We start from the raw sequence: 243,206 nt of genomic DNA, 5'->3' as shown, positions 1-243,206 counted from the left end.
TTAATATAAGTTGATATAGCGTGATTAATATAAGTTGATATAGCATGATTAATATAAGTTGATATAGCATGATTAATATAAGTTGATATAGCGTGATTAATATAAGTTGATATAGCGTGATTAATATAAGTTGATATAGCGTGATTAATATAAGTTGATATAGCATGATTGATATAAGATGATATAGCGTGATTAATATAAGTTGATATAGCGTGATTAATATAAGTTGATATAGCGTGATTAATATAAGTTGATATAGCATGATTAATATAAGTTGATATAGCATGATTAATATAAGATGATATAGCATGATTAATATAAGTTGATATAGCGTGATTAATATAAGTTGATATAGCGTGATTAATATAAGTTGATATAGCGTGATTAATATAAGTTGATATAGCGGGATTAATATAAGTTGATATAGCGTGATTAATATAAGTTGATATAGCATGATTAATATAAGTTGATATAGCATGATTAATATAAGTTGATATAGCATGATTAATATAAGTTGATATAGCGTGATTAATAAAAGTTGATATAGCGTGATTAATATAAGTTGATATAGCGGGATTAATATAAGTTGATATAGCGTGATTAATATAAGTTGATATAGCATGATTAATATAAGTTGATATAGCATGATTAATATAAGTTGATATAGCATGATTAATATAAGTTGATATAGAATGATTAATATAAGTTGATATAGCGTGATTAATATAAGATGATATAGCATGATTAATATAAGTTGATATAGCGTGATTAATATAAGATGATATAGCGTGATTAATATAAGATGATATAGCGTGATTAATATAAGATGATATAGCGTGATTAATATAAGTTGATATAACTTGTTTCATTATTGTTGTAAAATTAATAAAGTTTACATTACATTACATTGAAAGCTTGCAAAGCTGTAAAAACAAAGACACAGGCAGAAAATACTGAAAACTGGTGTTGAGAGAATAAAAGACAATAGGTCTAATCAAATAAAGTGATGGAATAAGAAAAGGTTATACTTTTAACCTGCATAAAATTCACCACAGAAGGGAGGAGTGAACTGTATATGTTACAACACATTTAGCCTTTGGAGGTTTTGGGCACAAATTTTGCTAAAATTTTCAATGTTTTTCATTTACATTTAATATATATACAGTATGTCAAATGTTTTCAATCTTTTTTTTGTTGTTCAAATATTTTCTTAATTTACATGTTCCGATTGGCACAAAATAAAAATAAAATTGCTGTATATATTGCATGTCAATTTCATTACATGCACTACCTTGATTTGTTACAATTAATGAAAGTAATCAGATTTGATAATTAGGGCCCCGCATCGAGAGATGCGGGTGCCCTATAGTAATCAGGTTGTCCGTCCGTCTGTCTGTCTGTCTGTCTGTCTGTCTGTCTGTCTGTCTGTCTGTCCGTCCGTCTGTCCGTTTTTTCTTCTTCTGCACAAAAATGATTGAAGGAGATGAAGGATTTGTATCAAATTGGAACTGATGATTCCTCATGCATCCTAGATCAGATGTGTAGTATTTCATGCAAATCGGATTCAAAATGGCTGTTAGGCGGCCATATTGGATTTTAACATTAACATGAAAATACTGGATCTTTGTTGTTTTTAACTGTTCACTATTCGATTATGCAAAGTTGTCAAGAAATAAACCAAGAGTTAACTGACAGAATGATCAAACTCATAGTTCAAGGTCACAAGTTCAAAGGTCAACGGTCAAGGTCATCCTGGGTCGGCTTCAAAATGCCAGGTAATCGACCCTTTTGGATTTTAGCAGTCAAAACAATTTTGACATTTTCTTATCAATGAATGATCTTGTTCTCAATTGGAAACTTTGATTGCTTCAACAATTTAAATTCGTTTGAAGGATTTAAAAGGTCTAAAATTGTCATTTACTTTTTTTTTTTAGAAAAGGAATGTAATCCTATCATTATTCAAAAGGCTTTATTCAGCACAAATCATCTAATAACATGAAATGTTTGTGCTTACTTAGTTTTCCGACGTGATATCACCATCAACTGCTCCTATACTAATAACCTAAGTTGAATATAATATTATATAACTTATTGAAGTTTGTACTTATAACCTGGTTAATCTTATAACCTTATTGATTTTAATTTGTAGCAATAACCAGGTTAACTGTAATTTTGTTTAATAAATAACCTGGTTGATTAGGGCCCCGCATCGAAGATGTGGTGCCCTATAGTAATCAGGTTGTCTGTCTGTCTGTCCGTCCGTCTGTCCGTTTTTTTCTTTTGCGCCAAATTATTGACAAGAGTTGAAGGATTTCGGTGAAAATTGGTACCACTTACAAAACCGTCTGTTGCCATGGTAACAAATGGAGGTTTCTGATTGGTTGAAATTTCTATATTGTTCGATTTTGGTGGAAATTGGTACATAGTGGTTTTTAGGGAAGCCAAACACAATGGTACCACTTATGAAACCGTCTGTTGCCATGGTAACAAATGGAGGTTTCTGATTGGTTGAAATTATTGGGAATTTTCGAGTTGATTTTGGGAAAAAATCAGGCTAAAACGCATTGAGAATGGGGTCGTTTGGCGAACCCAGTTATATAGGCAGGAAAAACATTGACAATAATTATTACATTTACCCTGAAGGGTCAGACACATAGCGGGGCCCTTTCTGACGTGTCAGTGTTCTAGTTAGACCACCTACTGGACATCTCAACACACCAATCTTTTGCAGAACATTGTATGTAAATTTTATGTTCCATCATTGCTGGAAATTGGGCTTTAAAGTGTTGTGTTAAGCTCGGGTTCTCTGGAAGTACAATTAAGTGCTATTTATGTAACTTTTGAAAATTAGTTATTTTGGCAAACTTGCAGTTTTTTTTTTTGCAGTGCATAGATATTTACACCAGATAATGTTTGGTTCCAATTTAACAGATGTCAGGTTAACGTCACTGCTGGGGATCGAACCCAAGACCCTGGCCTGGATTACTAGACTAACGCTCTGCCACATGGGCTAAGGAGAAATTCTCTCCTAGCTGGGTTGGTAGGAAGCAGCTAGAATTTACCAGGGTTCCTTAATATATTTATTAGGTATTGCTTAATAATATGGACAATTTGTGGTGATTTATGCATAAATTTAGTGATTTCGGTGATTTATTTGATTATAAACAATTTACATAACTATACCAGGGGGTATATAACATACATGTACCATGATTCTTGTTTTTGTTAGTTCCAAATTCTGTGGATGTAAAACATTCCACCCTGACTACAAATGTCATACACATTTAACATTTTACATATTCAGTCTGTTGTTTACATCAGTGATGAAACTGATGTTGCGGTAAACAGTTAATCCTTAATCACATCTATCCAATCTCAGGGACCAAGTCATAGCCTCAAAGTCAGAGGGTGTACTGGACAAAGAAGAAGTTACAGTTGTTAGTAACTTATTGAACGGCAAAAAATGCCAGCTTATTTTTATATACATGGGCTTATTGCCAGATAATTACAATACCTCAATCAGAAGAATATATTGATAAAATGTTAATGTTCCTACATAACATGTAAACATTGTATACAGGTTATTGTCTCTTTCTGCTTCAAATCTTCTGATACCATCTGTTTAGAACTGGACTAGTAACATGTATTCCAGGGCGGAGGGGTTTCAGATCTCTTGAGTTATTGTCAGATCTTTGATCTCCCGAGTTATTGTCTGATCTTTGATGTCCCGAGTTATTGTCAGATCTTTGATCTCCCGAGTTATTGTCAGATCTTTGATGTCCCGAGTTATTGTCGGATCTTTGATCTCCCGAGTTATTGTCAGATCTTTGATGTCCCGAGTTATTGTCAGATCTTTGATGTCCCGAGTTATTGTCTGATCTTTGATCTCCCGAGTTATTGTCGGATCTTTGATCTCCCGAGTTATTGTCGGATCTTTGATCTCCCGAGTTATTGTCGGATCTTTGATCTCCCGAGTTATTGTCGGATCTTTGATCTCTCATATTAATTCTACAATCCTCCAACCGCTGTTGGTTGCCAAAAAACCAGTAATAGATTTTTTTCCCTTATTGTTCTTCGCAATGTAATTGATGCATTCAATATCCAACAGATGAACAGTTTAAATATACTGGATTTAGGTAAGTGCTGTCTTCGATAAGAAACTTCACACATGACAAGTATGAATAACACAGAGGACGTTTATATCTTTTCCCAGTTTTAATGGTTAAATACATTTGTTTTATGAGTGTTCATTTCACACTTAAGAAAACGTCAAACATTTATTTTTTAAACCAAGTAATTATAATTGAAGAACATTAATTTCTTCAAATTATGTTATCTTCATTACAGTTCATCTGAAACTATGATTTATCCATTCTTTGACTTCAAATGATTATAATTGTAGGGTTGATAAGTTCTTGTGTTAACATCATTAGAGGTTAATAATTGTATTCAATATTTATTTGTTCCTACACATTTTATTGTCTTTATGTTAATGTTTTGCAGTAATAATAAATTTATTTAATTAATAAAATATTATGAAACTGAAATGACTTTTTTATTTGTCCATTATTTTGAATTCATTAACTTAAATTACTGGTAATTATATATTTCCTGTGTCCACTTCTGTGTATCATTTGGATTAAGTCAACGTGTGGTATTAATTATTGTAATTACTTAAAAAAGAAAAATTCAACAATTTTATTGCAACTTTGTATTTCTCCAACTATAAAATTGAGAATTTAAGTTCAATCCAACTATAAAATTTAGAATTTAAGTTCAATCTCCAGCTAAATGGAAAAGTCTAACATAGTACAATAGATCAACATTGTCTAACAAATGGTAAACTGTTGGTGAATTCAAATTCTGAAATGTGAGTAAGGGATGTCCATGTATAGATTAAAAGTACAATGCAGGTTTGTTTACGACAGTACATATATTTTGCGAGAAATTAAATTCAACCCCTAGTTAACCGAAAAACTTGAACTTGGCCCAATCCATTAACAAATTCCAACTAACAGTAAACTTAAGTTGAAATTCTGAATCTGAAATGTTCTTTTGGATGGTTATATATAGATACAAGGATATTCAAGGTTCCCTTATGATAACTCTTTTAATTTGAGAATTTTTTTGTGCTCCGAGTTTGACAGAAATGTATTATGGCAGAAAAGTAATACGGCTGTCAATGTTAGCAACTCTGTTGCATGGTTAATTGGTTATGACTTTAAATTTTTTTGAAAAACTTGTATTATTATTTTTTTTGCCAAACTGGAATGAATTCTATCACATATCGTAAGTATGTTACTGTCTTGGTTCAGAAAGAGATGATTTTGGGGTAAAAATGACATTTGATACATGTATATGATTTGCAATGCATCAATATCTACAGATGTCTATAATGTATACAGGGTGTCCATACTGTGGATTTTTTTTTTTTTTTTGAGAAAATATTGAAATTTTAGTGAATTTTGGAGTTTGCATAAAACTCTGAGCAGGAAAGGCAAGACATAGAATTACAAGTAATTCTTGTTGAATACTGGTAAAAAATTATCTGACACAAGATTTAGATTAACCATAAACTACAGATTTGTTTCAGAAATCACAATCAAATTTATTTATTTCAAAAACATACTTCCACATCAACAAGACATGATCACTATCTATTAAAATAAACATCAGATTCAAATCAGTTTGTCAACAATATTACCTGTTTTACATAAATAGAAACAAACAATATAGTCCAGGCCTTGAAAACAATGTTGCTCTTCTGTTTTACTCCCTCCCCAATTCTTTCCATTCATCTCCCTCACTGCCCTTCCATTCTCCTCCCTCAATGCCTAGGCATCACGTGCACACTTCCTTTCCATTCACCTTCCTTGCTGCCTAACTATATTGCCCTTCCATTCTTCTCCCTCAAGAGCTTAGGTGTCGCCCTTCCATTTACCTCCCTTGCTGCCTAGGTATTACTTTTCCATTCACCTCCCTTGCTGCCAAACTATTGCCCTTTCATTCTCCTCCCTCAGAGCCTAGGTCTCGCCCTTCCATTCACCTCCCTTGCTGCCTAGGTATTGCCCTTCCAATCCCCTCCCTCAACATCAAGGTAGTATCAAAAATTATAACCAGTGTCGGACAGAGTGAAGAAATAACTAGTTATATCAATGATATACAGTGAAACAACACACTATAAAAAAAACTTGATATTTTTTATGTAGTATTGTACGATTCATTATGACATCACAAGAAACATTGTCATGACCTGGTGGTGAAAATATTTTACTGCACCCATAATGATGGTGACAGCTTTTGGCCTGATGTTTGAAAAGCTACCGTCAGCATGTCCTGTGAAGGAACACCACATATCACAATCCAGTCACATTTCACATCAAGCTCAGAGGGTACCAGCTAGCTGGACAATGGTCAGTTTGCCACAGACACCGACTTTTCCCTCATAGCACCTACAATGGTTATCAGCACTGCTGATCCAACTTTCATCTGTTGCAAAGACTGGTCAACAGCTAGATGGTCAACTGGGTCACCACTTGTGTCCACACTGATTGATCACCTGACTTTCGAGATGTTGAGAGAGAAGGTCACACTCCTACGTCCAACTTGAGCTGGTTGATCCTGTGCAGCATGTTAGACAGATCTTCACCCCTATAACAGAGAAATATACAATGTATCTTGATGCACATCATCAGAATTTCTGAATTAGGGAGTACAGTCGAACCTGTCTATAAAGGACACCTAAGGGACAAGACAAAAGTGTCCTTTATAGAGAGGTGTCCTTTATATAGAGGTTCAACGAGTTATGTCCCTTATAAACGAAGAAACAAACCAAAGTCTGTTTATAGTACACTATATGTCTCCTGATTTATTATATTTAAACACTTAAACTAATGAATAAAAGACAAATAATTAAAGATAAATGCTTAATTAATTTTCAATCATTCATCTGACACAAAAATTGAAGTTGATATTTTTAATAATTTATATTAAGCCTATAGTTTCAAAACAAATCTTCACAATATCATACTATACTGAATATCTATTCAGACAAATACTCAACATAGTAAAAAAGTAAAGGTAATTCTTGTCATAGTAAAACAATTTTCATTAATCCTCAATATTTTGGAAAACAAATATGTTTGAAATATCTTTTCTATTACAACATTAACTCTTTATAAATGAAAGTGCATTTTCCTCTGATAATTATAATCCGTAAGCATCTATTTTGAGACATATTTTCTGAAATCCATGTAGGGATTTAATTTAATAAATACCGTTTTCTGGTTCAGTCAATTAGGGCAAATTTGTTGCAAATAAACTGGTTTAGGTTTGGGTTTATGGTTTAAACCTGGTTTTCAAAACGGTTTGTAAACTAAAACTAGTTTGCTCTTGAGAAACAAATGCGAAATTCTAGTTTTCAATATGGTGTCTTTGGGAGAGCAGTATTTGAAACGTTAATACCTCCTGAACGCACAAAAATCCCCCGAATCCCAAATTATGTTGAAGACATACTTCCACAATTCAATGCAATGACGGGGAAACGCATGCAGTTCTAGCAGACTTTCTTTCAAACACAAGGGAAAACTGTCATACCAATGGGAAAACAATTATTATATTTATAATTTATATTTTATTTGTCCAGTCAAATGACACTACAAGCCATAGCTGGCAAGTTTGGAGCACGTAGCGCACTTCAAGAGCACATTCTGCATGTGTGTTGACAACATTCGCCATCTTGTTTTCAGAAACGAAACCTTCCAAACCACAACCGGTGGTGGTTTGAATGGTTTAATAAACTAGTTTAGGTTTATCAGAAACAAATGAATGAACCGGTTTCAGTTTAAATGTGGTTTGAAACTGGTTTACTCAACAAATGGAAAGTTTACAGAACCGGTTCGAAACTAAAACTGGTTTTAGGAGAACAAATTCGCCCTTAGTATAGTGTATACAAAGACACTCGGAACTCTTCAGCTGTTCTTAATATGTTACGTAGTCGTATTCCGAGGAGTTCCGAGTGTGAAAAATGGCGGCTTATAACCATGTGCCTGCCCTGTCAGATTTGCATACGGTTGATTTTGTAAGTAAAACAATTATGACAGACATAACTATTGCTTTGTCCCTCTTTTGTTGGTCCTGATAATGATTTAATTACCCCCTGACCATTCTTGTTGTCTAGGCTATGGTTGAATGGCTAAGCTTAGCTGTCACCGGTGGGGTTGAGTAAACAAACACCTCTGCCGATGGCGATCGGTCACTCTCTTGTAATTACTGCCCATTGTTACAGCAACTTACAGGTAACAGGACAATTAGTGACTGATGAAGTGGCTTCCTAAGTTAGCATTGCTGCCAGGGGAGTTGAGTAATTAATGCTCTGCTTGTTATTTAGAAACGTTTTACACACAAATATCAACACGGTTATGGTTTCACGTGTCCGTTATACGGAATTTTTAACAACTTTACGGACAAAAATAAGTGTCCGCTGTCCGCATAAGGAAGGTGTCCGCTATATACATGATATTTATATAGTGATTTTCATTGGGGATTCCTGGAAGTGTCCGTTATAGACAGGTGTCCGCTATATAAGGGTGTCCGCTATTACAAGTTTGACTGTAGTTAATTATGACTAAGCCACAGACTAACATTCCCTAACTTCCATAATGTACAGTATGGCCACCCCCAAACACTCTCATTCCTGTAATTTACACTGTGCCCACCGCCAAACACCCTCATTCCTGTATTTACACTGTGCACACCCCAAACATCCTCATTCCTGTAATTTACACCGTGCACACCCCCAAACACCCTCATTCCTGTAATTTACACTGTGCCCACCCCCAAACACCCTCATTTCTGTAATTTACACTGTGCCCACCCCAAACACCCTCAACCCTGTAATGTACTAATCAAAGTTACCAAGCCATCCCTCCCACCCCGCCAATGTATACTTACTCCTGCTGTAGGACGGTACGTATCTGTGAGACTTGTGAGTTTTTGAGAGAGTGACTGGCCGCCGCCCCTTGGCTCTTCTTAATCTGTCGTGTCTGGTATTCATGTTTTGTTCTCAGCTGAAAAATAAAATCACAAAACAAACATCACTACAACATGACTTTTCCTGATATCTTTTAATACTAAATCAAAATTTTAAAATTAAGAAATATTTTGAACATGTAATAAAGGATTTAAGTGGTCAGCGATGGAAGCAGTTTGTACAGTGAAACCTGTACAATGTGACCTATGTGATCCAATGGCTGCAAAAGACAGGGTGTAAAAATCACATTTCTTTTTTTCCTTGAGAGATCATGATACCCATCAATGAAAGATCATCAACTGTTGATAGCATCTAGGGACAAAGGGAGGTAATTCATACAAAAGATTATGTCCAGAAGCCTGTGAGTATTTAGCAATACTTTGAAACAGCCTAGTTGTCCATGAGATACGACACAACTCCAGACTACTCAGAGGTCAGATTAGACAGGTTGACAACTCGGGAAACGTTATTTGAACAGCCTAGTTGTCTGTGAGACAGATTACTTTGGGATCAGATTAGACAGGTTATGTTGTAACACCTCAGATTATGAAGGAGAATATCAATCAGTGATCATAAGTTAACAATCTTACTTGTTAGAGGTTCTAGAAAGTTGTTCAGAATCTACTGTTTAGTATTTTATATCAACCAATCAACTATTAAGGCTTTGACCTTTGACCTATGGTCATGTGATTCTGTTTCATTACATCAACTCTGATCAATAACGTTGTAACAAAATACTTACAAGTTTGAGAGAGCTTGACCTTGTCAATGACCTTTATCTTATACTGATCAGTATTTCTTCACATTTTGTAATAGAAGAACTAGTATTAATAAAATATGTTTGCCCTCATTTGAAGGAGAGACAATGTTACCTGATGAAGGAGAGACACGTTACCGGCCTGATGAAGGAGAGACAACATTACCTGATGAAGGAGAGACAACGTTACCTGATGAAGGAGAGACAACGTTACCTGATGAAGGAGAGACAACGTTACCTGATGAAAGAGAGACAATGTTACCTGATGAAGGAGAGACAATGTTACCTGATGAAGGAGAGACAATGTTACCTGATGAAGGAGAGACAACATTACCTGATGAAGGAGAGACAACATTACCTGATGAAGGAGATACAATGTTACCTGATGAAGGAGAGACAACGTTACCTGATGAAGGAGAGACAATGTTACCTGATGAAAGAGAGACAATGTTACCTGATGAAGGAGAGACAATGTTACCTGATGAAGGAGAGACAATGTTACCTGATGAAGGAGTCAACATTACCTGATGAAGAAGAGACAACGTTACCTGATGAAGGAGAGACAATGTTACCTGATGAAGGAGAGACAACATTACCTGATGAAGGAGAGACAACGTTACCTGATGAAGGAGAGACAATGTTACCTGATGAAGGAGAGACAATGTTACCTGATGAAGGAGAGACAACGTTACCTGATGAAGGAGAGACAATGTTACCTGATGAAGGAGAGACAATGTTACCTGATGAAGGAGAGACAACATTACCTGATGAAGGAGAGTCAACGTTACCTGATGAAGGAAAGACAACATTACCTGATGAAGGAGAGACAACGTTACCTGATGAAGGAGAGACAATGTTACCTGATGAAGGAGAGACAATGTTACCTGATGAAGGAGAGACAACATTACCTGATGAAGGAGAGTCAACATTACCTGATGAAGGAGAGACAACATTACCTGATGAAGGAGAGACAACATTACCTGATGAAGGAGAGACAACGTTACCTGATGAAAGAGAGACAATGTTACCTGATGAAGGAGAGACAAAGTTACCTGATGAAGGAGAGACAATGTTACCTGATGAAGGAGAGACAACATTACCTGATGAAGGAGTCAACATTACCTGATGAAGGAGAGACAATGTTACCTGATGAAGGAGAGACAACATTACATGATGAAGGAGAGACAACATTACCTGATGAAGGAGAGACAATGTTACCTGATGAAGGAGAGACAATGTTACCTGATGAAGGAGAGACAACATTACCTGATGAAGGAGAGACAACGTTACCTGATGAAGGAGAGACAACATTACCTGATGAAGGAGACAACGTTACCTGATGAAGGAGAGACAACATTACCTGATGAAGGAGAGACAACATTACCCGATGAAGGAGAGACAACGTTACCTGATGAAGGAGAGACAATGTTACCTGATGAAGGAGAGACAACGTTACCTGATGAAGGAGAGACAACGTTACCTGATGAAGGAGAGACAACATTACCTGATGAAGGAGACAACGTTACCTGATGAAGGAGAGACAACATTACCTGATGAAGGAGAGACAAAATTACCTGATGAAGGAGAGACAACATTACCTGATGAAGGAGAGACAACTTTACCTGATGATGGAGAGACAATGTTACCTGATGAAGGAGAGACAATGTTACCTGATGATGGAGAGACAACGTTACCTGATGAAGGAGAGACAACATTACCTGATGAAGGAGAGACAACGTTACCTGATGAAGGAGAGACAACATTACCTGATGAAGGCTCTTTCGATAGTTATCCAGTTGTTCCTCCATAGTCTCTAAATCTTTCTTCATTCCTCGTTCTGCCTCGGACAACACCGGATTACGGGCCTGTAACCGCCGCATCACTGACTCAATTCTGTAACAAAATCAACTCAATTCTGTAACAAAATCAGAGTCCAGTTAATACTCTCCTCATACAACAATCGTTACGGGTCTGTAACCGTCACATCAAAGACTCAATTCTTTAACAAAATCAGAGTCCAGTTAAAATTCTTCTAAAACTTAAGAACTTTTCAATGTTATACAGAGTACACATATTTCCCAGTATTTTTAGTCATATCCGTCTAAAACCCACGTTTGGACATCTAACCTATGGAGGACTCATGTCCCTCTGTTGGGACACAACTAAATTATAGAGAACCTGTGTCCCTCTGTTGGGAGACCACTAACTTATGGAGGACTTATGTCCCTCTGTTGGGACACCAATAACCTATGGAGGACCTGTGTCCCTCTGTTGGGACACCACCAATAACCTAGGGAGGACCTGTGTTACTCTGTTAGGACAACTTACCTATGGAGGACCCTGTCCTGGGGAGCCAGCTAGGGGTGGGGGCCGCCATGCTAAAACAGGCAGTGATCACTGCTATGGAGAATGGACTCATGTTCCTTAGTTGGGACACAAATCTAGCCTGCAGAGGATAGGCTTATGTCCCTCTGATGGGGTACAATACTAACCTGTGGAGGACTTGTGTCCCTCTGATGGGGTACAATACTAGCCTGTGGAGGACTAATGTACCTCTGATGGGGTACAATACTAACCTGTGGAGGACTTGTGTCCCTCTGATGGGGTACAATACTAACCTGTGGAGGACTAATGTACCTCTGATGGGGGCACAGTACAGTACTAACCTGTGGAGGACTTGTGTCCCTCTGATGGGGTACAATACTAGCCCGTGGAGGACTAATGTCCCTCTGATGGGGTACAATACTAACCTGTGGAGGACTAATGTCCCTCTGATGGGGTACAATACTAACCTGTGGAGGACTAATGTACCTCTGATGGGGGCACAGTACAGTACTAACCTGTGGAGGACTTGTGTCCCTCTGATGGGGTACAATACTAGCCCGTGGAGGACTAATGTCCCTCTGATGGGGTACAATACTAACCTGTGGAGGACTAATGTCCCTCTGATGGGGTACAATACTAACCTGTGGAGGACTAATGTCCCTCTGATGGGGTACAATACTAACCTGTGGAGGACTAATGTCCCTTTGATGGGGTACAATACTAACCTGCGGAGAATGGCCTCATGCTCTTCCTGACAGTCATCGTAGCGGATGGCCAGCTCCTGCGCAGACTCGTGGAGTTGGGAACGGGAGACTTCCAGGTCACCAATGTCTCGCTGCTGTTGCTGTTTCAGCTCTGTAAGGATCCTCACCCTGCAAAAAAAAAACAAAATCACACGCTCACATTTATTTAGTTAATATTTGAAAAAATAAATAAAAGATGTTTTTCATGAAAGATTACTTTTGGTCAAGTCAAGAAACTGGCCTACAGAGATTTGCCTCTTATGCAACTTGATCTTGAAATATATATCTCTGTTAAGTTAATGAAACTTATTTCCTGACACTTATTACTATATCAGCGAAACATGTTAAATCACTATAATCTTCAGTAATACCAAATATATTTCACAAGTGTGGCTAATATTTTGATATTTTTCATGAGTGAAAAATATCAAAATGTTAGCCACACAAGAGTTTTTAATGACAAAGATTGGCTTTATAATGTTGGAAACCAGAATTATTATCAGAAACATTTGTGTTTGTGGAGAGTTGCTTTTACTAAAATTACTGAATGTCCAAAATTATCAACGTGTCTAAAAATAATATAAAAAGACATAGTTCATCTCCCTCCTAACCACCGGATCTACTCCCCCCCCCCCCACCGACCACCAGATCTACTGCCCCCCTGACCACCAGATCTACTGCCCCTGACCACCAGATCTACTGCCCCCTCCACCGACCACCAGATCTACTGCCCCCTCCACCGACCACCAGATCTACTGCCCCCCCCCCTGACCACCAGATATACTGCCCCCTGACCACCAGATCTACTGCCCCCCTGACCACCAGATCTACAGCCTCCTGACCACCAGATCTACTGCCCCCCTGACCACCAGATCTACTGCCCCCCCCAGATCTACTGTCCCCTGACCACCAGATCTACTGCCCCCCTGACCACCAGATCTACTGCCCCCCCCCCCCAGATCTACTGCCCCCCTGACCACCAGATCTACTGCCCCCCCCCAGATCTACTGTCCCCTGACCACCAGATCTACTGCCCCCCAGATCTACTGTCCCCTGACCACCAGATCTACTGCCCCCTGGACCACCAGATCTACTGCCCCCCGACCATCAGATCTACTGCCCCCTGACCACCAGATCTACTGCCCCCCCCGACCATCAGATCTACTGCCCCCTGACCACCAGATCTACTGCCCCCCTGACCACCAGATCTACTGCCCCCCGACCATCAGATCTACTGTCCCCCTGACCACCAGATCTACTGCCCCCTGACCATCAGATCTACTGCCCCCTGGACCACCAGATCTACTGCCCCCTGGACCACCAGATAGACTGCCCCCTGGACCACCAGATCTACTGCCCCCCTGACAACCAGATCTACTGCCCCCTGACAACCAGATCTACTGCCCCCCTGACCACCAGATCTATTCCCCCCTGATCACCAGATCTACTGCCCCTGACAACCAGATATATTGCCCCCCTGACCACCAAATCTACTGCCCCCATGACAACCAGATCTACTGCCCCCCTGACAACCAGATCTACTGCCTCCTTGACCATCAGATCTACTGCCCCCTGACAACCAGATCTACTGCCCCCTGACCACCAGATCTATTCCCCCCCTGACCACCAGATCTATTGCCCCCCCCCCCGACCACCAGATATACAGCCCCCCTGACCACTAGATCTACTGCCCCCTGGACCACCAGATCAACTGCCCCCCTGACCACTAGACACAGATTCTTAAGACTATATAATCACTTGCATTGATGTTGAGCTGTTTGTGCCGTTGACAAAGATTCAATGAAGCTTGAAATAATTTCTAACAAACAATTAAATTAAGTCACATGGTTTTAATTGTAACATATGTTTTCAATGTGACATGACAATCCACACATTCATGCCAATTCAATATAAGAATATGCTTTCAAAATTTAATTACAAAGACACACATTGTCTGGACTCTCCAAGAAACATAAGAAAAAAGACAATGTCGTGAATGATGGTAAGCTAAAATATTTTTACCACCAAACTGGGATTCTACATACAATCAGACTTCAATCCACTGTTACAGATAAAATCATTTTCCTTATGTAAACTTTTCCCTAAGGTCCACACCACACTCATTATGCAGGATGAAGTGTCAAAGTTTCATTATCATACAGATGCCGGGATGACAACCTATGGAAACTGTGGACGATATGTAAGGTCACACAATGACCTTTGTCAGGTAAACTTGATTCTCCAAACTTTTATTAGTTGCTAAATGCCAATAACTGAAGTTCAGCTGGAAGTAATTACCGATTCTTTAAACACCCAACAGGAAAAGTGACAAAACTTTAACACTTATACATCCAGGCAATTAAATATTGTCAACTTAGTCATCAAAAAAATAAATAAATAAAAAAAAATAATAAATAAATAAAACTTTTCATAAAATATTTTCTGCATATCATTTGACAGTGTTTTTAATATTTTCTAACATATATACTTTGTTTCTAGCTTTGGGGGTTATAAAAATATCCTGAATAAAATTATAATCTTGGCTAGTTAAGCTAACAAGACTTGACAGTGTGGAGTGTACATCAACATTGGTAATTATCGTTACCATAACTGGAAACCAATCAAGCATGACAGGAGGACTATGTTCACCGCGGCTGACAGAACACCGTACTTTATGATACATAAGCCAATCACTGAACTTGTCACCTGATGGTATTTCCTACTACTGATAGCAGATCTAACTAAATCTTCAGTGTTGATTTGACGATTGTGTCATCAAAATCTTTCCCAGAGTTCATACGGATGATGTCAAACCAAATTCAAGGCCATTTCAAGGCTTTTTCAATGTCTTAATTAAATATCCAAGGCCCATTTTACCCGTCATCTAAGTCACCTTGAGAGCGAACAAGAGAACAAAAAGGGAACTTATAACTATCCACTTGATCAAAATACAACTTGACATGGTAATTATCAACATCTGTAAGGGAGGCCCAAGGTGAAATTCAAGGCTTTTCAAGGCCCAAGGTGAAATTCAAGGCTTTCTCAAGGCCTGTGCTAACACTGTTTCCAGTAGGAGCAAGGATGTTGTGGGGATGCGGTCATTTTGTCTCGCTGAAAATTTGTGAATTAGCAACGGATTCCTTTGCAGGAGTAAACTGACAGCTTTATGAATTTGGTTTAAATAGGGAATACAATAATTCGAATTGTCCATTAACAATCCGGTGGGACTTCGGAGGTTGTTATACAATTCCGTACTGGCTGTGGGTAGAGTACATATACAAACGATGAGACAAGCTGGAAAAAAACTGTAAGGTTATAGTTACACTTTTCCAGGAATTCACTAATAAATGAAAGACTTAACAGACCACAGACCAGGATTCAAGTGTTTCCACAGTTACAAATAAGCCTAAGGTTGTTCAAGGCCAAACAATAAGATTTAACTCTCCAGACTGCATGCATTCAGATCCTCTTTTTGTAAAATAAATAAAAAATCACTTCCATGTCGGCAAATCCAATTGCATGTGAAAAGTAATTCAGCAATATCCACAAAGAATAATAGTTCAGATTGCCATATTAACTGATTCTAATGTATTTTTAATAAATTGATGGTTTTTCATACGAAATTAAAAGGTAAAATCTATTGAATAGTATCAACCCGTGGTTATATAATTTACCCTCTTTTTCCGTCTATGATCAAATGATCCAAACTCGACTCTCCAATCACCAGGCAATAAGTCACGTAAAGTCCTACTTACACCAGAAAAATGATTGACATGTGGCGATCTAGTGTGGCGGACATTAACAAGGGTTTTATTGAATATCACCGGTCAATGAGATGTCCAGAATTATTGGTCAGGTCATCAAGCTGGGCTATTATTGAATATTACTGTCACGCTGTAACGGTCAATGGCCATGGCTGAGTGAATAGTGGACAGGTGGAGTGGTCAGATGACAAATGAACCAATCAACATGTCTCGATTGAATCAATAGTGACTGACCTACACTGGTCAAGTCTGGACACTGGTTGTGCCTCCAGGTAAAGTACTGACCATTTCTCATATAATTGAAGCATTGTAAACTTGATATAGTATAAATCTATAAAGACAAAATTTGACTCACAACAAAATTATTGAAGAAAAAATTTTCAATTCAACATTTTCACCATCAGTAATAGTCATAATGTATGATTAATAATCATATATGTATAAATTTTTTGAAGAAAAAAAACCCCCATGGAACTACTTAAAATTTACGAAAAATGAAAACTACATTTTTCAAATTAATTTTATTTCTTCTGTTTACACAAATAACACAGCCGACCTCAATTTGACCTTGGGCTATTCACATTCTGTGTGTAACAGTAGACAAGTTATGGTATGTCTCTAAGCATCTCTAAACATACCAAAATATAGTAGAGTTACTTCCCTTCACTAGGTAATGCAGACATGTAGCTGTTTAGTGTGATGGGATTGTGAATCAACTGTACACATACAGAATAATATATAGGCAAACGAACTTTAGGTACCTAGAGATGTTTCCTTTTGATTTTCTTTTATTGTTAAATAAATGGCAGATAGTACATGTGCTTAAAAAAAGTTTTTTAAATATTCTTTGAATTTTTTTTGATTTTTTTTTTGTTTTTGTTGTTGTAAACAATTTATAAAGATGGGACTCTCTATAATCCATAAATTACCATGAGAATAAAGGAAAATCGAAGGCTACTCTGCTTTTGAGAATATAAACCGGTAGAAGAATTTTTTCAGCATTTTTAACCTAGTCAAGAATTTTAATGGAGGTGGATGTGTCTCCTGTGTTTGGTGATTATGAAGAAAGTTATACAATTTAAACAAAAAGGAAAGATTTTTTGAGTGTGTTTGAAGCTCATAAAACATTTTGAATTCCAGACAGATAATGCACACATATATGACAGTGACTATCTATATATACAAAACAGGTTTAATACACATACGTAGGTAAACAGTGTATTCAATGGTTTCTACCTCTTTTCTGAGAACTCCCAGTAACCATAAGTCATTATTTCATGTACCAGGTAATTTGAATTAGACTTCTACAAACACTTTTAGTAAGGAAGGTCTGTATGAAGTTTGAGGTTGATCAGCCCAAGGAAACTTGAGTAATGGCATGGAAACTAATTTTCTATTTCAAGTAACAGTGACATTGACCTTTGACCTTCAGGTCTGAAAAGCAATGCCATGCAATCACTTTTGGTAATGAAGGTATATATGAAGTTTGAGTTTCGATAAGCCCAAGGAAACTTAAGTTATGGCACGGATACTAATTTTCTATTTTAAGTAAAAGTGACCTTGACCTTTGACCTTCAGGTCTAAAAAGCAATCCCATGCAATCACTTTTGATAAGGAAGGCCTGTATGAAGTTTGGGGTTGATTAGCCCCAGGAAAGTTGAGTTATCGCTGGTTGTGTCCTTGGGCAAGGTTTCGTAAAAATTATTGTATACCATGAGGATAAATGGAAATGATAGCATTGAAGATGACAAAGTCAAAGCTACTGGTGTGTAGCCGTTTTGAATTTTAGATAATGATATCTCTAACAAGCACATTTGGTCAGAAAGTATTAATAGAGAATCAATTCTTCAACTACAAAACATGATCTATAGATGGAGGCAGCCAGTGACCTTGACCTCTTGATATTTATCTCAACCAAATACAGTACCTTCCACTTAATCGGATAATGCTTAATAGGGTATTTTGTTTAATGGGTTAAAAATTCAAAAACCAAAACTATCAATTTAGAACAGTTGTACAACACTCAAGTTACAATGGCCAAATGAAGCTCATTTCTGTCTAAATGATGACCTTGAACTTTGACCTTCAGATCAGACAAATTTCTCCAGGAAAAAGTTTCAGTTGATGGGCCCGGCAATGATAACCTTGACCTTTAATTAAAACCCGAATAGCCATCCCTATGAAAACACATTTAGTCGAAAAGCAACTCTATGAATTTCAGTCTGATGGGCAAAATATAACCAAGTCACCACATGTAAACTGATTGTCTATGCAAATAATAGTGACCTTGACCTTTGACCTCATACACAATCCTGAGGAACAACTTTTAGCAAGGAAGAACTGAAGCTTAATTTTGATTGGTCTAACATAATGAAGCTATTACAGAGAATTTACCAATTTGTTATTTAAAGTACCAGTGACCTTGACATTTGACCTTCAGCGATAGCAACAGATTTGATATCATGTTCCATACCGACAAGAAATTTGTTTGATCCAGTATTTTCAGTGCAGTTAGTTATACATTACAATAATTCCTAGCACAGAATGATAATATATATTGCAATAAACATGAAATGAACACAGAAAAGTCAGCATGTTTGAATAATTGATTAAATATATTTCGCAGTCTGCCAAACTACATGTTCTACTATACAGAGACATACATCATGGGTGACTACCGAACGGTAGTGTAGGTGATAAGTTTAAACTTAATTGATTATTATGTAAAATGGCCATCATAAATTTTATCTACACGACATTCTGATGACAGTTAAAGCCCGTAGTGACGCTGATTTGTGGAACTCTGCGTCGATGACGCGTGACAGGGATTTGTGCGGGGCTGACATCGATGGCCGCACGCTGACAGGTGCAGCGATGAGAAATACTCATTTGAGTTGGTATTTTATTATCAACCAATCAACTATTAAGGCTTTGACCTTTGACCTATGGTCATGTGATTCTGTTTCATTACATCAACTCTGATCAATAACGTTGTAACAAAATACTTACAAGTTTGAGAGAGCTTGACCTTGTCAATGACCTTTATCTTATACTGATCAGTATTTCTTCACATTTTGTAATAGAAGAACTAGTATTAATACAATATGTTTGCCCTCATTTGAAGGAGAGACAATGTTACCTGATGAAGGAGAGACACGTTACCGGCCTGATGAAGGAGAGACAATGTTACCTGATGAAGGAGAGACAATGTTACCTGATGAAGGAGAGACAACGTTACCTGATGAAGGAGAGACAACGTTACCTGATGAAGGAGAGACAACGTTACCTGATGAAGGAGAGACAACGTTACCTGATGAAGGAGAGACAACGTTACCTGATGAAGGAGAGACAACGTTACCTGATGAAGGAGAGACAACGTTACCTGATGAAGGAGAGACAACATTACCTGATGAAGGAGAGACAACGTTACCTGATGAAGGAGAGACAACATTACCTGATGAAGGAGAGACAACGTTACCTGATGAAGGAGAGACAGCATTACCTGATGAAGGAGAGACAACATTACCTGATGTTGTCACCTGATGAAGGAGAGACAATGTTACCTGATGAAGGAGAGACAACGTTACCTGATGAAGGAGAGACAACATTACCTGATGAAGGAGAGACAATGTTACCTGATGAAGACTCTTTCGGTAGTTATCCAGTTGTTCCTCCATAGTCTCTAAATCTTTTTTCATTCCTCGTTCTGCCTCGGACAACACTGGATTACGGGCCTGTAACCGCCGCATCACTGACTCAATTCTGTAACAAAATCAACTCAATTCTGTAACAAAATCAGAGTCCAGTTAATACTCTCCTCATACAACAATCGTTACGGGTCTGTAACCGTTACATCAAAGACTCAATTCTTTAACAAAATCAGAGTCCAGTTAAAATTCTTCTAAAACTTAAGAACTTTTCAATGTTATACAGAGTACACATATTTCCCAGTATTTTTAGTCATGTCCGTCTAAAACCCACGTTTGGACATCTAACCTATGGAGGATTCACATCCCTCTGTTGGGACACAACTAAATTATAGAGGACCTGTGTCCCTCTGTTGGGAGACCACTAACTTATGGAGGACTTATGTCCCTCTGTTGGGACACCAATAACCTAGGGAGGACCTGTGTCCCTCTGTTGGGACACCACCAATAACCTAGGGAGGACCTGTGTTACTCTGTTAGGACAACTTACCTATGGAGGACCCTGTCCTGGGGAGCCAGCTAGGGGTGGGGGCCGCCATGCTTAAACAGGCAGTGATCACTGCTATGGAGAATGGACTCATGTTCCTTAGTTGGGACACAAATCTAGCCTGCAGAGGATAGGCTTATGTCCCTCTGATGGGGTACAATACTAACCTGTGGAGGACTAATGTCCCTCTGATGGGGTACAATACTAACCTGTGGTGGACTAATGTCCCTCTGATGGGGTACAATACTAACCTGTGGAGGACTAATGTCCCTCTGATAGGGTACAATACTAACCTGTGGAGGACTAATGTCCTTCTGATGGGGCACAGTACTAACCTGTGGAGGAATAATATCCCTCTGATGGGGTACAATACTAACCTGTGGAGGACTAATGTCCCTCTGATGGGGTACAATACTAACCTGTGGAGGACTAATGTCCCTCTGATGGGGTACAATACTAACCTGTGGAGGACTAATGTCCCTCTGATGGGGTACAATGCTAACCTGTGGAGGACTAATATCCCTCTGATGGGGTACAATACTAACCTGTGGAGGACTAATGTCCTTCTGATGGGGCACAGTACTAACCTGTGGAGGACTAATGTCCCTCTGATGGGGTACAATACTAACCTGTGGAGGACTTGTGTCCCTCTGATGGGGGCACAGTACTAACCTGTGGAGGACTAATGTCCCTCTGATGGGGTACAATACTAACCTGTGGAGGACTAATGTCCCTCTGATGGGGTACAATACTAACCTGTGGAGGACTAATGTCCCTCTGATGGGGTACAATACTAACCTGTGGAGGACTAATGTCCCTCTGATGGGGTACAATACTAACCTGTGGAGGACTAATGTCCCTCTGATAGGGTACAATACTAAACTGTGGAGGAATAATGTCCCTCTGATGGGGTACAATACTAACCTGTGGAGGACTCCTGTCCCTCTGATGGGGTACAATACTAACCTGTGGAGGACTCCTGTCCCTCTGATGGGGTACAATACTAACCTGTGGAGGACTCCTGTCCCTCTGATGGGGTACAATACTAACCTGTGGAGGACTAATATCCCTCTGATGGGGTACAATACTAACCTGTGGAGGACTAATGTCCTTCTGATGGGGCACAGTACTAACCTGTGGAGGACTAATGTCCCTCTGATGGGGTACAATACTAACCTGTGGAGGACTTGTGTCCCTCTGATGGGGGCACAGTACTAACCTGTGGAGGACTAATGTCCCTCTGATGGGGTACAATACTAACCTGTGGAGGACTAATGTCCCTCTGATGGGGTACAATACTAACCTGTGGAGGACTAATGTCCCTCTGATGGGGTACAATACTAACCTGTGGAGGACTAATGTCCCTCTGATGGGGTACAATACTAACCTGTGGAGGACTAATGTCCCTCTGATAGGGTACAATACTAAACTGTGGAGGACTAATGTCCCTCTGATGGGGTACAATACTAACCTGTGGAGGAATAATGTCCCTCTGATGGGGTACAATACTAACCTGTGGAGGACTCCTGTCCCTCTGATGGGGTACAATACTAACCTGTGGAGGACTCCTGTCCCTCTGATGGGGTACAATACTAACCTGTGGAGGACTCCTGTCCCTCTGATGGGGTACAATACTAACCTGTGGAGGACTAATGTCCCTCTGATGGGGTACAATACTAACCTGCGGAGAATGGCCTCATGCTCTTCCTGACAGTCATCGTAGCGGATGGCCAGCTCCTGCGCAGACTCGTGGAGTTGGGAACGGGAGACTTCCAGGTCACCAATGTCTCGCTGCTGTTGCTGTTTCAGCTCTGTAAGGATCCTCACCCTGCAAAAAAAACAAAATCACACGCTCACATTTATTTAGTTAATATTCGAAAAAATAAATAAAAGATGTTTTTCATAAAAGATTACTTTTGGTCAAGTCAAGAAACTGGCCTACAGAGATTTGCCTCTTGAAATATATATCTCTGAATAGCCTGCAGTATTTTCAGTCGGGTGTTAAATTAATGAAAACTTATTTCCTGACACTTATTACTATATCAGCGAAACATGTTAAATCACTATAACTTTTATACTAAATACAGTTGAACTTTGTTATTTCTAATTTGGGGGGCCATGAAAAGACTTCGAGAAATTAGAAGGTATAGAGGATATCTAACAGCGTCTTCAGTAATACCAAATATATTTCACCAGTGTGGCTAATATTTTGATATTTTTCACGAGTGCCCCCCTGACCACCAGATCTACTGCCCCCTGACCACCAGATCTACTGCCCCCAGGACCAACAGATCCACTGCCCACCCCCCCCTGACCACCAGATCCACTGCCCCCCCCCCCCCCCCCCCCCCCCGACCACCAGATCTACTGCCCCCTGACAACCAGATCTACTGCCCCTGACAACCAGATATATTGCCCCCTGACCACCATATCTACTGCCCCTGACCATCAGATCTACTGCCCCCTGACCATCAGATCTACTGCCCCCTGACCACCAGATCTACTGCTCCCGACCACCATATCTACTGCCCCTGACCACCATATCTACTGCCCCTGACCATCAGATCTACTGCCCCCTGACAACCAGATCTACTGCCCCTGACAACCAGATATATTGCCCCCTGACCACCATATCTACTGCCCCTGACCATCAGATCTACTGCCCCCTGACCATCAGATCTACTGCCCCCTGACCACCAGATCTACTGCTCCCGACCACCATATCTACTGCCCCTGACCACCATATCTACTGCCCCTGACCATCAGATCTACTGCCCCCTGACAACCAGATCTACTGCCCCTGACAACCAGATATATTGCCCCCTGACCATCAGATCTACTGCCCCTGACCATCAGATCTACTGCCCCCTGACCACCAGAGCTACTGCCCCTGACAACCAGATATATTGCCTCCTGGCCATCAGATCTACTGCCCCCTGGACCACCAGATATACTGCCCCCTGACCACCAGAGCTACTGCCCCCTGACCACCAGATCTACTGCCCCTCTGACCACCAGATCTACTGCCCCTGACCACCAGATCTAATGCCCCTCTGACCACCAGATCTACTGCCCCCTGGACCACCAGATATACAGCCCCCCCTGACCACTAGATCTACTGCCCCCTGGACCACCAGATATACAGCCCCCCCCTGACCACTAGATCTACTGCCCCCTGGACCACCAGATATACAGCCCCCCTGACCACTAGATCTACTGCCCCCTGGACCACCAGATATACAGCCCCCCTGACCACTAGATCTACTGCACCCTGGACCACCAGATATACAGTCCCCTGACCACCAGATCTACTGCCCCCTGGACCACCAGATATACAGCCCCCTGACCACCAGATCTACTGCCCCCCTGACCACCAGATCAACTGCCCCCCTGACCACCAGACACAGATTCTTAAGACTATATAATCACTTGCATTGATGTTGAGCTGTTTGTGCTGTTGACAAAGATTCAATGAAGCTTGAAATAATTTCTAACTAACAATTAAATCAAGTCACATGGTTTTAATTGTAACATATGTTTTCAATGTGACATGACAATCCACACATTCATGCCAATTCAATATAAGAATATGCTTTCAAAATTTAATTACAAAGACACACATTGTCTGGACTCTCCAAGAAACATAAGAAAAAAGACAATGTCGTGAATGATGGTAAGCTAAAATATTTTTACCACCAAACTGGGATTCTACATACAATCAGACTTCAATCCACTGTTACAGATAAAATCATTTTCCTTATGTAAACTTTTCCCTAAGGTCCACACCAAACTCATTATGCAGGATGAAGTGTCAAAGTTTCATTATCATACAGATGCCGGGATGACAACCTATGGAAACTGTGGACGATATGTAAGGTCACACAGTGACCTTTGTCAGGTAAACTTGATTCTCTAAACTTTTATTAGTTGCTAAATGCCAATAACTGAAGTTCAGCTGGAAGTAATTACCGATTCTTTAAACACCCAACAGGAAAAGTGACAAAACTTTAACATTTTACATCCAGGCAATTAAATATTGTCAACTTAGTCATCGAAAAAAAAAAAAAATAAAAAAAAATAATAAATAAATAAAAGTTGATTTTTCACAAAATATTTGTCTGCATATCATTTGACAGTGTTTTTAATATTTTCTTACATATATACTTTATTTCTAGCTTTAGAGGTTATAAAAATATCCTGAATAAAATTATAATCTTGGCTAGTTAAGCTAACAAGACTTGACAGTGTGGAGTGTACATCAACATTGGTAATTATCGTTACCATAACTGGAAACCAATCAAGCATGACAGGAGGACTATGTTCACCGCGGCTGACAGAACACTGTACTTTATGATACACAAGCTAATCATTGAACTTGTCACCTGATGGTATTTCCTACTACTGATAGCAGATCTAACTAAATCTTCAGTGTAGATATGACAATTGTGTCATCAAAATGTTTCCCAGGGTTCATACGGATTATGTCAAACCAAATTCAAGACCATTTCAAGGCTTTTTCAATGTCTTGATTAAATATCCAACGCCCATTTTACCCGTCATCTAAGTCACCTTGAGAGGGAACAAGAGAGCAAAAAGGCAACTTATAACTATCCACTTGATGAAAATACAACTTGACATGGTAATTATCAACATCTGTAAGGGAGGCGCCATAATAAAGACAAAGTTGAATCCAAATGATAAGTGGCAAGGGTTTCACTTATCCTAATTGAACCTTAATATTCAAGGATTTTTCAAAGCCCAGAATGAAATTGAAGGCCTTTCAAAGCCCAAGGTGTAATTCAAGGCTTTTCAAGGCCCAAGGTGTAATTCAAGGCTTTTCAAGGCCCAAGGTGAAATTCAAGGCTTTCACAAGGAAGGGATGTTGTGGGGATGCGGTCATTTTGTCTCGCTGAAAATTTGTGAATCAGCAACAGATTCCTTTTCAGGAGTAAACTGACAGCTTTATGAATTTGGTTTAAAGAAATACAATAATTCGAATTGTCCATTAACAATCCGGTGGGACTTCGGAGGTTGTTATACAATTCCGTACTGGCTGTGGAGAGTACATATACAAACGATGAGACAAGCTGGAAAAAAACTGTAAGGTTATAGTTACACTTTTCCAGGAATTCACTAATAAATGAAAGACTTTACAGACCACAGACCAGGATTCAAGTGTTTCCAAGCTAAGAATATACACAAGGCTGTTCAAGGCCAAACAATAAGATTTAACTCTCCAGACTGCATGCATTCTGATCCTCTTTTTGTAAAATAAATCAAAAATCATTTCCATGTCGGCAAATCCAATTGCATGTGAAATGTAATTCAGCAATATCCACAGAGAAAAACTATTCAGATTGCCATACTAACTGATTCTAGTGTATTTTTAATAAATTGATGTTTTTCATACAAAATTAAAAAGTGAAGTCTGTTAAATAGTATCAACCCTTGGTTATATAATTTACACTCTTTTTCCGTCTATGATCAAATGATCCAAACTCGACTCTCCAATCACCAGGCAATAAGTCACGTAAAGTCCTACTTACACCAGAAAAATGATTGACATGTGGCGATCTAGTGTGGCGGACATTAACAAGGGTTTTATTGAATATCACCGGTCAATGAGATGTCCAGAATTATTGGTCAGGTCATCAAGCTGGGCTATTATTGAATATTACTGTCACGCTGTAACGGTCAATGGCCATGGCTGAGTGAATAGTGGACAGGCGGAGTGGTCAGATGACAAATGAACCAATCAACATGTCTCGATTGAATCAATAGTGACTGACCTACACTGGTCAAGTCTGGACACTGGTTGTGCCTCCAGGTAAAGTACTGACCATTTCTCATATAATTCAAGCATTGTAAACTTGAAATAGTATAAATCTAAAATGACAAACATTTGACTCACAACAATGTAATTGAATAAAAAATTTTCAATTCAAAGTTATCACCATCAGTAATAGTCATAATGTATGATTGATAATAATATATGTATAAATTTTTTGAAGAAAAAAAACCCCCATGGAACTACTTAAAATTTACGAAAAATGAAAACTACATTTTTCAAATTAATTTTATTTCTTCTGTTTACACAAATAACACAGCCGACCTCAATTTGACCTTGGGCTATTCACATTCTGTGTGTAACAGTATACATGTGATGGTATGTCTCTAAGTATCTCTAAACATACCAAAATATAGTAGAGTTACTTCCCTTTACTAGGTAATGCAGACAGGTAGCTGTTTAGTGTGATGGGATTGTGAATCAACTGAACACATACAGAATAATATATAGGCAAACGAACTTAAGGTCCCTAGAGATGTTACCTTTTGATTTTCTTTTATTGTTAAATAAATGGCAGATAGTACATGTGCTTAAAAGTTTTTGAAATATTCTTTGAATTTTTTTTTATTTGTTTATTTTTTTGTTGTAAACAATTTATATAGATGGGACTCTCTATAATCCATAAATTGCCATGAGAATAAAGGACAATCGAAGGCTACTCTGCTTTGAGAATGTAAACCGGTAGAAGTATTGTTTCAGCATTTTTAACCTAGTCAAGAATTTTAATGGAGGTGGATGTACATGTGTCGCCTGTGTTTGGTGATTATGAAGAAAGTTATACAATTTAAACAAAAAGGAAAGATTTTTTTGTGTGTGTTTGAAGCTCATAAAACATTTTGAATTCCAGACAGATAATGCACATATATATGACAGTGACTATCTATATATACAAAACAGGTTTAATACACATATGTAGGTAAACGGTGTATTCAATGGTTTCTACCTCTTTTCTGAGAACTCCCAGTAACCATAAGTCATTATTTCATGTACCAGGTAATTTGAGTAGACTTCTACAAGAATTTTTAATAAGGAAGGTCTGTATGAAGTTTTGAGCTTGATCAGCCCAAGGAAACTTGAGTAATGGCATGGAAACTAATTTTCTATTTTAAGTAATAGTGACATTGACCTTTGACCTTCAGGTCTGAAAAGCAATCCCATGCAATCACTTTTGGTAATGAAGGTATATATGAAGTTTGAATTTCGATAAGCCCAAGGAAACTTCAAGTTATGGCACGGATACTAATTTTCTATTTGGAGTAACAGTGACCTTGACCTTTGACCTTCAGGTCTAAAAAGCAATCCCATGCAATCACTTTTGATAAGGAAGGCCTGTAGTAAGTTTGGGGTTGATTAGCCTCAGGAAAGTTGAGTTATCGCTGGTTGTGTCCTTGGGCAAGGTTTCGTGAAAATTATTGCATACCATGAGGATAAATGGAAATGATAGCATTGAAGATGACAAAATCAAAGCTACTGGTGTGTAGCCGTTTTGAATTTTAGATAATGATATCTCTAACAAGCACATTTGGTCAGAAAGTATTAATAGAGAATCAATTCTTCAACTACAAAACATGATCTATAGATGGAGGCAGCCAGTGACCTTGACCTCTTGATATTTATCTCAACCAAATACAGTACCTTCCACTTAATCGGATAATGCTTAATAGGGTATTTTGTTTAATGGGTTAAAAATTCAAAAACCAAAACTATCAATTTAGAACAGTTGTACAACACTCAAGTTACAATGGCCAAATGAAGCTCATTTCTGTCTAAATGATGACCTTGAACTTTGACCTTCAGATCAGACAAATTTCTCCAGGAAAAAGTTTCAGTTGATGGGCCCAGCAATGATAACCTTGACCTTTAATTAAAACCCGAATAGCCATCCCTATGAAAACACATTTAGTCGAAAAGCAACTCTATGAATTTCAGTCTGATGGGCAAAATATAACCAAGTCACCACATGTAAACTGATTGTCTATGCAAATAATAGTGACCTTGACCTTTGACCTCATACACAATCCTGAGGAACAACTTTTAGCAAGGAAGAACTGAAGCTTAATTTTGATTGGTCTAACATAATGAAGCTATTACAGAGAATTTACCAATTTTTTATTTAAAGTACCAGTGACCTTGACATTTGACCTTCAGCGATAGCAACAGATTTGATATCATGTTCCATACCGACAAGAAATTTGTTTGATCCAGTATTTTCAGTGCAGTTAGTTATACATTACAATAATTCCTAGCACAGAATGATAATATATATTGCAATAAACATGAAATGAACACAGAAAAGTCAGCATGTTTGAATAATTGATTAAATATATTTCGCAGTCTGCCAAACTACATGTTCTACTATACAGAGACATACATCATGGGTGACTACCGAACGGTAGTGTAGGTGATAAGTTTAAACTTAATTGATTATTATGTAAAATGGCCATCATAAATTTTATCTACACGACATTCTGATGACAGTTAAAGCCCGTAGTGACGCTGATTTGTGGAACTCTGCGTCGATGACGCGTGACAGGGATTTGTGCGGGGCTGACATCGATGGCCGCACGCTGACAGGTGCAGCGATGAGAAATACTCCATCATATATACATCATACATAATTAATACATTTTATTTCAGGTATTCGAAGGGTTAAAAAAAGGGTGAAGTTAAATTTTGATAGTCAGCTGTCAAGGCCGGGGTGTAAATCTGTCAATCCTGGAGGCCATAACAGTTGTCAGAATGTCAGACTTGTGCTCATCACAACTCCATTAGCCGGAGTGTACCACACACCGATCAACAGAGGATTCCCCTCACACATTCAATTTCAACTTTATTGCTCCAAAATCATTTCCATGTTGGTGAGTCCAATTGCATGAAAAGCAATTAAGCAATTAAGCAATAATTCTGACACTGCTCGTAGGTTTAGAATATGATATTACTTTATAATGGGCAACAAAAACAACAAAATAAACTGGATTATATCTGGACAAATGACCTAGTCAGCAGGGATACAAACTGGTTAACATATAGTGGAGATAACCTTCAGGAACAAGGTGACATTTAGAGAGTGAGCGAGGATCAGGTGACATTTAGACAGTGAGAAAGGATCTGGTGACATTTAGAGAGTGAACCAGGATCAGGTGACATTTAGACAGTGAACCAGGATCAGTGGACATTTAGACAGTGAACCAGGATCAGGTGACATTTAGACAGTGAACCAGGATCAGGTGACATTTAGACAGTGAACCAGGATCTGGTGACATTTAGACAGTGAACCAGGATCTGGTGACATTTAGACAGTGAACCAGGATCAGGTGACATTTAGACAGTGAACCAGGATCAGTGGACATTTAGACAGAGAACCAGGATCAAGTGACATTTAGACAGAGAACCAGGATCAGGTGACATTTAGACAGAGAACCAGGATCAGGTGACATTTAGACAGAGAACCAGGATCAAGTGACATTTAGACAGAGAACCAGGATCAGGTGACATTTAGACAGAGAACCAGGATCTGGTGACATTTAGACAGTGAACCAGGATTGGGTGACATTTAAACAGAGAGCGAGGATTGGGTGACATTTAGACAGTGAACCAGGATCTGGTGACATTTAGACAGTGAACCAGGATCAGGTGACATTTAGAGAGTGAGCGAGGATTGGGTGACATTTAGACAGTGAACCAGGATCAGGTGACATTTAGACAGTGAACCAGGATCTGGTGACATTTAGAGAGTGAGCGAGGATTGGGTGACATTTAGACAGTGAACCAGGATCTGGTGACATTTAGACAGTGAACCAAGATTGGGTGACATTTAGACAGTGAACCAGGATCAAGTGACATTTAGACAGTGAACCAGGATCTGGTGACATTTAGACAGAGAACCAGGATCTGGTGACATTTAGACAGTGAACCAGGATTGGGTGACATTTAGACAGTGAACCAGGATCTGGTGACATTTAGACAGAGAACCAGGATCTGGTGACATTTAGACAGTGAACCAGGATTGGGTGACATTTAGACAGTGAACCAGGATCTGGTGACATTTAGACAGTGAACCAGGATTAGGTGACATTTAGACAGTGAACCAGGATCTGGTGACAATTAGACAGTGAACCAGGATTGGGTGACATTTAGACAGTGAACCAGGATTGGGTGACATTTAGACAGTGAGCAAGGATCTGGTGACATTTAGACAGTGAACCAGGATCAGGTGACATTTAGACAGTGAACCAGGATTGGGTGACATTTAGACAGTGAACCAGGATCAGTGGACATTTAGACAGTGAACCAGGATCAGGTGACATTTAGACAGTGAACCAGGATCTGGTGACATTTAGACAGTGAACCAGGATCAAGTGACATTTAGACAGTGAACCAGGATCAGGTGACATTTAGACAGTGAACCAGGATCTGGTGACAATTAGACAGTGAACCAGGATTGGGTGACATTTAGACAGTGAACCAGGATTGGGTGACATTTAGACAGTGAGCAAGGATCTGGTGACAATTAGACAGTGAACCAGGATCTGGTGACATTTAGACAGAGAGCAAGGATCTGGTGACATTTAGACAGTGAACCAGGATCAGGTGACATTTAGACAGTGAACCAGGATCAGGGTGACATTTAGACAGTGAACCAGGATCTGGTGACATTTAGACAGTGAACCAGGATCTGGTGACATTTAGACAGTGAACCAGGATCAGGTGACATTTAGACAGTGAACCAGGATCTGGTGACATTTAGACAGTGAACCAGGATTGGGTGACATTTAGACAGTGAACCAGGATCTGGTGACATTTAGACAGTGAACCAGGATCTGGTGACATTTAGACAGTGAACCAGGATCTGGTGACATTTAGACAGTGAACCAGGATCTGGTGACATTTAGACAGTGAACCAGGATCTGGTGACATTTAGACAGTGAACCAGGATCAGGTGACATTTAGACAGTGAACCAGGATCAGTGGACATTTAGACAGTGAACCAGGATCAGGTGACATTTAGACAGTGAACCAGGATCTGGTGACATTTAGACAGTGAACCAGGATCAGGTGACATTTAGACAGCGAACCAGGCAGGATTGGGTGACATTTAGACAGTGAACCAGGATCTGGTGACATTTAGACAGTGAACCAGGATCAGGTGACATTTAGACAGTGAACCAGGATCAGGTGACATTTAGACAGTGAACCAGGATCTGGTGACATTTAGACAGTGAACCAGGATCTGGTGACATTTAGACAGTGAACCAGGATCTGGTGACATTTAGACAGTGAACCAGGATCTGGTGACATTTAGACAGTGAACCAGGATTAGGTGACATTTAGACAGTGAACCAGGATCTGGTGACATTTAGACAGTGAACCAGGATTGGTGACATTTAGACAGTGAACCAGGATCTGGTGACATTTAGAGAGTGAACCAGGATCTGGTGACATTTAGACAGTGAACCAGGATCTGGTGACATTTAGACAGTGAACCAGGATCAGGTGACATTTAGACAGTGAACCAGGATCAGTGGACACTTAGACAGAGAACCAGGATCAAGTGACATTTAGACAGAGAACCAGGATCAGGTGACATTTAGACAGTGAACCAGGCAGGATTGGGTGACATTTAGACAGTGAACCAGGATTGGGTGACATTTAAACAGAGAACCAGGATCAGGTGACATTTAGACAGTGAACCAGGATCAAGTGACATTTAGACAGTGAACCAGGATCAGGTGACATTTAGACAGTGAGCCAGGCAGGATTGGGTGACATTTAGACAGTGAACCAGGATCAGGTGACATTTAGACAGAGAACCAGGATCAGTGGACATTTAGACAGTGAACCAGGATTGAGTGACATTTAAACAGAGAACCAGGATTGGGTGACATTTAGACAGTGAACCAGGATTGGGTGACATTTAAACAGAGAACCAGGATCAGGTGACATTTAGACAGTGAGCCACATTTAGACAGAGAACCAGGACTGGGTGACATTTAGACAGTGAACCAGGATTAGGTGACATTACAGAGACAGTGACGGACCCCACATACCTTTTCTGGATCTCCTGTTGAGCCAGTCCCTGTTTCTGTAGGTACTCTTCGCGGAACACCTGGGTTGTCCGTGACAACAGCTGGAAACATTCCTGTGATGACATGGAGGCTGCTTTGGCCGACCTGCAACCAACATATACAGTAAAATGTCAACCTAACTTATATATTTACAGAGCACTATCTTAGCCCTTTGGAGTGGAGTTATGCTCAGTAGTAACAGCGGTGTACTATCTTAGCCCTTTGGAGGGGAGTTATGCTGAGTTGTAATAGAGGTGTACTATCTTAGCCCCTTTGAATGGAGTTATGCTGAGTTGTAATAGAGGTGTACTATCTTAGCCCCTTGGAGGGGAGTTATGCCCAGTTGTAATAGCAGTGTACTATGTTGGCCCCGTCAGGTTGAGTTATGCCAGGTTGTAACAGCGGTGTACTATCTTAGCCCCTTGTAATGGTATTATGCCCAGTTGTAATATCAGTGTACTATCTTTGCCCCTTGGAGGGGAGTTATGCTCAGTTGTAATATCAGTGTACTATCTCAGCCCCTTGGAGTGGAGTTATGCTCAGTTGTAATAGCGGTGTACTATCTTAGCCCCTTGGAATGGAGTTATGCTCAGTTGTAATATCAGTGTACTATCTTTGCCCCTTGGAGGGGAGTTATGCCCAGTTGTAATAGCAGTGTACTATGTTGGCCCCGTCAGGTTGAGTTATGCCAGGTTGTAACAGCGGTGTACTATCTTAGCCCCTTGGAGGGGAGTTATGCTGAGTTGTAACAGCGGTGTACTATCTTAGCCCCTTGGAGTGGAGTTATGCTCAGTTGTAATATCAGTGTACTATCTTAGCCCCTTGGAATGAAATTATGGCCAGTTGTAACAGTGATGTACTATCTTAGCCCCGTGGAGTGGAGTTATGCCGAGTTGTAACAGCAGTTTACTATCTTCGCCCCTTGGAGTGGAGTTATGCCGAGTTGTAACATCAGTGTACTATCTTAGCCCCTTGGAGTGGAGTTATGCCGAGTTGTAACAGCGGTGTACTATCTTAGCCCCGTGGAGTGGAGTTATGCCGAGTTGTAACAGCCGTGTACTATCTTAGCCCCGTGGAGTGGAGTTATGCCGAGTTGTAACAGCGGTGTACTATCTTAGCCAAATGGATTGGAATCATGATTTATATTTATATATTGGGTAATTTAAAATCCAATGTTGTTTGTATATACATGAACAAATATGCTTATAGAAAGCTGTTTTTTTCTTTTTTTTTTTAATTTTGAAAATAATTCATACATATCCCTTAGTTCTGGTTACTTCTATTAAAACATAATGAAAATAACATATAGCTATAATTAATATATTTCAAAAGAGAAAACTTTACAAAACATATTTCTTAGTTCATGAAAATGTGACTTTGTAAAAATATAATTGAAAATTTCAATCTTATTACTTTTTATTTCTCTAGAGAAATCAAGCCAAGAGTTGTCTTAATTTGAATCGGCACTGTCACACCTGTACGCCTGTCAAACTCTCGTCAAATTGTTGTAAAACATAACTCTACAGGTTACAAGCAGCTATTTCAGGAATATATATGGTGTAATTAAAACCTTATTTACATAACACACCTGAGCTACACACAGCATTGACAGGTGTCAAAACATGACCAGGTAACTCTCGTCCCTAAACTCATAGACTAGTCAACACATCACTGGCCAGTATACAAATGATCATCTGAGCGTTTGACGAGTATGTCCACATAATGATAACCAGTAAGCTTTGTCTGGGGTGATCATCTGAGCGATCATCTGAGCGTTTGACGAGTATGTCCACATAATGATAACCAGTAAGCTTTGTATGGGGTGATCATATGAGTGCTTGACAAGTATGTCCACATAATGATAACCAGTAAGCTTTGTCTGGGGTGATCATCTGAGCGAACATCTGAGCGTTTGACGAGTATGTCCACATAAGGATAACCAGTAAGCTTTGTCTGGGGTGATCATCTGAGCGTTTGACATGTATGTCCACATAATGATAACCAGTAAGCTTTGTCTGGGGTGATCATCTGAGCGTTTGACGAGTATGTCCACATAATGATAACCAGTAAGCTTTGTCTGGGGTGATCATCTGAGCGTTTGACGAGTATGTCCACATAATGAAAACCATGAGTATGTCCACATAATGATAACCAGTAAGCTTTGTCTGGGGTGATCATCTGAGCATTTGACGAGTATGTCCACATAATGAAAACCACGAGTATGTCCACATAATGATAACCAGTAAGCTTTGTCTGGGGTAATCATCTGAGCGTTTGACGAGTATGTCAACATAATGATAACCAGTAAGCTTTGCATGGGGTGATCATCTGAGCGAACATCTGAACGTTTGACGAGTATGTCCACATAATGATAACCAGTAAGCTTTGTCTGGGGTGATCATCTGAGCGTTTAACGAGTATGTCCACATAATGATAACCAGTAAGCTTTGTATGGGGTGATCATATGAGTGCTTGACAAGTATGTCCACATAATGATAACCAGTAAGCTTTGTCTGGGGTGATCATCTGAGCGAACATCTGAGCGTTTGACGAGTATGTCCACATAAGGATAACCAGTAAGCTTTGTCTGGGGTGATCATCTGAGCGTTTGACGAGTATGTCCACATAATGAAAACCACGAGTATGTCCACATAATGATAACCAGTAAGCTTTGTCTGGGGTGATCATCTGAGCGTTTGACGAGTATGTCCACATAATGAAAACCAAGGGTATGTCCACATAATGATAACCAGTAAGCTTTGTCTGGGGTGATCATCTGAGCGTTTGACGAGTATGTCCACATAATGAAAACCACGAGTATGTCCACATAATGATAACTAGTAAGCTTTGTCTGGGGTGATCATGACTTTGGGTGGGTTTCTAGTCATAAATAGGCAACAGAATAAGATTTTAATGAAATAAACAGGACAGAAGATTCACATACCATGGCTTCATAGGTACCATAAATATTGAAGAAAATACATTCTGAATTAATTGAGTACTGGGTTTCCAGACTTCCACAGTAGTCTCTCACTATCTTGGCTGTGTGGTGATGGAAGACTTACTTGAGTACTGGGTTTGTAGACTACCTCAGTAGTATCTTGGCTATGATGGAAGACTTACTTGAGTACTGGGTTTGTAGACTACCTCAGTAGTATCTTGGCTGTGTGTTGATGGAAGACTTACTTGAGTACTGGGTTTGTAGACTACCTCAGTAGTATCTTGGCTGTGTTGATGGAAGACTTACTTGAGTACAGAGTTTATAGACTACCTCAGTAGTATCTTGGCTGTGTTGATGGAAGACTTACTTGAGTACTGGGTTTGTACACTTTCTCAGTAGTATCTTGGCTGTGTGTTGATGGAAGACTTACTTGAGTACTGGGTTTGTACACTTTCTCAGTAGTATCTTGGCTGTGTGTTGATGGAAGACTTACTTGAGTACTGGGTTTGTAGACTACCTCAGTAGTATCTTGGCTGTGTGTTGATGGAAGACTTACTTGAGTACTGGGTTTGTACACTTTCTCAGTAGTATCTTGGCTGTGTGTTGATGGAAGACTTACTTGAGTACTGGGTTTGCAGACTTCCTCAGTAGTATCTTGGCTGTGTGTTGATGGAAGACTTACTTGAGTACTGGGTTTGTAGACTTCCTCAGTAGTATCTTGGCTGTGTGTTGATGGAAGACTTACTTGAGTACTGGGTTTGTAGACTACCTCAGTAGTATCTTGGCTGTGTGGTGATGGAAGACTTACTTGAGTACTGGGTTTGTACACTACCTCAGTAGTATCTTGGCTGTGATGGAAGACTTACTTGAGTACTGGGTTTGTACACTTCCTCAGTAGTATCTTGGCTGTGATGGAAGACTTACTTGAGTACTGGGTTTGTAGACTTCCTCAGTAGTATCTTGGCTGTGTGTTGATGGAAGACATACTTGAGTACTGGGTTTGTAGACTTCCTCAGTAGTATCTTGGCTGTGATGGAAGACTTACTTGAGTACTGGGTTTGTAGACTACCTCAGTAGTATCTTGGCTGTGTTGATGGAAGACTTACTTGAGTACTGGGTTTGTAGACTTCCTCAGTAGTATCTTGGCTGTGTGTTGATGGAAGACTTACTTGAGTACTGGGTTTGTACACTTCCTCAGTAGTATCTTGGCTGTGATGGAAGACTTACTTGAGTACTGGGTTTGTAGACTTCCTCAGTAGTATCTTGGCTGTGTGTTGATGGAAGACTTACTTGAGTACTGGGTTTGTAGACTACCTCAGTAGTATCTTGGCTGTGTGTTGATGGAAGACATACTTGAGTACTGGGTTTGTAGACTTCCTCAGTAGTATCTTGGCTGTGTTAGAAGACTTACTTGAGTACTGGGTTTGTAGACTACCTCAGTAGTATCTTGGCTGTGTTAGAAGACTTACTTGAGTACTGGGTTTGTAGACTTCCTCAGTTGTATCTTGGCTGTGTGTTGATGGAAGACATACTTGAGTAATGGGTTTGTAGACTTCCTCAGTAGTATCTTGGCTGTGTTAGAAGACTTACTTGAGTACTGGGTTTGTAGACTACCTCAGTAGTATCTTGGCTGTGTTAGAAGACTTACTTGAGTACTGGGTTTGTAGACTTCCTCAGTAGTATCTTGGCTGTGTTGATGGAAGACTTACTTGAGTACTGGGTTTGTAGACTTCCTCAGTAGTATCTTAGCTGTGTGTTGATGGAAGACTTACTTGAGTACTGGGTTTGTAGACTACCTCAGTAGTATCTTGGCTGTGATGGAAGACTTACTTGAGTACTGGGTTTGTACACTTCCTCAGTAGTATCTTGGCTGTGTGTTGATGGAAGACTTACTTGAGTACTGGGTTTGTAGACTTCCTCAGTAGTATCTTAGCTGTGTGTTGATGGAAGACTTACTTGAGTACTGGGTTTGTAGACTACCTCAGTAGTATCTTGGCTGTGTGTTGATGGAAGACTTACTTGAGTACTGGGTTTGTAGACTTCCTCAGTAGTATCTTGGCTGTGTGTTGATGGAAGACTTACTTGAGTACTGGGTTTGTAGACTACCTCAGTAGTATCTTGGCTGTGTGTTGATGGAAGACTTACTTGAGTACTGGGTTTGTAGACTACCTCAGTAGTATCTTGGCTGTGATGGAAGACTTACTTGAGTACTGGGTTTGTAGACTACCTCAGTAGTATCTTGGCTGTGTGGTGATGGAAGACTTACTTGAGTACTGGGTTTGTAGACTACCTCAGTAGTATCTTGGCTGTGTGTTGATGGAAGACTTACTTGAGTACTGGGTTTGTAGACTACCTCAGTAGTATCTTGGCTGTGTGGTGATGGAAGACTTACTTGAGTACTGGGTTTGTAGACTACCTCAGTAGTATCTTGGCTGTGTTAGAAGACTTACTTGAGTACTGGGTTTGTAGACTACCTCAGTAGTATCTTGGCTGTGTTGATGGAAGACTTACTTGAGTACTGGGTTTGTAGACTACCTCAGTAGTATCTTGGCTGTGATGGAAGACTTACTTGAGTACTGGGTTTGTAGACTTCCTCAGTAGTATCTTGGCTGTGTGTTGATGGAAGACTTACTTGAGTACTGGGTTTGTAGACTACCTCAGTAGTATCTTGGCTGTGTTAGAAGACTTACTTGAGTACTGGGTTTGTAGACTTCCTCAGTAGTATCTTGGCTGTGATGGAAGACTTACTTGAGTACTGGGTTTGTAGACTACCTCAGTAGTATCTTGGCTGTGTGTTGATGGAAGACTTACTTGAGTACTGGGTTTGTAGACTTCCTCAGTAGTATCTTGGCTGTGTTGATGGAAGACTTACTTGAGTACTGGGTTTGTAGACTACCTCAGTAGTATCTTGGCTGTGATGGAAGACTTACTTGAGTACTGGGTTTGTAGACTTCCTCAGTAGTATCTTGGCTGTGTGTTGATGGAAGACTTACTTGAGTACTGGGTTTGTAGACTACCTCAGTAGTATCTTGGCTGTGTTAGAAGACTTACTTGAGTACTGGGTTTGTAGACTTCCTCAGTAGTATCTTGGCTGTGATGGAAGACTTACTTGAGTACTGGGTTTGTAGACTACCTCAGTAGTATCTTGGCTGTGTGTTGATGGAAGACTTACTTGAGTACTGGGTTTGTAGACTACCTCAGTAGTATCTTGGCTGTGATGGAAGACATACTTGAGTACTGGGTTTGTAGACTACCTCAGTAGTATCTTGCCTGTGTTGATGGAAGACTTACTTGAGTACTGGGTTTGTAGACTTCCTCAGTAGTATCTTGGCTATGTGTTGATGGAAGGGTTCCTGTGCTAGACTCCGCAATGGTGACTGGATAAGTCGTGGAGAGGACCCCAACGCCTTGGAGGGTTTATATTTGGTACTGGTGCTGTCACATAAAATACAGGGTTAATTAGGGGACTCATGATTTCCCATCAATTGTCAAAACTGTAATTATATTTATCATGAGTTTGTCTGAAAGTTGCTTTAAAAGGTCTAATCTCAGTTAATGGTACAGTGTTTGATCAGAACAAGATTAGGCAGGATGGAACTTTGCTGTAGTCGTGTGCCAAACGAAAAACAAAAACGTGAAAAATACCCAGAGGAAATTTAAGCACCCAATGTTCGGGTACTGTCATGACTGTAGCGGTCATGTCACTGGTTACAAGGAGCAGTCTTCCGTCTGATGTAATACAGTTCCCCGCTATTAGGAATGTTTATTTTGTCCGAGATATCACAGACTTACCTCAGAGGTAGGGACACAAAGTCAATGTCGCTGGTGAGGACGAGGAGGGACATACCAAGGGAAGCGTCTCGGACCACTCCCACTCCAAGTACGGGGGACGGAGGACTACAAATTAAGGCAAAGTTAGTACATCCTGATCCCCCTTAAAGAATCAAATGGGGACTTCCAGAATATATCCCCAAACAGCTCTATAATTCTTATAGTTCATGAATAATTAACCATTTGACACAGTAAGGTGATCATTTTAAATTCTTATGATTTTACCACAAGATAAACATTTATGACAGAGATAAATTAATTTAGACAATTTTTACTACCAAAATTGGGTGGTATTCCCCACTGGTGGCGAAAGAAATTCTTCAACAAGAAAAAATCCCATGAAACAGGGGAAAATTCTCCAAAACAGGGGAAATCACCCAAATATTTATGAAATATGTAAGAATAGCTGTAAAATGTTAAAGTTTAAAGAATAATTCAAGACACTGCAGCCGTTCATTTCCCCTAAATTTCATAATGGGTAGTATTCCGCAAATCCTAGATTAACCTCTGATTAAACAATTAGTATCTCATGATCATATATAAAGATAAAACTCATCTCATCCTTGACAACTGGAGTCAAACACACATGAGAGCCAGAATCTGAGGTCCAGACACGGACATTTGCTCCAGAATGAGAAGCTGGCTCTACAGAACATACGATACCATGGGTACCAGATCTTCCCCAGTCAGACATACCTGGACGGTAAGGGCTTCGTACATATCAGGTGTTCTACAATACACTCCTGTTGTTCTGGGAGGTCCTGTAAGTCGGCTCCATCTACAGAATGAGAGGAAACAGTACCTTAATCAGAATCTACCTTCAATATCGTCTGTTATTTCTCATATGTTGTGTTTTGATAATAGAAGAAGCAGCTAAATTTGTAGAATTTTTCAGGTTAGCCCAGAACACTATTACCAAGATTTTGGCGAGTCCGAAAACAAATATACAGTGGGTACTCAAGAAAAAGGGTGGGACATTTATAATCACCTAGTTATCTTGAAGTCATTGGGGTCCGAAAACTTCAAGATATTCTGAGTATTCCAGTTTTTCGAGTATATTTTATAGGTATTCAAGTATATTTGAGTATATTTTATAGGTATTCAATATATTTCATATCAATATTTTACTGTGGGAACTGAATTTTCACATTAAGTTAAGCAGAGTCTTGAAGTTATCGGAAGTTTGAGATAACCAGGCTTTGCTTTACATTTTTTGAGACTAGTTTCTATAGTTACCATCAAAACAGAAGGTCTCTAGGTTACTGATCCAGGGCAGGATGACGGTGTGAATTCCGGCCACATGGGAACAGTGGTACCAATCAGGATTAACCGCATCTGAAACAACATCAACAGCATCAGTAACAACATCAACAGCATCTGAAACAACATCAACAGCATCAGTAACAACATCAACAGCATCAGTAACAACATCAACAGCATCAGTAACAACATCAACAGCATCTGAAACAACATCAACAGCATCAGTAACAACATCAACAGCATCTGAAACAACATGAACAGCATCAGTAACAACATCAACAGCATCTGAAACAACATCAACAGCATCAGTAACAACATCAACAGCATCTGAAACAACATCAACAGCATCAGTAACAACATCAACAGCATCAGTAACAACATCAACAGCATCAGTAACAACATCAACAGCATCAGTAACAACACATGTTTCTCAAAATCCTCTAAATCATTTAGATTTTCTGAATACTTTATTTCACCAACTTACCTCTTCAGACATATTTGCAAACACATGATTTCACAAATGCTGATCTGGAAATGACTTTAAATTCACAAATGATGAACTGTCAGAGTCATGAACTCCACAAGACTCCTATATCGGTGACCGACAGCTTGGCCCCATCCAAAGGTCTCATTTTTGTACAAATAATTAGGAAGTATTTGAATTAATGATTGACTCTCTACGTATATCAACGCAAAAATGAATCCACACGAAATATGAGTGTTTCGCAGTACATGAAACCAATTGTTAGCGTGTATTGACATTTTCTATGTAAGTATATCTTAAAAAACAGCTGATGTCCAGCCCCTGTAGAGGCCATTTTGAATTTCAAATTAACCAAAAATAAGTGTATCTTAAATAACAGCTAATATCCAGCCCCTGTAGAGGCCATTTTGAATTTCAAATTAACCAAAAATAAGTGTATCTTAAATAACAGCTAATGTCCAGCCCCTGTGGAGGCCATTTTGAATTTCAAATGAACCAAAAATAAAGATAATTTGACTCATATTCGGTTATAATTTTAATAACCCTTTTCTGTCTGACGGAAATTATATATTGTCGCAAGCATAACTGTATTAAATAATTATTAAAGAATGAGTCTATATTATAGCATAAATTCAATAGGAAAGAAGGAAAAATCAAAGAGTTTATTTTCATTGGAATTAGAATAAAATAACTTCTGAAATAAAAGTTCCATCCAATTCTTTTGCTATTAATATACCAGTTCGTGCTAAAATAGATAGCTAGGTTACCAGGTGTGAATGTGTGCATATAATGCAGCATAGTGATGAAGTGGTATGACGCAGGGCTATTTGACAGAAGGGTCGCTAGTTCCAGTCTCAGCACAGGTGTTGTGTTGAACAAGATACTTTACTCCGTTGTGTTCCAGTCAACTCATCTGTAAATGAGTATGTGGCAGGCAGTGCATGCAAGAAATGTCGTGTAAGCTGTTAGTGCCGATATGGCAGCTCCGACTGAATCATCCCAAGGGAGTCGAGTTGAGAAAGACGTTGGCCGGTTGCTAAAGGCCTTAGAACCACGGATAATAATTTGTGAACTACTTTGAGACAGCTACATTGCTGTGATATAGAGGTATTTCAAAATACATTGAAACCTGTCAAATCCGACCAAAGTGTCACTCCCACATGGTGTCGGATTAGACAGGGTGTCGCAAAAGTCAGGCATTTGTTGTTGATTACACTTGGCATCACGGAAATACGGTACAGTGTCGGATTTGACAGGATGTCGGAAAAGTCAGGTGTCAGATTAGACAGGTTTCATTGTACAAATAATTACCATCAAACGTATATCCAGTAAAGGATGTTAACAGTATATGAAGCAAATAAAGTGGTCATTACGACAATCATAATTAAAAAGAAAATAAAAATAAGTGAAATCTGTCAAGGACATCTGTAATGGTCCTCATTGTAACATTTCAGTTTACATAAACCTGTTTATAAAGTCCACCTGCTGATAAAGGCCACTTTCTCTTGTTGTATGAATGGTCTTCTACAGATGATTTGTAAATACGGCTAATTTTGATTTTTTGGAAAATTTATATGAAATACCATGTAAAATTCCTATAGACTCCCACAGATCGCGACGGCATCTCAAGCTGACCGATCAAATCGAGTCCGACTGGTAGACGGTCACAACAATGCACAGGGATCGGCTGTGAATTCAATCGTGTGTGACGGTCCCCTGTCAGGCAGCGAAGGGAGGATAAGGACAACAGATACATGGTGACACTGACTATTTATCATACCTAGCTATTTACCACTGATCTGCATACAAATTTCATCAATATGCAGCCAGGGACGATCTGAGTACCATAAATTATATTGGGCCCAGTGCTGGCCTGAACTTTATAATTACTGTATATATCAGAGGATCAGATGTCATCCTGTAATTGAAAAACAAGTCAAATGTTGCAATATAATTAATTACACTGAAAAGCTCATAGCCAACAACGACCATTTACTTATGGTTTCGGGTGAAACATCACTGTTAATTGAGAAATTAAAAAACGAGACAACCCTGTATAATTGTTATGTCATTGTATGACTGTCTCAGAACAATAATTTTGCCAAGTTCCTCGTTATTCAATGACTGGTGCTTGCTGGAAAACTTTTATTCGAGACTGCATTACGTCATTTTCGTTTAGACAAACAAATTATGAAAACTTCCTTTTAACAAAGAATGTCAAATTTTTAAAAGTGTGTTGATAATTTCATATATTGCTAATGATTATTGTTTACTTAATATTAAATAAATTTATTTCATAAAAAAACTTCAATTTTAGATGATATCATACATGAATTTTAACAGAAGTCCCTGTACATGTACTCAAGATTGTGGTTACGTATTAACCAGTACCTAATTATAAGATCGGTCTTTAAATGGCTAAAATATTCATTTAATTTCAAATCAGTTTCCTACATCAACTTTATTTTTCATAAACAGAAATATTTTGAAAATATTTTCTCAAGATCAAAATTTATACAAAGTTGACAATTTTATTTCTGAAATTAAGTCTTAACACTCATTAAATTTTTAATTTCAACACATGTTTTAAAATCCACATTAAACATTTATGCAAATTTGACAGGAATGATGATTAGAATTGTGGTTATTTTAACAGCTTTCTCATAGCCCCTCACTTCGCTTTAATGGAATTTCACATGTAAAAGCGAGTTTCGGAGTTTTATGATGATATATTTAATCTATCTTGCTTGTTACATGTATTTAACAAAGTTGTGAGAGAAACACAAGGTCCAATCCAATTATTGCTCTGTAGGTGTTGATATGATCACAACCACTGTTTTTTATAAATTTATCATATTAACAAAATTCCTGTTAGTCTAGTTAGCTGTTGTGTGGCCCCATCATCTGTAGACACTGTTGTCATACGACATTAGCTGTTGTGTGGTCCCATCATGTGTAGACACTGTCGTCATACGACATTAGCTGTTGTGCGGTTACATCATCTGTAGACACTGTTGTCATACGACATTAGCTGTTGTGTGGTCCCATCATGTGTAGACACTGTCGTCATACGACATTAGCTGTTGTGCGGTTACATCATCTGTAGACACTGTTGTCATACGACATTAGCTGTTGTGTGGCCCCATCATCTGTAGACACTGTTGTCATACGACATTAGCTGTTGTGTGGCCCCATCATCTGTAGACACTGTCGTCATACGACATTAGCTGTTGTGTGGCCCCATCATCTGTAGACACTGTTGTCATACGACATTAGCTGTTGTGTGGCCCCATCATCTGTAGACACTGTCGTCATACGACATTAGCTGTTGTGTGGTCCCATCATCTGTAGACACTGTTGTCATACGACATTAGCTGTTGTGTGGCCCCATCATCTGTAGACACTGTTGTCATGACATTAGCTGTTGTGTGGCCCCATCATCTGTAGACACTGTCGTCATGACATTAGCTGTTGTGTGGCCCCATCATCTGTAGACACTGTCGTCATACGACATTAGCTGTTGTGTGGCCCCATCATCTGTAGACACTGTCGTCATGACATTAGCTGTTGTGTGGCCCCATCATCTGTAGACACTGTCGTCATACGACATTAGCTGTTGTGTGGCCCCATCATCTGTAGACACTGTTGTCATACGACATTAGCTGTTGTGTGGCCCCATCATCTGTAGACACTGTTGTCATACGACATTAGCTGTTGTGTGGCCCCATCATCTGTAGACACTGTCGTCATACGACATTAGCTGTTGTGTGGCCCATCATCTGTAGACACTGTTGTCATACGACATTAGCTGTTGTGTGGCCCCATCATCTGTAGACACTGTGTCATACGACATTAGCTGTTGTGTGGCCCCATATCTGTAGACACTGTTGTTCACTGACATTTAGCTGTTGTGTGGTCCCATCATGTGTAGACACTGTCGTCATACGACATTAGCTGTTGTGTGGCCCCATCATCTGTAGACACTGTTTTCATACGACATTAGCTGTTGTGTGGCCCCATCATCTGTAGACACTGTTGCCATACGACATTAGTTGTTGTGTGGCCCCATCATCTGTAGACACTGTTGTCATACGACATTAGCTGTTGTGTGGCCCCATCATCTGTAGACACTGTCGTCATACGACATTAGCTGTTGTGTGGCCCCATCATCTGTAGACACTGTTGTCATGACATTAGCTGTTGTGTGGCCCCATCATCTGTAGACACTGTCGTCATACGACATTAGCTGTTGTGTGGCCCCATCATCTGTAGACACTGTTGTCATATGACATTAGCTGTTGTGTGGCCCCATCATCTGTAGACACTGTTGTCATACAACATTAGCTGTTGTGTGGCCCCATCATCTGTAGACACTGTTGTCATGACATTAGTTGTTGTGTGGCCCCATCATCTGTAGACACTGTTGTCATACAACATTAGCTGTTGTGTGGCCCCATCATCTGTAGACACTGTTGTCATACGACATTAGCTGTTGTGTGGCCCCATCATCTGTAGACACTGTTGTCATACGACATTAGCTGTTGTGTGGCCCCATCATCTGTAGACACTGTTGCCATACGACATTAGTTGTTGTGTGGCCCCATCATCTGTAGACACTGTCGTCATACAACATTAGTTGTTGTGTGGCCCCATCATCTGTAGACACTGTCGTCATACGACATTAGCTGTTGTGTGGCCCCATCATCTGTAGACACCGTCGTCATACGACATTAGCTGTTGTGTGGCCCCATCATCTGTAGACACTGTTGTCATACGACATTAGTTGTTGTGTGGCTCCATCATCTGTAGACACTGTCGTCATACGACATTAGCTGTTGTGTGGCCCCATCATCTGTAGACACCGTCGTCATACAACATTAGCTGTTGTGTGGCCCCATCATCTGTAGACACCGTCGTCATACAACATTAGCTGTTGTGTGGCTCCATCATCTGTAGACACTGTTGTCATACGACATTAGCTGTTGTGTGGCCCCATCATCTGTAGACACCGTCGTCATATGACATTAGCTGTTGTGTGGCCCCATCATCTGTAGACACTGTCGTCATACGACATTAGCTGTTGTGTGTCCCCATCATCTGTAGACACTGTTGTCATGACATTAGCTGTTGTGTGGCCCCATCATCTGTAGACACTGTTGTCATGACATTAGCTGTTGTGTGGCCCCATCATCTGTTGACACTGTTGTCATACGACATTAGCTGTTGTGTGGCCCCATCATCTGTTGACACTGTTGTCATACGACATTAGCTGTTGTGTGGCCCCATCATCTGTAGTCACTGTTGTCATGACATTAGCTGTTGTGTGGCCCCATCATCTGTAGACACTGTTGTCATGACATTAGCTGTTGTGTGGCCCCATCATCTGTTGACACTGTTGTCATATGACGTATTGTGTAATTTTATCATCAAGTGACACTTGTTATTGATTGTATTTAAAAGTATGCAATTGTACAGGAGACCAATTTGCTTTTAAAAGATAAAATCAGAATGACATTTTTACCAGAATTAGTACCTTTTCTGTCGTGTTTGTTAGAGATTAATTATCATTTCTGTCCCAGTGAGAGTTACCTCCCATCATTAAGGTAAACCGGCTAATTTGCTTAATTGTTGTTTTTTTTTGAAACTTTGTCGATTTTTTAACTACAGAACATTTAGATAACATTTCCTGTACCAATGACATGCTCAGAGGTAAAAATATCAAAAAAATACTGGAAAGAGAAACTTCTAATATCATTGTGTCTAAGGTGTCATTTATCAATTACATTGATAAAACTAGTGATTGTTTTATAATATAAAGCTGAAATGTATTGAATACTTGAATATGGTCAACATAACAAATAAATTATAAAACATCAGGGAGATTTTGATTGAATACTCTGTGAATCCACTCCGAACACCGAGTACAGAGGCCAGATTCGGAGAAATCTCATTCCAGGTGTCCTCTTAGGTAAACCCAGTCTAACCTGATACACAACCTGCACAAGTCTCATTGAGAAAATATTCCATTTTTCACATCATGTCAAACGCCATGTTTGGTAGATTTCCGGCAATAAACAACAGTGTAAGCCGTGACGGCATGCGTTACCTATATCAAATGAAATTGGCAGGATTCTCTCAAGCACAAAAGCATAAAACGTTTGTAAGCTGTGTTTACCTGACCTCCGACCCCTGTTGACTGTGAATGATGATCACCGTATCAGAGTCGTGACGGGTCACTTTGGGTCATTTCCAAGTTATAAGTGCTAGGTACACAGGGCTTAGCCAGGGGGTCTTGTACTCGCTGATCACTGTTTATAATTCTAGGACCTTTCTAATCATGCATTAACATGATATATATGTGCACACAATTACGAACACACACATATTCCCACCCACTCCTTAAATAACATTTTTAGGGTTCATACGGATTATGTCAAATCAAATTCAAGGCCCTTTTAAAGCTTTTTCAATGTCTTAATTAAATGTCCAAGGGCCCATTTTACCTGTCATCTAAGTCACCTTGAGAGGGAACAAGAGAACAAAAAAGCAACTTATTATAACTATCCACTTGATCAAAATACAACTTGACATGGTAATTATTCTTATCAAACATTTATTATAACAGAAACGTCTGTAGGGGAGGCAGTAAAGACAATGTTGAATCCAAATGATCAGTGCATGGCCAGGGTTTCACTTATCCTAATGGAACCTTAATTTTCAAGGCTTTTCAAGGCCCAGAATGAAATTGAAGGCTTTTCAAGGCCCAAGGTGTAATTCAAGGCTTTTCAAGGCTTTTCAAGTCTTTTCAAGGATTTTCAAGGCCCAAGGTGTAATTCAAGGCTTTTCAGGCTTTTCAAGGCCCAGAATAACATTCAAGGCTTTTCAAGGCCCAAGGTGAATTCAAGGCTTTCTGAAGGCCCAAAATGACATTCAAGGCTTTTCAAGGCCCAAGGTGAATTCAAGGATTTCTCAAGGCCCGTGCTAACCCTGACTTTCATTGTTGTCAACTTGTCGTCATCATATTCATCGGTAAGAGACCTACCTAAAGCGTAGTCTTACAGAAAGAACTAGATCACAGCCAAGATGTTAAAAATTGTCCATATAAACTCAATCTTGGTTTATTATTTTAACGTCCTATTAACAGCCAGGGTCATTTAAGGATGTGCCAGGTTTTGGAGGTGGAGGAAAGCCGGAGTACCCGGAGAAAAACCACCGGTCTACGGTCAGTACCTGGCAACTGCTACACGCAGGTTTCGAACTCGCAACCCAGAGGTGGAGGGCTAGTGATAAAGTGTCGGGAAACCTTAACCACTCGGCCACCACAGCCCCTATATAAACTCAAGCATATATATGATGACAGTGGGACCATTAAAGATGATCCCTAAACTATCTATAGTGGATCACTAAGTTGAAATTAGAGGAAAACACCAAAAACTGTAAACTTTCTTACTGGTCGAAATATTGAAATTATCCACATGAAATCATCAATTTTGAATTCCTAAAACAAGGTAGAAATTACAAATTCTTAATGTCAAGTACTTCAGGTAAAGACCAGAAGAGCCATTCTGAATGCTGAAAAGCATACGTATTGGTATTGATGTAAAGGTATAACAAGAATTGTACGTAATTATATGTCTCGTCAGTCCCCACATTTCCATATCATCAGGATAAAACAAGTTGTATTAAATCTATCTATAGTTGTATTATAGCCCAAAATCAGTTTCTGAGGGAATTTTCAATATACTTCTGAAAATCGTAAAAAAAAAAAAATTAAAAAAAAAAATTTGAACAAAAAAGAAAGAAAGAAAGAACAAACCAATAAAAACATAACTGAAATGTTTGGTAGGCTGTAGGAGAAAAGTAAATTAAGCTACCGTAACACAAAGACATCAGTGTAGGTTAAGTTATTAACCAAAAAATAAGTGTTTATATGGCACAGTATAAAGTATATTCCGCGATTGGTTATGACAGCACATGTACTTAATGAGAAATTAAGTTTATAAGTGTAGAGCTAAATGGAAAACTTTAACATCGCCCAATTAATCAACAAAGTCCAACTAACAAGGTGAGAATATGAAATGTGCGTTAGGATAATAATACACAGATATAAGTACAACACTTTGTGAGATATCAAGCTCAACACTGAACTAAACAGAAAACCTTAACATTCAATTAATTAATAATTAATTAACAAAGTCCAATTAACAGAAACTGTAGGTGAGAATATGAAATGTGTGTTTGGCTGATCATACACAGATATAAGTACAATACTTCGTTAGAAATCAAGCGTAAAACTGACCTAAACGGAAAACTTTAACATTTGATTAATTAACAATTAATTAAAAAAGTCCATTTAAAAGTAAATATTAACTGAAGTTCTGACTCTTAGTGTGTTTGGGTGTATATATATATATATAGATACATGTACATTTGTATTAGTATATTCCAGGTTTCAGCTCAATGTGGAGAAGAAAGAAAACTTTAACATATGGCCTGAATAATTAATCAAATCCAAATTAATTGTCATCTTTATGTTAAGATCTTAATTGAAAACATGTACCAAGATGCTCTTGCTAAGAAATACTTAATAGCTGAAAGTTTATATATCAATTTTAGTGATCTTTGTTGTGGTATTTACATCCGTGACCCTCATTTTACGAAAGTACAATTCCATCAGATGATTTCATTCAACTTTAAGAATACATCAAAGAATTTCATTTTTAAATTTCATGAATCATCATAGATCAAAAATGTTTTAAATCTGAAGACATCATTTTTGATTTTAATAAAATAAAATAAATCAGTTTTTTAAGAAGATGGAACATCTGGACACACCAAATTACAAAAAAAGGCAATAAATTTACAATTCAAATTTCATATAAATTTGAATATAAACTAGATAATTTTACTGTAAAAGTTCATTTCACTTCATCAAATGTCAGATGCTTCCTCCTGTGAATATGATTATTTATGATGTCAATGGTCAGAGGATGTCCAAGAAACAAAACAAATGCCTCTAATTATGATAGGTAATGTCTGACAGCATTATGGTCATTCATTAACAGAAATGATTATCACATATATAAGTAGAAAATCTCAGGTGACAAAAAATTACGAAAAATGTGACGACTCGCGCGTTAAATCTTGCTAATTAAGAGGACCATAATTAATACTGTGTTAATAATGGCAAAAGTTGCACTTGTTGTTTCAGGCCCAGGTCGCATCTCATGTCCGTACACATCAAAACTTGCCATTTAACGAGCCGACAAGCACTTTACTTAACAGATATCTCAAGTTCCATTTTCAAATCACATATTTCAGTGTCAGCCAGCTTGTATAACTAAAGAGTTATTTCAGTAAATGTGAAAGAAAATGACTATTATTATGTCCACAACGCTATGAAAAATGACCTTAAGTTCTAATTTTACAAGGTAGGAGACTCTAGTGATGATCTGTTTAACAGGGCCTACAAAAACGTGCCGGCACCTGTCGCCAAACCTGTTTTTCTCCCACTTCCTAAAATGTCCGTTGGATAATTTTCCTTAATTTGTTATCTGGTAATTATAATGTTGAGGGAAGGACTCACAAACAATTGGTGAAAGAAGGAGATGGACTCATTGTAGGAGCCTGGATAATGAAACAGGACTTTTAAACATATTCATCGTAATGGTTTATTTTGTTTATCGTCCTATTAACAGCCAGGGTCATTTAAGGACATGCCAGGTTTAGAGGTGAAGGAAAGCCGGAGTACCCGGAGAAAAACCACCGGCCTACGGTCAGTACCTGGCAACTGCCCCACGTAGGTTTCGAACTCGCAACCCAGAGGTGGAGGGCTAGTGATAAAGTGTCGGGACACCTTAACCACTCAGCCACCGCGGCCCCTCAAAGTGGACTTAAAAATTATACACAAAAGGGGTATGCTTAATGAAACAATGTACAGGGAAGTTTGTGAAATTGGGTGGAAAAAATAACTTCTTTTTTTACAAATCTTCCATAAGTATAAAAAAATTCAGAGAAAATTTGAAAGACCCAAGATTATATAAGCAGATCAGTGAGGCTAAGAGTTTTCATATTTATTTTTTAAGTAGCATACATGTCTTCTTTTCCTGTAAAAAACCCCCCAAAAAAACCCAGTGTGCACTTAATTATAGAGACAGATGTACCTGTTGGGTCAAATATGGTATGAGGTATAGGAGTTTTTGTTGAATAAATATGGTAATACCCAGTCTCCATGGAGTAAGTCAATTCTCCACTTAACTTCATAATAATTTGGTCCCATTAAAATATCTTTGATTCAATAAGAAATCTAGAGTAAAATATTTGAAAAGTCAGCAAAATAATCATTTATTCCATCACTTATTACTGAAAGTGAAAAGAGACCATTTAACCCCAGTACAGTATAACAGATGAAGCTATAAAATCATCAGCTGTTTTATTGATGTAGGCTTGGTGGGTTCAAAACAGTCAACTAAATATATTTTTGATGTTAAGTCTTAGGTCAACTTGAATATATTTTTGATGTAAGGTCAACTTGAATATATTTTTTTGATGTAAGTCTAAAGTCAACTTGAATATATTTTTGATGTTAAGTCTTAAGGTCAACTTGAATATATTTTTGATGTTAAGTCTTAGATCAACTTGAATACATTTTTGATGTAAGATCAACTTGAATATATTTTTGATGTTAAGTCTTAGATCAACTTGAATATATTTTTGATGTAAGGTCAACTTGAATATATTTTTGATGTTAAGTCTAAAGTCAACTTGAATATATTTTTGATGTAAGGTCAACTTGAATATATTTTTGATGTTAAGTCTAAGATCAACTTGAATATATTTTTGATGTAAGTCTAAAGTCAACTTGAATATATTTTTGATGTAAGGTCAACTTGAATATATTTTTGATGTTAAGTCTAAAGTCAACTTGAATATATTTTGATGTTAAGTCTAAAGTCAACTTGAATATATTTTTGATGTAAGGTCAACTTGAATATATTTTTGATGTTACATCTAAGGTCAACTTGAATATATTTTTGATGTTAAGTCTAAAGTCAACTTGAATATATTTTTGATGTTAAGTCTAAAGTCAACTTGAATATATTTTTGATGTTAAGTCTAAGGTCAACTTGAATATATTTTTGATGTTAAGTCTAAAGTCAACTTGAATATATTTTTGATGTTAAGTCTAAAGTCAACTTGAATATATTTTTGATGTTAAGTCTAAAGTCAACTTGAATATATTTTTGATGTTAAGTCTAAGGTCAACTTGAATATATTTTTGATGCTACATCTAAGGTCAACTTGAATATATTTTTGATGTAAGGTCAACTTGAATACATTTTTGATGTAAGATCAACTTGAATATATTTTTGATGTAAGGTCAACTTGAATATATTTTTGATGCTACATCTAAGGTCAACTTGAATATATTTCTGATGCAAGGTCAACTTGAATATTTACATAAATATAAGAGCTTAAGAGTACACTATTTTTTTTGGTTGTTATAACTCCATAACTCAAATTTCTTTAACCGTTAATATATGTCTTGTCTGTCCCACTTGTTACTGGATAGTATACTAACTTTTATGCAAACTCTAAAATTCACTAAAATTTTAGTAATTATTTTCCCAAATACAACCGAATAGTCTCCTCTTGGTAGTATGGAGCACCTGTATATTTACACTTTATAGACACACATAATGATGCATTGCAAAAGAAATATTGAATTTTACAATATCATTAATTCTCAAGACTCACCCACAATGCGCACAATCTGTGTGAAAATCTATGTATATTTTTTATTGCTCAATTCTTTTTTCTTACAAATTAAACACAGCTGCCTCAGCCATATTACAGGGACATCCTTTTCTATGTTATGGGCTGATACCATAAATTTAAAGCCAATGCAACATTAAAATCAGGTTAACAATGGAATAAGAGGCCCCATTGGCCTGCAATGATCACTTGATCTACAGTTTATGAAATTAACTTATTTTGTTGGAATTTCAAAGCTGATTCAAAATTCCCATTGGTTTCTCTTCCATTACGGTCTATTATCATGACTTAAACATTTTTTATAACTATTAACAAATCATGTGAAGACTTGAACATTTCTGCCGTGACCTTAAAAGTACATCAAGGTCATTCATTCGAAGAACATGGTCTTCCTTTAAGCTTTCATCTGAGCAAGATAATGGCCCCAAAAAGGAAGATGTTTATCATACAGTTGACCCCTATGACCTTAAACGTAGGTCAAGATCGTTCATTGTAGCCCTTGGACAAAGCATGCTACTGGCCCAAAATTATGACACTGGGCCTCCCACTGGTAAAGAAGAATTCATTCTAAAATTTTAATACATTTGACCCCTGTGACCTTGAAAGTAGGCCAGGGATGTTCATTTGAAAAACTTAGCAGCTCTTTATCCCAGCATCCACTGGCCAAACAACATGACCCTGGGCCAAGTGGTTAAGTGACGCTAGATAGACGATGGACACTGTACCATACCTGCCAATAACCAACTCGTTAGTAGCATATTTCACGGCATAATTAGATGGAACTTTTGGCACTGATTAATTTCAAACCATTATAAAAAACTTTTTTAAAAACTATTTGTGCAGGATTTTTGAATATTTTATTCCTTCTACCTTTTTATGATTGTGTTATCATGTTTGTATAGGGTCGAGGGTCCCCACAATAGCCTGGGTCATATGAGGACGATTGACAACTCGACATCATGTGACATTAACCGAGTAACCAATCAAGGTTGCTTAAGGAATTTACAGGTAAAAAAGTAGGATATCAGCATTAATTCATTACGAAACAATTTCCTATGAGTGAGACTAATTAATTCAATACAGTATAAAAATGTGAGTCATCAGGAAAACCAGACCAAAGGTAATACATTGTAACACTAATCAATTCCATTCTCTACAACTTTGGTCTGTACATGTTAACAACCACCAAGTTTCAATAAATCATTGCATACAAAATGAAATAGAAACTTCGGAATAAGTTTGTAAGGAATAAAATCATCAAGCAATTTTAGAAATGGTTCCCATATTGCGTGATGTCCCAACAATAAGACATGTGTAGACATCGAGTGATGTCTCTACAAATCTTACCTGTACAGACATTATGTGATGTCCCCACAAATCTGACCTGTATAGACATTGTGTGATGTCTCTACAAATCTGACCTGTGTAGACATTGTGTGATGTCTCTACAAATCTGACCTGTATAGATATTGTGTGATGTCCCCACAAATCTTACCTGTATAGACATTGTGTGATGTCCCTACAAATCTGACCTGTATAGATATTATGTGATGTCCCCACAAATCTGACCTGTATAGACATTGCGTGATGTCCCTACAAATCTGACCTGTATAGATATTATGTGATGTCCCCACAAATCTGACCTGTATAGACATTGCGTGATGTCCCTAAAAATCTGACCTGTATAGACATTGTGTGATGTCCCCACAAATCTGACCTGTAGACATTGTGTGATGTCCCCACAAATCTGACCTGTACAGACATTGTGTGATGTCCCCACAAATCTGACCTGTATAAACATTGTGTAATGTCCCCACAAATCTGACCTATAGACATTGTGATACGAGGTCATTGTGTGACATCCACTCAATCTGACCTATAGACATTGTGTGACATCCACTCAATCTGACCTATAGACATCCAGCAATGTCTCCTCAATGCTGACCAGTGTTAACATTGTGAGAGGCCCCTTTACAGTTCGCAGACTCACCTTTCAGCAGTCGAATTGGACAACTAAATTCATCTTCAGTATCACTTTCTGCCGTGGTTAATGTCATCTCCAACTCTACGCTTTCATATACGTAGAGCGACACATCAGGGGCTCCCTCAAACTGACCAGTACTGCCTGCTGATATTGACCAATCATTGTCCACCTAAAAACCAATACAAGACAGTTCATCAACTACCAGTTCTTCATGGCATTATATTAACATTTACAATGGAGTCCCACTATTTAGCTTTACCAAGCTCACTTGAATTTCACGAGTCCATAACTTCCAAATCTTTATTATGATGTCATTATTATAGTGACGTCATAATTGTCATGTCGGTAATAACAAAAGATGGCTGTTGAAAAGGCTGTTCCGTCTTTGACGATAATAATTTGTTCATTCATCGTTGGAGCCAAATTCTTGGATATAGTCTTTAAAAATTGTTGTCAAATGTAAATATAATCATTGAACTGCTTTCATTTGGAAGTTATGGGCTGATGAATGCCAACTAGACAAAGGCAAATTCAACATGAAGAGCTAGCTTAAATAACTGTTAAGTAAATCTGACATCATAATAAAGAATCTGATTGTAATAAAATAGAAAAGAAGGAAAAGTCAACATCGCTTGTCTTCACAGGTTGATAAAGAGTTCCTAGGTTTCCCATCTGGATTATTAGAATCTTTCACCCCCCTTGGGGGTGAGACAGGGTAATCTCAACCCGCGGGGGAAGATTCTTAAGTTTAAAACACGAGGCACTTTGATAAATTAAATGTGGTGGTTAGGGTTCAAATTAAAATCACATCAATGGGTTGTTGGGGGACTGAAATAAATTGTTTTGGCTGTTTGGTGCATTTGATGTCTTTGTACAATTTTTTACATTAGAACTGCTTCTATACGAGGGTACCGTTCACAAAAACATGGTTATGTGGGAGGGTCATCAAAAGTTTAAATTGCGTCTATAGAAGGGTCCCCTAATTTCAATGTGCCCTCCCCCGTCCCATATATGTTTTTCTGGGAACAGCCTTACGTTAAAGTCAATCACAAGTCTACCAGTGTCAACCTACTTCAGGCTATATGTAATTAATCTATGTGTGTCCTGAGAAGTAATCACACATACACACCAAGTGTGTAGACTAATACAATCTTACATTGGCCTGTTCTGTGGACAGGCACATCTTTACCTGAGTTGAAGACCTTGGCAGGCAAATAATCGGCAAGTCATGTGCTGACCGGCCAAACTCTTACCATTGGGTCAAGATATCTCCAAAGCCTTCTGCTGACCGGCCCAACTCTTATAATAAGGTTGAGATAACCTTAAAGTCTCATGCTGACCTGCTAAATTCTTATAATCAGGTTTAGATATCCTTGAAGCCATCTGCTGACCGGTTCAGACAGTGGTAATATTTACCTGAGATTCTGGTGTAGAGAGGGCCGGACCAACAGTCCAGACGGTAGCAATAAATAACAGAGATTCTGGTGTAGAGAGGGCCGGACCATAAGTTCAGACGCTAGTAATAAATAACTGAGATTCTGGTGTAGAGAGGGCCGGACCCACAGTTCAGACTGTGGTAATATTTACCGGAGATTCTGGTGTAGAGAGGGCCGGACCAAAAGTTCTGACTGTGGTAATATTTACCTGAGATTCTGGTGTAGAGAGGGCCAGACCAAAAGTTCCGACAATGGTAATATTTACCGGAGACTCTGGTGTAGAGAGGGCTGGACCAACAGTTCCGACTGTGGTAATATTTACCGGAGATTCCGGTGTAGAGAGGGCCGGACCAACAGTTCCGACAGTGGTAATATTTACCAGAGATTCTGGTGTAGAGAGGGCCGGACCAACAGTTCCGACGGTGGTAATATTTACCGGAGACTCTGGTGTAGAGAGGGCCGGACCAACAGTTCCGACTGTGGTAATATTTACCGGAGATTCTGGTGTAGAGAGGGCCGGACCAACAGTTCCGACTGTGGAAATATTTACAAGAGATTCTGGTGTAGAGAGGCCGGACCAAAAGTCCAGACGCTGGTAAAATACAAGAGGCCCAGAGGGCCTGTATCGCTCACCTGGTTTCATGAGATATGAAACAAGAATGATGCTTAAGTATATTTGTCGCTGGTATTGCTATGTCAATATATATCATAAGCATTTTATATGGGTACATGTACATTGGTTTTATTTTAATACTAAAATGCCAAAAGGTACATTAATCCATGAAATAAAATTGACTTTTGGCGCGACCCCATAGGGATGCTACCACACAAATGTGAGTGATATCCATAGCTTAGTTTCAGAGAAGATCTTGTATAGACCAATTGGCCCCTTTTGACCCTGCCCTCTGCCCCCTGGGGTCAGCTCCTTCCTTTATACAATTTTGAATCCCTACCCCAATAGGATGCTAATAGTCAAATATGAGCTGTTTCAGAGAAGTTGTTCATATCAATTTAGCCAAATTGACCCCTTTTGGCCCAGCCCCTCAGCCTCCAGGGGGTCGGCCCCATCATTTGTACAATTTTGAATCCTTAACCAAAGTGAATGCTACCAGTCACATATTAAAGATATCCATTGCTTATTTTCAGAGAAAAAGTTGTTTATATCAATTTTGCCAAAATAACCCCTTTTGGCCCCACCTCTTAGGTCCCCTGGGGTCAGCCCTGTCATTTGTACAATTTTGAATCCCTACCCTAGGGTGTTGCTACCAGGCAAATATGAGTGATATCCATTGCTTAGTTTCAGAGAAGAAGTCGTTAATATCAATATAGCTATATTGACCCATTTTTGCCCCGCCTCACAGGCCCCTAGGGGGTCAGCACCACCATTTGTACAATTTTGAATCCCCACCCCATAGTGATTGCTTCCAGGCAAATAGGAGCAATATCCTTTGCTCGGTTTCAGAGAAGAAGTCGTTAATATCAATACAGCAAAATTGACCCCTCTTGGCCCCGCCCCTCGGGCCCCCCGGGGGTCAGCCACACCATTTGTACAATTTTGAATCCCCACCCCATATTGTTGCTACCAGGCAAATATGAGCAATATCGTTTGTTCGGTTTCAGAGAAGAAGTTGTTTATATCAATATAGCCCAAATGACCACATTTGGCCCCGCCCTTCCGGCCCCTGGGTTCAGCCCCATCATTTGTACAATTTTGAATCCCCACCCCAAAGTGATGCTACCAGGCAAATATGAGGGATATCCTTTGCTTGGTTCCAGAGAAGTAGTTTATATCAATATAGCTATATTGACCCATTTTTGCCTCGCCCCTCAGGCCCCTAGGGGGTCAGTCCCATCATTTGTACAATTTTGAATCCCCACCCCAAAGTTATGCTACCAGGCAAATATGAGTGATATCCTTTGCTCTGTTCCAGAGAAGAAGTCGTTTATATCAATATGGTAGCTATATTGACCCATTTTTGCCTCGCCCCTCAGGCCCCTAGGGGGTCAGCACCACCATTTGTACAATTTTGAATCCCCACCCCATAGTGATGCTTCCAGACAAATAGGAGCAATATCCTTTACTGGGTTTCAGAGAAGAAGTCGTTTATATCAATATGGCCAAATTGACCCCTTTTGGCCCCGCCCCTCAGGCCCCTGGGGGTCAGCACCACCATTTGTACAATTTTGAATCCCCACCCCATAGTGATACTTCCAGACAAATAGGAGCAATATCCTTTGCTCGGTTTCAGAGAAGAAGTTATTTATATCAATATAGCCAAATTGACCCCTTTTGGCCCTGCCCCTCAGGCCCCTGGGGGGTCAGCCCCATCATTTGTACAATTTTGAGTCCCCTACCCATAGGGATGCTTCTGACCAAATTTGGTCAAATTCTGATCAGTGGTTATGAAGAAGAAGTCAATTGTTGACGGACGGACGGACGACGGACGACGGACGGACGGACGACGGACGACGGACGCCACGGTATGGCATAAGCTCACCTTGGTCCTTCGGACCAGGTGAGCTAATAACAGAGATTAGGGTGTAGAGAGGGCCGGACCAACAGTTCAGATGGTGGTATTATTTACCAGAGATTCTGGTGTAGAGAGGGCCGGACCAACAGTTCCGACTGCGGTAATATTTACCAGAGATTCTGGTGTAGAGAGGGCCGGACCAAAAGTTCCGACAGTGGTAATATTTACAGGAGACTCTGGTGTAGAGAGGGCCGTACCAACAGTTCCGACTGTGGTAATATTTACCGGAGATTCCGGTGTAGAGAGGGCCGGACCAACAGTTCCGACGGTGGTAATATTTACCAGAGATTCTGGTGTAGAGAGGGCCGGACCAACAGTTCCGACGGTGGTAATATTTACCGGAGACTCTGGTGTAGAGAGGGCCGGACCAACAGTTCCGACTGTGGTAATATTTACTGGAGATTCTGGTGTAGAGAGGGCCGGACCAACAGTTCCGACTGTGGTAATATTTACAAGAGATTCTGGTGTAGAGAGGCCAGACCAAAAGTCCAGACGCTGGTAATATATAACAGAGATTAGGGTGTAGAGAGGGCCGAACCAACAGTTCCGACAGTGGTAATATTTACCGGAGACTCTGGTGTAGAGAGGGCCGGACCAACAGTTCCGACTGTGGTAATATTTACCGGAGATTCCGGTGTAGAGAGGGCCGGACCAACAGTTCCGACGGTGGTAATATTTACCAGAGATTCTGGTGTAGAGCGGGCCGGACCAACAGTTCCGACGGTGGTAATATTTACCGGAGATTCTGGTGTAGAGAGGGCCGGACCAACAGTTCCGACTGTGGTAATATTTACCGGAGATTCTGGTGTAGAGAGGGCCGGACCAACAGTTCCGACTGTGGTAATATTTACCGGAGATTCTGGTGTAGAGAGGGCCGGACCAACAGTTCAGATGGTGGTATTATTTACCGGAGATTCTGGTGTAGAGAGGGCCGGACCATAAGTTCAGACGGTGGTAATACATAACTGAGATTCTGGTGTAGAGAGGGTCGGACCCACAGTTCAGACGGTGGTAATATTAACCAGAGATTCTGGTGTAGAGAGGGCTGGACCAAAAGTATACGGTGGTAATATTTACCGGAGGTTCTGGTGTAAAGAGGGCCGGACCAACAGTTCCGACTGTGGTAATATTTACCGGAGATTCTGGTGTAGAGAGGGCCGGACCAACAGTTCCGACTGTGGTAATATTTACCGGAGACTCTGGTGTAGAGAGGGCCGGACCAACAGTTCAGACAGTGGTAATATTTACCGGAGATTCTGGTGTAGAGAGGGCCGGACCAACAGTCCTGACGGCGGTTATATTTACCAGAGATTCTGGTGTAGAGAGGGCCGGACCAACAGTCCTGACTGTGGTAATATTTACCGGAGATTCTGGTGTAGAGAGGGCCGGACCAACAGTCCTGACGGTGGTAATATTTACCGGAGATTCTGGTGTAGAGAGGGCCGGACCAACAGTCCTGACTGTGGTAATATTTACCGGAGATTCTGGTGTAGAGAGGGCCGGACCAACAGTCCTGACGGTGGTAATATTTACCGGAGATTCTGGTGTAGAGAGGGCCAGACCAACAGCCCTGACTGTGGTAATATTTACCAGAGATTCTGGTGTAGAGAGGGCCGGACCATAAGTTCAGACGGTGTTAATACATAACTGAGATTCTGGTGTAGAGAGGGCCGGACCCACAGTTCACACTGTGGTAATATTTACCGGAGATTCTGGTGTAGAGAGGGCCGGACAAACAGTCCTGACGGTGGTAATATTTACCAGAGATTCTGGTGTAGAGAGGGCCGGACCCACAGTTCAGACTGTGGTAATATTTACTGGAGATACTGGTGTAGAGAGGGCCGGACCAACAGTTCAGACTGTGGTAATATTTACCGGAGATTCTGGTGTAGAGAGGGCCGGACCAACAGTTCAGACTGTGGTAATATTTACCGGAGATTCTGGTGTAGAGAGGGCCGGACCAACAGTCCTGACTGTGGTAATATTTACCGGAGATACTGGTGTAGAGAGGGCCGGACCCACAGTTCTGACTGTGGTAATATTTACCGGAGATTCTGGTGTAGAGAGGGCCGGACCAACAGTTCCGACTGGTATTATTTACCTGAGATTCTGGTGTAGAGAGGGCCAGACCAACAGTTCCGACTGTGGTAATATTTACCGGAGATACTGGTGTAGAGAGGGCCGGACCCACAGTTCCGACTGTGGTAATATTTACCGGAGATTACGGTGTAGAGAGGGCCGGACCAACAGTTCCGACGGTGGTAATATTTACCAGAGATTCTGGTGTAGAGAGGGCCGGACCCACAGTTCCGACTGTGGTAATATTTACAGGAGATTCTGGTGTAGAGAGGGCCGGACCATAAGTTCAGACGGTGGTAATATTTACCAGAGACTCTGGTGTAGAGAGGGCTGGACCAAAAGTATACGGTGGTAATATTTACCGGAGATTCTGGTGTAAAGAGGGCCGGACCAACAGTTCCGACTGCGGTAATATTTACCGGAGATTCTGGTGTAGAGAGGGCCGGACCAACAGTTCCGACTGTGGTAATATTTACCGGAGATTCTGGTGTAGAGAGGGCCGGACCAACAGTTCCGACAGTGGTAATATTTACCGGAGATTACGGTGTAGAGAGGGCCGGACCAACAGTTCCGACTGTGGTAATATTTACCGGAGATTCTGGTGTAGAGAGGGCCGGACCATAAGTTCAGATGGTGGTAATACATAACTGAGATTCTGGTGTAGAGAGGGCCGAACCAACAGTCCCGACTGTGGTAATATTTATCCGGAGATTCTGGTGTAGAGAGGGCCGGACCAACAGTTCCGACTGTGGTAATATTTACCTGAGATTCCGGTGAACTGGAGGGCAGGACAACACAGTGGTGGAGTTTGCCCTCACATGTTGCGATGACCAGCACAGTCGGAGCCTCGCCCAAACAGCACACGGAGCAGGCGTCCACACCGTAGTTGTCTTCAGCTGGAGGGTGCATCAGAAGAGGCCCCTGGGGTGCAAGCTTCACTGGGCTGTAAAGAATATTCTCCTGTCATTATGTTGTTACTATGGTAAACAACTTGTCTCTTAGGACCAGGTGGTCCCTATTTACAGATAACACGAAAGATAAATTTGATACAAAGTTAGCACTCTTTAAATATAGCTGATTTTCAACATAGAAGAAATGAACTTCTTCATTTGATATCTTGTATATCTGGAATAAAACAAAGTCTGGGGAATACTTTAAGCTTTGATGCACTCAAATCTTAGGGCACAACCAAATTAAATCATATCAACAGAATGGTGAATTACCTCACCAACAATGATTGCCATAGGAACCATCACAGGTAAACCACAATTAGCATTTGCATTCATCAAAATTGTCTAATTGAGTAAGTTACACACATACATTATCTTAAATGATCTAATTTTCAAATCCCTAAGTTTAAACAGAAATCTACCTGCAAACGAAGACAAAGGAACGATTATGTGATTTTTCTGTAGTCATGGTGACCTTTTTCGACCCTGACCTTTAATGCTAGTTGCACAATAATGGGAGCCAACCAGTTGTGCTATAATCAATAGATTGACAGATGTAAGAAAGATATGATGTCACAAAGTATTACAACATTTAAAGAATCTTTTACCAGCTTAAGTTTTCCATCAAGATTTGAGACCAGGATCTAACCTAATAAACCTGAAACTGATGAGGTAAACGACAGACAGTAGACTGTCACCAACCACTCTGTAGCAAACATGATACACACATCACCAACTCTTCCATATCTGACGAACTGACATCTGGGAACAGACCGTCACTAACCCTCCTGTATCTGATACTGTGACAGTCACTAACCCTCCTGTATCTGATACTGTGACCGTCACTAACCCTCCTGTATCTGATACTGTGACAGTCACTAACCCTCCTGTATCTGATACTGTGACAGTCACTAACCCTCCTGTATCTGATACTGTAACAGACCGTCACTAACCCTCCTGTATCTGATACTGTGACCGTCACTAACCCTCCTGTATCTGATACTGTGACAGTCACTAACCCTCCTGTATCTGATACTGTGACAGTCACTAACCCTCCTGTATCTGATACTGTAACAGACAGTCACTAACCCTCCTGTATCTGATACTGTAACAGACTGTCACTAACCCTCCTGTATCTGATACTGTAACATACAGTCACTAACCCTCCTGTATCTGATACTGTGACAGACCATCACTAACCCTCCTGTATCTGATACTGTAACATACAGTCACTAACCCTCCTGTATCTGATACTGTGACAGTCACTAACCCTCCTGTATCTGATACTGTGACAGTCACTAACCCTCCTGTATCTGATACTGTAACAGACCGTCACTAACCCTCCTGTATCTGATACTGTAACAGACCGTCACTAACCCTCCTGTATCTGATACTGTAACATACAGTCACTAACCCTCCTGTATCTGATACTGTAACAGACTGTCACTAACCCTCCTGTATCTGATACTGTAACAGACCGTCACTAACCCTCCTGTATCTGATACTGTAACATACCGTCACTAACCCTCCTGTATCTGATACTGTAACAGACGGTCACTAACCCTCCTGTATCTGATACTGTGACAGACCGTCACTAACCCTCCTGTATCTGATACTGTAACATACCGTCACTAACCCTCCTGTATCTGATACTGTAACATACCGTCACTAACCCTCCTGTATCTGATACTGTGACAGACAGTCACTAACCCTCCTGTATCTGATACTGTAACAGACCGTCACTAACCCTCCTATATCTGATACTGTAACAGACCGTCACTAACCCTCCTGTATCTGATATTGTGACAGACCGTCACTAACCCTCCTGTATCTGATACTGTGACAGACCGTCACTAACCCTCCTGTATCTGATACTGTAACATACAGTCACTAACCCTCCTGTATCTGATACTGTAACAGACCGTCACTAACCCTCCTGTATCTGATACTGTGACAGTCACTAACCCTCCTGTATCTGATACTGTAACAGACAGTCACTAACCCTCCTGTATCTGATACTGTGACAGTCACTAACCCTCCTGTATCTGATACTGTGACAGTCACTAACCCTCCTGTATCTGATACTGTGACAGTAACTAACCCTCCTGTATCTGATACTGTAACAGACAGTCACTAACCCTCCTGTATCTGATACTTTGACAGTCACTAACCCTCCTGTATCTGATACTGTAACATACAGTCACTTACCCTCCTGTATCTGATACTGTGACAGTCACTAACCCTCCTGTATCTGATACTGTAACAGACAGTCACTAACCCTCCTGTATCTGATACTGTAACAGTCACTAACCCTCCTGTATCTGATACTGTAACAGACCGTCACTAACCCTCCTGTATCTGATACTGTGACAGACCGTCACTAACCCTCCTGTATCTGATACTGTAACAGTCACTAACCCTCCTGTATCTGATACTGTGACAGTCACTAACCCTCCTGTATCTGATACTGTGACAGACAGTCACTAACCCTCCTGTATCAGATACTGTAACATACAGTCACTAACCCTCCTGTATCTGATACTGTAACATACAGTCACTAACCCTCCTGTATCTGATACTGTAACAGACCGTCACTAACCCTCCTGTATCTGATACTGTAACAGACCGTCACTAACCCTCCTGTATCTGATACTGTGACAGTCACTAACCCTCCTGTATCTGATACTGTAACAGACAGTCACTAACCCTCCTGTATCTGATACTGTGACAGACCGTCACTAACCCTCCTGTATCTGATACTGTAACAGTCACTAACCCTCCTGTATCTGATACTGTAACATACAGTCACTAACCCTCCTGTATCTGATACTGTGACAGTCACTAACCCTCCTGTATCTGATACTGTAACAGACAGTCACTAACCCTCCTGTATCTGATACTGTGACAGACCGTCACTAACCCTCCTGTATCTGATACTGTAACAGTCACTAACCCTCCTGTATCTGATACTGTGACAGTCACTTACCCTCCTGTATCTGATACTGTAACAGTCACTAACCCTCCTGTATCTGATACTGTGACAGTCACTAACCCTCCTGTATCTGATACTGTAACATACAGTCACTAACCCTCCTGTATCTGATACTGTGACAGTCACTAACCCTCCTGTATCTGATACTGTAACAGACTGTCACTAACCCTCCTGTATCTGATACTGTAACAGACTGTCACTAACCCTCCTGTATCTGATACTGTGACAGACCGTCACTAACCCTCCTGTATCTGATACTGTAACAGTCACTAACCCTCCTGTATCTGATACTGTGACAGTCACTAACCCTCCTGTATCTGATACTGTAACAGTCACTAACCCTCCTGTATCTGATACTGTGACAGTCACTAACCCTCCTATATCTGATACTGTAACAGACCGTCACTAACCCTCCTGTATCTGATACTGTAACAGACCGTCACTAACCCTCCTGTATCTGATACTGTAACAGACCGTCACTAACCCTCCTGTATCTGATACTGTAACAGACAGTCACTAACCCTCCTGTATCTGATACTGTAACAGACAGTCACTAACCCTCCTGTATCTGATACTGTAACAGACCGTCACTAACCCTCCTGTATCTGATATTGTGACAGACCGTCACTAACCCTCCTGTATCTGATACTGTAACAGACAGTCACTAACCCTCCTGTATCTGATACTGTAACAGACAGTCACTAACCCTCCTGTATCTGATACTGTAACAGACCGTCACTAACCCTCCTGTATCTGATATTGTGACAGACCGTCACTAACCCTCCTGTATCTGATACTGTAACAGACCGTCACTAACACTCCTGTATCTGATACTGTAACAGACCGTCACTAACCCTCCTGTATCTGATATTGTGACAGACCGTCACTAACCCTCCTGTATCTGATACTGTAACAGACCGTCACTAACCCTCCTGTATCTGATACTGTGACAGTCACTAACCCTACTGTATCTGATACTGTGACAGACCGTCACTAACCCTCCTGTATCTGATACTGTAACAGACCGTCACTAACCCTCCTGTATCTGATACTGTTACAGACCGTCACTAACCCTCCTGTATCTGATACTGTAACAGACCGTCACTAACCCTCCTGTATCTGATGCTGTAACAGACCGTCACTAACCCTCCTGTATCTGATACTATGACAGACCATCACCCACACTTCTGTACCTGCTGCTGTGCAAGTCTGTGTAGGCCACCAGCATGTCCCCGTTGCCCTTGACAACATAGGCAGGCCACACCGTGATGCCGTCCGTCTGTGAGGACTGGGATGACTGAGAGAGGGAAACCCGCCGACTCAGCTGTATTGGAGGACCAAAATCAAATCCCATGCTTTTCTCCCCTAAGGCTGTCGCAACAGAAATACAACTTGTTGACTGGCTCGGTTCATGTCCGCTGCTGTCGAGATGTATCACTTGTGTTGGCACATCAGGGAACTGTATGTTGTAGACACTGAAACACATCAACGCGGAAATCATCAGAGGCTTTCAATTAATATCAACAGGGGTCAGATTTCAACAAAAGTAAAATCGGATACAATCCATTCACTTTTATAACAACACCTTGTTGGCTCCCCTTCCTTAACATTCCTACCAATTTTAAGCTCTATATATGGTACCATTAGAACTGGAAAAAAAAGTTGAAAATGTGATTTTCAAGATGGCAGCCATGGTTGCCATCTTGGATTTATGACTGACCCAAAAAATTACAAAACTTGGTCAAGACCATTTCAGGACCATTTCAGTTAAAGCTCAGTCCCACTGGTGGAACTAAGAAGAAGTTTGAAATGTGAAAAGTTTACTCAAGGCAGAATGCGGACAGCACACGACGATGAACGAAGCACAATGTCTATAGGTCATCATGACCCTTGAGGTCAGATGACCTAATAACCTGGCTTACCGGCTGCTCTGACTCTAATCCGGATTAATGTCGTGACTGTCTAATCCGGATTAATGTCTTGACTTTCTAATCCAGATCGTGTCAATTCTGGAAACAGGTGTACATGATGTTAATTAAGACTAATGAGGTCATCTTATTTAATAAGAGTCTCTGGTTTTAACAGCAATAAACACACCGGTAGATATGGGCATTATTTTAATTAAAACCTACAAACATACTTCATTGTCATGAAAATTTCTTTTATTTCTATTTCATTCTGCAACCAACTGACGGAAATCAAGTACGTTCAGTGAACATTATGGTGGGAAAAAATTCCAGCAAAGCCAGATCTAGATCTTGGGTCCAAATTTGGGAACCACCCTCTTAAATATGGAGGATTTGTACAAAATGTATCACATCTTTCTTAACACTTTTTGACTAATTAATTTCCTTGACACAAGATACAATGGTTTATTATAAGTCAGAATAATCAGTACAGTTTCCCATAAAATCAGTCACATTATGGGATGTATTCTCCAGTTAAAGTCCACTTTTAAACTGCAAATATCACTCAACTTGATAGATAATTAATTGTACCTAAAACCATTCTGGACAATTAATAGATAGATCTTTCATGAAATTATGAAAACCCCAGTTTTCACAACTTAAAAAAGAGACAATTCCTCTACAATCTATTAATTTTGGAGGAAATCGCACAAGAAATGCAGAAATTGTCCAGGAAATGTAACGAGTAATGTCTGCTATCATCATGAATTATTCATGAGCGGTTAATTATTACACTAAATAATGTCAAAACAAAGCAGGTTTAATTATGATAGACGTAATTAAAACAAGTAGGACATGCCTTATCAGAGGCCACGTCAACTATATATAGAAAAAAGCTCCAAGATGACCAATCATACAAAAATGTTGAAAATTTAAAATTAAATGATTTTCCTGCTTTGGAAATTCTTAAAGAAATGTTATCAGTTTTTGTCAATTGTAACATTCATTGGGTCTTTGGAACAATTCTTAATGACATCCCTCAGACAACATTTATTTATTTTATGTACATATATTGTTGATATGGATATAGAGGCTTCCAGCCTGCATCTATTAATTATCCTAATAAATCCTAATAAATACTTGACAGATTTTTGTCAATTTTCACATCTAAATTACCAATGATATATTCTATACATTGCATTTTTGGAGTCATCAGAAACCAAGATGACTGACAATCAACCATCTTAGATTTTTTTGGTTTTAATCAGCGCTATTTTTCATAGGATACAGTCAGACCTTTGTTACCTACCTGAGTATAGTCAAACCTTTGTTACCTACCTGAGTATAGTCAGACCTTTGTTACCTACCTGAGTATAGTCACACCTTTGTTACCTACCTGAGTATAGTCAGACCTTTGTTACCTACCTGAGTATAGTCACACCTTTGTTACCTACCTGAGTATAGTCACACCTTTGTTACCTACCTGAGTATAGTCAGACCTTTGTTACCTACCTGAGTATAGTCAGACCTTAGTTACCTACCTGAGTATAGTCAGACCTTCATTACCTACCTGAGTATAGTCACACCTTTGTTACCTACCTGAGTATAGTCAGACCTTTGTTACCTACCTGAGTATAGTCAGACCTTTGTTACCTACCTGAGTATAGTCAGACCTTTGTTACCTACCTGAGTATAGTCAGACCTGTTACCTACCTGAGTATAGTCAGACCTTTGTTACCTACCTGAGTATAGTCAGACCTTTGTTACCTACCTGAGTATAGTCAGACCTTTGTTACCTACTTGAGTATAGTCAGACCTTCATTACCTACCTGAGTATAGTCAGACCTTAGTTACCTACCTGAGTATAGTCAGACCTTTGTTACCTACCTGAGTATAGTCAGACCTTTGTTACCTACCTGAGTATAGTCAGACCTTTGTTACCTACCTGAGTATAGTCACACCTTTGTTACCTACCTGAGTATAGTCAGACCTTCGTTACCTACCTGAGTATAGTCAGACCTTTGTTACCTACCTGAGTATAGTCAGACCTTTGTTACCTACCTGAGTATAGTCAGACCTTTGTTACCTACCTGAGTATAGTCAGACCTTTGTTACCTACCTGAGTATAGTCAGACCTTTGTTACCTACCTGAGTATAGTCAGACCTTTGTTACCTACCTGAGTATAGTCAGACCTTTGTTACCTACCTGAGTATAGTCAGACCTTCATTACCTACCTGAGTATAGTCAGACCTTTGTTACCTACCTGAGTATAGTCAGACCTTTGTTACCTACCTGAGTACAGTCAGACCTTCGTTACCTACCTGAGTATACCATTAGAGGTGAGGAAGGTCAAGTGAGTATCGGTCGTACTCCCTGGATGCCATAACACTTGTTGAAGCCCTGCCTCCTTGTGACTCGCAAAGAAATGACTGGCGATACTAATGGACCTGAAATATAGTCAAAATGGATTGTCAGCAGTGTTTCCCCTGTGTAACTTGGGGAAACCTAATTGACCAAATTAGGAAAATCATGCATGCAAAATACGTTATGACACATAACGAAGCTGGCCCTTTACTGTCCTTTTTTAATATATTTTCTGTAATATTTGCCATTAAGTTTTTCTTTTTAAGATTTTTTGTATTATGGACACAATTGGGAATTTTGAATTTCTTTTCGGAAAAATAAGGCGAACATGTATTGGGAATGGGGTCATTTTGCACAAACCTTTAAACAGGCAGGAAACACACTGCTTAGATAATAACAGAACAGCATAGATAACAAATATATAAACAGTTCCCTGGTATAACTTCCCTCGTTTTACTTACTTGCAGGTTATGGAGGGTTTGCCCCCTTCCAGCTCGGCGTACCGCCCCCAGCGTTTTGGCAGTTCGAGAACTGTGATTCCACCTTGTCCCCATAAGGCCACCAAACTACCACTGGAGTTAAAGGTCAAGAATTCAACTTCGAACCGTGGGGCATTGGAACACAGAAGGATCTGAGAAAAAATAAAGTAACACACACAAATTAATCTGATCCAAAACTACACTAGACACCATGTGATTTATTCTCACTCTGATCTGGGGAAACATGTACATCATTGATTAATAATTTGACATCAAATTGAAAATCTTTGACCATCCAAATTTCTGAGAAAATTACTGTAAGTGGTACTGAAGATCAGGTTTGCAGAAATCTTAATATAACACAGACAACTATAATATTTTGTCTGGCCAACAAAAACAATTCTTTTATCAGGCTTTGTTTTTACTAGTTTCAGCCTTTATTATAATAAGGATGTGTCCTTTTTGGCTCATTTTGGGAAGTAAATTGGTGGAAATTTTCAGAATTAAGTAAACAGCAAATTTGGGAATTAACTTTACATCTGAAATGACTTCATGCTTCAAAAAGCCCTGATTACATGATAAGTCCTAAAAAAATAATACCGTATTTGCGGCCATTAGCGCCATGCCCCCTTTTTAGTGCCTTTCGATTCCCCTATCTGGGGGAAAAATTGGAGTTATATAAATGCTCCTCCTTATCATGAAAAAAATTCAAAACAAGTCATATAATTTATATTTTATATATAGAGACTAAGGTTTGGTGATCAATTAAGCTAGACTGGTGGTAAATCTTAAATATCTGGTCAAAAATGCATCAAACTTTTTTCTTACCGACTTTTTAGACATTATATCCAAAACATAAATTTACTTACATTAATTACGGTATATGTGTTTCCACTATAACATGCCAGAAAAGAATAGTCAAGGTACCGGTAGGTAGAGAATTTAAAAAATATATATGTATATTCTAAAATTAAACTTTGGGGTGGAAACAAAAATATAGGGTCAGTATATATCGGGTTAGTAGAAACATATGTATTTTTTTAGGCCTAAGATACATGGTTACTTGGCAACAACCAAAGTCCCCAAATCATGTCATGGTTATGTCTACTTGCATTGACAACCATGTGCCCCACGAAATCTTTGCGTCACATTTTTGCTAACACTTCGTATCACTGAGGAGCAGGAATGATCACAGTTTGTTGAACATCAATAACTAAACATTGATTCATGAGCCACAGAAAACATACATGTACACTTTACTTATATTGAGATATACATGTATATATATATACCTAACGTACAATGATCACCGAGCCATAATCAATGACTCCAGGATACAAAACCTCACAAGCAATACACTGCACCAGGTGCATCATGGGTAGCAACTGAGCAAGTATCTGGTACAAAACACCATATATCCCTGGTAACGTTTTATAATTATATAATTGTTCCTTAGCTAAAGAAACTCCCTACCTTTTAAATTTTCCACAAGAATATATTATTAGATTTAAAGAAAAAATCTTAACTAAGGAACTTTACTTCAAAATCTGTAATGCTTTCAAATGGAAATTTTTAAGCTATGAATTTCCTTAAGTTAAATTTAAAAGGAGTAATGATAAAACTAGGGCCTTCCTGGTACACATCATGATATTTCTGCCAGGTAATTGCAAAAAGACCAGTCATGTTCATTTTTGTGATAAAATACCAGAATTTTTTTGATATCAGTGTTATTTTTTGTAATTTCCTTATTTTACAAGGACCTGTGCCTTTTCAATTAGGGAAAATCATTGGTATTTCTGCTAATTTGGGAAACCTTTTCAACAGATCTATTTTATATTTAATTTCTTCATAAAAACTGATCATGTACAGGGACACACATACAATATCTGAACATCAAATTTGGAAAATACAACAAAATTAGTCCAGCAAAGGCCGGCTCTGTACACCAAATAAAATTATTCTGATGGCCTTAGGTAAAACCAGTAAAAAATCTAACTTTCGTAGATCGTGGGTTCGAGGCCCGGTCAGGGCGCACGAGTTATAAAGTTGTCTTCCTTCATCAATTTTGTTACTATGATATATATATCAAATATTTAGCACAAAGTATCATATGCACTATGTGTTGGTGATCCGAAGATAAAGATTTGAATTTCCTGTTGTAGTTGTACGCGATGAATATTAATAAATATATATGTAGATCTATATATACACACAATAGAAAAATCCAAAGCCTCAAAAAAACACATCATACTATACCCCATGTTCCTTTTGACAAATCAAAACCTTATAATAACATATCTAGACTGTACTAACTTCAAATTTGAAAATATAATTAATACATTTAGAATTATTACTGATTATCCTTTAGGTAAAATTTTACTGGGAGTCTGAATCCAAAATAAGGAAGGAAGTTTTGGTAATGCAATTTTTATTTAAATATGATTCTATCATGTGTTATATGCTAGTGAACAATCTTTGGAATGGTTCTGGAAAAGATTGAAGATTGAAGCTCCAAATTATCTCCCTTTGCCCATTGTTCAGTGAGACCCCCTCAGGCTATGAATGAGCCCAGGTAAAGTTATATATATATTATATAAATGTTATCCGTATACAAAGTAACATTTAATTAATATTGAAAACAAGAACCAACAGGTTTTATAAAAGGCAGATGGGACAAATCAAAAAAGAAAAACAATGGAAAAGAATTAAAGTGAAATAATGCAAGTCTGATAATTAATGAAATATTATATTCTGATTTAATTATATTAAACTGATTACAGATTTCTGTAAAATTAGAGTCATTTATTTGTCAAAGAAAAGACTGATCGAGTGATTGTTATACCGCATTCAATGATTGTATATACGATAAATTAATGAACACTATATCATGTCCATTGACAGATTTTGAAACCCTCCAGCAAATGGCCGAAATGTTCATGTTAACTATTTTCTCTTACATTTCCACGAGTTCAGTAGAAGAGTACATACAGGATATATAATGACATCAGGGGAAATAACCAAGCTAAGGAGAATAACACCATCGAATATACCTGATTATTCCTATTATTTCTATTACGACATACTGATGAATAATACGCCTCTGCCAGATCCATTTGGCATACAAGACTGTAAAAAATTAAATAACACCATGGAATCACTGAAACAAATCGTCTCTCTGAATCCGATGCCAGCGTATCGTTAAAGCTGTCATTAACAAGTAAAGCATCTGATGGTGAAAGTGATGATACATATGGGAAATAGCCAGTCACATTGGTTTGGTAGCTAATTACCGTGCATTATAACATTTCGAGACGGGTTCCAAATGGTGCCTGACAAAAAATATGTTCAATTTACAGTAGGTATGTCTGATCATTAAAAGTTTTGTGTGCAGATAATTAGATATTTTCTCCTCAACCGAAAATAATGTGTGGCATGTATATACATGAAAAAGATTATTAGTGTAATATTGGTATTTTTAAAGTTTTTTAAGTCATTTTAATTAATATACATAATCATTATACATAGCTGGCAGCATATAGGGTGGCCATAAATATGGACCAATGATCTAAAATAATTGAAAATTAATCAAAAAAAAAAAAAAAAGAAAGAAAGAAAAGGATCATAGACTGATAATTTTGGAAAGGCAATTAATCATATATTTCTTGAAGGGTTCATAAATTATCAGCTTTTGCAAATTTTTGTAATGTCACTTATGAGGAGGTAGTTGGTCTGATATTTTAGCAATATATTCATTGGTTTACAAGTGATTAAGGAGATTAAAACAGATTAACAACCTTTAAATGCTTTGTGTTCAGTATTAGAAATATTGATAATAAAGGCTAAGATACGTAATAAATGTACTTAAGTAAAAGAAATTTCTACCAAAGGGCATTTCTATGCTAAATTTAGAAAATGATTATAATTGATAACTGATTTTCCGATTATTGTTTCTAAAAGTTAAGAACCGATTCCAAACTATTTTCATTGTTTGGTGATTTTGTTGGAGTACTTTGGCAAGTTTTTACAATATATTGAAAGTATATAGGCAAAGTAATTCTGTCGTCTTCAAGCTTTGGACTAGGGTGAATTTCTCTTTAGCTTGATCAATACAGCAACGGACTGGCAAGTGGAGTGTTGCAGGTTTGACACCTGGTGAAGACACACATCTTGCTTTCCTGTTATATTTGATGTTGCTGTCAACCTATTAGCAGCTTTGTTAGTGTTTGAAGCTGGGTTGGTATGTTCATATACAGGGGCAAAAATATTTGAAAGGTGGAACAAAAGCTGTAGGTTAGATTTAATTAATTGCATATATTTAGTGTACATGTGATACTGTCACAAGGCCTAGGGTGCAGAGATTATTTTGGGTTACCAAATGGATGGGTCATTTTCTACCAAATGGATGGGTCATTTTCTACCAAATGGATGGGTCATTTTCAAGAAAAAGAACTATATCTATAATATAATTTAGGGGACATTTATATAAATCTAAAGGATTTTTCTGAATCGTGTAGTTCATTCAGGGAAATTGGGGGCTAATGATCCCATGGCCCCCTCCAAAATGATCACTGAGGGTGGATTTCCCTTTAACTCGATTGGTAAAGCAGCGAAATGTTGGTCGTGAGTTTGATTTCATTTGTTTGGAGGCATGTGCATGCACTACCTGATTTCCCGTCAAACATCATTCATTCCGGTCAAACATCATTCTTTAGTCCAGTTAATGTTTGGGGTAACCGATACGTTTTTGAAAGATCAAAATTTCCTGAGTATTTATATATGACGCTAATGAAAAGGTCAAGGATATTATATAAATTATTATTCAATGCTTAAGGGATCAAACTTAGAGACCTCTGGCATGGTGTATTATACATGTTAACATCGCTCTACTGAATGATCTAAAGATGACCTGAATCAGCAGCAGCTGGTATTTTAGCAGAGTTAAAATGCCATGTTTCACAAAACATGTTTGTCTCTGGCATCCGTTTGTTTGATATAGGCCTAGTCTCAGTAGATTCATTACAACATGGTCACATGACAATCAGGCTGCTACTGTAAGACTGAATTAGTTTCGATCAACTTTCATTTTCCCTTGCTGTATTGTAGTGATGGTTTTGACAGTCATGCCGGTCGGAGACTGCTGGATTCCGTTACAAAAAGCCTGGATTTATCAGCTTATTGTGTGAGCGAGTCTGTGCTATGATATAAATTTCATGACTGTAGAGTCAATACCTGCGCCTGGTTCCTCTCTCGATCCGCACACTCGGGCAGAAGATTCTTGAGATTATAGAAGATTAGGTGGGATGCAAAACTGTCCCAAACGTATAGATCTCCACCCTGGATAGCAGTGAGACCTTTTGATGTACTACAGCGCTTCTGTCCCGAATCTTTAGCATTATTTTCACGCAATTGTTTACAAAACGACTGATCATTCAAACATGTGCGCCAATTGTCAACACCCGCCATCTTGAAACGTAGCCTCTAAAGACAAACAGACAGATAACTTGATTCTGTCGCTGTGGTGCTTTTCTGTGTTATGCGGTAGTTTTCTACACTCTCTGGAGCCCTATGTTTACTTCTGTTTATTTAACTTATATTTACGAAGCTCACCAAAGAGAATGAGCCTTAATGGTAATTAATACACTGGTTTGGAGAGTATCTTCGATTTCGGCCAGTCATGTGATCAATCGATCGGGGCTATAATCCCGTTCAAGATGGCTGCGGGAGTGCAGTCGATGTGTCAGTATTGGAAAGAATTCGATCTACAAGAACTGCAGGTAACTTTGATTTTTCTTTAATTTGTTGCTATTGTCTTGTCATAACAAACACAGAAAATACATTAGAGACGCTAGAAAGACATGTTTTGTCTCAGATCTGAAGTTGTGCGCTACTTTATCCAAGTTTCTACTCGTACTCGTAACCTACTGACTATTGAATAGTGTATTACGGCTATCAGCGATAGATCAATATGGCGGAGTGATCAAGCTTTGCAGCTGAAGCAGACTTTCTTTTGTCTCCATAAAACTCGTAATGAAATAAATCGATTTATTTCGTAAACAATACCGAAGTGTGAAAGTTAGAAAAGTTTTGAGTTGACGAGCGTGTATTCAGCTGACAACATCGGAACATGTTGAAGTCAGACAATATATATTGGTGATGAGGATGGCTGCTCTGTGTGGAATTAATCGGGCGCGAAGCGAGCTAGGGCCAAACTTAGTCTGCCTATGGGTACATACAGAGATTAGGTCGAGTCATGTCATTTACTGGCAGTGAAACGAGGCCACGATTTGTTTGGGTTTTAGGACCTTTAAATAATATGTAAACAGGGGGAAGGACTACAGAGGGTGAAACTTTGTTGTGTATTGAACACAGCACATGTGCGACTTTGTTGATATGGTCTTTGTCGGTTTGTGGCGATGTAGTGTACTAGTGTGAGTCTGATTGACATGTACTTTGTGTTGTTTTAAAGACAGTTGTACAAATGGCTGTCATTATTTCCTAGGGCTTTGTAAAGGAACACTTTATGTATGAAATATCATCCGTCTCAGATTTTCCTAGACTCCCAAATAAAATCTGTGTGTATCATATCCAATAGTTTTAAAGAGAAAACACTTTTTTTTTCTTTAAAACTATTATTAATTGGTAAATTTTATTTTTAAATTTTTCATATAAAAAGAACAATTTGAAAAAGGGATTAATTGGAAAAAGGGATGTAAATCATTGGTTAAAAATCAGATGGTACAAAAACAAAAAAGGAGAGAATATAATCTGTCCTTCATTTAAAAGTGGTTAATTATGTTATTAATTAGATGTGTACTTTAACATAATCCTTTAGTGATCAAATTTGTGTTAATGATTTTTCAGAAAGTTCTCTACCCATAACAAATTCTCATACACTTTAAATTTTGATACCCATACAAAATTCTTACACACTTTGATGAGCAAATTCACCAGGATTAATAAATCCAATTTAGCTTCAAAATTGTTCTCGGTTGAGTTTTGATAATAAATTGTACTGATGCGATAATTAAACTCATCATTTTTTCATAGCTTGAGAATTGTTCTGTGTTTGGTTATAACATAACAGGGACTCTGTAGGACAGATATGGGCAGGACAAATGACTGGAGATGAGATGACTGCGGAAATATATATAATGTGTGTGTTCTATCTTACACAAAATACATACCGTACCGGCATCATAGGAGGATGTCGCTACGCAGACATGCTCACATGCAAAAATCAATATTTTCTTTTTATGACAATGCTGCTATTGATTTTATTTCTCTTTTGAAATGTCTTTCTCTTTCCCATTAATCATGATCTAAATTTGTTAGGAGAGCAAATTGGGTTACCATTATTGATTGGGAGGGTATTGATCCAACACCATGTCATGAGGGGCCACAATTTCAAATTGCATATGAAGAATATATGCTACTGTATTGATCGGAGTACGGAGAAAGATCAGCTCCTGCTAGGTGTAGGCAAATACAGATTTTTCATACATCCATATTGATTTTAATTATTTAAAACTTGATGCTGGTTATTTCATATAGTTGAGCGTGATTCTACACAAATTTGATGTAACAGCATTTATTGATTCATAAAAATCATCCGCCTGAAAATCAATAAGAAGTCTGTATATTTAAGGCCAAAAAAATATGAATGTTTGTTTCCCATTTGATAATTAAGGGTATTTTGAGCCATTAGTAAAAAGATTTCTAATGAAAAAATCTTATTAAATTGGGAAGGCAGTCATGGTGTTAACAATGCTTCCTTGAAAATTGCAGTGGAAAGCTTAGGATTATAGGCATAAAAATGGATGAGAAGATCAGGTCACCAGAAACAAATATTTTTATGCCTGAAGATTTGATGAAATTATTGATACACAATTTCACAAAGATTTTCAGAAATTTAATAAGGTTTAAAACTTGCTGAAATTACTGATACACAAACAATTTCATAGGTAGAGACTTAGGGGTTGATGGAATGAACAGACTAGAAATGTATTGATTTGTAAACAAATGGGAATCAATTTCATAAATGAATAACAATACAATCTGTTTGAATTTTGATATAATCATTTTTCATTTTGTTATCAATTTAAAAGGAATTGATTATATTTACATGCCAAACAAGTGGATTTATTGATTTCAGAAATGAGTTGGTATGGGTTTAATTGCATCAGTTGTCGGTCGATGTACATAATTATTCTGAGCTTTGCACAATTTTGTTAGGATTGGGAGATGTTATTCTATAAACAAAATATTGATTATAGAACATTTTATATATATTGATTCAAATTATTCTGGTGCTAGATATTTTAGGGGCCTGTGTTATAGAAATACACTATTGACAAGAGTTCAAATACATTATCAGCTGACTGTCCTGAATATTAAGTCAATATTAATTCTGGTGAAAAAATATATGCAGTGAGGACAATTTTAGTTGTCAGTAGAAAAGATGACCTTTTGAAAGTTTAACACAAATTTCTTTGTATCTTTTGCTTTTTGTTTGAAATAAGAAGAATATTTAATTTTGAAAAACATTTGTAAGTTTCTTTTTAATTATATTAAAGAATGATTTAATGTTTTAAAAATTCATACATGACATTATTTATAGATTTTACACTGACAAGTGACTTTTGACAAATTCACAATTTTGCAAGGTGTTATGCTTATGGAAAAGTACAATTTGTATTTTCATATATGAGGTAATATATACCAGTCCTTTGAATAAGAAGCTGCGCATCTAAATACTATTCACTCCTGTAAAACTGGAGTCGAACCCAAACCTTTCAGCGCATACACATGGGCTCAATTGTAAACACCTCAAATGTCACCATATATATATCCCAATACTGCTACCGTTTTGTTTTTTTTTAATTTAATTTTTTTTTTTTTTCAAGTTTATAACAATTTAACACTCACACATCTCCATTCAATCAATGAATATTCATTAATTATAAATTTCAGAATTTACAACTACCATTTTGACTGTTGTTTGATAAAAATGTTATTTGCAATTTCTACAGTAGTGCTATTTTTTTTTTACTTGAGTGAACGGTTCTCAGATATTATATGCTGAATATAATATGGCTCGGTAACAATAAGTGTATACTCGTCCTGATGGTGATTATAAGTTATCAGTAATATATTAATAGCATAACAAGGATTGATTTAGATCTGATTGTCAGAAATCAATATGTGTTTTTGTTTGGGCGTCAAGAGCTTTTTGTCTCAGATATTGCATACATATTTATCGGATGCCTAGGTGTTTTCCTAGTTACGATAGTCTATTCTGTCCACCTTTTGAAATATTTGTAAAAATAAACAGCTAAACTTTTTGTCCATATATATGATACTTTCAGAAAATGGACAAAATAAAGCTTTTTAAAGACCCTTGATTTAAATTCGCCTTTTCAAATTCAGGCTATTTTTGAGTGAAGACAATCCATTGTTTAAAAGAGGTGAAGTATTATCATTTTATAGGAAAATCATATCAAAAAGCAATTTTGGTTCGAGGGCTAAATGTATAGTGTTCAATTTCATTGGATAAATTTGGAAAACTTAATTGTTTGTCACAGAAAATGGAAAATGGCTGATATGAGGTCAGAAAACCATGATATGATCAAGTTTAAATGATACATGTCGGAATATGTCAGAATATCAGATTGAGGGTATTTATTGATTATTCTGAAATCATGAGAAATCAATGATCTTTGTGTAAACAACACTGTGGAACGGACTATTGATTTATTGACGAAGGCTATTGGGCTGAGCCAGTCGTGTACTACCATCAGAACCGCACACCCTAGTATTTCCTGTCTGGTTTCTATCAAACAACAACAGCCTGATATATACATATACATAATGGTTTTCTATATCTGTCAAAGATACATGGGATGCTGTTACGAAGAAATATTGCCGATGAACAAATTTATCTCCATTTTGATCTTGCAGTAGCTCTTTTTTTTGAATTAATGGAAAAGAAAGAATTTGACAATATATATATGTGTGTGTATGCCGTTACGTGGTTGTTTTAGTGGATTTTTCTTGCAGGATTTTTTATTCCAAAAATAAAAATCTGCGTTTCATCAAAAGCATTTATAGTATTATTTAAATGGACATTTCACATTGTATCAAACGTATGCATTAGCTCTGGTAGGAGATGGAGATTAGATGGCCGTTCAACTGGATTTGTACGTATCTAAAAACTCGGCTAAAAATGTGAGCAACTTCGACTCTGTACAGTACAGAAGAGATTCTCATCATTGTATAATCACATTTCTGTTTAAACTTCAATAAGAATTTAGCGGGGAAAAAAGTGGTTTTTTGTTCGAAAGAATAAGGCTACGTATCATTTTTAAGTGCACAAGTACAACATTTTTTCTAAATATCGATTATGTCAGTGGATTTGGTCTATATAGCGTCTTTGAATTTTCCTCTCAATCTGTGAAATGTTGGATGGTTTTTGTTTCAGTTGTTTTGTTTGCAAACTTGTTAGGAAATTTACTTTATTTATGGATTCTACTTCAAATTTTTAAACTATTTCATCAGTCAATATCAATTATTGATTATGAATCTGATTTTACCAAACCTTACTCTTGGGTTACATAAAAAGCATTTGTTACAGGGAGGTTAAAGAATTTGTTAAATCTATATCAAATATTTCTATGGCTTTCAAAATTGGACTAAAAATCTAACATTAATGACGTTGACAATGCATTCATGCCTTGATGAACTTTGAAAAGTGTTTACACTGGATTAAAGTTCTTTGAATGAAACAAAAATAAAATAAAGAATACCCCCCAAAAAACTCATAAATTTGGCTATTATGTAAATAGACCAAGTAGGGGAGACAATCCAAGACTTGAGATTTTATTTGTGTATTCAATAACATTATACATATTGAGCTTTTCTCTGGCTTATCTTCCAAGCAGAGCCAAACTTTTTTGAAATCTTCGTAAGAAATCTTATCAACTCCGCAGAAAGTTTTCACCTACGCATATGAATCTTTAAGCTTTATTTTTTGACAAACCATTAATATTGACACTTTATGAAATCAAAGATTTTATCACTGAAATTCGTAAAATGCATTTTGAGCATTAAAGTTGAGATAAGATAATAAGTTGAAGATTATACCAGTAGTTGGCTCCATAGAGAAAAAATATGTAAGTAAACATAGGAAACGGTGAGAAATGCTTATATCAAACAATTTCTGTAATATTTCATAAAACTGTATTACAAAAATTGAGGCGATGAAAAAATTACGGCTTAATTAGCTAATCTAACTATACATCACAATTTAGGGTTTAAATTTTTCAAATGTAACACATTTTAAAATCAGTGTGAACATTTTTTCAGAAGTTTTCAAATTAGAGATTAACTTTAAAAAAAAAATGTTTATGAGAAAGATGTTTAATTAAAAACCTTTGCAAGTTCCAGCTGATGATTTTTAGTCAACCGTCATCAGACAGTCCTGTTTGTCGACCATCCATCAGTCTGTAAACATTCTTGTTATCACTATTTCTTGAAAAGTACTGGAGGGATATTCCTCAAACTACATGTGTAGGTTCCCCTTGGCCTGTAGTTGTGTCAATTCAATTAAGATTTTAATCAGAAAGTCAAAATGGCTGAAAGGTGGCCATATAGTGATTTAAGAATTGAAGTTTTCCTCTTGAAAAGAGCTGGACAGATATTCCTCTATAGATATAACTTGTTTTGTAGGTTCCTCTTGGTATCAATTTGTGCCGATTCAATTTTGATTTTTCATCAGAAAAACAAAATGGCTGACAGGTGGCCATCTTTGATTTAAGAATTGAAGTTTACCTCTTGAAAAGAGCTGGACAGATATTCCTCTATAGATATAATTTGATTTGTAGGTTCCTCTTGGTTTCGATTTGTGCCAGTTCAATTTAGATTTTTCATCAGAAAAACAAAATGGCTGACAGGTGGCCATCTTTGATTTAAGAATTGAAGTTTACCTCTTGAAAAGAGCTGGATGGATATTCCTCTATAGATGTAACTTGATTTGTAGGTTCCTCTTGGTATCGATTTGTGCCAATTCAATTTTGATTTTTGATCAAAAAAGCAAAATGGCTGACATGTGGCCATCTTGGATTTTGAGATTTGAAGTTTGTTATCTATTTCTGGAAAAGTACTCGAGGGTTGTTTCTTACATGTATCTCACTTGTCAGATTGTAAGCAGATTATTAATAAAGAAGGGGAAAGTAGAGAGAAAATCAGTCTGACGTATAACTAATACAGATACAGGTGGGCATCAAGATCCCTCTGGGATCTCTTTTAGGGTTATCAAACATATAATTTAATTTTGCTTGTAACAAGCATTTTCATTGGCTCAAAAAGTTATGTTATCATCTCATAACATAAAAAAATCTGTGACGTCAGCGGAGTAATCGTTGTTCACGGGATTTTGTATTTATCGATGTGTTTTTAAATATCTGGAGCAAAATAAACATGTTAAACTTAATGAAAATGTTTCTTATCATTGTTAATTGAATTATAAGTGTTAACTGTATTTTTTTTTACGTTATTGAGCAATAACACAAAAAACTGGGGTGTACCCTTTTCATAAACCGCTTCGCGGTTTATTCAGAGTACACCCCAGTTTTTTGTGTTATTGCTCAATAATGTAAAAAAAATATTACAGTTAACCCTTAAATAGAATTTGTTAGCATCTTGGTCAGACATAAAGAACATTATTTATATACTTATGAAATTGTCAATTGTGTGCTGATCGAATATCCCAGTGAAGTTCCCTGGTTAGATTACACTGAATTTGTATAGAGTTATGTAACAGTTACACACAAATCATTGTTGTTTTGTTGGACACATTTGATAACAAAGCTATGGAGACTGACTTGGTATCAGTGCTGCAGGCATTGGGGACACCTATATCCTGTTTGGTCCTAGGGAGGGCTGATTAATGTGTTGAAAATTGAAATGGACCTCAAAATAAGGGAATTTATACAGGATAAGACCAACAGAATGGTCTGTGATAGAATTAATACTACATAGTTTGCAGGTTTATGTGTGTGAGATTATACAAGTTTGTGAGAGAGATGATACAAGTTTGTGAGAGAGATGACACAAGTTTGTGAGAGAGAGATGATACAAGTTTGTGAGAGAGAGATGATACAAGTTTGTGAGAGAGAGATGATACAAGTTTGTGAGAGAGAGATTATACAAGTTTGTGAGAGAGAGATGATACAAGTTTGTGAGAGAGAGATGATACAAGTTTGTGAGAGAGAGATGATACAAGTTGGTGAGAGAGATGATACAAGTTGGTGAGAGAGAGATGATACAAGTTTGTGAGAGAGAGAGAGATGATACAAGTCTGTGAGAGAGAGATGATACAAGTCTGTGAGAGAGAGATGATACAAGTCTGTGAGAGAGAGAGATGATACAAGTTTGTGAGAGAGAGATGATACAAGTTTGTGAGAGAGAGATGATACAAGTTTGTGAGAGAGAGACAATACAAGTTTGTGAGAGAGAGATGATACAAGTTTGTGTGAGAGAGATGATACAAGTTTGTGAGAGAGAGATGATACAAGTTTGTGAGAGAGACGATACAAGTTTGTGTGTGAGATGATACAAGTTTGTGAGAGAGAGACAATACAAGTTTGTGAGAGAGAGATGATACAAGTTTGTGTGAGAGAGATGATACAAGTTTGTGAGAGAGAGACAATACAAGTTTGTGAGAGAGAGATGATACAAGTTTGTGAGAGAGATTATACAAGTTTGTGAGAGAGAGATGACACAAGTTTGTGTGAGAGAGATGATACAAGTTTGTGAGAGAGAGACAATACAAGTTTGTGAGAGAGAGATGATACAAGTTTGTGTGAGAGAGATGATACAAGTTTGTGAGAGAGAGATGATACAAGTTTGTGAGAGAGATTATACAAGTTTGTGAGAGAGATTATACAAGTTTGTGAGAGAGAGATGATACAAGTTTGTGAGAGAGATGACACAAGTTTGGGTGAGAGATGATACAAGTTTGTGAGAGAGAGATGATACAAGTTTGTGTGAGAGATGATACAAGTTTGTGTGAGAGATGATACAAGTTTGTGTGAGAGAGATGATACAAGTTTGTGAGAGAGACGATACAAGTTTGTGTGAGAGAGATGATACAAGTCTGTGAGAGAGATTATACAAGTTTGTATGAGAGATGGTACAAGTTTGTGAGAGAGACGATACAAGTTTGTGTGAGAGAGATGATACAAGTCTGTGAGAGAGATTATACAAGTTTGTGTGAGAGAGATGATACAAGTTTGTGAGAGATGATACAAGTCTGTGAGAGAGATGATACAAGTTTGTGTGAGAGATGATACAAGTTTGTGAGAGAGAGATGATACAAGTTTGTGAGAGAGACGATACAAGTTTGTGAGAGAGACGATACAAGTTTGTGTGAGAGAGACGATACAAGTTTGTGAGAGAGACGATACACGTTTGTGAGAGAGAGATGATACAAGTTTGTGAGAGAGAGATTATACAAGTTTGTGAGAGAGATGACACAAGTTTGTGAGAGAGATGATACAAGTTTGTGAGAGAGAGAGATGATACAAGTTTGTGTGAGAGAGATGATACAAGTTTGTGAGAGAGAGATGATACAAGTTTGTGAGAGAGAGACGATACAAGTTTGTGGGAGAGAGATGATACAAGTTTGTGTGTGAGATGATACAAGTTTGTGAGAGAGAGATGATACAAGTTTGTGAGAGAGATGATACAAGTTTGTGAGAGAGATGATACAAGTTTGTGAGAGAGAGAGATGATACAAGTTTGTGAGAGAGAGAGATGATACAAGTTTGTGTGTGAGATGATACAAGTTTGTGTGAGAGATGATACATGTTTGTGTGAGAGAGATGATACAAGTTTGTGAGAGAGAGAGAGACGACACAAGTTTGTGAGAGAGATGACACACGTTTGTGAGAGAGAGATGATACAAGTTTGTGAGAGAGAGATGATACAAGTCTGTGAGAGAGAGATGATACAAGTCTGTGAGAGAGAGATGATACAAGTTTGTGTGAGAGAGATGATACAAGTTTGTGTGAGAGAGATGATACAAGTTTGTGAGAGAGACGATACAAGTTTGTGTGAGGGAGATGATACAAGTTTGTGAGAGAGAGATGATACAAGTTTGTGAGAGAGAGATGACACAAGTTTGTGAGAGAGATGATACAAGTTTGTGAGAGAGAGATGATACAAGTTTGTGAGAGAGATGATACCAGTAAGATAAGATAGACATGAAATCTGTCTGGATTGGTCAGGAAAACAATAATATTCTCCATTGATGTATCCATCATTGAGTCAGGCATGGCAGTGCCTGCCTGTCATGATCAGCCTCCGCAGCTTCAGCATCACACTGCCTTATCTGTGTATATACATTGAGTCAACATTATATACGTATAATTTGGGGCGGGAGAGAGAGCTAGGCCACTCAGCTCCCCAGCAAAAACCTATGTTATAGGTCACAGTGATAACAAACCGAGGACCCAGACCCATTTCCCCTACATTCAATCATTGCGATCAAATTTCTACAGTTGGTATCGGTTATAGAACACTGGAGCACATTCTCACTGATTTGGACCACTACTACAGACAACCGGGGCAGGAGCGACAACCGCTTTGTCTGCAAATTATCAGCTCTTTTTCACAACAATCCGTCTGTTTTTGTTGGATATCAATTTCAGTCAGCGTGGTATAAACAAAGAAACGAGCCCAATCAAGGGGCTAATACTCTCAATCTACATAACAAAAGGCGATATGTTAAAACGTTTATGTGGATCTGATTCGACTTCCTTTTCTCAGCCCTGACATCAGGTCTGTGAGTAAGGCTGATGCTTCGGTGATCTACCATCACATCTCACAACCAACAATAGCAGACTAGGGCTGTAGTATAAAATATCAATGTTTCTGATGACTTCAGACTATAAGGCCGCAGTGTAAAAATAAGATATCAATGCAGGGCATATCCAGTAGACCCTGGAGAGTATGTTTTTGACTCCCCAAATTGAGGTCTGACTCTTGGGTTTGAAGGGACTTGTCTATTTGACATATGTTTTGACCCTTCAAATTTCTCAGAAATAGTGATTTGACTTCTCAAATTGCTAAAAGTCAAGGGTCAACTGGATGCCCTGTCAATGTTTCTGATGACTTCAGACTATAAGGCCGCAGTGTAAAAATAAAATATCAATGTTTCTGATGACTTCAGACTGTAAGGCCGCAGTGTAAAAATAAGATATCAATGTTTCTGATGACTTCAGACTATAAGGCCGCAGTGTAAAAATAAGATATCAATGTTTCTGATGACTTTAGACTGTAAGGCCGCAGTGTAAAAATAAAATATCAATGTTTCTGATGACTTTAGACTATAAGGCCGCAGTGTAAAAATAAGATATCAATGTTTCTGATGACTTCAGACTGTAAGGCCGCAGTGTAAAAATAAAATATCAATGTTTCTGATGACTTTAGACTGTAAGGCCGTAGTGTAAATTATATAAAATATCAATGTTTCTGATGACTTCAGACTTTAAGGCCGTAGTGTAAAAATAAAATATCAATGTTTCTGATGACTCCAGACTGTAAGGCCGTAGTGTAAATTATATAAAATATCAATGTTTTTGACGACTTCAGACTTTAAGTCCGTGTAATAAAGTATCAATGTTTTTGATGAGTGCTGACTAAGGCATTAGGCTATGTTTAAAGCAGTGATAACTCTGGCTCTTAAAACCTATGGGAGATTTTATGAGATTAGCAAAATTCTTATGAGATTTGTCTGTATAAAAAGGTACAATTTTGAATTTTTAATGAGATATTTTTGAAAAACATGGGTAAAAATCCCCAAATCTCTATCCAAAGTGATCCCTGATAAAGATATTATTGTTCCTGATGAACCTGTGTTTCTGATAGGCCATGCCAACTACAACAAAATTTTGTCAATTTTAATAGAGATGATTCTGGGAATGAAATTTTTACAGGTGTAGATATAGATATGAAATCAGCTGATTTACACTGATGATCAGAAATACATTCGTGGGGTGAATCTCAATCAAGGATAATACGTTTCTAATAGAAGATGAATATCAATTTATGTTTGTCGAGAAAAGAGGCACTCAGAAATGAAGTAATGACATGGCGATTATTAGCGCTACCTAGTGTGTGACGATCCGATACATTGATACCAAGTTTTGTATGGGATGTCGGCCTAGTCGGACGGCTTCAGATCAAAAGAGAACTTATTTGTATTTAATATTCACATCAGGTTTGCACTAGCAAATCTTGTGTATTTTACTCCATTTTTATTGTACTCGGCATTTGTTTCCTCCTTACAAGTGATAGAGATGGACAACAGGGTCATCAATTTCAAAATTCCAAGGCAGATCTCTCTGAAGGGGCCCCCTAAGGGGGATTTGTTTATGATGTTTTTTTTTGTATGTTTATATATAGATAAATAGGTAATTAGGACAGTGAATCAGCATATTGATAGACAGATGTAGGTAGATTGACAGGTGTAATCTGATTTCAGTCCAGGTGAGATATGTAATCATGCCCGGCCCCCTGTCTTGGCCCCCAATCATAGATCACATGAGTATTTAGTGTTCAATCACCTGATGATGGAACAGTCCTTATACTGCATGCTCAACATGCATATCAAATTAATTTGGAAATCCTTTTGTTTCGAATTGTTTTTTCTCAATCAGTCATTCCGGAACTGATTGCAGAGTGGGTAATGATCTCGTTGTCTTTGATGGATATTCGTCGATGACAGATCACAATCCGCCCCATTGGCAATAGTAGGTATATCGGGAGATTTTGAAGGTTTTTCTTCATAACTGATGTGATTACCGGCAGAAATACATGATTAATTGGCGAAATTAAACTGTTTTCTAGACAAATTGAGAAGTGTCTCCCATCTACAGTGAATCAGTACTCGATCATACTGTGAAAATCTCCACAAAACTTGTACTGATAACTAGAAATATCTGTCACAGACTATCTCTCATTCCTCATTAGTACTGATTTCACAGTAAAGATAAACTTATGTTAATGAAAAATGATCCTAAATAGTTAAAAAATCAACTCATTCATATATAAATAAAACTTAAATTGTAAGATTTCTATCACTTTTCACTTGTAAGCTCAGAGATGGGAAGATGCTGCTGAATGTGTTTCTATAAAATAAAAAAAAACAAACAACATTTTGCTGGAAAAGTTTTCATTTATACATACATGTGAATTAAAAAAAAAAATCATCCTCAAAATGACATCTTGTTGTGAACATGTGAACATGAATTACGAAGCTCTTGTGTTTTCATTTTGTGTGGCCATGTGAAACTTTTATCAGAAAAGAAAATCACTGGAAATATTTAATGCTTCAATACTTCTTCTCATTGAAGATATAAATTTAAGTTCAATGCATAGTTGTTAAAAAGTCTCGAGAACTCTATAGATTTTTTTTCTCTCTCTGTATATATAATTTCTGATCACAAAGAAAATTAATGGAACTCAAGGAGGCCTGCGATCCTGTTCTTGTTGGTAACAATGATTACATATGATGCAGATAAATATCAGGTTGCTTAAGTTTAACACAGGAAATCATAAAAACCACAATTTTATAGCCAGTAGCTTTTCAGGCCGTTTTATCTTGCATACATTAAAATCACACTTAGTGAAATTTGCACATACACATTAGAACGTATTTTCAACAAATCATTGGAACATTTCATTCGTAAATACATTTTTTGGAAAAAATTTTGAGATCAATCAGCGAATTTATAGGGTATAATTGAGTGAGTGATTCTCCGATAGGCTGTTTCATGCACAATGAAGCGCTAGGACGGAGTTACGCCCCATTAATGCATAGACTCAAATTTATTTGAAGAAGATAGGAAGAAAATGTATTGATGGATCGGGCCTACTTATACGCAGAACGAGACAGTGATAGATATATTTCATGCACAATGAAGCAACCAAGGACTTGATGGTGTTCGATGGTCACGACCGTCTGCTCGGTGACGACAAGACTTGAGTCGAGGCGTGGCATTTATCGATCGTACACAGCCAGTCGACCTTTAGTGATTGCTCTCTATTGTGATTCCATCTACTGGCACTTTTCTGAAATATCTACGCGTCACATCCTTGAACTAGTGGTTTCTTTGGAGACATTTGTAATACTAGGCAATAATATTTAAAAGAAATAGTCCACCAGCTTGAATTACAGAAGTGGGATAGTGTGCTTAGCTAAGCTCTGCTGATCTCGTACAGGTACTATAGATTTGGGAAGAAAACACACTTAACTCGCCCATTGGCGAATAATGATTAGATACACATTTCAGTAGAAACTTATCTGATCACAAGTTTCGTGTGGCATGTCAATGGAAAAAATATGTAAATTGAGCCAGGAGATCCAGATGTTGTGAGATAGCTCTCTTCGTCTTTTACACGCTCCATCGAGCAGGAATCAAGCCGGTCTCTTTTGCAACTGTTTTCAGGTAGAACACAATAGCACAGTGATACAGCCATCTATTTAATGGCGAAGTGGGCCATCCCAGGCCACTAAACGCTGGACCATTGCCAAAATTGAACCCTCTCTTCCTCCTTGCGATGTATAGAAATCATACGACCATATTTGGATGGAGGTATTTTGCTGACGACCTTTCAATCAGCTGTCTGATATAGTGTTGCATTGACAGTCAGGTAGTCATGTGCTTCGGGTTTCTCTCGATAAAATATGCCAACATGTTTTAGAATTCGGGTTTTATGGTCGTGCAGCTATGTAATAGTGTCGAGTTATAGAGATTTAATGAACAAAAAGGCAAACAATTACTATCTATAATGTATATTAGCGGCCATTTCACTCTGAGGTCAAGTGAGGAAATTCTTTCAGTCTGGACTTTCTGATCTTTCTGTGTAATAAAAATTTCTTTAAAAACGCTTCCAATTTGTATTGTTTGATTAGAAATTAATTTTGTATGAAATCTATTTGGCACTACATGATGAGAAATATTAATGAGTGCATGATGAATATTAGAATTAATTGAGTTTTTGTTTGTCTGTAGCACAATGAGACATCTATATTCCGATTGTGATTTTAGACAGTTGTATGATTGTCTTTAAGACGTTATATGCCCCATTTAGGTGCTGACGGCACCAGTTAGATTTCATTTTGGGGCTGGTGACATTATTAGAACTAGAAGGTGAACACGTGTATACGTACATTTTTTTGGTGGTGAAATTGGGATGAAGTTAAGGCTGTATGCTATGTTCCTACTATTTACACCTCAATTACAAAAGAGTTCCATGCTAAGAAAATTTAAATATATTGACTTAGCCTGTTTGTATTTGTTGTACATATGTGTTGGGGAGTGTAACTTTGTAACCTTCTCAGTCCCAGAAGTAGTGACCCTGGGGACCCAAGATTAGCCCAGTTGGTGTATGATCACATGGTCTCTCTGAAGGAGTAGATATTTGATTTCCCTACCCCAGGAGAAGCTTGCCCTGGCCCTCACAGATCACAGCTGGTCTAACCCCACCCTGCAGCCACCGATATTTGTATCTGCGCATCTTCATTGAGATGGCTGTGATTTGTAGGTATCAGGTATTTGTCCGCGTCGTGGTTGACTGGTTATCGGGGGCTGGTGTCTAACATCTTTTTGATGAGCTATCGACAAAACATTGTTGTCCCGGACGTCTCGGCAGACACCAGTACTGCCCCTTTCAGCTTCCAACGATTTAGGGTCAATACCTTCGCATTATTCTAGTCAGTAACAGGTTAGCTTACCTGATCAGCTTGACCGACTGGACCGCGCTGTGGTGTAGTATCTAGGCTGACAGTACGGCGGTGTTCACTCAGCCATATCGTTATTGGTTGGGTCATCACACATTATACCTGTTCCACACCTGATTTGAATTTAGATGGAATCAAATAACCAGCAAGTATTGGTTTGTGTAGATAGTCCCCGGGGCGGTGTGCACACCTGCAGATCGGACAGGTAGGTGAAGGAGCTAAACATCAGGTAAATACCCTGTATCAATATAACTAATTACTTTATAACTTAAGTTTGGACATCATGACGTAGTTTTTCCAACATCGGTTCCAACTTCACATCATTGTAATTAAGGATTGTCCTACTTATGATTGTAACAGCCTCACACACATTGCTGCTCACTTTAGATAATGTACAGTTACAGACTTCTAAGGAGGTCATTTAATAGTTTATTATTAACTTGTGTACTGTACATGCATGTTGTCTATTATTACAAGTCACTTAGATAGGAACCGTTTGGTACAGGGTAATGATTATGTGGTTATAGACAGGTGCTAGACTGGACACTTTACACAGGTGGTTGTTATAGACAGGTGTTAGACTGGACACTTTACACAGGTGGTTGTTATAGACAGGTGTTAGACTGGACACTTTACACAGGTGGTTGTTATAGACAGGTGTTAGACTGGACACTTTACACAGGTGGTTGTTATAGACAGGTGTTAGACTGGACACTTTACACAGGTGGTTGTTATAGACAGGTGTTAGACTGGACACTTTACACAGGTGGTTGTTATAGACAGGTGTTAGACTGGACACTTTACACAGGTGGTTGTTATAGACAGGTGTTAGACTGGACACTTTACACAGGTGGTTGTTATAGACAGGTGTTAGACTGGACACTTTACACAGGTGGTTGTTATAGACAGGTGTTAGACTGGACACTTTACACAGGTGGTTGTTATAGACAGGTTTTAGACTGGACACTTTACACAGGTGGTAGATATAGAAAAGTTTTGGACTGGTCACTTTACACAGGTGGTAGTTATAGACAGGTTTTAGACCGGTCACTTTATACAGGTTGCGAAAGAGACTAGAAAGTAAGTCTATAAAGAAGGATTTAACTTTAAAATATAAATGTTTGTACAAGGAAAAAAAAAGATGTTAATATGTACAATAAAAATGTTAAGAGGTGAATTGTAAGTGATCCTGTGTCGGCCTCATGGTGAGGACATCAACCAGGCCATCGATAGTCTTCCAGACAGGAAGTGGGTAATTAATGCAAACAAATGTGTAGTGTAAGTATGGTACAGTGGCCAGTCCTCACACTAACTGGTCTGTCATCATAGGGAGGAGGGGAGAAATCAGGAGCTGGGGGGGGGGGGGGGGCAGTGGAGACAGATAATGAGGGGGGGCAGTGGAGACAGAAAATGGGGGGGGGGGGGGGGGGGCAGTGGAGACAGATAATGGGGGGGGGGGGCAGTGAGACAGATAATGGGGGGGGGGGCAGTGGAGACAGATAATGAGGGGGGGGCAGTGGAGACAGAAAATGGGGGGGGGGGGGGCAGTGGAGACAGATAATGGGGGGGGGGGGCAGTGGAGACAGATAATGAGGGGGGGGGCAGTGGAGACAGATAATGAGGGGGGGCAGTGGAGACAGAAAATGGGGGGGGGGGGGGCAGTGGAGACAGATAATGAGGGGGGGGGGCACAGTAGAGACAGATAATGGGGGGGGAGTGGGGAATGCTGGAAGAGTGGGAACAGAAAACCAAAACCAGGAGCTGTGTGGGGGGGTCGGACCAGGGCTATAGGGGGCAGTGGTGTCTGGGCAGGTGATTGATCAACTTCAGGGGTTGAGGAGGGTGGGTCATGGTTCAAAAAAGATTTGACAATATAAAAATTGAAGCATATGAATAAGTGTCTATAAGATTGTTAAATAGTTTCACAGAATTATAACACAATAACTTATTTAGAATACAAAACAGTTCTCATTGTTTACACAGGTGTAAGTATATACTGTAAAAAATAGTCAGGTTTGGAGTAATCTATGAGCCTTAAGATGGAGCCCCAGGCAATATACCATATTGATGGCTGTAGTCCTGTCTAGCCACTGTCCACCACTGTCCAGTAAACTGGACAATTGATGATCAGCCCTCATTCATATTGTCCCAACTGACCGATGCCCTAGAAAATTCATTCAAATAAATCACTAATGATGTTGATATGTGGAGGAGCACTGCCAGTGATCCTGGCAAAGGTCAAAGGTCACAGGTCACAGCTCCTGGTGTTGTTCAATCATGGTCCATTGTTTGTGTGTATGGTTAGCTTCCTGTTATCAAAACTAGTTTCTATGACAGAAGATCTATATATAGAATAAAAATCTGCTTTATGTTTATTCAGAAATGAAGGATAAGTGCACTGTTCATTTTCCTAGAAATATACATAGGTTGTCTGATTTAGAAGAAAACCACACAAGGCTTCTGTATCAAACTAACAGGCATGTGTAACCAGGACTTGTCCTGATGATAATCTATGACCACTGGTTGTAGCTGGACAGTGGCTATTATTCAACCTGTCCACACTAACTTTGTCCTGATGATCAGAAGGACACCTCCCTCTGTTCTTTTTAAAATGTCCTCCCTATCCTATTTCTGCCCCTGTGACATATCCTATATAGCTATCTTCCTGACCATTAACACTCCTCCACACCACAGGGGGCATTGCATTGCCTAACTGTGGTGATGTAACAATTTTCTCAACCCAGGGAAATTCCATTGCCTAACTGTGGAATTCCATTGCCTAACTGTGGTGATGTAACACTTTTCTCCACCAAGGGAAATTCCATTGCCTAACTGTGGAATTCCATTGCCTAACTGTGGTGATGTAACACTTTTCTCCACCAAGGGAAATTCCATCGCCTAACTGCTGATGCAACAATTCCCCTCCCCAGGGAAATTCCATCGCCTAACTGTGGTGATGTAACAATTCCTCTATCCAGGGAATTTTTTTTGCCTAACTGTAGTAATGGTGTTCTATCCCTACTCCACGAATATTCAAAGCCTAGCTGATTATTGCCATCCCCACCCTAGGGACCTTTTTATTGCCTCACTGTGGCAATGATCTATCCCCACCCCAGGGACATTGTCTTACTATGGTGATGTTCCATCCCCACCCCGGGGAAATTTCTTTGTCTTACAGTGGTGGTGTTTCATCCCCACCCCAGGGACATCTCATCACCTGAGCACTGATATCATAAATGTTCCCTCCCTACCAAAGGGACGTTTTCAATAATTTATATAATTTTAGAAATTAAATATTATGTAACTGTCCAGCCGAACAGGATAGGGAACCTGTACATATGATAAGCTTTAAATAAACAACCGCGTATAGAATTTATAACAAAACGAAAATGTAATTGGCACGGAATGAAATTGGGAAGGGAGACAACTGTCTTTCTTTGTTTTGGCTGTTATATGTTAGCCGTGCTGGAGCTGCCAGACAAACGAGGTCAGTAATTGATATTTTAGACAGCTGATCAGGATCCAAAACTGAGCCTCAGCCCTGATAATCCTTTGACCCAACACAGCTACAACGCTTTGACATTGACCAGGCTGATTGCTAATCCAACCTGCCACTACATTATATAGATGTTAAAGTGTTGTTTCCAACTTCCTAATACAAATGATATCTCTCTCACATTGAGAGGAAATGTGACTGAGATGCATGCAGGCCCCATTAGAGAAGGGCTGCGGAGGCTGATGTGCAGCCATCTCTCTGTAGCACATGTCTGGGGCTGTAGATTAGCCTATCACTATTGGTGATTTACCGACCAGTCATATTTGATGTATAGAAGGGTTCTTTCCGGCCCAACAGTTGTTCTCTCTATTATAACAAACATCCCATTGGAGGGGGACAGCCGCTGGAAGGGACAATCCTTTCTAGGGGGGAGGGGTGTATGGGGGGAGACCATTTGAGCTTGGGGAGGGACATTTTTGTATGGGGGATCCATATGATTTACTGTTAGAGGGTACATGTGATGTATGTGATTTTCATTTTGGGAGGGTCGGGTTACGAGATGTATTGGTTGTTTGTGTGTGTGTATCGGCCTGATATATTTATTGTGACGTGGTGAAGTATTTTTCGGTGAAGGTTGTATGGGGGCGATGTGAGCTAGAGTCCTGTGGATATCATATTTCTGTTATATTGACAAAATCACCCTAAATATATTCTGACGTGAATGTTATACAAATACCAAGTTATCCTTTGTTTATCTTAAATTGAGAACAAAGAAGTTGTGTTCCTCATATAGAATCTAGACACAATGATAAGGATGAAAATTGATACTTCTTTTCTTTCGAAAATGAAACAGTATTTTTCATCTACCAAGATTTTAGCATGATCTGTCCTAGTTTTAACAGGATCTGTCGTAATTATGATCAGATCTGTCCTAATTCTAGCACAATATATCAAGATTTTACATGATCTGTCCTAATTTTAGCACAAATACATCATGATTTTAGCAGGATATGTCCTAATTTTAACAGGATCTGTCCTAATTTTAACAGGATCTGTCCTAATTCTAATCGGATCTGTCCTAATTCTAACAGGATCTGTCCTAATTCTAGCACAATATATCAAGATTTTACATGATCTGTCCTAGTTTTAGCAGGATATGTCCTAATTCTGATAAGATCTGTCCTAATTTTAGCACAATATATCATGATTTTAGCGTGATCTTGCCTGATTTTAGATTTGTCTATCAATAATATTACCCAGATTTACACAGATATATATATATATACAATGTACACATTCTCTTGTCTGTACCAATTTTAAAACAAAAACTCATATATTTTAAAAGAATTTTTTTCAAAATCCAATCCTGAACCTTTCGGCCCAGATTTTTCAGGAGCCAGGAAGAAAGACCGTAAATAGTTTGTTGGATGTTTCGGTGGACATATCAATGTTGTGAGAAGGAAGGAATCTGTTGATATATGGAATCTGTCTTGTTGGTTCTGGTTACCATGGTAACAGTCCTCCATGTTTGATCAGCTGACTAGTAAGATAGGTCTGCGATAGGCCAACATGAGCCTTACATCACAAAACAGCGTAAATCTATCAGTGCTGGCTGAGGCCGCTCACCATCTTTGATATAACTTATACTGATTAACATTGCATTTTGCTGAAAAATGACATGGGGATTGGTGTTCTTGTGTCTATCATGTGTCCGATCAGTAGCGGTGAGGAACTGATCATCATCAGCGCAGACCAAATACAGGTTAGGACTGTGTTAGTGTCACAATCACTTCCTCCTACAACAATGGTAGCCAAGGCGCTGAACTAGCAGACGCAGCTAAATCATTCACAAATGTCTCCTTCCATTTCTTCACAATAATCCTCTACACACCACTCAAATACATCTTGGTGATCTACATCAAATGTCTCGCTCGACACCTTCTCATCCTCAGTACACCGCTCAAATACATATCTGTGATCTATATCAAATGTCTCACTCGACACCTTTACAACTCGAGCACTCCGCTCAAATACATCTCAATTGTCACACTTAGCACTTTACAACTCGAGCACTCCGCTCAAATACATCTCAATTGTCACACTTAACACCTTTACAACTTAAGCACTCCGCTCAAATACATCTCAATTGTCACACTTAACACCTTTACAACTTAAGCACTCCGCTCAAATACATCTCAATTGTCACACTCAACACCTTTACAACTTAAGCACTCCGCTCAAATACATCTCAATTGTCACACTAAACACCTTTACAACTCGAGCACTCCGCTCAAATACATCTCAATTGTCACACTTAACACCTTTACAACTTAAGCACTCCGCTCAAATACATCTCAATTGTCACACTTAGCACTTTACAACTTAAGCACTCCGCTCAAATACATCTCAATTGTCACACTCGACACCTTTACAACTCGAGCACTCCGCTCAAATACATCTCAATTGTCACACTCAACACCTTTACAACTCGAGCACTCCGCTCAAATACATCTCAATTGTCACACTCAACACCTTTACAACTTAAGCACTCCGCTCAAATACATCTCAATTGTCACACTAAACACCTTTACAACTCGAGCACTCCGCTCAAATACATCTCAATTGTCACACTAAACACCTTTACAACTCGAGCACTCCACTCAAATACATCTCAATTGCCACACTTAACACCTTTACAACTCGAGCACTCCGCTCAAATACATCTCAATTGTCACACTTAGCACTTTACAACTTAAGCACTCCGCTCAAATACATCTCAATTGTCACACTCAACACCTTTACAACTTAAGCACTCCGCTCAAATACATCTCAATTGTCACACTAAACACCTTTACAACTCGAGCACTCCGCTCAAATACATCTCAATTGTCACACTTAGCACTTTACAACTCGAGCACTCCGCTCAAATACATCTCAATTGTCACACTAAACACCTTTACAACTCAAGCACTCCGCTCAAATACATCTCAATTGTCACACTCAACACCTTTACAACTCGAGCACTCCGCTCAAATACATCTCAATTGTCACACTTAACACCTTTACAACTCGAGCACTCCGCTCAAATACATCTCAATTGTCACACTTAACACCTTTACAACTCGAGCACTCCGCTCAAATACATCTCAATTGTCACACTCAACACCTTTACAACTTAAGCACGCCGCTCAAATACATCTCGATTTACATCTAATGTCTCACTCGATACCTTCACATCCTCAGTACACGACTCAAATACATCTCATCGATTTACATCAGATTTCTCGATACTTTCCAAAACTGAGCATGATGCCACTCAAATTATATACAAGCTCAGTACATCAAATGTGACACCCTTTATATTGCAGCACACCAAAATTCGGCTCCAAACATGAACTTTTTGTCGTAACTTAATTAAAAGTACTCTTCCCAATGATATCAATGGAACTACCACTTCCCTTGAAAAATCACCAAAATGTTTCAGTAGATATGCAGCACGGCATTTAGCTCTTAAACACCAGCGAAAACTGTCATTTTCAAAGATCATTGTGTACGATATGAAATTAACTTCAGAAAATATTTACTACAATTAACTTTGATTTAAAATCTGCAACTCCAGAACTTTAAACATAACTAAAATAATACTGAGCTTAATTATAAACCAAAGTTCCATACAGGAAGCTGCAGGTTCATACAACTATTCGTTGACCTCATTAGGTGTTAATACAATGAGACAGAAGAATGTATTGACCATGCTTATTGCATGTGTTTGACCTTTGACCTATCGGTTGCCAAGGTGTTTCTTGCACCTCTGTAAATGTCACAAGCAATATAACCAAGACAACAGTGTTGATTTCTCCATCAAGACACTTGGCAATATCATCTGGCCGGTTTGTAGGAATTTATGTCAGGAAGTTTGTGATTGTTCCCTGAATCTGCTGGTGACTTACAGCCAATCGCGGAGTATCTAAGCAATATTACATGTACCAGTGAAACGGTACTGTCACTTCCGCATTCCGACGTCAGCTTGAGGAGTCTTTCCTCATCTTCCAGGGTACGTAGGGTGCATTGCTGTCTCTGAAATATGTTAATGATCTGACCATCACAAAATAATATTAAAAGTTAATAATCTTGACCAAATTTCTTCTTAACCATTCATCAGATATTTATCACCGTGATAATTAGGTTCTGATAAATCTAATACTGTACAGCCTGGCTAGATCGGAGCTTTAGTAACTGGGATTCTAATCTATGGTGATTTTAGATGATAAAAAACTTACCATATTCCAGTTTATCCGAAAAGCTCAATTCCTCAAGTTCCTCACATCTCTCAGATCAGTGATAAAAAGAGTTAAATTATCAGTTGAAAACAGTTTCATACTTTTTCGCTCCTGTTTCAACTTGTGTTAATCTTTTATTTCAGTATTTTCAAAATATTTTATTATCAAGTAATACATGTATGTACAATTACATATAGATATTTAAATAAATGGATTAGACAACAGGCTAAGCCTATACTGGTCCTGTCCAAAAATTTCAATATTTCATTGAAAAGGGAGGCAAAGGGGGATTTTTTTTTACTAAAAATATGTGATACCAGTGGAATTAAAAATTATCATGAAAAGGGTCATTATATTTTGTCTGTTTAAAGTGTTCTAAAGTGGAAACTTCAGTTTTAATTTAAAAATAAATTGATTGGTTGTGGATCTTATTTCTTAAAAATAAAAGTAAATATATTAAACTGATTCCGAAGCTTTACCCTATAAATCCCTAATTGATTCAAACCCTTATGGGACATAGTGTGAGGATTTACTTAAGTTGTTTTTAATTCAGCCGATGTGGAATTAATTAGCCTGTTACTGCTATACATCTTATTCCCCCCCCCCCCCCCCCCCCCCCTCAACCTCAACCTCCTCCCGCGGTCAATATTTCTATTTAATGGAGGGAGATGGTAGGAAATATTACAACATAAATTATGTACATCATTTGTAGAGAAAAAATAAACTAAACAATTTCAAAAAATTAGATAGGAAGTTTAATCTGGCAGAACATACAGGCCCATTAAGCCTTTTACAGATTCTAAATTTCTTACTTGTGATGTAAATGTGGAAAAAAAAACTGGTCATGGTAATTTGGTAATTTAAATCGGAACATTATGGATGACTTACACAGTTGACCGAGATAGCTGAACGAAAGGTTATCATACGATTGATGTTCACACGGATACATGGATGCTATAGGTCAGGAGAACTTTCATGAAAACGAGAGAAAATTTTGAATTACTAGAAGTCTAACTAAGCATTAATGTTGGTGAAATGTGTTGAAATTAAACCAATCGGATAGACAGATAAAAACTGGCATTATATTGCCCCTGTTTAGAATCTATGACATAACATGTATGTTAGTAACCATGGCAACCATTGTAGACCGAAACGATGCTACACCTTTCTGACCAGAGCAGAACAACTTCATAGAAATCTCAACCAAATTGTTGCCAAAAAACTCAAACAAGTTTGTACTGCCTGATAAAACAATGGCTCGATCTGTAAACGACCTGCTTAGCCAATCAAATCACATCACATATCGTCTGTCAAAACCACATCATTTAGGTACCAGGTTTTGAGTCCCGACAGTAAAATGTTGGGACTCCACCTACAGGACGAGATCAAGTAGGCGCCTAGGGGATGCTGCACAGAACGGGACATAAGACATCGACGATCACCAGGGCGGCACCACTGGTCTCCGGTACTATCAAACACGATAAATTATGCTTAATCAATTTCTAACTTTGCCCAAACATCGGCCCTATGATGTGAGAAGTTTATCTGTGATTCATGTTGGAGAAATGCCGACCTATTGGTTACTTTCACTGGTGTAGGAATCTGCCGTGACAGATCAATCGGGCGGCAACCAATATTCACTAGATACATGAATATGTACAGTTGGCAGGGCCGTGTACCTTTTTCATAGTATCGGGTTAATTTAGTTATCTTGACTTCATTGTTTTCCCATGTAATTACCAAACCACACATTAAGATTTTCTCTGGGAATGTAGCGATCATATCACTGACGACTTTCCCTTTTCATTTAATAGGCCCAATACTTTTGTTTATTGCCTATGTAAAACATCCAAATATATTTTCTTTCTTTGTATAGTTTTGGTAATTGTTAGACAGGAGACCAAGGGGGACGAGGGGGGAGTGGGAGGGGGACGAGGGGGGAGGGGGACGAGGGGTATCTGATCAGAAAGCCCTTTGTACAGCTGATGATTAAGCAAGAGACATATAATTTAGAAGGGAGGGTGAAATAGTCTTGATTTCTGGATCTACATAAACTGGAAATTCTTTCATTTATTCTTTTTTCTATTTCTGCAATTTCTTTTCTCTTAATCAGTCTTTTCCCTCTTTCCTTTAATCAGTCTTTTCTCTCTCTTTCCATTAATCTGTCTTTCCTCTTTCTTTCCCTTAATATAATCAGTCTTTTCTCTTTCTTTCCTTTTATATAATTATCTCTTTCTTTTTTCTCTTTTCCTTAATCTGTGTTTTCTCTTTCCCTTAATCTGTCTTTCTTTTCTCTTTCCCTTATAATCTGTCTTTCTTTTCTTTCCCTTATAATCTGTCTTTCATCTTGCATTTGTTTATCTGCATTGTCCTCAATTTTTCTCTTTTAAACTTTTCTTTTCCAACTGTCTGTTTTCCCTTTTGCTTCTTTATCCATTCAGTTCTTCTTTCTATCCTTAACGTTATGTTTTCTTCTCTTAGACCATTTACTGGTACTCTATTCATTCTCACTCTACTTCTGTATTTTTTCCTCTTTTCTTCTCTCCATTTTACCTCCTTCCTCTGTCTCTCTATCCCTTTGTCTCTGTATCCTATCTCTGTTTGTCTGTTTTCCCCCTTAACTGACTGTATCATTCCTCCATTTTCCCCTTTAGCTGTGTATCATTCCTCCATTTTTTCCCTCCCATCTGGTCATTCATCCTCTCCCCCTCCCGCCATGCTGACACTATGTATTAAAGTTTGACATGGTTATGGGACAGCTTGTAGACTTAGACCTTTTACAACATTTATAAAAAACGTTCCCCAATCTGATCTGGTTTACATAAGTATTAACTGGCAATGACAGAAACAGTGTATCATTCTCTGTTTCATTTCAAATTCAATTTCCAAATTACCCCACTCCCACCTTTCTCCACTCTCTGATATCTGTGCCAAATAGCAACATGAGCAGCAATTATCTGCGATGATCAGTCAGTATAGAATTGACTATTTCACTGTTAGGCTTCAAATCAGGGACTGGGGGCTCTTGATTTAACAATTAGGCCACTTGAAACATATCATATTTCCCCTCAGAAACAATTGCATGGAACTCTGTGTCACTGGTAAGGCGAGACCAGGCCATCACTAGCTAACTGTTTTTCTAGATAAGCCGCCAAGTCAATATTTGTTCGCCTAAGAACACGGAGTCTGATCACCCGGGTTTTACTTACTGTACATATCTTTACTTATAGGCCCTGGCCATGTTAGTAGTGATTATCGTAGACGCCAGAGACAGCAAGTGATCTGCGGATCAGTCTCTGGTAATCCCGTCCGGGACGAGATGACGATGTCGCCCGGGTACACAGATATGTGCCCGAGTCAGTTTCAAAGCCAGTAATTGGCGAAATCTTTAAATAAACAAATTTGTTGGGACAAAGTGATTGAGGATGGGGGCTGTGCATTCTGATTGTAAAACCTGCTGCAGGGAAACAATTTTCACCTTGAATAGAATTAAGGATACATCCTCTTATGTTGAAATAAAACGAATACAAAAGAGTTCCGATCCAAGTAATTTATCAAAAAATGTCTTTTGAAATTTCAACTTTGGTAATTATTGACATTGCTATTTAATTACTTGATAAAAAGTAATAGAATAAATATATATTACTTATTAAAAGCTATAGAATTAATATATATATAATCACTGTATATCTATGTATAATTACTGGTGTTAGTTGATTTCAAATATTGAACTATTTGTCAGGTGCTAAAATAAAGATATAATTACTGATACTTGTATTTAAAATCTCGAAAGCAGTTCAGTTTCATAGATAATGTTAATTTTAAAAGATGTAAAAAAAACACTGTAGTAATCTTAAGACAAAGAACATTTTTGAGATGGAGCCTTTTTGTCTCATTTTGGGAAAAAAGTTGATGAATTGGGAAGATCTTTGCAGGAGTAAATTGCAAATTTTGGGCATTTCAATTGGCGGAAATATGAAATGATTTAAGTTGGGAATATGGCCCTTTAATGGGCCCAAAAAGCCCCTAAAAAGCTCTGTTTGTTATTATAATTAAGAGCAAATAAAAATCAAAAAAACATTTTGAAAGCACTTGAGGTTCGGAATTTGTGATATTGAAGCTTAAGTCTGAATTCGCTATAAGGATTTACATAGCCATCCTTCATGGGGATGTCATATGTAAAGGTTGTCAGCGATGAAATTGTAGACCCCAATATATCAGGATTTGTCCTATAATATGAAATTATATCCTTATGATTTCCTGTGGGTATTGTGTATCTATGATACTGATGTTGTAACTAGATCAGAGACAAAATATTCTCATAAAAAACATCAACCCCACTTTCAAAGTGTATCTTATAGGAAACAGTTTATAACTTGAAACATTTAAATTAAATAAAAATTTAAAAAGGGAAATTGATGAAAATTATAGAAATATGCAGTTGCAAATAATATGTAAAATATAGTTTTATGTATATTTGTATATATATGTACAGTGATCATGATAGCAATATATATGGTGTTTATTCGGTAAAATTCTGCTTTTGTGTTTCTGCTGTTTATCTTTCATGCCAATTTTATAAATACATTTAACAAACTGATCAAACATTTTGCTTTGTAAGAAGTTTTAATTTTTGATAAAAACATTTTTTTTTCAATTAAAAAGGAATATTTGTTAAAATCAACGTTAGAAATTTTATAAAGATAATCCAGATCACAAAAGTGTTTGCTTTGCTTGTGATTGGACCTGATCCAGGTGATCAAGATATTTGTGATACAACTTGATTCAGGTGATCAAATTTTGGTAAAGAAAGAAAATTTAGGATCATGTAGCGAACCAAGGTGATGGGATTAAAAGTTTAGGTGCGGAACGTGAGATAAAGGGCTAAATTTTCCCCACTGTATACGTACATAATGCTTGTGTATAAGGCGTTTCCAAAATAGCAAAATTGATTTGTTGTATTATTGTCGCCGATTTATCAGCCCCGCTCAAGATTATTGATTTCTCCCCTGATTTTCCTTTAAAACTTTTTGTTGAGAAGTTAATCCCGTATGTTGTGGTGGGTTTGTGTGTTCAGGATAGATGGGGAATCTAGGGAGGATTACCTTTAATACACTGACTGAGTTAAACACTCGATCAAGTACGCATTAAGGCAAACTTCACACACAGTTTTCATGTTCTGCGGATGAAAATCCAAATTTCATTAGCAGTTTTCTTTATCTTTTAATAATTTTTTTTTTTTTCTGAAATGAACTGTGCTTGACAGTTAAGTAGGGAAAAAAATTAAAAATAAATATGATATCTCGCACTGGGTACAACAGACCAGCTTTTATCATAGCGGAGGAATGTAACTCTGTTTTATTATCCTCTCCTATAACAGCTTGAAGGTTGGCCAATGGGAGTTATCTGCCCTTTGTAGGAGTGTTCAACAGCTAGATACTAACATAGCTCCTTAACTTCGTTAAAGAAAATGTCCAAAGCTTGTTGTTCAACACATTATTTTTGTGTAAATACTGTAGAAATAAACACATCAGTTTCATTATAACACTGAAGTCTAACTCATCATTTGATCATAAAACATCAAAATACTTATCAGAGCGTTTGTTTGATACTGTCTCGCCTGCTCCAGTGTGGAGGATTCATTTATATATTGGCACAGCTGTTGACTAACGACGCTAACGTACATTATGTATTACGAGAGAAGTATTTGATGATTCCGTGGTTACTGGGGTTTAAAACAATCTTATGGAGACTGTACCCTTTGAGCATTACTCACTAAAAGGAGTTCAATTTCAAAATCATGTCGGTGTTTGAAGTGTACGGTGGTAATTCTGTATTCATCTCGCCGGTAACACTCCACAATTAAGCCTCTATTTAACGTGTGTGAATAATTCTCAGATGCAACAATAAACGATGCCGCGTGCGTAAAATGGTAATGTTGTTTTCTACATCAAATTTAGTTGATAATTGTATAAAGTGTTTGTGTAGCGGGGAGGTTTTCCTGGAGGTGTGAAAACGGTACTATATTTACGGTTTTGGGTGTTTCATAAATAACCAAGTATGTGTGCAAATGCAACCCTTTTTCGCAATTCAAACACATTTATAGATTTTACATTTTCTCATGTTAGGGAAAGTACTTGTGTTTGCAAGTACATTGTTATCGATATTTCATGTGTTCACATATATATATACATGTACAATTAAAGTAGTTTTCATTAAATGTTTTGAAGAGCAGTGGTATTTTTACACATGCAAATGTGCAAATAGATACATATGTGCAAATATGTACATATGTGTAAGTAAGTATATGTAAGTAGGTACATGCATACAAAGATACATATGTGTAAGAAGAAACATGTGCAAGTAGGTACATGTGTACTGGTAAATTACATAGGTACATGTATACATAGGCACATATGTGTAAGTAGGTACATGTGTACTGGTAAATTACATAGGTACATGTATACATAGGCACATATGTGTAAGTAGGTACATGTGTACTGGTAAATTACATAGGTACATGTATACATAGGCACATATGTGTAAGTAGGTACATGTGTACTGGTAAATTACATAGGTACATGTATACATAGGCACATATGTGTAAGTAGGTACATGTGTACATAATTACATGTATAAGTAGGTACATATGTGTAACTAGGTACATTTGTAAAGGTAAATTACATATACATATGTGTAAATATAATATATGTGTAAGTAGTTACGCATGTGCAGACACATTTATATTACACATAGACACACCTACGCAATAAGACAGGTGGCTGACATAAATCACTTGTTGAATTTCTTATTGTCCACCATTTACCTGAAGACATTTTGATGTAAGATATCCATATTCTATAGGATGCGAGTGCACGGTGATTTTGTGGTGTAAGAGACGGCGGGTAATGTGGCGTGGCCACTGAGCTTATCAATACCCGAATATCTAATGTATATATCGAGGCTCGGATAGAATCGGCACAATCATTTGACCATTGTTGGTCCAGCCGGTGAGGCGGAAAATACCCCCTTTCACCTCTACAGTTACAGCTACATACTTCATAATGATAGAGTATATGTTTTCAAACTCACCTATCATAATAGAACTTGCGTTAATTTTAGTCGCATTTTTATATGACTAAATGCACTCTATCAGAGATTTGTATCGACAGACAACAAAGAAACTTGTCGCGCTGTCTGATCATTTTTCCATCACCGTGAATTTCTGATGTGATATTACTGAAGTAAACACGCATAAAAAACCGATCAAACTGAATCTTATTAGCATCTGATAACAGAGAGGCTGTTCTGGAAACTTTGTTAAAAAGCCAATGAAACATTTGAGAGGTTCGCTATTATATTCATATTTTATGCAATTTGATTTTGTTAAGTCATGTCTTTCATGTGCGAGTTCTGCAGTAGATAACGATGGAGATTGAATTGTTCTGATACGTCGGACTTTCTTTTAACAGTGTACACCATTGTGATTATGGGTTAGTTTTTGTTGCGTTTTATGAGGCGAGAGAAATGCATTGACACAAGCTACACCATACAGGACCTATTGATAATGATTTACTGTAAGTGTTTATGAGATAAGAAAATTTCATTTTAAGGTGTGCAGATTCAACCGTAGCTCATAATGTATTGACTTTTAAAAGAGTGATTTTGAATTGTAGCACTTTATTCTTGTCAGTAAGGATATAGGTTACAATGAATGCAAGAAAGCACAAAATGAGATTTGGAAAATTTCAGGATGAAGAATTTCAATGTTTGCTGGCCCATGGCCACAGGCTAATCACTGCGAGGTTCTGAAAGATCACTTAGGGTAGGGGAGGGTGTGTCATGGGGATGTTTAAGGTCGTGGAGGGTCACAGGGAGTCTGGGGTACTTATGATAGACTGGGTAATGATGTGAGTATGGTTGAGGGGTGTCCCTGGGTAATACTGTGAGTATGGTTGAGGGGTGTCCCTGGGTAATGATGTGAGTATGGTTGAGGGGGGGTCCCTGGGTAATGATGTGAGTATGGTTGAGGGGGTGCCCCTGTGTAATGATGTGAGTATGGTTGAGGGGTTTCCCTGGGTAATGGTGTGAGTATGGATGAGGGGGTGCCCCTGTGTAATGATGTGAGTATGGTTGAGGGGTTTCCCTGGGTAATGGTGTGAGTATGGTTGAGGGGGTGTCCCTGGGTAATGATGTAAGTATTGTTGAGGGGTGTCCCTGGGTAATGATGTGAGTATGGTTGAGGGGTGTCCCTAGGTAATGATGTGAGTATGGTTGAGGGGTTTCCCTGGGTAATGATGTGAGTATTGTTGAGGGGTGTCCCTGGGTAATGATGTGAGTATGGTTGAGGGGTGTCCCTAGGTAATAATGTGAGTATGGTTGAGGGGTGTCCCTGGGTAATAATGTGAGTATGGATGAGGGGGTGTCCCCGGGTAATAATGTGAGTATGGATGAGGGGGTGTCCCCGGGTAATGGTGTGAGTATGGATGAGGGGGTGTCCCCAGGTAATGGTGTGAGTATGGTTGAGGGGTGTCCCTGGGTTGGGATGTGAGTATGGTTGAGGGGTGTCCCTGGGTAATAATATGAGTACGGTTGAGGGGGTGTCCCCGGGTAATGATGTGAGTATGGTTGAGGGGGGGGGGGGGGGGGGGGGGGGTCCCTTGGTAATGGTGGGAGTATGGTTAAGGGGTGTCCCCGGGTAATGATGTGAGTATGGTTGAGGGGGTGTCCCTGGGTTGGGATGTGAGTATGGTTGAGGGGTGTCCCTGGGTAATGGTGTGAGTATGGTTGAGGGGGTGTCCCTGGGTAATGATGTAGATGTTGGGGGGGGGTCCCTGGTAATGGTGTGAGTATGGTTGAGGGGTGTCCCTGGGTAATGATGTGAGTATGGTTGAGGGGGTGTCCCTGGGTAATGATGTGAGTATGGTTGAGGGGTGTCCCTGGGTAATGATGTGAGTATGGTTGAGGGGTGTCCCTGGGTAATGATGTGAGTATGGTTGAGGGGTGTCCCTGGGTAATAATGTGAGTATGGTTGAGGGGGTGTCCCTGGGTAATGATGTGAGTATGGTTGAGGGGTGTCCTGGGTTAGGTAATGACTTGAGTAGGTTGAGGGCGTGTCCCTGCGGGTTATGATGTGAAGTTATGGTTGAGGGGGATGTCTCCTGGGTTAATAATGTGAGTTATGGTTGAGGGGGGGTTGTTACCGGCGGTAATAATGTGAGTATGGTTGAGGGGGGGGGTGTCCCTGGGTAATGATGTGAGTATGGTTGAGGGGTGTCCCTGGGTAATGATGTGAGTATGGTTGAGGGGGGGTTCACTGGGTAATGATGTGAGTATGGTTGAGGGGTGTCCCTGGGTTATGATGTGAGTATGGTTGAAGTTGAGGGGGGGGGGGGGGGGGGGGTGTGTCCCTGGGTAATGATGTAAGTATTAATGAGAGAGGTGTCCCTTTTGATGATAGGATCCCAGAGCATATATAAAAGTGATCTGAGATAGGGTGGAATAATGGAGAAATGTCTCGACAAGACACCTGGTGATGTTCTAACTACCATGATAAGTGTATCGGCTAACCCTTAATGATAAATATATGCGATGTGCATTCAAGCTCATCACAATGCATACCATAGACTTGGCTCAACTTTAAACCGTCAGCTATAGATTATCTGTTTTGAGAGATTTGCTGGGGAAGACGTGTCTGTCTGTCACACCACTGACGGCCAGCAGGCTTTCAGGGATGTCGTCATGGAAACAAAATGGCCTCTGGCCTCAGAAAATGCTGATGTTAACTTGCATTACAAAGAACTTCTTACAATACTTTAGGACAATAAAAGAGATAAACGACTTTGTTTGTTTTAGTGTCGGTGTTCAGTGATGCAGGAACAAGTAGGATTTTCTGATATATTAAAAATATAAATACTAACTTTGTTCGATTTTGCTATTTTTGGTCTTTTTTTACCGCTTAAAACATTTTCGAGTTTTGCAGTCATATTGTTTTAATGTGTGAGTTTGTATTATTTTATTTATATTGATATTTCTATATTACAACTTTATACAAACTTGTTTATTTTTTGTATCAATAATGTATTGAATCATTAAATGAAATATATAAGGATGTCAAGTGAAAGCCTGATTTTGACTAAGCTTTTTTTTCTGATTTTTTTCCCCTACAGAAACAACTTGACACAACAGCAACTGAATTGGCCAACAGACAAGATGAAAGTGACGCTTCACGGAAAAGGCTCGTAGAACAAAGTCGAGACTTCAAGAAAAACACACCCGAAGTATGTAATCATGTTTTCAATTTAATTTTTTTTTTTTTTTTCGTATTCGACTAATTACACCTGGTCTGGTGACTACTAATATAATAAGCTGTATTATCATAGCTTTTCCAACGTTTAATTTGGTTTGGAAGGTCAACTGGGTTCATGATTCAGGTTACCCACAGATATATAGATAATAAAAAATTTAAGTACGATCCCTATAGACAAAGCAATACATAAAAACAATGAATAAAAAGAAAAACTCAACAATAAGTCTATAGAACTTTTATACCATTGAAGTGCTGAAGATTTGCTGTTAAGTTTTTCTATATATATAAACTACTGTCCTTATGCATGTCCACCTTCCTTTGACCGTTACTGACCATACTTAAGGTCAAATCTGGTCACTTTCAAACTATTTTTCCATGAAGAAGCAATAATTCTTTATCAGATGCTATAGTGGTTAAAGAAAAAATCCATCTTTATTTATTTTCAACTGAACCAAATGTGTTACGATAACATAATTGATATTTTAATTGGGGACAGACATAAATTATCATCTTAACAATAATTTTTAGAATTATATGTAAAATAGCATGTAAAAAGTATTAACTATCCAAAAAAACAAATAGATGATATGGAAAAAAAAAAAAATTTATACATCACAAAAACAAAACAATTGATGATTGCTGATTATATATATTTGAAATTAAAAATTAATTTTTTCTTTGACATGCCTATTTTTGTATGTTATACATTTTAAATTATTCATGATTTTGTTAATTTTGATGCTGAATTTCAGAGTGAAATCTAAAATACTGTTTTTATCTATATTTATGAAAAACATTCTGAAAATTTACAATCAGTGTATTAGTTTTCTTTAAAATCAGTTTAAAGTCAGTAAACAGCAATCTGGACAATTTCTGATGATGACTAATCCTAGAGTTCTTATTCAGTTGTAAATCCAGGCAATCAACCATTTCCTTTGGCTCGAAGTCTCGGATGGGCTTATCTTTGGACAAATGTTGATCAAATGGTCCTAAACAGCATTATATATGGCTGTACTTATCCTTAATCATAGGCATCGGCTTATCGCTGGATTAAACAAGTTTGCTGAAATTTATATGTCTTGATAAATTGATCGGTATATTAATTTTGAATATTCAAGGGAGATAACTCTAACACATAATTGAATGTTTTGTTTGTTTGATGAGTTTATCGCCCCGTGAACAGCCAGGGTCATTTTGAGATGGGGTCTCCTTGTAGTAGTTGGTGACTACCTCACTGAACAACATACGGAAGGCCTGCCGCATGCCATCCATAGCGATTAGGGTAAAGTGTCTTACCAAGGGACACAACCGCGACAGCACAGACCAGAGGGTGTTAAGCCAGATGGTGGCCTTGATTACGCCCGCGGCTGTATCCTAACACAGCTAGAAAATATTGGCATATAAAGGAAATAATGATAATTAATTAGAATCTGTAAAACCATGTCAAGATATGACTAAAACATAAAATTTAATCTTAACATAGACCCCTAAGAAATAGAAGGAGTCTTGGACCAGGTGTTTCAGAAGGTTAAGCTTAACATGCTTTGTCCTCGTACCACTTTGGATGCTTTGCTGGGCCATCTTTTGTCACTTTTACAAAACAATTCTTGAAATAAAGAAATAACAATTGTCTATCAGACAGTAAAAGGTCACAACCGGAGCAATATCAAAGAGATCAAGGTCACCATCAGAATAGAAGTTATGTTTATTTCTGTTGTGCTTTGAAATAAGATTTTGTCACAGAATTTCATTGATGAGAGCTGCATGGATAGACTGACTTGACAATGGTGTTGAACTTTCTCCTGCATAAGCACAAAAAAAGGTCAAGGTCATTGATGTGTTGTTAAACACCTTCACTACAGATAAAAAAAGGTCAAAGTCATTGACAAAAGAAATGTTGTGGAACAGTTTCACAATGAAAACAAAAGGTCAAGGTTATGGACAAAAAATACAGCAATGTTGTAGAACGCTTTCACAACGAATTCGAAGACATAGATCAAGTTAAATAACAAAGAATACCACAATATTGGGGAACACTGGAAATACCAAAGTCAAGGTCAGTGAAAAAGAAAAGTGCAATGTTGTGTAACACCTTCACAATGAATGCAAAAGGTCAAGGTCATTGACAACGTATTCCGCAATGTTGCAATTGTGAAACATTCATGAGAGAGCAAACTGTCAAGGTCATTGACAATGACATTCACTGACAACTAAAGAGGTCAAACCGTTGTGGACCATTCTAACAAGAAATTGATTGGGTATTTATCAGAATTTCCTGATATACCAGTTAAATGATCGTGAGTAGTCTTCCTCATTTTGATTGAAATCAAATTTCTGTCTTCTTGTTAAATTTGAGCTGTAAGTTGTTTTCACCTAATTCAGACAACCATTGATGTGCATATTGATGTGTGGAGTGATAATTTGTGGACGGCCATTTTGTTTGTGCCCGGGCTTACAGTCTGGGACCCTCTAGACACATCCACTTGTAGATGCTGTGTTGCTAGGTTTGGTCTGGAGTCATTTTGAAGTTCACTTACTGAGCTCCCCCTGACTGAAGACATAATTTACTATATAATTTGCAATAATCGCCTGATCTTCATAACACAAACCAGATGCACAAATCTATCAATACATACAGAAAGCTAAATCTCCGGGCCATGGGAACCGAATAGCAATCACTAATTGTCAATTAACTGGCAGTATGGGAGCGGTAATGTTGCGTTTTTCGTTCTTTCTGTATCAGTTGGCCGTTTGCTTCCCCATGTCTCCCGAGTTCAATACTATCACAGGGCTACTTTCAGGGGAATTAACGAATTAGAGGGACACGGCGATATTAGCCGACTCGATTCTTTGATCTGCTTTCAAAAATGTGCATTTAGTTAAAACTAGAATGATACTATGGGTTATAACGGCCCTATAACGCTATCTCAAAGACCTAGCGAATTAAAAAAAAAACGAATTTGTGATCCTTCAAGAAACACTTTGGCAAAAACTTACTCAGGCCCCATATTGATTAAAGGCAAAATTGAAAAAGGCAGCAAAAACACCAAGTGTATATCATTGGTTTAACGACTTATAGGAACAATTCGCATGTGTTTTCTATTAGGCCCAGCCTGGGACAGCTATATTGTGCTATTCTCTGCTCTGACACGGTTCATTACGACTCTGATTTCAGCGGCAGCTTTTATGTTTAGGGACGGAGTTTGTTGAAGATAATTTTCTCCCACTGTGATATGACTGATCAGCGGTGACTTGTAGTGATAGAACTTCTGTTCCGCGCAGGAAATTGACCCAGCGGGGATGATGTATTAATCATTGAGCTACGAACATAAGCTGGTCGGGGAGCTTATGTAAATAGTTGTAATTTGTGAAAACTTATACATGTCTGAGATCGGTATTGGGCTGCATATTTGCTCTTGGGTTTGTGCTTGGACGACCGTTATGGGGCTATGAGTGACAGGGCTGACACTACGGAAGGAAGATTTACTCTTTACAGTATGTCCAGAGAGGGGGGAGGAGGCCATAATATTCACATCAAAGGGGAGGTAACTCAGAAATTCGGGGGAGACCACTTGATTTAAACATTATATGTGGGGGTATACGTCTTTGTTCAGATTTGAATGGAAGACTTCTGTTTGGAGGAAAAGGGAGACTACTGTTGGGTTAGATTAAAATTAGAAGAAACTACTTTTGAAGGGAAGAAAAACTATTCTTAGGGCAAATTGGGAGGGGAGACAACTCTTGGGTTGGATTGGAATTAGAAGTGAGACTATAAAGAGTAACCGTTTTTATAGGAAAGGGAGATTACTCTTAGGTTAGATTGGAAGGGGAGACTACTGTTGGATAAGATTGGAAGGGAGACAACTCTTAGGTTAAATCGGGAGGGGAGACAACACTTGGATTAGATTGGAATTAGAAGTGAGACTACCATTTAATGGGCAAGGGAGATTACTCTTAGGTTAGATTGGAAGGGGAGACTACTGTTGGATAAGATTGGAAGGGAGACAACTCTTAGGTTAAATTGGGAGGGGAAACTACTTTTGGAAGGGGAAGGGAGTCTAGTCTTGGGTTAAATTGGAAAGGAGACTTTGGTTTGATTGGAAGGGAGCCTGCTGTTTTGATGGGAAAGGGGGACTACTCTTGGGTAAGATTGGAACGGGAGACTCTTTATAGAAAGGAAAGGAGATGATACTGTTTAAATGGTAAAGAGAGATAACTAATGGGTTAAATTAAAAAAAGAAGAAGACTCATAGTAGCAGAAGATTTATATCTTTACAATTAAAAATTAGAATTAAAAATTAGAAAGTAATGTATAGGACACAGCATGGTTGAAGGGCGTGGCTTTATAGGCCACTGTGACTTGGTCTGTTAATATTTCAAGTATAATATTTTAAATTTTCATTCTAAAAGTGGTTGATGTATGCAGAGTTTCATCAGAGGACCTCTGATTCTAAATGATTGATCCTTTGACCTCCATTTTAAAACCCAGACATGCACTTCAGGCAAAATTGATGAAGTGGCGATTTGGAAATGAGAGGGTCAAAGGTTAACGAAATTGTCTTGTCCCAATTGTCTCAAGATTCATCTCACCATTTTGTACAAACAAAGCAGAAAAAAGCTGACAATTTAATTAATTATAGTAATAGTTTATATCCTGACTACTAAAGCTGTCATTGTAAGGTTTAGAACGAGCCGTAAAATGTCACGGGGATAAACGGAAATATTTAATATAACGCATTCCACTTATATAACTGGCAATCACATATTATACACCGTAATTTATAGCAGACAACTTCTCAGAGTCACTAGATACTGTCAAAATGATTTAGTTCTCAAATTAATATACAAAACCATGCAAGTCTTTGTTAAAAAAAACATATTCACTTTATTCTTTCGATGGAGGCTATTAATTTTGTGAACAGGTACGTAATAGAAAGAAACTTTCTTTTTTTAAAGATATTTTTTTAACAGAAGAAATAACGATATTGTTCAGATTAATGTTTTTACAGAATATGCTGTCTTATTCTGAATTTTGATTCAAAGAAATCAAGTTTACGTTTAAGTACTTGAAGCATATATAACAATTGTGGTATTATCAATACATTATGATATTATCAGTACATTGTGATATTATCTGTACATTGTGATATTATCAGTACATTGTGATATTATCAGTACATTGTGATATTATCTGTACATTGTGATATTATCAGTACATTGTGATATTATCAGTACATTGTGATATTATCTGTACATTGTGATATTATCAGTATATTGTGATATTATCAGTACATTGTGATATTATCTGTACATTGTGATATTATCAGTATATTGTGATATTATCTGTACATTGTGATATTATCTGTACATTGTGATATTATCAATACATTGTGATTTTATCATTGTGATATTATCAGTACATTGTGATAATATCAGTGCATTGTGATATTATCTGTACATTGTGATATTATCAGTACATTGTGATATTATCTGTACATTGTGATATTATCAGTATGTGATATTATCAGTACATTGTGATATTATCAGTACAATGTGATATTATCAGTACATTGTGATATTATCAGTACATTGTGATATTATCAGTACAATGTGATATTATCAGTACATTGTGACATTTTCTGTACATTGTGATATTATCAGTATGTGATATTATCAGTACATTGTGATATTATCAGTACAATGTGATATTATCAGTATGTGATATCATCATTGTGATATTATCAGTATGTGATATCATCATTGTGATATTATCAGTACACTGTGATATTATCAGTACATTGTGATATTATCAGTACATTGTGATATTATCAGTATGTGATATTATCAGTGCTTTGTGATATTATCAGTACTTTGTGATAATATCAGTATGTGATATCATCATTGTGATATCATCATTGTGATATTATCAGTACATTGTGATATTATCAGTATGTGATATCATCATTGTGATATTATCAGTACATTGTGATATTATCAGTACATTGTGATATTATCAGTATATTTAAGTCACCACTGGTAGATTTTAAATTATTAGTCACTTATAGAGCCGGGAGTGGTATCCTTTAAAGTCCAGAGTACAAGGACATTATTATCAAGTCCAAGTGGTAGTGATACTGTAATTGATTGTTGATCTCATCAGTTTAGTGACATTATCCTTTATTGTCAATCACCCAGACTTCCTGTAGATATAAATAAGATTTTATTTACCCTGTTTTATCCAAAAAAGCTGGTGTATATATTCTGTAAAACCTTTCCGGATGAAATACAGGATCAATGAGGTCACAGAGCAGAGGAGTCTTATATCTAGTTACAATCACAAATGAATGTTCTGATCAGACTGATATTTTAAAATCTTCCTGCATTTTTCTGACATTTTTGTACCAATCATTGATTGGAATATTTAAATCTATACATTACAGTGACAATAAGAATGGTTTTACCAGGTGTTGTAAGTTTCATTAAGGGTACATGCTGCCTGTGATGGGAGTAATTTCCTTTAAGAATAATTAGAGTTATCTCCCTTAGATATAGAATTATGTTTAATGTCATATTATGTCCAATTTAGCAAGAGTTATTGCAATAATGTAATAATTAAAAATGCATTCATTGTTCTTCAGAGATTTATTTCAGTAAATCATTTGAACTTTAACCAAAATATGTTTTGAGGATAATACTTAGAAAGAAGGCTCCTTAGAATGTAAAAAACAATTGAAATTAATGATCAGATGATCAGCCAGTTTAAAATTCTTGTTTTTTTTTCATATTTATTCCCACTAATTTCATAAAGCTGTGATTTAAATTTGAAAATTATGGATACTCTTTTAGTCTTAACATATTATCATCATGAGAATTTCCTCCTGAAATTTTTCTCTGGGTGTATTTGTGGTAACTTGTAAATTATTGCCGATAATATTTAAATGAGCATTTTTATGTAACCATTACTCCTGCTCCGAGTTCTGTTTCTAACTGGTTATTGCTAATAATATAGTAATTTCCTGTTGATATAAACATGAAGATTATGCACACTAGAGGGCGCTATGTATTTGTGGTGCTGCTGAAGCCGTTTGGTTTGACAGTAATGGTGTGCCTCGGGCTATTGTATTTCATGACTGGTAAGCATTCTCATGGATCGGTGCAACATGGAAGCCAATTAAACCGTGGAGATCCTAAGACAAAATTCAAACTGTGGAGTAATGGTATTTAGATGTAGGGGATAATTTCTGCTTTCATTACTGCTACTGACGATGATGTCGATGAGTGGGGGAGGGGGGCACAAGGGGGGAGAAACGACAGCTAAACTGATTTTCTCAGCACATTAATACCATACTGTGTTTGATACTCAATATGAGAAAAAAAGCATGGGTGGTCCAGCCAGTCTCCAAGTTACATGTGAAAAACATGTCCATCCTGTAACCTGTCTGAGACATGTTTAAATCAGTGTCTGTCCAGTCCCAAACCTAGAAATCATATCTACCCCGTCCCAAACCTAGAAATCATATCTACCCCGTCCAAAACCTAGACATCATATCTACCCTGCTCCAAACTTAGACATCATATCTACCCTGCTCCAAACTTAGACATCATATCTGCCATGTCCCAAACCTAGAAATCATATCTACCCCGTCCCAAACCTAGACATCATATCTGCCATGTCCCAAACCTAGACATCATATCTACCCCGTCCCAAACCTAGAAATCATATCTACCCCGTCCCAAACCTAGAAATCATATCTACCCTGCTCCAAACCTAGAAATCATATCTACCCTGCTCCAAACCTAGAAATCATATCTACCCTGTCCCAAACCTAGAAATCATATCTACCCCGTCCTAAACCTAGACATTATATCTACCCTGTCCCAAACCTAGATATCATATCTACCCTGTCCCAAACCTAGACATCATATCTACCCTGTGTCAAACCTAGACATCATATCTACCCTGTGTCAAACCTAGATATTATATCTACCCCATCCCAAACCTTGACATCATATCTGCCACGTCCCAAACCTAAACATCATACCTACCCCGTCCCAAACCTAGACATATCTACCCAGTCCATAACCTAGACATCATATCTGCCACGTCCCAAACCTAGACGTCATATCTGCCCTGTCCCAAACCTAGACATATCTACCCAGTCCCAAACCTAGACATCATATCTGCCATGTCCCAAACCTAGACATTATTTCTACCCTGTCCCAAACCTAGACATATCTACCCAGTCCCAAACCTAGACATCATATCTGCCACGTCCCAAACCTAGACATCATATCTGCCACATCCCAAACCTAGACATCATATCTGCCACATCCCAAACCTAGACATCATACTTACCCCGTCCCAAACCTAGACATATCTACCACGTCCCAAACCTAGACATCATACTTACCCCGTCCCAAACCTAGACATATCTACCCAGTCCCAAACCTAGACATCATATCTACCCCGTCCCAAACCTAGACATATCTACCCTGTCCCAAACCTAGACATCATATCTGCCACGTCCCAAACCTAGACATCATATCTGCCACGTCCCAAACCTAGACATCATATCTGCCACATCCCAAACCTAGACATCATCCTTACCCCGTCCCAAACCTAGACATATCTACCCCGTCCCAAACCTAGACATATCTACCCAGTCCCAAACCTAGACATCATATCTACCCTATCCCAAACCTAGACATCATACTTACCCCGTCCCAAACCTAGACATATCTACCCTGTCCTAAACCTAGACATATCTACCCAGTCCCAAACCTAGACATCATATCTACCCTGTCCCAAACCTAGACATTATGATAACCCTGTCCCAAACAGAAACAAGTTCTTTGAGTTCTTTAGTGTAATACTCAAACCAATATACCAATGAACCCCCTCCCCCATCCCCACCATACCAGTTAGCCACATCACCAACAGTAGATGTCTACACACCAGTCCCCAGGATACTATGGGATACTATCGATATTGACCTACCACACACACAATAGTGGGGGACCGCCTGTGTTCGACATCTCTCCATGCCTAAAATAGTGATCACATCTATTAATGTCCCTCAGAATAAAACCAGCATTTATCACGGCCATGGAGAAGGCACAGGTGCCCAGCTCGACTGATCCATCGGAGCTAGAACAGGCTAGGAGGCACTGTTGTCTCCTCTCATTATTGATTTGTTTGATCGGTGGCTAGATTGCCGTGAAAGAGGCGGAATGTAGCTGGCCTCGTAAATAAGCTCAGCCTTATCAGGGGGGGATCTTATATCACCACGAAAAAAAAGTATCTTTCTGAGCTCATTTCGTCAGCGTTAATTAACTAAAGTTTATAGAGTTGCCCAACTTGTGTTTTTTGGGGAACACGTGACCCGAGATAAACCGAGGTTTATCAGAATGACTTAGGTTTGTACGATTGGAAATCACGGCCTTATTACTGATCTGATTTATCAACCCCCCCTCCTGGGCAGTCAGTAACTGTATCCCCTCACCCCAGCTGCCCCAACCAAACATATGTAAATTGGCCTGGAAAATGACATGATAGATTGGGTAAATTTTTTGAATTTTTTTTTAAGAATATACAACTAGATAAAGGATTGTTATGTGGAATTGCTGAGTCTGTCAAAGTGTTCTGTATTGTCTTTAAGTTTTTGGAGTTTGAAGAGTTGCCCATAAGTGTTCCAGTGAGGAATTCCTGTGATATTTGATGTCTTTCTTATTCTCTGAATTAAACATTATTTTGAGAAAGTCTTATCCTAGAATTAAAAATTGTTTTGAGAAGTGAAATTTATAAAAAAAAAAAAAAAAAAAAAAAAAAAAAATTAAGGGGAGAAGAGATTTTACACCTTGATATGACCATCAGTTTTGAAATTATGTGATTGATTATTTAGAATTAATCATTCTTATGACTGGTTTTGGACAAAATATTTCCTGTGATTGGATAACAACAGAAAAAGGTAGAGAAATATTACAATTTACAAAAAATATGTTATCATAATCTAAAAATATATTTTAAGTACAAAAAAATATTATAATACACAGAAAAATATATTATAGTAATAGAAAAAAATATATATTTTGATACAAAAATATATCATTATACATAGAAAAGTCATTGCCATGCTTAGAAAATGTATTTTGAATAGAATAATATAATAAAAGAAAAATGTTTTATAAATCTATAGAAAAATGTATTATAAATCTAAAAAAATATCTTATAATAAATAGGCGTTGAGCATCATATAATACTGGGATGATGTACATGTGGTTACACTAACTCTATGCTGACTGTCAATATGAGATTTGGATTGTCGTATCAAATGATACAATGGTATAGTTAACAGTGTTCTTATGTGGGTATATTAAGAAAAGGTCTATCCTCCCCTTTTCTGTCTTTTTCACTCATATCTCCAGGTTTTAATTAATAATAAATTTTTTTTTTGTTTCCGTAGGAATTACGTAAATTGGTGGCACCATTATTGAAAAGTTTCCAAGCCGAAGTTGACTCGCTGTCCAAACGAAGCAAGGCAGCCGAAGGAGCATTTTTGTCTGTGTATAAAAAGATAATTGACCTTCCAGGTAAGTTGTTGCTATAGAAATGAGTTCAAAGGTCGTACATGTTTGTCATCCAATGACATTTATATATTTCTGTAGTTAATTTCACTTAATGTCACATTCTGGTTAATACAGTATGTACGTTCTGTATAATTTAATTTCGGTGATGTATGGTAGTTTCACTTCGATAGCATGTCTGAATGTGGTACAAGGCATCCTGCACTAAGGATGAATATTATCCAAAGAAAACATTCATTTATTATCATATTACACTTAATATCATATTTCCATGACATTAAGGGGAATGTTACAATAAAGTATTAAACAGTGATAATCACGTTGTAAATTTCAGTTCTTTTTTCAAACCTTAAAAAAAAATTCACAATAATTTTTGCCAATAGTGTATTCTAATCAATTAATCCAGCGATCAGAAATCTGGTTGTGCTGTTAAAATAAAAAATCATGGATTGGAATATGAAAGGGTTACTAAATATCATCAATGAGTGTATTTCGTCAAACACAAATTTTACACTTCTGTCTGCAAAACAGTTGATATAGGGAAATCTTTTTAAAATAAATGGAAGATTTTTGAATTTCAAAATATTTTAATGGCCATTAAAAAGTGTTTAGTAATTGATATTCTTTTATAAAGAATAAATGTAACAAGATTGTAAAACATTTAAATGGCCATTAAATCAATTGGGTGTCACTATTGTTGTAGTCAAGTCTATTTGAATTAATTAACTGAAGGGAAAAAAAGTGTTAAACATTTTAATGGCCATTAAAATCTTTGGGCATAATATGCGTTAAACTGTTTAAATAAAAAAAATAAACATTAAGACTTATTTGTGTTTTGTGTTTAAAGTTAATTGTTGATAGAGAGGTTTGGCTATAAGACTTATTGGTGTTTTGTCATTAAAGTTAATTGTGGATGGAGATGTTTGGCTATAAGTCTTATTGGTGTTTTGTCATTAAAGTTAATTGTTGATAGAGAGGTTCGGCTATAAGACTTATTGGTGTTTTGTCATTAAAGTTAATTGTGGATGGAGATGTTCGGCTATGATACCGAGATCTACCTGTCGGTATTCAGTAGAATCCTTTGTGTTACCTATACACACACCTGTAGCTTCCGAGTCGACCACACCTGATCGTAAACAGGTGCCTGTAATTTATGAAGGTATAAGCACATATTACCGTATCTCGACGCAGGTTACGGTGTTTATGACGATGATAGCCACCCAAAGACGGGCTAGAATTTCCACACACACTCTCAATGCAGATTGAATTTTAATTTCCTGCAGAGTAATAGTAATTTAAGTGTTTTACATACAAAACGAAGGCCGATATGTGTTATTTTCTTTCATTGTTTGTATAGTGTGGATCTGATGCTGTTTAGAAAACTGTCATAAGATCATTTAGACAAACATGTTGTAGATCGGTGTTCATCATATACTATAAAATTAACACAAGCATACCAGCCCCAATATACTGCCAGTCCATTACCTAGGGGGGCCATAATCAAGTGTGGGGTTGGATGTCGTACACGGATTGAAAGAATTACACAAATGAAATGTAATATTTCCCTACAAGTTTCTGGGGAGGGGGAATTTAGTAGGGGAACACAGACTGGGAACTTTTATTGATAAATATTGTTCGTTGGAGAAATGATTTTTTGGTCTTAACAGCTTATTTGTAGTTTCAAGTTTTTTGTTTTAAATGGAGACAAGTGATTTTAGAATGACGCGATAACGCAAAAGATACCTGGGTAACTTCTGACTACTTGAAGTTGAAGCAGTGTTATGATGCGGCTCCGATAACTAATGTCGGAGACTGGATCTTAATGCTTTATGTTTGCCGTTTCTGAAAGAGTTTTTTGTTCCACTTGACGCTGTGGCAGATCACATCTTATCGTTTTACCACACAGGACTTCCCATTAGCCTTCTATATACTCGGCAACTGAGAAATCACCGTGTAAACCCAGAAAATATATATTAAATGCTTTTTATTGAACCCTATGATGATAGCAAATCATAAGAGTATGTTAGCTATATAAACGAACATTACTACAAAGATCTAAAAAAACTTATCAATTAGCCGCGGGCCTCCAGCGTCAAGAGGGGGGCTGAACCCTCCGGTCCCCGACAGACAGGGGCTGTAGGGCATATTTATGGCTAGTACATGTATTTGAAGGAAAATCAATTACTGATTTTTTTTTTTTTCTCGGTCTGCCTGTGGTGATGTATTAATCACACGAGTCTAATCGCTGTGCCTCTTTTGACAGATCCTGTGTCTGTACTTGAATATGCCTCACAACTTCAGAAGAAAGCACACCGAGTCAGTGATTTGGAGATTGAAAACAAACAGCTTCGGGAGACACTAGAGGAATACAATCATGAATTCGCTGAAGTGAAAAACCAAGGTAACGACTTTGAGTCTTAAGTGATGTGCAGCAGTTTGTGTATATGTGTGTGTGTGTGTGTGTGTGTTTTTCTTTGTTTACTTCACAAGCTACACATCTCCCTCCATCAGCAGTCTGCCCTTTTTCCCTCCTCCTCTCCATCAATCATATTTATCCCTTACACACTCTTTGATTCCCCTAACACCACCACTGCTCCCTTTCCCATCACTGTTCATGTTATTTCCCACCCTCTCTCCCCACCCTCACTCCCCACCCTCCTCAACCTTCACTCCCCACCCTCTCTTCCCACCCTCCTCAACCTTCACTCCCCACCCTCCCTCCCCACCTTCTCTCCCCACCCTCCTCAACCTTCACTCCCCACCCTCCCCAACCATCTCCCCACCCTCACTTCCCACCCTCCTCAACCTTCACTCCCCACCCTCCCCAACCATCTCCCCACCCTCTCTCCCCACCCTCCCCCTCCCTGTCTTCCTCCACCCTCTCCCTACCCTCTCCCCACCTTCCCCAACCATCTCCCCACCCTCTCTCCCCACCCTCGCCCTCCCTCTCTTCCTCCACCATCTCCCCACCCTCTCCCCAACCTCCCCAACCATCTCCTCACCCTCTCTCTCCACCCTCTCTCCCCACCCTCTCTCCCCCTCTTTCCCCAACCTTTCTCCCCAACCTCTTCCCCCACCCTTTCTCCCAACTCCCTCTCCCTCCACCATTCTCGCCACCCTCCCCCACCCTCCCCCCTCCAGCCTTACTCCCTCACCCCATCCTCTTCTAACCTTACTCCCTCCCCCCACCCCTCAGCCTTACTTCTCCCCCCTCCCCTTCCCCACCCCTTTCGGCCTTACTCCCACCCCCTTAGCATTACTTCTGCCCCCTCCCCTTATCCCCACCCATTCCGACCTTAATCCCACCCCCTTAGCCTTACTGCTGCCCCCTCCCCTAATCCCCACCCCCTCCAGCCTTACTTCTGCCCCCTCCCCTTACTGCTGCCCCCTCCCCTAATCCCCACCCCCTCCAGCCTTACTTCTGCCCCCTCCCCTTACTGCTGCCCCCTCCCCTAATCCCCTATCCATGTTCTACTCACTGTTAACATTACACTGTACGTCACCTGTTGTCCATTCCGGTATGTGATGAGACATGAGTTATGTAATCCTACAGGTGTGTGTGTACAGGGCGCGCCACCTCACTATTCCAGCAGCTGACCCCGCCCCCCACGTGGGATACCTAACGCTGATCAGTCTACTGAGGTGTAAATGACACCCCTGATCAGTCCCCGAGTCAGGTGTCCGGGGCACGACCCATCGGAACATCACTATCTCTTAGACATATTTCAGGATGTTTAAAAAAAACAGTGAAAATTCATGGACAAAAAAAGTAGACTTTTAATGTAATGAAATACAAATACAAACTGATGTTGAATTGTTGAAACAGAAAATTCCACTTACTTGTGGAGAATCGCAGTGATTAAATATTAATCAATTCAAGAACTGATAAAGAAAACTGAAAATAAATACATCAACGAGTCTCTCTGCTGAAAAGGCGGAAGATGAATTGCAGATTTATTAAGAGATTTAATCTGTCATTGACAGAACAACAGATCTCGCGTTCAAAGTTCTTGTCAGCTTCATAAAGACTGAGTTAGTTCCTCTCAGAAAGTAACATGACACCTTAACCCAAATGTGAAATATTGAAAATTATTTTGTCAAGATATTGAAATATTCAAAACACTATTAAATATTTCAAAAACTTACTTAAGATGAGAAAGGTTTCTTATTGTTAAGATCATAAAATTCTTATTGTTCAGATAAGAAAGTTTTCTTAATATTAGAAATAGAGAGGTTTCTTATTAATAAGATGAGAAGGGGTTCTTATTGTTAAGATAAGGAAGTTTTCTTAATATCAGAAATAGAAAGGTTTCTTATTAATAAGATGAGAAAGGGTTCTTATTGTTAAGATAAGGAAGTTTTCTTAATATCAGAAATAGAAAGGTTTCTTATTAATAAGATGAGAAAGGGTTCTCATTGTTAAGATAAGGAAGTTTTCTTAATATCAGAAATAGAGAGGTTTCTTATTAATAAGATGAGAAAGGATTCTTATTGTTAAGATAAGAAAGTTTTCTTACTGTTAAGATCAGAAAAGTTTCTTGATATTAAGATAAGAAAGGTTTCATGATATTAAAATAAGAAAGGTTTCTTATTAAGATGAGAAAGGGTTCTTATTGTGAAGATAAGAAATTTTAAAGGGTTCTTATTAAGATGAGAAAGGGTTCTTGTTGTTAAGATAAGAAAGGGTTCTTATTATTAAGATGTGAAAAGTTTCTTGATTTTTAGGTGAAAATGATTCCCATCCAGTTCAGAGTAAACTAGTATTACATTTTCAAAGTTTTCCTCCATTATGCTAGTTTATAAATCATTTTGAATTCAACTTGAATATTTTTTTTTCTTATCTATGATTCTACATTAATGATGTAAAAATTGAAATAGATGTTCAACACAAACTCTTCATAAATATATATATAACCACACTACAAATATCTGAGAAAATTTTATACATATTGTCTTTTTTGTTTAAGTCTTTTGAACTTAAATAAGGAGATAAAAATAGAAATTCCTGGTAGGTGATAGAATTTTAAGTTTTTAACCAACAACAAATATATTTAAATCAGGAAACTGATTTCACCAGTCCCGATCACCTGATAAAAGATTCCCCCAGAGCAGTTTTGTCGGGATGAAGTCCTATAGTTATTGTGCATTGAGTGAGATGCTCGGCCGTATCACTTACCAATAAATGCTTGGATACGCTCTATTTCACCGCCGACAAAACTTGTCTGAATATTAATTGTCTGATCTTGATCCCGGTTTCCTATTGTAAGATGATCGAGTCTATATTTACACATAATAGACCGTCATGGCAAGCGTATACGCACAATAACGTGGCTATTGTCGCTCAGTTTATTGGGAAATCAAATACGAGGAAAGGCCGATAAAAAACTCCAAATGTAACCGTCTTTTCGAGGAGAGGAAAATGTAGCTTTATAAATGTACAGGTGCAGTTAAATACTCATTAGCATCTGTGAAATAGACCTGGTATATGAGTTGTCGCTGTTTAAATCTCAGATTTAGTCAACTTTAGTTTCATCTTTATTGAACAATAAAACAATTTCACAATAATACAACTCTTTCTGACCATTGTTTGTCGAAGATTTGCTTCAGTAAAATTCTTTAGAATTTTTCAGAATTTTTATTTATTTTTTTATCAAGTCCTTACATCAATTGGCTATTTATAGATTTTACTGAAACGTATATCCAATGTCAGATATTCAGTCCTGAAATTTACAAAGCTTTTATAAAACCTTCATGTAAAACTCATCCAAACAAAATTATGTTAGCGTCGCTGAATATTCCATCACATTTGCTTAACATGAATTACGTAATATTCTTAAATGTTACTTTATCATTTTGTGAAAGAAAATTTCTGACTCGGAGTAAGGAAAGGTATTTATCCTAACGACAATGTTGTTTTCGTGTGAGCAGTTGATTTTTCATTAATTGATTTTAAGTTAGAATATTTTTCCAAGTGGATCGCCCTGGTGTAAGCCCCTAGATCACCAGGGGAGATTTATTGAGTCCCACTGGATTTGAACGTTATTGATTTTTCAGAGTGCTTAGTTGATCAAACTTTTGTCACAGATATCAGTAATCAGTCAAAATATTTCACAATATACCAACTCAAATCTGTGATCGGCAAACAACGAGGGGCGAAGTGTCCCCATCGGAAATCAATGACAGCCGCCACTGTCATATCAGTCGATTGTGTATCTGACATACTGTCCATTTGGGCTGACAAACAAACCTGTATATGAATACATTAATTCAGACGTTGTTCTTCGGATATTGATTATGCCGATCAATTTTCCATTAGAGGATCTTTACCAAACGATAAAAATCAATGTTGATAGTGTTCGGAGCCTTGGCCCTCTGAGCGCCTGTATTCGAGCCGAGGTGACGGATGCACGCCACAGGAAGTAGACTTGATACACAACTCATTCATCTGCCGGCATCACAAGAGGTTCGGCAATCAATGGCACTTGCGTTTTATATAGGAATATAGAATAGCGATTGTCACATGTAAGAGCAATGCCATTCTTACATCACTTTACACTGATCAATATTCATACACAGTGATTTTCAAACATCCAAAAACTCCATTTCTTACTTTCTATTTCCTTAAAATCAATACCTGTTTTCAAGGATATCTGAATTTTAGAATTCAAATCGGAAATAACAAGAAAGGATTGGTTTTAATGAAATTAATCAATTATTTTTCGATGTTAGACATCAATTCCATAGCCTGTCCTGTATTGCTGGGGACAGAAGGTGTTTTTACTTAAACATCCTTCCCAAACAGAGTGCCGAGTATTGTGTAGTTGTATGTAGCGAGTACAGTTTGTATTTTTCCCTTTCATGCCGGATTAGCTATAGTGGAAAACAATCACTTTCCCTCGCAGATAAACCCTACTACATCCGATAGGGATGAAAAATCAGAAAGAAAAAAGAAATATGACACTTTTACAGATGTAATCCTTGAATTTTTGATGGATGATAAATTACTACGTAAAATCATCTTCAATCAAAAGTCTACCGATGCCCTACGACCTACAGGTAAAATCTATAATGGATCACAGGTAACATGTCTCACCTGGGCTTAACGATCTCGGTAATTATTGATCTCTCATCGTACCTGTAATCAGAGATACATATAGGTCTGTACCGACACACAAAGTTTCAGTTTAAAAAGAAAATCTGCCACACACCTGATCATGAAACAACATCGGTAATTAATCGTAAAAGCCAGTGACTTTCAAGTGAGGGGCTGCCTGGAAGTTTCTGTATAAAACTTTATATACTAACTGGAAACCTATACTGATAATTGTTTTGTCAGATACGTTCGGTTGTCAGTTGTTTAAGAACTGGCTGCTATTGCTATACAGTGAATCAATTTACTGAAGTTTACTATCAATATTTTCCCATCTGTGTAGGATGTAGAACTGGTATATATATATATATGTAAATATTATTTTGATTTCTCTTTCAGAGGTGACCATCAAACAGTTGAAGGAACGACTTCGAGACTGTGAAGAAAAGATCGAAGCTACAGCAGAGGTAAGTTTGATACATCAAATATTTGACCTGTGTGCTTTGTACAATCTGTTCTAAAATTATTTTGTCGTTTTGAAATGCTTTGTCTCTTCTTTAAAACAAAAACTGTATATTTAAGAATTTCTTGCATTTTGATACGACATCACAAATTTTCACTTTGTACTTTGCTGGAATTCCCATTCAATACTTACTTAATCAGTATAGCTTCATTTATTGCAAATTCTTACTTTCTTACAAATAAGGTCACCTTTGTGTTCCCTGGCAATAAACCGTTTAATACGATAATTAAAGTTTGTAAAGGTTTGTGTTGAGAGTGGACAAGTCCACTTATATTTGCTCTATAAGCACTTTTTAATCCACTTTGTTAAGTGCTTATTTAAGTATTAAAATACAGAATACCAGGGTAACCTCACAGCCCCAGGGTAACCCCACAGCCCCAGGGTAGCCTCACAGCCCAAGGGTAATATAGTCTGAGGGTAACCCCACAGCCCCAGGGTAACCCCACAGCCCCAGGGTAACCCCACAGCCCCAGGGTAGCCTCACAGCCCCAGGGTAACCCCACATCCCCAGGGTAGCCTCACAGCCCCAGGGTAACCCCACATCCCCAGGGTAGCCTCACAGCCCCAGGGTAATATAGTCTGAGGGTAGCCTCACAGCCCCAGGGTAACCCCACAGCCCCAGGGTAGCCTCACAGCCCCAGGGTAACCCCACAGCCCCAGGGTAACCCCACAGCCCCAGGGTAACCCCACAGCCCCAGGGTAACCCCACAGCCCCAGGGTAACCTCATAGTCCGAGGGTAACCTCACAGCCCCGGAGTAACCTCACAGCCCTGGAGTAACCTCACAGCCCCATGGTAACCTCACAGCCCCAGGGTAACCTCACAGCCCCAGGGTAACCTCACAGCCCCAGGATAACCTCACAGCCCCAGGGTAACCTCACAGCCCCAGGGTAACCTCACAGCCCCAGGGTAACCTCACAGCCTCAGGGTAACCTCACAGCCCCAGGGTAACCTCACAGCCTCAGGGTAACCTCACAGCCCCAGGGTAACCTCACAGCCCCAGGGTAACCTCACAGCCTCAGGATAACACCACAGCCCCAGGCTAACCTCACAGGATAACACCACAGCCCCAGGCTAACCTCACAGGATAACACCACAGCCCCAGGCTAACCCCACAGCCCCAGGCTAACCCCACAGCCCCAGGCTAACCCCACAGCCCCAGGATAACACCACAGCCCCAGGGTAACCCCACAGCCCCAGGCTAACCCCACAGCCCCAGGATAACACCACAGCCCCAGGCTAACCCCACAGCCCCAGGATAACACCACAGCCCCAGGCTAACCTCACAGGATAACACCACAGCCCCAGGCTAACCCCCCCCCCCCCCCCCCCCCCCAGGGTAACCCCCCACCCCCAGGGTAACACCACAGTCCGAGGCTAGCCTCATTGTCCCAGGGTATCCTCCCTTTCCAAGCATAACCTCATAGCCCCAGGCTAACCCCAGATGAATCTGATCATGAGAATTCTGGTTAGGCAAAGATGTACGACAGACATTAGAACAATATGCCTGAGATAAAATCAATTTCTTCTCACAATGGTAATTAGTTTTTCTGCTTAATTATACATAATTAAGACCTTTAGTCTACGCTACATGCTTGTTCTAGGACATTTTATATATTTGAGGAATCATATTAAGATATGTGTCGGATATCGCTAGATAATTATCAGAAGGTATTGATGCTAACAAAAGAATATTTAGAATAGAATCTGTGTATCTCTGAAAACAGCGAAGTTAATTTTCCTGTGTATTACGTAAAATAAAACTAGAAAAAACATTTAAATGAAATACCCCTAAGGGGACCCTAGTGTTGATCAGGTGCAGTGATCAATGTTTTAGGCACAAGGGCAAGATTACAGTTTGTAATTAAGTGGCTAAAATCGCGGTGCAGGAAGCCGAGTAAGTGTCCACAAACTTAACATACTACACTGCATATTTGTGTGTTTGATAACAGCTTGTGGAACAAAAGTACGGGACATTCCAGAGTCAAGTGCTTGTATGGTGGATCTGATTTATAAATTGTACGATTTAGCCGTTACGACTTGAAATATATTCCCAAATGTTCATATCACCACAAGCATATATACCCCCCTATAGTTGAAAAAAAACAACTGGGAGGCCGCGTAAAAACATTGAGCGTGGTCTAAATTCAATGCCGATTCTGTCGTACTTAGCAATTGATGAGATGGCTCTGACAAAAAACGTATCTTTTGACATTAGATAGTTTAGAGTTTGTTAAAAATAGCCGAAGTTGAAACAGAATTGTTGTCTGGCTATTGATGGGAACTGATCGAGAGATGTAATTTCATCTAGCAGTGATCAGGGTAAAATTAAGAATATGGTCTGTGATAATATTCCTAGTAATATACCCTCATCAGGTTTAGATTTAATCGGAGTATAGGTGATTTTCTTATCCTAATAGAAATCGAAATATTTGATTAAGTTGGAGCCCGAGCCTACGATTGAATAAGAAGACTACGAGGCCAGTGTAGGTCTTTAGTTTGGGTAGCATGCGTACATGCCGAGTCACGTTGGCGTCTCTCCATCACATTCACAATTCTCCTACCAGTCATATTGTTTCTGATCAGTTTTAGCCATAAAGACATTTACTTACTTTTTATCTGATATAATGAAAAACATCTTGAGGATATTTTAACAGCGAAAAATTTTCAGAATACATCCTAGGCATGCCATTCTTGTAGCATTAATCCTACCTATCTTAGACGATACCTAAAAAATCCAGATGTTTTTTAAATTGTTATTTTAGCGTGAGTAATTAGTTATTTGAGTCTGACGTTGATACAGCCATCATTGTATGTGGTTGAAATATTTAGACATTTTGTAATTAAAAATTGAAAGTGTATCCTTAAAAAAAACAGGCTGGATTGGTAAATCTATGTAAAAACCTTCACAATTAATAAATTGAATAAGATTATTTTTCTAGAAAAATTATGGTGCATGTGTTTAAACTAAAATTACAACAAAGAGCTTCCAACTAGCATTAAAAAAAGCTACCTTATGCAGTCCATTTTCTGGTGCTCCTCTCAAACATCCTTTAGAATACCTGTACATTTTCTGCAGTATTTTCTAATCAATTCATATGCTAGGTATGAATGATTTAATATATAAAGCATTTGCGATCATTATGGGTTAATAAAATCATTTTTTTCATTTCATAAAAATCAATTTCCCAGATTTTGTAACTTGGCTTCATTTGATCCTCCTCTCATCTAAAGTTGATGATGTTGCTTGCCCCTTGCCCCTTGCCCCTCCCCCCTCCATCTTAGTTGAATTCTTTGTCCATCACTTTTGTTTATGGTGAGGTCAAATTTATGGTGAGGTCAAATTGAAAGCCCTTCCTGGGCTAGATGTGGTGGAACAAGGGAAGTAACTCTTAGATTTTAATCCACAAGTTTAGGTCAGAAGATATATGTTTTCAATTAAAAAACGTTTTAAGATTTTTCTCTTGATTTCATCTATTTATTTATTCATTGATGTATTTATCATTCTTTCTTTTGTACTTATTAGATACATTCTTTCTTTCTTTCTTTTCTTTGTGTCTCAAATTTAAATATTAAGAATTACTCAAAAATATTGCCATCATAGTAATTGATTATTAGAATATGTAATAGTTTCAGTATCTACTACATCATTGAGAAATGAATTTTGCTGAAAATTATCCAAGGTCCATGTAACTTTGACTTTAATGTATTTATAAAAAAAAAAATTTAAAAAATTAAAAAAATTATTTTAAATAAAAGTCATATTTGAAATATATATATACTAAAATTTTAGTTAAATGAATACACATTTATTTAAGTAAAATAGATCACTCAAGTTTCCCTTCAAAACTTCCATTTACCTACAGACATCATTTCAAATAAATAGATTTTTTTCTTTCTGTTTATCAAATTTTAGAAATATTCTTATTTAGACAATAAAACATGACCATTAATATTTTGGCAAGCTGGAACAACAAAATTTAAAAGAATTGTTTTAAGGACAAAGTAAATCAAAGAAAGAGAGAGAGAAGGATGGAGAGAAATAGTAAAACAAAGACAGAGAGAGAAGGATGGAGAGAAATAGTTAAACAAAAAAGAGAGAGAAGGATGGAGAGAAATAGTAAAACAAAAAAGAGAGAGAAGGATGGAGAGAAATAGTAAAACAAAAAAGAGAGAGAAGGATGGAGAGAAATAGTTAAACAAAAAAGAGAGAGAGAGAAGGATGGAGAGAAATAGTAAAACAAAAAAGTAAAAGAGAAGGATGGAGAGAAATAGATCAAGAAATCAAAGAAGCTATTGAAATCTAATATTGCTCTTTCCAGATTTAAACTATCTTTTAAACAGCTATTTTGTGAATTAAATTTGCTAAAAAATTGGATTTATAGTTCTTGGAAGTGATATGCCTCTTGAGAGGAAACATTAAAGAAATCCTTTTGTGAAACGTTTAGCAGTAATCAGATTCGGTTGTTTTCTCAATGTTTCAGTCCTGCTAAGAGAACAGCTATGCATCAGCTTGTAAATTGATTTTAAATTTCCTTTTTGAGATATGAAAACCTGTGTTGCTGTGAAGAAACTTAAGACTGGGGTATCGCTAGTTTTCTTTGTTTAATCATGTCGTTTAAGCTAACAGCTTTTTAGATATCATCCTCTGTACATAATGTAGCCATTTTAATTCCTGACCATTAGAGAAAAAAAACAACAACTTTGATTTGATATTTGATTTGATTTTTCAAAACTCAGAATATTGAGTTTTAGAAAATACTTTGATGTGATATTTTGTTTTTCATTTTATTTAAATATATCGTAAGAATTCAACTTAATCCGCTTTAGAAATGTGTATTTATTTGAGGCTGGAAGCCATTCTTACTTGTGATCGTAGACTGTCATCAGGCCCCGCCCCTCTTCGTTTTGTTCTAAACCAATCACCATCAATATCGAGAAGGACCTGTTTTTCCTAAGTTCCAATCAAGCAACGTTCCTTTAGAAGCTGCAGGATTCACACGATTTATGCCCAGGCGTTGATTATCGCTCCAAACTCAATACCAACTCCGTCGTTTGATTTTTACCATGCCTGTAATCGGTGGTGATGAACAGACACATTACCTACAAAATTTATGTAATTAACTTCTCAAAATAAAAGACACGATAGAAAATACTCTCACTCAATTAAACGCTGGAAATTGATAAAGACCGCTAAATAATTTACTGATATTTGAGCTTTTAAGAATCGGATTTATGGAACAGGAAAGCAAGTTGTTCACAGAATTAAACTGGAAATTGATAAAATTTGTTGAATTATTTACAGCTAACTAAACATTTAAGAATTGGATTGGAGATTTTAAAAAAAAGAAAAAGAAAAAATGGCAATTTCATTTGAAGCCTTTCAGTGATGTTAAATTTTTTTGCTGTCTGATCGTTCAGCAGATTTGCTGTGGTTACGACTGTTGGAATGAATGTCCCCTGCTTAAACAGAATACCGACTAAGACGCATCTATTTATAACCTGTAACTGATTACCATGATGAAATCAACAGTTGTGACCGTCATGCATAGTTGAATGATTTCTGTGACAGTCACGCCTGGTTAAACAATTTCTGTATAGGGTAGATAGGTATTAATCATTAGAGACAAGGGAGAGTTCATCAGGCAGGCCTGGAGTTTCACGGCTAGTCCCCGTCAACAGCTTGACACTTGATCACTGTCCCCCTAACCTCAGAACTCGCTCAATACGGTCTCCTCACTATCACTGCATATCCTGATCGGCAGGCTTATTGACACGGTTACAGTGTAACGTTGACGTGACAGGTGATGTTCTGGTGTGCTTACAAGTGAATACAGGACACGGTAGACGATTCGTGTGAGGATTTCGTAGATGACTCTTTTGTTGGAGGATGCGATGAATGATTTCTGGGACTTACCTGTTATATTGTATCTCTACACATAATGTATAAGTCGATCAGTAGATCGTCTGGCTCTCCGTGGTAGATAATGTAGGAGGCTGTATCAAACGACAGAAGAAAGGATAATTCAGATGACAGAGTAAAGGATACATCAGATGATAAGATAGAGGATTCATCAGAAAAAAAGATTGTGGATTAATTTACTGTCAAGATTTATCTTCAGTTTTTGTCTCTGCTTTCTGGGTATTCTTAAGGGTAAGTAGAGATTAACTGTTATTGTAGATCAATAAAATGATATGGTAAAGGATTAAAGCGATGAGAGAAGTCGTGCTAAAACAACAGTAGGTGATGACAATAAACAGTTTACAGATGATAGAGGCGGATGAATGTAGATGATAAATTAGATGAGTTTTGATGATATCTGTGTTTCAGACTCGGACTAAAGAGAAAGAGAGAGAACTGCAGAGAAGTTTTGCGGACAAGGAACGTCAACTTCAAGAAAGTCAGCTGTCTGTGGCTCGAAAACTCGGTGAAGCTGAACAGAAGGTGTCTACACTACACGCATGTAAGTCAACATTCCTGTCAATCAGGCCGCCCGAGTCCTTACATAGAGTTGTGTCTGGACGTTACGTCCCAAAAGGACATATGTGTGTCCCTAATTTAGTTGTCTGGGTCTGTATTAGCCTATTGTTGACGAAATGCCACATTCTGTTGCCACTGCATGCCACATTTTGCCATTGTCATATATGATCAAATTTTTAAGTCTTTGTAATTCACATTTTAAGATTTTAATGACAACTATTCCGACCTTGTGACAGTTATATGTTGCCTTTTTTAGCTACAATTTGATGTTTAACAAAATTTTCTCGAACTGAAAATGATCGTATGAACAAAATTTGTGTCAAAAGATGCCACATGCTGTTTCTGATATATGCCACATTTGGAAGTTAACAAAGTGCGTCTGGCAGTGTATGAAGTACCATAAATTCAAACGGTGGATTATGGCTAGGGTTTAATTCTCAAACTCCATTTGGTCATTCACTTGACTTTAAATTGCTGTACAGGTGTAGTAATCCATTTCATTATTTAGGGATAGAGGAAGTGTTTTGCCGTGTAATTTTTGACAATGTACTACAGAAGTATGGAGTGGTATCGTTTTTTACTGCAGGGCCAATCCTTGGCTAACAGTTTAACAGACAAATGAAAAACAAACCTCTGGAACGTGAGCTTCAGAAATCAGAGATAGTTTTTGTCTCCGATGAATGCCACGGCAATGATTGATACTAGAATTAAATCCAATCAAATGTCATTTGTAGATTCGCGGAAATTAATCTAATTTTTTTGCCCTATGCAGCCTAAAACTAGTAAATTACCGTGGATTACATTCTTCAGAGCTATTTAAAATCGGTCCATTTAGAGAGAGATCGGATGTGCCAGTTAAGTATACGAAGCTGGAATGTAGCCGTGGAGTAGTACAAGTGGTAGCGACTTTGATTTATATAGCAGTATAGATCAATATCACATCTGTTGCCCGTTTTAGCGATGATTATGAAAATCAATTTAGATCGGTTATCATGTGCAGGGCCAGGGCCTGACATTTAGCTAGATTTCGAGTTGAATCATTATTCGCGTTTGTAGATCTACGTCTGTCATATAGCCTCAATCGTATCGCTCATCATGTAAACTAAAACACAATTCCATTCCCGGCCTTATATACTTACAGAGATTTAGGGCTGGGTGATGCAAACTTTTGTCAAAATTGATAATTGAAACACAAGTTGTGCAATCATTTTAAAAATTATCTGATTTGATGGAAGTATTTCTTGTTTCAATTTACCTGCACTTAGAAATGGATGTTGGAATTTTCTCAGCTCAATAACGTATCATTATCCTGGCACACACAACTCATTATCATGTTGGTAGAATAAGTTGTTTCCAATTTGCAGTGTGTGGTCGTTTTCAAATCCTCATCAGCTTTATAATTAATATTCTGTTGCATGACAAAATTTTAATTTTCTGACAATCTTTCAAACAATTTCCCGAATTTTTGTGATTTTTGTGTTGAAGACTGATAGAGGAATTCTTAAAAGTGTGTATTTTATTTCTGGAGTTGACTATTTTTGTCGATTTGGATGTTGAAAAGTTGTGTTTTTTTGTGACGTTAAGCTGACAATGCTTGGAAAGTTTGCAGTGTCTGCCTGTTGTACTTGCATACCTACTCTGAGGCCTGCCTGGTTGCAGTATCAAGATTCATTGTTATTGGTGTATTGATGTTGTTTTTATCAAGTGTTTACAATATTTTCTCTACAAACCGTTATTTGATATAAAGATTCCCGGTTTTGATAACAATTAGGGTCTTGTCTGGTCCTCAATTTTTGTCATGCATTAACTTATTATTTTCCGTCTCGTAAAACATACTGCATCGTTTTATAATCGTCTGTTAGACTCGAGAATGTAGATTTACTCATTTAACGGTCCATTAGAATGTCAATAATCAAACGAGCCACTGATTCGATTTTTATTTTTAAATTGGGAAAAAAAAGACTAGGGCCGTTGTTTGAGTGGTGATGTACAATGGGAACCGCAGAGTGTGTAAGGTAAGGAAGTGAGAGATAGAATGTGGATGGGACCAGGGCAGGGAACTAGGGGTGGGGAGGGGAACTAGGGGTGGGGCAGGGAACTAGGGGTGGGGAGGGGAACTAGGGGTGGGGCAGGGAACTAGGGGTGGGGAGGGGAACTAGGGGTGGAGCAGGGAACTAGGGGTGGGGAGAGGAACTAGAGGTGGAGAGGGGAACTAGGGGTGGGGAGAGGAACTAGATGTGGGGCAGGGAACTAGGGGTGGGGAGAGGAACTAGGGGTGGGGCAGGGAACTAGGGGTGGGGCAGGGAACTAGGGGTAGGGCAGGGAACTAAGGGTGGGGCAGGGAACTAAGGGTGGGGAAGGGAACTAAGGGTGGGGCAGGGAACTAGGGGTGGGGAGGGGAACTAGGGGTGGGAGAGGAACTAGGGGTGGGGAGGGGAACTAGGGGTGGGGAGGGGAACTAAGGGTGGGGCAGGGCACTAGGGGTGGGGAAGGGGATCTAGGGGTCTAGGGGTGGGGATTGTGGTATATTTGGTGGGGAAGGGAACTAGGTGTGGGGATTTTGGTGTACGTATTGTGGGGAGGGGAACTAGGGGTGGGGATTTTGGTGTATTGTGGGGAGGGGAACTAGGGGTGGGGATTTTGGTGTATTGTGGGGAGGGGAACTAGGGATGGGGATTTTGGTGTATTGTGGGGAGGGGAACTAGGGGGTGGGGATTTTGGTGTATTGTGGGGAGGGGAACTAGGGGTGGGGATTTTGGTGTATTGTGGGGAAGGGAACTAGGGGTAGGGACCATAAGTGTTTAAGTTACTAGTCGATGTGAGATGAGATGGAGTATCATTTATTACACATATATATGTCACTTCGCCTGTCTGTCGACATGACACGATGACAGACTAATAGAAATTTTATGGTCGGGCAATGAATTAATGTGTGTACGTTGTCGTAACACTGGGCCGGGCTGGATTATCAACAGGTCCTTGGTAAGAGGTGCATCACTAAATGCAGACATAACTTGACTGATCTATATGCACCAGGGCTAATTATTATACTCAGGACACATCCACTGAAACTTGCGATTAATATGATCAGTTTTCTTCAACTCTCTCCCTGGATACCCTTTGAACCCCGGACTTGTCTAGGAGTCCAGAGGTAATTAGCTTCGTTTTTTACGGAAGTTTTCTTTCCTTACTACAGTATGTAATTAACTTTGATCAGAAGCATTACTAAAAATCAGCATTAGTCGTTATAACGCTGTCTGGTGTGTGTGCATTGCCAATGTCCCTAGTTGATGTGTGTGTGTGTCGGTAACACCGTCTTTTGAAGGAACTGTATGTAAGCATTTTCTGTGACATAAATTCTGATTATTTGGAAGAATGATATTATTTTCTGTATCAAATACTGATATTGGAAGATCGGAAGAAAATTTCTGTGACACAAATACTGAAGGTTTGGAGGAATAGTAGAAAATTTCTGTGACACAAATACTGAAGGTTTTGAGGAACAGTAGAAAATTTCTGCGACACAAATACTGAAGGTTTTGAGGATCTGTAGAAAATTTCTGTGACACAAATACTGATAGGTTTTGAGGATCTGTAGAAAATTTCTGTGATACAAATACTTATAGGTTTGGAGGAATGTTCAACAATTTTCTGTGACAAAAAGTTTACGAGAACCATTGTTGAACATGAAACTGTATGACAACTAATGACTGACAACCACCGGACGATAGATTTGTCGACTACCCCGGACGATAAATTTGTTGACAACCACCGGACGGTAGATTTGTGTACAACCACCGGACGGTAGATTTGTGTACGATCCACCGGACGGTAGATTTGTGTACGATCAGGATTGTACTGTCAATCAGTGTCTGTATAATTCATCGTCTGACAACCGCCATTCCTTATTGTTGTAGCCTTGGAACATGTACAGCAGGAATTGTTTGAAGTCAAATCTAAGTACGATGAGACTACATCAGCCAAGTAAGTACAAATATTTATTTTTTAAGCTGTCATTGTCTTTGTTAAAATGGTCACTGTCGTCCAGTCAGATGGTCACTTTTCCTGTTTTATTATCACTTTATTGTCCTATTAGAGTATTTTGGATATATTGACCCCCCCCCCCACCTCCTCCTCCTGCTTACCCAAACTCCCTCCTCATCATTACCTCCACCCCCAACCCTCTACTCCTCCTTTAAAAATTAAAGCCAAATTTTGTCATTTATGTTACTGTGTTCTTAATGGAATTTTAAAAGATTGGAAATTGCAACTCTGGATGTATTGTTAAGTGAACATACCGAAATGTAAAATAGCTAAACAAATTAACCCTGCAAATAATATTGAATGACCTTTCTGAATCTTTTAGCTCTAAATGAAGGTAAATGTTTTAAATATTAGATATAATGATAAAAGGAATGTTTTTGAAAATACATGTCAAGCAAGATATTTTTGTATGAAAGTTATATCTCTAGAAAATCCCTGTTGTCTCAAAACAGTTGAAAATTATTCAATTTTTTCAGATTTTTTCTCTCTGTAGAACATGTTTCTCCTAATATTGAAGTTGTTTATGAAATATATTCTCCAGATGTTCCTAAGCATTCAGATTGTATATCATACAGTCCAGATGGCCTTGAGTCATACTGTCAAAATTATATATGAAAAAGATTCCTTGATTTCACATAACAGCAAATTTTTGGCTTGGATATTAACCACATACCATGTTAATCAGTATGTGTTGACCGTCAACCTGTAACAAAAATCTTATTAACACTTAACTATAAAGAACTAAAAATAATTATTGTGTTGGAAAAATCTTATTGTGGTCTTTCTGACTCCATTTTGAACCCCTAAAATGATGCCTTTTTCATCTTTAGACTCATTGTGACAATCTGTAGTGATCGATTAAGAAAGGTTTAGGCTTTCTTTACCAGTTCTCGAAATATTTCGAAATTTCCGACAGAAAGTGATTTTAATTATCGAGATGTGACACGGCCATGGTTCTGGTTGCCCTGTTGTGGTGACATCGCTGGTAATCAATGGGGATCATATTGTGTACGTCAGTAATGTGGTCATGTGACTTTTAACTTCGACAAACAAGGGGGATAATTAAGGATTCTTTGTGTAATGACATGCATGGGATTTATTATTTAGAAAAAAAATGAATTAATGAATTAATTAAATTGATTGATTGATTAATTAATTAAATTGATTTATTGATAAATTAATCAAGTTAATGAATTATAGTTTGTCTTTGAATTTAAGATTTCTACCCTACTATTTTCAAATTACATATTCTATTATTGCTTAAGATAATTCTTCAATGACCATCATCTATTTGGACCACATATAAATGTCTACAAAGACCACCTGTCTATGTCAACCCCATAACTCTCAATACCTGTCTACAAGGACCACATAACTCTCAATACCTGTCTACAAGGACCACATAACTCTCAATACCTGTCTACAAGGACCACCTGTCTATGTGAACTACATTACTCTCATTATTGCCTGTCTACAAGGACCACCTATCTATTTTGACTTCATATTTTGATCAAAGAATTTCAAGTTCATAATTGCCATCTTTTAAATTTTTTTTGAAGGAGATCACAGTTGAAAACTTGTACCTGGCCTAATAATTCCTTTTCTTTTTTTATGAAAAATTTAGGAATTTATGAAATGTGTTTATTTAAGGCTGATTGCTTATGTTTCACTAGTATTCATATCAACTCACAAACAACAAGAAAAATCAAAAACTAAATGAAAAATGTTGTGATGTTGTAGAAGATTGCAGTGCCTTGAGGAGTGTGTGGTTAAGAGTATCATATGAGTAGCTAAGCGCCCTTTGGGTTACGTAGAAACAGTTAATACAATTCACACAGGAGTTCTGTGTAGTCACATACGAGTGTAGCCTCTAGTCACAGTGGTCTCACAGTGTTGACAAGTAACGATATTTGTAGATCGGGACATTTGAGAAAATCAGTACAAACCCTACTTGTCATTATTGCTCCAGTATTTTTCTGACCCATTAAGGTCGGGGATGGGATGGCATTTATATAATGACATAATATAGAAAATCAATTTGTGATTATGTAAAATTACTCTCTCTGTTGTCTAGGCCAGATTAGAGTCGTTTCAGTGAATTGAGATGATATAATTGATATCTTTGTGAAAAAAAATATGAAACGTACATTTTTTTAGGAGTATATTCCAGATAATGTGTAATTGTGTAAAATTTATCAATTGAAGTTATCTCATTGTGTAAAGAAAGACACGTTAAGAGAATGTTTATGGTGAACTCTGTATAAAGCTGAAATATCTCCCATAGGTGTTAAAGGGTTGAAAACTTATATTTTCAAAAATTGAATTTGAATTGCATAGATATGGAATAGGACAATAAATTAATGAATAATTAATAAATAAAAATATTTCTCATTCCTCTAAATGTTCGGGTTTTTTTGGGTTTTTTTTTTTTAAGATTATAAAGTTTATCTTATCAGCATTTAAAAAAAACTTAAATGGATCTTTTCATATCAGCATTTTTTTAATGTTCAATGTAGAAACCTGAAATAAGTTATAGTAAACTCCCAAATTGTTTTTAAGACCGTGTTTAGGGTGAGACTTGGTATAGATTGTCGATTTGGTTAATCAATTTACAACAAAACAATTTTATGACATTTTTTCCAGGCCGTGTTGACAGGTTTTCTTTGTTCTTTCATGCTATTGTTTATCTGTTACTTAATTTTTTTGTATATGTCCGATCGTTTGGCGATGGCCCGTAAGGGAAGGCTGATTTTGTGGTAATTGATCTGTCCGAAACCTAGAGAGCTATTTCTGTACTGAAAAATGACGGCTGTCATTTTGTAGCTGTCAGTACTCTGGGACACAGGTGATTTGGGATGGACACCACTAGATGGAGCTGCTTACTAACGTGATTTATGGGTCGGCCATTGATACCTGTCTCATGGTCATTGATAAACGTCAGGCTCTGGTCAGTGTTCGGTGATGCGTGACCAGTTATTTCGTCCTGTCTGGTTAGGGTCACTCAGATGTGTCTGCTGATTTGAGGAATTCACAAGTCATTTGATTATTATATTGTGTCCTTTTAGTAATCTTCGAAGCTTTTCTGATGAATTTAGTCTTATTAGTAATCTTTGAAGCTTTTCTGATGAATTTAGTCCAATAAGAACTCTTTGAAGCTTTTCTGATGAATTTAGTTTTATTAGTAATCTTTGAAGATTTTCTGATGAATTTAGTCCAATAAGAACTCTTTGAAGCTTTTCTGATGAATTTAGTCTCATAAGAAGTCTTTGAAACATGCCTGATGAATTTAGCCCTATTAGAAATCTTTGAAGCATGCCTGATGAATTTGGTGTTATTAGAAATCTTTGAAACATCTCTGATGAATTAAGTCCTTTTAGAAATCTTTGAAAAATCTCTGCTGATTTTAGTCCTATTAGAAATCTTTGAAGTGTCTGTTGATTTTAGCCCTTTTAAGAATCTTTGAATCATACTTGCTGAATTTAGGATTTTTCAAATGGGCAGGTTTCCGCTATCCTGATGCATTTTACCTCCTGAGCTCATCAGTAGTTTATTATTATTAAGAACTTTACACTTATCTATGTTTATTAGAGGTGGTCATTGAAGCGTGGACCTATCGGCTACGACAATCGGTCATTAGGGAGAGATTTATCCGCAATGATTTGTCAGACACGTCCCCACCCTCCCTCTGACATCATGCCCCGAGGGTTCCACCTGCCCCGTTCACATCAAACACTTTTGCTATTATGAATGATTTCTTGTCTGTGTGGCTAAATGTTTTCCAATCTACTACAAGCTCTGAGAAGCCTCGACACATCTGGCCTTACCTTTGTTCCGACATATTAATTCATCAAACTTTTACCTGGTCAGGTATATCGGACCCTAACAAGGTTTCCCCGGGCCAGGTAACGACGGCCATACATCTTAGCTCTGGCTAACCTCAGCCACTAAACACTTCTCCCAATAACCAACATTTGTTAAACCAATCTAGGCATTTAGCCAAAACATGCAATCAATTTAGGCTAATTCTAGGAAAAAATTTGAAGTGTCCCCTTTCATCATGAATGAAGGCCCATTCTTGGAATATTTGGAACTTTGAATAATTATCAGAGATTAATTTTTGGATTTTCAAAGATTTTGGAAGCTGCCCACTCCCACCCCATTCAAAATTGAATTTAGCCTTTTTTTGGGACATTTTCCCTCCATCACCTATCAAGGCTAATTCTTTTGGGAGGAGGGGGGTTAAAGCTAAAGTGTCCATGTGATGGTAGATAATAATAGAATAAAAAGTCTCGCACAGATCTGCTGTCACCCTAGTATGACAAGGCTACATTGTCCCCTGAAGAGCGGCACAATATGGCCGTGAAAGTACTAGGGAGACAGCAGATCTGTGTGAGACTTTTTATTCTGTTATATATAAGTAATTGGTATTGTAAAAACAACAGTAAATTGTCAAATTTTCAAGGCAATCTGCCCCTTTATCAAGACACAAATAAATTACAAACGATAACTTATAGACATAGAACATGGAACAGTTACACAAGTTTAATAGATGAACAACGAACGTACAATATTGTTAAGTTTGTTTTAATGATCCCTTTGATCGATATTTCAATCACCGAAGGCCTAATGTTATTAATTAGAAGAAATCCTAGGTGGTCTACAGATGCTATAAATAGATATATATTTGTTCTCCAGAGATTTATTTTCATGTAAATATTTTATTGGAATCGTTCACAACTTTTTTCTTAGTCATCAATTCCAGAGTTTGGAAAAGCTCATTATCAAACAGCAACTGTAAATAAGATTTCATGAATAAAACATGTCGCCATATATATAGCACACGGGGCAATAAGGTGACTCTATAGTTATTTTCTAGGTCATTCCTACCGCTAATATATTAATTATACATTTTTCTGGAGTGATAGGTTTAAAATCTGACAAGAATTAAAGTTCAAATTGTGTTCCCTTCTTTAACAAGCTAACAAGACCTTTAAATAAATAATTAATGATTTCACCTTTTTATTTTGTCCTTCCTAAAGTTAGCTCTTACATGGGTAATTTTTTATTATTTTATTGTCTTTAGATATTTAACATGTGTAAGAGTTATCTCCCTTGAATTCAAAAAAACAAATTCATGCTTACAATGTAGATAGATATAGATATCAAGAGTTTATTCTAAAAAAAGGAGGATTTTACAATCCTTTTACAATCAACGATCCAAATTATATAAGTAAAGAATAATGCTGTCTTAGTGGGGAATGCTTTTTGAATGGAGGTAGGTAAGGGGAATGTTGCATATACCCTTAAGCGATATTCGTTTTTTGGAAATTATCGTTTTCTAAATTTTATAACCAATCAAGTTATAGAATATTTAGCTATGTCTTGGCTTCCATGACAACCCATGTCAAGGTATAATTATATCAGGTAAAAGATAAGTATTAAACCAGCTTGTCGTCATCGTTTTAATATGGATCATATTCATTCCAGCAGTTATACAACCTTTACCAATGTGACATTTTCTTACAAAGTTTTAGTCATTTTAATATTTGTGGCATTATTGTGGGAGAATTTTAATGCATTTCCATGGCAACCACAGCTGTGGTTTGTAGTGAATTTACGTATTATTGTCAGAAACATTTCAAAGGGGTAATACTCCTTTTAATTTTTTCCCTATTTTGCACTGAGATTATGAAACCATTACCTAGGTTTCCGTGGCAACTGGTATTATGTTCATTGATAGCAACATAATATGACTGGAGACTAACATATTTAGGGGCCATTTTTGTGCATCTCCTTGGCAACCAATAAGTTCAATAACACATTGATGGGTGAGTGTGTTTTGTTTCTCTATCTTTGTGTTGTCGAGGGCAATGTTGAGTGCCTCAGGTTTGGACTTTTTTTTTTTTTCGTTTCCATGACAACACACAGGACATGGTATACTCTCCACCCACACAGGGGGTGGCGATCACACTCGCTCCTAATTTCTGTAGCTGGCATGGAAAGAGCCTCAGTAACTGGGAGAAAAGTTTCCTTAATTTTCTTTGGCAACTTTAGTGCAAAGTAACTGTGAAAGTTGTTAGCTCTTCATCCAATAGGCCATTAGCGAAAACAAGATTTACACTTCTCGGGTTCTCCATGATCCCTTGTCTCATATTGCTTCCACTGCGAACATTTTATCCATCTCATTATAATATCGTATAGATAAAAGAGTCTAGTTTCATTGATGATTTTATTCACTCAAAGACGGCTTCGAGTTTTCCAAATTGGATTAGTTTGTTAATTTCGCTGAGAAACGGAGAGGCGTTACCGGCTAATTACGACTCTGATTCAACATTCCTTCAGATTTATACATAATATTTCATATCCCGGCTATAACTACGACGAGAGAGCCGACTTCAGACAACTCACACTTTCAGAAAATCTCGTAAAACAAAAGAAGTGTATATGTGCCAATTTATAGCGCCTTTTTCTATCAGAATATCACAGGTGCGAGGTGTTAAATTAACACAGGAGCCTATTAAACTATAACACTCTGATCAGAAATTGAAGGATAGAGATGAACAATGTTTCTAGTTGTTAAGAGGCTTAGTGCATGTATCATCAAAACAGTTATGTGAAAATATTTGAAATGAAATGATTCCGGCTTTGTTGGTATATTGACAAGATTAATCACACACACTAGCGTCTTTGTGAGGAAAAAGCCTCTGTGTAATGTAGATCAGACGCTCTGCTGCGTAGGTTTGTCGTAATCCAGGTCTGCATGAAGCTTGATCAATTTATCATTTGCTCGCTCATACAGATTCCTGAGGCAGAATTTTCACTCTAATTGAGTTTAAATTTATACCTTAATGAATTCATGTTGAATTTGTTTCTTAACATCAGACGACTGTATTAAAAATCACGTTAATTTAAATAAGACAGATTTTGGACATGCAGTTTTATAAAGCTGGCTACAGTTATCTGTGTAGATAAAAAAGGTTGCTCACAGATTTTATCCATTTATTTGAATAAAACCATCTTCAGATATTTATTCTATCATATTCTAGTCATTAAGGCCATCTTGAACTCGGAAGTTGGATTATAATTCCTGATTCAGTTAGAGAAATGGTTAACTTTTGTACAGAGGTGTTCAGGAAACCAGATGAATTATGACAGTGTACAGTGGAATGATATCAGACAGTTATAAAGGATTTTGAGTCTTAGATGACAGTATTCTATTTGGTCAATGTGTTGACCATTTAGTGACCACTTCCTTATCAGTGACCATTAGGTAGCGATAAAATGATAAAATCGTTTATCTGGGGCCGCGTTCCTTATCGATCATATGGCGTGGTCACACAGGCTACACTCTAAATTAAAACCAGTCCGTCACCTCATTACAATACTCACTTAAAACTCCATTACAATATTCTCTTAAAGCTCCTTGAAAAGAAAAAAAACCTTGAAAAACAGAAAAAGGTTGAACAAACAGAAATTCGGTAATAAATGTTACTATATATAGACCTAAATTAGTAAAATAATTCTCTGGCACATTTATTGTGTTTAACCAAATTTTCTTTCCATGGATAGCTGGCTTTGTATTTACGGTCATCGGATAACTTTCTTTGTATTTCTACTGGGTTTTTTTGGGTCATAAAAGTGTTGGACGGTCACTATTAACAATCTAAAGCAGATATATTTTTCACGCACAGTTTTCTTTAATAAAACCAGTCAACATTCAAGATTTTTTTTTTTAATTAGGAATTTATGTTACATATTAGGGTAATAATTTTTTTTTAATCTTTAGAGTGGCTACTTCTTAAATTTCATGCCTGTCTGAGCATGAAAATGAATAACATTGTATGTGCATCCTGGATGCTAAAATTCTGTTTACAGAAATCAAATAAAAGTTTGATTTTTTTGCTACAGTTTTTCATTTTATGATATTGTGATTAGATTTGAATGTTTTCATAATTTTGACAAAAATAAATAAGTATATAAATGAAGAATTATTTGATTATTTCTGTGACAGAATTTGAGAGTAAAAAATGATCAGTAATTATCCAAAATAATTTATTGTATGCGAAATTCTCTTTGAATTATCAATTATTTTATCTTCATTAGCAAAAAAAATGTTTTGATCATGAAAAAATGTATTATTCAAATTGTCATTGATCTGTAAAAAAAAAAAAAAAGATTAAGAAAATAAAAAGTCACTTTTAGAGGTTCGGTTTTCCTGGGACAGGTCTGTAATATTACATCGTCTGCGATTTCAGTAAGGGCCTTGTAGGTCCCCGAGGTTCCCTGATTAATGGGCCTGCTAATCATATATACACATGTACATAAGGGGCCTTGTCAGTAGCAATGACATCAGTTTTTGGGTGAAAAATTGTATTTGTGAAATGGTTGCATAAATATTAATGTACACAACACACACGGTGACCCAGTAACCATGGTGACGGTACTAGCGCTGTTAAATTGTGGTTTTATATCCTGCACTACTTCAGAGCTCGTTACCTTGTGACAGTAAGCATATTTCAAACAAACTTTTGACAATGCTTACATTAATTTTTATGACTCTACGGTAATACAGTTTCACCGTTACAAATAAATATCTGTTTTAGCGGTCACATGACCAATAGATCTACACTTATTCTGATGTTAACTTTAAAGGCCCCAGGGCTTCAAAACGTCACGTTAACCAATACCTTACCATGTCAATTTAATTTTATTGACGAGAGAATTGAAGGAAAGGAACATCACCAAACTTGACCTATTTCAGTCTTGTTCGATTGATATAACATTTCTTCAAATGACACAAGATTTACTGAAACAGTAATTTGAATTATGGTAGAAAAGTACTTTCAGATTGTGTTTTTGGAGTACTTTCTGCCAATGAGCTGGATTGAAGTATCCAAAATAGATTTCTGGTGCCATTCTAGATTATTTTATACATTTGATTAAAAAATTAACAAAATAATTAAATGTAAACTATGGATTAAAAATTGGACCCAAGGTTTACAATAAGATTTTAACTCTTTCATTGTTTTGCCAAACTGATACACAAAACTTACTGATCTATGGAAACTAGGATAATTCTTAGAAATAGCTTACTTGGATTTAATGAGAAAAGTAAAAATTGAAGAAAACTAAGGAAGGTTCAGAGGGAAAGCATTTAAATAGACTGAAATGACAACAGGTGAAGAACTTGGAAAGGTTGTTTATCTGCGTAGATATGCCCTGTTTCTAGGAAATGATGACAAGACAACGACTCTGTGCGAGACACATATGATAACGATCAGGTATTGGAGTAGATGAAGTATTTTGCGTATAATTTATGCCTGGTTGGCTATACAGTAGATGGGGCCGATAGTGACACGCGGCGTGGAGGTCGGCGGGTCAAACTGTGATAAATTGGCAGCCCTGTTTAATTGTCAAACCTGTCACATCATTATATTATTGAATTCCTGAATACACTAATGGTCCTATATACCAGGTGTGGTTTGACGTCACCACATCCTGTCCAAACTGACTACCTGTCTATTGTGACCAATTGCTTACTTAAGCCTGATATAATGTTACAGTTCATGCACACTGCCTTTCCTGGATATTTTTTTCCGTGTGGCATATATTTCCTATCAAGTTCGACCACATGCTTAATTTTACCAAACCTTTTCATGTTAAGCAGTCTTTTCTTTTAAGGAGAATGAAATCTGCCTAGAATACTTGTGTAATTTCATTTCAGAACTCGCTTACTTTGGCCTGCTAAATGCTATACTGCAAATATTATTCAGTTCTATTTATCTGGACTGATCGTTTACTTTTGCCTGACATACTACTCTGAAATAATACAAAAACCAGGATCCAGTCCAGGAAAATAATTTAGTATGTATTATGACCAATCCTTCAGAGTTTTACCTTTTTAAGGAAATCAAATGGTAATTAAAATGACAATTATGTTGTCTGGGAGATTTTTATCAGCCAGAATTAATTGTTTCACGAGAGATCTTGGATTCTAGTTTTCAAGATAAATCGCAGTGGTATGATGGTTTTAATAACATTTCATGTCATGCTGAGTATCTCAAGATATGGGTGCCCTAAGCTATACCAAACACTGATCTGTTTTCACTTCTTCACAAAATTATCTGATTTTTATGAAATCTTGTAAGCTGTCCTGTACAGTGTTAACAGATACTATAGCTGAGTTGGACTGAAATCTACATATAATTATTGAGTAATCAAATCTGTTATTGGTCAACAGTTTAAACACAATTATTGAATCAAGCATAGATGATTGAATATTGGTCATTAACAATATATAAACAAAAAAGTTAGGATTTTTGAGAAAAAAAAGTTTTACTGAAATTAAGTAGTACATAAAAATTAAATTCTTTGGTCAGTATTGTGTGTATCGATGCCATGGAAGGGAGATAGGTATCGTTACACCTATGTATTTCCATATAGATAATTCATAGAAAATTTAACGAAGCTTATCACGTACATATCAATATTACAATAGGAGTCATTTCCTGAGGGAGGCAGAACTTCATAGTTTTAACAAAGCATTTTACTTATTATTGTTCTATATTAATATTTACAATGCACATATCTATATCTATATAAACTGAAATGGGAATATCTAGTGCTTGAAATGGTTATTTCAGTATAATAATTACTTGAGGAATTTCTATTTTAAGTTTCACCCTGGGAGACTTCAGTTTTTACTGGATGTTGTAATATACATAAGACACTGGAGTTTCAATTTCGGTAAAAAAATATTTGATTTTTTCTCATTGTTAATTTCTATATAATATTACTTTTGGCCTTTGATCTCTAACCTCAGCCCTCCTTCCTTTGCCCACATGCCCTCCTTCCTTTGCCCACATAACCCCCTTCCTTTCCTTTTTGCCCTTTGAACCTACTATACTCCACTTTCCTGACCAGTCCTAAGAGTGGGGCCGTCCCTCTAGGGAAATGGTAGTATGGCTGTTTGAGCGTTTTTACTGTTACCCGGTTTAAAGCCCCCAGGACTAGCAGAAGTGTGTCCTCTGCTCCCCTCCCCCTCCTCACAGCCAACATGTGGAAATGATTAAAGAGCACAGTTCTTGATAGGTGGCTAAAAATTCAAATTATATTACTATAAATCATTGGCGTCAAACGCCAGGAAGACCCAGTACAAAGTCATCAGTGGAGTGATCTTTGGCCGAGTGTACGATGGGAGGGGGAGAGAGAAACTGGGGGTCGAAGCACCCGCTAATCAATGCACTAATCATGTATGAGTAATCAATTAGGCTCGATCGGTAATCGTAAACACACTTATGTTTTTATCCCGTTTTCCTCCGACATTGATCCTCCCGCTCAAAGTTTTGATTACGTTAATGTGCCCGTGTGTCGTTTATTCAGCTGATGCATCATTGATATACATAATGGAGCCCCGACTCGGAAAAAACATCGTGTGATCTTTTATTTTCTTTAACAACGCTTTATGGTGGGAAAGCAGATCTCATTAGCAATGTTAAGTCGTTATACAAATTGAATAAAATGCAACTAAATTGTCCAACAGCGTCTTTTCTTTGGCTCGGAATTTTTATTGGGAAGTTCTGCTTATCGAATCTTGTTTATCTGAGACCAGAGTCGTGAGTAAGAAAAATATATTTTAGTGGTGGCTAAGTATAAATTGTTTTGTATATTTATGTTGAATATACATTTTCCGAAAATAAAAACCAAACATTTTAGGATGTAAACCACTTTAAGATGACTTTCACACAGTTTCATATATATTTTTCTACTTGTTAAATTGCTTAATAAAAACAACCTTTTTTTTGGCAGAGAGGGGGGGGGGGGGGGGGAGCATTATTTAGAATTTTAAGTAAAAAGCCTAATGTCTCTCCACCCGTAATTATAGATATAAAAAAGTTATGTTGATCAATTTGGTAAATGTTTTCAATTTTCGTAATGACTTTCAGGATAAGGTTTCATGTAATCATATTTCATTAGAGGTTAAAAAGTATTTCGGAAGTTTTAGAATTTATGTTCAGGATTTCACTTCTATTTGATTCAAGAAATTGGGGGCAATTTAAAATTTCAAGAAAACCAGGTGAGATTTGTAGGCATATATCTAAAATTTCAAGAAAACCAGGTGAGTTTTGTAGGCATATATATATATATATATATTGATGACACTTCTGACACAGGTGTGGAATTTAAATGTAGCAGAAATAAATATGTATGGAATTATATAAATATACCATATTTATATTCCAAGAATGATAAAATCACTTCACAGATTTATTCAAGGACTTTTTTTTGCCATCCTTGTTATGTAATTAATTTTGTCTTGTGTCGGTCAGAACGTAATATTAATCAACCTATATCGGTGTGTATATTTTAGTGTATCTGAGAGTTTAGGTATTAACGAAGTGAGTAATATCTTCGCTGCTGAAGGGTACAGTAAGATTAATTAGGCCAGCCTGTCAGCCCCACAGTCATATCTCGTGCAGGTGCGGAGAAAGCTCATTTGCATAACTGATTTATAGATATATCACGTATAAACGTCAATATCGTCACACACCAGTAAAACGTTGCCGGCTCCTAACGGTCAGTGCGTAATGCCTCTGGTGGTCATTTTGTCAAACCAAAGGATTAACTACTCAAATGTTAAGCTGCAGGATCGCTTACATGTTATCTTCAGTTTTGTTCATTCTGAATTTTTTATACTTCGAAAATAAATAAATGTTTAAATCATTGCAAAACGAATTTGATCAGAGAAGCTAGTTTGAACATTTTCACTGCTTTACTCCGCAAACATTTCTTGGATGGTGGTCATCTAACGGTCAGTTTGATTGTACAGTTGGTCATCTGTATGTCTTAAGTACAGCATATCAGTATTGTTTCATCGCTTTCATTGGTGTATTTGATCAGGTTTAATTAATTTGTATCCCAGCTTTACTCTTGGATCGGTCAATATCAGGTTTTATGATAATGCATGTATCGGAGTTAACACCTCATGAAAAGTCCATAACTGTCTGAAGGTCTTTTTCTCACTTAATCAAACAGAGAAAAATATGGCAATTTCTGCCAGAAAAAATATTCAAAGGGTGTTATACATGTTTATATGTAGGTAAACTAATTAATTATTGCCCATTCTGTTCTGGTGAATCAGTGTTCAGCCCGATTTGAATAATAAATTCATTAATGTCAACAGATAGATTAGTGTCACATAAGGTGGAACACAAGGAGGAATATTGTAGATGTCCTGCCTGACCTCTCTCCGACCTTTGCCCTCTGACCTTTACCTTTTTAGCATTAATGTGTAATTTCATATTGAATGAATTTGTTAGGATTTATAAGAAGTGGCATTTCACTAAAACAAATTGTCTGTTGTAATTAGATACTGTTTCTTTTCCTTTTCAACTGGTAATAAACCAGTATTTGGGAATAAGTCCATGTCTAGCAATAAGCCCATATCTGGGAATAAGCCCATCTCTGGGAATAAGTCCATGTCTAGCAATAAGCCCATCTCTGGTAATAAGCCCATATCTGGGAATAAGCCCAACCATGCCTATTGTAACGCATTTAAATGCTTATGAAGACTCTTTCCTCATCCTATTTGGAGGAAAAGTTTTGTATTGGCCTTCCTGGGCTTATATGGGATAAAATGTACTGATTAACTTAATTATATTTCATTATTATAACCATATTCTTGTTTGTTGTTTATTTCCGTAATTAGGGATACAATTGAAATTTCTATCCAATATTGATGATCAATTATTTTGATATCAATAATTATGAAATAATTGGCATCTTTTCACTTTGATAATTGATAAAAGACAGGTATTTGTTTTCTTGATCTTTCTGTCAATAATTGTACCAGTTAATGCCAATTAATGTTTTTTAAAAAAAAAATTAACTGAAGTTTGTTATTTTTTTTTCAAATGAAAATACTTTTTTTTTTTTTTGAGATTTACATGAAAATGACGTCTTTGAACAATGTAGCCCGAGGAGACATCAGTCAATGTCAGCAGCAGTTGCAGCTTTTCATAACCTGAAATTTAAAAAAAAAATGTTTACCTCAAATTATTATTATTTAATCACCTTTGCTGTTCTGAGCCCCGATGGCCGAGTGGTTCAGGTGTCCCGACACTTTATCACTAGCCCTCCACCACTGGGTTGCGAGTTCGAAACCTGCATGTAGCAGTTGCCAGGTGCTGACCGTAAGCCGGTGGTTTTTTTCCGAGTACTCCGGCTTTCCTCCACCTCCAAAACCTGGCACGTCCTTAAATGACCCTGGCTGTTAATAGGATGTTAAACAAAAACAAACCAAACAAACCAAACTGTTCTGAGCTTTATATGCCAATTAAGTTCTAAATTTTGATGTTTCAGAATGTTTTTAAAAAATTTTGAATTATAGTGTTGCTAAAGATTCATCATTTTACATGAGTAGAAAACTGAAAAATTCACAAACATCATAGGTGATAATCACCTTAGCCATTCCTAGCAGTATTATTTGCCAGCTTTGTCCCTGGTTATGACATTTTTGCAGCTTCATCATTTTAGAACTATACGTTTTCAGAGCAGTATTGGTCTATGGTACAAATAACAATATCAAATATTTTTATGGTAAAATTGTAGACTAATTTACATATTTGTTTTTTCAGGTCAGATGAAATGGAAATGGTGATGGCGGACCTGGAGCGTGCCAACGAGGTAGATATATTGTACCGTCATTTCAAACCAATTACTTATAAATGTGTATGGTAGCTGTTGAGCTGTGGTGATAGCTTCTCACTAGTTTGAAGAAAAAATGGAATACTTGGAAAAATCTGAACTATTTATGAAATCATAATTTTAAAAACACTGGAAGGGAGATAACTCTAATGTATATCACAAGTATGAAATTTCTGATAGCATGTATCCTTAAGTCAGGTAAATGACATTAATTGATATTAGATTAATATTAATAGGAATATTTAAATGATGTGAGATGATAAACCATACATGAAATTTGTAAGGTAGCAACACTTAATAAAATGTTCTGTAAATTTTGAACAAATGTCAGGGCCTGCTGTTGAGGTCGTGATGTGATATACATGGTCAGGGCCATTTTTTAAGGTCGTGATAACCTTAGATGTGATATACATGGTCAGGGCCATTTTTTAAGGTCGTGATAACCTTAGATGTGATATACATGGTCAGGGCCTGCTGTTGAGGTCGTGATAACCTTAGATGTGATGTACATGGTCAGGGCTGTTAAGGTCTTTATAACCTTAGATGTGATATACATAGTCAGGGCCACCTGTTTAAAGTCTAGATCACATAGATGTGTTGTACATTGTCAGGGCCACCTTTTAAGGTCTTGATAACCTTTAGATGTGGCCGGGGTCAGATGGTGATGAGATACATTATACATGGTTGGGGCCAGATAATGATGAAATACATTATACATGGTTGGGGCCAGATAATGATGAAATACAGTGTACATAGTTTGGGCCAGATGCTGATATGTACATATATATATGCTTTATGATATGTTATTGATTAACCATTGATTGTGGCTGGCTCTGCCTGATCAATAATGTATTGATTGGTTCTGTGGAGTTTGATACTTGGCTAGGGAAGTCTTTCATTGCACACAATATGACCCCCTCATAAAGTGTTATCTGGAAACAGACAACGAGAGATGTGGATTTTAGTGTTGTCTTCCTGATGTTTTGTGATTGAAGTCTTGCTGAATGACGTTTATACTTCACTAACAATGCACTGAAGTGTTGCTCTCTGTTGTTTTGTAGAGAGCAGCAGCAACAGAACGACAGGTAGAGCAACTACAGCAACAACTCACAAAAGCGGTGGCGCGTGACCAGACGGGTGCGGCCGAGAGCGTGGCCTCGCCCAATGTAGAACAGGCAATGGACATCCTTCAGCGCTCAAGTCTCGAGGTGGAACTCGCCGCCAAGGAGAAGGAGGTTTGTGTTCAGAAACAACACTTATTTATCAATAGACATTCCCTACTTTTCTGTAAACCATCAGTAGACCATCTCATTGACACATGGACTCAGAAGAGAAAGAAATCATTTTCAGGTCTTTTTTGGGACAAAGATTAGATCAGAGGTCATCTAAGCAAGGTCAAAGGTAGAATCAAAGGTCATAGAAGTTAGGTCAGAGGTCAACCAAGCAAGGTCAGAGGTTAAATCAAAGGTCAAACAAGCTAGGTCAGAGTGAGGTGAAAGGTCACAGAAGCCAGGTCAGAGGTTAAATCAGAGGTCAACCAAGCAAGGTCAGAGGTTAAATCAAAGGTCAACAAGCTAGGTCAGAGTGAGGTGAAAGGTCACAGAAGCCAGGTCAGAGGTTAAATCAGGTCATTGAAGGATAATACTATTTTATTTATTACAGATTGCTCAGCTAGTGGATGATGTCCAACGACTACAGGCATCTCTCAACAAACTGAGGGAGTCCTCGGCCAATCAGGTAAGCAGACTGTAGTCATGTGACTGTAAATTTGGAAAGCCCTTGGCCATCAGGTTAGCAAAATGGAGTCTGGTAACTATCAATTGGGAGAGTCCTTGGCCAATCAGGTGAGCAGACTGCTGTCATGTGACCATTTGTGTGGACTTCCTGAACAATAGGAGGGGGTTACTTTTCAATTTCTGTGGCTATTGGCTGATTTCAGTCATGTGACAAAATTAACAGTCCTCAACCAATGAGGTAAGCAGTCTAGAGTCATGTGACTTTTTTGGAAATGAGGAAGTCCTCGACCAATCTGGTGTTAATCCTTTACAAGAACAATCAGTTGGTTATTCTCGTTACAGATACATTGATACAAGTCATATGAAGTTGTTTTTCCCTTTGAGTAATTTTGTAACTCTGAAGGGGGCCGCGATAGCTCAGTAGGTTAGAGCACCTTCCATGTAATCTAAGATAAAGATCAGAGGTGTGTGGTTCGACACTCATTATCAGTGATGGTTGTGTCTGAAACGGGCCGGTCTGTGCTGTCGTGGTTGTGTCTTTGGGCAAGACACTTTACCCTTATAACTCTGGATAGCATGTGACAGGCATTCTGTATGTGGTTCAGTGAGGTAGTCACCAACTACTACAAGGTGACCCCGCCTCAAAATGACCCTGGCTGTTCACAGGATGTTAAACCCAGCAAACAAACAAATCCTACCTCTGATCTCATCAAACATTCTCAGATACTTTAGAGGTATTACCAAATGTTCTTAGTTTGTTATGGTACAATGCAATGACCACTTGACCAGTGTTTAGTATGAAGGGGTTTGGTATGTATATTTTCTAAGGTTTTGGGAGGAAGATTGCTGTTGAGGCGGTGGATTCAAACAACTAGTGGTCATAGGGATATAACTTCACTAATTACATTCTCATTTAAAATGTATGATTTTTTGACACATTGTAGTACAGGTCTCAGTTATAGACTTAAAGACAAGTATTGAAGAAATGAAATTTTCGAGCTGTCACTCACTGTGCAATGGAACACACGATGAAAAGCCAAAAACCTCGTGATGTCAGCACTCTCATGTATCCATCACTGCCAGAGAAAACCTAGCGTACATTTGTCCATTAAGGAAGACGATGCATATCACACATTTCGCTTGTCACTTAAGGCATCAATTAAGGATATATGATACCCACCTTCTCTCCTAAAGAGTTCCGAATGAAAATTCAATAAGTCCCCATCATCAGTAAATATATCAATAACAGGATTCATGACAAGGGGAGATAATTATTAAGCATAAGGGAAATAACTCCTGACAAAATAAGTTTTGTGTAAAAATTGACTGACTTTGTGTAAAATTTAATTATTATTGTGTAAAATTTAAATGATTTAACATATCAAATTTAATTATCATATGAAATTTTACTGATTATTTTGTAGAATTCAAATGATCATTATAAGAAATGTTCATCTTCACTGTTACTGCTTTACAAGATTGTATGAATTCTGAAAGGAAATCAATATTTGAAGACTTTCTAGGATTAAAACATGGAATTCTTTTTTTTTACTTTTATCTCTGAGCACTTACAACTGTTGCTTACACAGTGACAATAATGGATTAAGAATTTAAAATTATCAGAATTAGCAGCAACAAAAGCTATACAATGGACTGGAATCTGTATTCTAAGCCTTTAGCTTGAAATATCAGTATGAATACTTCGACTGTAGCACAAAGCTTCTTCAGTATAGAACAATGCTGACTGGCATTTTCTATGTGACAAACCTAATGGAAACGTGTAAATTTTTTACGCTCATTATCTGTCAGACTAGCATATAATTCATCACTTCCGTGTAGTGTTAGGACTACGGAGGACAAGTTAATCAGATTAAGTTTCAAAAATAGGTTAACTTCAGATGTTTAATTCAGGTAATGTTTACTTCAGATGTTTAATTCAGATGTTTACTTCAGATGTTTAATTCGGGTAATGTTTAATTCAGATGTTTAATTCAGATGATGTTACTTCAGATGTTTAATTCAGATGTTTAATTTAGATGATGTTTACTTCAGATGTTTAATTCAGATGTTTAATTTAGATGATGTTTACTTCAGATGTTTAATTTAGATGATGTTTAATTCAGATGTTTAATTCAGATGTTTGATTTAGATGATGTTTACTTCAGATGTTTATTTTAGATGATGTTTGCTATAGATATTCAGATGTTTGCCTTCGATGTTTTCTTCAGTTGTATACTAGATGTTTCAGTCAAATATTTTGTTCAGATGTTTACTTTAGATCTATACTTCAGATGTATACAAAGATGTTTCATTCAGATGTTTCGTTCGGATGTTTTGTTCAGATATTTTGTTCAAAAAATGTTTACTTCAGATGTTTACTTCAGATGTTTCATTCAGATGATGCTTACTACAGATGTTTATTTTTTTTCAATATTTTACTTCTTACATCAGGTCATGACGTCATATGTCGTTCCACACTATATAACAATAAAGGTCATATCTAGACGTGGTAGCATGACACGGCATGACTCCTGTACATTCTTGCTGGCTATAGCCACCTTGCAATGAAAGAAGTCATATGTTGTAGACGGTTATGTTCTAAAGATAAAAATTTTAGCGGATATTTGTGTAAATGAAGGAACGTCAGGTTGAGTCTAGGTTAAGACATTGTAACCATCATTACATAATACTACCAAGGCTGACGGCAGAGGAGCAGGTTTGGTGACGGTCCTTCCGATACGTAAACCTGGTATCCATTCTGTTTTTAATCAGGCACGGAGAATTTCCCCTGATAAAATGTTTTATTGTATTTGTAATGTAAGTTGATCCGGTGGGGACGGAGAATCAATGTTATCCAGTATTGATTCTCGAGTCCTGTCGAACAAACGACTCCCTATTGAAAACTTCATTGATTTCTGATGCAGGCTTTGTTGGCAAGTGAGCGGTTACCATGGCAATGTGATGAATGGCAATCAATTATTGACAGCTGTTGCCGTGCCAATGCATCAGTCGATTCGGAGAATCAATAATATCTGCTCAACGCCATAGATTACGAGGATTATTTTTAATTGATTTTTATTTTCTTTTGCATTATCTATAAATCCTGAATCATGTCAAATTTATTGAATTTTAAACTACAATGTTCACTTAAGAAAAAAAATTTACTGAAAAAAATAATAAATCTTCAATCTGGTATCAACAGTACATTGCAGAAATCAATACTCTGATAAGGAAATAGCGGATATTTTTTTCTTTTTTTAATTATTAATCTGTTTCTATCAGCCATGTTCATTGTGCTCAATATTTTGGTAGCTAACACTTAGCAATCATTTCTTGTCTGCTTTTCTGAGAGTGACTTCAGATATATATTTGTAACACAGGTTTATAGTCCACATACTGGCTCCAAAAATAGGGAGTATTTCACGTCTTTTAAAGTCATGATCAGCTGAGAACATTATCAGAGCCATTATTCTGGTACTGTTGTATTATGTAAAGATGTTGTATGTAGCTAGAGCGAGGGATAGACTTGGTTATCGCTGGGTGACACGGTCGTCCAAGCTCTAACAGAGTCAGGTGACGATCCCTTAGGCCTATACTGCTCTACAACTAAAATGGCTGTAAAAAATGCAATCTCTGAAATCATCTCTCAAATGAAATTAGGGGCTTCGATCAGAGAGTGTTTTGAAGGTTCTGTCTGGTTATGGTATGTACTGACTTGTCAAAATGGCGGCAGTCCAACTCTTAAATGTATTACTTGTCGGCATCGCACCATGATATATAACAGTGTGACAGCGTGTGGGTGACAAAACACACGTGTCACACATGGATCTGGCTTCCAAATTTATAAAGAAAAAAATCTTCTGAATAAAAGGAGTAAAAATTACATAATAATTTTTTAAAATTGCAAACATATTTATTTCAAAACATTTGTGGTTATAGGTGTCCAAGCTAGAGGAGGAACTGACTCTAAAAAATGAGGCGTTCAGGGTGTTGGAGGAGAAGATGAGGTCACAGGGGGACTATGAGGAGGTCAAACGCGAACTAGTGTATGTATTATTCTGCACACTGAACACAATTTCTAAATTCCTTAATCTTTTCCCATTACCCTTATTCTTTACCCTATTCCTACTAACCTTATTCTTTACCCTATTCCTACTAACCTTATTCTTTACCCTATTCCTACTAACCTTATTCCTTACCCTATTCCCACTATCGTTATTCTGTACCCTATTCCTGCTACCCTTTTTCTTTTACCCTATTTCAACTACCTTTATTCCTTACCCTATTCCCACTATCCTTATTCATTACCCTATTCCCACTAACCTTATTTCTGTTTATACCTTATTCTCATCCAGCCAGATGCTTTATGCACAGTAAACAAGAATTTGTCTTTATTCCTTACTCTAGATCTATTCCCATCATCCTTATTCTTACCTTGTTCCCACTAGCCTTAATTACTTACCCTTTTCCTGCTAACTCTATTCCTTAAACTTTGATATGCTCACACTTGTACCTGGATCGAGCCATCAAGTTCCTCCGTCTTCATCAAACTGGACAAAACATGGCCAAATTTGTTTAACTATGACACCTGTTTTTATGATAACTGGGCACAATACATATACATATTAGAACCTGAGATATCTTTCATAAAATAAAGAAACCAGTTAAGTCTCTTACTCCCATAAATTGTGGCCTAATTATCCCCACTCTGCCCCCTGAGCCAAAGAAGCATGCTCCATCTACTGAATGAGAAATACCGCATTTAACTCTATGTACCTGTTCCTTTTACAAAAAAACATACCACAAATCTTTATATTTATCTTAGAAGTAAATACAAACGATTTATTTATTCTTTATTTATTGTATCTATTGGATGAATCCAAAAATAATACTTACATCGCTGTGGTTAGTTGTTACCAGCCGATGTCTGAAGGTAAGAAAACATAGACAATCTCGATCTGTTGCCAGGATGTTTTTTCATGTTAGAATTATCTCCCTTTATCACTAGACTTGTGTCAGTTAATACTCCATTAATCACTTGACAGAGACAATGAGATAATCGGGGCATCCAGTTGACCCTTGACCTTTAGCAATAATTTCTCAAAAATATGAAGGGTCAAGACATAAAGACAAAAATGTCAAAAAGACATGTTCCTTCAATCTTAAGAGCAAAATCTCAGTTTGAAGAGTCAAAACATTTTGCTAAGTGGATCCAGTGGATGCCCTGAAAATGTTTAAAAGTTGTATTTTCTCATATCATATTTTTAAAGAAAAACAATTCCAGTAAAACATCTACCAATCCCCAGGACTCAAGGTTTGGTTAAGGGGTACCACCTATAGAATTTATCTAATAAATTACATAAAAGTAATAGGAAGGTTATCCAACCATGTATAGAAGTGATTTATTGTGGAGTCCTGGGGTCAGGTAGATATGTTATTGGAATAACCCTTTCATGTATCTAGTCAAAATCTGAAGGTATGTCATGCTGATCGTTCATCACTTATTTCAGATGGAAATATCATTCACTGGCATAAAAGATGATTTTGCTAAACTGTAAAATTGACATTTGATAGAGTAAATGGCTATTATACTGTACTTCCTAACTTTCAGTGTGCTCAAATCCATTGAGTTTTCACAACCGACCGAGGAATCCGGAGAGGAGGGCAAATCCAAGTCCTTGGAGATGCTGCTTCTGGAGAAAAACAAGAGCCTCCAGTCGGAGAACACTACAGTCAAGTTAGCCAAGAGCGAGGTGTCAGGTTGGTTATCTCCCTTTATTAGATGTGGGACCACACACTGCACATTTGCCATTGGTTAAAAATTAAAAAAAACATTTCGGCAGAAAGATTCAATTTTATTCCGAATGCGAGATTTTTTAAAAATAGTCACTCGAGAAAATTCTTTTGTCAAGATTTGAGTACTTACACTTAATTAAGGGCTAAAAAAAACCCAGTAAGTAACAGATGTTGATTGAAAGGTTAAAATATTTAATTTCTTGTAAAAATGCAGCGAGTTGCCATTCTTTTTTTTTCTTTTTTTTTTGCCAAGTTTTAAGAGAGCAAAAACAGTAAAAATAAGGCTGTTAATTGAAATGTTAAATATCAAATTTCTTGTAAAATAGCAGCGAAGGGCAGGTTTCAATAGTCCTGAGATTCTAACCAAGAGAAAGAAAAATGAATAACAAATATCTCGACATTCAAGTTGACAGAGGTTTTTCTTCGAAATTTAAATTAACAGAAAACCTGAACCAATGTGTGGTTTCCAGTTTTAGTGTAAAATGGCAAATGTGTAGTTCGTGCTAATAACTGGTTTGGAACCAAGATATGGTTTTTCTTTTTCCTTCACATTACTTTTAACATGTTTGTAGAAAGAGCAAACGAAATAATTAAGGGAAAATCTGTATAACTGGCATGTGTGTTCTTTGATTAAAATGTATATAGATTGGAGATAATTACTACACTTTTTTCACTCACCAATTTCCACTAATGAAGCCATTTTTGAAGTGGTCTACTAACATTTTGTTGTGTTTAGAACACCTAATAAGCACCTCTCCCTTACTCGTTCCTTATTCCATCCCTCCTTCAGGACTTATTCCAGGCTTTCTCTCACTTGAGCCTAAATAGAGATTCCTCTTTTGGACTGAAATAAAAGTTCCTTTTCGGAGCCTCATTAAATATTCCCTCTCTGGGGCCTCATGGAGATTCCTTCTGTTTGGTCTTGGTAGGAGTTACCTCTTGGACTACAATGGAATGATCCATCCTTCTGAGGCTCCTTGGAATGTTCCATATTCTTTGGTCTCAAAGGAGTATAATGCATGATGTATTTCTCAAGCTTAAATGGAATGCTCCTCCCTTGAACACCAGAGAATTTCTTTTCTTTGGGCTCAACGGAGGAGCATATCCCACAGCTCTGTCCCTCTCTTGGGCCTCAGTAGAGGTGTAACGAGAGGCAACCCTCCCCGCGTCTCACTGGCGTGGCCCCTGCTTGGGCCCCCAGGATTCCCTTGCCTTACTAAGAAAGGTGTTGAGTGTCATGAAAGGCATTTGATCAATTCGGGAACAACCCAAAAAGATAAAAATCCACAGTGGTTCAAAGTTTTGGCAACAACAGAAACAAACAAAAAAACAACAACAATAATTGCCCCCAAATAACTGCAATAATGCAGTATGCTGGCTGACTGCATGGTGTATATTTGTACTCTCCCTTCTAACAAGGCTACCTGACAGTGCTTTCATGTACATCTCTCACCTTCCTTACAGGCGATTCGACCCCCGCTCTCTCCGAAAATGCCGAAGCATTCGCGTCAATGTTGGGCGAAGAAATTGCAGCAACGTACCAGCAGCAGAAGGAACAACAACGGGAGCAGTCTCAGCCGCAACAGGATGTGTCCCGGATTTCAACCCCCTCCACGCCCTCTAGTGGCGGCGGGGCAGAGTCAGAAAAATCCTCACCAAAACGAACATTTGAACGAGTACCCAGCATTCCTAGTTCGGACGTGTCACAAATTCCTCCGCCATCGCCACAATTCTTCCCTTTTGGAAACGGACCTTTAATATCAAACTATGTAGGGATGGGAGGTGTAGTGAAATCGGAGCCTAATAATTCACAGGGTCTTGACACCTCCCTTGTAGCAAAGACAATCCGTGAACTATTGAGTATACACAATATTGGCCAGCGCCTGTTCGCTAAACATGTGTTAGGGCTTTCACAGGGCACGGTCAGTGAACTGCTGTCCAAACCCAAATCTTGGGACAAACTGACGGAGAAGGGAAGAGAGTCCTACCGAAAGATGTATCAGTGGGCGACGGACGACCGAAACATTCTAAGCCTCAAGGCTATTTCACCAAAGAAAAGTGAGTTTATTTCTTTTCTGCATGTTTCTGAATGGAGACCCTTATTTACAGGGGTATCACTTCATCGTCCTTGAACAATGAGCAGAACCATTCCTGAAATGAAAAATTCCTCTTTTTCATAAGAAAATCTGGCAAATTGGATTTTTCAAAGATAAAATAATACACCTTTCATTAGTTTTTCAGTTTTTGAAAAAATCTTTTTGCTGTTTTTGGCAAATAAAATTTAGAATTATTATCACCTGCCTAAAATACTCTTTCTGCATCTCAGTTTGCTTAAAGATCAACTTCCTAAAATGAAATTTGTCTTGATTTTTTTCCACCAAGAAAAAAATTCTTAAAACATTACTCTAAAAACTTGTTTTGTTTATAATTCTTGTATCTTTGTGATAAAATTAGAATCTTTTGAGTCTTCAAAAACAAGTTGACTAAGATTTAGGAAGTTTTACTTTTTGCCCTGAAGAATTTACAGGGAAGGACATTCTTTGTTAATGTTGAATTTAAATTTTGTATGCAAGGCCACACTAGTTTCATTTCTTTCCCCACTTTTCCTCCTGTCAAAAAAAAAGAAAAAAATTCTTTGGTTCCAGAACTAAGACGCAATACCGTTTAATTTTCTGAAGAGAAAATATGTTGACATCAAACAAAACAAGGAATGAGTTTAGTGTGGCCTGATTTTAACTGTATTTTCTGCTCTACTGCCGTGTTTACTGCCCGCTGTATGCTGCCTCTCCGAAAAAAATTTAACCAGTTTGTGACATTTTTGAGTCACCTGTGGCATTTAGAGGTTTCATTTGACATTTTAAGGTCACATGATACCTCTAGAGGTCACTTGTAAGACTTCAAGGTCACATGGTGCCATGGTGATGGGTAACAAATCAACTTATGTGCCTTGTTACCATGACGATGATTTATATTGCAGCAAACAAGGCAGCAACAGCGGCAGTAACCGCGGTAACAAGTGGCAGTGACGGGATATCATCATCAATGTTTAACTCTCTACTCCCTGCGCTGTTCACAGGCTCGCAGCACCTCGTGCCTAGCGTACAGCACGATGACTCGCACACCGAGGAACGCATTGCTCAAATCCTTAATGACGCTCAAAAAGCTATGCACATGAAAAAGGCCATGGAACAGGTAAAGGCAGGCAACTAGAGTGATGTGGGTCATGTTAAGGTGAAGTAGGTCAGTAGGTCACAGAATGTAGGCCGTGTTGCATAAATATAGGTCACATAGAAGATGAAGGTCAACCAGATAATTTAGGTGATGCATACTTGGATAACACAGACAAAAGACAATGTAGGTCAAACATATAATACAGGTCAAGGTCAAATTAAGTAGGTCAATGCCAGGCAATATAGGTCAGTCAGATAATGTAGATAAGAGTTGAACAAGGTAGGTCAGTTAAATGATTTAGAACAAAGTTAGAAAAGGTAGGTCAAGGTCATATAATGTTACTAAAATAAAGTAGGCCAAACTCGGACAATAAAGTTCAAGGTTACTGTAAAGATGATTGTGTAGGTCATGTGATGAAGATATTTGAAGATTTAAGATTTTTCAAAAATGACCGCAATGCGACCTGTACTGTAAGAGATAGCATTTCATTGTATGTGTATTATAGGTATATAGGTAACTAGGTAATAATTGTAGGTCAATGAAAATGTTTAGAGAGTCTGAAATGAAAATAGAGAACACATTTCCTAGATAAATAAGAAGATTGGAACGAAGTTACTTCTGACTAAGCATCAATGACTGTTTGTTAACAAAGTTACAGTTCAGTGTCAGAGAAATTTGTATATTTATCGATTTAAATAAAAAAGAATTATAGACTACAGACAATTCCAAGTTTACCATTAACGTCTTGACTGCTCTTTAAAGTTTTAGGATCCAGCACCGTTCTATAGTAAGTACTGTGTGATTTGCCCCTCCGTTATCCTGCGTATTTGTTTTTCAGCACCAGGTGGCGTCGGCCATGGCCAGCAGTATTTACCAGCAGGAGATGACACGACTTGCACAAGTTTCTGACCACCAGGTGGCGCTACGCAGTCCGAACTCTGTATCTTCATCCAATCATGCGCATCACACGTCACACTCACGAAAATACAGCATTGATGGAGAGCGACATCGAGATAACGTGGAAAATTCTGTGTCCTCCAAAGAAATGGTTGAACGCATCTATAGACAGGAACTCCTCAAGCTGGCCAAGGCTGCGGAGAGTGCCGGTAACCTCGCCGCCAGCTCAATGTACCAACAGGAACTCGCACGCCTTGCCGTCAATGCCCAGAAGGAGGATCAAGAACCAGGCGAGATACGCCGCTCTCACAGTTCGCCGGAGAACCCAACAGTAAAGACAGAGCCGCCAGATAGTACCTCGGATGATATGGGATCACATTTTAATGGATTCCAGTCTAACGGCCCCATCGACCTGAGTAAACATAGTAACTCGGCTCCAACAACACCGACCTCTGGCAGCTCCGACAAGTCGCCCTCTGACCCCGTTCATCATGCTGGAAGTGCCTTTTTCTTAGTAAGACCCAAGATGAATGGTCACGAAAACGGTTTTGAAAAACCACGTTTTGGATCGTACGCCCCGGCGGAGTGTATATCGCCACTACAGCGCATGCAAAGCATTGCCAACTCTGTAATGTCACGACCCCATGTTGGAGTGTCTTCTAATAAACCCCTTAGGGCAGTGCTGCCACCTATCACACAAGAACAGTTTGACAAGTACGGAAACATCGGTACGGAAGAGTTAGTTAAACAGGTGAAGGAAACGCTAAGTCAGTATTCGATCAGTCAACGCCTGTTTGGGGAGAGTGTTCTCGGTCTATCGCAGGGTTCAGTAAGCGATCTCCTCGCACGGCCGAAGCCTTGGCATATGCTCACACAGAAGGGGAGAGAACCCTTCATTAGAATGCAGATCTTTCTGGAGGACACCGAGGCTATCCCGAAACTAGTGGCGTCGCAGTATCACATCCCACCTGAGAAATTGATGAGGTCAGCCAGTTCCCGTCTCCCAGGAGAACAATGTAGGTCATATTGTTTGTTTAAACAGATTTTTTTCCCTTCATTTTATGTTTGAATTTCATAAAATCTTGATTTATTTCAATGAAAAAATCATTCATCAAAAACAACAGCTAATTATTCTGCAATACTACTATATGAACTTTTGTTATGGATAACGATTTCATTATTTTAATCAAGAAAGTTTTTTTTCTGATGAGAACCGTATTAAACAATGTTGTAATCATATGATAGTAACAAAGACCGTTAGCTTGGAGGAGGAACAATTTGGTCAATCGGTCAGTTTATTGACCGTTATGGGGGTTAGATCGACCCCTTTCCATCATTTGTATTTCATTTCACTTTCCATCGATATATTTTGGACACTGAATATGTGAACCAACAAGATAACTGTTTCCGAGGTTAAAAAAAATTTGTTGCCATGGATACCAGTTTGCTTGAATTTTGGTCGAGATGAAGGAACTGGATTGATGCGTCAACATGTTAAGTTTGGTGAAATACAAGCGATGGAGGTTGACAGTTCCTCTTCCAAGTGTTTACTAGACTTACCGCTCCAGTAAGCATCTAACAAGCATGTTGTTAACACAGCAAGCCAGTGTACTGCGCTGTGGACTCTAGGGGGCAGCACTAGTAGTATGGTAGGGATAACCTCTAGGGGGCAGCACTAGTAGTATGGTAGGGACAACCTCTAGGGGGCAGCACTAGTATGGTAGGGGCTTCCTCTAGGGGGCAGCACTAGGAGTATGGTAGGGACAACCTCTAGGGGGCAGCACTAGTATGGTAGGGGCTTCCTCTAGGGGGCAGCACTAGGAGTATGGTAGGGACACCTCTAGGGGGCAGCACTAGGAGTATGGTAGGGACACGCTCTAGGGGGCAGCACTAGGAGTATGGTAGGGACACCCTCTAGGGGGCAGCACTAGGAGTATGGTAGGGACACCCTCTAGGGGGCAGCACTAGGAGTATGGTAGGGACACCCTCTAGGGGGCAGCACTAGGAGTATGGTAGGGACACCCTCTAGGGGGCAGCACTAGGAGTATGGTAGGGACACCCTCTAGGGGGCAGCACTAGGAGTATGGTAGGGACACCCTCTAGGGGGCAGCACTAGGAGTATGGTAGGGACACCCTCTAGGGGGCAGCACTAGGAGTATGGTAGGGACAACCTCTAGGGGGCAGCGCTAGGAGTATGGTAGGGACACCTTCTAGGGGGCAGCACTAGGAATATGGTAGGGACACCCTCTAGGGGGCAGCACTAGGAGTATGGTAGGGACACCCTCTAGGGGGCAGCACTAGGAGTATGGTAGGGGACACCTTCTAGGGGGCAGCACTAGGAGTATGGTAGGGACACCCTCTAGGGGGCAGCACTAGGAGTATGGTAGGGACAACGCTCTAGGGGGCAGCACTAGGAGTATGGTAGGGACAACCTCTAGGGGGCAGCACTAGTAGTATGGTAGGGACACCCTCTAGGGGGCAGCACTAGTATGGTAGGGGCTCCTCTATGGTATGGACAACCCTCTAGGGGCAAGCACTAGGATTGGACACCCTCTAGGGGGCAGCACTAGGAGTATGGTAGGGACAACCTCTAGGGGGCAGCACTAGGAGTATGGTAGGGACAACCTCTAGGGGGCAGCACTAGGAGTATGGTAGGGACACCCTCTAGGGGGCAGCACTAGGAATATGGTAGGGACACCCTCTAGGGGGCAGCACTAGGAGTATGGTAGGGACAACCTCTAGGGGGCAGCACTAGGAGTATAGTAGGGACACCCTCTAGGGGGCAGCACTAGGAGTATGGTATGGCAACCTCTAGGGGGCAGCACTAGGAGTATAGTAGGGACACCCTCTAGGGGGCAGCACTAGGAGTATGGTAGGGACAACCTCTAGGGGGCAGCACTAGGAGTATAGTAGGGACACCCTCTAGGGGGCAGCACTAGGAGTATGGTATGGCAACCTCTAGGGGGCAGCACTAGGAGTATGGTAGGGACACCCTCTAGGGGGCAGCACTAGTAGTATGGTAGGGACACCCTCTAGGGGGCAGTGCTAGGAGTATGGTAGGGACATCCTCTAGGGGGCAGCACTAGGAGTATGGTAGGGACATCCTCTAGGGGGCAGCGCTAGGAGTATGGTAGGGACACACTCTAGGGGGCAGCACTAGGAGTATGGTAGGGACACCCTCTAGGGGGGCAGCACTAGGAGTATGATAGGGATGGACTTTAAGGGGTGGGCATTGGGATATTCAGTAGGAGCAACCTCAAAGGGGCAGCACTGGGTGTTAAGAAGGAGTAGCCTATAGGGGGCAGCTCTGGGAATACAATTGGATTAGCCACTAGGGGGCAGCACTAGAAATTCAGTTGGGTCAGCCACTAGGAGGCAGCAGTAGGAATATAGTAGAGGCAACCTCTAGAGGGCAGCACTGACAGTATGGTGGGGGAGGGGGGGGGGGGGGGGCAGCACAAAGATAATACTAGGGATAGTGTGTAGGGGTCAGCACTTGGAGGAAAAGTCTGTAGGGGCAGGTCTAGGGTAGTGTTTAGGTCTAGGGTAGTGTTCAGGGGTAGTGGAGGAAAAGTCTGTAGGGGCAGGTCTAGGGTAGTGTTCAGGGTTAGTCTGTTGAGGGAAGGAACAGGAAAGGTTTAGATGAGGTGTTGAATCTGAACAAAAAGTAAAACCAGATTTTATAGGAAACAGTTGATAGATGAAACAATTTCTGTGGTGTTCTGAAATAATGCTTTATATTATGCAGTGAATGAATATATTTACTTACTGGTAACAGACAATGGCGTATTTGTCTGAGTTTACCAAGGGAGATAACTTTATATTGCTTGCCATTTTTAGCAGAACATTATATTTATAATTAATCAATAAGAAATATCATTATAGGCACATTAGCAATTCTGTTTATGAAAAAGTATTTGTTTACACTTGGAAAACATAGATTGGCCAAGTTAATAGTCTTAATTCAAATTAGTTGTTTTATTTATGGATATGCTTTACTGACCATAGAGGTATTGTCAAAGTGTTAAAGGGGCATAACTCTAAAATTAAATCCGAATTCATTCCAAAAAGAAAGAACAGTGGTTCAGTCTGGGGGAATAATTGATTGCTCAGCTCTATGTCAAAAGTTTGTTAACTTTTTTAATTTGAAATGAGAGATAACTCTATTGAGATTGTAAGTAGAACGGGAGACAAATGGGAATGACTATAATGACTAATTTGTGAATAGAAAGGGGAGATAACTTGGTACAAATGCCAAAAGGGGAGATAAGTATGTATAATCTGCTGACGTAATCCGGCCGGTCTTCTCCTAACAGCTTTGTCTAGGAATCTCTGACGTGGTTCTGCGGCCAATGACCAGCGCGTGTACCAACAGTTACATGCCTCTAATCCAATATATATAACGATGTGCATGTCTTATTAAACAAAAATGCATTTCTATTTATGTATATATACATATTTATCCACATATCGTAACAAGATGGAGGATGGATGCATGGCAGACGGCGCCCTTAACCCCTGGCCTATATATATATATATACTCCTGTATGCAGTGCCCCCTATCCCTTCTGAATGCCGATTCATACTAATACCTATATTCGCCCTCTAGGCTGCGGAACATCAGTTAACACTACAGAGGGTGCACTTTGCTGACAAATTTCTTCCCCAGTGTAAAAAAAAAAAAAAATTAAACAATTTTTTTCATTTACATTTATAATCTGAATAAAAGCGACAACAACGCATCAAAAATCATATTTCATTTTATGCGTGCATAATACTAAAATGGTATTGATATTTACGGCCAAAATTATTCAAACTTGTGCCGAGAATTATTTATACAGGCGCTTCCATTGACTGTGAAGTCACATTGATATTTGTATATAAAGCCTTTTATTTTGTAAAACTGGCTGAGATATTGTGTCTTTGTGAATTTATTTAACAGAAATCGCTGCATTCATCACTTAGACCAATATGACTTAAAACCAAGGTCAAAATCTCTCAAACAGAAGCCTCTGTTGATTACACAAAGACAATTAAACAGCGATGTTTTAATAGATTTTGACCTTCCATGACCTCACTAAACACATACATGTAAAATTCAAGTGGCATAGAAGAAACCACCATTTTATGATATAAAAATAACATGAAGCAGATCACAAATCTCCATCATTAAACAGTGGCACTCCACTTTAAAATTGTAAACAAAACCTCTTAACTTTAAAATCGTAAACAAAACCTCTCAAATCTAGAATCACGAACAAAACCTTTCAACTCTAGAATTGTATACAAAACCTCTCAACTCCAGAATGGTAAACAAAACCTCTCAACTCCAGAATCGTAAACTAAGCCACACAACTTTATAATTGTAAACCAAACCTCTCAACTCTAGAATCGTGAAAAAAGCCACAGCTCTAAAATTGTAACCAAAGCCACACAACTCTAGAACGGTTAACAAAACCGCTTGACTCCAACATCGTTAAAAAAGCCACACAACTCTACAATTGTAACCAAAGCCACACAACTCTTGAATTGTAACCAAAGCCACACAACTCTAGAACGGTTAACAAAACCGCTTGACTCCAACATCGTTAAAAAAGCCACACAACTCTAGAACGGTTAACAAAACCGCTCGACTCCAACATCGTTAAAAAAGCCACACAACTCTTGAATTGTTAGAAAAACCACCAAACTCTAGAATTGTAAGCAAAGCCACACAACTCCAAAATTGTAAACAAAACCTCTCAACTTCAAAATTGTTCAAAAAGCAACACAGCTCTCGAATCTTAAGCAATTCCACTCAGATTTAGAGATTTTGTAAATGTGCCTCTCACAAGTCTAAAATCTTATTAAACAAGGCCACTCCCAACTCTACAAGCCTTAACTGTGCCACTCTACTCTAGAATTATAAATGATGCCACTCACAAATCAAGAATTGTAAACTGTGCCACTCAACTCTAGTATTATGAATGATGCCACTCACAACCCTACAAGCATAAACTGTGCCACTCAACTCTAGAATTATAAATGATGCCACTTACAAATCAATAATTGTAAACTGTGTCACTCAACTCTAGTATTATAAATGATGCCACTCACAAATCAAGAATTGTAAACTGTGCCACTCAACCCTAGAATTATAAATGATGCCACTCACAAATCAAGAATTGTAAGCTGTGCCACTCAACTCTAGAATTTTAAATGATGCCACTCACAAATCAAGAATTGTAAACTGTGCCACTCAACCCTAGAATTATAAATGATGCCACTCACAAATCAAGAATTGTAAACTGTGCCACTCAACCCTAGAATTTTAAATGATGCCACTCACAAATCAATAATTGTAAACTGTGCCACTCAACTCTAGTATTATAAATGATGCCACTCACAAATCAAGAATTGTAAACTGTGCCACTCAACTCTAGAATTATGAATGATGCCACTCACAACCCTACAAGCATAAACTGTGCCACTCAACATAGAATTATAAATGATGCCACTCACAAATCAAGAATTGTAAACTGTGCCACTCAACTCTAGAATTATAAACAGTGCCACTCACAAATCAAGAATTGTAAACTGTGCCAGTCAACTCTAGAATTATAAATGATGCCACTCACAAATCAGGAATTGTAAACTGTGCCACTCCACCCTAGAATTATAAATGATGCCACTCACAAATCAAGAATTGTAAACTGTGCCACTCAACTCTAGAATTATAAACAGTGCCACTCACAAATCAAGAATTGTAAACTGTGCCACTCAACTCTAGTATTATGAATGATGCCACTCACAACCCTACAAGCATAAACTGTGTCACTCAACTCTAGAATTATAAATGATGCCACTCACAAATCAAGAATTGTAAACTGTGCCAGTCAACTCTAGAATTATAAATGATGCCACTCACAAATCAGGAATTGTAAACTGTGCCACTCAACCCTAGAATTATAAATGATGCCACTCACAAATCAAGAATTGTAAACTGTGCCACTCAACTCTATAATTATAAATGATGCCACTCACAAATCAATAATTGTAAACTGTGTCACTCAACCCTAGAATTATAAATGATGCCACTCACAAATCAAGAATTGTAAACTGTGCCACTCAACTCTATAATTATAAATGAGCCACTCACAAATCAAGAAATTGTAAACTGTGCCACTCAACCCTAGAATTATAAATGATGCCACTCACAAATCAAGAATTGTAAACTGTGCCACTCAACTCTAGAATTATAAATGATGCCACTCACAAATCAAGAACTGTAAACTGTGCCACTCAACTCTAGAATTATAAATGATGCCACTCACAAATCAAGAATTGTAAACTGTGCCACTCAACTCTAGTATTATAAATGATGCCACTCACAAATCATTAATTGTAAACTGTGCCACTCAACTCTAGAATTATAAATGATGCCACTCACAAATCAAGAATTGTAAACTGTGCCACTCAACTCTAGAATTATAAACAGTGCCACTCACAAATCAAGAATTGTAAACTGTGCCACTCAACTCTAGAATTATAAATGATGCCACTCACAAATCAAGAACTGTAAACTGTGTCTCTCAATAGTCTGAAATCTTAAACAGTGCCTCAGGATCACACACTTAGAAAAGTAAACAAGGTCACTCACAACAAATTAATAATTATAATCTATATTCTTAAGATTGATAAATGGTTTACATATGACACTGACACAAGCCGTGCCAGACACAAATCAAAAATCATAAACAGATGTCGCTCGTAACTCTGGAACTGTAAATAGTGCTGTTCAAGAACCTAGATTCGTAAATAATGTTTGTTAAAAGTTTAGAATCACGAACAGTGTCATTAAAATTCTAGATTTATAAAGATTTAACAAAGGTGACTAATAGGGTGAAAGCAATATCGGGCTAGCTTGGTTTTTTGATTAATAATGTTTTAAAAAGCTTAATTACCAAAGTGAGCATTCAACATGGAGATTCATAAAATGACACTTGTTCAGTCATAAGAAATGAGGTTGTTAGCAGGAAAAGAAAGATTTGTATTTACCGGCAAAAAAAGATCTTCATTAATATTCAGAAGATTTCTTACTCAATTCAACAACAAGAATAAGAACTAAATTAACAGTTCTAAAACAATGGATTCAGCAGTGCATTCAATTTATAAAGATTTGATTCAACATCGCAATCATTTTATAAAGACTTAATTCAACATTCATTCATTTTATAAAGACTTAATTCAACATTTCATTCATTTCATAAAGACTTAATTCAACATTTCATTCATTTTATAAAGACTTAATTCAACATTTCATTCATTTTATAAAGACTTAATTCAACATTCATCATTCCACTAATATTCCTGTTAAAAATATTCTACTGGAAAATGAAATTCTGGTCAGAGAAACAATTTTGAAAAAATAATTATAAAATATAAATCAATTGAAAGTATCACAATTTAACAAAATAAGTATAAAATAAAAAATTGTTAAATATTAACGCCGGTGAAAGCCTTGGTTTGGATGACCAATGTACTCATAACTGAGCGCTCATGTTTTAATTAACTAACCTGTGTTATGCTTCCTACTGTTCGGCTGTCCTTACCGACCTATATTCTCACTAACCTTTAACCTCCTCTGTGTGTACATACGACCCAACAGTCCTACTAATGCTAACCCTATAACAACTCGTGTGTACCAAACAACCAATCCACACGGTCCTACCTTGAGTTTTTATTTCTCCTTCACGCTAGTGTCGCCCCCGGAAAAGTCGACCCCTGTAGCCGTCGCGAGCACCCAAGTACCTCCCGACCACCCCCTTCACCATCACCGTCAACAGTTTCTCCCAGCACACAGTACCCCCGCCCAAATCCTCGGTCAACACTACAATTGGGCTTCCTTCTCCTATCCATCCTCCATGTTGGAAGTCGTGGCCATGACCTCTGAGATTGACACCTTGGAATTGACCTCTAGGGTCAAGGACGTTCTGCAGTTTCACAATCTGGGCCAGAAGCTGTTCGGAGAGGCTGTGCTTGGGCTCTCACAGGGCTCAGTTAGTGAGCTCCTGTCTAAGCCCAAACCTTGGCACATGCTCAGTATCAAGGGGCGAGAGCCCTTTATTAAAATGCACCTATGGTTGAGCGATCCGCACAATGTAGAACGCCTCAAGCACTACCAGAACGAAATCAAAGGTACAACACTAACTTTTTATACTGACGCTTCAAACTTTTTTCAGATTGAGGATAAGTATTGGAACAAGTCTAAAAATAAACAATAAGTACTTTTTTCTTAAAGCTAATATTGATGTATATATAAAAATTCTAAAAGAAAATTGGCAGATAGCTTTTTGGTCATTTGTATAATAATTTAGTAAAATTATCAAAGAAAAAAAAATTCTTTAATGATAGTACTAATTGTATGAGGCAGAGATTTTTCCTTCAGGTGCCTACCAGTGATTGGAACATTTTTTTTTTTAATTTTTTTTTTTTTTTTCTTTCCTTTTTTTCTGATTTAGGGATTCCTAATTAGTTTTGATATTTAAAGAGTATTTTGGAGTTCTCAGGACGTGTTCAGAGTTAGATAGGGGATTGTAAGGTTTATCAATTTGTTATAGTTCGTCTGTTTTAGGTTTTTTTTTTACCCTATTTCCAGTAGGTTTGTTTGTAGACTATAAGCATGTTACCAAATTCAGCTTATTTACCGACAAACTTTGTGAGCTATTTAGATATCTAATGACAATTCTGTCCTTAGATACAAGGAAGAAAATGTTGTTACATGTTCCACATCGTGAACCGGCAAATGTTGGGTTCTGCTCCAACCACGTTCACTACGTGTGAAATTTGAACCTGTTCGGCGGGAAATATTGCTGTACATTATTTCTTTCTGAACGATGAAATTATCACGTCATGAATTTCGCTGATAATTAATGTCTGTAAGACACCATTTGCCAGTATATTTTGTTTGTTTGTTTGTTTGTTTGTATGGTGCTGATTATGTTAATTTGTATTTTCACAGCCCAGCGAAGGAGACGAAGCAGTAGTGTAGACGATCGGTCCTATGACTCACCGTCAGCACCCAAACGGCCTCGTGTCTTTTTTAACGAGGATCAAAAAGAAAAATTAAGAATGGCCTATAACCAGGATCCGTACCCTAACCAGAGTACCATTGAGGGTCTGGCTAACGAACTCAATGTGGGTGTCAAGACCGTCATCAACTGGTTTCATAATCACCGCATGCGGGCCAAACAACAACAGCATGCAGGTAGCACAGCAGGTCCCACGTCTGGCTCAACCTTCAGTGATTTCTCCGGAAATATTGTGAAGTCTGAGCCGACAGACGACAACTCGGACCAGAGCGATATCTCCAGTATGTCGGGCGATGCGAACCAGTTCCACCCCAGCTTCCAGGGCAACGAAGGCTCGGGTCAGTGGCTCTTCCCACAGTTCGAACCTGTTAACTCCCAACAGTCGGGTCCCCTGGATGGTGAGAGACAAAACGAAGAGGAGGTAGAGGACGATCGTATCTCGGGCGAGGCGTCCCCATTATCGTCAAAAGCATCGTCCGTGGCTGACGAAGGGAAGGATGAGAATTCAGGCGATGACACCCAGTACAAACAAGCAGCATTACAAGCATTGCCCCAAGTAGGCGTTAACAAAAGGAAACGCTCCAACCCTCAGTATGTGTCCGAGGGTCGGCAGCTGGACAAAACTAAAACTATAACAACGACTGGCGGCTACACGACATGTCTTCAGAGCAGCGTGTCACGCGATGAGGGCGTGGAGGTGAGCGAAGGCGAGGAGACAGAGGAGGACATTGAGAAGGAGAATGAGGATGTTAGTAACTCGAGTGGTGTAAAGCCGCGTTTCGAGCGGTGCACAAAAATTGACAAGTTACAAAAGGCGATAGAGTCGCCGGACGAGGACTGGGATGAATTTGACCGGTCGGCCAGTATAGAGAAACTCCAAAGCAACCTGCAGCACAGCCCAGGTGGGGGCTGGGAGTTTTGAGGCAAGGGGCTGGGGCAGCAGACAATCTCAGCCAGCTATCTGGCCTAATGGTCCACCCAACCGAGGTCGGACAAAATATATAGAGCCACAACACAGAGAAGGGCTTCAGTTATAGCCCCTAATGGAGAATGGCAAGTTTCAGCCCCTAAAGAAGGGTGACAGTTATTGCCCCAATACATGAAGGGCGGAAGATAAAAAAAATTGCCGGAATCGGGGCATGCCAGAAACATATGTGCCCTCGTTACATGCGTAGCGAGAGCCGGCCCAGGCCATTAAGGCCGCGGAGCTATAGAGGCCAATCTCAGTGATTCTTCATCAGTATTTCCTGGAAGGGTAGCTTAATCTATTTTTATACAAAGATACTTTTTATACCTTTTCACTACAAAATCAATGTACAGTTTTTGTTATCTGTGTTGTAGGCCCAGTTTTTATTGTGACTTTTTAGTCGGAGTGTGTGCAAGTGTGTGAGCCAGCCAATTTTGGTGCAAATTTACGGAAGAAAATGTTGCTATGAAGTGCTACCACTGGAACGGACAATGGGTAGCATCCAGAATTACGGAAATATTGATATGTGGTGTAGTGGCACTTAAGTGCTGTGGACGGCTCGCAGCAGGACAAGACATATGTGTTCAAACCCTTACAGGGTTCGCTCTTTGCTTTACGTCTTTTTTTTTTTCTTTTTTTTTTTTTTTTTTTTTCGTTTATACTTTTTTGACACAAAGATGTTATGATTATATACTGTTGTTGTTGATGAACTTTTGGTTCTGTAGGCCTGTGTAGAGGCAGTGCGAGCGGCCAGTGGGCGGTAGTGTGTTCAGAGTCTCGCGACTGGTTACAGTAGTGTGTTCAGCGCCGTTAACGGTTGTTGTCTAGTCGCGACGTGTTCATTGTCAGATGTTTTGTGTAAAACTACGTAAATTGAGTGCAATATTTCAGGGTTGCAATGGATTTCAAATTTTACCATGGAAAAAAAAAAAAACAATTTTGCAAAAAGAAATTGCTCAATTTGTGTGGGTAGAAACTTTGAACTACACACAGACAGCAGATGGCTGTCCGAGAGGTGCTATGTGTGTGTGTTACCGTGGAGACACGAATGTCAGTGCCAATCGCCGTGTCACATACACACAGACAACGTTTTGATAGCTAATAGCCAAAGTAATTAAGGAGTTGGTAGCTTCACATTTATACATATTATCTTACTGTGCTAGCAAAATGCGTGACCATAGTTACACCGCTCGGTTGTTGAACGTTTCCGTTGAGCGAGAGTCGAAGTCTGTTTTGTATATAGTTAGTTGCTCATGCTATGTTGTGCATTTTATCCACAGATTTTTCTAAGAAAAAAAGGCATTTTGGACTATTCTTCTTCTTTTTTTTTTTTTTTTTACAATTATTGTTGTTGTGTTTCAGTGGTGGATCTTAACCATTACATGTATATGTGAATTGAAAATTTAAAAGTCTTGTTAAATATTTTTATATTTGATTATTAGAATTTTTGCCAAAGTCTGTAAAGTGTGTGGCTCTACCGGTGTTACGCAAGGCGATTAGCTGTGCGGTCACCATTCATGCTAACTTCAGTATTTAGCCTACGTCAGTGGACGATGGTCAGTTTCCATTTCACTTCGCCTATCGGTCAGTTTATTGTCATTTTTAAAAAGTTGAAACATTAGAACGTGTGTTTGTGTGAATGCAGCATCGGACATTTACCAGGAATTTTCACCTTATGATACAATCCTCCTTTCACCCCTTTTGTAACCTAGAGGATTCTTCCTGACCAGTCTATTACATTCGGTAGGGGTTTTCTGGATTAGTCTATGTTGCCTGCGGGGCTGGACAAGGACAAATCCATTACGTACTGTTGGGGTGCTCTGGATCAGTCTATAATGCCTGTCAGGTTGATCTGGACTGGTCCAATGGGATTTTGGTTTCATTGATGCAGATAATGAGCGTAATCAAAGTGTTAAGAGTGGCCAGCCAGTTCCTAGTGACCTCTGTCAAAGGTTAATGCATATCCTGTGTCAAAGGTCGTCTTGTGAATGACACTGTGTCAAAGGTCATCTTGTGAATGACACTGTGTCAAAGGTCATCTTTGTGAATGCATTGTCAATGGCCTGCATCAGGTCATTCAGTGATTTCCTATGTCAGAGGTCAATCGTGAATGACCTGTGTCAGAGGTCAATAAGTGACGACCTGTGTCATAGGTCACTCAGTGATGACCTGGGTCAGAGGTCAATTAGTAATGACCTGTGTTGGAGGTCAATGAATGACGACCTTTGTCAGAGGTCACTCAGTGAAAACTTGTTATAGGTCAATCAGTGACGACCTGTGTCAGAGGTCAATCAGTGATGACCTGTGTCAGAGGTCAATCATTGACGACCTGTGTCAGAGGTCAATTTATGATGGCTGTGCATAGTTATTGCTCTGTTAGATTTGTTTTCTTCAGTTTAATTTGAAATTTGCTAGAAACAATCAAACTTTCATTACTTTTTTTTTAAATAAATCGGCTATTAAAAATTTACCTGCCATTTTGGCATATCTTTTTATTTCAGTAGAATGAGTACAAAGTACATTGCAAGGCAAACAATTGTACAGCTGATATATAATTCCTCTTATATCAAGATGTTACAAATCTGTGTTAAATCTACAACCTGTAAATCAAAAATGTATATGTTATTGATATTTGTTAAAGAGATGTTAGGTCAGAGGCGATGTGAAGGTAGTTTTGGAGGGGGATGGTCTTGTGGGGTGTGGCCTTGTGGGGTGTGGCCAGAGGTTATGTAAATGTTAGGGTGTGGATAATCTTCAAACAATTCACAACTATTTTATACCATGAGGGCACTGAACCAAATACAAAGATGTCAAATATAAGGTAGCAGATCTCCTAAGGGAGATAACTCTAAACTAAACTACAGGTATACTTTATAAGGTAGCATGTACCCTTAGAAAATGCCATACCAAGGGCCTCAATCCCTATCACTGTATCCCAGGATCCCCACCCCCATTTATGTACCATACATCTTGCCCCATCCCTTAGGATCCCCACCTCCATCCCTGCACTGTACCCAGGCCCCACCCCTTGGGATCCCCACCCCTGGGATCCCCACCCCCATCACTACCATACCCTGGCCCCACCTCTTGGGATCACCACCCCATCCCTGTACTGTACCCTGTCCCCACTCCTGGGATCCCCACCCCAATCCCTGTACTGTACCCAGGCCCCACCCCTGGGATCCCCACTCCCATCCCTGTACTGTACCCAGGCCCCACCCCTGGGATCCCCACCCCATCCCTGTACTGTACCCAGGCCTCACCCCTTGGGATCCCCACCCCCATCCCTGTACTGTACCCAGGCCCCACCCCTGGGATCACCACCCCATCCCTGTACTGGACCATAGCCTCTTTATTTCTCCAGTGCCTATACCAGATTTTGTACATATAGCGATCTTGTTAAGACGGTGAACTTTCACCTTGTGCAATAGGTATCTGTTTGTTTGCTGTTCCTATAAATGTATAGAGAAATTAGCATGTTTTTATTATCATAATTATGTTCACTTATTCAGTGCTAAAATGTAATATGCAAAGTATGACGTCAATTTTCTCTGCCATTTCTTAACCCTCTGTTAATTTAAAGATGTGACAACATTCAAACCAGGAAATCAATTTCCATACATGTAATCATATTTGATATCCATTATTCAAACAATTTCTTTAGAATCTCGATTTGGATTTAATTTTAAACATATTTGAGAATATTCCAGACAAAAAGATTCATTGACATCACCTCATTTTTTAAAAATTTGTTTTTGTTATTTTTCACTTTTAATTAAAAAAAATAAATGAATAAATAAAAAGTTAGATTTTGACCTTCAAGTGAAAATTTCAGCTATTTAAACAGGATTTCCTTTAAAGAGGTTGTAAATTCTTGATCTTCTTTTAAGATCATCGTTTGTCCTCAATTGAAACATTATGTACTGAAGAGTATGATTTAATATTGAACTTAAGTTAGCACAGTGTTGACATAGTGGTGAGAGAAATAATTCACGTCTCCATTTACAACAATCGAGGTACAAACAAGTTATCGTGTTAATTAGCATTTTGTAATTATAAAAAATTTTAACCAAAGAAATTTTAGTCTAATGTAGTAAAATATATATATATATATAAAAATTATGTGTACATAGTCGGGCGGGAGTCGCCTCCCCTTATGCTGCAATATTTTTTAGTATGATGATTTTGATGATTTTGTGTATTTTGTTTATCGAATGTTAACAGTGCAATTTGTTTAAGTTTGAGTAGGATAACCTCCCCTTGACATCACGAAATGTTTCTGCAGTCTGTCGAAAACAAAAATTTTTTGTATGTGCAATCGACGCTTGTAGCGTCAAGCCAAATGTTTTCTTTCCTTTCTAGAGAACGTGTTTTTATCACCATTGAAGCCAAACATAGTTAGGACTTGATTACAAAGTAGCAAGCTTTACCTGAACAGTTTGTTCAATGTTTTTATCATTTTACCGTAAAACAGTTTGCCAGCAGTTGGATATTTTACTAGATTTAGCTGTTACAGGACCTCGGAAAGTCTTGATAATTTCCAGTAAGGTACTTGACTTACTTTTTAAGTAAATCATTCGGACCCTCTGGGTATGCAATTGTTTATTAGAGTTGTTACATACATGTCTTTTTCCAGCTTCTTAAAAGTTATTTCTGATATTGTCGTGTTATTTTTTGGAGGTGGGCGGGGGGTTAAGTTGTTGACCTCTACAGATATTTCCTTACTGGTTTTTTTTCACAAGTAATGGTATTAAGTTCAGTTTTAATTAATTGCAAATGTTGGATAGCAAGGTTGTACAGCATGGATATTTTTATTTAGAAATCACTAGAATTTCATCCATGCACCGTTTTTGACACAATGCTATTGGTATATTTACATTTTTAAATGTTATACAACTAAAACTTCCTCGGGTAAAACACCACTGCAATATATACATGTTTTACAACACATAGGGTAATTATCTGAAATATCAGATATTCTCAAGCGCGAACTATCTGAAATATCAGATATTCTCAAGCGCGGACTACATCCACTATGCTATTAGTTTCTTATATTAAGATATTGTTCGTTATTACTTCTTTCTTGTTTCTGTATTTTAACTTTCACATGTGATTTTCACATTCGAATATCACTTGTGGTAATTCCTCGTTTACACTCACCTGTTTTTTCCTCACCTGTTTCTGACCTTATTTTCACCCCAGATCGGCTCCAGTCCTTATGATCTGATTTCGGGAGTGTAGTTAGACGAAGCCCAGATAATCGTAAAAATGGTTAAAGCTTTAATTTTACGTAAACTCTCTGGAAATCCTTGCATTGAAGTCTGGGTGTTTTAAATGATTGTTGACAATCGTAGTGATATGATCCCGAGATTTCTAGTTATCTTTCCTTGACTTTCCTCCCCTGGTTCTCTCCGTAAGTTCCAGGATTTGTATAAGTTAAAATTTTCGCTGGTTTGTCTTTTCTAGTAATCTATGTCAAATAATTCTTGTGATGTCTACCGGAAAATTCCAACTGTAATACATGCTGAATATTATACAAAATATACCAAAAAAAAAATTTAATAAAAAATTTTTTTGTAAGATAAATGATATTCTGCCATTTTGGTTTTCATGTTTACATGGAAGCTACCTCATTGGAGGGGGGTAATGTACCTCCTCACTGAGCAGTGTCCAGTCTGACCACTGCTGGTCAAGGTCTGGACACTGTATTTGTTATGTAAGTGTAGTGCAGCCAATTAATGCTATTGACCAAAGGCAAGTTTTGATAGCTTCAAGCTTTATTAAGAGTCATAATACTAAAGGTTCATTAATCGTTCAAATTGCATTTTGTTGTTTTCTATTATATTATGTATGTTGCTGCATTTGTTCGGTTATCCTCGACCCGCTACATTAAATCTCTATGTATCTCTAAATCCTTAATCTCTACTGTATTGTATCCCAGAAAAGCAGACACAAAATTATCATTAAAACTGTTTAATCAATTACAAGCGATTTGTGGAGGCAAGACTCCCAGAAATATTGTCGCTTGTTGATGACCTCTTTACCTATATGTATCAATATATAAATAATTATATATATATATATGCTCAAAACTATGGAGTAACCAAAAGAAATGTATATACAATAGATATATATATATGATCATACTCGCTACGTAAAAATTGTGTAATGATTATTTTTCTACAATTAACTACTATCATGTTAATTAATAATTATATTTGCCAACACCTGTAAATTTTACCTGTTTATATCAGGTGTGCTGTGACACAAAAATTCTTTGTTTTAATATATCCTTATCTTTCCCTTATTCCTTCACACTTTCCTTTTCACCACATCCTCCCATCTCATTCATCCCCTTGCTGCTTCCCCTTGTCAGCTCTTTCTTTCACCTATTCCGCCAATCACCCGTTCTTCCATTTGCATGCTTCTCCCTTCACACTTTCCCCGATTGTTTTTCCTGTGCTTCCTTCCCCTGGCCACAGCTCTTCATCACTGCAAATGTTTAAACTTTCAAAGTATAGAATATTTATCTTCTTTAGCAAAACATTTACATCATTCTCTCGATCAGGGATAACATTGCTTAAGTAAGAAAACATCTTCATAAACAAGAGATGTTCTGGGGACAGAAACTTTTTCAACTGGTTCAAATTATGAGTTAGATAAAAAGAACAGAAAATCTTTAATCCTAAATCATGTAACATTTTAAAAGAGCAAAAAAAGACAGAAAATCTTTAATTCTAAATCATGTAGCATTTTGAAAGAGCAAAATAAGAGACAAATATCTACAAAATAGATTTAAGGAAACGTTTATAAAAAGAATAAAGAGATATTTATAAGTAGATGATATTGCTATCTATGGATGAATATATATGGAAATTGTTTAATTCTTTAAGGAATTTTGTCTATAGATAGATTTGAACAGCAGACACTGTTAAATTGTTTAAGGAATATTGTCTAAAAGTAGATTTGAAGAACAGACATTGTTAAATTGTTTAAGGAATATTTCCTTTAGATAAATTGTTTAAGGAATATTGCCTATAGGTAGATTTGAAGAGCTGACACTGTTGAATTATTTAAGAAATATTGTCTATGAATAGATTTGAAGAGCTGTGGAAGGATGAAGTATCTTTAATCTTTTTGCAATCTATCCGTGACCTTTGACCTCATCACTATAGCGATTGTCTACAAACAGTGTTAAAGAATTATATCCTTTTAACCTTTCTTTATGGTTGGTTACTGCAAATCAGTTTATACATATATATCGATTTTGTTTTAAGATTTTTGATAATTTTATCGTGAGAGAAAAATGACACAAATGTGTGGTATGATTATGACTATACAGCCATGGGGAAGTTTTTCCTGATTCATTTTGATTTTTATAAAGAAAACTTTTTTTAAAGCTACAGTAATTTAATGATATCTGACATTACTAGGTTGAGAAAACTGTTGTATTTTTCGTTTTCATTTTGAGTTGTTAATGAATTTTTTTTTTTAATGAAGGTTGTATAACATGTAAGCATTGTCACGCTTCAAAAATTTTACCCGGTTACATTTGGAGTACGATATCTTGATAGGGCATGAATTGTTATGTAGCCCATCTCTGTGCGACTACGGAGCCTCATTGTGAATATCAAGGCCCGTATTCATCACCATAGTGACGCAACCATGAAATAGAAACAAGGAGTGCTATATTTTAGAAGTAATTACCATATTTTTATGGTTTTTATGTGACATTACAGATTTTTTTATAATTGCATGATAAGAAAGCTGTTAGTTGATACATTAAAAGATTGATAATTTTTTTCTTTGCTATTTACTATGAAAATCTAATTTTTCCAATTCTGTCTTTTTGACTCCAGCCCGCTCTGTGCTTAATTTGTACAAGGTACACAAAATTACTTTTTTTCTCATCTCTGTTTTTCATGGGTTTTTTTAATCATTGGTGGAACAGCGCCCCCTGGTGTCATGTGTCACCAGAAAAAGAGGTCGGACCACAATTTAAGTGTATCTAGTCCGATTGAAATGGATGTATCAGCGCATTTAACTTTTTCCATGTTATAAGTAATTACAACTCTACACAGTTGATTTATACTCTAGGTGCTTCAACACTGGAATAAAAACATTATATATCACTTGTGTGTTATGTATTCTTTATAGCGATAGAAACTTCTTTAAAGATGCAGGATTTTCTCAAATCAGACTGGTTTGGATTCACATCAGCCTGATTTGAGTTCAGTTCGAATGATGTTTGATTTTACAAAACCAAACTGAACTGAATTATTCAACTCATCTGAATCCGCTGCTGATTTGCCTGGTGCCAAATTTTTTATCCAGATTAACACCATCAAATTTTCAAATCGTCCTTCATCCGTAATCAATTTTCCATCACCATCCAGAAAATAATCCTTGAAATCGATGTCTCTATTAACCCTAAGAAACTTTAGTGGACTCTTCCATTCATTCATTATTTGGAGTCCAATATGATCAGTAGGGGTGAAAGGGTTAAGTCCTTGAAGCGTTTTCTAAAATTTCATAATTGTGGCAGTCTGCTTTTGGTCGTTAATTTTTAGTATACTGATGTGGTAAATCGTTACCGTATGATACGGCATGGCTTTGTAGTACTATGCTGTGGCAGAAAAGACCTGTCAATTTGATTACAATCTTGTTAACTTTTTCTTTCCAAATCTAACATTGCCATAACCCCTAAAGTAACATCGCAGACTACAAGTTACCCTGCTACCTGTCCACAAGTACCAGCTCTGTTCGCCTTGATGAAGATCTATGACACTTTAAGATTTGGAAAATAATTTTTACTAATACTATACAATGTGATTCATTAGATCTTTAATACCATGCCAAGCATTATATATAATTGTATATATAGTTAAAGACGAGAGTTATTCCCCTTTGACATAAAAAGATTTTAATTGTTTGTACCCACAAGACAATACTTCAATGTAATTGCCCTGACGAAACCACCTCCCAGGCAAAACCAGTCAGAATATAAAAGAATCCAGTATCATCTACGATATAAAACTGTTTATTTATGTAATGTAAATAATTACCAACCTACAGAATAGGCTAGGAAACAACCTTCCACTTTGACTCTTCAATTAAAGTTTGTTTTATCCACGAACTCCCAAAAAGTATTGTCATAGTTTTTTCTCGGGTTCTATTCGTATTTATTAGTTCCCTTTCGGAGAAACGGAAACTATAGGTTTCCTCCCCGTCTGTCTGTCTGTCCGTCAGTTCGTCCACTCAGTTTTCCTCACTATTTTCAGCCATGCTTCAATGTATATTGGTGAAAGCTAAATATGTAACTTCAGTATGAGTAGCTACAGATCATGTTTAAGGGTTTGTGGGTCAAGGTCACCGTTACTATTTTTAGCGGGGGACAAGTAGGGGACATGTTTTACTTTAGCAGTACTCTCAGAATGCTTGTTGAAAATATGATCATCTTGTCATTAATATTTTTTCACTTGTTGACAATGACAAAACAGATTAATTAAAAAAAGCATTCAAGTAGAAGCTTTGACAGTCATCAGATTAACTTGATTGACCATATAGGTGTTATGGTTCCCAGCTCTATGGGTGCAAATTTTTCTGATCCTAGGCCCTATGGGTGTAAGTGACTATACTATTGAGAATTTTACGGATCCCAGCCCTATGGGTGTGGGTGACTTGACCATTGAGAATTTTACGGATCCCAGCCCTATGGGTGTTGGTGACTTGACCATTGAGAATTTTATGGATCCTAGGCCCTATGGGTGTGAGAGACTTGACCATTGAGAATTTTATGGATCCTAGGCCCTATGGGTGTGAGAGACTTGATCATTGAGAATTTTACGGATCCCAGCCCTGTGGGTGTGGGTGACTTGACCATTGAAAATTTTATGGATCCTAGCCCTATATTAATGGGAGTGGGTGACTTGACCATTGAGAATTGTACGGATCCCAACCAGAGGAATTTGTGTTCGCATCTGTTCAAAATCCCAAGCTGCAGGAAAGAATATTTATTGGTGAATACGAGGTATGAAGTTATGCCCTGCTAACTTGCTACTCCTAAGGTCTTTGTGTCAACAGTTTAAGAATTATGAGGTATTAGATTTACTGCTCAACCTCACTAACTCAAGCTGTAGGGGCCATATCAATAGTTTGAAGAATCACAGTAAAACCCTGTTAGCTCAAACTCTACAGTTGTCATCAATCTGAGAAATACATTGAAAGTTATTTAAGTTACGGTGGAGTTTAGTTTAGTTTCCAATCCGGAATCTAAATATGCTCCTCTTCGCTTGACTCCAAGAAACTGTTTATACTAAAAACCTTGTCAAAATGAAATGTGACATCACATTATTTATTAAGTCTGAGACACTAGCTCTGTAATTATTAGTGGTGTAACGATTCACCGATGTATTGGATCACAGAGTGGTGCATCAATGCATTGTGTATCCTTGATTTGTATCGCGATACTTGAAAATTTGTAGTTATCTCCCTTGACCAACTTTAGCTTATGTTTTGTAGTAAAGAACATGGCTGACAAGGCCGTTCTAGTGGTTTATAAAGCTGCCTGTTGGAGTTCTTTCACATCCAAGTTATCTAAACTCAAGAACGCTTTGTGGGAAACGGACTAGATGTATGTTTTTTGTAACAAAAGCAGACAAAGACTCAAATATTCCGGAAATACCACAAACACAAACATGACTACTGTACGATGAAGATATCTGATAGGTCATCAGCTTCTCATATATCGTAATACGTATCTTATCGTGACCTCTGTATTGCGACACGAATTGTATCACTATACTCACCTTGTGATACACAGCTCTAGTTTTAAATTATACAAACTATTCTGGATTAATCCTTTAAGTATACTCGGTTTTTAAAAATGTTCTCCAACACCACTTCTTCTGAGAGTTTAGTTTATTTTGTTTACCGTCCTATTAACAGCCAGGGTCATTTAAGGACATGCCAGGTTTTGGAGGTGGAGGAAAGCTGGAGTACCCGGAGAAAAACCACTGGCCTACGGTCAATACCAGGCAACTGCCCCACATAGGTTTCGAACTCGTAACCCAGAGGTGGAGGGCTAGTGATAAAGTGTCGGGACATCTTAACCACTCGGAAACCGCGGCCCCTCTTCTGAGAGTCTATTCCATATCCATACAATACTTTTAAAGAGATCGAGGAAGGTTTTCGTGTATATGTTTGACAGCTAGCTGTGTTCATTTGTATGACCTCAAATCCAGTTACAGTATAACCCTTCTACATGTAACTCAGACAGCTAGGGTCATCGTGCCGTCAATTTGAGGAGTACAATATAGGTATTCGTGTAATCAGAGGTTAACTTTACAAGGGATATGTAAGAATGCTGTCGGAACCAAACGATCAGTTCAACAAATGGAAGGTATTCAAGTAGATTGCGAGTTTTAGTAAGAGGTATTACATGATATTAACTGCTCTGTTTCTTACTGGTTTATGGCCAATTAAGGTGTAAAATCGGCATTCTCCATCCGAAACAGAGGAGTTGTATAGTCCATGTTTAATCAAGATTTTAAAATCGGAATTCTCCATCCGAAGCAGAGAGAACCTATATCGTCCAAGTTTAATCAAGATTTTAAAATCAACAGTCTCCCTCCAAAGCAGGGAGAACCTGTATTGACAATCAGATTCATATCACATTAACACGAAAATCTTAAAATGGATCATAAATTTTATTTATAGCTTCTATTTTCAGGATGTCCATCTTTTAAATTCTATTCTGTCCTCCAAAACATAGAACCTGTTATGTTAAATTCATTTCTTGGTTTCTTCTGACAAATCAAATACTGGAAATTTATCCATTTCTTAATGTCTTTGCTAACATCATCAATTGAGAATAAGTCTGATAAATAGACAAACAGACAAATATCAATGTTACTGAAAAATTTGTATCGATATGTACAAATATTTCGATAATTTTGTATATTTGCATAACTTAAGTGTCAAATTTTGAGTAATTTGTATCAATATTTGGGTTAATCTGTATCAATAGATACTAAGATTCATAACTTTCTATTGATAATATTCGCATTCTTTGTGTCATTTGGTTTAATTTGTATAACTATATTTTGGTAACTTTGTTGTTACAGAGAGGTACAAGGCTCTACAGTCGGAGTATGAGGAAGCCGTTGGCACGGTCCAGGAACAGAAATTACTCATTAAACAACTTGAGGATGACCTTCAGAAGGTCAACGCTCTCTCATCCATGTTCAGGGGAGAGGCAGAGGGACAGCCTGTCACTCATGGCAGTGGGGAGGGTGAGGTCATGGCAGAGGTCGTCAAGGATGTGTCACAACATGGTAGGTCAAGGTCATATAACATACATCGTGGTAGGTCAAGGTCATATCACAAAATGATAGGTCAAGGTTAAATCACAACATGGTAGGTCAAGGTTAAATCACATCATGGTGGGTCAAGGTTATATTACAATATGGTAGGTCAAGGTTATATTACAACATGGTAGGTCAAAGTTATACCACAACATGGTAGGTCAAGGTTAAATCACAACATGGTAGGTCAAGGTTATATTACAATATGGTAGGTCAAGGTCATATCACAACATTGTAGATCAATTTCAAAATCAAGGTGATGTGAAATGATGAAGTTGAAATATATAAAAAAACAGGGTCTATCAAAACAATGATTAAGATAATTAGAAACCAATTACTTAATTTGTATTTTGACTATTATTGTACAACAAAAGTGATTGTTGAACCAGATCTCAAATTCCCCAGTACATATATATCTTTAGCTACAATCAAGTGCATCAGAGAAACAATTCACTCAAAATGTAGATAAGTCATGTGATTTACGTAAAAAATTCAATCCGACCGTGCTCTTGTAAAACATATCCGGACGTTTGTTTCAATTGTCCTGTATTTTTGAAATTTTTTATATGAGACTAAAGATCACAAAACTCTGACCTCAGTTGTTGTCAGAAATCACACTGTATAGGGTATGTTAGAGGAATAAGGTGAAGTTATTGATTTAAATAAAACTGTTAAGATTATATAAATCTATCGGATGCTGGTAGAATAATTCCACCATTTGTCTGTCCAGTGGTCATTGCCATGGAAGCAGGAGGCAAATCTGCTGCCGACTCACTCCTTCCCATCGTACAGAGTCAGAGAGAGAGGTACAGACTTCGCGCTCAGGAACTCGAGGCGGTAAGTGGAAACTTTAAATAAAGGACACTGTTACTTGTAATCATGAAACAAATATCTTTGCTCTCTTTCAAGATTGTAGCTTCATGTATGATAACATTTTGTTTGTTTGTTTACAGCATTCACTTGGACAACAACAACAGGTTACTCTACTACAGAATGAGATTGATAAACTCCGCTCCGACAATGTGAAGCTGTTTGAGAAGATTCGCTTCCTTCAGAGTTACCCTACTAAGGTATAACGTGTCATCAATTGTCGTGTCCTAGTTACATCGTTGATATCACAGCCTTAGTCTTCCATGTCAAGTTAAACTACCAGAACCTGACAATGAAGCAAATACGTATTAACATTGTTTTGTTGTACAAACATTAACTTTTTGTCAGGGCTCTAGCGACCTCATTTTTAAGAAGATTTTGATAAAATTTCACATAATGACCAACTATGAAAATACCTCAAACAAAGTTCGTGTTTTGGGGTGACGAGGTCAAGGAAAAGTTCACTTACATAGAAAATCTTTGTCGATTCTTCATCAACTTAATTAAATTATTTAATGCAGTTTAATTTAACTTCATATATTTGTGATGGTTCATGGATATAGGCATTTCAGCTGCATAGTCCAATAGCTAGCTTTTGTGGCTGTGTGGTTGAGTGTCTTGTCTATATACCGAAGTTAAGCAACGTCAAGCGTGGTCAGCCGTTGGATGGGTGACCGCTCAGTTGTTTCCCCTGTGCTCCTTACATATTTGTCGCATTTGAGAATATCTTAAACAAAATCTTTATCTCACGATGGCGAGGTCAAGGATAAGGTCACTTACTATTAATAGAAAATCCTTGTTCTAACGACTTCCGAATTTAATGCATTTTAATCAAACTTCAGATATTGGTAGAGTATAAGAATACTTTGAACAGGTTTGTGTTTCTGGATGTAAAATAAAAATGCTACAGTTTAAAGAAAATCTTATGTCATCTCTCAAGTTTTTCTTTTCTCTTCTTTCTATTCTACTTTCTTCTCCCTTGACAATGTCTCACTTTTGGCCTTTAGTTGAGCTTTTGCCCCTGTAATGAAGGCTTAGGGTTCCGTCCCCTGGCCGAGACATGGTAGTTTCTACACCTGCTTAGCACTCAGCCTTATCGGAGTGGGATGACAGGTTTGCCTGTTGTGTCAGTATAATATGACAGGGTGGGGTGTCCTGCTGGGTGTTTCAGAAGTATGCTTCAGTGAGGTAGCACTATAAAATCAGCATCAATCCCACGCTTTCACAAGGAGACAAACATACCACAGCCTCCCCAAACATACACACTCACAACAGGTATGTCTATCACACACAGGGGAGGTCGTCCTTGAATGTCCTTAGCCGTTGTTATATTGTAGGACATTTAACAAAACGAAGCAATTCAAAATCAGTAAATTTTAATCGGATTTCGATTTAACTTCCTTGGTCAAGTATGTGGAGAATTACCTGAAATTAGTATAATTACACCTCTTCCTTCTCAGCTGATTAAACTCTGACTGTGTTAGAATTAGCATAAACGCGCTATATTGAATATGTCTGTATCCAACTGCGTTCATACCACCGTAAACGCAATAAAAACACCCTTCAATTCCTTATTACATCAGGGTTTATAACAGAATGATCTAACAGTATATTTGACACACAAGAGGATTTGTATCCCTTACGATTCCTTGTTATAAAAAAATTGACTTATATACTTTATACGCCGTTTTATACTTTTGTAATATCTCTGTTTTAGGGGTCTACTCCCTATTCTGGTGAGGAAACAGAGAATCGCTACTCATCCCAGTACGAGGAAAAGCTCGACCCGTTCTCCAACTTCAGCCGAAAGGTCTGTATCATATATAGGAAGTCACAGATTCTGAAATAAATACTTTTACAGTTTCTGATTTGTATGATCTAGACATTAAATCAAATTTTAATCTTTTTTTAAATTGATCAGTATCAGACAATGACGTGATAATACAGACATATTGCTTACATCAGTACCTTTATATATCGTGTCGATTAATCTGTAAACGGTGTGTAAGAAAACTTTATCGTCGAAACCTGAAAATGTTTTTTTAACCCCAGGACCAAGAGAACAGAAGTATGGAGGTGTATCTGTATACATTTTCTTCAGTCCTGTTTTATAAGGGTTTTTTTGTTTTTAGGAACGACAGCGACGCTACATGAATCTCAAGCCATATGATAAAATCACCCTGAGCATGGTAAGAACTATGGTTAATTACTGAAAAAATACCAACTTCATTGAAACTACAAATTGTAAAGATTTGAAAAACTGTGTAAAACTATGATATTGTATAATACAGAATTTTGTGTGTTCCGGTTTGTTTTTTTCTTTTGTTAGTGTCTCAAGCTCCTTAATTGACACCTGTCCTCATATGACCCTGGCTGTAAGTGTCCCCCTAGACACCTGTCCTGATATGACCCTGTCTGTTGGTGTCTCCTTGACACCAGTCCTCATATGACCCTGACTGTTGGTGTCTCCTTGACACCTGTCCTCATATGACCCTGACTGTTGGTGTCTCCTTGACACCTGTCCTCATATGACCCTGACTGTTTGTGTCTCCTTGACACCTGTCCTCATATGACCCTGGCTGTTGGTGTCTCCTTGACACCTGTCCTCATATGACCCTGACTGTTTGTGTCTCCTTGACACCTGTCCTCATATGACCCTGGCTGTTGGTGTCTCCTTGACACCTGTCCTCATATGACTTTTGCTGTTGGTGTTTCCTTGACATCTGTCCTCATATGACCCTGGCTGTTGGTGTCTCCTTGACACCTGTCCTCATATGACCCAAAAGACAGGCTGATTTGTGCGTTTTCTGGGACAGGGAGCTGAAATTGATGGATTTTTCAATTTTTTTTTTTTTTTGTTGTAGGGGCGGTTTATCATGGGAAACAAGACAGCCCGCACCGTGACATTCTTCTATACCATTCTCCTACACAGCCTCGTCTTCCTGGTAAGTACAGGTCAAGGTCACTGACAATGTCAAGGTCACAAAAAAATAAGAGAAATGCCACATATAACAGGTACAAATCTTATTAGAGTATTACCACCCAGTAGACGTTTTTGTTTAACGATAGCTGAAGGAGTCTGTTAAAATACTAGACTTTTATATTAAGAGTGTGTTTTAATTGATATGACATTGAAACTGATTTGAGATTACCTATGATTTCTCTATGTATATTTCTGCTGTAATCCCTGTAATTCTGTTTTGTGATCCTGTAAACGTCTCCCTGTAACCCAGTGTTATCTAACCATGCTGTATAACTTGTGCTGTAAGTAAGATGTTAGCCTGTAATTCCATTTTGTAATCCTAAAAACATCTCCCTGCAACCTGACCTTACAATAACTTTTGGTGTTGTAAAAATGTAGTGTAATTCTGTTTTGTCTTCCTGTAACTTTGTCCCTGTAACCTGATATCAGCCTTGCTGTATATTTGGATGCTGGTACAATATTTTGTATTCCTGTTTTGTATTCCTGTAAACATCTGCCTGTAACCTGATATCAGCCTTGCTGTACATATAGTTGCTGTGACAACGGGATGTAATACTGTATCCCTGTAACCCAATGTCAACCTTGCTGTATACTTGTTACTGTAATTATATGGGGTCTTTCATTACAGGTGCTGTACAAGGTCGCCCACACCGAGTCCTGCAAGAGAGACATAGCCGCCGACTGTCACCAAAAGTATGTTAAATCACATACAGTGTAGTTACTGATAACCACCTACAGGACCTGTTTTTAGGTTTTGTCTCACGGACTAAACTATCTTAAGGTTTTGTTTAACTGACTAAACTATTTTTAGGTTTTGTCTCACGGACTAAACTATCTTTAGGTTTTGTCTCACTGACTAAACTATTTTTAGGTTTTGTCTCACTGACTAAACTATCTTTAGGTTTTGTCTCACTGACTAAACTATTTTTAGGTTTTGTCTCACTGACTAAACTATCTTTAGGTTTTGTCTCACTGACTAAACTATCTTTAGGTTTTGTCTCACGGACTAAACTATCTTTAGGTTTTGTTTCACAGACTAAACTATTTTTAGGTTTTGTCTCACTGACTTAACTATCTTTAGGTTTTGTCTCAAGGACTAAACTATTTTTAGGTTTTGTTTCACAGACTAAACTATTTTTAGGTTTTGTCTAACTGACTAAACTATTTTTAGGTTTTGTCTCACTGATTTTTAGGTTTTGTCTCACTGACTAAACAATTTTTAGGTTTTGTCTCACTGACTAAACAATTTTTAGGTTTTGTCACTGACTAAACTATTTTTAGGTTTTGTCTCACTGACTAAACAATTTTTAGGTTTTGTCTCACGGACTAAACTTTATTACATTTTTTCCAGTGAAATATCAAAAATTATTCATTCTATAAAAGTGATATTTTTCACTAGTGAAGAATATCACTTTTGCTGATTTGACCAATCAAATTAATGATTAGAAAATACCAAAATAATTGACCAATCAGAAAGCCCGACATATATGTCAGCACCTCGACAGGGGAAACTACTTTTTTTGTTTACAAATTATCACTGTAGTCCTAGTTAGCATACGGGGTAGGGTTTTCTTTGATAAAAAATGTAATAAACAGAATGTGCACTCATGAAAAATATCAAAATATAAGCCCCACTCGTGAAATATATTTGGTATTACTGAAGACACTGTTAGATATCCTCTATATCTTTAGGTTTTTTCTCACCGACTAAACTATTTTTAGGTTTTGTCTAACCGACTAAACTATTTTTAGGTTTTGTCTAACCGACTAAACTATTTTTAGGTTTTGTCTAACTGACTAAACTATCTTTAGGTTTTGTCTCACTGACTAAACTATTTTTAGGTTTTGTCTAACTGACTAAACTATTTTTAGGTTTTGTCTCACTGACTAAACTATTTTAAGGTTTTGTCTCAATGACTAAACTATCTTTAGGTTTTGTTTCACTGACTAAACTATCTTTAGGTTTTGTCTCAAGGACTAAACTATTTTAAGGTTTTGTCTAACTGACTTAACTATCTTCAGGTTTTGTCTAACTGACTAAACTATTTTTAGGTTTTGTCTAACTGACTAAACTATCTTTAGGTTTTGTTTCACTGACTAAACTATCTTTAGGTTTTGTCTCAAGGACTAAACTATTTTAAGATTTTGTCTCACTGACTAAACTATCTTTAGGTTTTGTCTCGCGGACTAAACTATCTTTAGGTTTTGTCTCACTGACTAAACTATCTTTAGGTTTTGTCTCACTGACTAAACTATTTTTAGGTTTTGTCTCACTGACTAAACTATCTTAAGGTTTTGTGTCACTGACTAAACTATCTTTAGGTTTTGTCTCACGGACTAAACTATTTTTAGGTTTTGTCTCACGGACGAAACTATTTTTAGGTTTTGTCTCACTGACTAAACTATTTTTAGGTTTTGTCTAACTGACTAAACTATCTTTAGGTTTTGTCTCACTGACTAAACTATCTTTAGGTTTTGTCTAACTGACTAAACTATCTTTAGGTTTTGTGTCACTGACTAAACTATCTTTAGGTTTTGTGTCAATGACTTAACTATTTTTAGGTTTTGTCTCACTGACGAAACTATTTTTAGGTTTTGTCTCACAGACTAAACTATTTTTAGGTTTTGTCTCACAGAATAAACTATCTTTAGGTTTTGTGTCACTGACTAAACTATCTTTAGGTTTTGTCTCACTGACTAAACTATCTTTAGGTTTTGTCTAACTGACTAAACTATCTTTAGGTTTTGTGTCACTGACTAAACTATCTTTAGGTTTTGTGTCAATGACTTAACTATTTTTAGGTTTTGTCTCACTGACTAAACTATTTTTAGGTTTTGTTTCACGGACTAAACTATTTTTAGGTTTTGTTTCACAGACTAAACTCTTTTTAGGTTTTGTCTCACGGACGAAACTATTTTTAGGTTTTGTCTCACAGACTAAACTATTTTTAGGTTTTGTCTCACAGAATAAACTATCTTTAGGTTTTGTGTCACTGACTAAACTATCTTTAGGTTTTGTCTCACTGACTATATCTTTAGGTTTTGTCTCACTGACTAAACTATCTTTAGGTTTTGTCTAACTGACTAAACTATCTTTAGGTTTTGTCTTACTGACTAAACTATTTTTAGGTTTTGTCTCACGGACTAAACTATCTTTAGGTTTTGTGTCACTGACTAAACTATCTTTAGGTTTTGTCTCACTGACTAAACTATTTTTTAGGTTTTGTTTCACTGACTAAACTATTTTTAGGTTTTGTCTCACTGACTAAACTATCTTTAGGTTTTGTCTAACTGACTAAACTATTTTTAGGTTTTGTCTTACTGACTAAACTATTTTTAGGTTTTGTCTCACGGACTAAACTATCTTTAGGTTTTGTCTCACGGACTAAACTATTTTTAGGTTTTGTCTCACTGACTAAACTATTTTTAGGTTTTGTCTCACTGACTAAACTATCTTTAGGTTTTGTTTCACTGACTAAACTATCTTTAGGTTTTGTCTAACTGACTAAACTATCTTCAGGTTTTGTCTAACTGACTAAACTATTTTTAGGTTTTGTCTAACTGACTAAACTATTTTTAGGTTTTGTCTAACTGACTAAACTATCTTTAGGTTTTGTCTCACAGACTAAACTATTTTTAGGTTTTGTCTCACTGACTAAACTATTTTAAGGTTTTGTCTAACTGACTAAACTATCTTCAGGCTTTGTCTAACTGACTAAACTATTTTTAGGTTTTGTCTAACTGACTAAACTATCTTTAGGTTTTGTTTCAAGGACTAAACTATTTTAAGATTTTGTCTCACTGACTAAACTATCTTTAGGTTTTGTCTAACTGACTTAACTATCTTCAGGTTTTGTCTAACTGACTAAACTATCTTTAGGTTTTGTCTCACTGACTAAACTATCTTTAGGTTTTGTCTAACTGACTAAACTATCTTCAGGTTTTGTCTAACTGACTAAACTATCTTTAGGTTTTGTCTAACTGACTAAACTATTTTTAGGTTTTGTCTCAATGACTAAACTATTTTTAGGTTTTGTTTCACAGACTAAACTATTTTTAGGTTTTGTCTCACGGACTAAACTATTTTTAGGTTTTGTCTCACTGACTAAACTTTTTTTAGGTTTTATTTCACTGACTAAACTATCTTTCGGTTTTGTTTCACTGACTAAACTATCTTTAGGGTTTGTTTCACTGACTAAACTATTTTTAGGTTTTGTCTCACTGACTAAACTATTTTTAGATTTTGTCTTACTGACTATAGTCAGTGTTCTATTGGCATTGTCTTCACTCCTAATAATATCACATGATTTTTATATCCTCATCAAATATTTTTACGAAAGTTATTGCCCTTGATAAATTTCTGTGTCTGATTTTTGTCTGGAGATCTCCTATGTTTTTCGATCGGTTCATTTGAAACTTGGTAGGCTTTTAATCATGAAATAATGTTGTTTTACTTGAAACAATTTTTTTGTTTATTATCATTTTTGCAAGAGTTATTGCCCTTTATTCATTTCAGTATTTGATTTTGTCTGGAGATTTTCTTCTACAGTTTTCTATCAATTTGTTTTAGACTTGTTAAGCTTAATAATCATGATACAAGTATTAAGGTATGTTTAATTAGTTGGAAACTTTTGATTACTTATTTTCCTCAAACTGTTAGAAAATTGAACATTGACTTTGTAGTGAAAGGTGAAATTTATAGCATGCAAGTTAGCTACTCTTAAGGTGATGCAAATCTTATTTAAATGCAAAATACTGTATATGACATTCAACAGGCATTTATTGTTCCGCCCTGCAATACAGTACACTGTATATTTCTAGTAACTAAATATATGTGACTTAAGCTACTAATTATAAAAATAATTTATAGAACACTTAGGCTCATCAGAAGTTTTTTCTGCTATTTGTAACTCATCATGCAGGTTTAAATTAAAAAATAACGGCTCATAATCAGTCTATATTGATCAAAATTACACTTTTAAATGATGTAAAACTATAGATGGCTGAAGTTCATTTGATGCCAACTTACATCTTTTTCATAGAACCAAAGTACATTCTGACTTTTAACTTCATACTAGTTCCGCCCAAAACCATGTAAACAAATCTACGAATTTACTAATAATTCGAAAATAATGTCTGATATTTCTCTCCCTGAGAAATTTTACCAATCCAGCCTAGGTTTGTACGGCCCAAGATCGGATTCCTCCAAGCTCTCCGACTAATGTTGAACTTTTGTTTGTGTAGATTCGCCGAGCACATGTTGAATGTTCATGGAAAACACGGCCATTGAGAATTACCAGTGGAATTATCAAGATTTGACAACTGTTGGACAAGATTGACCATTGGACTGGACAACTACACTCACAGTCGGAACAATAATTAGCACATAATTATCTGTTTTTACCAGTTGTCAAATGTTTGACCAGAGATGGGTGTCGGCCATTATTATTCATGCCACGAAAAGCTTGCTACATATGTATACATTATAACTTAATGGAAAAGCTATATCAACTAACATTTCAGTATAAGTAAATCAAAATTTAAAAAAAAATTTATCCAAGATTTTTTGTTTTGTAAGCATACAGGACATACATTTTATTTCCAGCTTCTTTCTACAAGGGTCTGTGCCTATAATAAAGAGCGATTCAATATTCAATATTTTATATGAAATATTACATAATATTCTGTGCATTTATTTTGCTACACAATATTTTTGGGTGTTTAGTGTTCATTGGATCTTCAGTGTCAGAAACGGTAAAAAAAAATATTTATTTATTCATAGACAATAAATTATGAATTTCAGTTGTTAATTAGAAAAATATGCAGGATGAAACTTCTGTGCCATTTGCTACAGCAACGGATTGGTCGGACTTACTCAGAAGGCTTATTAATTTTGTGGGGTATATTTCATATATTTACAAGGTCACAAGTTTAAGTATGTGTGTAATATAAGTCATTGAGAATCAGAGAGCGCTGTCGGGCTTTAGTTACCCGCTGGAAGGGTCACTTGCTTATTCGGGACCAACAGAATATCATAAAGGTCACATTATGTTTTTACTCATGTAAACTTTTACAGATTTAATGCATTAAATCATCATTATTTTCGCAATTTTAAATTACTGAAAAAAAAATGAAAAATACATTTTCTTGATAACAAAAGCAAACAAAAAACAAAAGAAAGATTTATCTATTTTTTTTTCTTTTTGAGGCATCACATTAGGAAGGGCTTTTATGATTATCATTTATGTAAACGAAAAAATTGAAAATTTTGAAAATATTTCATTTTATTGAATATAAAAACATTTCATAGTTTTTGCGTTTTTTTTCTTTTTCTTTGCTGCATGATTGAATGGCGAGGGATTCTTGTGATCAGATTTTTTATACTCGGGATTAATTATCAGGATGGAGGTAGAATTATCAATTAAGACCTGTTGGTGACAATATTGATTGTCTTGTACAGACCATGTTCGCCCCAGGTTTTATTGAGAGGGGGAAAGTTATGACCATGCATTTTAATGTTTTTAATAATAAACTTCTTGAGGATTCAAAAATCTTGTTGTTTTTAATAACTCCACTCTGAAGATTATAGTACATGCTTTTAAACAAGATTTCACTTGAATTATATATTCCGCGAGTTCAATCATCATACCTGGGTATTTTATAGTGAGGCTTTTCCATCTAATGTCATAACATATGCAGATACACGATAACCAATCACTGCCATGCTTTCAAATACAGCTGCATGAGCAAATGTCTAGTTGCTGTGGTAGGACTAAAGTATTGTTGATGATCAAACTCCCATATGCAGTTAGATTTATCTCCCTTCTGCAGCAAGGGACATTGTTTGATTTGGTTTGGTTTGTTTAACATCCTGTTAACAGCCAGTGTCATTTAAGGATGTGCCAGGTTTTTGAGGTGGAGGAAAGCTAGAGTACCCAGAGAAAAACCACCGACCTACGGTCAGTACCTGGCAACTGCCAATGTAGGTTTCTAACTCACAACCCAGAGGTGGAGGGCTAGTGATAAAGTGTCGTGACACCTTAACCACTCAGTCAACGCAAGGACCATAGTAGGCTGCATCTTACAAGAAGTGCCACCTGTCAGAATGTGCTTTAAAACATTTTCATGATCTTTTGAAATTATATCAAATTTTCTCAACTGTACAAAATTGATAAGGGGTTTATATTTTGATATTTGTTTGGTAGATATATATATTTAGTTTCTCCTTTAAAACTTCTCTCCCGGTTTTAATGACCTTATGATAGCTGTTTATAGGGCGTTATTAAACAATATCAAACCGAATCTCTTCTCCAGAATTTCCATACCAGTCCTGAAAGGGCGAAATAGCTGCATGTTATTGTTTTATTCATAATTGGAGCGTCGGCCAAGTGACCTCAAGAGGAAGATCCAAGGTGCATTGTTTGTTGGTCCCTATCCGTTCGGTTTGTTTCTCAGTAAGCTGAGAAACAGGCCAGCCTAGCTGTGCTGTCGTAGTTGTGTTCCTGGGCAAGACACTTGCATGTTACTTCTCTGGATGCATGCGATGGTCCCCCGCATGTTGTTCAGTGAGGTAGTCACCAACTACTACATGGAGACTATGCTTCAAAATAACCCTGGCTGTTTATGGGGCGAAAAACCAAACAAATAAATCATCACTACCTTATTAACACAAGGCTGTTATTTTCAAGCAGAATGAACATGTTCACAAGTTTGTGGAGTACAACCAAGATCAAAGCTTTTTGATCTGGGAAATAATATAACATATGAAAACATTGATACTGATGCAAGTCTGGGCCCTGTTGTTAAATACGTGATTAGGCTAATTTTAATAAAAATCATTTCTGGTAAAACTTACTCAACAAAATTCTTTGAAACTATTACACTCGTCAAGTCTCTTCGTACCTGTCTATCTCCAAGGAATACTTTCACTCAGTTGTTGAAGTAAAGGAGAAATAGGATTTAATAATTTTTCCATTTTGTGATCCTAAAAACATCTCCCTGCAACCTGACCTTACAATAACTTTTGGTGTTGTAAAAATGTAGTGTAATTCTGTTTTGTATTCCTGTAACTTTGTCCCTGTAACCTGATATCAGCCTTGCTGTATATTTGGATGCTGGTACAATATGTTGTATTCCTGTTTTGTATTCCTGTAAACATCTGCCTGTAACCTGATTAAGCTAATCACCTTTTGAACAACTTGACACTGCTGTCAGAACATATACACACTGTATGGTGATTGACATATTGTTCTCATTATTCAGTATGGGACATCAGATTACAAGATTTAATTTTATTGTTAAATTCACCATTTTCCTTTGGTGAAAAATGCAAAAGTTACAATTTGACAGAATTTCCATTATATTATTATTCTAGTAACAATTATCCAATGGAGGACTTAAGAAATGAAAGGAACTCTTGGGTTCTTGATAAAATGTACTGTTTTAATTAAGTCACTTCAATGAAAAAAATGTGTGGTCCTTGATTGACAAACCTAGAGTCCTCTTGTAGGGTAGATATTTTTTCCTGGGATAGACTTCGGAGTAAAAAGCTTTAAAATCCTCATATTGTAGACAGAAAACCATGAAAAAAGTTACGGGCATAATATAGTTTTAATCAATTGTGGAGAGGGATCACAGAAATTATAGCATCATATCATTCTTGAGAGGCATAATCTGTTCTATTAAAGCAAATAAATAACATTAAAACAAATGCTGACAGTAACAATACAAATATGTGACAAAAAAAATGTGCACAAATTTTTAATACATGGTAAACGGTATATATTATGCCTAGAACTGAGATTTTTAAAGTACATCGTATCTAAAAATGTCTAAAAAATACGGTATAATATCCATCACGCTGTCACGGGTTACGACTTTCGAAGTAACATAATCTCTTCATCAACACACACATGGATGTTTCTAACAATATTGTTCATTAAAATATAAATGTGTTACATGTGTAACTGTCTTTGTTCAGTGTACGGATACACCAACGGTGTAAACAAGGGGAGGTAAGCGGGGGTGTTTGGTGTCTAGTATGCATGTTGTGCCACAAACAAAGAGTCGGCAGCTGCAGCACTTTCCATGTTTCCTTGGTACTTGCCCAATGCTGCCAAACCATTAGCCTACAATTGTAAATACATAATAATATTTATATTATACCAGAATGAAAACAACAATATTAATTAAACCAAGCATTGTAAACATGTATGAATATAGAATTATTACGTCTAGGTCAAACAGGTGGCCTTCAGACACATACACAAAGATATATTGCTATGTATACAGGTACTGTATGATATAATGCTTGGCTCAGTAAATTGGTTTGTTTTGCCTCTTTAAAATTGCCTCGCTGTGATTAGTAATTGATGAGGGTAAGTAATATTGTCCTTCAGGCTACACCAGGTGTAAGGTAGCAGTGTACAGTAAAAATGCCAAATTCTGAAAAATATGGCACATGCTTTAGATATGTAAACATTGCCAGTTAACCTTACATATAACCTCTAATAAAGTATATATATTTGAAATCTGTACAACATTTGCAATTTTAATAGAGCTCTGAAGGATAAGTAAACTGATATTTTCTGTGATTTTTAGAGCTGTGAATACCATGGTAACAGCTTAAAAAATTCTCAAAAATTGCAAAATATTATGATATTTGACCCAAAATGGCACAATTCTCTACACAATTTTTTTCCTGAAACCTATTTAAAATTAAATATCTCTATCCCAAAGACAGAATTAATCTTGTTTGGACATATGTTGTAAATTAAGTTTTTCCGCTATCTTACCTTTTCTGTGGGCTTCCATTTTGCGCTGTAGGCGAAACTAAATTTCCTGTGTAAACACACGTTCGGAAAATCCGGATATTTAAAATCCGGAACCAATTTATTGATTTTTGTTTTAATAAATGTGAAGCCTGTATGTACTACTTCATACTGGATATACCAATTATAGTGTACATTTATTTTTTCATTTTTTATACATATCATAATACAGGAGTTATTTGCTTAACAAAAAAATTGCCCATGGCCAGGCTGTCTTACTGTGGTGTGCTACCTTATACATCACTTTTGTTAATTCTAATTTTACTAAAAACCCCATGAATGTCTAGAATATGTTCCGACGAACAAAATGACATATCGGGTTACTGTGTATCTTTAATAGTCACGGAGTATTGCTGATTTCCCTGAGAGGTGTATTTTGACAACTTTTTCTCCCAATCCAGTAATAAGGGGAGGTAATTTTAAAGATGAAAACTCCCATAATTCTGTATATCTCTTGAATAAAGTTGTGTTTTGAGTTGAATGTGGTACTTTGAGTCTCTGTGCATGTAATCAAGCAAAAAATACTATACAACTATCAAATTTAGCCTTGTAATATGACGTCATAGTTACCATGACGTCATCAGTAACTATGACGTCATCAGATGGTATCTATGACGTCATAAATACTCAATGGTGTCATAATAAATAACCAAATTCCTTTCCAAACCTCAGCTTAGCAACACATGCAATATTCTAACTGATAAATCATGACATGACATCCAAGATTTCAAAATGTCATGCCTATGACATCACAGTCATCTGTTTCCACCCCGGTAATTCAGATATGTACCAATGATCATATGAAAGTGTCCGCTGATCCCATTTTATGCGGAAAATGCTATTTTTTCTGCTTTACCGAAGGAAGTGACAATAATTGACAATATTGTATCAACCGTACACTCCATCAATTGAAATTACATGCTTACCAATGTATAAATAAATTGAAAATAATGGTTTCACCAAATATTTCAAAAAATAACATTTACTGTAATAGTTTCCATGGATACGGGGTAATAAATCAGGTAAAACAAACCAGAATTCAGTCTATATTGTTTGTTAGATACCCAATAAGTTATTTTGGGTTTGTTATAAAACATAGAATATCTTTTCAATTTACACTGACTCATTAACATTATGCTTAATTAACCCACCCTTAAAATGGGTAAATATGCGAGTTACCTCCCTTGATTCCTCTAATATGACAAGCCAGATAATAAACAAGTTTTAAATTGTTTTTATGCATTTTTGAGCAATAATGAACTAAAATGAAGCTTAATCAAGCATAATTAAGCACAATTTCCAAAAAATAACATTTTTCAGCCCTTATAAGGTAGCAGTGTACAGTAAAAATGCCAAATTCTGAAAAATATGGCACATGCTTTAGATATGTAAACATTGCCAGTTAACCTTACATATAACCTCTAATAAAGTATATATATTTGAAATCTGTACAACATTTGCAATTTTAATAGAGCTCTGAAGGATAAGTAAACTGATATTTTCTGTGATTTTTAGAGCTGTGAATACCATGGTAACAGCTTAAAAAATTCTCAAAAATTGCAAAATATTATGATATTTGACCCAAAATGGCACAATTCTCTACACAATTTTTTTCCTGAAACCTATTTAAAATTAAATATCTCTATCCCAAAGACAGAATTAATCTTGTTTGGACATATGTTGTAAATTAAGTTTTTTCCGCTATCTTACCTTTTCTGTGGGCTTCCATTTTGCGCTGTAGGCGAAACTAAATTTCCTGTGTAAACACACGTTCGGAAAATCCGGATATTTAAAATCCGGAACCAATTTATTGATTTTTGTTTTAATAAATGTGAAGCCTGTATGTACTACTTCATACTGGATATACCAATTATAGTGTACATTTATTTTTTCATTTTTTATACATATCATAATACAGGAGTTATTTGCTTAACAAAAAAATTGCCCATGGCCAGGCTGTCTTACTGTGGTGTGCTACCTAAGACTTAAACAATGAGATTTGGCAAATTATATCCAAATTTCAAGCAGTATCATTCAAGTAGCAACAAAAATCTATCAAACCTCAAATTTTTATTTTCAAGACTTGATTTTTGAAAATTTTACAATACCTTGTGTCTTCATCAATTTGGGAAAGTGTTGTAATATATCAATAGAATGTGAGAAGATTTTATTTCATTTTCTCTATTTTTTGGGAATATCACAAGTTAAAGCCACTTAATATGTTTATAAAACAGGGCACAAAATCACTGAATAACACCAACCTTAGCCCTCGTGATGAGCTGCTTTTGTCCTGCAGCCACATTTTCATCTTTGCCCTGCCAGATCTTCAACACACTAGCTTGTAGAGCACGGCCGAATGAGAAAGTCAGCGGCCAGGGTTTGCGGCCAGAATCTGTGTTTATGGCGTTGAGGTTGATGGATGCATCTTCCTCTGACTGACCGCCAGAGAGGAACGTCACACCTGAAAAATATTTAACATGACTTAAATTTCTTATTTTAGTAAAGATATGCTAAATTTAAGAATGCTCTGATAGTTCCAACACTAAAATATCAGGGCTATTTCAATAAAACATCTACCCCAGCCCAGGACTCCAGGTTTGTTTAGGATTACCACCCATAATCTTTTCAATTTATTTAGTAAATTACATAGAAGTAATAGGAAGGCAATTTAACCATGGATAGAAGTGATTTATTTTGGAGTTGTGGGGTCAGGTAGATATTTTAATATAATAGCCCTGAGATAAATTCATATGCAGCATTTTCCATTTACAGGTCACCCAACTCAACTAGTCAGATACCGGTTACTTGGGGCTAATATTTATTCTATAATTGTAAATTTTACAATGATGCTAATGAAATATTAAAAATATGCCTGCAGATTGGAAGTGCTTTACAATATAAAATAGTGATTAAGATTGATTTGTCCTTAAAAATGGGTTTTTTATTTCTAAGTTAGTTATTAAGTCAGATTAAATATAGAGAGTTGCAATACAACCTGGTATAATCAATCACAAGTCTATCATGAAAAATAACACACAAGAATATTCGTATCAAGCATGATCATCTGGTTAGAAGTACAGGCCACCATCTATCACCTAAATACAGTTTAAAACAAACATTTAGTTTCCACTTTTACTAATAGTTCAATTCAACTTCATCAAAACTGGGAAATTTCTGGGTACCAATTAAAGTTATCTGAAGTATGACACCTTGTAGGAGGATGTTGCTCACCTGCGACTGCTGGGGGGACAGTCCTGCTGAGGCAAAGAACTGTTGCACGAGCGTTTTCGGCTGGAGTTCCCTTCTTACTGCATGACATACCAGCTGTGATCATGTTAGGTTTGAGGAGTGTGCCCTCTAGGAAAACATGATGATCGGCCAAGGCCTTGTAGGTAAATGCAAGTACCTGTATAGAGAAATAAATGTCATGTTATGTATTCTCAACATGGGAGAAAGTGCCTGATTCTCGAAATACTTAAAGAGCTGTTATTTAACCGCAGGGTTTTTTGAGGACTTTTTGGGGCTGTTAATGGGCCCCCTTCCAATTTGAAATTATTTCATATTTAAGCAAAATTTCCAAAATTTGCAGTTTACTCCTGAAAAAATCTTTCCCATTATATATATGGGGGAAATATTTTCAAAATATTGAATTCAGGATTAATACTGAAAACAATCATCCATGTCTGTACAAAAGGCGCAGCAAATGGTTGCCACCTAAGATCAATTTAACTGATTCAATTTTGTTTTAATTCAACATTGTCTAATCCAATACTAGTATCTTTATTTTGACAAAAAATACAAATAATATAGAATGAAGAAAATTTACAAAATTAAAAAGATCCATTATCAATCGTTATACTTCTTAACAAACCTGTTCTGTAGCCTTTTCTGCAGTGTCAAGATCGTGCTCACCATCAGGGAGGACCTCTGGTTCAACAATGGGTACCAGGCCGTTCTGTAAAACAGCATGGACCATATATTTAAAAATAATACCAAATTCATACTCATATAATTAATTTTCCATTGTTTGTACCCAGAATGCGGCTTTCTGATTGGTTGAGATTTTTTTTCATAACACTATGAAAAAAATTCTGAGAATGGCACGAAAAAGAATCCCATATAAAACCAGTAAAATTGTACATAAAACATGTTTTAAATTAGAAATTATTTTATTATTTAAGCGTTGATGTCAATTATTTTTTAGTTTCATAGGGGTATGAAAAAAAATTGTTTGCAAACTTCTGTAAGAATCCGCTATACCCCAATGAAACTAAAAAAAATTGACATCAATGCTTAAATATATATATACACAGCAGCACACACATACAAACATACATCATACACAATCCTCAACTTGACTGATACCCAAAAGAGATTTACCAGTTGGCCGTAATAAAGCATATTTCCATTTTCAACAAAGCTTTTGAGATTTTGCTTATCAACACACACCTGACACACTTCATGTACAAAATGGCCACTGTGTTAGTTACCTGCTGACAGATACTGGCATAGCGGGCAAGGACGTTGGCATTCTCGAGCATGGCCTGATACGACGGTGTCTCCTTCTGGATCTTTAACACACACCTCCATTTGGCAAACTGTGCGCCATCTTTTTTGTATTGGGCACACCTCTCACTCAAGCCATCCAGACCTGTAACATGTGTCCCAAATTAAACAGGTTATTCTCCAAAACATGACATAGATTATTAGATATAGAAAACATAAATATAGACCTGTAACACATGTGTACCAAAATAAACAGGAAATTCTCCAAAACATGACATAGATTATTAGATATAGAAAACATAAATATAGACCTGTAACACATGTGTACCAAAATAAACATGAGATATTGAAAAACATGGATTACTTAAGATACTCTTACATAATTATTTCTCCAACTTGAAGACAATTCCAAAATACCCAACTCTGGTTGATCAATGCAAGTAATTTATACAAAGTCACTGATTCTATACATTCCAAGACTTTTCCAGGTAAAATAAAAATTCAAATCTGTATGAGCATAATATCATTTACATGTTGTTTCCTATCGGGCCCTCCAGATCTGACCCCAAACAGATGATGGGAGCGATCTATTAGACATTAGTTCATTACAAAATTGGGACCAGGTTCAGACACAATCTTGTCATTCCCACAAGGAGAAGTTAATTAAAGAAATTACTCCTCTATTGATTCATTTGACTCCATGTGTGCCTAATCAAATCCAGCATTTACACAAAACTGGTTTACTTTCTCCTAATTAGTTATCCAAGGCTGATGACTTGTAGTGATTTAAGAAAACTACAAATTGTCAGTAAATCAAGACTGCCTCTCTCCTATGCAAAGAACTTTGTGCATCATGATATCATGGTGTAAACATGGACCAAATCTATTGAGGGGTTCTTAGGAAGGAATGAATGCAATCTCTACAGAAAGGATTCAAAGGATCAGGTGTATATTAAACTTGTATGATATGATACTATGGTAACTTGGGGTTGAATCCCGAGATTAATGACAATTGTTGAAATACTTTTGATCAAGTCTGATACAACATGTCATTTTGTTCTGTTAGAATACATGTTTAATATATTTGTAAATAACACTTCAGAAGCATATCTTGGGTATGTTTTGATAACAAAATGAATTCCTACTTACAGCACATTATTTTATTTTTTATTGTTTTAATTACATGCATTTTCTAGTAAATAAATCCTGAATTTGGCTATGCTTGCTAATTAAATATTTGACTAAAAAGTTTTTGGCTCAATTTAGACAAATGACCACTTATTATGACATCTTATTCTACTGCTAGCACAGCAAACACTATATAACAAAGCCTGGGCTTCCCACCCCGCCAACGCCCAATTGACTAAATTTAGACAAATGACTACAAGTCATACATCTTAATCTACCACTAGCAGAGCTAACACTATGCAAGAGCTGCCACACCCGGCCCCGCACCCTCCCATAAAATGTTGGGAGCATAAAAAGTTGGTGGACAACATGGACACCTGATGGACAACATGGACACCTGATGGACCCTGTCACTGGTCACTACACTCACCCTGTGTGGTACATTCGTTGTCTGTGCCCATCAGTGGGACAACACCCTTATCTACTTTGATGCCTGGAATGATGTTTTTATCTTGGAGAACCTTTGTGAAGGGTACGCCCGCTGCTGTCTTCTGGTAGAAAGTCTCGTGGAACATGATCACGCCGCTGATGTTTTCAGAGATGGCATTGTCTGTGGTGAACAACAGTTCTCTGTATCTGCGACGATTCTCTTCCGTGTTTTCCACATTGATAGGGGCAAACCTCTTTCCCACTGAACCTGAACAAAAACATGAGAAATAGTATATAAACAAATTCAAATATTTCTTCTAAGTTCTAATGTTCAAGCCTTTCTTTCACTGATTTATGTCTGGAGGAGGGAGAGCGCCTTATTTTCAAATAAGACCCGATATGTAACACTATTAAAAGAAATTTAATTGCAAACACTTTCCGCAACAAAATAACGTTCAATACATAGATGCAGGATATTAAAAGGAGTATACAGCAAATGAAGTAAACAAGAGTCAGAATTTCAACAAAACCTTTTATTTACTACAAACATAGTGATACCGGTATAATCCCCCTCTCTACACCAAAAGTCAAACTGACATGTTTGCTGGCTCATTAACAGTTGACCAAGGATCCACTTGTCCGGATTTACACTAACCAGTAAACTTGTCAACAGCTAAGATCACCTTGTCTGGAGTCACACTAACCTGTAGACTCATCAGCAGCTAAGATCCCCTTGTCTGGAGTCACACTTACCTGTAGACTCGTCAGCAGCTAAGATCCCCTTGTCTGGAGTCACACTTACCTGTAGACTCATCAGCAGCTAAGATCCCCTTGCCAGGAGCTACTATGGCATTGGCAATGTTTCGGAGCTCCTCCTCCTTCTCTGGACTCAGGTACTGTGGAAAGGTTGGCATCTTGGTTCTGAAACAGTTTTTAAAAAATTCAAGTCACAAATAAATCAACCTGCTAGGAATTAACTTGAGATTAAAATTTTATGATAAATTTACATCAAAATAATTCAAATGCTACAAGTAAACAGGAAAACAAAAATTTCAAATTTTCAAGTTTCAAAGAGATCAATCAAAAAAAGAAAGAGACATCTGGACAAAAAAAGTTTATGTTTGGTGATAGAGAGACAATGTCATATTATACAAAAAAAACATTAAAACATACATGATAGTAATATTGTCGTTTTCTTTTCAAATGTCACCAGGTAATTACTGTTGGAATGTATCCAAGAAAAGTGGTTAACAAAATGGTAATAAAGGTGAAAAATTTCCCCCAGCCATACATGTCTTTAAATTTACATTACATAACAAGAGCCTTTAAAAATATCATTAAATCTACATTCAACAACAAGAAAGTTCTATTCAAATTCCATGTATATGGAAATTCATTTCTTTACAAACTATTTTATTGCATCATTACATCTGAAATGATTTCTTGAAGGTTAGTGTATAAATCTGAAATATGGCCAAATGCCAGCTCTTAAATTATCCTAAGGAGAGACTACATCTGTAGAAATACATGTACATGAACACTAGAATAGCACATTGGGTGTACTTTTTGATCAAACGTAAACAAATCAGCATATAATTGGAATTTCAGAATTGGTTTGCAGTAGATTTCAGATCAAGTGTCTGAACTATTTCTGTAGTAGAGGAATTTTCATTTAAAGGTTGCCATCAAATTTTGATTAATTGCACATTGATCAAATTGCAAGAATTCTATCATGCATAATTATTTTATTTCAATTATGTTTTTTTTATTATTAAGCTCACGATACAGTGATTTGTTTGTTTGCCAGGTTTATTGCCCATTGAACTGTCAGGGTCATTTTGAGGAGGGGATTCCTGTAGTAGTTGGTGGCTACTTCACTAAACAACATACCAGAGGTCTGTCATATGCCAACCAGAGCAATAATTAGGATAAAGTGTTTTGCCCAAGGACAAGCAATAATTAGGATACAGTGTCTTGCCCAAAAACAACCACGACACCACAGACCGGCCCATTACTCAGCTTCCCGAACCATCATCCATGCATCTCAGATCTTCATCTGACGTTACGTGGTCGGTGCTCTGACTGAGCTATTGCTGCCCTTGGGCATAATGTGGAAGGAAACACAAGTATCTGAAGGAAAACTTGCTCATGGTTGGGGGTCGGGTAGCACAGTGGTAACACACTTGCCTTTCACATGGGCAGTCAGAGTTTGAACCCCTGGTCAGACATGAAAAGGTTTAGGGCCACCTGTCTGATACAGTGGTTTTAAGTCAAATTAAAATTGTCTACAGTGATCAGTCAAGCGAAACCTGACTTGTCAGTCAATTATGACCTGTCTGTGCACAGTGACCTGTCATGTGAAACCTGGACACAGTGACAAGTCAAGTATAACCTGTCTACAGTGACCAGTCAAGTATAACCAGACTACAGCGACCAGTCAAGCAGAACCTGACTACAGTGACCAGTCAAGTATAACCTGACTATAGTGACTAGTCATGTGAAAATTGACCACAGTGACCAGTCAAGCATAACCTGTCTACAGTGACCAGTCAAGTATAACTTGACCACAGTGACCAGTCAAGCATAACCTGACTACAGTGACCAGTCAAGCATAACCTGTCTACAGAGAATCAAAATCAAGAGAGAAATCTGCCTCAACTCAGTTAATCACAAATTATATTTCAGCCAAAGATCCTAGGCTTACACATAAAATTACTGCCCAAACTGCTGTGATGTATGTGGTTAAGTTATCCAGACAATACTTCCTATACCCCTGCACACTTGTGTATACACACATGTGTATCAGACACTGGTTGTCAGTCTTCATTTGGCTCCAGGTCCACAAAGTTACCTTCACCATCAGTTCAAGGCTACACAGTCCTCCGTGATCACATCATTCTCCTTCCAGTTCATTTCAGATGTTAACTTTCAATCATTGTATTATGTTATTATTCAACTGTTGAATTGCCAATCAAAGACATCACCTCATAACATTTGTATTTTTGTGAACCAAAATGAAATAAACAATCATTATGATGTATTTCTCATTTTTAATTCACTCACTTTATCCAATTTCCCCAGGGAAGTGTACCTTTTTTGTTATGCAGGTTCCGTGTGTACAGATCAAGATTATATATATATTCTAGTAATTCAATTTTTCACCATGAATCTGAACTACTGTAATATATATGTCTGGGTTTGTCATAATGAGATATCTAGTAATTATTCAATTTAATCACTTTTAGGTTCAATGTTGCCCCATGGCATCTTGATCTGAATTTATATGCGGTTTGTATACCTTATGTGCCCAAATATATTTATAATTTTGTATGACTTGCAATACTTTATACGACATTTATATTTGTTTCACCCAGGATGATCAATCAACAGAATATAAACTAAACAGCATTATTTTACCATCATTTATTCCTAATAAAGTTGATCAACCTAGCATTTATAACTCTTCAACTGATTAGAATCTGTGGTCATGGATTAATTGATTTTGCAATTTACATTATCTAACAAATTAAATTTCAACTCTATTGATTAAAAAAATAATCAAAGTTGATCATGATCACTTATTTCATTTATATATTTTGATCATCTTTTTGGATTGAGACGGAAGGGATGGCCGGGAAAGGAACTGTGTAGAGGGAAGGGTGACAAGAGATAGTTGTTATTAGTATCATAGCATCTAGCCAGTGCCTTAAGTACTGTCATGGGAATGGAAATTTATTTAATGTCAAGCTTCATGTCATATGATTATCGAAAGATCGAAATCATTAAAAGCTTATACCAATTGTGTATTAGCATATATACGGAGACGAGCTCGAGGTCATGTACACCATTATCGGACAAGGACAAGGTCAATATCACAGCACGAGGGCTATGCTCGACTGATACTGTCGAGATGTGTCAGTGTGACGGGAACTGATTTTGTGCAAATACACCATTTAAACAATATCTGATTAATAAAATAAATCGTATTACATGACTGAAAAAAGGCCTAATATCGACTGTCGTATTTAGGCAAGGTCGTTCATATCAACATAGAATGACCTTCATCCGACTACGCATATGCCGGCATCGTGATATCGTCTGCTAGGACGAGTGGTATTTTTTCCCTGGCGATTCTGCATAATCGATCTCAAATTCAACTTTATATAAATGAATGAAGAAAATCGAAATCATTACCCTTTCCGTCGTGCAAAAGTTGTCCTTGTTATTTACACAAAGCGTAAAACATTAGGCTTACCTTTCGCTGGGTCACAAATCCGTCTGGATGCTTCTGGGGAAGGTCTACCGTGTGTGTAGATTGTTTATTATGACGTCACGATGTAGGGGAGCTCACTCTAACTTTAATATACATACAAAGCACGTAGGCGAACAGACAGCCAACACACGTACGACTAGATACAAAATATTAATAGAGTTACAACAATTCAATGCAATATCTTAAAAGTGTATTATCAGATATGTATGAATGTTCATGGAATTGACAAAACTAGCATATTCTTTCTAAATTCAGAAGTTAGATTGATCTAGCCAATTATTTTAAATCAGAATAGCAATTTATGTAACCTTTTCTCCTAAATTCTAAAGTGTGAAATACCCAATTTTTCACCATTTTTGCTAGATTTTTCCTAGATTTAAAGTTCTGCTGACAAACATTTAAAGATATTTTGGAGATCGAACGGGGAAACGGTTTCTTGGTCTCTGATAATATTTGGTGCTATATTAATTATTAATTTAAACTTCTTAGTCAAAACTTTAGCGTACCAGTATGTAAAAACCCATCTTCGCTAGCCAAGGCTTCTGATTACGTTACACTGCACGAAGCCTTGGCTAGCGAAGATGGTAAAAACCAAGACTGTTTTGTTTTGAATGATCTCGAAACGTTAAAGTTCTTTATTAACTTTGTGTCTTCCGACTCATCAGTATCATACACATACACAATATACAATTTGACATAACATTGGCAACATCAAAACCAAATCAATTCGTGCCAGAGACAATATACTCGGAGAGCATAACTATGTTAAAGAAATTCATTTGAAATTTGCCGCTTGATATATTTGGCCAATTTTTCTCATTCTTTGCTATTTTGCCCGTTAAATAACAGTGTCAATTTAAAAATACGTAGTTGTATAGTCATTCTCAATATCTTTATGATCTTGATAAGATTGCAAAAATGCCAAGCCAGTGGACAGTTATACAAATCCGACAAGATAAAAATTCAAAAATAGTTATTTTTCACTTTGGTTAGATTAGTTCTTATTCTTTTTAACATAAATAATTGCCATGCGTGTAGCCAAGTTATTTTGTATGTGTATGCAGAGAAATTAAATGATTGGTGGATGAGTACCGTATTATGATATACAGTAAAGTGTATCGACAATTAAAACCTGCCATTTAACGATGTCCGGGGAGTAAAGTTGTGTTTTTTAAAACGACGAGCCTTGTACAGCATTTAGAATGATAATTTGTGTTGACTTTACCTTATTTTGCACGCTTGGAACACATTTACATAATGTCAATATGTGTTCAATAACCACACATATATTACCATGGTCCATTGAACAAAGCAATACCTTAGGAATCAAGGCCGAAAACCTGAGATGTACCTTGTATGTACGTCACGTTACCATAAGACGACGTTTTGGGATGATCATTGCGACAAGGGGCGATGTTTTTATGACGTCGTGCGTATACGATTTATCTATATATAAAAGTACAGTTGTATTTATGAAACTCCAGTAAAGTTGAATTGAATTTAATATACTGAAACGAAAAAGAAACGCAACTTCAAATTGTAGGTTTAATAAAATAATACTTGTGAGCATTATGTTTAAATTTCATATGTAATAGTTAATATTGAATATTGATGTAACATCCTTTAAATGTTTAGAGATTTTTAAGAACAGGTCACTTTGCTAGAAGGTCATGATTGGTAGTACCCTACGTGAATCCAAGTTGAAATGGCAGCAGTTTTGAAACCGTGCCCTAATATCGTGTGTGTCCTCCTCGAACAGTTATCACATCTCTAATTCTTTGTTGCATTGAGTTCATCAGGGCATTGACTTTCCGTATTGGAATGTTATTCCATTCTTGGACGAGTGCATTTGCTAACTGAGGGAGGGTATTTGGGGGGTTACGGCGATTTCGAATTCTTCTGTCTAATTCATCCCACAAATGCTCGATTGGGGACAGGTCGGGGCTATATGGAGGCCAATCTATAGGAACAATGTTCTGTGTCGCAAGAAAGTCTCTACAGACTCTTGCAACGTGTGGTCTCGCGTTATCTTGCTGAAAGGTTAGATGATGCTGCCTAACAAACGGCACAACATGGGGCCTAAGGATCTCATCCCGATAGCGTACGGCCGTTAAATTCCCATTGACTATCACCAAAGGCGTCTTCAAACCATGGGAGATTCCCGCCCAAACCATAACTGATCCACCCCCAAATCGGTCGTGTTCCAAAACACAGGCGTCAGCAAAACGTTCGCCTCGACGCCGGTACACACGTTGACGGCCATCTGCTCGAAATAACGTGAATCGAGATTCATCGGTGAAGAGCATAGACCTCCAACGTCTCATAGGAAAACGTCTGGGCATATGTGCCGTTGCCCATTGCATACGACGTGCTCGACGTTGCGGTGTTAGTGGTAAACCAACGTACTGTCGCCTTGCACGCAAATTAGCCTCACGCAGTCTGTTGATCACTGTTTGGGGATGAATTCGACGGTTATGATTACCAATCGTATTCCTTGCCGTTTCAGCGGCCGTTAATCTCCTGTTACGCAGGTGTGCCAACCTAAGAACCCGGTCTTGACGTCGCGACGTTACGCGTGGACGTCCTGATCTCGGCTGGTCATCGACTCTTCCTGTTGCGTTAAGACGTGAAACTAATCGACTAATAGTCGATTTGTGAACTCTGAATTGTCGAGCGACGTGAAGTTGCGTGTTCCCTGCCAGAAGCATCGCTATAGCACGTCCTCTATCAACCTTTGATAACCGTGGCATAATTGTAAAAGGAATTATTGTTTGCAAAAGTATTGGCGATGATGTGGCTCAATGTTAGTGATGAATTGATACTGGTTTGAATGAAAAAAGAACGCATATGTTTGTACAGGCACGGTTTTTGATGTTTTTACCGCGCCGGAAGTGCATAGGTCTCTAGTCACACTTGGGTGATTTTGAAGATTGGTATGGGTGTTAGGCAGGGTGCATGTTTATTTCCGCGATTTTTATACAGATATGTATATTTAATACAAAATTAATCACAATTTTCCATGTTGCGTTTCTTTTTCGTTTCAGTATATAAATGATGCTTTCAACTGTACCGGTGGTCATAACACGATGTTCTAGAGTTAAGTTAAAAGTTGGAATGATAACGTTTATCACTATACTCAGATAGGAGAGAAGCATAATTATTACGGAGCTGTGTTCATGTAACAACCCACAGGCGCTTGCAAAGAAAATGTTATTTTCATTTTTTTACAGTGGTATGTGTAATCTGTTGTTTTTAACAGATTACACATACCACTGTCATATCAAACAAAAATTGAAAGTAATATTTTCTATGCGAGCGCCTGTGTAAATATTACGGCGCTGTGTTCATGTAACAACCCAGGCAAGCCAGGAAAATCACACTTGGCCTCGTTTGGAGGCTTTAGTTTGACCAACTTTTCATGACAGCGTTGGTGGTGCAAACATATCGATTTAAAAATACATAAATTTACTATTTCCATCGAAGATCAGGCAGCGGGTACATACATGTATGTAATATCTGTATATATGTCTCTGCACATATCCACAATTCTCTGCGTGAAAGAATATTTTCTGATATCTAATTTGAGAATCCTTTGTGTATTTTAAAGTTATGCCCGCGAGTGACATACATTTACGGAAAACAATTTTGCGACTTCACCGTCCTATTTTCCGCAGATGATTTTATAGACCTCAATCATGTCTCCACGAGACCGTGTACCGACTTACATCATATCCATTTTATGATGACATGGTTTGTTACATACCAATATTGATTTCGGTTATAATACTTCTAGTAATAGAATTTTAAAATGCAATTCATACATGATGTGAAATAAATGCTGAATAATTTGATTTTTTTACAAGCCAAAACAGCAATGAATGCGTTGCAAATCCACTTGAAGATACCGTTATTTGTGATTTTCGGATAATTGTCCGAAATTGATAAAACTTGTCTATGAAAGATTAGTAACCCAGACCAGGCAAGATTCATAGAGTAAATTAGCCAACTTAGGATAATTATTCTATAGGCAGACCTTTGCGATACGAATTTGGTTTGCTTGTAGAAATCATAGACACCTGTGGTGCAATGACAGGTGTGACGAGCTCGCGGACCGTAACTTCACACCTGATAATTGTTTAGCGGTATACTAACCAACTCACAGTACTAGTTGAGTATACGTAATTCTCCGGACACGTTTGTATATTTTTTAAAGTCCTGTTTTAGAGAAGACATGATTAGCGACACACAAATGGAAAGTAAAATCACAAGGATCTCAATAACTTCACGATAATCACATAATTACAAAAAAAAAGGAAAAAAGAAAGAAACTCACATACTCTAATCATTGCGAGTTTAATAAGTTTTAGTATTAATCATAATTAGTCACGATGAACTAAATGATACCATAATTTTTTCGAAGCACCATTACATAATTTCACTGACAGTGATCGTATATATATCTATCTAAAGCATGACATGTTAAATTACCGGGGTGGGGGTGGGGGGGGGGGGGGGGGGGGGGGGGGGGGGGGGGCGATAAACTTGTCCAGCTGTTGTCTGTACGTAACAGGAACGAGCTTTGTAATTTAGGGAAGTACTTGAAAATGTATTTTACAGCACGTTCTAGATCACAGCTTTAGCTTATATTGTTTTCACTCATAACAGTTTACCAACATTATAGCCGTGTAACGTTTCGCCCCCTGCTCCCGTATTTCCAACCCAGTTTATGTAGATAACTTTTATGGTAGAAATACAGAAACAGAAGGAGTTACATAAATTTAGGTTCGCTCCTGTCCAGTATCTTGGAATTGAAATCAGTTGACAAACACGTCAAATACAAATAGTGGTACATTTATTATTATTAAAACGGATAATAGGTCTCTTGGATACAACACATAACTTTGATACTGTTAGCCAATGTCACGTTACTGGTAATATTTTTGGGCGTTATGAATACTTAATTATAAATATAAGAAATAGTAGTTGTTGCCCATTTCTAATTCCAGTTACTTCCCTTGGATCGGGAACTATGATCGGCTGATAACTATTGTTTGGTATATGTAATGATTACGTGAGGACTGGTTGGATATCTGTTTCCTTCTTTAACTATATCGTCTGCTTTTGGGAGTATCCCATCATGCATCACGTCAGTCTTGGTTGCTAAGGTAAACAATAACTTCAACAGACCTTTCCAAGCCTCTGATACCCAAAACATCGCTAATAATGATTAGTATATCATTTTTAAATGCGTACCCATCGTTTTGGTGGTACAGAAGACATTCTGTAATGAAAGTGTACTACTGGATCTGCACGTCTGTCTGCTCGTAGCGGTCAGAGAAAGTGAGTCGGTTGCTGATGTCTCGGCCGGCTTTTATACTTTCCGCCGGGACTGCATCAGCCAATCAGCGTCGAGCAATGACGTCATATTCTGTAGTCCGCCAAAGTGTAAACAAACGCGGAATTCACTCACAGAATTTCGCAGAATAACCATGTTTGCGGTGGATGTAAAGGCATAATACAATTATGAGTAACTTAATAACATCACGAAGGATCCAGGCATGCTTCGTTTACAATATAAGGTAAGATAATTGGTCTGGAATTGTGTCTGAATCTAAGTTGACGAATCTCGCCATTTTGAACGGCATGCTCAACCGGCAAAGCGTGGTAAGGAAAGTTGTCGGAAATTTCTCTTATGAAATACGTATTTACGTCGGGCTCATTTCATGTTATGAAATATATAGATAATCTACGACTGGTAGACTGTAAATTCGTAACAGCCGTCTATCCCCTGACTACACTATTGTATACGCCACTCACTTATCCATTCGATATTGCCTCTCAGAAACGTTAAACATCTGTAACCTTACTTTAATATTTATTTTCAACATGATATATTTTGACAGATCTATTGTATATGTAAAGTAATTATATCAATGCTTTCCATCTTTCGTTAATTTGTATCATATATTAAGGATTGTAAATTATATGATGTAATCTTTTAGTATGCTTATGAGCCGTAAGGCTTAAAGTGAATAAAAAAAATGAACATTGAACTGTACATGTACGCGTGAATCGTCTTGTCTCACAAACCAGAGTATCTAGAACTGTTGTATTGTAGGTATGTTTATTTGAATATTAATTTGCGAATAAAATGACACATTATTTTATTTTAAAAATGTTGACGCCGTGTTCCTTTTCATATTAATGAGTAAGAAATGGTAAACACATAACTAATATACATTTATTGATGATTGACCGATTATTGGATTGTGTATAACATCTGTAGGTCCCTTGTAACACATATAGTCTACATGGTTTCCGAGATAAATATAATATCGCAGAAACTATGGAGTTAGAATACTACATATATCTGATGCTTTGTTACGTAATCAAATAAAGGCTTGCACCCCGACTTCATGTCAAAAACCCAATCGCAACATCTCGGGGAAATTTCCGGCAACACTCGGAGATTTCCGAGTGTTGCCGGAAATTTCCCCGAGATGTTGCGATTGGTCAAACACCCAGCTAACTAACTTGTCTGATTTCTCGGATAATTTTGACTTTCACTTATGGAATTATCGTAATTTTTAGCAGACATGGACCTTTCATTTCTCATTTCAAAGTTGCTTTGTTTGCCTTAAGAAGGAGAAATTCAATGATAGATATAAAATACATACAATTTAGCAGCATGCTGGACACAGAAGTTCTGAAGAGCGGAAATGTTCAAATATACAATCGAACCTCTTGTGGACATCAAAGGGAAAATAGAAAAAGTTACTTAATATACACATAAAGTCTGAGTGAAGTGGATGATATATATTTAACAAAACGCAATAGAATTGCTTTTAGTAGATTTCGTCTCTCAGCACATACTCTGTACATTGAAACTGGTCGATATCAAAATATTGCAAGAAATGAACGTTCGTGTAAAGTTTTCCACTCTGATGACATAGAAGATGAATACCATTTCCTCTTCATTTTTCCAAACTTTCAAGCCTTAAGATCAAGATGCATTAAGACTTATTACTGGAAAAAAAAACCATCAGTATTTAAGATGATCCAATTAATTAGTAGAACTAACTTTAAAGATTTAACAATGTAATGTAAATATGTATATGATGCCACACAATTAAGGGGAAAACTTGATATAAAATTTTTGGGTTTAAAAAAAACAACGCAAATGTCCATTCTCTATAGATATTGTTACGTCACTGCTATTTTGCTTTGACCGCCAATTTATTGTATTGTATATATGTTACATGTACTGATGATCTGTAAAGCTTAAAGTCAATAAAATAAATTGAAATTGAAATGGAATTGAGTGTACATTCTCCGACGGTGCATGTGACAGATTCAAAGGTAGTTGAAACCTACAAAGATAACCAAGGTAAAATTGCAATGCCAATGGACGCTTCGAAACTCTTCACTCCGTACGAGGTATTTATATGTGTTATTTTAATATTGTGTCGGTTGTTTAAAAGATATTGAAATGTCTTGTCAAGTTTTAATTAACATGAGAATTTCAGATGAAAAATAGAATAGGAATTATCAATACTCCATCGGGTGTTGAGGGTATTTCTCACCGTTTATATGGGCGTAGGAGTGACCTAAGGTTACAAATCAAGAGCTATCTTCTACATACATGTACTTACCGAGGAATGAATTAAAAATTAATTTATCTCAGTACTTTACTGTAAACGTTTTAAACAAAATTAATTGTAAATGTTTAGAATGATCTGAAACGATCTTAATCAAATTTGTTTAACATGAAACGGTTACATAGCTATATATAAATCTGTGAAGGAAATATGTACACCGGGATGTTGCAGTAGTGATAGAGGGAGCGACGGAACTACCGTACATGTAGTACTGATGGAGCAAAAGGAGGAAGATAATCTTGAATTTTTGATGTGATCATTAAAATGCTTCATGCATCATGAACACAAGCACAGTGGGTAGTTGGCAGTTGAAATAATTTGTTATGTAAGAGGCCGATATGTTCCGAACAGATGATTTCCGAGTGATTATTTGGCGGGAAATTGAGTTGGGCGGAAACACATGACCGCTCACATGATCCAATTGTCCATTCGGAAAATTATTCATATGAATTTGAGAAAACTGCAAAGAAATACCGAACAGTCCTAGCAACAACTTCATTCATGTTGAGAGTGCGGCAAATTTAACGCGGACAAGATGAAGTATTTTATTCCATCTCACAGTAATTTTATCAGCGCAAACCAAACCAACATTAACTACATTCGATATTTGAAGCGTGTATGGAATGCTGACGTATTTTATGTAAGTATAATGTAATATAATGTAATAAGCAATGAAATAGTCCATGTTGCTAGTTTCTAACCTTTCCTTCTTCTCTTAGCATTAAGGATCCGTCAAAATTTTAGCCTCATTGAGATTTTAAACTAGATTTTCCTAGGTCCTTGTCATCTTATGTACAATTTTGTTTACATTTACTATAAATTACAGGGCACATATATCAATGGAAGATACGTTCCAGTATCCAAAGCAAACCACAAGCCAAGCCTGCTTACACAAAACGTAGGCCTTCAAGATGTCTTCAATGGCAAAGGGAAAAGAGACAACATCAGCATGCAGCCAAAGGTCTCTCTCCGAGATCTCGTCAAAAATGTAAGTCGTCATGAACTGTCTCTTCCTCGATTATGTTCTGACCAATTCATATGTTAGCCTAATGTTCATTACCATGTATTTTCCCACGTTTCCAGATTCCAATAACTGGTTTCCTTAGAAGCACTGAAACACAAGCCAAAGTCAGCACCAAAGATATCGCCACTCAAGTAAGTTACCTTTTTTTGTTTCATCATTATTTTTTTGTCATAATATTTAAACAAATATTTAAACGAATAAGTGGGCCTGTTTAAATATTAATACTGCTTAACTCTCCCGACTTCAGATCTCAGTACCAGGTGTGCTCCACAAGAAACATGAAACAACAAGCACTGAAACACAGGTCAAAGTTAGAACCCAAGAAATTGCCACTCAAGTAAGTTGTCATAATAAACAAATATTTGTATACATAAGTGTAATAATAAATAAATGTATATGTGTATATTAATACTGGCTAACTCTCCCAACTTTTCAGATGTCGGTTCCAGGAGTCCTCCACAAAAAAGATGCTGCAGAAAGCACAGCTAGTACTCAAGATATTGGCACTCAAGTAAGTTGCAATTTTTTCATCCTTAAGTTGTTGTTTTTTTAAATGACACGAAAAAAAAAAATGCAACTGTCAATATCTGGTCAAATTAAAAACAAATTCTCTCATCCAGTTGTCATTCACATTGAGAAATAAATACCTTAATTGAAGAGTTGATGGAGACATGTTTGTAATCTGGTCAATATCATTGCTGAGTAGCTTCAAATTTTATAATATTTTGATGTTATGAACCAGTATGTTAAATTTATTTGAAATCAATACCCATCCCTAGTTTATTAAGTCATACATTTTATTCACTGATTGGTATGTGGTGAAGTTTTGATATATTTTCAATGCTATTCCAGATGTCCATACCAGCATCCGTCCTGAATGATGTTCATGAAGGTCGTCCAAATGAGCAGGTACATCTTTATCCTCAACAATAGAAAATATCTAGATTTTATACGCCCGTCTTTGACAGGAGTATTACACAATATGCATTTTGGCTAATTTTGCAAATTGCAAAAGTCATTGCCCTTTGTTTAATTCAGTATTTGAATTTTGTTCCGAAATTCCCCAGACTGATAGAAAATCAAACATTGACTTTGTAGTAAAAGTAAAGATGAGGGTTAAAGCAAGCCACCATTCATAAGGTGATGATCTTATTTCAATGTCTGATAGCATGTAACACTACTATATGATATAATATGACATTCGACGGGTGTATATTGTAGACCGCCCTAAGGAACTCTTATCTTATTTTTTTAAATATATATATATATATATTTTGCATACATGTGTCATTTTTATTGAATACAGATCTAAATCACAAACCAAACATTTTCTAACTCTGTTATTTTGTTTCTGTTTATGGTTTTGGTAGAATTATATTTGGAAGTAATTTCTTAAAATTAAAATTCTGAAAAGTTTAAAAAAAAAACTGTCTATATCCTAACAACTCCAGATTATATTGACAAAGGTATTTTGAACATATTGCATCTGCTTTTGGATTAAAACTTTCTAAATATCAGAAACTCTAATTGATGATCAACTTCAAAACATTACATGACATTGAAGCATTTAATCTTTAAACTAAACACAAGCTACAAGTTTTGTACTCTTGATATTACATTCAGTTTTCAAACAATGACATAGGATACTTTTAACATTTAATGTAGACCTATTTTAAAATGAAAACTTTCCTAAATGAGTCAAATTGTCAATTCAAAAAGAGCATTACAGGAAATACTTGTTTATGTTTGTAATAGACCAAAAGGTTACCTTCATACTCTCGATACATGTATTGTGTTCACCAATCTTATTTTCTAAATTTGTATTTCCTTTCTGAAAGGTACAAAGATATCAGATGGATGCAATGAATCACACTCCGGCCTATGGTGAGTTTACTTAAATTCAAGAACTCTACCTCCTGACATTAGGGGGTAGTGTTATGTCAGGAGGTATTGATATGTCAGGAGGTAGTGATATGTCAGGAGGTAGTGATATGTCAGGAGGTAGTGATATGTCAGGAGGTAGTGTTATGTCAGGAGGTAGTGATATTTCAGGAGGTAGTGTTATGTCAGGAGGTAGTGATATGTCAGGAGGTAGTGTTATGTCAGGAGATAGTGATATGTCAGGAGGTAGTGTTATGTCAGGAGGTAGTGTTATGCCAGGGGGTAGTGTTATGTCAGGAGGTAGTGTTATGTCAGGAGGTAGTGATATGTCAGGAGGTAGTGTTATGTCAGGAGGTAGTGTTATGTCAGAAGGTAGTGTTATGTCAGGAGGTAGTGTTATGTCAGGAGGTAGTGATATGTCAGGAGGTAATGTGATGTCAGGAGGTAGTGTTATGTCAGGAGGTAGTGTTATGTCAGGAGGTAGTGATATGTCAGGAGGTAGTGATATGTCAGGTGGTAGTGATATGTCAGGAGGTAGTGTTATGTCAGGATATAGTGTAATGTCAGGTGGTAGTGATATGTCAGGAGGTAGTGATATGTCAGGTGGTAGTGTTATGTCAGGATATAGTGTTATGTCAGGAGGTAGTGATATGTCAGGAGGTAGTGTTATGTCAGGAGGTAGTGATATGTCAGGAGGTAGTGATATGTCAGGTGGTAGTGATATGTCAGGAGGTAGTGTTATGTCAGGAGGTAGTGTTATGTCAGGAGGTAGTGATATGTCAGGTGGTAGTGATATGTCAGGAGGTAGTGATGTGTCATGAGGTAGTGTTGTGTCAGGAGGTAGTGATATGTCAGGAGGTAGTGATATGTCAGGAGGTAATGTGATGTCAGGAGGTAGTGTTATGTCAGGAGGTAGTGTTATGTCAGGAGGTAGTGTTATGTCAGGAGGTAGTGTTATGTCAGGAGGTAGTGATATGTCAGGATATGTCAGGAGGTAGTGATATGTCAGGAGGTAGTGTGATGTCAGGAGGTAGTGATGTGTCAGGAGGTAGTGATGTGTCAGGAGGTAGTGTTATGTCAGGAGGTAGTGATATGTCAGGAGGTAGTGATATGTCAGGAGGTAGTGTTATGTCAGGAGGTAGTGTTATGTCAGGATATAGTGTTATGTCAAGACATTGTGTTATGTCAGGAGGTAGTGATATGTCAGGAGGTAGTGTTATGTCAGGAGGTAGTGTTATGTCAGGAGGTAGTGATATGTCAGGAGGTAGTGTTATGTCAGGAGGTAGTGATATGTCAGGAGGTGGTGATATGTCAGGAGGTAGTGATATGTCAGGAGGTGGTGATATGTCAGGAGGTAGTGATATGTCAGGAGGTAGTGTTATGTCAGGAGGTAGTGATATGTCAGGAGGTGGTGATATGTCAGGAGGTAGTGATATGTCAGGAGTTAGTGATATGTCAGGAGGTAGTGTTATGTCAGGAGTTAGTGTTATGTCAGGAGGTAGTGATATGTCAGGAGGTAGTGATATGTCAGGAGGTAGTGATATGTCAGGAGGTAGTGATATGTCAGGAGGTAGTGATATGTCAGGAGGTAGTGTTGTGTCAGGAGGTAGTGTTATGTCAGGAGGTAGTGATATGTCAGGAGGTGATATGTCAGGAGGTAGTGATATGTCAGGAGGTAGTGATATGTCAGGAGGTAGTGTTATGTCAGGAGGTAGTGATATGTCAGGAGGTAGTGTTATGTCAGGAGGTTGTGTTACATCAGGAGGTGGTGATATATCAGGAGGTAGTGATATGTCAGGAGGTAGTGATATGTCAGGAGGTAGTGTTATGTCAGGAGGTAGTGTTATGTCAGGAGGTAGTGTTATGTCAGGAGGTAGTGTTATGTCAGGAGGTAGTGATATGTCAGGAGGTAGTGTTATGTCAGGAGGTAGTGATATGTCAGGAGGTAGTGATATGTCAGGAGGTAGTGTTATGTCAGGAGGTAGTGATATGTCAGGAGGTAGTGATATGTCAGGAGGTAGTGTTATGTCAGGAGGTAGTGATATGTCAGGAGGTAGTGTTATGTCAGGAGGTAGTGATATGTCAGGAGGTAGTGTTATGTCAGGAGGTAGTGATATGTCAGGAAGTAGTGTTATGTCAATATAGTTGGTTATGATCAGATCTTGAAGTTTATATTTGCCTTCCTTGTAGGTTTATATTATCATATATTTGGAGTTAAGAAAAAACGAAAGAAAAACATTGTAAGTAGGTCATCTTCAAACCAGTTTTAATTGATACAAGTTAATCTTCAGTTTTTGTTGTTTTTCTGTTAATAGACTACACAGTACAGCGGAATGAGATCCTCCAAAGGCACGCCAATCTCCCCCTGTTGAATCATCAGGAGTTTCAATTCCTAAATCTGTTAGGGAAAGGAGCAAAAGGATCTGTTTATCTAGCTATGGCTAACAACACTGTCCCAACAGCAGTAAAGGTGTATCATTCAGAATATTCCACAAAGCTCCAACAAGACATTTTAAATGAATCAAGTATTTTGTCAATTCTGCAGGACACTGGTTTTGTGCCGCGGGTTTATGGATTACTTCCCGACCAATCCGACGTAAGAAAACATATGCTTGTACAGGAGTTTTATGGAAACGGAAGGACACTCTGGTCCATACTTAATGGAAGGGACCCAAATGTTGTTATTAACACTGAAATCAAAATCAATATTGCTTACCAGTTGGTGTTTGCACTCAAGGTAAGAAATTATTTCGGAAAAAAAATAATGCAAGCAGGAATGCTTAAAATTACTTTGTAAGATATGCAAAGTTTGCATAAAGAATATTTTGACTTAGTTGGCAAGTTTTCTCAAAGATGGCATGATGTATTTGCTGGTGCAATTTAGGATAATGGGGTATGTCAAATGCATGTTTTCTGAAGGTACACATGATGGCTGTTTGTATCTGAAAATAATTTCTGAAGGGTTTAACAACAACATGATGATGATGATGTTGATGATGATGATGATGTTGGTATTGGTACATAATTCTGACTTTCTTTTAGCATTTTAACATTTTATTTACAGGCCATCCATGACAAAGACGTCCTGCTGAATGATATCAAATCTAACAACGTCCTTGTCGACACCAGTACGCCTGACTTCAGAATAAGGTATCTTAGATATTTCAGTTTAAATGTTACTTTAAGTAATTAATAATCCCTGTGGCTGTGTCAATGAATCCTGTATTTGTTTGGGGACAATTTTGATATTGACTTATAAGTATGTATATCAATATTGATGACTTTTAAGATTACTAACAAGCTTTAGCATCTGACCATATAACTATTAAGAATGTTTCTTGCTATCTGTAATTACTGAAAACTAAACCACAATGATTTCTGCAGCATAAAATGCAAATGCTTGACAAATCAGCCAAATATGAAGTACAAACTTATACAATGAGTGAGTTAGTAGCAGGTATATATATGAAAAATTCTTTTCCTTTCAGATACATTGATTTCGATCTGGCCACATTCCAAGGCAGCTATCAATATTCCATCCAGAGAGGAAACGCCTTCGCAGCCATTTTTGGAGGGCAAACATTTTCCTGGCTTGCCCCAGAAGTGAGAATTGGTGGTCAGACCACACCTCAGTCAGACATATACAGTGTGGGATATTTGATATCCGAGTTGCAGTGCACAGAATTACAAGAAATTGTTTTTCTGTGCACTCAGCAAAAACCATACCATAGACCTGAACTCAGCATAATTTTAAACATGGTAGAATTTATAATGAGCGTAAACTAGACATGAACTGTATGGAAGTGGCTTGTGGTTTTAAGTAATAAGTTTATTTTTCACATTTTCAGTACACTTGTGTGCTTGAAGCTCATTTTGGAGGTGCTGGTGATAACCAATTAATTAGCTTTACATATTTTCGGTACACCTCTGTGCCTTTTTACATTGCTTTATGCATTTTCAGCACACTTTTCTGTGCTTTTAGCCTTCATTTTAGAGGTGGATTGTGATATTTTGATATTCTAAACCGATAAACTTTATGCATTTTCAGCACACTTTTCTGTGCTTTTAAGCCTTTATTTTGGAGGTGCATTGTGATATTTTGATATTTCAAAACAATATGCTTTATGTATTTTCAGCACACTTTTCTGTGCTTTTAGCCTTCATTAGGTTGATTGTGATATTTTAATATTTTAAACTGATAAGCTTTATGCATTTTCAGCACACTTTTCTGTGCTTTTAACCTTCATTTTGGAGGTGGATTGTGATATTTTAATATTTCAAAACAATAAGCTTTATGCATTTTCAGCACACTTTTCTGTGCTTTTAGCATACATTTTTTAGATGGATTGTGATATTTTGATATTTCAAAATAATAAGCTTTGTGCATTTCTAGCACACTTTTGTGCTTTGTGCATTTCCAGCACATTTTTTGTGTGCTTGATACACCTTTATTTTGGCTTGTGATATATGTAACCAATAGGCTTTGTACATTTCCAGCACACTTTTGTGCTTTGTGCATTTCCAGCACACTTTTGTGCTTTGTACATTTTCAGCACATTTTTTGTGTGCTTGATACACCTTTATTTTGGCTTGTGATATATGTAACCAATAGGCTTTGTACATTTCCAGCACACTTTTGTGCTTTGTGCATTTCCAGCACACTTTTGTGCTTTGTACCTCCAGTTTGAAGGTATGTTGTCACCAAATTTTCCTCATTGTTAAAGAAAACCTCTGCTATTCCACCATTGATATATACTAAGCTTTGAGCATTTACAGCAAATCAATCATACCTAATATATATCTTGTGAACATATTGAATTCTGTACATAATTGTACAGCCTGCCAACTCATTCACTTTGTAACTTTCAATCTGTATTTAAGTTAATGTGTACATGTATCTGGTGAAAATTTAACATAGCTCAAAATCTACAAATACAAATAATATATTTTTTTGTTAAGATTTTTATTAGAATTAATTCTCAAATGAACAAACAAACACATTTGTGTGCTTGAAGCTTCTTAAACTTCTTGTTAGAGGTAGCTTTTGATATTTTAATATTTCCAACCAATTTGCTTTATGAATATTTAGCACACTTTTCTGCGCTTTTAACCTTCATTTTGAAGGTGGTCTGTGATATTTTCAATAAGCTTTAATGCATTTTCAGCACACCTTTGTGCTCTGTACCTCAACTTTGAAGGTGTGCTGTCATAATTTGGCCATCAATATTGTGTGTATTTTAATACTTAATTTTATTGAATTCTGTACATAATTTTATAGCCTGCCACCTCATTCACTTTGTAACCTTCAATGATCATTTAAGTTAATGTGTACATGTATCTGGAACTTGTAGAAATTATGTTTAGTGTGTTATTTATACAAATATGCAGTAATTTTTATATCGGAATCATTTCTCAAATACACAAACAGAATTTTCTGAAGGTTTATATTTAATGTCATCCTGAATATGTATATTTTTTATAGAATAACTTGTAAAGTATTTTGGAGACAGGGTGGGGACAAAACGTGATTTACAGAACAGGATGCGAACCTCTGGCACACTGTGAAAGTTCGTAAGTCACTGGCGTGGATGGAATATGCCCGTAAACTTGGCCTGCTGTAAGTCAGACACTGTCAATACTAAAATCAACAATAATTAGTAAATGTATAATTATCCTTTTAAGTTTTCAGGATGAACATTAAATATAATAAGATTTTTAAAGACTTGAAACTAAATATAACATTCCTGTTGGTTTTAAATTTTACTCCTAACATTACTGCACTCAGCAAAAGAAATAGCTTTTGTAAATGATAATTATACAATTAATCATTTATCTTAGCTATGTTAAGTTCTCAAATTCAATTACTTCAGAATAAATTTTTATACTTGATTAAAGTTTTTCATTAAGTCACATGAATTCAGTTTAAATGAAAAACTGATTTCATTTTAAATATATATTTAATTGAAATATACATCAAATCATTATGAACAATATTTTACTTTTGAAAATGGGAATGGAGGTGGGAGACAGGACGTGATTTACAGAACAGGATGCGAACCTCTGGCACACCGTGAAAAGTTGTAAGTTCGTAAGTCACTGGCGTGGATGGAATATGTCCGTAAACTTGGCCTGCTGTAAATCAGACACTGTCAATATTAAAATCAATAATAGTCAGTAAATTTATAATTTAAACTGGGTTTTAATTGTTGTATCTCTCATATATTAGACACATAACATATATACAGTAGTTTAACATTTGATATTTTTCCAAAATCTGCAATTTTTTCTTTAAGAATTTATATCATTTATGTCAGATACATTTTTAAAATTACAATATTTTTCATTTTTGTGTTAACTTTAGTCTGATCAATCTATATAGTAGCTATGCATTTGATTTTAGATACAATTTGTAAACTTATAATTTTCAAAACATCTAGTCTGATAAATCTTTATGGCAGCTATGCATTTGATTTTAGATACAATTTGTACACTTATTAATTTCCAAACATCTAGTCTGATAAATCTTTATGGCAGCTACCTGGTATGTATTTTTTATTTTAGATACAATTTGTACACTTATCAATTTCTATTTAGCCTGATAAATCTATATGGCAGCTATGTGTTTTATTTTAGATACAAATTGCACACTTATTAATATCCAAACATTTAGTATTTTTTCAAATGCAATGTTTACACTTATCAATTTCCAAACATCTAGTCTGATCAATTAATCTACATGGCAGCTATGTATTTTACTTAGATATAATTTTTACAAAAATGCATTTTCATCTAGTTTGGTATAACTTTACAGATGGCAGCAATAATATGTTATTTTGTTTTAATTTGTTGATTGTTGAACATTAAATATGAAATAATTCATTACGTTGTTGAAGTTTTCTTTAATCCTGGTGGTGCACAATGTACAAGTGATTTATGCTAGTCATTTCCCTTAAGGGCATATGCTACCTTCAATATCAGAACTCGTTGGAAGAGCTTCATCCGATGGCCAACAATGCTATGAGATAAGTGAGCTGCAAAAACACTTTTATTGACAGACAGTAACAGTAGCATGTTTAAATTACACAAAACCGTACAATGAATAACAAACATTTTACAGATACATCTTGATCTGTGTCAAAGAAACTCTTTTCTGAATCACAAATTAAGACATCAATACCACAGACTCTTTCATATGACCAAGACAAATCAATGTAACAGCGAATCTTTTTTCAGACAGACACGTTGACATCATAAAATCTGTCATATGACAAAGACACGTTGACATCACAGACTCTGTCATATGACATATTGACATCACAGACTCTGTCATATGGCATATTGACATCACAGACTCTGTCATATGACATATTGACATCACAGACTCTGTCATATGACATATTGACATCACAGACTTTGTCATATGACATATTGACATCACAGACTCTGTCATATGGCATATTGACATCACAGACTCTGTCATATGACATATTGACATCACAGATTCTGTCATATACAAAGACAGCAATGTCAGTCATCCGAGTCCCTTTTATCTAACAAAGGCATATCAATATTACACAAAACTCTAATATACAAAGAAACATGATGTCACAAATGTTCTTTCGTCCGACAAGGACACAGCATTGTCACATAGACCATGCCATGTTACAAAGCCGCATTAATATCACAGAATAAGTCTAGGTAACATAAATAATATAGAATTTCGGTATAAAATATCATTCATAATTTCAGAATATGAATACTATATGATTATATGCATCAATGAACTGTATATGATACAAAACGGGGTCGAACAATGAATACTCAACAAGTCACTGGCCTTCAAAAAAAAAAAAACAATACATGGACCGGGATCTTCATAACAGGTAAAAAATGATACTTGGATGTCCATAAAAAATTTCGTCCTGACAACTAGAACTTCCTAAAAAGAAATGTGGAAATCTGTTTCATTGTGTATGAGAATGATTCAATTAGTTTTGTTTCTATCAGAGCTCGCGTTTCTCTAAAATATAGTTCTAGTATGATGTTGGAATTCGAGGGAATTTCGCAGGATAATTCAATCACATATACTATTTACCTTAGCCTTTACAAACCATTTTATAGGGAAAAAATACTTGCCCAAACTTTCCCATTTTTAAGTTAGAGTAACAAGAGAGAGAGAGAGAGAGAGAGAGAGAGAGAGAGAGAGAGAGAGAGAGAGAGAGAGAGAGAGAGGGAGAGAGAGAGAGAGAATACAACGACCCGACTGGGACTCGAACCCTGGACCTCCGAACCCCAGACGGATGCTTAAAGATAACCTGAGCTACTTGGCCACCGGTGCTGAGCCCAATCCAGTTCTGCCACATTCTTCACTCCTTGAACGCAGACTTCGACCCCGAAGACACACACACGGCCCTTGACCACCTTTGGTATTTGTTAGTTGGGCGTCAAATGTAACAGGAGAGGAAAAATGCAACGACCAGTCCAGGACTCGAACACGGGACCTCCGAACTATCGACGGACGCTCTTCACCATTTGAGCTACCTGGCAACCGGCTTCAGTCCAGTCCAGTTCCGCAACTTCAGAAAAGGCTTTAGAAATAAACTTGTGCGTTTTGGTATAGAGCAAACAATTTCGAAAAAAAAAATAAAAAAATTTTGCATCAAATGTAGCAAGCTTGTTTAATGGAATTGATGGGTGGTGGTAATCTATACACTCAATATACATGTACATCCCTGTTGGAATTATGTTCATGCAATGTAAACTTTATTTATTTCACAACAATTGCGAAACAAGTTGTATCAACTGATATTAATCACTCTTGTTGGCCCGGATGGAAGCGCGCGAGGGGTCTTACTGTGGGAGGAAACCGGAGTACCCGGGGAAAACCCACGAGGTCGGGCAGGTGACCCCATACCTTTTCACGTCCGATCGGGGAATCGAACCCCGGCCGCCTAGGTGAAATTCAAGTGTGTTGGCAGGTGACCCCATGTCGTTTCATACCCGATCGGGGACTCTAACCCCGGCCGCCAAGGTGAAAGGCAAGTGTGTTATCACTGTGCCACCCGGCCACCTTAAATGTTATGCTCATGGTGTAGCCATCAAAGCAGACATGTGAATTAATAGGAAACATCCGAGGAACTTGAAATCATAACATCGTACACAAACATCACAACATACAAACAATAATAATACAATATTCTGTCTTGTATATAAAGCAACATGTAGCCTTTTCTACTAAATTCCACGGCTGAAATCTATTATAATGCTAGCACGGACTTCATTTGGAAAGAAAGCACTGTTGTATATGACGCAGAAATTAAGTATTCAGGATGAATATTATACTAGTAATAAGATTTTGCAAGGTTTGAAATATCCCAGCAGTTAATGGTTTTTAATTTTGCTAGTCATATTATTTGAATATAAATTTTGTCATTTAGTTTATAACAAATAAAAATAAGTATGCTCTAATGAAAGAAATAGCTTTTGTAAATATCATTTACAAATTAATCATTTATCTTAGCTCTTTTTAATTTCTTGAATTAGATTACTCAAAATTTGATTTACACACTTTAGATTTTTTTTATAAATTTATGTACTGAAAAACTGATTTTATTTTAGATAGATATTTGATTGAAATATACATTTAATATTCTAATAGACAATACTGTATACTTTTGAAAATGGGAATGGAGGTGGGAGACAGGATGTGATTTACAGAACAGGATGCGAACCTCTGGCACACCGTGAAAAGTTGTAAGTTCGTAAGTCACTGGCGTGGATGGAATATGTCCGTAAACTTGGCCTGCTGTAAATCAGACACTGTCAATATTAAAATCAATAATAGTTGGTCTGTACATAATTATAGGTTCCAGGTTTATATATCTCATATACAAATACATGGTCACCCAGCCACAAAATCTTAAATATGCTGCATTTGTTAAGTTTGACAACGTATATTCATTTTTGAATTTTCTAAAATATTTATTAAAAGATTTATTATCAGTTAAACCAGACACATTTTTTAATCTCTTTTTTCCCCTTCAAATTACGATGTATTTCATTCTTATGCAATTTTACCAATATCTTAAGCAATTTCCAAACATCTAATCTGATCAGATTATATATATATATATATATATATATATATGGCAATAAAGTATGTTACTTTAGATCCAATTTTTACAAATATCTCTGGCAATTTACAATATCTAGTCTGAAAAGATTTTAAATATATGTTACAGATATACATTTCTTAAAATCTAGTTTGATATAACTTGATATATGGCTGCAGTAACATGTTTTTTTTTTAATTGTTGAATGTTGAAAATAAATATGAAATAATTCAAGAAGTTGTTGAAGTTTTCTTTAATCCTGGTGGTGATATACAATTTACAAGTGATGTATACTAGAATTATTTCCCTTAAGGGTGTATGCTACCTTACACAATAGACCTATGATTTGTTCAATGAGAATTCCACGGATGAGCTTCACCCAACACTAAAAATGAGATTTGTGAGATGTGAAAAAAACTTTTATTTACAGTAACAGTAAACTGTTTAAATTCTACAAAACCGTACAATGAATAAATATTTTATAGACACATCCTGATCAGTGTTAAAGAAACTCTTCTGGAACACACAAAAAAAGAAAAGAAATTAAGACTCTTAGAACTGTATCACAAAGAGATCAGTTTCACAAAGACTCTTCCGTATGACAAAGACATCAGTGTCACAGGGACTCTTCCATATGACAAAGACATCAGTGTCACAGAGACTCTTCCTTATGACAAAGACATCAATGTCACAGGGACTCTTCCCTATGACAAAGACATCAGTGTCACAAGGACTCTTCCCTATGACAAAGACATCAGTGTCACAGGGACTCTTCCATATGACAAAGACATCAGTGTCACAGGGACTCTTCCCTATGACAAAGACATCAATGTCACAGGGACTCTTCCATATGACAAAGACATCAGTGTCACAGGGACTCTTCCCTATGACAAAGACATCAGTGTCACAGGGACTCTTCCATATGACAAAGACATCAGTGTCACAGGGACTCTTCCCTATGACAAAGACATCAATGTCACAGGGACTCTTCCATATGACAAAGACATCAGTGTCACAGGGACTCTTCCATATGACAAAGACATCAGTGTCGCAGAGACTCTTCCATATGACAAAGACATCAGTGTCACAGGGACTCTTCCTTATGACAAAGACATCAATGTCACAGGGACTCTTCCATATGACAAAGACATCAGTGTCACAGAGACTCTTCCATATGACAAAGACATCAGTGTCACAGGGACTCTTCCATATGACAAAGACATCAATGTCACAGGGACTCTTCCATATGACAAAGACAAATCAATATCACAGAGACTCTTTCGTCTAAGAAAGACAACAGTGTCACAGCGACAGTTCATATAACAAAGTTAATCAATGTCACACAAACTTGTTGATATGACAAAGATCCATTAATGTCATATAACATAGACCCATCTTTGTCACAGAGAAATTTTACATACCATAAATAAAATGCCTTTTCTGTATAAAATATGAAACATTATTTCAGAATATTAACTCCATACACAAATATATATTTATCAATAAAATACACACGGTACAAAATGCTACTGAACAATACACACTTGATAAGGTGTTGTCCTTCAAAGTTACTTAAAGGGAGATAACACCGACTCATATAGAAACCAAAAATTGACATTTTTTTTTATCCTACTAAACCCAAAAAGACCTTATAGCTTGAACACTTATCAAGAGGCCCAGTGGGCCTGTATCGCTAACCTGATTCAACAGCAACTTTGAAATTTTGTCTAGGTCATTTCTGTAAATAAAGTGTACTAAACTGATTACCATTTAATTAATGTCAATAAATTTTCCAGTATTCATTCGAGCCTAAAATCAGGTCTCCGAGTCATGGCTATGAAGAAATCATCGCTAATATTGAAGCCTATTTGAACCTTGTGAGCTTGGATGTAGGTCAAGGTAATTTATTTGAACAAACTTGGTAAACCTTCACCCAAGCATACTACAGACCCAATATCAACTCCCTGCATGGGTCTCTTGGTTATTGAGAATAAGTCATGATAAAATCTAAGCCTATTTGACCCCTGTGACCCTGAATGTAGGTGAAGGTCACATATTTGACACCTACTATTTAGCGCTTTATCCAAGCATGCTACAGGCCAAATATCAACTCCCTGTGCCTCTTGGTTGTTGAGAAGTTGTTTAAAGATTTTAGCCTAATTGACCCTGTGACCTTGGATGTAGGTCAAGATCATTCATTTGAACAAACTTGGTAGCCCTTCACCCCAGCATGCTACAGACCTAATATCAAGTCACTGTGCCTCTTGGCTATGGCGAATAAATCATTATACAATCTAAGCCTACTGTGTTAGACCCCTGTGACATTAACTTGCCAAATTTGGAGGAATAATTGGGGCCAAAATGTCAGCTTTTTGCGGGGATTCTGCATCAATAATCAAAATTCCTATCACTTTCCTAATAAATTTATTAATATATGATGGTATAGTACCTGATGCTGCACCAGTAAACAAAATTCCATGGATGACTCTGGAGGGGGCCATGTGGCCGTTTGCTCCATATTATCTAAAATGTCCCAACAAAACTTACAAGTTTCTTCAAATTCCTGTGTTTTGGCCCATACGATTTCTGAATGTAATCAAAATGGCCCATGATTTTTGGGTCTAGGGTGAACCCTGAAACTCCTATCACTTTCCTAATAAATCTATCAATATCTGATGGTATAGTACCTGGTGATCTTAAAACAGCTAAAGTCATCCCTTTATTTAAAAAGAAGGACAAACCTCAGGCTAAAAATTACAGACCTGTGGGCATCCTTAACACTGTGTCAAAAAAAAAAAAAAAAAAAATAGAAAAAGCTGTATATAGTCAATTAGAACAATTTCTTGTAAAAAATAATCTTCTGTATGATTTCCAATCTGGCTTCAGGAAATCACACTCTACTGACTCTAGTCTCATCTACCTGGTCGACTACATTATACTCAAACATCTAAAGGTCTATTTACTGGTATGGTCCTATTGGACTTACAAAAACCTTTTGACACAGTTAACCATTCTATACTGTGTGAAAAATTAAAAACCATTGGTGTAGAATCCTGTAACTGGTTCAGATCCTATTTAGAAAACAGATCCCAGCTAGTTAGTGTAAATGGGACCCACTCATCGGTAGACAACATCAACAATTATGGTATCTCTGGACCTCTTCTTCGTTGGGTGACTAGTTATCTTTCAAAAAGAAAACAAGCTGTATTTATCAATGATTCACTTTCCTCTCTTAAGCCTTGTAGGGCGTAAGAATTGTACCTGCTGCCCCCCGTTGCATGATCGTAAGAGGCGACTAAATTTGGGATATTATCTATTCTCTTCTTTCTGAACAACTTTTTTCTTCCTAATGTCTCCCTTGACAATGCCTCACTTTTTGGCCTTTAGTTGAGCGTTCGCCGCTGTGAGGAAGGCTTTGGGTTCTGTCCCCTGGCCCAGACAGTTGCTGCTCCTGCTCAGCCTATTAGGAGTTGGACGACTGGTTCGCCCGTTGTCAGTATAATGTGACCGGGTGCGGTGTGCTGTTGGGTGTCTTCGGCAGTATGCTTCAGTGAGGTAGCACTATAAATCGGCAAATGTTCCGGCCTATCACAAGGAGACTTAACATGAACAGGGAGGCCGTCCTTAAATGACCTTAGCTGTTATTAGGACGTTGAACAAAATGATCCAAACCAAACCAAACCAAACCCTTAAGCCTTTCAATGCTGGTGTTCCACAAGTGTCAGTTCTTGGTCCACTTTTCTTTCTGCTATATATAAATGATATTTCCTGTAATCTTTCATCTATATCTGGGCTTTTCGCTGACGATACATCTCTATCCTACACGTCATATGACTTCAACCTTATTGAGAAGGAGGCTTAGCGCGACTTATTAAAACTTGAAATTTGGTCCAATGAATGGCTGATGTCCTTTAATCATAATAAAACCGAGGCCCTCGTAATATCAACTAGACAACTTCCTTTTGTTCCGTCCTTTACATTCGACAATACCTCGATTAAAATAACACCTAGGAGTCATTATTTCCGATGATTGTAAGTGGAACATACATGTAGAATCTATAGTCAATAAAGTAACTAAATATATAGCCACCCTCTGTAAATTAAAACTTATCTTAAACAGGAACACATTTGAAAAAAATGTACCTTATGCATGTGAGGTATGGGACAACTGCGGTACAACAAATTCATTGTTATTAGAAAAGATAAATCTAGAGGCCGCAATAATAGTCACAGGGCTTCCCATATCCACAAAAACAGTTCTTATATCTAGAAACCGGTTGGTTACCCCTTTCGAAGAGAAGAGATGCTGTACTGTATATGACCATAGAATTTATAAGAAAGTCCGGAAAATATTAATTTTGTATTTTAGTATGTACCGGGTTCCGGATAGTCCGGATCCGACTCGGAAACTCTCCTTATTTTATTCTATAGTCAATAATCTGGCACCTACTTTTCTTATCGACCTACTACCAACATAGCTCCTTATAATTTACGAAATGCAGATTTATTTATAGGGAACAACACTTTCGTCTATAACTATAAAAAAAAAACTCTTTCTTTCCTTCTACTTCAAAACTGTGGAATGACTTAAATAACACTATCAGAAACTCGCCTACTTTAAGTTCCTTCAAATCTAATCTAAAAAAATCTATGACAGTAAACGGTATATATGACAAGCGTTTTATCTGGTCCTCGAAAACTAAATATTTCACACAACAGAATAAGAAATCGAGCACTAAGCTATGATCTTTTTAGAGCCAATCTCGTTGATTCACCTGCTTGTCAATGTGGACATCCCTGTGAAGATCCCCATCATTTTTTCCTTACCTGTCCCCTGTACAATAACTTAAGAGGAACTCTTATTGCTGATTTAACCTGGTACGGTCCTGCTAATGTAGATGTACTTTGTAATGGTGACAGGAATATTTCCTCAGCTGACAATATAAAAATCGCCAAAGTTGTGCAAAACATCTTGAGAAGGTCGAAAAGATTCGACTAATTACTAGTATCACTTCCTAACCACCACCCCCTTCTTTTTATGCCATTTTCCTATAATCAAACAATAAAAACTTAATTCTTGATTATTTTTGAATTCATTCCAAACATTTATCGGTCGCGTTCCTTCCCGATGCAGTCATTTAACTTTATATATACCTATCTCCTCCTCCCTCCTGCCCCCCTGTCCCCCATGCCCCCATGCCCCCTGCCCCCCTCCGTCTTGGGTTCGGAGGTCCAGGGTTCGAGTCCCGGTCGGGTCGTTGTTTACTCTGTCTCTATGTCTCTCTGTCTCTCTGTCTCTCGCTCTCTCTCTCGCTCTTGCTCTCTCTCTCTCGCTCTCTCTCTCTCGCTCTCTCTCTCTCTCTCTCTCTTTCGCTCTCGCTCTCTCTCTCTCTCTTTGATATGTCATTTACGTTTTCGTTTCTTTATCAAATTTTTGAATATTTGTATATGCCATCATGTTATTGTTTATTATTTTGTTATCATTATGGGAGAAGTCGTTTATAAGTGGGTAAAACTTGCTGACTAATCCCTTTGTCATTTTTGTATGTCAATAAAACATGTTTAAACTTAGCTGTCTCTTGAAAGTGTAACGATCAAAAGCAGAATATGGTACTTTTATCAGTAAAAAAAACACAAATGAAGAGTAACGTGTTACTCTTTTAAGTATGAAAGTGTTTTAAAGTGACCGGCCGGTATCAGCCTTCGAATGTGGTTGAGTTCTGCATGGTTGATTCAGAATGCCCGATAAGTTTTGGTTTGGTATTTTTTAACGACGACATCGATGGACTATTTGACCTGACTGAGTTTGCTTAAATATTCATTCAATGATGAACTCGAAAATACACCATTTCACCAAGTTAAACCTCAAAAAATTAAACATTTTGTTATTAACAGGAAATACTGGCAATAAGGCATTTCTCAGATATAGATAAACCTGTGCTCGAAATTGTGTCTAAACTAGCTCTGTGGTTTTCTTACACTAGTGAAAAAACAACCAAATATGCCGGAAAAGAGAGTTGGTAAATACCATTGATGGATGTATCGGGATAAATACATAATTTTTTTATGTTAGGTTAGGCCTATATGATGTTTCTAGTTCCGATAGGATCAGTTGAAACAAGACATATCTTTAAAAAAGATAAACGACATAGTTTTAATGCTGGTTGTTATAATGTAAAACGGCTGGTGAAATAAATTAACGAACTAATCAATGAATACGTGCGGTAACAAAATTATATCAGTTTGAATCATTTTTGATGATAATAAGACTGCATTTGAATCAGGAATATTATTTTATTAACATACTCCATCTTGACCAGTAACGCCACCTGTCGCGTCATATCCGGGGCCAAAAGAAAACTAAACGGCTATGCCGAAAATGAAGGAAATATCTAGACAAACGAAAGTATAAGGTTTTGTTTGGTTTGTTTTTGAAAGTATACAGACGGACCACAGGGACCTGAGAATTTGTTACTGAAAATCTGTACGATATTAAGACAATAGGGACCTGGGAATTTGTTACAATATTTAGACAATAGAGACTCGATATTTTGTACGATACTTAGACAATAGGGAGCTAAGCATTTGTTACGATATTCAGACCACAGGGACCTGAAAATTTGCTACGATATTCAGACCACAGGGACCTGAGAATTTGTACGATATTTAGACCACAGGGACATCGGAATTTGTTAGATATTTAGACAAAAGGGAACTGAGAATTTGTTAGATATTTAGACCACAGGGACCTGGGAATTTCTCGGTATTTAGACATTAGGGACCTGGGAATTTGTTACGATATTTAGACAATGTGGACCTGAAAATCTGTTCGATATTTAGACATTAGGGAGTTAAGAATTTGTTACGATATTTAGACCACAGGGACATCGGAATTTGTTAGATATTTTGACAAAAGGGACCTGAGAATTTGTTAGATATTTAGAACCAGGGACCTGGGAATTTCTCGATATTTAGACATTAGGGACCTGAGAATTTGTACGATATTTAGACAATAGGGACCTGAGAATTTGTTACGATATTTAGACAATAGAGACTCGAGAATTTGTTAGATATTTAGAACCAGGGACCTGGGAATTTCTCGATATTTAGACAATAGGGACCTGAGAATTTGTACGATATTTAGACAATAGGGACCTGAGAACTTGTACGATATTTAGACCACAAGCGCTTGCATAGAAAATGTGAATTAAAAAAAATGATATGGCAGCGGTATGTGTCCTGTGGAGATCACCACTTTTACATGGTACACATACCACTGATACCTTTTTTTAATTCTCATTTTCTACGCAAGCGCCTGTGATTTAGACCACAGGCACCTGGGGATTTGTATCTAATTGCAACTTTCTAGTATGTTTAGCACATTTTTCAGACCCTTTTTTTTTTTTTGGGGGGGGGGGGTTTCTTGATTGATTTTCGGTAATAAAACGAGGTGTGTCATTTTTACCGAATTTTAGTCTTGCCCCCAAAACGTCTGAAAATGTGCTATATCTGTAAACCATGATGACCTATGACCTACACCAGGAGTCTCTAACACTGTTAACAATATACTTTCATTAATGTTATATTACATGTTTTCCTACTTTTTGAGCTGACTCGTCCGTCCCAACCGTAATTGTTCAAATCTTAAATGAAAAGGGGGGATTTTAAAGAAATTAAAATACATTTCCTCTACTGGGTCCCATCCCTCTGACCCCAGGGGAGCCACAACATCTGTGTATACCAATCGCAACATCTCGGGGAAATATCCGGCGACACTCGGAAATCCGAGTGTTGCCGGAAATTTCCCCGAGATGTTGCGATTGCTGTGTATTCAACATTGACTTGTACAGATCTACATGTATACATAGCGGTATAAAATGATGGACAAACATTGTGTAAATTTATGGCATAGATATGACTTGTACAGACGGTATGTAGATCTAGCAGTAAAGATATGACTTGTACAGACGGTGTGTAGATCTATGGCATAGATATGACTTGTACAGACGGTGTGTAGATCAAGCAGTAAATATATGACTTGTACAGACGGTGTGTAGATCTATGGCATAGATATGACTTGTACAGACGGTGTGTAGATCTAGCAGTATAGATATGACTTGTACAGACGGTGTGTAGATCTATGGCATAGATATGACTTGTACAGACGGTGTGTAGATCTAGCAGTATAGATATGACATGTACAGACGGTGTGTAGATCTATGGCATAGATATGACTTGTACAGACGTTGTGTAGATCTAGCAGTAAAGATATGACTTGTACAGACGTTGTATATATCTATCAGTATAGATATGACTTGTACAGACGTTGTGAAGATCTATGGCATAGATATGACTTGTACAGACGTTGTGTAGATCTAGCAGTATAGATATGACTTGTACAGACGTTGTGTAGATCTAGCAGTATAGATATGACTTGTACAGACGTTGTGAAGATCTAGCAGTAAAGATATGACTTGTACAGACGTTGTGTAGATCTAGCAGTATAGATATGACTTGTACAGACGTTCTGTAGATCTAGCAGTATAGATATGACTTGTACAGACGTTATGTAGATCTAGCAGTATATATATGACTTGTACAGACGTTGTGTAGATCTAGCAGTATAGATATGACTTGTACAGACGTTGTGTAGATCTAGCAGTATATATATGACTTGTACAGACGTTGTGTAGATCTAGCAGTATAGATATGACTTGTACAGACGTTGTGTAGATCTAGCAGTAAATATATGACTTGTACAGACGTTGTGTATATCTAGCAGTATATATATGACTTGTACAGACGTTGTGTATATCTAGAAGTATAGATATGACTTGTACAGACGTTGTGTAGATCTAGCAGTATAAATATGACTTGTACAGACGTTATGTAGATCTAGCAGTAAAGATATGACTTGTACAGACGTTGTGTAGATCAAGCAGTATAGATATGACTTGTACAGACGTTGTGAAGATCTAGAAGTATAGATATGACTTGTAAAGACGTTATGTAGATCTAGCAGTAAAGATATGACTTGTACGGACGTTATGTAGATCTAGCAATATAGATATGACTTGTACAGACGTTGTGTATATCTAGCAGTAAAGATATGACTTGTACAGACGTTGTGAAGATCTAGCAGTAAAGATATGACTTGTACAGACGTTGTGAAGATCTAGCAGTATAGATATGACTTGGACAGACGTTGTGAAGATCTAGCAGTATAGATATGACTTGTACAGACGTTGTATATATCTAGCAGTATATATATGACTTGTACAGACGTTGTGAAGATCTAGCAGTATAGATATGACTTGTACAGACGTTGTGTAGATCTATGGCATAGATATGACTTGTACAGACGTTGTGTAGATCTAGCAGTAAAGATATGACTTGTACAGACGGTATGTAGATCTAGCAGTAAAGATATGACTTGTACAGACGTTGTGAAGATCTAGCAGTAAAGATATGACTTGTACAGACGTTATGTAGATCTAGCAGTATAGATATGACTTGTACAGACGTTAAGTAGATCTAGCAGTATAGATATGACTTGTACAGACGGTATGTAGATCTAGCAGTATAGATATGACTTGTACAGACGTTATGTAGATCTAGCAGTAAAGATATGACTTGTACGGACGTTATGTAGATCTAGCAATATAGATATGACTTGTACAGACGTTGTGTATATCTAGCAGTAAAGATATGACTTGTACAGACGTTGTGAAGATCTAGCAGTAAAGATATGACTTGTACAGACGTTGTGAAGATCTAGCAGTATAGATATGACTTGGATAGACGTTGTGAAGATCTAGCAGTATAGATATGACTTGTACAGACGTTGTATATATCTAGCAGTATATATATGACTTGTACAGACGTTGTGAAGATCTAGCAGTATAGATATGACTTGTACAGACGTTGTGTAGATCTATGGCATAGATATGACTTGTACAGACGTTGTGTAGATCTAGCAGTAAAGATATGACTTGTACAGACGGTATGTAGATCTAGCAGTAAAGATATGACTTGTACAGACGTTGTGTAGATCTATGGCATAGATATGACTTGTACAGACGTTGTGAAGATCTAGAAGTATAGATATGACTTATACAGACGTTGTGTAGATCTAACAGTATAGATATGACTTGTACAGACGTTGTGCATATCTAGCAGTAAAGATATGACTTCTACAGACGTTGTGAAGATCTAGCAGTAAAGATATGACTTGTACAGACGTTATGTAGATCTAGCAGTATAGATATGACTTGTACAGACGTTAAGTAGATCTAGCAGTATAGATATGACTTGTACAGACGGTATGTAGATCTAGCAGTATAGATATGACTTGTACAGACGGTATGTAGATCTAGCAGTAAAGATATGACTTGTACAGACGTTGTGTAGATCTAGCAGTATAGATATGACTTGTACAGACGTTGTGTAGATCTAGCAGTAAAGATATGACTTGTACAGACGTTGTGAAGATCTAGCAGTATAGATATGACTTGTACAGACGTTATGTAGATCTAGCAGTATATATATGACTTGTACAGACGTTGTGTAAATCTAGCAGTATATATATGACTTGTTCAGACGTTGTGAAGATCTATGGCATAGATATGACTTGTACAGACGTTGTGAAGATCTAGCAGTATAGATATGACTTGTTCAGACGTTGTGTAGATCTAGCAGTATATATATGACTTGTTCAGACGTTGTGTAGATCTAGCAGTAAAGATATGACTTGTACAGACGTTATGTAGATCTAGCAGTATAGACATGACTTGTACAGACGTTGTGTAGATCTATGGCATAGATATGACTTGTACAGACGTTGTGTAGATCAAGCAGTATAGATATGACTTGTACAGAGGTTGTGTAGATCTAGCAGTATAGATATGACTTGTACAGACGTTGTGTAGATCTATGGGATAGATATGACTTGTACAGACGTTATGTAGATCTAGCAGTAAAGATATGACTTGTACAGACGTTATGTAGATCTAGCAGTATATATATGACTTGTACAGACGTTGTGTAGATATATGGCGGAGATATGACTTGTACAGACGTTATGTAGATCTAGCAGTATAGATATGAGTTGTTCAGACATTGTGTATATCTAGCAGTAAAGATATGACTTGTACAGACGTTGTGAAGATCTAGCAGTAAAGATATGACTTGTACAGACGTTATGTAGATCTAGCAGTATAAATATGACTTGTACAGACGTTGTGTAGATCTAGCAGTATATATGACTTGTACAGACGTTGTGTAGATCGATGGCGGAGATATGACTTGTACAGACGTTATGTAGATCTAGCAGTATAGATATGACTTGTACAGACGTTGTGTAGATCAAGCAGTATAGATATGACTTGTACAGACGTTGTGTATATCTAGCAGTAAAGATATGACTTGTACAGACGTTGTGTAGATCTATGGCAT

At 37.5% G+C, this 243,206-nt stretch overlaps 6 protein-coding genes across 10 annotated transcripts; 4 read left to right on the top strand and 2 right to left on the bottom strand.

Moving 5' to 3' along the window:
• Window positions 1-5,422: 5,422 nt before the first annotated feature.
• LOC117332647 (nucleoporin 88-like) lies at window positions 5,423-75,227 on the bottom strand. The gene is made up of 15 exons (XM_033891637.1): window positions 74,971-75,227; window positions 69,724-69,893; window positions 69,220-69,345; window positions 66,184-66,465; window positions 61,811-61,991; window positions 55,009-55,171; window positions 40,736-40,834; window positions 40,196-40,277; window positions 39,461-39,565; window positions 38,960-39,103; window positions 32,710-32,832; window positions 22,496-22,642; window positions 20,256-20,382; window positions 8,953-9,068; window positions 5,423-6,651 (listed from the first exon to the last, which is right to left on the bottom strand). The coding sequence occupies exons 1-15, from the start codon at window positions 75,202-75,204 to the stop codon at window positions 6,588-6,590; spliced, it is 2,163 nt and encodes a 720-aa protein (XP_033747528.1). The 5' UTR covers window positions 75,205-75,227; the 3' UTR covers window positions 5,423-6,587.
• A 95-nt stretch (window positions 75,228-75,322) lies between these two features.
• LOC117332646 (homeobox protein cut-like 1) lies at window positions 75,323-182,825 on the top strand. Of its 5 annotated transcripts, none has more exons than XM_033891631.1 (17): window positions 75,323-75,515; window positions 108,490-108,600; window positions 119,093-119,219; window positions 121,477-121,614; window positions 126,703-126,770; window positions 133,157-133,289; window positions 137,224-137,290; window positions 151,987-152,035; window positions 153,118-153,291; window positions 153,719-153,793; window positions 157,732-157,838; window positions 159,404-159,552; window positions 161,053-161,646; window positions 162,566-162,780; window positions 163,598-164,672; window positions 172,396-172,833; window positions 173,657-182,825. In XM_033891631.1, exons 1-17 carry the CDS (start codon window positions 75,453-75,455, stop codon window positions 174,646-174,648), a joined length of 4,575 nt encoding a protein of 1,524 aa, XP_033747522.1. In that variant the 5' UTR covers window positions 75,323-75,452; the 3' UTR covers window positions 174,649-182,825. The 5 variants fall into 5 exon arrangements, with proteins under 5 accessions (XP_033747522.1, XP_033747523.1, XP_033747525.1 ...); XM_033891632.1 differs by having other exon boundaries at window positions 75,324-75,515; window positions 162,665-162,780; XM_033891634.1 differs by lacking the exon at window positions 172,396-172,833 and having other exon boundaries at window positions 75,326-75,515.
• Window positions 182,826-184,311: 1,486 nt separating this feature from the next.
• Window positions 184,312-192,123, top strand: LOC117332898 (protein CASP-like). The gene is made up of 9 exons (XM_033891962.1): window positions 184,312-184,417; window positions 186,819-187,028; window positions 187,789-187,895; window positions 188,012-188,128; window positions 189,646-189,738; window positions 190,061-190,117; window positions 190,793-190,873; window positions 191,540-191,604; window positions 192,105-192,123. Exons 1-9 carry the CDS (start codon window positions 184,312-184,314, stop codon window positions 192,121-192,123), a joined length of 855 nt encoding a protein of 284 aa, XP_033747853.1.
• A 7,379-nt stretch (window positions 192,124-199,502) lies between these two features.
• Window positions 199,503-211,182, bottom strand: LOC117332645 (fructose-bisphosphate aldolase-like). The gene is made up of 8 exons (XM_033891630.1): window positions 211,060-211,182; window positions 207,607-207,725; window positions 206,806-207,072; window positions 205,232-205,392; window positions 204,613-204,696; window positions 203,973-204,147; window positions 203,003-203,202; window positions 199,503-200,039 (listed from the first exon to the last, which is right to left on the bottom strand). Exons 2-8 carry the CDS (start codon window positions 207,716-207,718, stop codon window positions 199,947-199,949), a joined length of 1,092 nt encoding a protein of 363 aa, XP_033747521.1. The 5' UTR covers window positions 207,719-207,725; window positions 211,060-211,182; the 3' UTR covers window positions 199,503-199,946.
• Window positions 211,183-220,092: 8,910 nt separating this feature from the next.
• On the top strand, window positions 220,093-227,201 carry LOC117333371 (probable serine/threonine-protein kinase kinY). Its single transcript, XM_033892637.1, has 6 exons — window positions 220,093-220,270; window positions 220,612-220,668; window positions 221,598-221,643; window positions 223,956-224,377; window positions 224,705-224,790; window positions 225,129-227,201. Exons 1-6 carry the CDS (start codon window positions 220,196-220,198, stop codon window positions 225,424-225,426), a joined length of 984 nt encoding a protein of 327 aa, XP_033748528.1. The 5' UTR covers window positions 220,093-220,195; the 3' UTR covers window positions 225,427-227,201.
• Window positions 227,202-227,228: 27 nt separating this feature from the next.
• On the top strand, window positions 227,229-233,075 carry LOC117332897 (cysteine-rich, acidic integral membrane protein-like). Its single transcript, XM_033891961.1, has 2 exons — window positions 227,229-227,257; window positions 232,238-233,075. The coding sequence occupies exons 1-2, from the start codon at window positions 227,229-227,231 to the stop codon at window positions 233,073-233,075; spliced, it is 867 nt and encodes a 288-aa protein (XP_033747852.1).
• The last annotated feature ends 10,131 nt before the right edge of the window (window positions 233,076-243,206 follow it).

This window comes from Pecten maximus, chromosome 8 (genome assembly GCF_902652985.1).
Source record: "Pecten maximus chromosome 8, xPecMax1.1, whole genome shotgun sequence".
Taxonomy (NCBI): domain Eukaryota; kingdom Metazoa; phylum Mollusca; class Bivalvia; order Pectinida; family Pectinidae; genus Pecten; species Pecten maximus.
This window is presented reverse-complemented; position numbering and strand designations above follow the sequence as displayed.

What these genes read in the sequence shown, in the direction of transcription:
- LOC117332647 (XM_033891637.1), bottom strand. Translation starts at nt 75,204, where the DNA reads ATGGCGGGTGTTGACAATTGGCGCACATGTTTGAATGATCAGTCGTTT. An exon ending in ACAGACTTGCACAGCAGCAG is followed by an intron (nt 61,992 to 66,183) that starts GTACAGAAGTGT and finishes TATTCTTTACAG; the next exon opens with CCCAGTGAAGCTTGCACCCC. An exon ending in CAACAGGAGATCCAGAAAAG is followed by an intron (nt 22,643 to 32,709) that starts GTATGTGGGGTC and finishes TTTTTTTTGCAG; the next exon opens with GGTGAGGATCCTTACAGAGC.
- LOC117332646 (XM_033891631.1), top strand. Translation starts at nt 75,453, where the DNA reads ATGGCTGCGGGAGTGCAGTCGATGTGTCAGTATTGGAAAGAATTCGAT. An exon ending in ACCTGGAGCGTGCCAACGAG is followed by an intron (nt 152,036 to 153,117) that starts GTAGATATATTG and finishes GTTGTTTTGTAG; the next exon opens with AGAGCAGCAGCAACAGAACG. An exon ending in GGGAGTCCTCGGCCAATCAG is followed by an intron (nt 153,794 to 157,731) that starts GTAAGCAGACTG and finishes TTGTGGTTATAG; the next exon opens with GTGTCCAAGCTAGAGGAGGA.
- LOC117332898 (XM_033891962.1), top strand. Translation starts at nt 184,312, where the DNA reads ATGGGTGTAAGTGACTATACTATTGAGAATTTTACGGATCCCAGCCCT. An exon ending in TCTCCAACTTCAGCCGAAAG is followed by an intron (nt 189,739 to 190,060) that starts GTCTGTATCATA and finishes TTTTGTTTTTAG; the next exon opens with GAACGACAGCGACGCTACAT. An exon ending in TACACAGCCTCGTCTTCCTG is followed by an intron (nt 190,874 to 191,539) that starts GTAAGTACAGGT and finishes CTTTCATTACAG; the next exon opens with GTGCTGTACAAGGTCGCCCA.
- LOC117332645 (XM_033891630.1), bottom strand. Translation starts at nt 207,718, where the DNA reads ATGCCAACCTTTCCACAGTACCTGAGTCCAGAGAAGGAGGAGGAGCTC. An exon ending in ATGCCAGTATCTGTCAGCAG is followed by an intron (nt 204,697 to 205,231) that starts GTAACTAACACA and finishes GCTGTTTTACAG; the next exon opens with AACGGCCTGGTACCCATTGT. An exon ending in CAGAAAAGGCTACAGAACAG is followed by an intron (nt 204,148 to 204,612) that starts GTTTGTTAAGAA and finishes TTCTCTATACAG; the next exon opens with GTACTTGCATTTACCTACAA.
- LOC117333371 (XM_033892637.1), top strand. Translation starts at nt 220,196, where the DNA reads ATGTCGGTTCCAGGAGTCCTCCACAAAAAAGATGCTGCAGAAAGCACA. An exon ending in CTCAAGATATTGGCACTCAA is followed by an intron (nt 220,271 to 220,611) that starts GTAAGTTGCAAT and finishes ATGCTATTCCAG; the next exon opens with ATGTCCATACCAGCATCCGT. An exon ending in ACGCCTGACTTCAGAATAAG is followed by an intron (nt 224,791 to 225,128) that starts GTATCTTAGATA and finishes TTTTCCTTTCAG; the next exon opens with ATACATTGATTTCGATCTGG.
- LOC117332897 (XM_033891961.1), top strand. Translation starts at nt 227,229, where the DNA reads ATGGAATATGCCCGTAAACTTGGCCTGCT. An exon ending in GCCCGTAAACTTGGCCTGCT is followed by an intron (nt 227,258 to 232,237) that starts GTAAGTCAGACA and finishes AATATTTTATAG; the next exon opens with ACACATCCTGATCAGTGTTA.